At 38.1% G+C, this 232,035-nt stretch overlaps 3 protein-coding genes and 1 non-coding gene across 6 annotated transcripts; 2 read left to right on the forward strand and 2 right to left on the reverse strand.

Annotated features, from left to right (window-relative positions):
- Window positions 1-3,573: 3,573 nt before the first annotated feature.
- On the reverse strand, window positions 3,574-3,760 carry LOC131961030 (U2 spliceosomal RNA). Its single transcript, XR_009389820.1, has one exon. It is a non-coding gene; the product is annotated as a U2 spliceosomal RNA (small nuclear RNA).
- A 20,615-nt stretch (window positions 3,761-24,375) lies between these two features.
- tspan4a (tetraspanin 4a) lies at window positions 24,376-192,722 on the reverse strand. Of its 3 annotated transcripts, none has more exons than XM_059349950.1 (8): window positions 192,685-192,722; window positions 155,890-155,969; window positions 89,463-89,654; window positions 72,354-72,428; window positions 44,400-44,501; window positions 41,461-41,592; window positions 28,738-28,821; window positions 24,376-24,907 (listed from the first exon to the last, which is right to left on the reverse strand). In XM_059349950.1, exons 2-8 carry the CDS (start codon window positions 155,950-155,952, stop codon window positions 24,839-24,841), a joined length of 717 nt encoding a protein of 238 aa, XP_059205933.1. In that variant the 5' UTR covers window positions 155,953-155,969; window positions 192,685-192,722; the 3' UTR covers window positions 24,376-24,838. The 3 variants fall into 3 exon arrangements, with proteins under 3 accessions (XP_059205933.1, XP_059205924.1, XP_059205916.1); XM_059349941.1 differs by lacking the exon at window positions 192,685-192,722 and adding an exon at window positions 156,737-157,516; XM_059349933.1 differs by lacking the exon at window positions 192,685-192,722 and having other exon boundaries at window positions 155,890-157,517.
- Window positions 192,723-196,766: 4,044 nt separating this feature from the next.
- On the forward strand, window positions 196,767-210,125 carry taldo1 (transaldolase 1). Its single transcript, XM_059358698.1, has 8 exons — window positions 196,767-196,950; window positions 200,422-200,545; window positions 202,930-203,037; window positions 203,301-203,432; window positions 204,762-204,937; window positions 208,203-208,400; window positions 209,369-209,514; window positions 209,625-210,125. Exons 1-8 carry the CDS (start codon window positions 196,851-196,853, stop codon window positions 209,655-209,657), a joined length of 1,017 nt encoding a protein of 338 aa, XP_059214681.1. The 5' UTR covers window positions 196,767-196,850; the 3' UTR covers window positions 209,658-210,125.
- Window positions 210,126-227,455: 17,330 nt separating this feature from the next.
- LOC131981881 (uncharacterized) lies at window positions 227,456-230,819 on the forward strand. The gene is made up of 4 exons (XM_059346390.1): window positions 227,456-227,598; window positions 227,694-227,793; window positions 228,731-229,010; window positions 230,737-230,819. The coding sequence occupies exons 1-4, from the start codon at window positions 227,456-227,458 to the stop codon at window positions 230,817-230,819; spliced, it is 606 nt and encodes a 201-aa protein (XP_059202373.1).
- The last annotated feature ends 1,216 nt before the right edge of the window (window positions 230,820-232,035 follow it).

A 232,035-nucleotide genomic window follows, 5' to 3' on the forward strand; every position in this document is an offset into this window, starting at 1 on the left:
TAGCAGCTCCTCCGACATATTTTTGAAGAAAGAAGACTTTCTCTGTGGTTGGAATATTCTTTTTCTCAATAAGTGTCCAAAGGATGATTTCCAATGATTAAACTTGAGTGGATCTCCAGTAAAGATTGAAGGCTCTGGAATGGGTAGCCTGTTTGCGGTTATAGCTTCAGCTAAGATCTTTACCAGCTCTCCCATGTCATTTTGGGACACACTTCTTGGAGTCACATCTCTGAGTGGTGGTGGATGCTGATCATCAGTACTCCCCTGATCGATTGCGTGCACAACTGTAGGCAACTCAGCCTCACAGTTCTGTGGTACAAAGTCTGGGGCTGAATAGAATTCATTTGCATCATACACTTGAAGCTTTGCTTTGGCTGCATTTAGCCTTTTTAGCTCTTCCAAACGCTCTAGCTCTCTCTTCAGATATTCAACTGACCTGTTTCTTGCAGCGTTCTCTTCATGCTGTCTCTTTAACAGAGCAGCCTCTTGTTTCTCTCTTTCTATCTTGCGTTCAATTTCTTCCCTTTCTCTTTGAAGACGGCGAGATGATGCTGCTGCTTCTTGGTCTGCAACTATCGACTTGTTCTCAGCTTCAAGTCTCTGCAGTTCTGCTTGGTGACCTTCTTGCTCAGCCATAATCTTCAATACGGCTCGTGTATGTGCATACTCAGCGGCAGCTTCTTGTCTTTTAGATGAGGATACAGCAGAGTGAAGAGAATGAGACTTAGAACCCTTGAGTTCACAAGATGAAACACTGGAGGCTGAAGATGCAAAAACAGAGCTAGCATCAGGCCAAATAAGCTCCTCTTCCGTTCCTTGAATTTGAGACTGTGCATTCCTTATTACATTTCTGGTGACTGATGCACATCTGTCCAACTTGCATCTCATGTCATGAGCTGGTCTGTCAATCTCTCTGTATTCATCATAAACACCGTTCAGCTCAGATTCTTCCCTTTGAATACTTTCAATATGTTCTTGTAGAATACTACTGGGATCTTGTTTGATTACAGATTTTTTAGCCACCTTAGTCAGAACCTTCCAGCGTTCATAAATACTTTCAAAGCGAAGTAGTAATCCTTTCACCTTTTCTTTCTGAAATTCCTTTCCCTTTTCTGTTAATGTTCGAGCTCTTTCACTTCTACGAAGCTCTGCCGGTTGTACTGCTTGTTGTTCAATATCAGACTTCTCTGACGCTTGTTCCTTTTCGCTTGTTTGAGACATTGTAAATTATTTGCAGATTGCCTGTACACAATTAACATTAGCTGTGTAATTACCAGCAGATATTTCCACAATACAGCAATGAAAGTCAAACCACATTAGGTCAATGTCCTTTTAGATCAACCCCTCAATTAAAGCAAATACTGTAAAGGCTTGATATCACATAGCCAGTAACACTTGTACTTATGGTCACATTTAAATGAACATGCTTAGAAAATAAACACTTCAAAAGAGCTTCAAAACACTGAAAATATTAGCTTGCTTAAATTTTCACAAATATTTTTCCCTTTTTCCAGATATCACTTACTTTCTTCAATTGACAATATCAATAAATGCCCCTTTATACAATTTAAACCAGTTATTATTGTTAAGGTTACACACAGTCCCTTGTAGCTTCAAGCTTCTTGTCACCTTTCAGAACACAAACTTAAGTGTCTGGCCTACTGACATCTTCATGAAAACTGATGAACTCAAGTATCCTTAACGGCAAACATGGGCTTATCTGTATCCCATCTTGATGAGTTGTTGGGCACGAGCAGGTCCGGTCCGGTCCGGGCATGCGCAGCTTCGGGCCGGGCACGCGCAGCTTCGGGCCGTTCCCGCAGGTTCGAGTTCGACTTTCACTCCCTCCGGGACATTAACGACACCATGGTTCTGATTACTGATGGCTTTATTGCTTCGTCGTCATCACAATCCACCGTCGAACTATAGTATGACAGTATTAAACATAAATACAATTGCAACGCAAACTGAACTTTAGTTCCTACTTCTAACATTCACAACTCAATATTCATGAATAATAGATTAAATGAATATATAAACCAAACATATCAAATAATGATATAAATAATAGTTATGGCAGTTAAACTTTTATTCGTTTGTTTTACGGCATTCCACTGGCGGACATTTGGCAGCTTTTCCTTGTCCATTGGAGAGAGGTGTCATAATATGCTTCTTGTTGTATATATATATATATATATATATATATATATATATATATATATATATATATATATATATATATATGACAAAAAAAGTTGAAATCTTGAAAAAAGTCAAAATGACAAAAAAAGTTGAATTCATTAAAAAAAAGTCAAAATGACAAAAAAAGTTGAAATCAAGAAAAAAAGTCAAAATGACAAAAAAAAAGTTGGAATCATGAAGAAAAGTCAAAATGACAAAAAAGTTGAAATCATGAAAAAGTCAAAATGACAAAAAGTTGAAATCATGAAAACAGTCAAAATGACAAAAAGTTGAAATCATGAAAAAAATTCAAAATGACAAAAAAAAGTTGAAATAATGAAAGAAAGTCAAAGTGACAAAAAAGTTGAAATCATGAAAACAGTCAAAATGACAAAAAAAAGTTGAAATCATGATTAAAAAAAGTCAAAATGCGGTAAGTCATAATGTGTTTTTATTTTTAATTTTATTTTATGTCATTGTTGTTTTTTAAATGTATGTAATTTCCACTGTCAAGACACCACCGGGCGCGCTGCGTAACGTTACAGCAGCATCACGTCAGCGTCTCTACGCGAGCATTAGGTAGGACTTCTATTTCTCCGCGAGACACTGCCAAATCGCGTGAATCTCAACAGAGCAGATCGCACCAGACGGGCTGTGTCCCAAAGTCAAGGAAGGATGCTCAAACGGCTGGATTTGAAGGACACTACGTCATCGACATCCGCCGAAGGACTCTCCCAATGTCGAGGATGCTCCGGAGGACAGAGTCCTTCTTTTGCCCAAATTCCGAGGATGCATGTGTGTATCCTCCGTGCGCTCCGATTACCCATAAAGCATTGCGCACACCGGTCTACCGGGAGATTTAAAAATGGCGAGCGTAGAAACAGCGACGCCGGCGGCGCAATATGCATTTAAATATGTAGATATTTTCAGTTTACACTGAATGTTATCACATAACTTACAAAACGTGTGTTCAAAGTCAAGCAAAAACATATGAATAAGCATATGCCAGAATATTAAGCTTAAAGATAATAAACGTCATCTTGATACATTGCCGGTTAAGTTAATTAATGCCGTCTCAGTCGCTAAAGTTATTGTTTATTAATTTATATGTGTCCGATGATGATGTACTATGTGCAACTGTGCCATTCAGAAAGTTATACATTTCTTTATTGTGTTTACAGGGACCGAAAGTCAGCTATTATCAGTTATTGTTATTTATAAATAACTGTTATTGTACTGTACTGTAAAATAAAAAATAAAAAATCACAGAACATATTTCCATGATGAATTATGCGCCGCTGCATTCATGGCACTAAGTAGCGGCCGAATTCCGCCAGGATCAGTTAAATATTCTGGTTTAATCCACTTTATGGTTTTTACTTGATAAATCGTGGAGATTCAACCTTAAAGCATCTTCTTCCATTTTCACAAATATGTGTCAGAGTGCTGATGCCAGAGACACATTCATGTCGTGAACTGATTTTGAAATTGCGGCGCTGAATTTATTTATTTATTTTTTATTAAACTGATAAGAACAGATACAACACTTGATCTTAGCCAAAGGGCCGAGAGCGGCGCTGAAGTTAAGCAGGACGTCCAATTACGCAATGACGCACAGCTGCACACTCCGAAGGCTGTCCCATTTGTGCATTACACCAGTCAAAGGAAGGACTCTTGCCTTGCCTTCGGAGGACCCGACTCTGAAGGAAGGATCCTACCAAGGAAGGATCCTTGACATTGGGACAAGTCCGACTCAGAATCGGCGCAAAACACTTCCGCCCCTTTCGAAATAAAACACAATACGCAGTTCATGCAGCCTAGAACTACTTCACATCAACATTATGTTATGACCGGGGCACCAGATCAGCAATCAATCAATCAAAGGGTCTCAGAGGATCGGCGACACGGACGACAAGAGACCGATTGTTGAAGTGGAACATCATACAATCATTTATGACATAACATATTGTTTTTATAAGGATAGATGGTCAGATCAACATATCTTTCACGTCAGAGAAGCAAAGTAAGTTGGTTGTTGTTGTTGTTGTTTACTTTATACACACAGTTTATCCATAGACTGTATAAATAGAGTTTAGAGCTTATCACGGGATCTTGAGGTCTCCCGTATGGTCAGGATTATCGCGTGATCTCGTTATCTCGCGTGTATACGACCGGCTCACTAAGCTGACGTGATGCTGCTGTAACGCGCCCGGTGTGAATTGATGCCGGGCAGAAGACGCAGCAAAACCGCGGTAACCTCAATTTTGAAGTACTTGTATTTGAACGCAAAAAGTCAATAGAAATGATTATATATATCAGGCATGTCCAAACTATTCCACAAAGGGCCGTGTGGCTGCAGGTTTTCGTTTCAACCAAGCAAAAGCACACAGTTTGACCAATCAACTGTCTGAAGACTGAGATCAGTTGATTAACTGAGTCAAGTCTGGTGTGCTGCTGCTTGGTTGGAACGAAAACCTGCAGCCACACGGCCCTTTGTGGAATAGTTTGGACATGCCTGATATATATATATATATATATATATATATATATATATAAATGAGAGAGATGAAAAACATAGAGGCTTAAATAAGTAAAGTAAAAAAATTACAATTCCTGAGGTAGGGAAGACGTTAGCGCTATCCCATCTAGCTAGCTATCGCTAGTTTTCATGAAGCAAAAATGTAATGTTAAGACTTTAAAGAGTCGACTTTAAATAGGCAAATACAATGGTAATTACCTATCAATAGTACTTTCTATAAAAACGTAAATGTTAAGTTCTGTCAAATACTACCACATACTTCAGTCACAACATATCAAAACAGCTTGTCCCGCTAGCTTACCTGTGCTGTGCATCAACACATGGCTCATTTGAATATTCAAATGAGCCATGTGTTGATGCGCACCCGTCTCGAAGGACGGAGAGTGGGTCGGGTCAGCGTTGTGTTTACTGGAACTTTGACAGGGGCGCAAAGGCCACCTTGGCCGTAAATTGAATATTTTTTCACAGGGCATCAAGGCCAGAGTGTGAAATTCCCACCCTGGCCCCCACAACTTTCTACTGGAGGACAGGAAATAAACATAATCGATTATGGCACTTTGCCGCATCTATGCTGAATCGTGCATGCCCCGCATTGCGATGCATCGCCGAATCGATTATTGTTGACACCACTAGAGATAAATACAAATAATGTCTATAACTTGTTTTTTCTTCTTTCCTTTTTAAATTAGATGTTATTTCACTTTTTTCCCTTTATTACTTAATTTAAATATTACCTTTGTGCCTATTATAACATTTAGGCTCCTAATGACTCCAGAGTTACATGAAAAAATTGGCATATGTGGAATGTATGTTATATTTAACTGATTAATAAAAAATATAAATATGATGAAAAATGTCCATAAAGCCTTCCTATTTATGTGGCTGAATAGGGGAGGTTCATGTCAAGTTTATGTTTTAAAATTTCAACACCAGCCTGGTCTGCATCACCAGGTATCCCACCATGCTTTGTGCAGAGAATTCCTCGCTGCCCACAGACGTTGAATGACTGTGAATTCTGTTGCATTGCCCATTTTTGCATCATTTGGTGGACTTTTATAGGCAGATGAGTGGGGGGGCTCTGGGTGAGGGCAACATAGAGGGAAGCCGTTCACCTGCTTAAACTCAAATGTCACAGAGAAAATTCAAAAATTGGCAAAATTGCAAGAATAGATGTCCTCCCACTGCTTCTCCGCAGCTGCACCTTGTCAGGATGATTAAAACATAGAAAGTTTCCATGCAGACGACCTTTGTGTGAACTTAAATGATAATTAGTCAGATAATACACCATGTACAGTAGAGGAGAACTCCAAACAGCCAACAGACACATGCTTGTGGAGCGAGCTTCCACCTACACACTGTGTGTAACCCACAGTGTGATACAAGTTCAGACCTCCTCTTTTCTCTGCTTGCTCTTGAAAAAAGAAAAAGGAATCATTAAAGTGAGCAAGACGCCGTTCATAACAAGGAGGGGTCGATTCAAGCTGGATACACAAAAAAGCATAGATTTAAAAGAGGTGAAATAACTGCAAGGCGTCTGAACATCTCAGATGGGTGATATCTTCCTGTGTAACAAGCTTTAAGGGCGGATTTCACTTCAAAGGGGAAGAGGAAGGTCAACCATGTAGAACCACCTCTGGGAAAAGTCCACTACAACCACAGTCTCGTACTGATTAAACCGCGCTGGGAGGCTGGAGCAAATAATATCATGTCAGATTGTTTGACGTGAGCTTATCTGCCGAGTCGAAACAGGTGTCACAGAGTCAGCTCTGTTCCAGTCGCTTGGCTGTTTTTGTGCTGCTCAGCGTGATCCGGCTCACGGCTACATCTCTCACATGTTTTAATCCCAGCGAGCTGCAGCCACGGGGCCCTGTAGGCTCCCAAAGTGACTTTGACTCTTTGAAGTCGCGGGCCCCGAAAAGCTTTCAAACTTCAGGAGCCGTGTCGCTTTCTGATTAAATGTCTCTTAATTTGTTTTTGCCTTTCTGCCTTCTTCTCCTATCTGTGGTGACTAATGTGACTCCTGTCTCATCACTTTCTGGCAGTTTCATTGTGTTTGTTAATAAAGCTCTTTGCTGCATTGTTGTGATATTAAGATACAGCTCATTAACACGCCAGCATCTGGCTGAAGGCCTCATTGTCCTAAACAGACATGATGAGATTCACATTTACTAAATATTGTTGTTGTTTTTTTAACTTTCCAGTGGGTGTACAGATATAATTTAAGTTTGTAATATTACAGACGTTTTTCCTGGTAAATAAACACTCAGTGAAGGTAGTTTGACAACATTAAGACTTACCTTTATATACAGTCATGGAAATATTAGACCATTGTTTCCTTCAATTTCTAGTTAATTTTAATGCCGGGTACAACTAAAGGTACATTTGTTTGGACAAATTTAATGATAACAACAAAAATAGGTCATATCTCTCATACATCTCAAAAGAGTTTCATTTAAGAGCTGATATCTAGACAGTTTCCATGGTTTTCCTGATGCTAACCAAAATCATGATCAAGAAAACCACGGAAAATGGCTTGATATGTACCTTTTGCTGTACCAGGCATTAAATGAACAAGAAAGCAAGGAGAAAACAAGGGTGGTCTAATAATTTTTTTCCATGACTGTATCTTAATCTTATTCTTTTATTCAGCAATATGATGACTTGTTATCAATATATCCCATGAAAAACCAGACAGACTAAATGCTTTCTTTCCCACCCTGTCTATTGCATTGCATTGTCATCACAAAGTACATTATTTTATACTGAAGATATAAATCACAAAAAAATTGTTCTTTATATTGATGTACACTAGTGCTAAAAAGTTCAGGGTCACCTAGACAATGTCTGTCTAAAATACAGTAAAAACATTGACATGGGTAGAAATAATACTATATTATATTACTATATTATATACCATATACTAAACTAGCCTGAGGAAAAATCATTTTATTGCTTCTCAAATCAGCACAAAACAGTTTCCAGCTGTGCTAACATAATGCTCAGGTGTCTTAATGATCAATTAGCCGTTTAACAATATAAACGTGGATTAACACAATGTGCCACTGGAACACAGGAGCGATGGTTGCTGACAATATATTACAGATATTTCATAAGAAAATGAGCCGTTTCCAGCTTTAATAGTAAATTACCACATTAACAACATCTAGACTGTTATTTAATTTAATTTTTTTCTTTTCTTTAAAAAATAAGGACATTCCTAAGAACAACAAACTTTTGAGCAGTAGTGTAAATTTCCCAAAATCAAAAATAAGAAATGTGCCTTTAAAGGGCTTTACAGTTTGCACAGCATACACCAGAAGAAAAAAGGTTTTAATATTTACATTTTTTTTCTTAAAAATATTATTTATGTATGACACATCCCTTGTAGGAAATCTTGTCAATCTTTTCAACAAAACAAACATCACAATGCACAATTTGGTAATGATAAAAAAATAAAAAATAAAAATATTCTTTCTCATTTGATGAATATTGGAAACAAATGTAAATGAAAACAAATGTATTTATCATAAATCATGTATACTGTACTCAGATGTTTTAATTCAAAAGAGTTTGATCCCCTCATGTGTGTTTCATCACTATAGAAGCCCAGGATGTGCTTTTCACAGTACATTCAAATAAACTGCATGTTTGAAGAAGTGGCCTCAGTGTCACGTCTCCCACAGAGAACAAACAGGGATTGCAAAGTCTCAGGAGGATATTCTCACACTTTGTTTTCTTTATTTTGTTAATAAAAACTGAAGTTTTAAGCAAATATTACTCACACAGGAGTAAACAGTGGATGTGCTGGGGACTATTTCCAGTCTCAAAATAACTCAGCAAAATAAACTACAATGTGTTCATTGTAATGAAGCAACATGTCAGCCGCTGCAACACGGTGGTTCATTGATCTGTTTTTATTAGATTTTGCACCACAATGGAGCTCTCTGGCACAGAGGAATGAATTACATCAGGCTCTGGACACACAGAGAATAGTTATTAATGCATCAAATCATTGTTGGTTTTGGTATTTTGTGGGATTTATTGACAATAAGTGAAAAGCAGTCAGACTTATCCTCTAAATGCTAGACTAGTGGTTTCTAACCTTTTTGCCATGTCACTCTCACAGGTTGTTTATGTCTGTAACCTGCAAACAATTAAGCTTCTTTCTTACATTTTTCAAATAAATGCACAATATTGTCAGCTGCTGAGGATGATATTGTAGTGTGTAGTAGTGTGAGATCGTGGGATTTGACATTGTCCCAGTCAGCTTCCCTCTGTGACATTTATTTCAGTATTCATTGTTCAGGAGGTTTTTATCAGGAGCTGATAAAGAGGCCTCCTCCTCTCCTAAACAAACACACTAGGTGATTAAAATGAGAAAAAAATCTGTGTTTCTTTGATGATGATCTCTACTTCTTCTACTGTTTATTGATGGATACAGCAAAACATTACATCACCATCTTCTGATGAAAGTATGTTTATGCAGCTTTTTTATTCTCTCTAAACCAGTTGATGAAAGTTTCCCTAATTTTCTTTAATGTGACATTTCAAAATGTGCTTCTACTTTAATGGAAACACGGATAGTGTTGTTATTTGGACTCAGCCTGCATAATTGTGTCCGGTAGTTTAGAAAAGCAACCGTGCATGTTAGGGATGGGTGTTTGGAAGAAACCTGCCAACTTGAACATCGATAATGTTAACGATCAATTAATTGATTAATCGCTATGTTTTTATACATACTTGAGTATGTATGAGTATGTATAAAAACATGCAGACATGGGCAAAATAAAACATATAGATACAGTACTGTACAAAAGTCTTAGGCCTGTTTTAATAAAAGACAATTCTTTTTTTGAAAGTACGATAAGAGACCGTAAGAGATCGTAAAACTAACTCAAGTGAGATGATACTGTAAAGAAGACGTCAAGGAGTTCAATGTTTTACGTTTTAGCCCCCGAAGAGGCATGAGGTTAGTTTTCACAGTCATTTTGCATATTAAGGTATATTTTGTGTTTAAATAAGTTTTTGGATAAAATTAAATCTAGTAATTCATGCTAGCCAGGTTTGATACAGTAAGCTAGTGTTGCTCCAACTAATACTCTTGTATTTTTGTGTGCTTTATAATTGTTATTGCAACTTTCAGTTTGTAAACTGAAGCTTCATCCAACTTAATTCTCAGCTCATTGGCTTATTGACATATGCTGATACCCAGTCATAGATAGAATTAAAATAAAAAATACACAGATCGATTAAATTCCACATTATCGACCAAATTCTTAAAGACCATCAATCGATCATTGATTAATTATTCCCACCCCCAATGCATGTACCTAGCATAAAGTAGCACACAGTCGCTGACATGTCCAACACTGAGACAAAAGGAGGCCTTGTGCATCAGTATCAGATAACGAGACAAAGTCTGTATCTGACGAGTTGTGATGAAATTGCGATGCATGTTCTTAGTTCTTGTTATTAATGTCACGCCCCTCAGCTTTATCTGTAGTCCTCCTGTGGGGTCCTGACCCCCATGTTTAAAACCCACCCCATTAGACCAAATCCACTTTTAGCCCTCCAAAATATAACATCCATGTAATTTTCATTTGAAAACTTCCCGCGTCCTCCAACTGTTCCTTCTCCTGATTCCCCACTCAGAGGTGAAGCACTTACTGAAAGTGTGTTGTGACTGTTTCATTTCACTCGTCTTCCCAAAGAAAATCTGAGCTCTTTGTCTCTGATTCAAGCGAGTGAAACTCCACTCTGTCCCTGGATGAACTGCGTATTTCCCTCGAGGACAGAAGTGGACTATTTTATGGAGTCTAAACAGCATGGTTAATGCATTCGGCTCTGGCAGGGGGCCCCCAATTTCTGGCACATAATTTGTTACTGCCATTCCCGTCCTGCAGCAGCTGAGGGGGAGCCTTGCCCTGGTTGCTGTACCCTTTCTGCAAGGCTCTGATCCAGCCAGAGTAAATCTGGCCCTGGCTGTTTGTTTTTTCCTTTGTTTGTTCAGCTTTAAGGTCTTTTCCAGCCTTACCAGGGTGATACTACATTCCCTCTGGTTTCTGTTGGTGTTGTTTTGTTTGCATTCCTTCCTTCTGACTTTGAGAAATATTGGGATAATTTGTCATTCAGCAGATGAAAGAAATATATGCAGTAATTATACTCTAACACCCTGCAGAGCTATTGTGGGATTCGATTACTAGAAGATTGCAATGTTGCTTTTCTCAGAGAGTCTCAATTGCTTTTTCAATCACACGATTGTCCATAATAACACAGGAAGAATAAGATGTATATGAGTGCTGACAGTGATGTGAAGATTTCAGGGATGGCTCAAATGCATGAAACACATGATGGTCTGGCTAAAAAGGGACGCTGAGGGCTTTCTCCATAACAAGAGCAGCTCTCTTTAAAAGTAGACATAGAAAATGACCAGAGTGTCCATGAAATCACATTTCATTGTGCAGATAAAATTTGATGGAAAATTGTTCTGGAGATCACTAATGCACACTCTCTGGATTCATTTCCACCCAATTGTGTTAATAATGTAGCGCCTCTAATCACATTAGCTTAGACGTAAAATGGGATTGGTTTTGATGCTCCGGCACGCTGCATGAAATATTCAGATCGAGGTGCCCTACATTAGGCGGTGAATCTTAATTTTTTTTTTTTAGCACACTGGAGGCGAGTGTCTGATAACACAGCCTTTCTCTGATAGCCATGTTGAGATGCTAATCTGGTTGTCCAAACATATAATTATGCCACAGAGGGAGAACCTCGACATTTCTGGTGTTGTTTAATTACAACATGTAGATAAATGCGTGCTTGTTAACAACAGAATGACGAAGCACTGAGCTCAGGATGCAGCAGCTTTTGTGTTGGAGCAGAGTGCCCAGCTGTCTGTGGTGTCGGGTTTGTAATTATGATAATGATCAAACGATCCTCAAAATCAATTTTGCCCACGAGAATGTATAAAAACAAGAATGCAAGAGTCTGCAGCCATGCAATCTGCTCTGTGAGGCTAAATGCTAACATCACCATTCAACATGCTTATTTATATATTTAGTTGTTAATTTATGTGTTTAGCTGTCCAACGTGGCTCTCAGGGGAAGTGAAGACACAGCTTTTAAAAGATTAAATCAAGTTATTTATTTAAGAAATGTAACTGAAATGTGTGCATGACAAAATATCACAGAGCATGAGAGGTGTGCGTCAGTATTTGGGGTGTGAGTGAAAGGTGAGAAGTGTTTTAAAATGCATTCAAATAAACGAAGGAGAACTGAGGAGGAACTAACACTGCCACATGACTAGAGGGACGCCTGCAGGGTGATCAGAGAGAGAGAGAGAAACTTAGTAACAGAGCCAGGATTTTACAGGCTTTAAAATACCGGGCCCAGCTGTTAGCAGAAGACACTGATGACCAACCTGTAAAACAAACGCTGCTGTGAATCATGAGAACATGTAGAACATTTACAGTATTCCCCATCTTATGACACCTACACACTATATAACTCCTAAAGTCTTTCGATTGCTGTACTGCACACACATTACAGGACATTTAAATCGGAGGAATCTCCAACATGTCTATCTGGTCTGATCTGATCAGCTGGCAGACATTTCCACTCATAAAACCATGACAGTTGCATAAGGAAAGTGCAAATAATATGTTCCATTAGCTCCACGAAATGTGTCACTTAGCCCTCCTGTTATGTTCATCTCTCAGGAACAGCAATTATGAAAAAAAAAATCCCAATAAGCATAGTTTATATTTAATCATTAACTCCTTCACTAACCATTTCAATCAATATTTAGTGCAATGGTGTTCTTTACATCTCACACATCATGGTTAATTCACTCGTTTTTCATAAGAGAGCATTAAGGTCCATTCAGGGTGGACTGGAGTGATGGTGGACGGTTCAAACTAACCCTGGACTTTGACCCAGGTGAACAGTTTTCGTGTCCGGTGCGAATCCGAGTGAGTGTTGTTATTGGAAGTCAACCTGCATAACTATGTCAGATAGTTGAGAGTTGAGCTTTATCTTAAGACCTCATGTGGGGTCACAGCACTCATGTTTGGAACCCAATCCATTAAGCCAAAACTAATTTTAGACCCCCAAACATTCATATAACTGTAATTATATTAGTCCTGTGTCCTACAGTTGTCTGTTTGTGCAAATAATACACTGAAGATTTTTTGTCTCTTTTTTTCTTTCTTCCTCTCATTTTATATTAGTTCTTCAGTCTCTTATTAGATTGAGAGGGACTCAGCAGATCGGATGGAGTTCGGTAACTCTGAGGAGACAGACACGTTTCATTGTAAGAGCCCAGTGAGCGGGATGGTGTGTGGACCTAAATTAAGGATTTTAGGTAGGTGGGTGCTGTTCTAGTTGCTGTTTTGGAGGCAAGAGTCAGGGTTTTTTAATTTGAAGTGGGCAGCAGCTGAGAGCCAGTACAGAGATATGAGCAGTGGGGTGACACACCGCTGTGTTCTGGATCATCTGTGGAGGCTTGAAATTGCATGCAGTGAGACCTGCCGGAAGAGAGCTGCAGTAGTTGGTTGAAATAAAAAATCTGAATTTTTATCTTGTAACATGATTCATTTCCATCCATCCATCCATTTGCCTCCGCTTATCCGGGGCCGGGTCACGGGGGCAGCAGGATAAGCAGGGCATTCGAGGCGCCCCTCTCCCCAGCCACAACGTCCAGCTCCTCCTGGGGGAGCATAATCCCTCCACCGTGTTCTGGGTCTTCCCAGGGGCCTCCTACCAGTTGGACGTGCTCGGAACACCTCTAACAGGAGGCTTCCTTACCAGATGCCCAAACCACCTCAGCTGGCTTCTTTCAACGTGAAGGAGCAGCGGCTCTACTCCGAGCTGCCTCCGGATGTCTGAGCTCCTCACCCTATCTCTAAGGCTGAGCCCAGCCACCCTACAGAGGAAGCTCATTTTGGCCACTTGTATCCGCGATCTCATTCTTTCGGTCACTACCCAAAGCTCATGACCACAGGTGAGGGTTGCAACCTAGATGGACCGGTAAATTGAAAGCTTTGCCTTCCGGCTCAGCTCCTTCACCATGACGGTCCGATACAACGCCCGCATCACTGCCGACGCCACACCAAACCGCCTGTCCATCTCACGCTCCGTTCTACCCTCACTGCTGAACAAGACCCCGAGATACTTTGAACTCCCTCGCTTGAGGCAGTGACTCTCTCCCTACCCAGAGGGGGCAGCCAACCGTTTCCCGGTGATTCATCTGCTGCAAGGCCATAACCCCATAACGCCCAGCAAGATATTTTAAATGTTAAATCTGGTCATGAATTGTACATGTGAGCCTCATGTAGCCTCATCTCAAGGACTTCTTTAAATCATGAATATCAGACATGATGTTTTACTCCACGCTGACATGGTCCTGAAGGTCATTAACCTATCTGCTTGTGTCTCCAAAGTGAGTTTAAATCATTCAACAGTGGTGATGTTTTCATTGGCTGAGTCTTGTACATGAAATCTCTCCAAGCCGACTAACACGGTTGTGACAACAGCAACATTTTACACCACAAAGTAGTTTTAAAAAATGTTTTAAACGCCCACGACTAGAGAAAACATCTTTCTTTATTTATGACTTTTATTATTATGTCAGGATGTTCATTTTGTTTGGCAAGCCATTGGGTGGTTGGGAGACCTCCAATTCACAGGACTCGTTTTCCTCTGCTGCTAACAAAGATTTAGTCTCATATATCTTCATGCATAAATATTTAAGCTCGTAGTGTTTCAACAAAAAAAAGGCTGGCAACTACAGGTGATAAAAAAATTGGATGCTATAATTTGTGAAAAATAAAACCTACTGTAAGCCATCTGAGCAGGATAAACAGAACAATGGCCAATTGACTTGAAGGTTTTAATGATATTTTCTCTTTCTTGAAGAAAAAGGACACTTTCAGCATTCCAAGCCCCAAAACAGATCTTTAAATTATCTTTTTCTCATGGAGCAAGGTTGGTCCAAACAAAAACAACATTTTTTTGATAAGATTTTAATGTTTCAGGGCACAAAAGTGACATAGCTTCATGGTAGAATGGGTGAAAATATAAGGCTGTAAATTGTCATTTTAACAAATCCGTTGTTTAATTTGTTCTCATGGAAAATCAACTGAGAGAAGCTCCAATTCAAGAGTTTGCCAAAAGAGCAGTGTCTATTCACGTCCTGCCAGGCTGCAGTCATGCCCGGTTGAGCTCCGTATCAGGACAGTATTATCAATACTGGCATCACATTTTAGCATGAAAAAGATTTAATGGCTTTAGATTGTAAATCAAGGCTTATACAAAGAAAATGTCACATTGTGGAAAGGCAATTAAAGGAGTATTAAGATGGTCAGTAGTTTGTCATTTGTTTTCTACCCCTCATTTTGAAAAATGTATAAGCTTATTCAGGTAGAAGTTTTTTCCCCCCTGATGCTTACAAATCGTGCTGTAATTTGTTGTGTCAGTTGATTGGTGGAGATTTAAACAAACCGGCCTTGAGTTTGATGGATGGCCACATACGGTGGGAGGCGGCCAAGTGCGACCTTTCAGTTTTACTCAGTCGGTGCAAAGTCAAACACACTATTTGTTTACAGAAAAACTTTATGTCAAAGCACAGCGACTCACCTGGGAGATATTTAGGCCTCTGATTTCCAAGCTATTTTGAAAACTGTGAAGTTTACTTTATGAGTCAGTAGCCTGCAGCCTACATCTGTTATTCTAACAAGATACATTATATGATCAATACACATGTGGGCACTTTAATTAGTAAGGTCTGCCATGTACAACAGGTGCATACCATTAAGTATATGGGCCTCTATAGACCGTCTTCACAGCAGATATTTGTTTGCCATGGCAGGAGAAGCACAGGCAGAGTAAGAATTCATAGCACAGCTTCACCTACTTCAGAGCTGCACGGAGGAGGAAAACAGTCTGAACAGTTTGTTCTGTGGACTCGAGTGTTACTTGAGTTTTACCTTTTCAGAAAATGCACAGGTGAAACAAATTTTGATGGCAACGTTCCCTCAAGCGTTCCAGTGAAGCAGCAGGCACAAACCCAGCACCCTGGAACTGGTGGTTATAATCAGACCTGTGCTTTTTCTGTGACAAGTCAAAAAGTGTGTTATGAAAAAAGCCTATTGACATATTTGCCATAGAAAGGCTTGTAATTTGCTCTAATTCTACAACAGGCAATATTAAATGAAAATGAATATTTCACTTGTGTTCACTTTACATGAGAGCAGGGTGTATTGTACACACATCCAAAATGTTTCACAGGTGCTGGATCAAAAAAAGATTAAACTCAGAAAAAAGAACAGCACACAGAGTAAAAATCTCCCTGTGATTTTAATTGTACAATCAAACAAAGACTGATCAGGCAACTCCCTAAAGGAATCCCTGTTTACATCGAGGACTGAAAACTTTTTGGTGTATGCAGCATGGCGGCCCTGTTCATTCCTATGCTCTGTGGTGCATGAAGCCAAAAAAAAGTTTGATCTTTGTACATAAAAATACTGGGACCCTCTATTGATTTTCTGCAACTGTGGGCCCATACAGTAAGTGCACTAAAGGCTTCTTCCTATTTAGTGCTCCACTGACTGGAATGGAAATAATATATGTACGGCCCTTATAGATTTTCCAAATGTAATTAGACAAAATCAATCAAATTCTCATATCCTCATTTTGTATCTGCAGAGTTGCTTATGTCTTTGCTTACATCTTTTAGGAAAAATCTTTAAAAATTGTGTAGAAATACATTTCACCAATTCATTCTTCGTTCTTTTTTTTTTTTTGGCATAATGGTAACTAAGTGCACACTATGGCCAGGGATGTGATTTGTAAGGGTTAAAAAGACATTTCATCTCAACTCTAAGATGAAGAGGATTTTATAATATGTAGGCTATGTGAATAAATCATACTCATTGTTGATTGAAGATTGGTCTTCTTAAAAGAAGAAGCCCAAATACTTTTATTTACACTTGATATATTTTCGTGTTGAGAAAGAATTACATTTCTGTGAGTCAATTATAAGTAAATGCCAACTGAAAACAACCAATCAAACTTATGAGCTGGACGCAAGTAGGCGGGACTACATGCTGACGTAGTCACAGGTCACCTGTTACGTTACTGTGCCGTTAGGAGAAGTTAACTAACTTGTGCTGACAGCAGCTTTTTCAGCCAACTATAGCTGATGACTTGGGTACAACTAAAGCCAAATATTCATTATAACTATTTAAAAAGTGGTTTATATCAACATTGCGATCAAGTGTTGGAGGATTAATCATGTTCCGTGGTGATGGTGGTGATGGACCAGTAACGGTGTTGTGTCCTTACTGGTTTCCACACTAACTGGTTGCCATACTCGTGTGTGCAGCTGTGTTTTGCCTCAGTTAGAAGATTCGTCACATATTTAATAAACATATAACTGCAAATTTTCAGGTCGCATCTCCATCTACTGTGGATAATATTGTTGTATAAGTGAAGACTACATCACCTATAAATAAAAAGAAAGCATGAAAATATCATGTTTGCAAGATCGGTCAGAGCTGGATTCGAATTCACTACAACAAAACTAATGAACCATCACCTCTACATCATGAACTACTCAAGCTCACCTGTTCATGTTGCGTCAAGAATTATATTGCATAAGGAGCTTACTTCAGCGTCCAGGGCAACATTTTGTTTTGGACTGATCGAAAACAACCGGACCTTGAGCTGCACATCGAAAAATTCCTGAGTATATTTATCAAGTTTCTCTCTCTCTCTCTCATCGCCTCTCTCTCCACTGAGGCTACTGTCATATTTACCACCTCATTAGCCCGATATGAAACACATTGTGACAAATAAATATGTTTAAACAGTGACGATCTTACTTATACTATACTGTCAGTGCTACCTCTCGCCTCGGGAGTATCTTGTGAAAACACTTGAACATTTATATTTCAACAATGTCATAATAATCAGGATGGAGCAATTCAGTTGCTAATCACCAACATGTAGCACAGGAGAGTGAGTAGGCTTTAAAAGAATAGAGCAAGTTACACGACTTTTGCTCAATTGATAAAAGAAAACAGTTTAACGGTAGCGACTGCACAGTTAATCAAACACTCCTAGAATTAAAGCTGCGATGGACCCTCATAATCAAGGAAATGTTGGACTTTAAGCTTAAAACCATCTTCCTTCCAAATACACTCAAGGTGAGTTTGAGTAGCTCAATAGGTAGAGGTGATGGTGTAAGAGCAATTTAATTTTGCTGTAGTGAATTCGAATCCAGCTCTGACCGATCTTACAAAAATTATATTTTCATGCTTTCTGTGGCTGTGATCTAGTGTTCACTTATAAAACAATATTATCCACAGTAGATAGACCTGAAAATCGACAGTTATATGTTTATCAAATATGTGACAAATCTGCTAACTGAGGCAAAACACAGCTGCACACACGAGTACGGCAACCAGTTAGTGTGGAAACCAGTAAGGACACAACACCACCGACTGCGGCGGTTAGCTCAACAACCGCTCATGTTAGCTCAAGAGGTGACCCCAACGGCTGCATTCCTGATGAAACCACTGGCTCCTTCTCCTACATTAAGGGCTTGTGTTGGGGATAAATGGACCCTAAAATGGTTAGTTTTAAGAAGTACCTCACCCACCTGTTTGTGAGCAGAAATAAGTATTTCATCACGTGTGAAAACTCTCTGTGTTGAAAAACTTTTTCACGGACCACAGACGTTAAGTTCAACTCAGCTTCACTATCCTAGCGGTTGAAAAAACAGGATGAAATTGTGTTCATGAGACTCCAGCTCTTCTCACAGTAACTTGATACATTTACTTTACAGTGAGTGCTATAAGTTGTGTACGTTTCTCCTGCTTTGGTGCATTTTGCTCTTAAAGCCTGTGTTTTTTTCAGTTGGTGTCCTTGATGAGAGTCCAGTTAATATAGTGTTAATTTATTGGTGCTGTTGATGTTATTGTGGCTGGTTTTTGTTTTATGGCTGTACATTGCATTGGACTAAGATTAATCTTAGTTTTTAGATTAAGATTCAGTTTTAATTTTAATTTTAACAAACTGCTTATGCTCTGATATTCTTTTAATGGACAAGTAATCTAGAACAGCAGTGTTTTTGTATTTTTTCTGTCGGCTAGATGTATTTATTATACCTGTAGCATTCATGCATTTATTATGCCTTTTCATCGAAACGTTTCGCATGCCCATTTGATTTGTTATAGAGCGGACAGCTGTGTGTTACAATTCTCATACTATAACATCTCTCTGTACATATAATGTCAAATGCAGTGTGCCAAAAGTGCCTGGATGTCATATTGCATGTGGTCACATTTTGCAGAATGCAAGCCAGCATGCTTTTCTGGCTCTTCTGCTCCTCAATCCTCTGTGCAGCTTATACATGAGCCAGAGGGTCAGAGTTCAAGGCACCATGTTTTGATGAAGTAGTATGTCCCAATTATATGCCAACTGTATGCAACAGTACATACTTTGTAAAGTCAGCTCCAGTACGTACTACAAGTTAAAAGAAAAAGTGTGCTTGGGTTTGCACCATTATCATGCCTGTCTGCACACCGTTTAAAAAGTAGTTTGGTTGGCGCATATGCCAGATGCCTTTCTTCAAGAGACAAAAGTGCAGAAGTATGCCTCCCTCCATCACATGACTGACAAACAACAGTGCTGTCTTAAATTGCTGATATAAGCCGGTTTATCTGCGTGGATGCCAGGCTGTACATTAACAATTATTAACATGCAGCAGAGCAGCCAGCAGGTGATGGTGAAAATGCTGGTGTCATTTTTTCTGTGTGGCATATCGTTATCTCGTGGACAATTAATGACACAATAAACCTTGGTCTCTCTAACAGATCAAACGCTTTGTTCAGGGTGACGACTCCTCCACCCTCCATTTCAGAGATATACTCCTCCCTTGCTCGTCGTCATAATTTCTCACAGCATTGTGTCCCGACTGTGTGAAAAGGAATGCACCCACTGAAACGTCTAACAAGCACAGACACAAATTCAGAGAACTGGACCACAGACACCTAAAGTGGGTCGTACATTAAAGTGATAATACACTAAACTGTAAGTAGCTTTAACTGAAGAACAAGTCAGTGAGGACTTATTATTTCTGAATAGTTCCTGAATCTGTAAGAATTGAGAACTATAGTAGATAATGATGATATTATCTTACTATTACCTTCTCTTTTTGTCCCACCTAAAGTAAAGTGTCGGATCTGGAACATTGACTGCGTGCCAGCTGGTGAAAGTGGGCCATCATTGAGCCAGACCAAGCAAATCCCTGCAGCCAAAATCTCATTGAAAGCTTTCCAGCGGAGTGGAGGCTGTTATAACAGCAGATTAACGTCCAACGATTATATATATTGTAGGTGTTATGCTTGGGTGACCAAATACTTTTGTGTAATATAGAGACCCCTGATTAAATCAAGTCAGCTGTTTAGTTGAGCCGTTTATTTCAGTTTCTGCTTCTGTGTTAAAGTAATGAGAATTTTTATATGCCAGCCTTCCTGGCGACAAGAGATAGCTCTCTCTCTCTTTTTTTTTGTTGCAAATACTTTCAAGGGTTTTCATCAGTCCAAGCCATTGTAAAGTTCAAACATAAGAGGCACAATCAGGCATTGTTGACCCTCTCTTCTCCTACAAAGTCCCTAAAATGATTGCAGATATCCAAGTGGTGAATAAACCACTGACTTGACTGTGAGTTATACAGAATATATGGTTCTGCTCTGTTTCAATACAACTAAATCCTTTTGAGAGTTTTAGAAAATCTCTCACCGTCTGGAGGTAGGTTTAATGTGTTCAGTGACCGAGTCTGGTAGCCTTAAAGGTACTGTATTCTGTGGTGATAAGATATTCTAGGCTCTGCTTCTTTTTAAGAGCAGGACACACACACAATATAATATTTTTGGGGAAAACTATAAGAGAGTGACAATATAATGCTTTCAGTCCCCAAATGAGAGAAACAATGCACAGAGATAACCTGAAATGTGGTAATTTTCTCCAAGCTTCAAAAGGCCATCCATCCATACTGTTGTATCCACTCAGCATGGGCACACTGTTTGGCTTCAGGAACAAGACAAGAGGATGGGGAGGTGAGGGAGCAAGCACATAGGTATGTATTATTGATCAAGCACAAGATGGGAGAAAGCCCCTGAACATGGGAATGAATAATATATGAGCTGAGGGGAAAGAAAACAGAGATGTGCCGAAGCGATGAGGTGAATTCAAGAGCCAACAGAGGGACAAGAGGGGACGCCTGGGCTTCGAGAGGTTTGTCTGTGTTGTGAGGAACCACACTTACAGAATGATGGAGTCAACAAGCTATTGTTTGCTTGTGTTTGATTTGGTGCACACACCTGTGAGAGGTTCGCAGCCTTTTGCATGTTGACAAGCTGATTGCAAGTTAATAGATTTGTCACTCTTGATTCATCGCATTTCTTTCCACCCAGGGTGTTCTGGCCTGGCTGTGGATTCATAATGGATTATGTGATAATGGGCCCCATGGCGCAGACATAGAGGCCCCCCATCCAAACTATTAGGAGCAATACACCCAGACAGAAATGACAGAATGTCTCAAAATTGTCATTTTGTGTCTCTTTGGCTTCTTTTTTTCTCATTTAGACCCTCTTTGTGGTTGTTTTACATCTTCATGTAGGCGATTTGCATCTCATTTTGGTCATTTTGTGTCACTTGTCATCATTTTTATCTCTTTGGAGTTAATCACTTTTGGAGCGGCTATTTGTTCCTCTTTGCATGCCTTTGTAATTGTTTTGCGTCTCGTTGTCATCATTTGGAATCTCCTTGTGGTCGTTTTGGTGTCTCCTAATAGTTGTTCTGTGTCTTTGTAGTTTTTCTGTGTCTATTTGTGGTTGTTTTGGATCTCCTTGTGATCCTTTTGTATCTTTTTGTTGTAGTTTGTGTCTCTATGTGGGTATTTTAGTTCAAATTAATCATTTTATCTCTGTGGTGATTTGTGCATTTTTGTAGTAAATTTTGCACCACTTTGTTGTCTTGCATATCCATTAAGTAGCCATCCATCTCTTTTTTTGTATCATTATGCATTTCTATTGGAAGATTTAGCATCTCTTTGTGGTAATTTTGCATCTCGGTCTGTCTCAATCGTTTTGCAGGTGACACCCAGGGATCCAAGGGATCCTGCAAAGTGACAAAAAACGGCCTCTTCCCTGTAGGTCTATTCAGTAATCCACTCTGAATGGCCTCTGGCTCTGTGTTTTTATTTAAAGCTTTTTTGTCTTTATGATTAACAAGGCCAACACACACCCTCACTTTGCAACTTCATTATATGCTTTGTAAATAATTTAAAACATGTTTTAAAGGTCACATCAACCAGTGGTATTCAAGGCTCATTTTCACCCCAGAATAGCTTATTTTCTGTCAGCAGCTATACTAAAAATCACAGTTTCTGAACTGTAAGATGCTGACATATACTGTATTTATACAATAAATGCCTCTGTTCTTTGAAAGCTTGTACTTATTTGTTTTTGGTGCTTTATTTGAAGTGAACTGACTGACCTAACTGTGGGCCCATTTTGTGTAATGAGGTTTCAGTGGGAGTCTTTTCTTGCTGTCACTGAGATTGTGAATTGCCATTTTCATTTATCGTTTTAATGTATTGTTTCATAATACCAGCGCAGTGAAGCCTTTTGAGACTCTAACTGCATTCAAGGGCTGCACACATAAACTTGACTTATTCCTTAATAGAACTGTGAAGCGCTGAATGAAAACAAATGGTTTAAAGATCCATAGGTTATTTCCGACCTAACACGTAAAATCAAGTGTGAAAAGGTGCCGGAGTTTGGTTTTGGTGTAATGACCGCTGAGGAAATAGTCTTCATCTGTCTTGGCATGTTCAAACTACATGTCATCCTGCTGGATTCATTGTGGACATCGGTCAAGGGAGAGAAAACAAAAAGTTTGTGGATATTGCTGTTGCAGGTCAAAGGGTCCAGGTCCATCAGCCAGAATGTTGTAGGACAGAAAACCCCCAGAGTTAACTCTGAAGTTACCTCCCTAACTGCAAATCCCTTTTTGTTGTTTACATCACCTGACCTTCGAAGCCCACTTCCTATTCCCCTAATCAGCCAAGCAGTATTTATAGCGGCCCATCTCCACTCACCTTCCTGCTAGATTGTCTCGGTTTCATCCACCCTAATTTTCCAGTCTTTGTCTCTGTCTGACCCTTTGTCTGGTACATGGATTAATAGTTCTTAGCCTGCCCCCTGTCTGATTTTGTTTGCCTGCTTTGACTGATTACCTGGTTTTTGACCCTTGGCTATTTTTGGACTTCAGTCAACAGGAACTTTTATATCACTCTGTCTGTCTTTGTGTCATGTTTCTGGGTTCAAGCTTGTCGTGTTTTTGAGCCATTACACTGTGTCTCTTTTGGAACCACACACTTCACTTTTCACGACAGACACAGGATGTAAACACAGCTCTTGTGGGGAATAATTGGTGCCTTTCAGAACCAATACTATCATATAATATGTCAAGAAAAGATTACGTACAGTATGTCTGAAGACATAGTATATTAAATGCAGTATGCCATAAAAATATCAGGATGTTCGATTGCATCCGATTGTATTTTGCAGCATGCTATTCTGACCCACAACTGTCTGTGCAGAATTTATGAGCAAGAGGCTCAAAGTTAAAGGTGCAATGTTATGATGTCCTAATTGTAGGCACACTACAAGCAGTTTTGCTGCATATGTATTAAAAATAAAGATAACAAGTTTGTGTTTAGAATTGCAGATATGTTTTTATATTTTTCATGACTCAAAATGGCAAAAAAAATAATTCTTGTGCCAGAGGGGAAAAAATCCCAGCTCCACCTACTGGCTGATCTGTGTAATTCATTTGGCTGACTTCAGGGTGAGATTTGAAACGCTTCCACATATTTGATTGCTCTGGGACTTTTGGTCTCACAGGTCCAGATTGTTTGAAGGCAGACAAAAAGAAGCACAGAAGAAAAAAAACCCTAATAAATGCAAAAAGAGTTCAAGCACCTGCAGTGCATGGACCTCAAACTCCAACTGAAGAAAACCTCTTCAAGCTTTTTTCACCCGTGGGGCTAGTTAATCAACATGTGTCTCTAGTGCACTTATAGCTTGGATTATACTTGACGGCTCAAGGTAGGAGGAAAAGTCACAAAAGAGCCAGAGGGTGCTTCAAAGCCTGCAGATGAATCTTTGTCATTGGAGCTGTGATTGGTGCTGGGAGGGAAATCGCCTCAGGCCAGTCTGGAGGATCCTGCTACTTGTTCATTTTAAATTCCTCTGACAGAATCTTTTTTATTGTAGTTGGTGTAATTCTCAAGTCTTGTGTAAAAGCACCCAGTAAAAAAGCCACATGTTCAGTAGTTCATGAAGTTGCAAAGCAGTTTGTTTGATATATCTAATTAATACCCGATTAGTTAGGTGCTACAAAATATTTTAATGACTCCTGCAGAGGGAATATATTAACATTTTTATATTATGCCGGTTCCTGACAAAGTTCCTCCGTTCCCCCTGTTTGTCATTAAGAGTTTCGGGCATAAATACAGCAGGATTACACATAAAGCCCTCCTCTAGCGTTTCCTGTTGAGGAATGACAAGATGTCGCATGCTGTTTAGTCGAGCCAAAACATTTAATACACACCATCGCAGCAGACATGCACTTGCAGCACTTCACACAGTCCCCAACTGTAGCTCTTCATTTTTAAAACACATACAAACCATAAAATAATTTAGAACAAAAACACATATTAAAAAAAAGGGGTTACACTTTTTTATACATGTTCATAATACTGCTTCATAAAATGTATCACAGAAATTAGCTTTTTTGACACAGAGCAAACCATAGGAACCAACTCAGGTATTACACTGACACTGTGCTTGTTGATAGTTAGCAGAAAAACTGTGAACTGGTGACATCCGAGAGGGAATGTCACAGAGAGGACAAGGAAAGAAGAGTCTGTCGGGGTGGGAGGAGGAGGGGGGGGGGGAGGAAGAGGAGGAGGAGGGTGGCTCTATATCTGTCCCTCTCTGATGAGAAACAATCCAAGTGTGCTGAAGGGCAGGGAGGTCGAGCGCTAGGCGTAGAAAGTCTCTACTTTCACTGCCTGACAAAACATCGTCATGGAGAAGACCAGGCCCAGGATCTGCACGAGAAACAAATCAGCCATTAAAATCTGCCATTAACAGCTTCAGATGTGTAAAGTCACAGTGAAATGATAAGGAACTTTTGCTTCTGTTTGCCTCATTCTCTGTATTTCACATTAAACGGCAAAAACATTTTCTCATATTGTTGTATCCAAATCTCATTACATTTATTCCTTCACAGCAAAAGGAAGAGCATCCACAACCTTCAATATGTGTAATGTTTAATAAATGAATATTGCACCGACACCGAGTGTGAGGATGCTCATCTGTTTATAACTTGATTGAATTTTAGCCCTCTGACAAACATTTATGTAGTGAACACTGATTTTTATATTTCCAACAAACAAGAAAGCTTTTTAGTAATCTCCTCTGAACGAAAATGCATTTTTTTTTTTTTACAATTTAATGCCAGTCTAATGTGTCAAATCCCCTTTTACTGAGTTTTTTTTTAATCAAAATGACATTTTGTTACTCAACACTTGTGTACAACCCCAACTCCAAAAAAGTTGGGACGCTGTGGAAAACATAAAAACAGAATTTGCAAAGCCTTTTTGATCTGTATTTACTTGAAAACAACACAAATATATTTAATGTTCAAACTGGAAAAAAAAATTCCACAATTATTTCCACTGTTTCATTGTAAAATTCATACATTTTGTTTCTATCTATGTTTTACACAGTGTCCCAACTTTTTTTTGGAATCTACGTATATTACACATAAATCTTTGAATTTACATATTTTCACTGTTTTTGTTTTCCTAGGATGCCTTTTGACATCAAGTTGAAATCTGAGCTTTGCAAAACTAGAATGAGATGGGGGTCGGGCGTCATGTGCTAAGAAAGTTCAAAAGACCTTTAAGATCTTTAGTCACCTGCATCTTTCTCTGTTGTCATTAATTTCAAGTAGCAATATAGCCAAATAACAGCTGCTGTCAATAATGTGCCACTATGATTAAAATAATTTGATGTTGGGACTGTCTGTTGGCTGTGATGCAGCTTTGTTGCTTGCTGACAAAAAGGATGAAGAAAAATAGATTTAGCTGTTTCTAAGTTGTTTGTGTGTTTTACTTTGGATGGAGATCTCTCTAAAAAACAACACAGAAATGCTAATATGGATGCAAATGTTCACACTGAAAGCAATGTAGAAGTTTTCTGAGTGTATTAATTAAATGATGCTCTTGCATTAATATGACCATCACATTGAGGGAACATTGTTTCATTTTATTATAAAAAAAAAGATTCCATACACTGTTTCATATAGGAGAGTCATGTCTTAACTAGTCTACTGTATTATACTTCATTGGTGCTGATAATGAGCTCTGTAACAGGTTTTAGCACACTCCTGTGGACTCTTCAGTGTGACTCCCTGTGGAGTGGGAAAATGTGATGTAACACTTCCTTGAAGGCTCCTTCCCACAACTTTATTTTAGTGCTTGACAAGGATTCTTAAGAACATGATTGCTGATTTTATCACCATGTTGGAGGAGGTTTTGAAATGTTTGTTAGTATGGTAAATATTTTTTCTTCTGGTTTAATTTCCCTGCATTTATGGTAACTAATATTTGGACACTCTCTTCAGCTGCATTAAGGTATTCATTTGTTTATTTAAAGTTACTTTCCTATTCATATTTCCTGTGTTTAATGCTATGAAATCTAATATCTATATACTGGAAGTTGTTTTTATAGACACATTGCTTGAGATGTAAAATATGTGTAATAACAGTTACATTGGTAACGCTTTAGAATAAGGTCCTTAATAACCATTAATTAACAAGTAATAAGGCATTGTTCTCGCTTTAGATCTGGTAGTTGCAAAAAGCATAGTTAACTTATAGTTAACTTATAATAGATGTGCAATAAAGTATATTTTAATATCAATAAGCAAACAAAATAAGATTAATAAAAGCATGGCAAAGACATAATGGGTGGGTCATGGGTGTTTGTAATGCCATTATTAACACTTATATAAGCTTATAAACACACAATAATGTTAATAAGCATCTTGTAAGGACTTACAAGGGCCTTATTACTTGTTAATTAATGGTTATTACAAGGACCTTAATATAAAGCGTTACCATGTACACAATACATATGTTAGTTTCATAGATCAAGTTAGCTGGTGATGTGTTTTGGCAAGGTTATTATTATAGTATTTTGTTAACGATAACAAGCATGCTGAGGAAAAAAAAGACAAGTTAAGCTTTCTTTCAATAGGGTCCATTCCAGCATAGTTTTTCATACCCCCAAAACCAATAGAAGGTTCACTTTTTTATGTGTTCTTATGTGGACTTTGTGTTGGACTCTGTTGTAATGTGTGCTGGGCATTTATTGATGTTAGCAGACTCCATTTCTAGGCTAAAATTAGCTAGTTTTGCACACTATTGCTGCTGCAGGGGGGCTGAAGAGAGGCGAGTGCACATAAACATCACATCCTCTGGATTTTACTGAAAAAAATATACCCAGTGCTTTACTTTAAAATCACTCACAGAAAAATGGGGAAGATCGAAGGTTTTAGAGTACTTAATAGGGATGGGAATAATTAATCAATGATCGATTGATGGTCGTTAAGGATTTGGTCGATCATGTGGAATTGTATCGATCTGTGTATTTTTTTATTTTAATTTAACTTTATTTTTTATAATTTTTTTGACTGGGTATCAGTACTCACTGAACTGAAACACGGCCGAGCGTTCAGTTCTGCGGCCGTACGTCAATAAGCCAATGAGCTGAGAATATAGTTGAATAAAGCTACAACATACATACAACACTTAAACATAAAACAATGAACTCCTGACATTATCTTAATGGTTTAATCTCACTGAATTAGTTTTACGATCGACAGGAAGTCTCTTTTCGTCCTTTCAAAATAAAAGTGTCCGTTATCAAAACAGGCCTAAGACCTTTGCATAGTACTGTATATCTATATTTTATTTTGCCCATGTATGAATGTTTTTATACATACTGGAGTATGTATAAAAACATAGTGATTAATCGATTAATTGATCGTTAACGTTATAGATGTTCAAGTTGGCAGGTTTCTTCCAAACGCCCATCCCTAGTACATAACAATCTGTTCGTACATCGATTAATACATGAAAATTGCTTCACATAGTACCTCTAATGTGAAACAAAATCATGTAATTCTTTGCTAAACAGTTGCCACTTTTATGGTTTTAACATGATCTGACACAGTGAGGTCTGTTTCTGCATCAGTTTAAGTTTTTTAACATGAGCCATCATAAGCTAGTGGCCGTACCAGAGCAAGTATGGCTGCAGAAGCTAAAGCTATCACCCTTCAAAAGTTACATGATCATACTTCTAACTTAATTCTTTCTTGCCATAATTGTATAATTCTCAGTCAGCTGGCAGACATCAAAGAAATCTTGCGATAAGACTGGCAGTGATTACATCTTCTTTCTGGTTCTCATTTTGCTGCATGTGCAGAGGGATTCTCAAAAAGGGCACAACTGGTGACTAAAAAAGAGCCTGCAGCATCACAGGAGCCCGTGTGATTGATGTTTTTCAGGAACGGCATATTTCTCCTCCCAGCTTGTGTAAGCGCATCACGTACCGCTTGGCTGGAAAGGAGATAAAATAATTTTACGGAAAGTCAAACCCTCCTATGTGGTCTACAGTAGCAACACAAGAGGCTTATATTGGCTCCTGCTGTCCAGAAAAACCTTGCGTTCAGCTCTTGCTGCAAAGGATGCTGGAAGTATTTGGTTTATTTATCACAAAGTAAGAGCCACCGTCTGACGCTGTAGATATCAAGGGCCGAGTTAATGACTGCTGAAAAAAATAAGTCGCACAACTTAAAAGCTGTAATTACCTGAGTAAGTGCTGTGCATAGAGCAAAGATCCAAAGTGCCACCAGGTTCTCATTAAGCCAGTCCTTTACACGCTCGTAGCACGGCTGTGGAAACACAGACACACACAGAATGAGCAAAAATTAGCACACAAATGTACACTCACAATTTAGATGTCCAGAGTTTTAAACATGAGGGGGATGTGTCATTTAGAACAAGACGGTTCCTCCCACAACTCTGATAGAAAATGTTCTTTGGCTGAAAGATCCCCTGTGGTCTCGTCCTTATCTCCTCTCTCTGCCTCTGACCTAATATTCTTTGGGAAAACTTTCCAAAATTCAAGTGAGTCCCGTCAGCGCAGTTCTTGTCTCCCTTCAGCTGTACAAACAGGAGGAGTGTGAATACTGGAGCAGCACATACACTGCAGGTCTCACTTAGACAGGAGAATAGGCAGAATTTTTTATGTCTGGCATTGCTTCAATGCATTTTGAAGGCAACTTGACAAAAAACCCTCTCACTGCTTCCCCATTTCTTGTCACTAAGACGTTTCAAGCACCTAGAGTACATTTCAAAATCTCTCTTCAAACTCTGGGAACATGTCCTCAAGCCATACAGGCAGATTGAAAAGAAAGATAATTATTATTAATAGAGGAAATAGAGCTGTGCCCTTCTGGGTCAAAAATGCGCACAAGTTATGAAAAAGAGATGAATTCTCAAAGCAAAGAAAGTGACTTTCTAAGAACAGTTGAAAGGTGACATTAAAAGTAATGGCAGTGGTATTTGTACTTGGCTCCGTCACCTTGTAGACATTTTAAAGATTTGTGTGCGAGACTATATGTTTGATTATATTACAAAGACAGTCAGACATAATGTAGGAAAAGAAAAAGGTGCTATCACAACAGTCTACACTACTGCTCCAATTTAATTATTCATTTCTGCAGACATGCCTTCCAGATTGTGCTATTTTTTAAAATCTCCTTACATCAAGAAGCTGAGTCAGAGCCACGGGAACCAAACACAATCCACTCTACTTTTCACTGCTGCCCGAAACATCAGGGAAGCAAAAAAATATGTTTTCCTTAGCGCCAAGAAATAATTCTGGGCCAGATCAATATGGAAAGTCATGCAGTCGGCTAAAATGTAGTTCAGCTTCAGTGTTATTTATGAAATGGTTGCCAAACTGCAACCCTTCTGGACCAAAGAGCTGCACCTGGAAATAAATAAATTCATATTTGTATAGTTTGACATCCACTGTGGGCTCCAATAAAACCATAAAAAAAGAACAGATAAGTAAACCTGAACCCGCTTAGACAGTCCCAGCTCAGGGACTCAAGGTGCTGAAATTGTTTGTGCTGACTCCTTACGACTTGAAAACTCTGGCGAGAGTCCCGCTGGGATGCTGTGGGTGGTCTGTGCTGATTCAGCAGTGCTTGTTATGTGAGATGGTGTTTCCCATTATCCAGTCTTTGGATAAAGAAAGTTATCAGTCCATTAAATGACCATTATCACTTATTATCAGCCTCCTACATATAATTTAGAAGATGCCTGCTCCACCTATTAAGCATTTCTTTACCAGCACATTTAACAGCCCGTCACAGTTTCATTTAGGTTTAAGCGGCAAATGACTGGGGCTGAAAAGTAAAGTTGATGTGAAAGTATGAGAAACTGCAGTTCCTTGACTGGCCACTTGAGGCTGGCTCCAAAAGTGTGTCTATCTCCATAGAGCACCATGTTAAAGTGCCTAACTTTACAGCTGAAATAAACAAGTTTATACCCTGGTACTTAAAGCGTTTTTTATGTCTTCATTGCTAATTTCACGGTTTATGACACAGAGACATGGGGGGATTTTTATATAACTCTATAACCTGCTTAATTTCTAATAAGGCATAAAGTGATGCATAATTAAGGATGCGGCCTCTTTGAGTTACAGGTGGCCAACCGCTGCATTCAGCCCCCTCACATTACCCATCATTCAATTCTTTTCTATTCCCTTTTTTGGTTTTGCTTTTTTGGAAACCTGTGTATGGTGTATTTGCTGAAACTATGTATTTAGGTTTAGGAAACAAATAGTATGTGGCTAAATTTAGGAAAAAGATCATTGTTTGGATTAAATATGTTACAGGATGTGCACATGTTTGGACCCATACCTGTTTTGCTCCTGTAATAATAACAATAAGCATGGAAATTGTAGCCAACTAAATGTACTGGCCATTTCCCTTGAACATGCTAAAATGTGTAGCAGGTCCCTTCTAGCCCTTATCTATGAGGCTGATAATCACTATTAACGCCCATTTAAATGATAACAGGCTCCTTGTTTGGACCTACGCCTCTGGCCCTGCTTCATCTCTCTCTATCCTCCTCCTCACTGATAATAAGATGTTCAGCTCTGTGTAGGTGGCCTCACTGAAAGTTTAGGAAAGCTCAGTAGATGTATAATTGGGCTCCGATCACTTTGTTACAGTAACTGCTACAAAAGGTCAAGAATGAGCTTCCATGCATAAAAAACAAGATGCGTTATTTGTTGTTGCCTTATAATAACATCAGTAATGGCTGAAACGCATACCTGTGTTTTGGATTTGTACTAGAACATGTTTACATGCTTCGTTGTTAAAAAAACAAACATGATATTTTTCTGTCCATCTGAGTATTCACTCTCTGTTTGAAACACTCCATTTCAGCGGACCTTGAAGTTCAGAAATCTCGTTGGTTAGAGTGAGAGAAAGCTCAAGGTCATGGTTAAAGAGTAACTTCAAAGACGGGCTCACATTTTATAACATATCATGTGGGCATTTTTTTAAAAGTCACAGCCCTATTGAGTCAAAATTGGATTCATTAAAATTGTATTTATAATTTTTCATGCTGTTGTTTATATGCCTGCATATTTTAACATATTTAAATATATATTTTACACAATATGTGTGTGTTTTTATTTCTTTTTATATTCACCAAAATTCCCTCTTTATTTTTCCGAAACTTGACCACTTTTGTTGCTTAGCGCTAACCAGATTTCTATCAGTAAACCCTGAATAGCTTCTCCAGTGTGTTATGTTTCTGTTTTGAGCTGCAATGGAGGGACTTAGACATAATGTATAGTTGCATTAAATGAGGACGTTTTTTTCTTCACCCCCTTGACTGACAGTGGAAATGCACACTGTCTGCTTCAGTTGTTTTACTCCGTCTGCCCCTCGGGCGCCCCTGTCTCCAACCACTTCTCACTTCCTCCAGGCCAATGCATTTCCTGCTGAAAGCACTCTGGACTTGTCTGTCTCTATCCATCCACCATGTGTCTTTAGACTTTTCTACCTGTCCTTCTGTCCTTCTGGCCTTCTGTCCTTCTGTCATCTACATCCTAACCTGTTCTTCATTCCCCAATAAGTCCCTCTCAGTCTTTATACCAGCCTCTCTCCACCAGCTTCTTCCCACTTTGTCAATGACTCGTGCTCTGCTTTCCAACCATCTGAATCCTCAACCCTTAAATCCTGAACCTATAGCTGCCATGTACCTTCATTAAATCAATAAATCCCTGAACTATTCCTGTCTGCCCAATTATCTGTATTTCAGTGCTCCCTTGCCGTCTCTTAAAGCTGGGGTATCCAGGTTGGCCATTTTAATGGAATTGCTGCTATATAACGGCAACCAGTGAACTTCTTTAACAACAAATCGAAATTTTTGAGTGAGTACATTATATGTGCAGTCTGTTGGTTGACGCTGATCTTCATTTCTTCATTTAGTGTTTATGTCAACAGTAGGGGGATTTGGAGACTGTGTGTCTGGGTTTTAATGCATTTGTTTTTTTAATTTGTGAAGGCCGTGTGCTCAAGTTAAAGTTGGCTGTTAAGATTTTATGATATTTTAAGGCATTTGAATGAGTGCTGACATTTTTCAAGCTATTACAACCTTCATATTTCCACAGACTTATCTACTTGCAGATAAAAACCTTGACATATTCACAGTCTTTCAAACTGTGAGTGTGTGTGCATGTCAATAAGCCTATAGTATGAGTGTATCCTTTTGTGTTTGCATGCATTTTTGATCAAAGAGAGCATGAGGAGATTTCTTTTTATTTGGAGAAATGTTTTTTCCATAGTTCCTGAGTTCACGAACATCAGGCTTTATTCCAAATCTTTCTTTGGAAACTTTCTATAAAGTCTATGAGATTTCTATCTGGTACTCTATACATCTAGCTTGATACGGTTCAACAATATAAACCTGTTGGTGCCCATGGAGACCTCACTGACTTTTAAAAAAAAAGAAAATGTAATCCTGATCTAAGAAGCTTAAAGGTTAAAGATATGAACCACACTATATTATACACATGTGCCACATAAATATGAAAGAAAATGTAAAATACAATATATACAGATAAAAACTAGAATTACTTGCTCACGGTTAATGAGCAGGCCAGTTGCAGTTTACATCAATGTCTGTCTATATGATGTGATGAATTTGAGGGAATTTGATAAAAGGTATTAGAGGTATTTTCTGGTGAAACGTGGATGCGTTACATCCAACCTGGCAGCCTGAGAGATCTATACAATCACTACAGTTTCAAGGTGGGCACCCAAGATCAGTGTCACCGATTCAGTATCCGACCAATTGTGAAATACGCCACTCATATCCTTAGTTATGCCATTGAATAATCTCAAGAATACTTGACTATCAAATTACGATTCTCATCCATGAATCCAAAAATTGACTTTGTGCCAAAAGTTGAAGAAATTCCTTTAAAGTGCTCCTGAGGAGTCTGTCCTCCCCTAAAACCCATTTATTACATAATAATAATGATGGAAGCCAAGGTGGTAGTAAGGTTACCGTACAGAATATAAAGAATGATAAAGTCCAACCTTGGTTTGTGTCTCTAGTGGATCAGAAAGTCAGTGTTGTTGTATGAATTAACGTAAGTTAACTTCCATGTGTAGCTATGTCATGTTGTATATCATGTTTTATGTAACTAAGTTTCTACCACACATCCAGCAGTTGTTATTTTACTCCAAACTATCAGTTTAGTTGCCTAAACTTAACCAAACTGACCTTGTTACATTTATTTTGTGTTGGAACGTTACATTTCGTTATGAGGAAGTCTCCTACAACTGGTAGGGATACTAATTTAGGAAACTTCTGTATCCAATATTAGAGGTTAGGAACGAACAACATATGTGGTCCTACATCCCAAAAGCACGATGCCTCCAGGCACAAAAGGATTGGGATTGGAAGCACAAAAAGAGTAATTGCTGGAAGAGAACTGTTAAGCTTCAAGCTTCAATGTGAACTACTACTGCATCTTTATCTGCAGGGCAATTAATGAAAATGCAGAACCTGCTAGATTAATTTGTCTTTCACAGTAGAGGGGCTGGTGGTATTCAGAGGTCTACGTGAAGGCCAACTAGCTGTCACCTGAAGGAGGTAAACATGCATAATTCTGAAACATCTTTCAGTGTTTTGTGCAGAACCTGGCTTCAGGAAAAGTAATAGAAAAACATTTTAAAAGGTTACGTCTTTCGTTTCGAAAATTGAAAATGGCTGCAGTTTGGCCACAGCTTGGCCTTTCCACTGCTGAGTGGACAAATTGAATCGAGTTGGAAACAATTGGAGTAAAGGGTTTCTATTTAAAGATGAAGGGCCGTCTGCTCCCAGCTCTACTCCGGAGACCATGGTGGCGTCATGTTTAATCTGCCCTTTTTCAAGTGGAAGCTTTACTTTATCTGCTGACCTAAAAGGAGATTTAGCAAGTTTTGTGTCAAATGGCAACCCTGTCTCCTGTAGCCAAAGGTTTGACAGGGGGCCTCTGACTTCAAAAGATTAAAAAAAATTTAAAAAAATACAACACTGTCTTTCTGAGATTTATAATCATTATATTTAACTGCATGAAGAGAGAATCTCACCACAACTGATGTTGTCCCCCTCCAGACATGTTTTAGTATGTAAAAAAACTCTGCTATGATTAATGTTTTGTTAAACATGTTTTTCCCACATAAGAAAGAAAAAAACTGAAGAAGCTGCTGGGTGCACATTTACACTTTCTGACTTAGAGAGTAGTGTGCATCAAGATTCAGCCATATAACCAGAAACAAAATGAACATATCAGCACTATAACAAACCAAGCCAACGTTTCATCAAGGCACCCAAGTTAATTTTTTCTGACAAATCTTTATTGACAGTGATCCATAAGGATTGCCCCCACTGTTCAGCTCAATATGCGGTTGTACATATGCAGCAATAAACACTCCATAGCATCAGCAATATTTTAAAGTGCCCAGAAATGCTTTTTCCATCTGCTGATGGAGATCATGTAATATGGAGGAATGTCTTGGAACAGCTAGTAAACCTTGTGATGAGACTGTGTTGTAAACTGCTGTGCCAAAGTTGATGGTTATGAATTGTCTATGAATACCAAATTAAATCCATCCAACAAGGTATGAAATTTCTAAGAGATGTGTGACACACTTAAACTGCCGCTTTACAAACCGTGACTGTTTCTACAGGCGACATCTGGCACACTTGATATGATTTTTGAAATGGGCCAATTTGCCGTTTTGTTGGATTGACTCAATAATATCTGAAGCGACAGTGAAATCATTACTGTTCATCACACTCACTCATTATGATGTACAGAGACCACTGGAGCACCTCTGGGTGACAGACGTAGACTACTCCATGTGTTAAGTGGCCTCAATGTGTAAATGATGACACTGTGTTGACTTCAAAACTTATTTTTAATTCTCCTGCCATGACATCTCAATGCGACAATTTATTATTATCTTTCATGCGGGTCCTCCAAATAATGGTGCAATAATCAGCTTTTGCAGTTGGCAGAGCTAAACAACAGCTGTTGTGTTCTGCTGCTTTATGATTTTCATTTTGTCTTCTTTATAGGGAATTGAATATGTTACATGAGAATTTAGATTTAAACAGGCAAAACCGGTGTTTCTTTATAGCTACAAGACTTTTAAAGTAGCCCAAGGTGAAATATTGTTTGTTTTTTTACTTCCTGCTGTGTTTGTTTAGTATTTGGTTGGTCTCTGAAATGTTCTGTTTTTTTTGAGAGAGTGCAGAGCAGTATGTGCCGCTGAAGCAGCACCGATCCCGAGAGCATACACAAACACATTTGAAAAGTTAGACTTTGTGACAGTAAACAAGCTTCAATCATTTCCGTTCTTGTGGGTAGTTTTCAAACAGACGTGGCAAAGTCCATGCAAGAATAAAATACTTTAGTAAAGATGCACAAATCCATATTTTCTAAACGCATTACTAAGGAATGTGTAATGGTAAAAGTGTTTAATGTGGAACCCTCAGAGAATCATCCCATTCACCTCAGCGCTAATGCTCCTTCACACACAGTGAAGCTGGTGTCTTTCAGCTCATTGTTATGGTTATATTTCACAGCCTGCAACTTTACTGTTTTGTTTCACTCACTGCTCTCATTTGCCTTGTTCCACCTGCAACAGGCAACTGTGGTCACAGAAAAAGATTGAAGATTTAGCAGTTAAAGAACCTGATATTTTCAGGTTGGTGCCCAAAGATAAAGGAGACTCTTTAAATTCATGCTAATAAGCTCTAAATCTGCTGGATGTGTAAATAAGCAACTGTTCACAAACACATATATTAATGGTATGCAATAACAATATGTCACTTTTGTGTTTACAGCTCGTTTTGTTGTTCTCAAGTGGCAGCAAAAGAATAATGAATGCAGGTTTAAATAATTATTTTTTTGTTGTTATTGACTGGCACTACCTGGTGAAAGTCATACGTAATGAGTTTTAATTGTCCTATTTAAGACAAATTTTGGATCATGTGACTACATTTTTTGACTTGGACACCAATGACTTGTGACTTCAATTGGACTTTGGCCATTTTTATTCCAACCTAGCAAGAGCACACCTTATCAGGTGTAATCAACCGAGTGAAGACAGCTCAGGGGATTAGATGAGTGGAGCCAGGTGTGTCCTGCTTGGTTGGAATGAAAACCTGCAGCCACTTGGCCCTTTCCCCGATCAGTTTGACATGCTGTGAAAATGCAACGCTAGCACTACTTGATGATTAAGTTCAGTCACACTTGTGTTAACAAACTTCTTTTAACAAATGAATACATTTTTTTAAAAAAGCAATCATGTTATTTGTAAATTTGTTAACCATCAAATGAGCTGATAAATGGAAAAGGGTGTCTAGTGGGTCCAAATATAACTAGAAGGGCACTTAGACAGCACAGCACCTCGGCCAAGGCCATGCCCTATCTCATTACAGAAAAGCTAGTGAAAAATAATTTGTGTATCTGCCCAGGTCCTCTCCAATTTAATGGGTGGTTCCTTGTCCAATGCTATAACCTTCACCCAAGTTTAATAAAAACCAGGCCAGTAGTTTTCAGTAATCCTGCTGACAAACAGACAAACACCAAATCGAAAACACAACCTCCTTCACAGAGTTAATGAAGAGGACAGGCACTAAAATCAGACTCTCACGAACCCCACGGGAAATGGTGGACTAAATGTGAGAACAGATTTCCAACACAGACTTAGAACTTTTGGATAAATCTGATGAAAACCAGTCAAAGGCAGAGAGTCAGAGACACCTACCCTGTATTGCTGAATAAGAATAGTGCGGTCCACTGTGTCAAAAGATGATATAAAAGCTAGAGGAAGGTCAAAATTTGATGCATCAGCTGCCAAGAGGAGATCATTAGTCAAAGGGGCTGATTCTGTCCGATAGAGCAAGGTCTCTGAGAGCAGACTGGAATTTTCAAAGACGGTGTCCTGAAGCAGGAAACAAGGCTGTTCAGGAAAGAAAGAAGAGCTTTCCAGGACTTTGGAAAGGAAGAGAATTTAAAAAAAATGATCCAGTGGTTGTTCAGGTCTGAAATTTCTCTCTTTTTTATATTGTACTTGCAGAAAGAGACCAAATTACCAGTTTTCTAGCTTAATTTAATGACTGAAGGGCTGCTGGGACTAATTGTGTTAATGACAAGTTTATAGGAAGACTGCTGAGAGAACAGGTGGTTGCTTTCATGAGAGATACAATTTGCTTCGGTTTGGAAATGATACTGTAGTGAAATATTACAGTGCAGCAGAGTTTGCCTGGGTGATGAAGAGGTCACAAGTAGGTGGAGTAATTTAAGCCTGAATGAATGTGTGATTAATACCAGCTGTCCCTGCATATTAACTGGGCACACTTAATTACCTCTCCTGCAACTACTTCCAGTCTTGTTGGATCATGTTACATGCATAGCTTAATTTATTTGCATGCTTTGTTACTGTAGCAATATCACCACAAGAGTTGCTTATTCATTAAAACAAACTGCAAAAAATACCCTAGTTTGACTGATGCAATGCTCTGCACATCCTGTTTGCACCAGCATTAACAGTCATACTCACACTCACACACATGCAGCCCCTCTTGGCAGATTTTCCACATGAGACTAATGAATTTAAACTCAAGTGCCAGCCCTTTTCTTCGTCTGGTTTGGCAGAAGCAAAGAAGCGGCAATTATTTCTGTTTCAACCTGGTCAGGATACAAACTCTGTGTGGCCTATTAATGGTCCAAGAGATGTGGTGAGACTTAAAGAGATGCACAACAGATGTAAGACCTCCAAACCCCAGCTGTTTTTTTTTCTAGCTGAAATAAGCCTGGGCGATTATATGATCGCGATAAATTTCAGGTCGATTGCGGTGATCAGCTGTGAGCATATTTACTCAATCTAACATGTCGGAAATATGCGTGACAACAGCCAATCAGAGTCGACCTCTTCCTGCTCCACTACTGTTTGTAAGTTGCTGGAGAAGTTAACAGAATGACCGAACGTGGAGCTAAACGCAGAGCTGAGGGCAGCGAAATAGAGGTCAGCCGTGACTTGGAATAAAAAACCAGAGAGAAACAGGTGAAAGTTGGGAAAGAGCAAATAAATTAACAATCTATCCGCGGCTGTATAGAGAGAAAACTAACATTCACAGCACGGCAATTCACACATAGGTATGGTGCATTCAGTGTTGGAACGGCTATGGTGCGTTCAAGAGCATGGGACAACTTACAGAGAAACAAGTTATTACTGAATGGAACTTAGTTCAATAAACAAGTTAACAAAACATCACAAATCTCACAATTTGTTTAGTTTGGGTCTTGTATACCTAAAACACTCAGGACTGTATAGTAGTTCACTGTGTTATTTTATATTTTTCTACATTTGTTGTAACTGTTACTGAGAAAAAATGTTTTTATATTTTTCTATGTTCATCTTATTACATTTGCTTCATTATTTACTTTGTATATTAATAAAATATTGAACTAATCTCTAGTTTCTTTAGTTTTCAGCAGCTTTAAAACTGGCAGTTAATAACAATTAAAAAAATGTGATAATAATCAAGATCGAACGATATGAGAAAATATATTGTGGTCATTTTTCTGGCCATATCGCCCAGCCCTAAGCTGTAAAGTATTTCATGAACATAGAACATGTCTGTCGTGCTGTTGTATGGTGGCTTTCTTTGGCTAATATCACAATCTGAAAGTTAAACAACAACTCTCAGCACAGTCCAGCTGCGGAAAATTAAAAACATTGATTACACATCAGATAAACATTACTATTACCAGCAGTCAAGTCCTTCTGGACAGAAGTGATTAATACACTATCAGTAATTATGATTGTAAGTCTCACAGTATGTCCTGCTGTTTGCTTGCTGGGTCCAAAAAAAAAAGACAGAATAATAGCAGGTTTTTTGGCTTTGCTGTATTGGATTTGAGAGCCAAGTTGTTTTTCATTAGATAAACTCCTAGTTGAATTTTTAATTCTTCTGACAATACGGAAAGAGCAGTGGACATGTTAAGTCTTATTAATTATCTTCCTGGAATGATTTGGGATTAAATGAGGAATTACCTTTCAACATTACAAATTTGCATTTAAATTAAATGTGACCAACACTGTGACGGCCTTACTTCAAATATATCTTCTCTTCATTTTTCTCTTTGTTTTTCTTTTCTTTTTTAAATCCATACCTGAAATGATATTTTCTTTCATTTCCCCTGTTGATATTATTGAGTAAACTGACATCCCCTGACTAAGTGACATATTTTATAGATAGTTCATATTATATTTAATGAATAACACAGAACACAGAAAAACTAAAACAATACAATTGACTGCAGGAAGTTTGTGAAAAATTATAAATTTGGATGTATGTTGCATCAAATATTTACTTTTGTTTTACGTAGTACTTTGTACTATCACTCTGTATTATGTATTTTTCTTCTTCTTTTTCTTCTCTCTTTTTGCGACCAATTTCGTGTTTCTTCTCTCTGCCACTTGGCTATTGTTCTATAGCTGCATACTTTTCTAATATAGGGACAGGGAAGGCTGTGGTTTGTAGGAAAATAAAATAACAACATTTATTCTGGCGACTGAAGTGAACTTTAAAGAAGACTTTCATTTTGTGTTGATTTTTTTTGCGCCTGTGGATAAAAGCAAGTGTTTCCATGAGCACCAGACTGCCTTTAGAAAACCCTCTCGTTTACTGCAGCAGAGTCTGACAGTCAAAATGCTGCGGGCCTCAAGCAGCATGGTGCCGTGGTGGCTGCAAAGCCGGATCTGCATCTGTCCACAGCAGAGCTGGTCGCTGCCAGAGGCCCCGCTGGAGTCTTAGCTGAAGGAGCTTCTGGAGAATCTGCATAATTTTGTTTGATTTCATCAGAATCTGACCTGATGGCACCATGGCAGGCATGAAGAATAACTATAAAGTAACAGCCAGTATTCTCACTGAGGGTCGTGTTTGTTTATGAGGGTCATATAGATGCATTAGTATTAAATTCAGACAGGTTCGTAACCAGTTCAAATATCCTTCTAGTTGCTGTAAAAAAAACAATTTATCTCTTACAGACTTACTGCACCAAGTGTTGCTTGGTGTTGCTAGTCACAGTTGGTTAAGGTATGACTCAGCAATTGAAATGGGTTCAACAAATTCATAATCCTTTTGAAACCCGGGCATAAAAGGTGTGTTTTCTTTTTTTTTTTTTTTTCTTTTTTTTCTTTTTAATAAACCATTAGATGTTAGGAATCGGGCTTGTAACCGGAGGGTTGCTGGTTCGAATCCCAGGACGGAAGTCCCCGTGAGCAAAGCACCTAACCCCCCCACGCTGCTCCCTGGGCGAAGCTTGGTGTGTTCACTGGTGTGTTAAAAAGGATGGCTTAAATGCAGGGTTTGAATTTCCCCATTGTGGGTGAATATTAATCTTAATCTTAAAACAGGCATTATCGTCGGAGTTAGAAATTCCAGATTGTCCTTGAACAGATCAGCGATTGCAAAAGTTTCTGTAAACAAAGCCTAAAATCATGATTTCTTCAAAATCACTTTATTCTTGATCCTGTGTAAAACATTAAATTCTGCGCTCCACTGTGAAGCCATGATTGATTCTGCTGAGACGAATGACATGCTATCCACATGTGGAGACCCAATTTTTCTTTACTATATATATACAAAAGTGTTGTGTATATATAGATTCCAGTTTTAAAGAAAATATTTTGTTCGAGAAATTCAACTTGAAGCGTTTTATTTTTTTTATGATGATTGTGTTTTTTCAATAGAGGTGCAGGACTTAATATATCACAGTGAAATACAAGGCCACAGTAAGTAAAATATAAAAACACCAAAAAACACCCTGAAACTGCCTGAGGTTCAGAGGGTTGGATACAAAACTGTAAAAGATAAGAAAACTGATTATCAGTAGCACATTTTGGAGGTATACTTGTTTTCCTGCCAGAACTTACCGCTGTCCACCATGTTCCTGGGTTGTCCAGGCCACAGTTGTCGCTGTACTCCAGGCAGCAGGAGTCAGGCACACGGCTGGCATTGTAAACTTCGAACCAGTCCGTGTGGTTGGTTACTCCACAGCAGCGAAACTGCAGCAGAGAAAGACAATGAGTCAGGAGGGTGTGCACTTTTATTATGTTATCATATCACACTTGAATCCTAATGCATAACATCAAATAAACATCCTTCACTGATGGAAACTAAAATTATTTACCTGCCAAGAATAAGATTTACTGGGCAAAATAATTCATATGTGCTGGGCGTAGAAAACCCTTAATCTCCTTGATATTGAGCTGCAGCCTCCTTTTGTACAATCCACATCTCATTTGTCTCAAAGCCTGAAAATCATTTTCTAACTTGCCTGCTCCTTTTTATCTACATCTTCCCCCTTTGTGATTGGTATGGATTTTTGATAAGGGATCATGGCTTCCACTGCAATTCAATTCATCAGTGTACTTCGTGAAAAGATAAAGTGCCCCTGATGTTTTCTTCATTCGGTGGACTTTATTTCCACACAGGAATAATGCTGCCCCACGCCGCTCCGTGCACAGAATCACGGATTGTGTGTTAATCTAAAAACTCTCTCGCCCGCTTAAACAATGGATCAAGTTCGCCATTTATCATGAAGTACAGCTGAATTCAAATTACCAGAAAGCATTTGGAGCAAGGTTTTAAAGTTCGGGAACAAATCAAAGGCTAAAAACTGCACGGAGTCGTAATATTCAAATGCTATCACCTTGAAAAGTTTATAACCAGTGTGGCGTGTGACCCTTTCTGATTTATTGTGCCGGCATTTGGCGCCTTGTGGATGTTTTTATTACTTGTTCTCATGTATGTAGATTCTCCTCTGCTCCATAAGCAGCCATTAATAATATTCAGGGTGAACTTTGCTCCAGGGACATCTGCGGTATTATCTATTCAGTGACTCAGCATGTATGAAGGAGGCTTGGAAGGGAGAACAGTGACAGAATGAGAGCTGCCTTTTAATGGACTTCATCTCAGCCAGACTTTATGGAGCCCGATACACTACATACACACAGCAGCCGCTGATTTGACAAGGGTAGAAAAGTGCACATTCACGCTTGCACACATGCATTTTCAAACTCATTCAGGCAGATTCCCCTCATGCTATTATCCTGAACACAGAAAAAAAACAGCCCCTGCACATTAACACCCACACGCACACATTTGCATATATTATTTGCATAGCAATACATTTCTGTGTCATCTATGCCTTTGCAGTCCCCAAACACACACACTACATTTCTGTGTCATCTATGCCTTTGCAGTCCCCAAACACACACACACACACACACACACACACACACACACACACACACACACTTGCACAATATGCCTGGCAGACACCAGACACATGCAGGCGCATAAACTAGAGCCAAACATTCAGCGTTTACCGCACATTTGCTAATGGAACGAGACTACAAGCCATAACACTGGATCTGTGATGTGAAAAAGGTCCAAAGAACCCTGAAGTCTCCGATCTATCATCTGATGTCTCCCAAAGGCATTCACCACCAACAGCAGCAGCAGCATCCGTCCTCTGCAATCCTTAATTCCAAATCTCTGTTTCTCACATTGTGTTTTCTTTGCAGAGGAATTAAATAAATAATACAATGAAAAAACACATCAAAGTGAGAGCTGGAGACAAAGATTACCTCAGAGAGTCTATGATGTTTGCATGAATCTCTCTGAACGTATTTACCACAGCACTTAAACTAGAAAAGCTCTGAGTCTTTGTTACTGTTAGTTGAGACATTTTTACACATTTTTATTGGTGCCATTTTAGATTGCCAGTATGTTTTACTGGCCTGCTTATAAATGTCCTGATCCCATTCACTACATGAAGGATTGCAGCGTGTTTTATCGAAAATTTACAGAAAATGGGGAAATGTAAAATCAAATGGCCCTTTTATTTTTGACTACATCCTTTTAATTTAATGTCATCACAGTGGCAGTGCTGGTTTCAGACCAATTCAAATATGGAGCCAGGCTGGGTCCTTACACGATTTTAGGGATGTGAGCTGCCAGTTTGTTATGTTCTTAATAAATAAACACTTGGGTTACATGCCTTAATCACATAAACACACGTAAAAAGCTGCCATGAACATGCAGAGATGAAAACCAACCATGTGTTAAAGGTTTAGAGTGTATAAAGGTTTAGAATAATATGATGGGAGTATATGATAGATATTACCATGCTCAATCATAACTCATTAGTCATTTCTGGTTACTACCGTTTGTTACACAGATTTATGGCAACATTTAAGCTTTTTTATAGCTTCGGAATTGATAAAACTGTTAAAAATCCCTTCAAAATACCACATTTAGACACCAAGATCTCGAGGAACACCTTAGAAAAATCCTTGCTGTGATGTAGTAGTCTGCAGGAATGTTAAAATACAATAGGCGAAACAAACACATTTATACTTCATGCAAAGAAACTGCATGTTCTTTTTTTAAATCAAACTGCATGGGATTGATATAAAATGGGTATGTCTGTAAAGTGGAGGCTCACAGGTGTCAATAGAACCCATTTTTATTCAGATAAAAGGTCGAGGGACCTCCAAATAGAACTGCCACAAATGTACAAATGTATAAACTTTCCAACAGCAAAAGTAAGTATTGCCAGAATGACAAACGTCATGTATCTCAGCTTGTGAGAAGGTGTTTTGCACAACTTCAATTGCTAAATGGCACTGAAGGTAATTCTGAATAGTCTGCAGTGTTCACAGCAGAATGTTTTTTGAAGCATCATTAACTCAGAAAACTGTGACTCAGACTCTTAGAAACTTCTGGACTCTTTGTCTTAAATATCTTCCAACTTGTGTTCTGGATGATCACACCCTCAGCCCCCTCCAGTGATCACACATCTTACATCAGTTTGTACGATCATCCAGGCGTTAGTCAAACCCACGTTGCCTTCTGTGCCGAAGAGCTGCAGGCCCTTCTTCAGATCCCTCTGGGCGTAGTGATCAATCTGAGAAGACAGGACAGGAAAAATGGTTGTCTCAATCAAGATCATTTAACAAATGTCCTTCCTGCCTGTGTGAGTCTGAGTGAGGTGAAGCGTGATGTGTTTGTAGTGGCCCTTTTACCGTGCTCCAAGGCCACTTAGTCTGCAAGCTATCTCAGTTTGGATGTTTCAATTATCCTTTTGTGGAGACCCAACATACTTAAGGGAGGCAGGGAAAACTTGAACAAGGGTTTATTTGAGCATAAATTACAACTTCACAGCAGTTGAGCAGATCTCCTTCAAGTTTCATCTCACCCAGTCCACCAACTACTTCATGTCCCAATATTATATCTTACTTTATCACACCACATAACCATGTAAATGGCTATAACAAACTGTTACACTGCAAAAACTTTGTTGTGGTCCAAACCTAAGCAGCATTTACAATGTCCTTGAAACAGAGACTGTTCCCCATGTGTTGTTTGTACAGCAGCGTATTACGACCAATATTATCGTTTGTTAGTGGCACCCTCTAGTAGCCAAAGTAATTATATACAGTATGATGCCATGGCGGAAGGGGTGCGTGAAAGCAAAGGGAGAGGTGAGCAAAAGGAGTAAAAAGCCTGAAAAAGTCTGCTTAGGCTGCCAAGATGGGCGCTTGGATGAGTCAGACAAACATAAGACTTTGACCTAGGAAACTTAACTTCTATGCATCAGTGTCACCAATGTAACAATTTCACTTCTGGTAGTTACGTCAGCTCTGTAAGGCAATGCTGATATTTTTGGAAACACTCATTGGTCGTATTTAAGGTTTGGAACAAACCACTTACGGGGCTGTATGGTTTGGAGGACTTGTTGTCCAAACACCATGTTCCAAACCTTTTTTTGGCCATGCACACTGACTGCATGATGGCACTGTCACTTGTGGTAAATAGTAACATGTCTGTTTCTTAGCACGTGAAACAGAAACATAACATACAAAAACTGTGGCATAAACTTTAACTTTGTTTGGAATTTTCTTGTTATTTGAACTAAAGTACCAACAAATAACCCCATGGAGTCTATTTCTATTTCTATTATCTTAGAAAACTGCAGTGCATTCTGTTAAAAGTTATGTTTTATTTATATCAATTTGATGTCATTTTATCTTTTACTTTGACAGAACAGTGCAGACATGGTGAGACACTATTGCATGTGGTAGACCACTGGTTCACTTAGGAAACAGGCTCAGAATATAAATGAATGAAATAGATCTTTGTTTCCCACGAGGACAGGAAATTTGTCTGTGTCTCACCAATAAAGCCAATAAACACAGCAAAAACCAAACATAGCAGAATTAGGACACACATTACAGATACAGGACAGCAATATTTTTGATTAATAAAACTTTTTGAAATCTCCTGGCATGGAAATGTTTCAGGGCTGTTTGTTCATTATATTGATTGCACACGGTCCCTTATGTATCTTTTTGTTTTCGACATGTTTTGTATTGCATTGTCCTGAAGGCATTTTTTATTATTCAGACTGGAGGGGATGTTAGTCGGTATCATAAAAAACATACACATTGATACCTGCAAGCCTGCAGTCTCTCCTGCTATGAACCAGAGGAGCAGGAGGTACTCAGATCCTTTACTGTAGTAAAAAAAGCAACACACAGTGTAGAAAAATACTACAAGTCCTGTTTTATTAATCTAAAATGAGCATCAGAATATGCATAATTTACCAAAGTTTTTTTTTGGACTGGCAGTTTTCTGAGTATATAAACATCTATAATATATGATTTGAATACAAGTATTATTGTCATTATTATATTTAATATTAATAATTTTTATTTGTATAGTGCTTTAAGATTTTTTCTCAAAAACACTTTACAAAATAAAACAATATCCACATAAAAACAGCTCCAACTAGAAGAAAAAAAATCAATAACAGAAACAGAAATAACCAAAAATATATTTATGTTAATATGAATTAATGTGCCCATCACATTGATGTTGAAGCTGGTGAATTTGGTGTTCATTTAAATTACTTTATATATCTGCTGGTAGTAGTACAATTATTTGGGCACAACTAAGTGGACTGAGAGTACTGGTGCTCATACTTGTGTTGTCAATGATATTAAAGCTACTAAATGTGTTTAACAATGGACAAAAGTGCACTTTGCTGAAGTGAAAGGGACTCCATCGGACTCGTTTTGACCGACCCGACTCGCTGCAGGACGACAGGTTACTGAGCCGCTGTTCAATAAACAAACTACATGCAGATCCATGTGGGTTTAAATTAGAGGCTTTGGTTCAGCAGTGTCGAGCCTAAACAAACAAGATAAAACATTTAACATAATCAGCTTTTTTATCATAGAAAATAAACTGTAGGTGTGAACACAGTCAAAGAGATAAACATGCGTAAACACACCAAAGCTTTGCAGAAACCAAACTTTAAATGCATACATTCATGAAACATCAATCAAGTACAATCAGAGAGCATGGGCGCTATATACAAACAACAAACACATGCAGACGCTTTTCTGTCTTGTTTACACATTTCAATGGTCAGTCCCAGCAGACATTGATTGCATTGATCTCCACTGACCTTGCTCTGTCCTACTATGCAGCCTTTTGCCCTGTGCGGGGCTGCAGGCACTAAGTACCTTTTTAAATCTCTATCTTCCAGCTTTCAAACAAAGTATACGGCCTTCATGTTGTCAAACATCATATAAAGGTTGAATATGAGTTGCTGCATACATTTAGTGGTGAGTTTTCCCACAAAATTAATACCCTATAATCTGACATTTCAGAACCTGAAGAATTCAAAAGAAGTACAAAGATCAATGACTAATCAAGTTCTCTACTTCACTCATGTTAACACACGTTCCTCCTCCACAATTGGATCAACACACCACTTGCTGAGCTGTTCTTGGTCTTTGCTTCTCTTTTTTAATCTGGAAACATCACATTTTGCCCTCAAGCTGGGGTAGGAAGGTTCTTTTTTGCAATTATTGGTCAAAAACATCCATAATGATCTTCCAGGGTGTTGTAATTCAAAGTAGTCTGAGAATAACAAACTAGACTTCTGCAAATTTTGGCTGGTTTTCAGGCTTTAGAAATTCGAACCTGTGACAGGAGACTTTGACCTATCACAGGTCAGTTGAGAGTGACAGGAGACTTTGACCTATCACAGGTCAGTTGAGAGTGAGTGTTTCTATTGGCTGTTTACAAACATGAATAAGCGTGCACATTTCTTCAGATGGTGAAATCCTGATTCAATGGTAAAAAATCCTGCAGAAAATGATTCAATTCCTCAGTTGGCAACAACTGCCTACACTGCAACCTAAAAATAAGAAGTTTGACTCTCAGAAAGATTGTGTTTGACAATAAATACAAACGTCAGTAAGGGCAAAGAGTTTGAGAAAATGTTGCAAATAGTTTAACCTTTTGCTTACTGTAGCAAAAGGCTGATTCTGAGGATAACTTAAGGTCATGTTAATGTAGCTAACTGGAGCTTGAATCACAGTCTGTCATCTCAAAGGGCTTTACAGGCCAAGTTTACAAGAAAACTGGACAGTAATTCTCCTAGAACTGCCGCAATATAACAACATCATAATCACAGTCAGGATGACTGATATTAATGACTACCCATACGGGTTACTGTGTGAAGCATGTGAATATGTCTCGTCTGGAATGGCTCAGGACAGAAAAGGAGAAGGGAGGTATTGTTAATATTTTATCCTTTCCAGAAAACTGCCTCCCCCAGCCTAAACTACCCAGTAAATCACTAGTTTCTGAATAACAGGAAGAAATAGGTCACATAGTTGCAGAGACCTCAACAGAATACATTTTCATTCAGATATCTTGAGGTGCAAGGTCAAGGGACTGCTTTGAATATGTCTTTGCCAGTTTTTCATGGATTTCAGTGGATTTTTACTTTAATGTGATACCAGTATCAGCACAGATTTAAGAGACGACGTTCTTTTATTGTAATTTGTATCGGAGGAGATCACGTAAAGTAAACAATAATAGAGCCACAGCAGACATGTACGTGCTGATGTATTTGAGGCTGTGTTATTTAGTTAAGGTCATTAAAATGCCTGCAGGCATGATAAGTTGTGTGAAGCAGTTGTATTTAACTTGTGGCTAAGGGGTAAAATGTGTCATTATATCCTGAGGATAGGATATATGGAGGGAGATAAACCACATGTCCAGCTTATTCCATTCACTATAATGATTTTAATACTACAGTCATCACCAACCAGTACATTTACCTACAATTTAAGGTCCTTGTTCTTTATTTAAGTAGTTCCATTTTATACTTTGTACCTTTACTCTGCTGAAGTGAGAGGCAAACTTTATTTTGTGAAACTGATGTTTTCTTCAAGAATTCAAGGTTACACGGGTGAAAAGATGTGAGTATATCTTTGACCACAGTTTAAAAAAGAAAGAGGCAGACTGACAAAAGACAAAGTTGCTCTGAAAAAATTTAGGAAATTTAGGAAAAAGACAATTTCTCTCTGGTCTCGTCTGATAACTGTTTGTGTTTTTGTTCTTAAAAGTGTGATTCAACAACACAACATGTTTAATGCAACAAAACGTGTTGACAGATTAATATTTTCACTCAAAGCAACAACACTGTGAAATCTTGCTCAATAAAACTGCCAAGCATAGTTTTGTGTGGGTGTGGTGAGTGTATAACAAATCCCTGAATGCCAACATGAGACTTGTATCCTTGCAGGAATTTTATTCCAAAAAACAATCTTTTCCATAAAAGTAAATAAGGAACAGAAATGCATTGTGACAGTTTGAGATGGACAGTGAACAAATGTTCCCTGCAGTGTCAGCCTACTTTTCAATTTTATACACTGTCATTTAGAAAACAATCACATGCTATCATAAACTATTGAACCCTTGTCAAGATGTTTGTAGCTGTTGCCATGGGAGACAACATAAACAATCAAAGTAACTTATTTTTAGCCTACCAAAGTGATGAGATACCATCTTAACATCTTTTTTCCAGTAATTTTTCTTTGATCCGACACTGTAACTTGTGTTAAAAGCTTGTGTATCTGAGGAACTTAATGCATTTTGCATTTATTCATATTTATCAAACTAACATCCAGTGTTCTCTCTCTCGAGGCAAGTAAACTTTCTATGTGTCTGTTAAGCTACTAAAGGAGCAGAAGAAAGCAACTTACCCCTGTCCAGAATCCTAAATATAGTGACTAAAGACCTCAATATAATACCACCAGATACGGATTGTTCCTTGTATCTGTACACTTTAAGATCATTGCCATAAAAACATAACAACTTCAAAGCTGTACTATTGATTTTTTATGCCACCAGGGACCAGACAAACTTTTCAGCAAGCGAACTAACCCATATCCTTGACATGATATTGATTTCCTTCCACTTTTTTCTGACCAATATCTGACTCTCGTTAAGTGATTGTTGGCCCTCTGAACCCCAGAGTTTGAAAAGTATGTTTTCTTCTAAAAAAAATGCCTTGTTTTTACACCGTTATTGGAGAAAGAAACTGTGAATCAGAAATTATTGTTGGAATTTGAACTTTCCACAGTTGTTGAATGGATCATAGGCCACAAAGGTTTCTGTTAGAATTAGTAACTAAAACGGAGTTTTAAAATTGTTATATTTCTGTCAAAATCACTTCATTGTCCATGTCTCATTTAACCTTCCTCTTGTGTTACGGTGTTTTACTTTTTCACAAGCTTCTGTTTAAACAAAATAAAATTTAAAAATCAATTTCACTAAATTATAAAATACCCTGGTGAAAATTATAACGTTTGTGTTGTTTGGGTCGGTTAGGACCCTGTTATAATATATAATATATATATTATATATATAATATAATATAAATGTAAATATATATAAATGTCAAAATTGACCCTTACACCATAGATGTTACTATAGTTAATAATATTGAACTAAAATATAAATACAACAATTTATTTGAGAGATGCCTTATACCCCTCATTAATAGTCAGGTAACATAACAACCGTTTATTTTTTTTATATAATTCTCTTGAGGTTCATTTTACCCTTTTCAAAAATTCAAAACGAGGGGTATGCTGACAAAGAAAGGCCTAGGAGGCCAAACCGAGAATATTAAAACTAATATTTTCATGGATAAGGAAGCCGAACAAGGTAACCAAGAGGTAAGAAACAAATTGGGTAATAAGTAATTGTTTAGAGGGTATTTTATGGATCGTTTAAGACACGGGTCAAAACCGATCCTACTGTGAAGCCATAATTGATTCTGCTGAGACAAATATTCACTGAAATCCAGACATAAGAGCATGGTGTCTTTTAACAGAGCAGAGAGGAGAGGACAGGAGAGGTTGTAAACATGCAAATAGTTCGATATGTATAGCATGTGGAGACCCACTGAGTCCCAGTTCACCAGTTCGAAAGACATTCTCTGTGTCTGTGGACACATGCAGGCACATCCCCAAGTCTCAACCACTAGTTTAGCTCCAAGTCTGTCAGCTGTGTCTGCCTAGACTGTGTCAGTAGGATGGCTGATTTAACCCGCCAGTTTTCATCAGTGCAGTAGTACATGTCACATCGATCTCTGTTGTGAATTCTTCTGCATTCGGCCATGAGAGCCTCAAACGTAGCAGATAAAATAAGCTAAAAATAGATTTGAACATCGAGTTTAGCAGTCTGTTGTTCATACATGAGCTACAGCTTTACAGAGTGTGCACAGTTTTGTTTTTTCTCTGTATACAATGGAGAAAAACTGTAGATATATTGAGTGTTATTGAGTTGTGGAGCTTTAATGTTTTCCAAGCCATTTTCAGCCCAGTACATTTTTACACACATTGCACTCATAGGTGGGATCCCTCTCATCCATCACATTGCCCAGCCAAAAGAATGTTGCATAATGTCTATAAACATTTTAAAAAGTCATAATTTGGATGCCTCAAACCGACGGAGATGAAAGAGAATTCTAAATGGCGAGAAAAATGACACAGATTGTAATTTCTTGCAAGGATAAAGAACTGTTCATCTGATTTCTACACAGACTGGTGCTGAAAGCTACTGCATGACATCACAAGTCGACAATGCTGCCCCATTTGAGTGGACTGGATCAAGTCCTCTGAAGTCTCACTAAAGGAAAAAAGAGAAACACATTTTTATTCAAATCTAAGTAGGTCATTATAGTAAAAGAGTGACTCCTGTGAAAGTGCGGCGAGCAGACTGTGCCTAAGCCACGGCTGTACTTTTAGCTCAGTATTGATGTTGTCCTCGGGACTTCAGTCGCCCTTTAACTACACCAGTCGAGTCAAAGATGGGCCATCAATTATTTATACGGCGGGGATACAAGGACAGATAAGAGATGCATATGGAGAAGAGAGGAGAGGAGAGACAGAGAAATGTGGATTTACTGTGGAAAAGATGAGAGTTGGAAGCGAGGGTGGGTGCAGGAAACAAGTAAACAGGGGAGAGGACGAGCCAGGCACCATTGAAGGGCAGAATATGTAAAAGTAAACACACTGAAGGGGCAGATGAAGTGGTTATATGACTCCTGGACTGGAGATAACACTTAGCCAGAGGAGAAAGGGAGCTTTCCATCTGTGACAGCCCAGGAGAAAGGACATTATGTTTCAAAGAAACAAGAAAGATTTCAGAGGAGAGGAAATAATGAGAGGAAAAATGGCTCAATTTACTTGCTCCCTCCAAACAGTAGATATCCATTACCTGTGTCATAAATGTCTGAAGAAGACGGAATCAGCGATACAGTGAAGATGATAAAGGTAGAAAAAAAAAAGAAGAGGAAAGATCTGTGATCATATTCCCTTCGGATGTTCCGTAGACACATAATTTCACTTTCAGACGGCAAGCTGCATAAAACATACCCCACTTCATCTTCCACAATGACGTTACTGATTCTAAAAGGGAGGACTTTAACATTGTTGTTTCATAACTTAAATTGCTGCCTTACAGTTCGGAATTCATCTCTGTGGTGCCAACGGCTTTGAACCGAAGGATCATTTCAAATCAAAGTTGTATTACATGTTTGATTGAAGAAGGCATTGCAGTCATTTCAAATACGTGTAATTTGGTCTCTGTACTTTGTGAATGTACCTAAATGTCCCACTGGGCTTCTGACTCCTTCACCTACTGGGTGCCAACGCTTATTAGGAAGGGCTGGTTTCCTGCAAATACTTTCATTTTATCCTTCCTCCGAGGGAGCCCAGATAACATTCCCCAGACTCCGACCCAATTTGGACCAAAGTCGAGGTTTTCCAAGGGCGTTTTGACTGCAGACATACAGTACTCTAGTCTGGCTGGGACAGGCTTTATTTCTCCCGGCTTGAGCTTAAATCTTCCTATGTGTTGCATTGCATTTCGAAAAAGGAATTGTAAGGGAATGCCACCCATGTGAGGAATCCACACGTTATTCCTTTGCCTCAGGACAGATCGGTCAATAACTGAACTCTTCTCTGAAGCTAGAAATTCAAGAAGAAACCCTTAAATTTGTAAAGTGGGATGAGAAATCTGGCAGTGCTCCTCAATAATGAATGGGGCAACCCAGTCACAAATTCAAGGCTCCTGTCTCTGACTCACAGTTCTGTCCCGGGGCACAGCAATAACATACGTGAATAATTAAAATTGTGTGCCATTCCCCTTTAAGTGACTAATCTCAGTCCTTAGCTGGGGCAAATCCATTACAATGCCAGCTAAGGCAAATCAATTACAATTTCCATCCTCTGTTTCTAATCAGTTCCTAATTAACACTTGGCAAACCATGTGAGAAGACAATCAATGCCACTAACGGGGGGAAAGCAGTGAACTAGCAGAATGCTGGCAGTAACTGCTTTCATCAAGGTAGTAGTGAGCTGAAGGACTTCAGTCAAGACAATAACACAAGGTCAAAGCTCATTTTCAGACATTTTAACCGGAACTTCCATTGTGTTTCTGCTCATTTATTGAAACCTCCTGGGTAGACAGAACGTAAAAGCCTGCCACTGGCCACAACTCTCACGCTGCATTCTCCTCTTTATATTAGGCATTTCCTATCGTCCTCTGACCTAGAAAGAGTAATTCATGTGCTAATATCATCCTGGACATCCTGGAGTGAGACCAGGCTGATCCACCAACCCTGGTACGTTGGCTGTGCCCATACCTGGGCATAGGGCCTTTTCTGCTGCTGCTGGCTTTGTCTCATGGCCTCTGGCAAGCTATTCCAGAGTTTTATTATCTGGCTTTAAATTGCGTTTAACCTGTTGATATTATGCATTTTGTGGTTTGATGAAGGAGGATAGCAAGCAGAGAATTGATTCTTTAATGCACATTTATTCTGCCCACATGCTAACAGGAAATGAATGAATGTTCCAGAGACTGGACGTCTTTTATACTCATGGCGAGGCCAGTTTTTTCTGGAACATCTACATACATGGTAACTTGTCACACAGATGTAACATATATGTGGTCAGGTGTAGTCAAACTGGTCAGTTTATATGGCCAGCCTATCAGTATCTTAATGAAGTGTTCAGTAGAGACACAAGGTCGGTTCCTGAAATACTCGCATACCTCAGGATAAGATCACATAAACTAACCTTGGGAGCACAGAGTTTGAGAATGAAAACCCAACTAACATCTGTTTTCATCTGATTTGCTTGTTTTGGATTGTGTTCCTGTGCATGTTTGCTGTATGTCTTTTTGATTTTTTGTGTAAGCATACTATGGTTTGTCCAACAAGTCCCTCAAACCCTACGACCAAACCATACAAGAGTTTCCAAAATAAGCGCCCTTACCTGTAGCGGGAGATCAACATATCCTCATAGGTGAACATAATGGTTGCTGTTTTAATGTCGTTAACACAGTGGAACAGTCGCAGTTTTGTAAGGTAGTGGACAAAACTACACTATCTTACCTAACTCAACATGCTACTCAACTCCTGACACAAGCTGTCATCATCTCAAAACTTGACTACTGTAGTGCCCCCTGACAGGCCTGCCAGCCTGCATAGTGAAACCCCTTCAGATGAGGCGCACCTGGTCTACAACCAGCCTAAAAGGTCACATGTCACACCGCTGCTCATCGAGCTCCACTGGCTACCTGCAACACACATTGAATTCAAATCTCTAATGTTGTCTCCGGACCCACCTACTTGAACGCCCTGATTCAGGCATGCGCTATCTCATGACTGATGTGCTCTTCCAATGAACAGTGCCTGGCTCTGCAAACTCTTTTCCGTTGCTGTTCCCCATTGTTGGATCACACTACCAGTTCCTACTCCTGAAGACCCAGCTCTTCAGAGAGCATCATCATTCCTAGCACCACACCACAACTCTACTCCTTAAAGAATTGTCACTAGCACTTATGCTGCACTAACGCCTGTTATCGCACTATACCTTGATTGTTTCCCTTTTCTGTAAGTCGCTTTGGATAAAAGTGTCTGCTAAATGATTAAATGTAAATGTACTTCCCTAAGGTTAGAGTACAAAGGTGCTTGGTTGGGTGTTATAAAAGACAGAGATAGAGAAACATGATGCACAGAAGTTAAGTTATTTGAATTATATTGTTTATTTTTGTTTCCACACAGGACACAAACCAGTCTCCTGGATGAAAGCAAAAGATGGGTCAAACAATGCATGTCAATCATAATTATTACAGCCACTAGAAAGAGCTGCTTACTACAAACGTGAACATGAGTCGCTGTACAAACCACATATTTCATTGGAGGACAGTCTCATGAGTGAAGCACTTTGGTGCAAAATTGTTGTTTGTAGTCTGTAGAACTACAAACAAGCCAAAGTGTTTTCCCTTTAGGATAATGACAATGTGTGCAGGGCAGGCCGTTCTGAGATCTGGCTACGCAAGACTAATTGAATACTGAAATTTAACACAGAGACCTTGTGTTGCCACGGCCTGTTCTCTGTGTTGAAGTGCCCCAAAAAGTGGGAGTATGAAACCGTTTTGATGCATAACTGAAATACTCTTTAAAGCTTTCGCCTGCAGCTTTTGACAACAACAAATGCATTTTCTTTAACTTTGCATCTGATGCCTTCAGTCTGTCCTGACCTGAACTGTTGTACCCGACAGTGTTTTGATCCTTTTTCTGATGTTTCATCACCTTTTATCGGCTGCTTTCCCGTTTCTCTGGTTTAGTCAGCCAAACTCACATGGAAAGGATTATTATGTTAATATAGATTAGGCACAGTGTAGATTTTTGGCATCTACTCTTCGTAGCAACTCACAAAGAAGCATCAAGCAGGGAGTGGGGAAGTATGATAAAAGATAATAACTTTGCTCCTCAGGGAATATAGACTCAGAGCCTACAGGTGGATGTTGTTATGGCGCAGGGCTTTAAAAATGCTGTATGAAGAGCAGCAGCAGCTTAGCTTTCAGGTGGGTGGGGAGGCAGCAGGCATGGCAGAGAAAGAGTGAACAGTGCATTGTGTGCTGGATATACATGTTGCAGTGAGAGGCATATACCATCTGAGAGAAGTCACTGACTGGAGTTGACTGCCTGAACTCACTTTCCAGGCTTTTATTTATTTGTATTCTGAAGTAAACATTGTTAAAAATAAAAATAGGAAAAATCATGAAGAAGATAGCAACTGTAGATTCACAAACTATAGTTAGCTGTTGGCCTCTCTTCCGCTGACGATGTGGAGTTGTGACTGACACATAATGACAGCTGAATTATTAATTTATAGGATAAAAAAACAGAGGCAAACTGTAGCAAGATATTAAAAATACTCAGGTCACAATTCCCCAACTAGAAATATTAAATAAACCACTAAGTCTATAAAAGTATTATACTAAGTCGGATATTTTTTTAATGTTTTGTAATTTGACTGGTGAATGGAATAGAAATAGTGGTCGGCCTACACAAAGATCTGTTTGAAAGCGTCCCCCTGGAATATAAATGTGGTAGAGAAGTACAAATGCGTGAATTTTATTGAATTGAATCACATCTATTCACTTCATCTAGGTCCCAAAATGAAACAATACTGAGAATGTGACCTTGGTGTTTTCAGTGGTAGCTGCAACACTGAATCCTGAACAGAAGTTTGACATGTTGTGACCCCCAACGTATATTTTATCTTGTTTTAAGCCGAACTCCAAAAGTAATGTGCTAATGGGAAACTGTGAATATAACTCCTTTGTGGTTTTTAAATAATTGTCAGCTACTCATTCGCAGTGATGGATTTCTTTTTCAAACATAATTAAAAGTCTTGAAAGAGAATTGTTGTGTGACTTTTGCAATTGAATGGGAGGGAATAAGCTGCACAAATTTGCCAAAACTAATTTACATCTGGCAAAATGGAATTGAAAATACTGTTAATCACAGTGCACATAGCCAGATTGAAGTGTTTTCTTTTTTTACTCCAATGCAGCCCTAATGATGAACTTATTTTATCTAAAGCAGCCTGAAAATGAAAAAATTTTATTCTGGTGGTTTAAGCAAAATTATTAGTGCTCTGCTCTGTCTACTGTCCTAAAGAACCAGTGAAGCCTTGCAAGATCCTCCAACAATTCCAGCTAAAGCTAATGTTTGACAATGCTGTGAGAGGGTTTTTATACTTTGCAAGCCGCCCTCTTTTCAATTATAACCCCTAACCCCTCAACTGCTGCTGCTTTATAAGATCCATGCAGCAGAAAGATACAAAGAAGACAAAGTTGAAATGCTTGACTCCATTCAGCAAAGTCACCTCCCTTTTTTGTTCATAGAAAATAATTTCCAACATGCTGGAAGAACAAAGGGAAATAAAATACATCTGGCTGTCCAACTCCAGCCGGGCCAAAAGCTGTTCAGGTTCTCCGGCAAAAAGTGTTTGCTTCAACTGAAAGCTGAAATTGAAATTTGATTGGTGGGTGTAGGTGAATCTCAGAATATTGCCCGCAAACTGAGAAGCAAATATTTTGTACATACAGGGAGTGAAATACAAACTATAAACTGCACGGTTAAGAGTGCTGCTTTGAAATGCAGGTTTCTCACACATTTTTTAAAGGTGGTGACAGTTTATCACTCACAAGTACCCAGCTGGTAAAGACACGAAGAGACTCTCTCCTGGAAGAGTGACAGCATCAATCGTTAGATGTCATTCTGGTGCACTTGATCATTTACTTAAAGTGACAAAGACCTCTGACAGTTATAGACAAAAAAAGTCTGCATAAGGTCGAGGTCTGGGTGGATCAGTAGGTCAACAAAACATTGAAAAAGGGAGATCGCTGTTGGCAAACCAACAGTCAACTTATTTTTTTCTGTTTAAAGCAATTTATCAAATTAAGTCTGCTCAGTCTGCCATTGGTCGCTTCTCTCATGCTCAATTTTCCTCCTCTTCCGCTGTCTATTTTGGCATATGGCACTGTTGCTGCATCTGGAGCTTTGTGGCGCCCAAGATGATTGTGATTGGTTTAAAGAATTTCAAACAAACAGAAATGTGCTAACCATCACAGGACTGACTCAAGAGACCACTGTTTGTGACCCGTGTGATACAAAAAGTCAATGATAGCTTATTTTAAGTTACGTAATGTACTTAATTTACTAAACATACGTAATGTAGGTTAGCTTATTTAAATAACTTAAGTTACGTAAGAAAAACCATACTGTGTGTGATTGTTTCACTACATTAACAACATGCTTAAAACGATGACAGTTGTTTTCTAAAACATAAATAAAACAGAATGTGATCATTTGTGACATACTGAATATTCAACTGAATACGGTATACTTTATGTTCAAATTTTTGGGGAATTGTGGTTGTACAAGTATGTCTCGATCTCCTGTAGTTCAGGAACAAACGACCTATGTGGGGAACTTCTTGATTTAAACACAAACCTGCGATTTGAACATTAAATACTAACATATTGAATAATTTCTGTAATTTTCAGGCCGAATCTAAAGCGTTACTGATCTGGGTTCAGTTTCTTGTTGTATCTGGCTGACGTAATGTGTTTATGTTTATTCAAATGTATTTGGAGTGGTGACACATTTTGTGTCTTGTGTTGATTCATAATATCAGGATCTCTGCCAAATTGCAATTTAAAATATTTATAATTAGCGTCTTTGCCATTCCTCAACATTATCTGCAGCACTCAAACTGCACACTCTCCTGTCACATATACTCCAAGGCACAAACAAGTCTTGTCTGTTTGCAGATCATCTCAATTTGTCTTTCATATTAACATTGCCCTGATGTGGGTGTATTTTAGCAATGTGATTAGCCAGGGGTGTTTATCTAATTGCATTTCTCCAGTCTACATGAAATGAAAATTTCCCAGGCTTGAAATGTATTCAGACAGGGGTGCTTCGTGTTGATATCTTGACAGGCTAAAATGTTTTGACGGCTAATGCTGGAGCAGTAATGATGTGGAAAAAGTGGAGCTATCGGGCTTGAAATGGGATTTCAACAAGTCCCATGTGTTGTTCATCTGCAGTTTTAGATATATGATGCTTGTAGTTTACTTTACCGCATGAGTGGTCATACTTTACCTACATTTGAAGTAGTCTGTTCACAAGTGGATTGCCTTTCCTTATCATATTATTTCACAATTTTCCAGCTTAGCCTAACAGCGGTGGAACAGAGCCAAAAAGAGAATACAGTGATGTGAGAGTGAGAGCGACAGCAGAAACAGAGCCTGTTTCTCACGAGGAATGATGCATGTCAACAAAAATTACCACGAGACGTCTTCTCACTGGAAAAAGCTGGAGTTTAGTTTCAAACACATCTAACAGAATGAAACAAGGTGATTCACAGCAGAAAAAGAGGGCAGGCCTTTGTTAAAATATGCATTAAATATCACTTATGATAAAAAAACACTTAACCCACTATGTATAATTCACAAGTCATATAGAAACACTTCATGAATTAATTAACACACTATATTGTGGCTGTAAACTAAACTTGGGACATTTTAAAGTGTTTTAAAAAATTAAAAACTCCTATGAACCATTTGTAACTGTATATAAAAAGTAAATGAATAAATTATTTCACAGTTAAAGAGCCGTACACAACAAATCCTTATAGCCTATCATAAAACCAACTGTCTCCAATGTTATCAGTCCATTAAATGAATGTTATCAGTTATCAACATCATATATATGGCTACTATATGTGCTGAAGTTTGTTATCACACCAATAAATGGTCGGGTTGCAAGTTAAATTAAGAAGCTACATGGTTAGATTTAGGAAAAATAAAGAAACTATGTTAGATTTAGGAAAATAAAGAAGTTACATGGTTAGTTTTAGGAAAATGAAACTATATTGTTAGACTTAGGAAAAGAAAGAAACTGTGGTTAGATTTAGGAAAATAAAGAAACGATATGGTTAGATTTTAAAAAATTAATAAAGAAACTATATTGTAAGATTGAGGATAATAAATAAACTACATGATTAGATTTAGGAAAATGCAGGAACTATAGTGTTAGATTTAGGAAAATAAAAAAGCTTGGATTAAATACCTTATGTTACGTCACTACATATGGTTTGTTTCTTTTCAATAAACATTACCATAGCAGCCCTTTTAAGGTGCTAACAGCCTTCTGAACCTACCAGATAGCAGAGTTTGCTTGTTAGAAAAGTCACTTAAACCAGGGTCATCCTCTGGGGACCATGAATGTGAATACAAAATGTCATAGCAATCCATCCAATAGCTTTGAGATATTTCAGTCTGCACCAAAGAGGTGGATGGGACACAGAGAGCCATGGTGTTAGCATGGCAAGACATTTATTATATGTTTATACACCTGTTTAAATGGCTACAAATGATTTAAATGTGACGGGTATGAAGACATGGTGAGCTTTAAGGTTCATTCTGGACCACGGAAATAGTAGTTGTTAAAAACATTATTAATTCAAAGCCCTCTTACTGTATTTCTCCCTCAACTTTCAGCAACATACCCATTAGGAATGTATCATACTTTTAATATATTATTCATGAAAGCACAAATAATATGATGGAACAGAGATTTCTTCTACCCTAACTTATTTTTAATTTTTCGGGAAAAAATGCCATGATTGATTTTTCAAGTTGACTCATATCATTGTGAATGGCCACAACATTTACAATGCCCAACTGTTAGCAAATTAATTTACTACCTAGTCGTTTCATTTAGTACACAGTATTAAAAAAGATTCTGTACTAGCCCCCACTGAGTCAGTACTTAGCTAAGCACCGGGCACTCTTCAAGGTACCTCAGAGCACCACACGTGTGTGTAGCTATACCCTGGGAAGGTGAACTCTTTCATGCAGTGTTTCCTAACTTTTTAATAAGTAACTCGGAGCGAAGCTTTGTCAGTTTTTGTCACTAGTTCTCAACTATCACTCAGGGAAACTTTTTCATCCAGGAGGAGGATGAAGTGTTAGACGCAGGACTAATGAGACAAAAGCCTGGTGTGGCAGCTGGATCTCTTTCAAAACCCTGCAACCTGTACATGAAGCATAGAACCTGCAGTTTTTAGCTGCAGCCTGTGGGTTAAATCCCCCAATATGATCAACCGTAAAATATGAATAAATTCAAATGGCAGCATCCTTAGGAACTTCATTCTTTATTCACTTCAACTGAAGGATATATTTTCATACTTTACTGTAAATATTTTCAATTTCCAATGCAAAACAGAATATTTCAAGAGAGAGAGAGAGAGGGATGAAAAGTACCATTTGAGGATGTGGAAATATATTTGATAATTACTGATATGCCAGTATTAAATCAATTTGATGCTCTAAAGGTATAAAAAAATTAATTTACAATGAATATTCGGTTAGAAAATGCACCCAATTTCAACTGACTCCCCACTTCTGTTGGCGTTTGCTCAGTTGGACAGTAAATAAACAAGTTCTTTATTAGTAAATATAAAAATATTGTTATGAATAAGAAATGTTAAAGGCTTCCTATTTCTTTGCCATCTAGAATATGAAGACATATATACCAGTTAGATGTTAGATAGAGGAGGAGCTCTTTAACATTACAGAACATTAACAGTTAAATATGCACCTATCCTTTTTTTAAACTACATTAATAGTGTGTCTAGACCTTTCATTATACTGCTTACAAAGGATTCATAAAGGTGTTCAAATAAAGTGTTTTTTAATACCATTCATTTTCATAGTTTTACAAATGGCGCCATCAAAACGAAATACATGGGCTGTTGCAGATGCAGTAGTAACCATGACTCATTTTAACAGCTCCGGTACCCTTTGGGTTTGTGGATGAGGTCTTTTGGGGATCCAACCTGGCCATAGCTCTTCATGACTTCATTTTTACAGCAGCATTACCTCACCTTGACTCGTCCCAAAGCACACAAGCGGATAGGAAATCACCTCTGCAGCTGCCCCCTTGACAGGCACCTCGTTCAGCCGCCAACCACCGAGCTGCAGAGGAAATACCTCATGCTGCAATGACCTGATATCTAAAACCATGTAGAGGTGAGAACAAAAATGATCCTGGCAGGATGAGCCACACTGTCGGCACTCTGGCTTTTTTAAGGCTGGGTTTTTTTCCCCATGTTTTTATGAGAGTGACAGAAGAAACTGAGTAAAAGAGGAGCCATGCAGTCCAAAACCACATGAACTGTGAACACTGTTTCTGACATGAAACAGTGTTCCAGGGTGCATCTAAGGTCGAAAAAACATTTGAAATATTTTCCTCCCCAATAAAATAGTACTGCCATGGTGCTAGAATATAAACTTGTAAATATAAGTTGTATTTCTACTTAACAGAAGAACACTGACACTGAAATCCTGTCTATATTGTTATGTGAAATCATGATTTAAATCAGCAAATGTTTTATCAAATAATGTGTAAACAATGTTATCAATCTAACCAAGGATTTGTTGACAATTTTCAGTATTTCACAGTTTCTGTAACTCAACGCACCAGATGGTTTGTTACACAGAACCATCTGAGAAACCGGCATTGGAAAGTGTTTGGAAAAGGGCAGGCACTTTCAAACAAAAATGCTTGGCAGGTGATTGGATGAACCATCTGTCTATCACAGTCCCTCACTTTTTAAGAGTCAAAACATGTTTTTTGTCAAGAAAAGCCATCAGTGATGCTTTTTCTTTCTACTTTCAGTGTAGATATAATCTCCAGTTCTGAAATAATCCTGTGTACCTGTCAATGTCAGAGGTCAGAATTTACCAGCTGAAATTTCCAACTATAGACCTCCAAACGTTCCAGGTGCACAATGCCAAATGGCTGAATGTGACAAATGTTTCTTTTAGCAAGTGTACACAATTCAATTCAATCAATCAATCAATCAATCAACTCAGCAGTGAAGCCTCCTTGCATATGTAAACCAAACAACCGTGGATAACAACACATGAGGTAACGGACAGTAAATGTAAAAACAGCTCAGGCTCCACAGTCGGAGGCAAAACTATTGAGACTCAATTACAAGTAGGTTATAAGACTTTTAGTGGCCCAACCACTTGCTGCACCTAATGCAGCATGACTGATGCTATTGCAACATCTACACTAACCTCTTTAGGGAAAAATGAAAAGATGGTGATTGGTCCCAACCACAGACACAATTTTTAACCTCTAGTCCGTGGCCCGTGGGTTACTGGTTGAAATCCAAGGGAAGTACCCTTGAGCAAGCCATCTACCATAAAAAACAAAACACCTAAGACCACGTTTTGACTTTGTGGCATGCAAATCAAAGCAAATTTAACATTGATGGATACTGTACATCACTTTTTATACTCAAAGTACCCTCAATACATTATGATGTCATACAACCAAGACATGTTGACTTTTATGTAAAGATCACAGCATTTCACTCATATGAAATTGTTTTTATCTTCACTAAAATTCACCTTTCAACTTTAGCAGAAGTTGATGAGCGAGTCGAAGTTTAGTCAGCACAACCAAAAGGTGAATGACAAAAAGCAGAAAATAACTGCAGAGAACATCACAGACTAATGACACGGAGTAGTTTAAGAGTAGCTGGGGGCAGAATTTCTCCTTTAATTTGAACCCATCAATGTCAAAATGAAGCCTTTTTGCTACAGGGCCTTTGTTGCAATCAGTCTTTGAACTCAGAAAATCCCAGTTGACGCAGAAGTCTGCGGCGTGTCGCTGTTGGTTTTAAAAGAGTATTGGATTGGAATCTTAAATCAAACATCTGTTGGATTTATGACTTCTGAGCTGCTCACACAGCACTGTATGAACTGTCTGTGCCTGAGCACCCATAAGCAAATATCAATATTTGTTTTTATTCAACAGTGGATGTGTAAAACTGCAATTATACAGTACAAAGAGGGCACTGAGTCTCATGTAATAAGCCTTCTAAATCAGTGCACACAAACACACAACCTTTCAGTTATTGATCTGGGTTTGAATCACTTATATAACACACTTCTGGTTCTATCAATATACTTGCGTAACAGCTTTATATGCACCTCAGGGATAACTTATCAAGAAGCTGCAGCAAGAAAGGCCAATAATTTCTATCACTTGTATTGTGCCTTGAGTGTATTTTGTAGAGTATTTTCGATTGGCTGGTTTCATTCCACTCTTCATTACTTAACATTCCTGGAGGCTGTGCGATGAATAAATTAATCTAATAGTCCACTATGAGTATCATTACATGCACAAATACTACGACTTCTCGAGATGGCAACCACTGCTACCACAAAAACTAGCCTACTACACTTAGTGTTGGTTGAGTGTTCAAATCCTATACTTGAGTTAAAATAAGTTCAAAAACATTGCGAGAAAGAAAAAGAGTACCTTCGTTTCAGTATTATAATATTCAGTTTCACTGGTGCTTTTCCTGCCATGACAAGTCAATATATCTGCTGTGACAGAGTCCTATTGAGCCCGATTAGACCTCTGCTGTGGACTGGCTGACTTTGATTGACATGCTCTTCTGTCTCGGGGACAAAGAATACATGTTTTAAATACAAAAGAAATTTTGTACTTTGTACTTCAACTTCAGTTGAATGCATGACTTTTTGATATGAAACACTAATTCATGAGGCTTTGCGGAAGTAAACTTTAGTCTACCCTACAACTATCACTTTTATTGTTCTGACAGTTTGGCGACATCTCAAAACACGCCCAAACTCACCTGAGCAGAGCTTTAATTAGCTGTGAGTGAGAACACCTATGTTGCCCAAACATTTGCTAGACTGTTACTGCCACTGTTGTTCATGTAGCATTTCATAAACAAGTTAGACTGTCAACAGTCCTGTTGTTTTGCTCTAATTTTGTAGAACGCTTGAGTGACAAAATTGCAGTTTCCCTGAAGCTATGGCTGTGATGAAGAGAGAAAAGAGGAGATTAAATGAAGGAAAAACACAAAAATGTAACTTTTTTGTGGCTGTTCACTTCAACTGCATATGATAACTATAATATATAACATAGGCCTACTGTATATAAATATACTATCCAATTTATGGGTCACTTATGGCCCACACAACCCTTTGCTAGCTAGCTATCTTAATTTAGTTATCTTAAATTAGCACAAACAATGGCAAACATTTGCTTTGTGTTTTATATTAATGCGACCATAGTCTACAGTCAAACTTCTTGACATAAGTAGTGACTACTTCTGGACTTATTTAGCGAGCTCCTGTGTTTGGAGAACAGGTCACATGCTAGCTAACTAGCTTGTAACTAGCTAGGCTATATAAATAAAGATGTTGTGACACAGCTAATATAATCTTTTTTTTTTTTTTATCTCTCTGGTTCTCATCAAAGCTTCCTGTATGTTCTGTTCGTGGCAACGCTCCTCTCCACTGAGCATTGTTGGTCCAGAGGTCATTGCTTTCCTTCTACAAGGTGAGAAGGAGCAGCTTGCACTGATGTCTTGGCTCTGTGAGCTTGGCTATAAGACTGTTGGGCTGGTTTAAAGCTGTGTTCAAGATCTGCTTGTGAGCTTGACTTGGTGTTTTTTGGCTGCTAGATAACTTCCTGATTGACTTATAACAACCTGTTTTATATTGGTTTTAGTGATGTAAAAGCGACTTTTGAATTTTAACACATTGTGTAAGTTAGCTGACTGAACTACTACTGTACTGCCAGCAAAGATGCAACCAAACTATGTAGAAAGCAGAATATAATACAGAACTAGAACTTTTCATCTGTTGGTGACCTGAAAAAACACCAAATGTGTAGCGTTCAAAGCAGTCTAAATGCTGCTGCTGTTTTTAAAAAATATTTTACATTTATTTATAGCATAGCTTATTACAAATTATTAGAAAAATACACTGGCTTCAGGAAAAAACAAACATTTGGTTAATCTAGAGATGTTGTGCCGATTTTTTCCTCCCATAGACCAGTTCATAGGAGTCTATATAATTTCAGTCGAGAAAGGCTGGTTGACTACAACGGTATAGAGAACATTAAATGCAGATGAAAAATACAGAGGCAAGCGTACATGTTATACTAACGAGCATTAAGTTATCTACTTAAGTACACTTAAGAGGTGTGAGAGGCTCTTTAGATTTAATAATTACCTCTTAAATTAATTTGTTGTCAATACAGAGACCGTTGGACTGTTGTCATGAGATCAGAATTCCTATAACACTCCTACTCCCACTACTTTACTAATACTGCTACCAATAATTGAAAAATATGATAAAGTAATTGATAATTGTTCCATTCTTAAACAAAATATTGTGGTGGGTCTGCAGTTGTTATCCCTCTGTTTGTTTGTGTGGCGCAGTGATTTCTCCTTGAGGTGATAATAAAGCCACGCCGACAAGCCTGTAAACCCTAGTGGATGTGTCATAAAACACCCGTACATCAATTTTCAGTATCATGCCGCTGAGTCAGGCTCATTTTTATTCACTCTGACACTTTGAAACACAGTGGCTCCAATGAAGTTAACCCCATAGGACCTTTTCATCATCCTCAGGAACCAACAAAGTGAAACAAACGGTGACCGTTTCAGGTGTGTGAAAGATCTGTGAGCTGTTTGAAGTAGCTTCCAGCTGCGTCACAACGCTTTTTATCAGGTCTAAAGCAGGTGTAATAAACTGGACCACTGAGCGTGACCATCCCTGAAGCCGGGGATGGAGTTCATCAACATGCACCTGCTGCTGCACTCTGTTTAAGTTATGGTGTCTGGAAGGCTTTCTGCACACTGGAGGAATGGCATTGGCTCGTACTCCAACTGAAGGATCGCTTCCAGGGTGTTACCATGGTGACGGAAGAGGGAATAAGCAGCAGGTCCTGATAATCAAAGATAAACTAGAGCTCTAAAATCCATGGGATACTCTAGATGATATAATTCAAAGAAACACTGACAAGGATCCCTAAAAAATATTTGTGTGCATGAAAATAAGTATTTCATGTTTTTTTCCTCTTAGTATTCCATATATATAGTAGATTCCATCAAATTTTCTCCTCCAAGGTCAAAACTGACCTGGTTTTGTTTGATTGGGTGATAAATTATACTTTATTTATGCTTTATAAACAATTATATGTTGCACCTTGTTAACTTACTTAATTCCAACTCATTACCTCAAGTCTGACTCGTCTTCCTGGAAGTTATCCATGGTATTTGTGGCAGTTAAATAAAAAACACCCAATTGTCTCATATGAAAACACTTGAAGCCGGTCAAACAGTACAGATAAGTTAAAAATGACAAGTAAAATTAAGTAAAATCGTAAAAAAAACAAAATTGTATTAAAAATACACACTGAAATAACTTTATGAAGTAAAAAAAATTATAAAAATATGAGATTGTGAATAATAATTATCTGTACTGTAGAGTGTGCTCAAAAACTGAAGTGTGGGCTAATGTAGCTAGTAAATGTGCAGAAGTTTTGGCAGTGGTGTGCATTAAAGAGCTGTATGGTCTGGGGGGTCTGCCATTGTCTGTAACGTGCATCCATATGCACTGACCAGTCCAGTTTATTGTTCATCTGCACCACTACGTACTTGATGAGCCCACACTGTAAAACCCAATGTTGCTTGTTTGTTATTATAACAATTTTTTCCTTTTCAATACAACAAGATTTGTGCAAAAAGTCATTTTAACTTAAAATATTGAGTCAAATAGCAAGATTAATTTGAGTTAACTCTGTTATCTTTGTTGTCTTGACATAAAATTATTTTGCAGCATGGACACTCAAATATTTAAGTTGAAACAACAACTTGGGTTTTACAGTGCACCACCTCCACATCGACCCCTCTGTCAGTGGGCAAGACCACAAAATAAATAATATCAGGACCATCAATCAATCATCAATAATAATACTTTAACTTTTAATTATTAAAAGCACCTAATGTACGTCAATACAGGAGGGAGCAACGTACCATGATTCATGAGGTGAATGCATCATTAATAGACCACATAGAATAAATTTTCATTACCATAAAATATGTGTCAAACATTTAATATTTCTTTTCACTTCTCAGTTTATTTCAACATCATATTCATGGGGAGTAGCTCCAAATGATGAACAGCCGCCTTTAAACGTTGTGTGTGTTTATTCCCCAAACTAACGAGATGAATGATGCACACCGCAGCAGCAGAGCAGCAAAGAATGAATCCAATAAGAGGTGGTTTTGTGGATAAAAGATGAGCTCACATCACAGCAGAGACAATTCCAGTATTATTTAATGAGGTGCCGTTTGGAGGAGGATGTTTTTCATGTTGATCCCTCCTAGCATGGATAAGTAGATGTAGTATTGGTAGTATCTACCTATTGCTAAGGCCTCATTCACATGAGATCAGGTGGTGCAACAGTGCGTAAACGTCATTTAAATAACCTATTTGTGTGACGTCATGTTCTCTGTAAACCACAAGTTGACTTTGTGATTCACAATTAAGAGCGTTTTTATGATATTGACATTTCTAACAAAACTTGAAGGTGGCTTCATTCATTTAACAGCAGCTCGACAAAAGAAAACAGAGGGACTGTGCCTTGTGTTGCAGCTTGTTGCAGGAAACTGCTGTCAAATCAGATGAAAATTCATGCAGTCAGCTGTTACATAAACTCCTGGGCAGTTGGTGGTAAGTGCTTGTGATTTGTTTTTACCCTCATAGTTTTTTAAAGTTTCTTGTCCCAAAGTTGTTTTCGCCCCTGTTTTATGCCAGCAGGGATGTTTTAGTGCTCTCCACCAACTCGCTGGTTACATGATTGGCAGCCGCAGTGTGTCGTCTAGCTGTGTTTTTCCAAAAGTCTGTTTCAACTTTTTGGGATACCCTGCGGTGTGGACCGCCACAGTCCAAACACATTACCCCCATTCAAATGCATGGAGTGACTTGTGTTTTCAACGTATTACCAAATCTCCTCTGAATGCAGCCCTAATCAGTTTGTTTTTATGACCCGAGATTTTAGGACCTGAGACCTGACCGGGGACCCATACAGATTCAATCAGTGATTTATACAGTCAGTTGAGTCAGGGTAGGTCACCCTGTTCTATTACTGCAGGTCATTGGTCTGTTTAACATTGAGTTTAATACCTGAGTGCATCCAATCAAATCCAGCTGTAATCAGACTGCTCTGATCGTGTGTGTGTGTGTGTGTGTGTGTGTGTGTGTGTGTGTGTTTTCTTGTACTTCCTACATAGTGAAGACTGGAACACGTTTTTAACCAACAGAGTGAGGACATTTTTGTGAAGTGAGGACATTTTGGCCGGTCTTCACTTCTTTAAAGGCTTGTTTTAGAGTTCAGACTTTGTTTTAGGGTTAAGGTTACAATTAGGTTCATGTTAGGGTTAGGGCTGGGCATTTACTTGTGATGGTGAAGGTTAGGTTAAGGGCTAGGGTAAGAGGCTATGGAATTCACTATTCCAATGAGGGCCCTCACAAAGATAGAAGTAAAATGATAAAATGACAATTCTAATTAAAATTAGAAGCCGTAGAAACAAGCAATTGTTATTATAGTTAAAAGGTGCAAGCAGTTATCTTTTTTTTGCTCAATGCAACAAAACTGCAAAGCTGATTCTAAACTAGTCTGGTTTTTCATCTCTCACTGAGTGCAGATGGACTTTTAAGCAGACAGCTGTTTCAATCAGCAAGAGAAGAATAACAGAACCTGAATATATTTTACCAAATTTCTTTGCAAGAACGATGGATTATATGCGTCACGGCCAGGCACAGTGGTGAAGGCTACTAACGTTACATTAAGGAAGGCACAATGTTTGTTTCATGAACTTGTAAATTAGTGTTAATTTGTTAATTGCAATTAAGCCGTCAGTGTCTCCTGGCTGGCTTCAGGTCCAACAATTTTCAGTTCTGCCCAGGTCTGGGTCCAAGCTTTCAAATAATAGTCTGGTTTGGTTTCAGGTAATACATTTCTCTCTTCACAGATCCATTCGGTCCTGTGAAAACCTCTACATGGCATGCAGAGACAGTCCACCTCAGAATAATGACTAGATATGTCTTAATATATTAATATGAGATATGTCATTCTTATTTATTCTAACAGGAAGAGTAATGGTGTAATTTACAAAATGAGTTTTAGACACGAGACTGAGAGAGTTTTTCGAGTTACTGTTGCTGGGTTTAAACACAGTGAATCATTTTATACAATGCAGTTGATAAACTGTAACCTCAGAATATTTCCTACTTCTTGTGTCTACAACACCATTTGTAGTAAAGAGCCATGCATACTGCCTTAATTGAGACATAAAACCAGAGAAATCTTTCAAGTTAATGTGCAAAAGTCCAAATAAGTCCTTTTGTTTGCAACAAAACAAAGTGACCCATGTTGTTAAATATACTTTAAGGTAATATACTGTGCGGGTTTTGTAAAATTCTCCAGCAGTGATCACATTTAACGATTCACAAATAAAAAGCAGTCCCCTGCTGTTTTTAAACATATCAATGGCAGTACTGGTAATGGCCACCCATTCTTCACCGATATCCCTCGGTGCACCCGCTCTGCAGAACATCTACACCATCACTAACTTTTTACTGCGTCCTGCCGCTAATCGCCTCCTGGGTAGACCCAACTGAATTATTCAGCGGCTGAATAATGGGGTGCACTGAACATCAGGGAACACAGATACTAGGAGAGAGGTGAGGCGTGACAAAAAGACAACATTCATTAAAAGCTAAACAGAGCAGTGCTGATTGGCTGTGAGCCCAGAAGAATGTGCCAGTCCACAAATAGTCATTGCGTTACACCACCAAAGACAAACTGAGATGGAAATGAAACACATTAGGCAATTACATAATCATGCCAGAATTAGAATAACAAAGAGAGAAGAATATGCAGGGCCAAGGTCCATGGTCGTAAATATAATTCACAGAAAGTGGAGGCAATATCGAAGTAGGTTGTTATTTACCAATATGTATAACAGCATTAGAGTCAGGCTTGGCCTTGGCCGAAGACTTCAGGGAGAACTTTCTCTGTCCCAAAACATGAATAATGTAATGCAATGGTTGGAAATTGCCAATGATTTATGACAGGGTTCTACCTTTCCAATCCACTATCGTATAAGGTGCCTCTAGAGGGCATACAATATAATACATACTCAATTAAATAACAGAATGTCGGTTTTATTATTTCATCCAACTGCTGGATTTTTGTGTCTTGCATTGGGATGAAAAATGTTGATTTAGACAGCAAAATTGTTACATTCTTATTCAATAGGAACATGTTGAAATAATTGAAAAATTCATCAATTAGTAGATTGAAAATAATTCTAATAATTTTAGATGATTTTAGATGCTCAGACATTCTCAGTCTCCAGCTTTTGTGGTCTTTCATATATTGTTTTCTAAATATCTTTATGCATAAGCAATTGATGTCCCCTTATGCTCTGTGACATTGTAATTAGCATTTTATTGTCCAAACATCCACCCATCCATCCATCCGTCCAACCAACCAACCAACCAACCAACCAACCAACCAATCAACCAACAGCTTAATACTGTTTAAATCAAGTGTTAGTTGTAGCCCTTAATGCTATACTGAATGCTATACTGAGATGATATTTCAGATGCTAATTGATGAAATGATACAAAAGCTGCTGCTGTTATTCTTTGATTCCATTATTGCAATACATTCAGAATATCTTGTTTGTGAAGAATCAAGTTGTATTTCTAATTGATTATGTGAACAGTGAGAGTGGTCCTCAGACTGTGGCAGCAGCAGTTCTGCATTACAAGATAACATATTCATAATCTTCAGTAGCCTTGACGCAGCTCTTTCACAAGGCACTTGGTTCATATTTTAAAACTTTGAGTCATCCGTAGCATAAACCCGACCTCTTGTAATTCCCTCCAGTGCCCCACTAATCTCACTAATCTTGGAGTCCAACTGATACCCATTGTCGAGAAGATGTTTGCTATTCTGTGCATGATAGATGTTTGTGGATTGAATAGAAGCCACGTTGTCACTGCTCACACACAGGTCTTAGGGCATAACAATTATATGTTGTGCTTATTGTTAATGTGTCACAACAAATCCAAAATCCATCCTGCAATCCTTTAATTAAGGTTAAGATGGGTGGAATTTAGCATGCCTTTTCAATGCATTATTAAAACCTTAGCTGCAAATGTGAAGGGATTATGAATTCATATTAGGAGAGAGATAGCTCATCCGCTTCTTGTCTCTTGCCTGACTTGTTTATTTACATGGAAAATCATCCAAAATGGATGAGCTGAGATGATTTGAGATTTATTAACAAGGAAAGGAAATTATGGACAGTGTTTTTTCTTACCCTAAAGATGTGTGTGCGTGAACCGTTTCAGAAAAGACTGTTAGACAGTTTTATTAAACCAACGTTCATGCAGAATGTCAGCTGACATGCTCTTTTCTGAACCAACAACAACAACAACTCTGCTGCTGAGAGGCGTCATTTTACATGTTGGCTTCTATCTGAAGCATCAGTAATCCCCATGACTCATGGAGGGCTGTGTCACAGCCACTTATTACCTTGTTCAGGTGGAGAAAATCACAGGATGTAACATGTAGCGAGAGAATTAAGTGTCTTACCTCGTCTTGGTAGATGAAGAATAGCATGATGGACAGAATCTCCAGGAAGAAGATGAGCAGGAGGAGGATGAAGAACTGCGGGGACACAAAGACCAGAGTTATTTAACACGCTATCAGTGAGGAGGAAGTGACAACAAGGGAGATAATAAGCATCTGACTGTGAAGAAAGAATGAAGTATAAATTGAAAAAAGGGGTAAAACCTCACACACCAGACTGTGTGAAGGGAAGGCAAGGGAAAAGTAATAAAAGGAAGAATGAAATGGCCATAGAGTGTCAGGGAGAAGGAGTTTGGCGAAGTAAGGACGATCGAAGAGCTGTAGATCGTTCAGCCTCAATATTTCAAACTGACAGGTCAAGAGAGCAGATAGAGAGGAGGAGGTGGGACAATCATAGCAAGTAGGACAGACTGGGAGAAGTGATAAATAGTTTTCCTCCATCCACTTTTGAATTTGTTAAAGGAGCCACATTTTATTCCCCACCAGTCCCCATCCGCCCCTCCTCTCTGGGATGAGCTGCTTGATGGGTGATACATCTTCTTCCCGTGGGCCCGTGTGAGTGCTTAAAACAGTTACGAGCTCAATCATCAACCACTCTGCTGGGGACATGTCTCCCACACATGGGAGTGACTGCCTGAACCAGGGAGGGGTGAAATCATTTCAGAAACAACGGTAGAATGTTCCAGAGGGTCATAAAAAGAGATCTTGATTAAATGACACTAGATTATCAGTTGCCTGTAGACTAATCCATCTGCAAACATCGACACGGTGCTGCAGCAGCATGGCTCTAGGGATGGTAGGTCAGTCAGACAGACCACTAAAATATCAGCAACTTCTTTGGAGAGAGAAAATAATGGAGAGTGCAACAGGAAAAGTTAGTATCAATGGATTATTTCACAGATAATCATGCTCTAAGTTTCAGAAGTAGAGTTTTCTTGCAGATGTAAAGAGGAAGTATAAAGCTACGGTGGCCGACAAGGGTCAAACGGACGGCAACGGCCCAATACGTCTCAGTTTGAGAAAACAGCTTCAAGTACAGAAACGATGCAAAATCACAAACTCAAACACAAGTCTAAACGAGGTACAAAACGAGGAACGTGGTGCAAATTAAAAAACGTGCTGCAAAAAACAAAGACAAACTCCAAACCTGCCCTCAGCGTAACAGCTCAATAGAGAGACACACGGGATGGAGAGAGACAGAACAGCTGACTGAATCCCAACAGTGTATGAAGATACAGCGGGAACGGTAATGTGACTTTTACTTGATTTTATATATATGTATATATGTGTTTATATATGTTTGCATGTAGATTAGCCTGCTTGACATAAAACAGCCGTTTTAATAATACATTAAAAAGCCCTCTTATCACAGTCTCCCATACCATACAACGCTGCACATTACGTGTTACAGTATGCTTGTTAATGACAGCAGTTAACTTGTAAGCAGTCATAGATTGCAGGTTTGGAGCATGCAGCGTTTTTCGTTTGCAGATCGTTTCTCGGTTTGCTGATCGTTTCTCCATTTTCAGCGCGTTTGATGATGATGATGCATTTGTCTTTGTTTTTTGCAGCACGTTTTTTAATTTGCACCACGTTCCTCGTTTTGTACCTCGTTTAGACTTGTGTTTGAGTACAAATACCACCGTATAAAGCGGATATCAGCTTACATTTTGGCAATGGAACCAATAAATTAATGCTAAATGTTTAAAATAAATTAAAGTTGTGCTGGCAGCTTTATGCATAAAATAACCCTGGAAATAAACTGTTAAACTGGTTCTGGTGTCTCATGGGACATGAACTCAGGTCTGCCAGGTGACAGACTTCTGCTTGACCCATTAAACCATGACAGCATACACCCATCTTTGCCATACTGCGTTACGTCACGTTCCGACCAAAAAAGCCCTGAAGCTAAACTTCTCCCATCTCCAATCAAAAACGGCACACATAAAGATCTACAAACACCACAGGGTTACAGGAATGATTTACATGTAGGTATAGACATTAATAGCATAAACAGGTTTTTATGGTAAAAAATACAATAAATGGACCAATTATTGAAAGTGCAAAGCGGAGTCAACATCTGGCGTCCAATTCATAACCACATTGAAGTTTTTAGAATTTAATCTGGGATATTTTTGGCAAGGGACACAACGTCACCATCTCACCAATGTTTGCTCGGATATCTCTCTAATACTGTAGAATTTTTTTGTCAGGCAGATTCAGGAGTTATAAGGGGTCTTTTTTCAGTTATTTCTAAGCTGATCTATGGATGCACAATTTGAGATAATGATATCCCTGGAAATCTAAAAATGTCTCTATCATGTTTTCAGATTTGACTGAGTAGCATTTAGCTCAGAGCACCGCTGTGCTTAAGTACAGGCTCACAGAGCTGCTAGCATGGCTGTTTTTTTTTTTTGAGAGTGAGGAAGCATGAAACATGCATGAAGCCTTCTCAGAGAAAACAGATTTTAAAAGTAGAGATGTTGTTTTTCAAAGACATCATGGCTACACGTCCTCTGTGTATTCCAACTTGACAGTGGATGTGAGGGTTGCTAGTTCACAAGACCGGCATCGAACAGTGCTGTCAGATGCCCCACGAGGTCTCTTTTGGCAGCACCTGCATGAATGAATCACAAACCGTGGCAACACTGGAAGGTGAGAGACCAGCTAGGTATCGGCATATAGCCCACAGTGTGTTTGTCTCACCTTTGTCTCTCTTTTCAAGAGGTGCTCTCAAAGAACCGTCTGAATCAATTTCTATTGTTCTGTAGGGCTTCATTGTCTCACTGTTACGCTCTGTGTTGTGAAATTCTTGGTAACTCTAATTTGGGGGGATTTGAGGGGGGTTATTTTAACTGAAGAAATAGTGCCACTTTGAGAAAAATCCACCTCTTTGGGGCTGATAAGATCCTTCTTTAACAGGCAGGTAGGTATTGTCAAAACACAATTCAGTCAAGTGAAGTAGCACTTGAGTTTTCCCTGACTGTGAATATCTGACATTTTGAAGGTTCTACCCCAGACAGTCATCATATTTGACTTATTATCATTATGCACCACAGTTCTGCAACCAAAGAAAAGAAAAAAAGAAAAAGATTTTAAAAATACTGAAAGTAAGACCAACAGAGAGGCAGATGCAGATAATGAAAAAAAGGCAAGTTTGAATCTTTGTGATATTTCTTGACCTGCTGTTGATCCTTGAAAGAAAAATGTTTCCTCTTCAGTGTTAAGAGTAAAGTGTCAAATGTGCAACTCCTCTGCTTGAAATTTAGATTAAATTTCTGGTCAAGAATTCTAGGGCAGATTCATGAGGTCACAGGCACTTAAACCTTCCTCTTGGGCTGAGTTTTTCGTTCTTAGACTTGCATTAATGTGTTCTTGCCCACCAGAAAGCAGATCAAGTCCAAAACAAGCACACGAGCAAACAGTTGCTCACAGATTAATCATTACCACATACAGCAGAGTAGTTCAGCAATGAAGTTTAACTGTCTTTGCATTTTCACCTCCACTTTGCACACTAGCTGATTTCTGTACGGAGGATTTTTTTTACCCAATCAGTCTTTACTAAAGCATCGTCACAGACGATGCTGTCCGTACTGGTTGTTCGGAAAAGATCATTTTTGTCATGTTGATGGAAAAACAATCCGAATTGAGGAGCAATCATGGCTGTGTTTATCTAGTCCAGGGGTGTCAAACGGATCCATAAAAGGGCCATTTGGCAGCAGGTTTTTGTACCAACCAAGCAAGAGCACACCTGATACAACATATCAACTGAGTGGAGACAGTTTAGGGGACTGAATCTGTTTAGTCAGGTGTGCTTCTTTTCCACTGGAACAAAAACCTGCAGCCACACCTGGCCACCATGGATCAGTTTGACACCCCTGATCTAATCCAACAATTTAGGTCATTTTAGGGAAGTTTTGGCGCCAAAACTTTTCTTGCTGTGGAAACATACGTACTACCCTTTGTGTAATATATCTATACATATATATACGTATTATATCTTGTGTAAACGTATGCACAATGGGACACATAATATCTTACAACTTCTGATTGTCCTATTTAACATTGTGAAATGTTTGCTGTTGCAACGCGTAACGGTCAAGGCAAGAAAAAAAGATTGTGGTTTGGGTGAACACACAATGTTTACTTATGAAAATTTAACTAATGAGTGTGACTTTAAACAACAAGGTTAACTTTGAGTTTCAAAGAAGGCCCAAACAACAATCTCCTGGGTGAAAGTATTGAGTTTAACCCATCCATCCACTCCGAACTCCTCTCTTTATGGACTTTATTTTTTACACCACCAGAGGTTGCAGCGGCAATTCAGAGCTCTAGAACTAGAACATTAGCCTTTATTAGCCATGTTTCCAGCCAGTTGACAGATGAAATAATCACTCTCTTTTTTCACTTTGGCTGTTATCCTCCGCTCTTCTTTTATAAAGGTGTCCAATATCTGTTAAAATATTCTTTAGCTGCAAGATATTAACCTTGTCAGTTTGTTGTTTTGTGCTGAGAAGGGTAGCACACAGCGATCCGAAAACAGATGCCTGCTGCCACTGGAGACATCACTCATTTGATGAAAAAACAACAACTTGATATTTAATACACTGCTCTGCATCTTATGGATATTTAATTTGTCAGTCTGTGTGTTCAGGTGAATGTTCAAACTTTAAGGACTCCCAAACTCATAAACTCATAAACCACCAGTCATTTTTTTTATGAAAGCAAAAACAAAGACATGAACTACCCAAGCTATAAAATGCTTTTTTTTTTTGCTTTCTCACCTTTTTACCATGTCACTGCTTGTCTCTCAAAGGCTGTGTGCTCTACTGCGTTTTTAGGTGTTTGTTGAAATCACACCAGAGAGCAAAGGGACATCGTTAACAATGAGAAACTGATACCCACCAGCACTTGGAAAACAAACAGACCCATCCCCTGTGGCTCTCTCAATATTTCCCCATTAATCTGCTCTTAATAAGAAATGCAGCTCCTTTCTTTGGACCACAGGCAATAGGCAGACTCAATGGGATCATTTGATGGCAAAACACTGCATTTTGCTTTTATAATATATGATATGAATTAGTTGGAGGAAGTTCAAACTGCTACATTGAATGGGTTGTAGAGAATAATTTGTAAATGATGAAAACCCATTTGTGAACTGTGTACAGGGGCTGATCATAATAATAAAAAGCAATAACAGTGTGCCAATTAAGTCAAGTGTAGAGGAATCACTCTGTTTACTTGATGAAACATAACTCCTTTAAAAGCATAGATCTAATTCCCCATTTATGTTAATCATCTTTTTTTTTTATGTTAAAGGTCTAAAAGTGTAAGAGCTTTATTCAATTCAATGTAAATTTAAATAAATGGCATAATTATCTGTAGATTACTTCAAAAGGCTTTTGACTGAAAATAATAATGACAGTCTAATTTATATGACAGAGACGCAGCAGGGAGTGCAAATATATTTACATCTGGTGGTAGTTTGTTCTTAAAGTATTGTTTGTGTAAATAAACATGAATATAGTACATCTCAGCTAAAATAGAAAGGAGTTGGGGTTGTTTTGTGCTGGTGTATGCTTGGTGTCTCACTGTGATGAATTATTATAAACAAAGACTCGGATCCCATTACAGAAGGACCAAAACAGGCTCGATATGTTTTTCCTGAATTGTCATCATTCAAACTGAAATACGTTATTCTGTTTTCAGCAGTGGCTTCCAGCAGCATAACTTTAGAGAAGATTTATAGTAGAGCAGAGTAAAGGGAAGCAAAATGGGGCTATAAACAGGTTTTCTATGGAGCAAAACGCTTTATAGCTTTCTAAACTGTTTCCAAACAACATTCTTATGTTCAGAGATTCTGCTGTTTTCTTAACGTATCACACACTCGACTGTCAGTGTTAGGAAAAAAACTCAGCGCCTTCACTCAAAGAGAACAAATGATGCTCATTTTCTGGTTCATATTTGTATTTCGGGTGTTTGCTACATCATGTTTGTATGCCTTAATGTTCAGAAACACAATTTTTCTCATACTGCCGTTGGTGGCTGCACCTCTGTTTATCCTCTGTCCACAATGCTCTGTTGTAGCGCCTGTAACTTTAAGCTTCCCTCCTGAAAAAGTCGAGTCTACATTATAATAGAAGTACAGCCTTTTAATTCTTAAGAATATTTACACAAGAATGTGAACATTTTTTAAAAAATGTCCTCGATAAATAAAACAACCGAGCAGAATTTACAGTAAAACATGTCTCAGTATTTTTATTTTTGTTCACTGGCCTTAGGCGCTGCCTCCAGGTCAGCAAAACCTGCTGTTACTCAAACATGTTGTCTAAAGTGTTGGCGACATTGTTTAGTAAAAAAACCTGCATGTAAACACAACGGGCAAGGTCAGACAATATGATCGTGGTCATGTCCATTTTTCATAAGATAAGTCGATATTGTAACACCCGCTTCAGAGACATGAAGTGTGCACAGTTTCATACCATTGACAGGCTTGTAATGAGCCTTCTATCTTCTTTCTTGCTGTCCCTACCACTGTAATTGCGGCTGGAGCAGCTGGAGGAATGACTATCATGGAGTGTGAAGGCAATTACTACTGTGAAAAATCACTAATAAAAGCTTCTAAAACCAAAAACTTCCCAATCGAGCATGTTCCATCAGGAATGTCATCCCAAATTGGGGAGAAATTACCAACATTGGCAATCAGGATTACAGATATCCCCGATGTTTGCATGTAGCCACATGTAGCCGTGTATGTAATGTAAACACTACAATAAACCTGCCTGGAGCAGATGATCATATATAGAAACCCACCACATATTGACGAGCCAAGAGAAGAAAGAACTTTTCAATACAGCGTTTAAGATAGCCGGAAACCATTTAAGTACAGGACTTGTGTGAATGTACTATCCACCACTGTATACATATAGTAGGGCATCCCTATATATAAACCATAACACAATACTCTCTGAATCTTGTAAGAAGGCTGCTTTCATCCCTGAAATCCTCACCCTGATCATGTAGTCACAGACTGAGCAACAGCAGCAAAAATTCATATTTGGCCTCCAGACCTTTCATTTCTCATCACCAGATAACACTAAGAATGTGAAACCAGGAAATCAGTGCAGCCTTTTTCCTTTGCTACTGCTCTCACTGTGCTGGCCTATGGGAAACAGATAGCACTGACACGTGTAATGGTTTATATTATCATGTCAGTCTATCACAAGAGAGATAAAACTCAGTAAAGTGGTCCTTTAAGACAGCTCAATTCCTGTCGTGGTGGGCCGGTGTCCTGCAGGTTTTTGTTCCATTACAGTTTTTGTACCGTGAGAGTTAATGAGCCACAGCTGTTCTGTATCTAACCGACGCCTTGAGGGAGGAACAGAAACCTGCAGGACACCAGCTCACAAGGACAGAAAAGGGGCTCCTCGGGGTTAAGCCTCTCTTGAAGTATTTCTGTTTGCAGCTTGTTTTACTGCAGCGGAGTTGTTCATAGTGCAGAAAAACAGTGTTGCAATTAGTCACCAGAGAGTTGGGATTTATGTTGTGATATTTACTCTACATTTAAAGAGACTTTTATGTATCTGAAGAACAGTAGCTTTTATTGCCCGCTGAAGACTGAATGCACATTGCACACATTATGAAAATTTACACACTCCAGACTCCCTCCTTGTATGTGCTCGTGTTATTTATGTTATGACTTGTTCGGCCAGCAGTGCTGAGATCCCTGTTTAGCAGAGATTGATGTCTTAGCAGGGCCTCGGGATGAGAACTATAATCAAAGTCCAGGCACAGGGATTGATTCCTCCGAGTTCATCCATGCTGTGATTTCCACGCAGTGTGAAAGCTACAGAGGCTCTTTGTGTGTTGACTGGGGAAGCAGTCATGTCAGGCACACAGTCCATCAGCGCCTCCAAAATCAATACCTTTTGGGATCTTTCCTGCCTTGAGTATATTTGGAGGGAAGCCTTTGAGGCGATAGCCGTGTTCTTTTCATGTGGTGGGTCTAATCTTTTTTACAGGCTCTATATCTCAGAGCCATGTAAGAGCCGCTCAGTGTAAACAATCTGCTTCCATTTCCACCACAGTGATCTCACCTCTCCGACTAATTTGTGGGCAGATTAGGTCACAGACCCGCCACACCTCGTCTGTACCCTTTGACTCATACTACTATTGAGTGTCTGAACGCACTGGTGTGAAACATGACTTTAATCATCCATAACCCTGGTGAAATTGAATTTCTGGAGGTATTCAGGGTGGCTCTTATTCTGAACTCAAAGGGAACGATTGTTGGATTTTGTTCCAAATTCTGGCTAAATGTCATGACTGGTGCAATTTACTCAAATGATGAAAAGTCTGTTTTCTTTAAAACAACTGGAAGATTTCATTTCTCTGACATTTCTCTGTTTTTGTGGCCTTTACACAGGGGGGGAACTTTTTTTTGCTAAATCAATTCAACTGTCAATATTCTGCTGGCTTAGAACTGTGTTTTTGTCATGAGTACTGACATTGATCATGAATATTATGCAGTAAAATAGTGGTTTTACTTATGTTGTAAACAGGTTGATTTTTCCGAGCAACAACCTATCACATTGTGTTGTTTACTTCTGAGGATTATAAAACATCACAGAGGCACCCAACTTCGAACTAAGGCGGTAAAGATAACTTCTAACCTTGACAAAGACGGCACGCACAAGCAGACCTTAGACATATACCGTTCATGTTCAATGTTTACCAGAGGGTCGGGGTCAAATGTATTCATAAAGCACATTCAATACAACCACAGTTGACAAAAGAAATTAACAAGTCTCAAATTCACTCATAGCATACAACAGCTTACTAGACGCTGCTGTCGGTCAACAGTAGTTGGTTCTTTGCACAAATAGATTTGAAACAAAGTGTTGCAACTTTTGCAAATTTGCATTGCTGCCGGTGTGAATAGGTGTGGTACGTTCATCCCACCCTGCTCTACCTCCTGATTAATAGGAGCAGATGGCAGAAGGGGGAGCGACAAATTGCAACAGGGAAGTGTGGAGTCCTTCTAGAACTAGTGTTTGTGCAACGGCTAAGCAACGAGTTGAGGTCAGATTGCGTTCCAGGTAGAGTCTTCTTGCTTCTCTAAGAGTTTCACCTGTCCGGTCGTGATCGGGCTGTTTAATTGCTGATCGTAGGCCTGTAGTGCCAGTTGGCTCGAGCTGTCAAACTAGAGCTAAAGGCTAACATATCTAATTCGGGCGGGAAGGGCAGGTCTGGTAGACTATTTTTTTGTTAGGAATTTAAAACTACTACTAAGCTATATTCTTGTGTTGGATTACATTTTGGGGGAATTAACATTATTTGTCTTTTGAAGACTTTAGCTGAAAAGGAAGTTTTTTGGATTTGTTATTGCTTATTTATGGACAACCCAAAGTGTATTTTTTTTTGTTTGAGGAACTGAACTTTAAAGAAGGAACTGAACTCTGTGACTTCTGAGGCCTTCGCTGGTTGCCTGGCAACGTCACTGTGATGACAGACCTCCAGTAAGTTTCTGTTGCCATGGAGAGGAAGTCAAAGTTTTTCCACAAGTTCATCCAAAGTTTACAGAGAATCTGATATCTCATTTAAATGGCTGAATATTTGTTCCATATTAGTTTTGGCCTCGTTAGCAGCAGAGTGCACCTTGGGAATCAAATCTGACTTTTCTCCTTAAATTATGTTGGCAGGCTTGTCCTTTTGACATTTTAATCAGAGAAACATATATTTTGTAATGCAGCTGCTCATCTGCTGTGCTGATGATTAAAGCAGGAATGTTTCATGTCGGTCTAAGCCTTGAAACAGTCAGCTGATTTTGTCTGTGCAGATAATAAACTGGACTTTATCTTCCTTGAAGCTGGTTGAGAAAATAAGTCTTTTTGCGCCTTTTAAAGGCTCTTTTCTTCAGTTTCCACATTCATTTTCCATCCAACATTGCATTTTAGTTGTCCAAATGTCATTGCACTGTCCAACATCAAGACTGGAGCCTACACATAAACAGGCCAGCCATGTTTGTATGAAGTTGACTTTTATATAAAAGCTTAAAATGTCTTTGAAGTCTTACAGATCACAGAATTTCCAAAAGCATATTTTTTGAAAACTGTAAACCACCAACTCTGATGTTTACTTGCTACAGATTACAAGAGGCACACAAAGCAATAATACTTTTGCCAGAACAGAGAGCAACATAATTCCTCAAATATCTCACAGCGACATTGCAATCTGTGCCCCATATCAGCGATCAACATGCTAATTAGCCCTGAAATTTGAAGGGAGAAGAGTCTTTTCCAATCACCATGAAGAGCGGGCGGCTCTGTCACTCATTAAAGCAGACGTATAATTCGCCTGGTCTCATTACATTGACACAGCACAGGAATTGGTCTGGTCACAGTGGAGAAAATGTCATGGATCATGCTAATGATCGACAGCAAGACTCATTCCCACAGAGCTCGTAATTGCTCACTCCTACCGTGCCATTTTTCTAATGATAAATTCTATTTTCACCCAGGAAGAATTCTTTTTTTTGATTAATGCTGCACACCATCAGTGCTTGATTACATGAGCGTGGTTGTGTATCTAAATACTTCTAAGGATCTGGGGTTCACACTTCATCAGGAATGTCTTGTTAGAAATTGAAGTTCATCTTGAAATGCGAACAGATCAGAGCAGGAAAATGTTTGATATTTCATGTCAAACGCTTCCTGTGTCAAATTCATGTCAGTCAAGTGCGGCTGAACTTGCAACCTGTCAAAATTCATCAGGTTTTACACATTCTGTCATTAACTGCTGTCCACATTAGTTTTTTTAAATTTTTATTATTAGCAGTAATACACTACGATATTGACCAAAAAAAGTGTTGGGCACCATTTTAATCCTTAATTGTGGCTAATATTTGTGCTTTGAAACTTTTGGTGGTGATGTTGCATTTGTAGCTTTTTGACCAATTTGAAAGCCAAACAATGTGAGCTTCCACATTTCTACTGCTGATTTAGCTTTTAAAATAACCAGCACACAAAACTCAAAGGAAAAGTGAAATGGAAAAGAGTGAATGACTTCAACTGAAATTATGCAGAAAAATAAAAGGAAATTGTTGCCTTGATGGCCTGTACAGCATCTGCACTTCGTACACGCTACAATTCCACTTAAAGCACTTGTGATAATTAGTCGGCCTTCTTTAGTACTACAGCCACTAAAAATGCTCATAGCTAATATAAGTTTAGAGCTGGCTGTTGTGACCAAGATCTTCTATCTAGATATAGCTCATTTTATATCTCAATATGTCAGTAAAAAGATAATCAATGTTAAATAACTGCATCATTTTTGCACTCTTCATAGTCTAGCTTTACTACTATATGAAAGGATCAGAACATCCTCCAAATAACAATGTTTTGGCAAATAACGTAATTATTGCCAAAACATAGTTCCACCGCTGTTGATTTGACATTATGATAGAAATTATATAGAAAAATATATACACGATAGTAGGGCTGGGAGATATATCGATATAAAAATTATATCATATTTGCGTATTTTATTTCATAGGGTATTTTTATTGAAGATATTTTTTTTATTTAAATGTGCGCTTTATGGAGCTTTGATTTTTTTTGTAAAAAGGTACTCCTGTTGTTATACAATATTTATGTTCAGTTAAATAAACGGTTTCAATAAAACTACTTGTGACATGTCATATTTGGCTTTGACTTTGACTGAAAATTTGCTCTCACTTTGCGATGAAAATTTAGGGATATATATCATATATCGATATTCAGCCTAAATATATTGTGATATGAGTTTTGGTCCATATCAACCAGCCCTATATGATTTATATATATATATATATATATATACATATATATATTACAGTAAATATCATCATATCCATAAGGCTCATAAGATTCTTTCATGAAAGAAGATAAACATTGTTTTTACTCCATATTGGTTAAAAAATGATATTAATCACGATGTGTTGACTTTCCTGTGATTAAAACAGTGCTGTCAGTAACCGCTGTTAAAACCCTCAAACAAACAAGAAAAAGCTGTTCTACTAAGCTACTCAAAACATCTCCAGACATTGACTGAATAAAATATAACCAAGTCAGTAGTCAGTGACCCTGAAAACAAGGCTGCACCCCCCTGTGGACTTTAACCTGCACTGTTTTCTCGCTGAAGCCCAGGGGAGCCAGGAGGTCCCCCCACAAATAATCTGCATTTTAATAGAAAGATTCAATCTTTTTTCTTTTGCTACATAACAACTACCATATTTGTATTCTGTCGTCATGGCCATGTTTTGCCCATTTGACTCTGGATTGTAACGTGTGGGAAATATCAGAAGGTTTGTCGCCACATTTTAGCAGTGTGTCGTTGGAGTAACATTACTGGAAAAGGAAGTATTAAGAAGAGATAAGATAAGATAAGCCTGTATTGATTCCTCAGAGGAGTGATTCGGTCATTGCAGCAGCACAAGGACAGAAATAAATACAGATGAGATAAGAGCAAGTTAAAAAAAATCACAGTAAGGAATGTAAGCAAATAGAATAGAGGTAAAATTAGAAACTATACAAGAGTGATTAATATCAGTAGAGTCAGCAGTCAACAGTACTTACAAAATATGATTAAAGGTGAAATTTGAACGTTATCAACAGAATATGTGTTTGTTATGCCAAAGACGTCTGCATATTGTGTTGCAGATCTACTGGAATTAGCATGCTAACCAGCTAGCCCAGGTTTTTCCTGCCTTTTAATACCACTTATACCTCAAGAGTTAGTGAGTCACTGTAGCGTCCAGTCTGACCTCATGGTCATGATGGTTGCAACTGTTTCATATAGTACGGGGGAAAAAATTGGAGAGTACAAGGTGAAATGTAATAGTAAAACATAGTTTAATACAGCAATGTAACAGAATATCAAATATAATATTGTATAGTAGTATAGCATAAGTAATAAAGGTGGGGAGAAAAATCGATACAACATAGTATCGGAATATAATATCGATTCATGGCCGCATGTATCAACACTTAGCATATTTTCACAGTTTTTTCTTTTTTTTGGAGGCCATAGGCTCACTTTTAGGAATATACTCGAAAAATATATATATAACTAGAATATCTGTGCATCAGGATATCATGTCGGGAAGTTGTCGAGATAATGCTGCAAATTTAGGCATTTTTTATGTTTCAATCAAAAAAAATTCAGAGAAGTGAAGCTTAAAGTTGAGGAAGTTTTGATAAAATGCTGCAGTTATTGTCGTCCATACATGTTTGATATCAGTTCAGTTCAGATTCAGTTCAGTTCAGAGAATTTTCTCTTATTTGACAAAAAAATTCTTGATTGAATTTAATTTTGTTGCAGTTAAAAATGCAGTTAAACAATTAAATCGCAATATATTTTATTGCAATACTCACCACACCGCAAAATGCTTAAAATCGCAATAATATCTTATCGGGATAAAATCGTATCGTGGGCCCGATACACTGATTTGCTGCCACTCTAATTACTTCTTCACTGGGGGCATCAGATCAGCAATCAATCAATCAAAGGGAATCAGAGAGTCGGCGACATGGACAACGATTTTTGAAGTGGAACATCATACAATAATTTATGATCTAACACATTCTTTTCATAAGGATCAATGGCCAGATCAACAGATCTTCCACGTCAGAGAAGCAAAGTAAGCTGTTTGTTGTTGTTTGCTTTCTACACACAGTTTATAACAGGATCTCATGTGTATACGGCTGGCTCGATTCGCCCAGTGGGAATGGACACCGGGCAGAGGATGGAGCAAAACCGTGTCAGAGCCATACCACGGCCGGTGAAAATCCCCAGTAATAAATAATAAATATAGTATATTATGTCACAGAATATATAAGTCAGTCATTCTGCCCAGGCTTTTGTACATCAGCTTGGCTGGAGTTGACAGAAATGAAGACGATCTGGAGGTTTTTCTATAGAAAAACTGTTTTACTAAAGCACTATTGTGGCAACAAGTGCAGTGGGAAATGGTGAGAAATCTTCGACGCCCATTTATTGTCTGTCTGCAGATCGCCACTGTAGTTGTGTGAACAAGTTATTCTGTTTTAAAGGTCATATTGCTTAAATGTACTGTTCATTGTCTGCCTGCAGTGAGCTGTGTAGGCAGACATTATTGACGTGTTATGTGAGCTGTCTGCACACACACCAAAGCCAACACGAACAGGACATTAAATAACGGTGGGATTTCAACAGTTTATCACTTGTTGCAGTCAACTTACCTCTTGAGCTGTTTTTTGATTATCTGTAACTTGTGCTGTTCTTTACATTTATATCAATATCGTAACAAGCTGAAGAAGAATGTTTAGTCATGACCGTCAGCCTCAACAGCAAACTGCTGCAGCTAATTAAAGTTAACTCTAAGGGTTTGTACGTTAACCACAAAGGGAAGTTTTGGCTGAGAAAACATGCTTCTGTCTGTGCCTTTTGAAGCTCGGTCAAAGGTGCTCTCTCTCATCATTTTGATGTTCGAAAGGACAGAGTATCTTTTTTCCATGATGGGTCTTCCTCTAGATAAATGACTTGGCGGCACATCACCTCATTTGGCAGAGATGTCTTTGGCTGTTCAGTAGCTGCAGACTGTGAACTGCCAGCTGGTGGTAGTGGTCAAAAGTCTGAATGTCCCAGTAAAACTTATAAACATATCAGATCATTGTTTAAAGTCTCCCCCCAGACTAGTTTCAAAACATTTAAATTAATTTAGCTGTGATTCAAATTTAGCTAAACAGTGTAACACAACATGAAAAGTAAACATCTACTCTCTCTCCCTCATTGAGAAAATCTGGCTCTGGCTTGCCCTAGGTTGTCCGGTGACAGAACAATTTGAGCAATCTGCAGACTGCAGCGGTAGTTACTGCATGAGGTCTATTTTCTCTGTTTCAGGAAACATCTGCAAGTTTCAGTAATACATGTTTGATCCTCCAGACTCAGAAGAAGCGTCTATTGTTCACCAAAACTGGCTAATAGTAGACGAATCAGAATAATAAGGGTAGTTAGCATCTTTATGTTGTTATTTTTTTTAGCTTGTAACTGGCAGCGGCTGAAACAGTGTTAGTGGATGTGAAACACACAATAATATCTGCTACGATGTGAGTGAGTTTTTGCTTTCAGTACTGAAAAGTCTGCTCTACGCTGGAGGTTTCAGGTTTTTTGAAATGGTTTTTGCATGTTAGACCAAGCACCTCTCTAGTGGCAAACTTTGCACGGATAATAGTCAGTGTAGTCAAGGTCAGAGATTTTCAGGGACATAAACTAAAACTCGTTTTTGAGTGGAGGGGAACTTCAAATATTCTGAACCTTCAGGATTTTTGGCTGTGAAGCAAATTGTCCTGTCAATCTGTGATGCTAATGTTAGCAGTAGCTGCTAAAATACAGAGTTGTCATCAGTTAGATATAAAAACATTTACATATTCATCTTCAACATAGTATCGAAGTGCAATGTCACCAACTCTTTTCCAATGAAAGTAGCTAGCTCCAAAAGTCACAAAAAGTCATCAGAATATGTTTTGCACTCATTTGCATATCGATGACATCATAATAAATAATTTGCATAAGCCATTGTGTGACTGTCAGCCTGTAAGGCATACGAGGAGTGGGAGAGATCCCAAGTTGCTGGCAGAAGAGCCATAGACTATGATTACTGTGATTATTAATACACCGAAATTAATTGATCAACAAATTTGTCACTTTTAAAAATAAAGTTGCTAAAAGGCTCTGTAAACTTGTACAATCTAGCCAGAAAGTTCTGAAGTTGGCAACACTGATACACTGTAGAAACTGCTCCACCATGCTGTTTATTCTCGAGGAGCTTCTTCCTTACAGTGAAGTTTCTGTCAGTACTGTACAATCTTTCTTTTGTCTATAGAGCTTAGGGATGGGCGTTTGGAAGAAACCTGCCAACTTGATCATCTATAACGTTAACAATCAATTAATCGATTAATCGCTGCATGCATACAATGCACAAAATAAAAGATATATATACAGTACAATGCAAAAGCCTATCTTGATAATGGACGCTTTTATTTTGAAAGGACGAAAATAGACTTGATCCTGTCAATTGTAAAACTAACTCAAGTGAGATTAAACTGTTAAGATATTGTCAAGGAGTTCAATGTTTTATGTTTTAGCCCCCGAAGAGGCATGAGGTTAGTTTTCACAGTAATCTTGCTTATTTAAATGTGTTTTGTGTTTAAATAAGTTTCGGATAAAATTAAACCTTCAGGTTGAATGCACTTATTGTAAGTCGCTTTGGACAAAAGCGTCTGCTAAATGACATGTAATGTAATGTAATGTAAAAAACTATGTATGAACCACGACAACCTGCTGCTCAAAATGAATTGCCCCTTGTGGGATTAATAAAGTTGTTTGAATTTGAATTTGAATGAAAACTTAGTAATTCATGCTAGCAAGGTTTGATACAGGAAGTTAGTTTTGCTCAAATTAATACTCTTTTATTTCTGTGTGTTTTATAATTGTTATTGCATTTTTCTGTTTGCAAACTGTAGCTTTATTCAACTTAATTCTCAGCTCATTGGCTTACTGACGTGCGGCCGCAGAACTGAACGCTCGGCCGTGTTTTAGTTCAGTGAGTACTTATACACCGTCAGAGATAAAATAAAAATAAAAATATACACAGACCGATTAAAAATTCCATGTGATTGGCCAAATTCTTAACGACCATTAATCGATCAGCGATTCATTATTTCCATCCCTAGTAGAGCTTTGGTGATTATTGAGACGGATATTAATTTATAGGTTCTGCTTCCGTTTATGCAAAACAAACACAAGATATTGTGTGCTAGATATTTTCCACAGTGAAGCTCACCCAGACAGCAGCTGTTCCCAGCAGTAAACACAGGTTGAATTACCAGTGTGACATATCAATCAGTGATGGAAAGAAACAGAAATTCATGCCGTACAACACGTCAAAGGTTATTACTTAATGAAAAGTTAGTGATGTGTGATCTGTCATGCAAACAACAAAAATAAATAAAATTTGAGAATGTGGCATTATCACATCAACACAGCCGTGTGTTTAAAGTCAGTGTCAAGAAAACATCCTGGAAAATGATTTACCGTCAGCAGCAGAGGACGGCTCTCTTTGACAGCTCCCACACAGCCCAAACAGCCGATCACCATGATGATGGTCCCGACTGCGATGAGCAGGTTGGCTGCTGACAGGGAGGGAAGGGATGATGATAGGGTGGCGAAGTTTCCCTGGGTCACTGAGAGCCAGACTCCCACCCCCAGTATGCCACATCCTCCCAACTGCAGAGGGAACACAAAGAGGCGTGAAGCTGTCAGCGGGCCATGAACACAATCAAACTCATCCGAAACAGAAACACAGTCAAACATGGTGGTGCATAAAAATATCTGCAGGATTTCTGTGGCTTTCGGTTTGTTTTCTAAACTCCATGACGGTGAGGGCGTGCAAACATTGAAGAGGGAAAAACAAAAAACAAACTCAGAACAGCAGCAACATGGAATCAGATCAACAAGAGCAGCAGAGAAAACAAAACAAAACAGAAAGTTTAAATGAACGTTTCCCGAGTTTCTATTTCGGAAGACTTCCATTTCAGATGACAGATATTATCTGTGTTTACTGAGTTAAAGATTAATAGAGACAGGCTATACAAAGAATTACATCTTCAAGATTTTGTCTCTCTCCTCCACAGCCACCACCAAGTTTTGGTTTAGTTGGTTTTCTTTTGTTTGTTAGTTCCTTTCATCTTATACACCTGCATTTCATCACCTCACATGCATGCACACACCTCACCACTGATCTGCTGATTCACATAATTGAGTTTCTTTGTGTTGTTTTAATTTAACAAATACACATTTGTTACTTATTTTCTGAAAACATGTGTGGTCTCCCTTATTTGTCATGAGCTATGAGCTGGTTCAACTTTTGCACAGTTATATTTTGAATTAAATATGTCTCAATAGACTTGCATGCATAATAACACTATGCAAAAAATAAATTAATAAATGAAGATAATGCATCACCCAGAAAAGCACGGAAACGCGACAGGGTCCATGTTAGGTCAGGCGGGGTGCCGACATAAGACAAGACTCACTGAGGACAGTCAGGACAGGAGCAGGGACCCGTCCCTTCCCTCAGGGAGAGCGGGCACAGTTAGCAGTCCGAGGCCCAGGGGAAGGCACAGGTCTGGGCATGAGGTGCTGCTGATGCACCTGACCAAAGCCGTGACCCCCTCACTGGGGCCTGAGCCTTTTCTAGCAGACTGAGCAGCAAACCACCATGACCAGCCAGGTTGAATCGCGTGCAGACTACACGGATTGTAAAATCATCTATGGTTTTTCATAAACCACCAGGCTACCAAACAGCATTTCCCCCCAGGCGATCAGACCCTTAAACTCCAAGCCACAAATATAAAGTGAACTTTATTGAGAATTCACTTTATAGATTTTCTTTTTTTTATAGAAATCCTGATTTATTTATAACTTACAATGGTGCACTTTGCAGACTGAATGCACTTTATGGATATTTTTAAACATGAATTTATTACATATGTTTAATGATCTATCTATCTATTGACCATTTTGTCTATTTATATTTATTGACATATGCACTGTTTTGTTCTGGTATGTTTTTAGTTAAAATTGTATTAATTTAAGTGCATCAAGAATGACGATTAAAAGAAACCTGAAACTGTGGCAGCTGCCTGGCTGGCTTATAACAGCATGGCGTGCTGCTGCTGAATTAAAAATTGCATCATTTTACTTTGCTTTTTTTGAAGCGGTGAAACGTGCAGCTTAGAAGAAATAATTTTGACTGAACATCATGCCCATAACCGGCAATTACAGGATAACGGAAAACCAGAACATTTCTACATTTCTTGGGAAATAAGCTTATTTGCTTAGTGAGAGTTAGTGAGAAGATTGATACCAACAAGATCTGCAACCTAAACGACAGAATAGGGCATTTCTTAATACCACCAATAACGAACCATATGAGTGTTTGCCAAAACGACACAAATGAGCATTTAATGTGCTGTTGTAAAAAAAAGCTCCAGTTTAGTTAAATCTAGGCTGCAAAAGATTAAGGACTAAAACGGGTTTATAAAAGACGTAAATAAATGTAAGTAAATAAATGTGTCTAAATCCCAGAAGTGAAGTAGTTATGAGGAGGTGACATAGTTGCGTAAAAACCTCATGTACAAAACCTGAGGCATGGAAGTTCAGTGATGTTTAAATGACATTGTTTACTTTTGTTTTCACATTGGACAAGAACCTCGATGTCCTGGATGAAATTAAGCTTAGCTAGGTGTTAGCTTAGCTTAGCACATACACTGCAACAATAGCAAAATATCAGCACTTCTGAAGCTCACTAATGAACTTTTCAACAGGCTGTAACTTCCTGAAATCTATACTGGTTGCCTGGCAACTGGTCCCGCTGCCAGTCACTGGAATTTGATTTTTGACATTAATGAGATATAACATGTTTATTAGTAAGCTTTAGAAGTGTAACTTGCAGACAGGCTGTCAGGCTGCTATAGCTGTTTCCTGTTATGTTAACTGTACATGATTATATGAAGCTCACTGTTGATTCTTATGCATTTATGTGGCTACTCTGGTTTATTACTCCTGACTGCAACTGGACTAAATATATGATGAATAACCGCAAATGGGGGAAAAAGCGGCATCTGTGCTGCTGTAATATTCTAACAGGGAGTCGCTTCTTTCTCACTCACTTTTTAATGAGGAACTTCTCTTTTATCTTTCTGATGTATCAGGGAAAATCTCTGCTCTCATGTGCTGACATGTTAGTATGTTAACCAAATCATCTTGCATATATTACATAGGTTTTTATAGGTTACTCAAACAGATCTCTTTGAGGATTGCTTTCTTTACAGTTCATACAACAAGAACAGTAATTTAATCAGACCTTAGCTCCACATATCTGCGCTCACACAGTCCAGCAGTTTGTTTGCTGTGCTTTAAGATTCAGCTACAACACACCAAACAAACACGTCTGAAGGCAATTAAAAATATGAAATAAAATAAAAACTCTTTTATAAAATGACCACATTTAGTGGTACAACTGCGACTGCACCTACTTTCTCTGCATTGTTTTAAACTTCTTTTGACTGTAGAGAGAGTGACAAACATGAGTAGGAAAAATGGAAATGTGAAGACAGAGTCCCAACTGGAAGCAAGCTGGGATCACAGTGGCCTCATCTATCTTTGACTGCTCACCAGTAAACCATGTCTCCTAGAAATAACATTTATATTCTACAACTACAATATAACAAAATATTACTTAACAACTGGTAGGTCCAGGCAACAAAATAACTTTGTGTTTTGTGATTTAACTCACTGTAGACATTTTCTTTATTGAACTAAGATTATGATCTTTCCCTAACCATAACCAAACGCCTAAATATAACCAATAATAATAATGTGGTATTCAATATTGGATATGTACTGTATTGTAAGATACATTTTTAATGAACGTGCCTGCATCAGCAACTTTCCTCTTTATTTTAATTGTTTTCAACCTGGACCCTATTTTCTTTTGATTTGTGTCTAAGTGACTAATGACGACAACAATTTGTAAAACTGGACCAGTTTCGAAAATTGTTGCCAACAGCTGTTTTAACAAGCTGCAGTTTAATGCTTAGGTGCAATTGCGAAGTATCAATGTACGTCCATTAAGAGAGCTTGTTTTTGTCTCTGACAGGCTCAGGTTGTTGTTATAAGTCAAAAGGAGCGGCTGTGGCTCAGTTGGTAGAGCGACTGTCTATTGGTCGGAAGACGGTGGTTCGATCCCTGACCATGGCAGCCTACATGTCGAAGCATCCTTGGGCAAGATACTGAACCCCAAATGGCTCCCGATGCTGCGTTCCTCGGTGTGTGAATGAATTCCCAATGGTGGCAGGTGGCACCAGTGTGCCCTGGTAGCCCCTAACACCATGTATGAATGTGTGTGTGAACGGGTGAATGAGCACAGTCTGTAGTGTAAAGTTCAGAAAAAGCGCTATATAAGTGCAATCCATTTATAAGTGTCTCACAACATTAAAGTAAGGTTTCTTTACCTTCTGCTTAACTGAGTCTGTTTGTTATTGTGTCTCTTCACAAGGAGAAGACTCGTTCTGATAGCTTGCAAGGTGACTTTTTTTGAGAAGACAACAGTGGAGATGTGGGTGAGAGAGAAGAGTGCCAGGAAGAGTTTGTTGTGTTGGAGTACAGAGAGCGTTATGTAAAAGACTTTTTAATGTCATGGCTGGATATTTAGCTGATTTTGACAATCTGTATGAGGCCAAACATTTGAAAACAAAACTTTTCCTTGAGCGAGACTTGAACAGTCACAATAACAATAACACAATCATAAGACTAGATTGGGCAAAATGTAAAGACAACCATTTTATTTATCTGTAAGGTTTATTCCATAATGATGTCAGACACTTCTTGACCAGAAACAAGCCATTTAAGCGGAGTAATATTGATGCAGTGCAATTGCGCTGAAAGATTAAATTGCAGCCTGTAACATGCCTTTTGGCTGCAGAGCTTTCACTCAAAACTGGAGCAGTTTTGAAAATTGTTGCAACCATTAGTCACAGAACATGAGAAAATATTAGCCAGGTTTAAAATACAGAAGTTTCCTTTTTATATGAAGTTGGTCAGCATTACATTTTCTTTAAAACTTATTAGTTTTGGAATTTGAAATTTTTCTCAGAGACCATGTTGACTCACCACAACTCTGAGTTTGTGTCATTTTAATAATAAAAACTGTTTTGGTTCACACGGTCAGTAATCCTTTGAACATTTCAAAGGATGTAGGAATTTCCTATTAAACACACTGAATCGTGATATTAGACTAATTATCACCTCTACTAAAGAGGTCAACTGTTTAATATATGAGAGCCGCCTCAGTCGGTGTTTGAAGAATTCAGCTGCTTTGGGAAGAAATGTGCTCTCTTTGGAGTCCGGAGCCAGTGTGGATGCTGTATTTTCTTCTTTAATTATTTCCTTTAAGAACTGCAGTGTGTTTGCCTTCAGAGGAACAGGACGAAAGTGAGCGAGAAAAACAGTAACAAATTTATGAAAGGATTTTCAGATGCATCTATAGAAAAAAAAACACCGTACACACGCTCACACACTCTCAACCGCCACTCGCCAGAACTCCCAAAGGCAATAAGATTTACATGGCTAAATACACAATTATTGTTTTCCCTTCCAACTTTTCTTTCTATTTCCAGCCTTAACGCAAGATCTTATTTAATGAGCTCTTGAGTTAGAAGTAGGCCAATACAAAAATAAAAAGCATTCATATGGGGCTCCATTCACTGTGGCAGGTTTCTGTTTCATATCTAACACAGCTGGGAGATTTCAGCAGCTTGCAAATGAAGGGTCTTCGGGTCACTGTCGCTCACAATGGACCCTTATTACACTGCAGAGTGTGTTCTGTAATGAAGATTGGCTGCAGTGAAAAGGGTGAAGGATGAAAAGGGAGCGCGGGGACTGTGGTGAACATTTTGAGGTCACATTCTTAAGCTCATTGGAGGGGAGGATGTAACAACATGGGTGCAGTTCATATCGCTGGCTGCTTCCATCGGTCACAGTGAGTGCTCTTTGTCAAATTAAAAGCAATTGTAAATGTGTCTCCATAACCCTTTATTTAGATGTGACAGGACAATGATGGAAAGAGTATGTATGTTAAAATATGTGGTAGTACTCGAGATCGGTCTTGGTCTTCAGACCACTTTTTGAAGGTCTCTGTTTCGTCTCGGAATCGCCTGCATTTTTGCTCGGCCTTGTCTCCATCTCGGACAAAACAGACTCAGGATTTTATTTCAATACCGGTCAAGACCACAACTGTGCATTTTTGGATTTACTTGTTAATATCATTACTGTGATTTTGCATAAATCGTATTGCTTCGAGTACAACCAACACAACTACAAAAATAGAAAAGCAGTCAAGAATCAAGAAAACAGTGCAACTTTTTAATTTTGCAAACAGAGATGGCTGGGACTGGTCTTGGTCTTGTCTCGGTCTCGGGCCCTCAAAGTCTTGGTCTTGTCTCGGTCTCGGGCCCTCAAAGTCTTGGTCTTGTCTCGGTCTCGGGCCCTCAAAGTCTTGATCTTGTCTCGGTCTCGACCCCTCAAAGTCTTCGTCTTGTCTTGGTCTCGATACACTGTGGACTTGGTATTGATTTGGTCTCAGTTTAGCCTTGACTACAACACTGATGTGTGGGCATGTATATGTTTAAGAACTATTATTATTACAAATAGTGTTCACTTACCGGTTTGTCTTTCTGCTTATTTCATGTCTTTCCTTTTTGTTTTTCATTCTTTGTACTATTTTCTCTGAATTATGTTTGCTCTGTTTGTTTTGTTCTCTAATTATGTAGCTTAGTGTCTTTGTTGTTGTTGCTTTTGCTGTTTTTATGGTTTTCATTTCTCTTTGTCCCAAAGTGAGGGGAGGTCCGTACTATAAGCCTGTGGCTTCTTGATCTCTCCTGTCACAATGTCCCTTATTCTACACTAACTGGGTTTTTATTGCTGTTTTAAGTGTGTGCAAATGAAGAAATAATAATGTGCCTCTGGTGCACAAGAGGCAGTGGGGGCACCACTGAGAACAGAGTTTACATTAGTTTACATTAACTCGTTTGAAGGAAGTATTTTGTTGTTGAAGGCTTACTGTATTTAATGACCATTGTTAGCTCGGTGGTGTTGTATTTGTTGATAAAGGAACAGCCTTTTGTTTTTTATAATTCAATTAGCAATTCAATATTAAATTCGATTAGCAGGTCACTGTACAATCTCATCCTTTCTCTATATGTGGGAAGTTTGTATTCCACATGTACTGCTGTGATGTGTTTTTCTAGGCTGCAGTGTTCATAATTTAGTACTTTCTGCAGTATTAATGTTGAATGTGCTGTATGGCAGTTGCCACCAGGTGATGCCTCAGAGTGAATCTAGCAAGTTTTAAGGCAGTAGAAGAAGAGCAATTTTTTTGGTTGTTTATTGCAGTTGCAGTGTAGGAAAAAGGTGTAGTTCTGAAGCTGAATATATAGAGCAAACTCTTTCTTTAGGCTACTTAGCAACACGTGAGTCAGGATTATTTAATATGCATGCAGCCACTCGGCCTGTTATAAGACAAATCCCCAATTTTTTTTTGTTTATCAACCATGAGACCTGAACTACAAACTGCCAACTTTATGCATTACAGTAGCCTCATTATCAGGACTGAACCAGGGTGCATTTAAATTACGATGTTGGGCTCAGTGTGGATGGAGGTGGTGGTGGACGGGTCAACCTTTACCTTGGCTAACCTTATGAAAGTGCTTTTTTTGGCTAAACCAATCACTTTAGAGCATTACCAACATGTTTAAAAAAGTGATTGTAATGTTAAATACAACACCGTGCCCAACAGGCCATCAATGAGTTGTTGTCACGGGTTGAAAACAGCCTTCATCACAAGTCACATTTTAAACAACATATGAATCACACTGCAAAAGTTTTCTTAGGAAATCGTATGAACCACATCGTGCGAATACATTGGCCTATTTGGCCTTGTGCTTTTACATTAATATCACTAATTCAACTCAGACCTGTGCCTTGTTGGAAGTTTTGCAGGTATATTACTAATGTAGGCGCGACCGATTAAGACTGCTGTTGTCCTGACTGTATGACACTCACATGAAATTGACATATTTACCTAACAAAGACAACGATGGCAAGGGGGTACATTTTTTTTTTAATTAAACTGAGCAAATTATTATTATTAGAGGGTCTGTGAACTGTCAGAAAATGGTAAAAATAAATAAATAATACCCACCATTATTTCCCAGAGCCAATGATTTCTCAGACATCTTTAAATTGCATACTTTTCTGACCAACAGTTAAACACAAAATTAAAAGATATTCTATTTACAGTATTCCAATACAGAGAAAAGCAAGAAATAATGACCTTTGAACAGCTGGAACCAGTAGATTTTGCCATTTTCACGTGATAAATTGCTTTATTTCCTGTCGATAAACAAATCAATTATTTGACGAATGGTTTCTACACTAGACTACTGAGCAGTATTGAACGATATAATGTTGGAATGACCAACTGAGACATTTAATCATCTCAGTTTCTGAACTGTGGTCTTGTTTGTATGGTTCGTTTTAAAGTTTCTCAAAGATCCCTCCATGCTAGCAGCTTTTTGCTATCACTGTGATCACAACTGGTCTTGATTAGCACCCCAAAAAACATCAGTTTAAATCTTTAGTCGCACAGATTTGCAGTGTTTAAATTGATGCAGCCATCTGGCCTGCCTTCTCCTCTCTCAGCAGGTTTGTGAAGCAGTGCCTGAGATCCTGGCTGCTGATTAAAGCACAGAGAGAGAACATAGAGGGTTTTTTTCAATAAATACCTATCAGCTAACTGCTTTTATTGTATCAGAAACATCACAAAAACTGGCGCAGTGAAGCAGAAATATCTACACTGATATCATTTTGATACGGTGATGAAAGGTAGTCTCTCTGAATGATTTAAAATATACATGTGCTGTAGATGTACTTGACTCCTGGGCTCATAATGTATAATACAGGTGGATATTTTAATGACTAGATTCACAGTCGGGGCTATCAGTGCTCTGATCTTATGAGCAATTATGAGCCCCATATAGAGCATGGGTTAGGAATTCAAATTAATATAATTATATTCGTGTGATTACGGTCTTAATGTGAATTCTTATTCATACATGAATAAAATGTGCAGCTCTCTGGGCCAAGGATGAGGAGGGGAAAAAAGGAGGTTTCATAGGTACCACAGCAAGATATGCTAGTTTGAATCCCCATGCCTCATGTATTATTTCTTTTGTGATACTTTGATGTGGGAATAGTGTATTCAGTTTTTCCCAAAAGGCTCAATTCTGGTCCTTAAATCTGCTCTCATGGTTAAAGCCTGCTGATGAGTTTTAAAGGTAGTTGGTTTTTATTATATTATACTTTCAGATCTGTGAAAGTGGTGGAAAAACATGGAGGGAGGATGTATTTCTGCACGGCTGATTGAAGTAAAACTTCTAAATCAAATCAGCACTGATTGAAATAATTTGTTATAATTAGAGATCAAGTTTTTTGAAGCATCGCATGATAAATATACCTTGGATCCACTCCAACATTATAATGGGTTCTTCCTATAGACTGTATAAATAGGTTCTTCCATGACCCATACTTCACCCTATCCTCCAACAAAATCAGGCCAATAGTTTTTCCAACCAGAAACATAACCTCTTTTGCAGAGGTACTAAAGTAATCCCTTCAACTCATTTATTTTAAAGCCAGTATTTACAATACCAGCAATTTAAACTGTAACAGAATACAGTTACTTATATTTTGTATCCTAAATACCTAACTCCCCAGCCCTTGGTTAAAATTCTGGCCCTGGTTTAAAAGAAACAAAACATTGACTGACGGTAACTAGAAACTCGAGGCAAAGAGCATGTGTGACATAATCCAACATTGCTGTGATCCATCCAACCTCCCTGACATCCTCCCTCTGCACACTTTGGCTCCAAAGCAATATCACAGCACTTGCTGCTTTAATCCCAATGGACAACAGTCACAATTTATACAGCCACGAGAGGGATTTGTCACATGTGCATGTTGTTGTTGTAGAGTTAGAAGCACCTTGTTTGTCTAAGCTGCTTTCGTGCAAATAGAAGCTTTTATATGGGAGGGATGGTGTGAGCCTCAGGGGCTCAACCATTCAGTTACATGCAGGATAAACACAAAAACACTAACAAACAATTTAAATTTGGCTAAAATCTGTGTAGAGCTGGGTCGGGTGATGGTTTTCAGTGTGCTCAGTGCTACAGTAGGAGCAACTCTTTCACTTCACACAGTCATTTGATTTGATATAAAAAAATGCCACTGAATGGAACTTTACACTGATTTGCCTGATGAGGCACAAAATTAAACTTCAATATTTTAGCCTTTGAAAGGCCATAAAAGCTACAAGTTTAATTTTAATAACACTCAGAGAGTTAATAACTTCTGTCACACTGTATTGGCCCAAGGCGTGCCTGTATCATTTCTGAGGGTCGACATGTTTCATTTGGTTAATGTTTAAATCTGACATTTTATTTATATCTACAGCCAGCCCACACGCTCCTCTGGTGTCAGTACTGAACAACTCTGGAGAACAAGACAGGGCTGCCAACATAAAAGTCTCTGCCATGTGGCTGCAGATCGTGGCTGAAGCAAAATCTTTTTTTGTATTGCATAAAAATCCCCACCATCAGTACATAACAGTGTATAAAGAAAAGTCGTGTATAATTCCTGCTAAAAACAACAGATTCTCATTCATAAAGCAACAACAAAGGCCATTTGGAATACACCAACCAAGGCTGAATGTTTCAAATCAACTCAGGTATTTAATGATCTGCCATCGTTGTATGCATGTCAGGTTAATTTTAAGTTTAGGAAACTGCTTGGTGTTGATTTAGGAAATATTAAAGTCATCAGTGAGGACTGTGAAGTCATGTCCTTAGCCATAGTTGCATTATATAATTAAACAAACTTAACCCATGATGGATATTTTTTGGCTGATTATATTTTTCTTTTTAGCTTTATCATTTTTGAAGACTAAGGAAACATGAGGGATCCAACAGATTGTTATTTCTGAAGGGATGTACCACAAAGTAAAATCAGCATAACCTGGCTCACTGAAGCTAAAACCCCAAACAGAGATATTGGATATCACAATGCAGCTTTCTTTGTTTCTTTGTTTCTGAATATCCAGAAACGTTTCTGTTTAAGTAACTACGTCTGAACTACTTGGTTAGTGTTCTGTTTTGACTAGTTTTTGTGTCTCCCTGTGGCCACATTGGGGATTGCAGCATGTTGGTTGCGGGAGGAGTCATGTGACCTCCGTGACTGTGAGTGAGTCAGTCTAGTTCAGAGCGAGCAAGAGTTATTTTATCTTGAGCTGATCCAGCAGCATCTACATACATCGTGTGCCCTTGATTGCATTGTTGGTATGTATTGTTTGTTTTATTGTCTATGATTGCACATGGTTATTTTCCTGGATAAATTATATTTTTTGTGAAGTTTATGTTACGAGATTGCATTGCTCCTAGATCATTTTAAGTTGATATATTAAAATACAAACAGATATATACATAGGTAATTGGTGGGTTAAAATATTTAAATTGTTGTTAAAAAGGAATAAATATGTAAAAAAAACCTATAAGCAGTAAAAAGCTATGTTATTCAATTCATGTGAGGGTTTGAACTGGCACATTTAAGTTGTTTATCGGTACATGTTTAAAGCTGCATAGTGCTGATTATACTTTGTTTGTATGTTTTAGTTTCACCTTTCCTCATGTCATTAAACCTGTGGACAACGAAACAGTCAACGGTCTTCAGAGTCGTGATATTTTGGAAGGAGTTTATCTGACTGCTTAGCTGAATACAGCATGTATGGCGAGGGCAGTACAGTTAGGTTTTGTAAAAGATGGTTTGGGTTAAAATAACGGTTTGCTATGTAACTTCTAACGTCTTAACGTCAGTTAAATACCAAAGTTAAGTAACACCTGACACACAAACCAACAGTCTCCTGGGTGAAAGTCCTGTGTTTATGTGACCCATCCATCCAAACCCCATCCTCCTCCACCATACGGACTTTGTCGCTCTTTAGTCTGCACCACTTAACTTACACCTTTGAGGCAGCCCTGCATGTCCTGACTCAGGTGTCATGATTACGTGGGTTCTATACGAGTGAGGGAGATTTGGCACATTTTTAAAAAAAATTTCATTATTTTACTCAGACAGTGTTTCAGTTTCAGTTACATTTGTAGCATTTTCAGATAGACAACCTACATGTGTCTGCCATCATAAACCACTAACCCTTTTCAACAGAAGAAAACAAGTTGTTAGGAATTTAACCCAAATCTGATGCTGCCGATGTTAAAACTGAAGCGTGTTAAGTCTTAATTGTAACAGCATGAGCTACTATTGTATTTTTTTTTAATGGTGAATCAACAATATTTAATTCGAGTACCTGTTTTATGTAAATTTCATCATCCATGTCATCAGATAATGTATAAAACATGATGATATTATTGAAACTTCCTGGATGGACCAGTTGGCACATTTGTGTCATTCCTTGGTGGCAAATTAAACACTCATATCACCTTCATACTGAGCAACTTTGATTAATGGAAGTAGTAAAAATACCATACTACCCAAATTTTACCAAACCCAAATACATCGGACTGAGCACAGAGCATTAGCCAACATGGTGCAAAATAAATTGTGCTGTGCTGCAAATCAAGGCAGTTAAAAACGTGTGCATACATGTGTTACAAATGAGTTGTTAGTCGCACACACAAGCTGTCTTCTTACCACACTCAGCATGCATGACATGTGAAAACTATGGTAACTGAGGAAGAACAGATACATGCAGATAACTGTGTGGATTTAAGCTCCATAACATGAGCAAAACTTACATATATTTTGTTTTTAAAATCGGGGAAAGGACTATTTACGACAATTGCCAATGTGTCCTCTCCACCAGCCTTCACACATACAGTGCTATGATCAATAAAGGTGGTGGAAAGCTGAAAATGTCTAGGTACCTTTTATTGACTTAAATGATGTTTAAAAGGTGCGGAATGCAGTAAAATTGCCACAAAAGGGAGGTAAGGTTAATCTTTGTGGTTTCAGTCTGGTGTTCTGATTTTGTAACTTTTGAATAAAAACAGATTGAAAGGATTTTTTGAAGATATTTTTGAAGGCAAGCTCACTACAGCTGGGCTCAGCTGGCTGAAATCTTTGAAAGGCATTTGCTCAGCAAGGCAAATGTCAGCCTTGATTGTCGTGGTCACCCCCATAGAGGATTCTAAAATGTTGCTCTGTGAGAGACCATTTAAAGCCCTTAAATGCAGCAGCAAAAAAGAAGAAACTGATAGTACCTTCCCTGCACATTTACATATAACAGCTTTAGCACTTTAAGTTATTTGTTGCACCTTTAACATCTTAAGTATTGTACAAAAACTCCATCGGATCTTATTAAAGTTTCATGCCGAGATGTATTGCCTTTATAATATTGTTCTTTTTTTTACATTTTGCTCTATATGCTGCTGGGTTTTTAATGCTTTTATGTGTCTCTGTGGTGCTGTATTACATGTGACATAGAGCAATGACTGGTAGCAAACTTCCAGCTTTATTAGTGCTGAAAACTTTCAGTCCTCTACCTTAAAACAGAAAAAAATAAGAGTTAATAAACCCAAATCGTGCATGTTTTGCTAAATGTGTATTTTTGTTAGTGAGCCATTGTATAAACAGGAACCTGAGGCTGTTTGCCTTCAGATTGGAAATTTAAAGATGCATCCTGCCCCCTGGACTTCCCTGCAGCACCTTCTTTACCTCCTGGTTTTCTTTTGAGCTAAAGGACAATGGGACGGTTCCAATGCAGTTAGAAGCACATTATGTCAATGTCACCAGCAGAACAAACTGCTAATTAGTATCACTGATTAAATTATGAAAATCTAACATCTTTAAACCAATGTGGCTGAACATATGTTACCGAAACAAAATTGGTAATTGAAAACATTGCATATTTTGTCAGGGCGCATAACTTCCTTCCTAAATCAGTGGGAGCTTATTAACACCAATCAAGTTTCACACCAGCAGCTCATTTGCAAAGACAAATTAATTCATTTTAACTAATGCAAACGTAACCCCCCATCCATTTTTCATTTGAATTAATTTAGAGCAATGCCCATTTTCCCCGCATCTGTTCATTTTTAGAGGGTATTTTCTTTTACAAGCAGAGAGAATAACAGAAACACACTTCTCTGTTGGCAGCAGGAATGCTTCAGCATGTGAGAAACACGGTCTCACATGACTGAGCCCAAAATCAAAGAGCCAATAATGGAGCGGTGAAATGCATTCATGTCTCATTGATCTGGATTGTCGCAGGAGGTACACTATTATGTTCCCGCCATTGATGGGTGAGGTATAAAAGACTGTTTTAAATCGACTGATTATGAGGTGAGTTTGCGTATTATGCAGTTTCACTCTGAACATTTCTGACAGACATCAAATGGAATTTGAAGTTGCTTTATAAACCAAGGACACTCACACAAAATTCTGCATTTAAGAACTCTTTGCAGTCTGTTGCGAGGCTTTATTGAGATTTACATAAACCTGTTACAATTCATCCTTAATCTTGTCACTCTACAAACATTTTGAAATGCAAAAGCCTTGAAGTACAACCAACAATAAATCTTCTGTGACTGTTTGCTCCATGAGGAGGAGACAGAATGGGTGATCGAAGCCATCAACTCCAACTCTTATCAAATGAAGCACAATGTGGCACAAAGTTACTAAACTACAAATAGATTTGTAAATGTGTTATAAAAACATTTATTCATTTTATCACATAAAGAGATTTGTCAAGCAATTTTATAGCTCTTATTTGATTTTCTCTGACTTAAAATGGCTTTACCAGACTTGTCATGGCAGCAAAGATCAGAGCCCACAGAAAATACACTCCAACAGCTGCTGCAGGAGGTTCAGTGTCACTGTGACTAAGTCTTCCTCCATCCCTCGAGTCTCTAACCAGGTTCCATCTACCTCTACTTCTGTTCTATTCAACTTTACATTAAAGTTGTGATGTTTCCACTGACTAATTTTGAACATTCTAACGTTTTGAAAACTTTAATCTTGAAGAAAGTAGTATAAAAGTAGGAAAACACTATATAGAGCAGAAAGTATACAAGGTTGAACACTAGCTGAAAAAAATATTGTGTCTATTAAGTGTCTGCTCCGGTCCCCTGGTTTAGTGTGGTGTAGTCTTTGGTGAAGCACCAGCTGGGACTGATGGTCTAAGAAGGGTCGAGGTTTGGCAATGCTTATACCATCAGTATCTTAGCATGCAGAACACGTTAGGACAAGACACATCACCAGCAAACGGTGCACGTCAAAACAGCTGGCCATATCATTGTCCATGTACAACTCCCACATTAGGGCCGGTTAGAAGCTCACTGGCTTGATGTCGCTGTCCTGTTTCCAGTCTCGCTCCTGGATATAAAAGCATTTTTTCCTCTCACTCCCAGCTTGTAGACTACATCAAGAAATAGCACTTCTTCTCTGTTCCAGTAGCACCTCTCATCACCTTCCGCTGCCACTATCTCTCATATGCTCGTGTTAATGAATGAATGAGGGGAGAGACTCTTTGTTAAAGTCGAGAAATATCCAGAGTTAAATGACCAACAGTCCCACCATTAGACAGCGGTCCCACATACGTGGGTGCAGGTGATATGAGTTGATATTGCAGGATAATGGCACTGTCAAATCTGCAAATGTGTGAGCTCGCAGCCTTATAAAGACAATGGCAAACAAAAAGATATTGTCTAGCGAGCCATAGCTCTGGAGATGTGCTCTTCTGGTGAGAAATCTAGTTTAAGTTGTTGTGTCCACACATGATTTTAAGCCAATGCAGATCTGGAAGGACTCAGATCAAGTAATTATCTGTGTGGTCTTCTGTCGACACACTGCAGCGGATTGCTTCTTATTGGCACTAGGAGTTAGCCTGGCTAACACCAGACCAAATCTCATTGGAGATTAGGTCTGGACACCTGCTGTTTATTTCTCCGTAGAGGAGGTGTGGTTTACGATCCTCGAGAGCCGTTTATTGGACGCTTAGAATGTCTATTAAAGCGTCTGTAGGTAGCTCTTAGCCAATCAGATCAGTTATACCAGATGACGTAGTAGAGCAACAGAGATGGATGTTTGTTGTGTGTGTGTGTCTGTGAGAGAGTGTTGTTTGCTGCTTTGCTTCTCCAGTTCTCGATTTCTGCAAGATTATTTATTTTCACGCTTTATTCCCCCTCATGTCATTCTGCCACACACATCCACTGATTTTATGGGCAATAAACAAGCTGCTGCGGGCCTCTCGGCAGCTCCGCTGTCCGTGGTAGCGGGGCTATTAGCCGCTAGTGACGCTAATAGCTATTAGCCGCTAGTGGCGCTAATAGCCGCTAGCGACGCTAATAGCCCCGCTACCATAACGCCGGTGATCTCAGCGGAGCCGCCGAGAGACCTTTCGCCTTTCAACTTTCGCTCTAAACTATTTAAAACACCATCTACAGCTATAGAGAGTTTCACGTCTGCAGCAGCCATGTTGGATCCGGAAAGCTTCCAAGTGCCGAGTAGTACGCGTCATCGTCTCACCGTCCCTCCCCGCTCTGTGATTGGATCCCTAAAACAGGGCTAAGATCTCTCTCTAGTTTCCAGACCGTCTGGAGGTTCGAAATTAGGCAGTCTGGGTATACCCAGGCTAACTAGGAGTGGCACTTCATGCACATCATGTACTTTCAACTTTAGACCGATTAATTTATTCACAACACGCTAGGCTGCTAGGTCATAAAATGTTCCCAAATTGACATTTTTGTAGGATTTCACTGCACACATTCCTGTAATCTTACACTGCAACATCCGCTGTATTAGCCATGTGTTTACTATGTTTTTATTTGCATACAGAGCGGGGAAGAGAGATTCAATCAGAAGTGGTCACTCAACTCTCCAACACGTGGAGACGCATTCTAATGCCAGGTGTGAACAGACGTACCGAAAGCTGTCCACTTTTGATGGGATCACCAGGACGCGTGTTGAAGCAGGTCTGAACAAGCTTATTAATGTGTTTCTCCTGTCAGAGCTTCAGCACACTCTACATCTCTCAAGCGGAGAAACTGAGAGTCTGACAGAAGCTCCTCATGGCTGGTTAGTTCTGACTACCAGTTCTACGTCACTGCCCACGCTACACTAACAGTGGTCAGTCAGTGTCGCACACTTCATCTCTGCATGTTTTAAAATACACTCGTTGAGCGGGGCAGGATCTAGTAGAATTTCTGGGTGTAGTAACACTTTTTTTTTGTTAGTTTGAAAGAAAGTTGACTTTCCTGTTTTTGTTGCTTTCACTGACCTCCTGTCATTTAACGCCTCACCTTGCTGCACTGATGAAGAACTGTACTCTCGGGGGCAGTCAGCACACTGTAAAATCACTGCTGGGTGTTGTTATGGGTGCAGCAGAGCACACTTTAATAACACTTGTGCAGCAGTGCACTGACTTCCAGCTTGTTGTTCTTCCTCTAACCTTGTTATAATCTCTCAGAAAACTGCTCCAAAACTTCACCTGCTCTGCCTGTTTATCTGCATCTGGGTCCTAATTTCTGTTGGCAGTAACACTGAACTATGACATCATGTGTAGGAGTCATAACTATTTTAATCATGCACACATGTTTAGATTCTGCTTGAAATCCACATCATACTCATATTTTAAGGGTAATTTTAAGGCTCTGTCACTGTGGGTTTACCTGATGTGGGTGTGTGCTGAATCTCTGAATATTCCTCTGACGATATGCAAGTTTGACTAATTTATTTCTGCCCCTGAATGCCTCATGCAACAAACACATCTCTTCATTTCTTATTTGCAGAGTTGGTGGGATAAAATGTAATAAAATCCAGGAGGATACAGTCTTATACAATCAGACAGCCTCGGCAGTAATATCAGACTGATATGATAAAGTCTGTTACATGGGTTTATAACAGAATATATTATGTCATATAATAGAGTTCAGTTAAGTCTATAAATGAATTATTAAATGACAAATAAGCATCATGGCTTACAAGCATGTGGAGAAAACTTGAAAACAATAAAACCGTCAGATAAAAGACTTTAGAATCTGTGAGAGTAACAGCGAAGTTTCGTTGTGTTTTTCAGAGGGACACTATGAAATGATGTTTTCTGGTCCCCGCTACATTTATGATGTGCATTTTTTAGACTTTAGGGAGGTAGTTCCCTGCAGTGCATGTAATGGAATTTCAGCAAAGATAACAATGAAGCTGACGGGGCCAAAAGTCCTACAAAGTGCAGCACAAGAACACAAGCCTGTTCATTTTCTATTAGCAAAATAAAAGGCATTAACTATCGCTGTGCTTTAATAATTAATTAAACAAGTATCTAGGGTGAATATTTGCCCACGGCTCTTTCATAACTGTCAAACAACTGTGTTATCTTTATTTTCCTGAAGTCTTGATCTTTCAAAGAGTAAACAAACCTCACTGCCTCTCTTCAGAGGACTTTTTTTTTTTGTTTTTTTGTTACTTCTGTCTTGATTGTGCAGTTGTTTGACTGTTCTTTGAACCTTAAAGGACTCAAAAAACAATTTTTCAATCAGCATCTTTCTAGATGATTAGATCCTACCATTGGAGCCTACTTGGGTGAAATTAAACTTCTGATGACGTCAAATAGGGACTCAACCTTTTTCCATGAAATTCTTTCAGTCCCTGAGGTACCTGATGCTTAAGTAAATACCAAATTAGTTGCAGTGTACGTATCAACAAGTACTGATGGATAAGCCTCTACGTCATCTGACACTTGAACAATAACCAAACCTTACAAAAGCATGTTGATCCATTTCCTTTATACAAAGGGCGAAGGCAGAAAACTGCTGGTCCATCATGCTGTGACGCATCAAGGTTAGCCACCATGACAACCTAGCATTATAATAGCAGTCAGTCTTTGAATGTTCAACTCATCACAGCAGGCGAGAGACTCAGATTTTGCTCATTGAGAAAAAAGGAAATCACTTTCTTTGTGACATTATTAACCGAATTCTAGCAAGTATGAATAGGTGAGTGTGAATGAACTGCTTTCTTTCACTAACTGTACAAAAATAGAAGTTACTTGAAACACCTCATGTGCTCTTTGGGGAGACTGTGCCAAGTGGAGCTAACCATCCATAGTAATTCACATACACTTATCTCAATGGGAGAAGTATTCAGATCCTTTACCTAACTCCATTGTGATTGAAAGTCCTGCATTCAAATTTTAAAAGTACAGGAACATAATCAGCTAAATATATCAATGTGAAAGTACTTCCAGAAGTACTCAAATGTGCCCTGTAACAATACTGCATGATTAGTTCTGATGTCTGATTGTAGTGTTTTTTACTTCTACATTTGCTTCACTTTTCACCCATTCATCCATCCCCACCTCCTGCCTTTACAGACTTTATCGCTCTTTATATTATGTCTCTTGACTCCCTCCTTTGCTCATGTAAGCTGCATTATTTATTCTCTCTATATATAATCATCTGAAAAAAATATAAGACCATCTTTGTTTTATTTAGTTTTTAGTCATAGTTTAGTCATAAGAGTTTAATTTAAGAGCTGATACCTAGACATTTTCCATCTTTTTCTTGATAATGATTTTGGTTATTATCAAGAAAAGAGATAATATCTCTTAAATTAAACCCTATTTTTGTTGTTATCATTATAATTGTCCATACAAATGAACCTTAAGTTGTACCAGGCATTAAAATTAACAAGAAATTAAACAAAACATTTTTTCCATGACTACATATATGTTTTAACAAAGTTTTGTGAAGGTAGGTAATTACTTCAGTGAAAACAAAAAAGGGGAAAAAAAAAAATATATATATATATAAAATATATATTTTTTCTCCTATATATATATATATATATATATATATATATATATATATATATATATATATATATTATTGTTCACTGAAGTAATTACCTTCACAAAACTTTGTTAAAAACAGGGGACAAAAATTTTTTACAAGACAATAAAATGCAACATAGATTAAATTATAGTGCATCACTTTTTGTTATGTAAGTACTAATTAGAAAAGCATGTATTTTATATAGTAAAATCTCCATCTTAAAAGCAATTGGAGAGAACAGTTGTGAGATAAATGTAACCTTTGACATTAAGTGAAATAGAAGTTTAAAAAAAAGTTTGGAAAATCTTCAATAAAGTACAACTACTTCCAAATTGTACCCAAATACAGAACTTGCGTAAATGATACCTTTCCATCACTGGATTTTTTTTTGTGCAGATATTCCTCTCTGGATCTGGCTGCCTTCCATCACACACACACAAATATGTATACATACACACACTAGTATTATTGTGTTTGTAAATGCTAAAACCTGCCTCTGGCATCTAAGCATCCCCCTGACGGAGACTTCAACATCTCTAGCCTGGCAAGATCACCCCAGTGAAAGCTGTCCCTGCTTGATATTAGCCACTCCACACCTGGAGAAAAGGGCAGACCTGGCACTCGCACGCTGACCTACTTTTCACCATAAAAGCCCGACAGCCTTTTGCTCAGCCTGGAAATCAGTTGTTCTCCACTCGGAGAAGGAAGGAGTTGGAGGTTGTGCTCTGGTCAGCAGAATAAAGGAGTTAGAGGATGTTGGATAAGAAGAGCAGGACGTGTCAGTGTGTAGAATTGATGACTTGTGCAGCACAATGATCTTGTGATCTTGAATCGTAGCAATCAGATTTAAAGTCACTCTAATCCGTTACGCCTCCTCCCCAGCTCCCACTTTCCTCTTTCCATTAAGCAGATTTTACACTTCCATTTCAGGCACTTAGATGTTTCTCCCATATAAACCTAGAAAGAGTGCCACAAAGGTAAAAAACTTCAATTACACCTGAATTTACAACCTCTATTACTGGGCCTCTGATTTCTGAGCCTCCTGAAAGGTAAAAAATAAATAAATAAAAAAATCCAGCTGGGCTTGTTCGACTTCAATTTCTCCCAGTATGTAAATCAAAAGGTATTTAACCTAGCGGGTCAAACTGTGCTGCTGCTGATTTATACCCAAGGTAAAATGTGTGTGTGTGTGCATGTGTGTATTAGAGGATTACATTGTGTTTGTAATCCAAATGAAACTGCAACTCTCAAACTACATTAAAATACCCATTTCTACACACACAGGAAGAATGCTGCAGACGAATCCATACCAACACATTAGTCACGAATAGAATCTGCATCTGACCGTGAAGTCACGCCGCCATTTTCTGCTTTCTAACTACATAGATTTTTAACCTCAGCTGCTCTGTGGGGCATCTTCACTAAATTATCTGTCTGTGCTCGACACAGAGCTGCAAAAAGACATCCGATACTTAATATCTTCCGATCTATTAGAGGGCGCAGGGTGATAAAAGAAATATACTTCCCCTCAGGTCTTTTGATGGTCCGTGATAAAATCACACTGTAGCAGCTCTCACACAAGCGGAAGCGAGAAATATTGCTGTTTCCTTCGCAGTGTTGTAAAGCCTCCCGCTGTCATCTTCCCACTCTGTAAGTCAGGGACACATTACAAAACTCATTTAGGCTGGAGGCATTGTCTAAATCCTGAAATTGTTGGGAAGATGGAGAACAGGCTCTCTCTAAAGCTGCGGGGGTTTTGGCTGGAGGGAGGCGTCTCCCTCGACAGGTACGACACTCGACAAGCTCATGATCTCCATTCGCTGCCCTGAATTAGGTGTTCATCCTTCTTATTGCATCATTTTCTGTGCTCTGTGGGAAGCAGGACACTCTCTAAGAAAGCCAAAGAACTAGCTCCTGCTCCTGTAATGGAAATGCTCTCCTTGCTGCCTATTAAGTTGACTGAGATTCTCCAAATTAAATGATCAAATACGTCACTTGTAACTGCCCTCCAAAACGATAAACATTGTCTGAATTGATGGCACTTTTAACTCAGAGACATCATCTGCATGTGTCTTATGCAACTGTTACAAATCATTTTTGAACAAATCTGTTTTATGAAGTCACAACACTGTGGTTAATGTTAAGGCACAAGATACTTAGGATAAGATAATTAGGTTTAGGAAAGGTTAAAGATATCTTTCTAGTTAAGGTTGGGTGACCTGCATTGACATGTTTTATGATAATAACCACTTAGTTAAGGTCAGAAAATTATGTCATGTCTAGAAGAAACCAACGTTGACTGTCAGTAGCATGAAACAAACAGTGTTAAAGTCAATTTCTTCACACTGGAAGAAGTTGAAGTACAGCAAAGCCACTCTAGGGGAGAAAAAAATAGTGTAAAAAAGAGAAAAAAAGTGATACAAGATTAGACCCAAATATGATACGAAAAAGTCACATGCCAGTAAAGTAACAGTAATCAATATGTATGACTAACATAGCATATCATAATCCAGCTTTCTGGAATACCCCTGAGAAGGAGCGGAGCTGGTCAAAGTAAGCAACGTTACAATTATACATAAACTACTGCAGTAGTTAACTACAGAATGGCAAATAATAAATGATTTAACTAAAGCTGAACTACCAGAAAACTACTGGACAATATATTTCAACTACTTGTACATTTAGACTGCCAACTACCTTCATAACGCTGCTGAAGTGTAGACCAGTGGAAAATGTCCTTGTCAAAAGAAAAGCAGGCACACAGTGTAGGGTTTTCTGACTAGAAAAATAGACGCAAAGTAAAATGCTGCTTCAGGCTTTTCGACTCTGACCATAACACAATGCTCTGCAAAAACAGTGAATATTTATTGTGGTTAAAGATACTGAACAGTGTGGAAAATACTGTCAATCAGCAGCTTCAGTACAAAACAATCTGTATCAGACTTCTATCCTAAACTATATTGGTGGATTCCTGATGCTCAGGTACTGCCAAAACTTTGGGTCTGTAAATGTGTTTTGAGGGCAGGGGATAACTTAACCTGCCTCCTCAGTAGCTTACACTTTAGTTGATGTGACAGCATTACTAAACATAAGTGGAAATGTGTGTTAAAGTATATTCATTTCTGGATCTTGACAAGTCATTAAATCACAAGGAAATATATACTATATTGTTGATCGGTTTCTAAACGATTTGTGCCTTTGTAGTTCTGTAGCTGTGTTTTCAGAACGTACTTGTTCTTCTTGCCCACTTGAGAACAAACTGGGCTATCTGTTGCCCAAGAACTAGAATGACACCTCTGCATTAGAGAGCTTTTGCCACTTTAATGACATTTTTTATGCATTTGCTGAACCGACCGATGCTGTTGTTTCTTTCCTTTAGACAGTTTCATATTTCCTGCTCGCACTGGTGCTGAAGATAAGATTCAATAGACAGTTCATGGTTTATTGTGGTCTGGTCTCTGTGGAAGACCACCAGAGCCAACACATGCTGGTGTAAAAAGCCTCAAGCCTCCAGTGAATCTAAATACAAACTGCCAAGTCTCAACCAATACCTGCCCACTACTGCATGCTCGTCCGCCCCCGCCGCCCCCCCTCCCATTCATTCAAATTGTAAACACTCATTATCAAGCAATGCAAGTACAAGTGCAGCACAATCATGTACATGTCTACATGCTGCTGTTTTTTTTTTCATGGCCATCAGCAGTGCGAAGGAAGGGTGCATCCTGCATTTACATATTAACATTTAAAGTGCAGCTGCATGAGACACAGTGGCGCATTTATAAAGAGGAGGATGAAGAGGAGGAGGAGGAGGAGGAGGAGGAGGAGGAGGAGGAGGAGGAGGAGGAGGAGGAGGAGGAGGACGTGGGGGCCTGCTGCTTACAAGAGCTTATTGCCTTCATGTTCTCCTTCCATTACACTGATGCCAATGTCGGCACACTCGATAAGCCTTTGGAATGATGTTTTAAGAGAAGGCTGGTCACTAGAAGTCTGTAGCACATTGCAGAGCCGAAAACACTGCCCTCTTCAACCCTCTATAAATAAACTGGCAGAGAATAGAAGACCTGGGGAAGTAGAAGGAGCGAAGAAGAGGGAGAGAGGGGGAGAGACACTGCAAAGGGTAATCAATAAATCTCTAATCTCTTGAGTATTCTCTCCTCCCCCATCCCTCTGTGCAACTAGCACACACACATACATAAACACTGATATGCTCACACACAGACCTCCAGCTGCCTGCAGGTCTGGTCTCATTACATCGGCTGGGATTGGGAGGAGACTGATTTGTTGCAGCGGCGCCCGGTTTGTCAGCGTGGTGACAGCAGTCATCAAGTCCCTGGGCAAAGTCAGAGTGGAGGGACCAGCTCACACACAGCTAATATGCTTCTGCTTATTTCCCTAACGCCAGGTGCTAAATCTGGCCCATAAATCATGTGTTGTACATGTACACCTCCTAAACAGCACCCATTGAGTTAAAACCATGCAGGAGGTCGTCACTATTTGTTATTTAATGTTATGCATGTTTATTTGAGTAAAATAGTCCAAGCTGTAAATAAGGGAAAGACGTCCTGCCTTTTGACCTACAAAGATTGCTTTCTCATGCACTGACTCAAATCTGTGGAAATCATCAAGGCTCCCTTTTTTTTCTTTTTATTTCCTCAATTTCCGAGCAGCCATTTTTGAATTCATTATACAGAAATCATATTGAAGTAAATTACCCTCAGTCCCTGATCCCCTCAAGTGTTGTCTGATCTTAATGTGCCCTCATTTGAGAACAGGTTCTGTGTGCTCGAATCACTTTACCATCTGCACACGAGTACATAAAGCTCCCGCAGGACAGGTGTGGATCTTGGAGCAATAATAACAGAGGTACACTTCCGCACAAACATAAAGAGTGTGACTCTCTAATAAGAAGAAGACACTTTTTTTGCCTTTATGACAACTTTAACCTTCTGAGGCAGTTATCATCAGCACTCACTGCCTATTTTCAGCTATCATGTAAGTGTAATGTCACTTGATAAATGACATACAGGTGCTTTTAACAAGTGACTTTATAAGCAGAGAAACCAATTAAAAGTCTGACTGTGTGGAGCAGGATGTGTTTACAGACACAATAAATCATTTATCCTTTTAATTAAGTGACATAAAAAATAATTTGAGGTGGTACCTTTCGCGATCCCGACTGTATATTGCATTATGCGCGTACTTATAATGGGTTAAAATAATCTTATAGCACTGTATAATCATAGTTTTGAGCACTCAAATATTCAACATGCTTGATAACTATAAGCACAAAACATTATTTTATATTTTTGCAAGGATTATAGGGTTATACTAACTCTTACAGTTGTAATACATTATACAACCATTTTATATTCCATTATAATGTCTTTTATAAGTTACTGTTAGTAGTAATTTGGTGCTTTAAGTATATATAAAATATTCACACTATGTAATTAGTACAGAAATTGTAAAATTAGTTTGCATTATTACAGTGACGATGTATATTGCAATTATGTAATTATGATGTGGTATAATCCTTGCAAAAAAAACCAAATACATAAAATATTTTGATTTAACCTTATAGATAATTTTAAAATGCTATATAATGTGTTGTGATTGTTGTCATAAAGCATTATAAATATGTATAAGTGCTTATAATATGATATATGATATATATATATATATATGATAAAGTGCTATAAGCACATCATAATGCATACGTATGTTTATAATGCATTGTATAGAGTGTTGCCAAATGGAGAAAAAGTAGATTCATAATGAATGTCTGATGTAAGCCAGACTTAAAGTCCATACTACATAATTTCATGATATGTTAACTGATATCCTATGAATTATAGTATGTAATAAAACATTTCTACAAGAAGTGAAGATGAAAATCCAGCTCAACTCAGATACAGACAAGCAATAATAAAGATCTCTGTGTGCAGACCTTCACACTGTTTGACAAGAACAAATCCAACACCTCATGATGGGAGCAAGCAGAGCACACTGGCTCTATTTTCAAGTGCACATGGGAAAAACATTTGAAAATTTTTATACTTCCCAAGATCCAAATACACTAAAAAACCCAAGAAATACACATTAAAACAGAAGCAAAGCATAAATCGATGCCAAAGCAATCAGGCAATCAAGACCTCAATAAGATAGAAACGTTATAGAAATAAAAGGGACAGTTATATTGCACCATCATCAGGAAAACCATTATAAAGTGCACTACCTAAACCACTCAAAAACATCAATACACTCAATCCATAGCATTATATTACATATTACATCATATTATTTAAAACCTGGGGGTGTGAAGCACCTCATATCTGTGTCCAATAGACAAGCACAGGTAGTAAACAATGGCCAATTTAATGAACAGCTAAATTACTAAAATTGCTCTAGACAGTGTGAGGTCATGCTCTTCAGCAGAGCCTTTAATAAAAATGCGTATTGTGCATCCAAGCCTGGTGAGCTTTATTTTAAATTATACTGAGATCCCATGGTACCACATATGTCATGCTGAAATCTATAAATTAAAGTAATACACATGATATTTCCCTTCAAGCATTTTGTTTGCGTGGGATAAATGTTTTATCCGACTCTGGGCCGACTTGGACTTCTGCTGTGAGACTTCTATTTCTACTGGACCTTTCCCCTTATAGATGGATGCAGAAAACAGAAACTGGACGTCTGTCATAAAGTATTTAGAGCAGATATTTTATGAAGAGGCAGTTATAAAACATTGTGTCCAGCATGTCCGTCTGCTTTCACATGCGTCACCTACTATGTTTGTCACAAATGCAACAAAACTCTCTGCAGGAACAATATGACATAAAAAAACAAGACATTCATTAATGTCTAGATTTTAACTGAGAGAGCCACAAAAGGCACTAAGTGTCCACAAAGCCGTGCTTGAATTTAATTTTTAACAATTAAATTGTAGGGAGTTAATGTCTCTGGAATGTGAGGACATCAGGAGGGAGCCGTGACCGCACTTTAAGATGCACCTGGTGCTATAAAATGCCCTCATATACCTCGGCCTTTATACGACTGTGCAGAGCAATCAGCGGACGTAATGACTCCTATGAGACGGACGGTCTCTCCAGCTCAGATCCACCCCCGTGTTTAACAGTGGCGGCAGACGCTGACAGACAGACATAAAGCTGTTTTCTACAACAATAAACCTGTGTGGCTGTAAGAAGAACCAATTCAATAGTGTCCACTCTGCTCTGGTCTGGTTTTGTCTGTTAGCCTTGGATTCAATTGGCTTCTAAATAGCAGCAGTGTGACATTGTGACCTGTTGAGCTTATAACATGCGTTTTCTTGTAGAAAGCAACAAGTTGTCATACCCACGCAACAGAATCAGTTGCGTGTAAGCGTAATCAAAACCATATAATACCATAAAATCTCCAACATAAAAATTGTTTAAATCGCCCTCTCTGACCTCCACTCACAGCAAATCTGACCACAGTTTACAACAGCAATCACGCTATTTGAATTGAATAGCTAATCAGTGAATTCGCAAACAGAAGCAAAGTAAATCCATGCAGAGCGCTTGTGTAGATCTCGGCTTTGGTGAACTTTGACAAACCAGTTCTAGAGGCCTGATTTTCAGTCAGTTTTAAGAAGTCGCAGATACAATCTCTCATATGACTCGTGTTAATTTAAGACGAGTGACAGAAATGTTGACATCCAGAGTTTTAATCCCTCCCACATGACAAAAATAATGTGTAAAATATGTAAATTCATCCCTCATTTGTATTTGTCAAATGAAAGTGACTCCAGTGGAATGCAAACCTGTCAGGTCATTCCACTTGTTCATCAAGTATCATAGCTGGTGCCAATCTTCTCCACCTTTACTCAGATGTTACATCTGAAAACCTCCAATGGCCAGGTTTCCACAGTCAGCATAAGCAGAGTCCACAAATTGGAGCTGACTTCCCTCTCCTGAAGAGCAACCTGAAGTCATGTCATCGCTGTCAAATGTCAATCACAAAAAGTAGCAGTTTCATCTGAATACATTTCAAAATCAACACGAACAGAATCCATTCAGCTCATTAACAGGCCGCTATAAATATATATAACACAGTGGAAGAAGTTAAGTTCCAGTATTTATCTAGTATGGCTACAGGAGATAGCATAAAGACATGCAGCGTAGATTTAATTGGTGACTCTAAATTGCCCGTAGGAGTGTATGAGAGCGTGAATGTTTGTCTGTCTCTATGTGTCAGCCTTGTGATATTCTCATCAATATCAGCTATGATCGGGTCCAGCCCCCCGAGACCCGAGTTTGGATAAGAAACTGTACAAGAGGATTTGGATGTGTAGTTCAAGCACATCTGCATAAGTGCTGGTAATAAAGTAAAAATAAGAAAATAAGAAAACACAAGGAAAGTAGTGAGAGAGCTGCTGCAGCTGTCACAAGACACAAATTCATTTTCCCGCGTCACGTACCTTATGACCAGACTGAAAGATTTTTCTGCAACAACAAAACCTCATCACGCTGTTTGTGATTTGCCACTGAAGGTAGTCATTACTCTCAGTCACTTGAAATGGACAACTGGTGCTGTCATTTCTTGTAATGAGGACTGTCTAACTTTGAGGACATCAAACAGATCAGTGTCATTTTCCTTAGTGAAGCTGATGGTACCATCCATCCTGTCAAATACCTCTGAGCACATGAGATGAACTGACATGAAATGATTTCACATTTTTTGTTAATTAGTCCCTTTAGAAGTGTTTTAAAACTCAAATATTAAAGAGCTGATTGTTTCACATCTTTTAAAGTTGACGCCTCCTGCTAGTTAACATTCGGTTGGAGCTAATTTGCCTGTGTAGCTGCCTGCATCACTGTGATTTAGTGACTTCAAAGTGAAAATTCCTTTGTCATGAATAAATTTGTCTTCATAACTCCCTCCCTCACACACACACACACACACACACAAACCAACACACATGAAATCATGTCTAATGGGAAGCAGGAGTGCAGTATTTCACAAACCATATGCCTTCTCTGTTTTCCCAATAATGGCCCCGCATTCCCAGTCAGCCTCCTAATATGCCTTCTGGTGCATTCAGGTGATACTAATGACAGATTGAAAGGCAATACCTGCACTGTGTGTGCACCACTGACCAAATAATTCCCCCTGAACGGAAATAATAAACTGAAGCTCCTGGCCTCACACGCAGCCTCCCCGTGCTGCACACTCTTTTTGTTCTCTGCTGATAAAGGCGTCACAGATGAAAAACACCTCAGTAGCATGCTGTAGGGAGAAACAAATCTCTGACAGCGAAAGTATGAGATCAAACAACATGAAGAGGGGGGAGGGGGTAAAGACGGAGGAAAGGAGAGGGAGGCTAATAGAAAGCTCAGTCAGTGACCAATGAGACGTGTACGAGGGAATGGCAGAGGCATAACAAATCAGAACTGGAGGAGAGAGAAATGGAGACCAATGAGAACTGCCCCGCAGAGCAAGAGTGGCATAACAAATTATTAATGGAAAGAGAGGGATGGGGAGGACGGACAGCAGCGAGGGAGGGAAAAGACCAGCGAGTAGAAACAGCCCCATGAGAACGGCATGACAAACTGTAGTGGCAGGCAGCGTTACCAACAACGAGGCATGAGACGTAAGATGGAGAGGGACAGAGAGAGGGGGGAGGCAGTGCAGCGAGACAGGAATAATCAAAGTGGGTCAAAAAAAGCAAAGAGCGGGGACAAATAAACCAGTGGGCTCGTTCAATCAGAGAGCTGTTAAGCAGCGGGAAGGTCCCTTGTGAGGCTGCGTTTCCATGCTTTTACAATCACACGCGCCACATCCAAGTGTTGAGACTCACAACCAGCATCAGAGGAACTGTGTGATTCTGCAGGTCATGATCCAGAAAGTTAGAGAGTGGAGGAGGTGGTGGACTGACGTATAGTGTGTCTGATTTCATGCATTAGACTGGAGATATACTTGCTGTTTCCATTATGACCTAAGTCCACCTCTAAAACACCTTCTAAAACCTTACCTTACCACCTCCCAACCACATCCCAAAATCCTAAAAAGGTTTTTCTGAAAAACTTCACAGAATGTCAAAGTTTCCTAAACCATTTATTTCTCAGCCTCTGAAGCAGATAGAAACATAAAATATAAAAACATCTGAGAGCTGAAAAGCTTAAATATTTTTTTAAACATCGATAAACAAGAACAAAGAAAAGAAAAATGTATTAGCTATGTGGAACACAAAGACAAAGTTGACAGCTATATTTTCAATAAAACAAACTCAGTAGTAGTGTAATAACTATATCACAGTTTGTTCAGTGTATGCAGTTAGTGTACGTCATCATCCTCCTGTAACTACAGATGTCGACTAGCACATTATAGTCTGGGTCATCGTTGGATTTATTGTCAGTAATACTAAAGTCGGCCTCTGTTTTGCTCACCTCTTCCATCAACGTCTGTCCAGCCTGTTCTCCCATCAAAAACATTTATTTAGGTTGTGTGTACTGGCAGCGAAAAACGAGCTATGTGTCCGTATTTCACTAGCCGCTGTAATGCGTCCACTGTCATCTTGCTGACGTAGTAGTGATTGAGAGCAAAGCGAAGTTTAAATGGACAGATTCCTTCATTTGGTTGAAGGCTGGAGTGGTGGATGGGTCAAACAAACGGTGGACTTTCATCCAGGAGAGGAGGGTTCACATCCCATGTGACAACAAAAGTAAACCATTTTTAAGTTACGTTATTCACATTTATGATCATAACTTACGTTTTTTACGTAACTTGTGGCAGTCACGTGACCCTTGTAACTACTTCACTTCCCGCATTTACATACATTTATTTACTGTTTGAACTGTCTTTTATAGCGCCTTACCAGACGTTTTTTTTGCCCTAAACCTAAGGTCTGTGGTTTTACAACATAAATCCACAGAAACTGCATCCTTGTCTACAATTTCGGACCGCACGTGTGTGCTATTTTTAGAACACGCCATTGTACCGCGAGCCACGATAGTATATATGTGCCGTGAAATGCAAGTTGCGTACATTTCATCAAATCCGTTCATTGATTTTCATCCGTTTTGATTTTCATCGTTTTAAAGGCAAGATCATCCAAAACACATTGAGATCACATCCAGTCTTAAAGGTAGTTTTATTCAGTTTTGTTGGATTCACCAAAGTTATTCATAACAGAATATGGATAATTATAAAATGAACCAAACGCTCTGTTACAACAATCCCAGGTCACAGACAGACTTCCTGTGCAACGAGGTGTAGCGATGCTGTTGGTGAGTCCAATTTTATCATAACTAGTGCCTTTATTGCCAAGTTCCCAGTTGAGAGATGACAGAAAACTACATGCAACAAAGTCCTCGACTTGACATGGACCGGGGAGGTTGCGATATATATTAAGAAAGGTGATTTCTAGCACAGCTTTACATACTTTAAAATGAAAGGAGAAGGGGAAAGGTCTAAAGAGGTCAAAGCTCCAGTGATCCCTGTAGTCTATAGAACACTTGTAGTGTACAGAAACATTTTATTTAAAGACCTACGTGTTTCAGCTCTTTAGGGTCATCACGAAACACTTTACAAACGATTTAAATAGGGAAGAATGAAACCAAACAGAATTGAAAAGGTAAAGTCATTTACTTCCACACACATATCAGCTAACGGTTGCAGTTAACGTTCGTCATCTCTGGATCATCCTTTAAGTCATTTTCCACTGGTTTCAGTTTCACAAATGTGACAATTTGCTTATCTCTTTTCAGGTTTGTATGACTGTGAACTGCTGTTTTTAATTATTTCCTGACATTTTTTAGTTGAAAAAAAAAAATCATTTAATCAGAAAATGAATGACTCTTTAATGACTATGGTGTTTAGTTTCAGTCCTCATTCTGACTCACCAGCTATCTATCAAAAAGCCCTCTCTTCTCCATCCAGAATGCGCTTACATGAGTGTTTTTTTCTCTTTTATGTCACACAGCCTCGCTGCCTCAACCACCGCATGAGTGTGTTTGTGTGTGTGTGTGTGTGTGTGTGTGTGTGTGTTCACGCTTCAGCTGAGCGAGGCCATCTCTAAACCCTTTAACACTCCTTCACTCTGTCTCTTTCTGTCTCTCTCGTTCTCCCAGATGACTTCTCTGACATTTTAATTCCTGTTTCTTAATTGTGCTGCTCTTTCCCTTCTTTCACATCTGTACCTCTCCTCCTCCTCCCCCCACTCCCATCATTAACACCTTATTCCCTTAAGCCTCCCCCTTGTTCTGTTACAGCACCTCCTCCCTCTTCCATTCTTCCCATCATTAGCTCTCTCTCTTCCACAGCACATCACTCTCCGTCTATCCGCCCCTTCTATCCCATTTTCTTTGCTTCCCTTTGCATCCTTCCCTTGTCATCCTTTAACCTATCTACCCTCCCACTATCTACCTCCCCTTTCATCTCATCCTCACATCCCTACCTTCCCTCATCTGCCTCCAACAGTCAAATCACCACCATGTCCATCACTCTCCTCAATATGGCAAATCCAACCCGGGGTGAGAGGGGCTTAGAATTGAGCAGGCTCAACCAGCCCAATGCTGCCCCGGAGAGCGGACATAGAAGGCTGTGTTAAGAAGAGGATTAATCAAATAAAAGAAGGTTTTGAGCCTTTTTTTTCTCCCATACACACCCACACTGCAGCTGCATAGCGGGGAGCCTTCTGCCATTGTATATCCAGTTGGATACGCAGGTAATAAGATGGAAGGGTTTGCTCTGAATATTTCAAAAGGCCTGTGCATCAAATAGAACAGGGCGGACCAGAAAACACGAGGGTAAAAGAGAAAAAAATAGTGTTGTACTTTGCAGAATCAAACGGCTTTGAATGCACCAGGGAAGTAAAACTGGTGCAGGAGGAGAGAGAAGTGATCAAACGCAGCCCAGTTCCTGATCAGGCAAGAGGGATCACTGACACAATATACAGTTTTTATAGTTTTATGTTATAAATCCAATGAGTCGCTGCAGTCCTGAAGCAGACCATTGTTTTATTGGAGGGGGGACAGGGGGTCTTTAGAGGGAGATAGCAGGTCAATAGTAGATACCATAGTGATCATCTGAAAGCTTGGAGCATGAAGATTAATTTGAGATACATACGATGTATTAATTAAAACTGTGGATATGTGTAGGGCTCAGCACATTATGATATGAGTATACAATGCTCAATTATGGCTCAATTAGGTTGATATAAAGCTGTGAATCTGAAGGTTAATTTGAGATGCAGCCCAGCACTGTGTGGAACCTGTTATAGTCATTCAACTCAAATAAAAATGACTTAATTAATCATGAATTAAACCTTGTTGGAGTAGTTTTTGGGTTGATATTTTCTTCAACATATATGCTGCTGAATTAGGCTGAATGCTTGAAATCCAAAAAAAGATAAAAAAAAAAAATAGGCAAAAACCCTCCAGAATATTGCATAAATACACTGAGATCTTTGGAACAACATAGAAGAATCCATGCTGTGATCTGGTTTCAAAAACTTCAGACATTTTGGAGATTTCTGTTTTTTCAGCGATTGGATGACAAGCACTTCTTTTGTATAAACTCCTCAGAAACCCCCTTATTGTCAATATAAAGCTATATATCATCTGAATGCTCTAGTACTCTAGTTTGTGGTTGTAAACTTTCATGAGGCTGTGATTATCCTAGAGGTCACAGCAGCATTTAATACAGTGAGGTCAATTGCAAAAAAAGGCTGTCACTGCAATGAAATGGCTTCTATGGGGATTCACATCATCACACATTGAACCCACAAGAGTCTCAACTTTCCAGTGATATAATTTATGCAATTCCAAGACTGATTGGGGACCCCAGTATGAAGAAATATTTAAATACAATAGGCAAAAGTAACACATTTCAAATGCATGAGATCTGCCTTTCTCCCTCAGACTGCATGGGATCATTATTAGGTAGGCATGTCTGTAAAGAGGAGACTTTGTTTCAGATTTCCTGAGGTCATTGGTCAAGAGACCCCTTTGGAAAGAAACTGCCATTTCAGTCGTGTTAGGGGTTGAAGCATTGATCCCAGGCATTTAAATTTTAATTGTTAATGTAATTGCGTCTCGGCTGAGGAGTCCAGTACAATTATAAAAGTCTAATTTGACTCAGGAGCAGAAGTTTTTTCCTTGAAAACCCTGTGGGGCTGGAGTAATCCGAGCCAATAACAGCTGATAGCAGACAACATGAAAAGAAAAAAGTAATAATTTTCAGCTCTGATTAATTAAAACCTCGACTTAAGTGCGATAACACATATTTAGCTGAACTATCCTCAGTGTCATCAGTGCAGCTTCATGAATGTCAAGGGGCCAATCACTCTCTAAAGAAATAGTGGGCCTTGTTGCCTAATTAAATAGCCCCCTCCTGACTGCCCAATCACTCTGTCTACTTCAGTAATTAGCCAGATTAAACCTCTTTAGTCTCAAGTGAGTTTCACAGCTGCAATGCACCCCTAAATTCTCTGCATGTTGTGTTTGATCTCTCAAGTCTCAGCCAGATTCTCTTCTTTGTTGATATCAAAAAAAGGTGCACAAAAGTGAGATTTTCACTCCTTTGTAGGACAAATGATACCTCTGCAGGGGGGTTGCAGTGGTGCTGATCAATACTTAGATATTACTTTTTCATGCTTCCAACACTTCACTTTTTAAACCTCCTGTATTTTCACTTTTGTAAAGAGAGCAGAGAGAAATGGGCACCACAGGTAGAATAAAATCTCAGTGACAATAGAGATGTCAGAATGAAACCGGAGAGTCCTGAAAGAGATGAAAGAATACGGTTTTATTAAGAAGCTTCCTGCACAGCTTTCACTTCCACTTCTTTCAAACAGCAGCCACAAATGGAAAACACTCCAACTTTATTCAGAATTTCTAATGTCTTGTTTTCCATGTTTGTTTTATTTACTTGCCAAATTTAGTCATCGCCAATTTCCCTTTTATACCACAGTCGCTGTTATTTCTGTCCCCCCCCAAGGAAGAGTGTAAAGTGTACCGTGTTCCTCCTCTGATACACATGGAGGTACCAGCCACTTTGTTTCACCACAAAATGTGTGATTATGCAGAAACACTCTCAGTAGGTCTGCTTATGTGACAAACAACGCAGACATGCTCACCTACTGTATTTATATATCAAATGCATAAACAGGCGCAGAGAAACTGGTGCACTGATCGGTCTTTCCTTACATTTTAATGTTATTTTTGTTCCTGACCTAACTAAGATTCTTTTAAATTAAATATAAAAATATGTTTTTTTTTATTGACCAATCCTAAAGGATACATATAAGTGTTTTTTTGACCTGACAGCCGTATCAGCGTCACATCATTTGTCAGTACTTTTCAAAAATTGTTTCACATCTCTGTTGAGATGAAACCATTTATTTTCAGATCTGACACTGCTGTGGTCAATCGTTAGATGAGAAGATTGATACCACTGTCATGTGTGCGTAAAATATTAAAGGCGACACACTATGAAAAACTCACCTTTCCAGTGCTTGTGTACATACATCTGGAGTGCCTGCTAAATCAACAAACTGTGAAATAAGATGACCCAGTCAGTTTTTTGGTTGCCTGGATCAGAAAACAACACATCCAGATCTGGTCCTCCTTCCTGTGCTGCTTGCAGGCTCATTAGAATAAAATACCTTTGGAAAGGTACACTGTGTTTTTCTACAATCAGAGCGGACCAGGCTTTTTATAGACAAGTATATTTCGATGGACAATATGAGAAAAATAATGTTTTGTTTTTTTACATTGAGCATGTAAACGTGTTCAAGTAGAAAGCTCCTAAATAACAATAGGGATCTAAAATGATCATTTTATGTCCCCGGTTACCCATTCAGAACCCAGTTATGTTCAAAAACCACCAATACATATTGCAATAGTGAAATTCACCTCTAAGTGCACTCATAAATCACAAGCAATCCCAAAAGAATTGATTTAAAGGATCATCTTAAGAGACGTCTTCTCAACAAAAACCCAAGGTTATCCATTCCATGAACTCATATCAATGAACGAAGTGCTGCTCTAAAACATATTGGAAGTATATTTTGCATTAAAAACATTTAAAATGTAAAAACGAAATGTGTCAGTGACCAGGCTTAATTCCGCCAGCATCAGCTCAGCCGAGTGTTAGCCGGCTTTAGCACTATCAGGACGGGACGGCTGAATCAGTCAGGCAGACTAGACAAACATTCATTTGTTCATTATCCTTAACCGTTGGGCAAGAGGTGGGATACTCGCTGGACAGGTCACCAGACTATCACAGGGCTGACACATAGAGACAGACTATCACGCTCTCATTCACACCTACGGACAATTTAGAGTCACCAAACTCCACACAGAAGAGCCGCAAGCCGCAGTCGAACCGGCAACCCCCTTGGGAGGCAAGAGTGCTAACCACTACACCACCGTGACAAATAAGCCCTTTGCTCCTATACTTTCTGCTACTAGGGGATGGACATTACCAGGGGATGGACAGGGGGGGTGGCAGGTTAACAAGAGGGATGCCATTTGGTACGCTAACAAGGGGGATGGCATCGCCCCTCATGCTGCTTACTGGATACACAACCCCATATCCAAAAATGTTGGAAACACAACATTTACAAAGACAAAATGCAATGATTCATAAATCCAATTTCAACCTACATTCAATTAAATACAGTTCAAAGACATGATATTTAACGATAAACTTCTGAATTGTATGCATTCTGTTTCTAAAATATACTGTATATAAATAGTGGACGCCGACACGGTGATGTCACTCATTGGTTTGTGAACTGCCCATTTGAAGCATTAAGTTTGGCGTTGTGGCTGTTGCCATATATTTGGATTGAGATAGATAGGACCGGACTTCTTTTGCAACCGATGGTGTCAACCCCTGTTGGACATTTAAAAGATGCAGGTTTAAAGCAGGAGGTTGCCACTTTGTTGTAATTTCCGTTTCACACAGTGTCCTAACTTTTTTTAGTGACTTTTAGAGATGCTGGTAGGCAGATTTTGTCTCCAGGCTGTTTCCAGTCCCTATCCCAAGCTACACTAACCTGGTTGTAGCTTTATATTTAGCAGACCCATATGAAATGGAACTGATCTTCTCATCTAACTTGACTTGACAAGACAACCAATAACATGAATTCCCAAATTAATAATCAATTCTTCAACATCATCAATTTTCTACCTGATCTACAGAAAACAATGTGTTATTAATCTTTGGCTTGAACAAATTAACCAGACATTAGTTCCGTGCACAATCATGACAGGAGATATTTACTCACATCAGTGTCAGCGGCACTGACTCGACTCAAATTAGAAATCTTGTTATGAGGATAGCGTCACATAATTACCGGCCAGTGAATGATGCTGAGGAATCACATGCAGCAGCATTATCAGAGTATCTGTGTGACGGGTGTGAACCACATGCCTTAATTGGGTTCCCAGGCATATGGGGAGAAAAAAAAACAGATCTATAATTAAACTGGTGATCTCTGGCTGCTGTAGTTATCAGTTACCCACATGGGAGTCTAATCAGTGTGACAGATGGTATACAAGCTTTAGTTCAATGTATCAGTTGGAGAGTATTAATGATTTTAATTCTTTAGTTTCAGTGGATTGCCTACAAGTACTAAACTGAAGTACTATATTCATTATACTGCACGTTTTACTCCAATACTTGTATTTAAATACTATAGTTATCTGCTTCTTCTTTTTTTTTAAACTTTATTCTGCCAGTATAAATCATATGAGCATTTCCTGTTATATAATCATGTTGACACAGATTTAGTTAGTTATATACAGTGAACAAAGTGCATTTCAAACTCATAAAGTAAGTAGATGATAAGATATGAGGATATCCATATATATATATATATATATATATATATATATATATATATATACACACACACACACACACACACACACACACACACATACATTCCTTTACCCACATTTATAACATACAACAAAGCTCTACACAATAAGAATATAAAGGAAAGGATACTTAAACAAAACGTGTCCTTTATACATATATATGAACATACATACGTACATCTGCTTCCAAACACGTGTATATGTCAATATTTTTATACTGTATACACACTTACGTAAATAGACACACTTATACGAAAAGAAGAGACAGAAAAAAATACAATTAAATTAATCATAAAACTAAAATATTAATAATTCTTTGTTTTAGATTATAGTGAACAGATTTTCTCTCCGGCAGAGACAGAAAAGTTAGTGCATGTCTTTATATCCAGCAGGGTTGAATACCGTTAACACTCTTCTGTCTGCTGACAGAGAGGTCACATTACTCTTAAAATCTTTACATTGGTTACTGAATTTATGTAAATTCTTTATTTTTTTCTAGTCACTAAATGGCTTTTCCCCGTCTTGTCCGTGTGACACTTTGAAGGCCTACTGGGTCTCTTAGATCCTCTAACTCCGACCTCTTGATTGTTTCTGAGGTCAGAACTAAAAGAGCTGTAATTACGCCCCCAAACTCTGGAACAGTCTGTCTGAAGGTCTTCAGAGCTCCAAATCTGTTGACAAGTGAAATGTTAAGACATATTTTTACTGTTTCTTTCTCCTGGAGTGTTTTCACCTGATGGTTGTTATCCTGCTGTTCCAATTTCATTTTATTGTCCTTGCTTTTATAGTTTTATCATAAATGTTATGATTATCTGTTTTTATGCAAAGCACTTTGTGTTACATTTTATGCATGAATTGTTCCATATATATATAAAGTTTATTATCATTATTATTGAAGGCCTCTCATAATATTCCCAGGTGTTTTCAGTTATGTTGCTGATTAGACCCACAGTACCTAGTTTGGAGTCGCTGTACTTGTAATTATAAGAGGGATGAGGCTGTAAAATGCCACGTAATGGAACTAAATGGAAAGCTCCTGAAGTCCCAAAAAATATTTTTAATAAGAACTTCTATGTGCAAATTATTTTCTTGTGCACATAACATAAAAAATAAAATTACAATCTTTCGGGACCTTAAAAGCTCCACAATTTAACACTCCACACCATTTTGCAGAGTAAATATTTTTATATTTGATACTTTAAGTACAATTTGATGGTTACATTTTACTGAAATAGAATTTTGAAAGCCAGTCTTTTAACTTTTAGAGATTATTTTCACACTGTGGTGTTGTTTCTGTGTAGTATCAGAGTTCTTCTTCCACCACAGGTTTTATTCATATTCATATTTCTATCTAGATAAAACTAGATTGATACATAAACTATTTCTTCTTTCATTTCAAGATGAAACTTTAGTTGATAAATTAATCTGCTGATTTATAGAAAAATAATCTGCAACTATTTCAAGTTGATTGCTCAGCAAAACCTTGCTGAACCTGGCTAAAACAAATACAATTTTGATAATAATTTAATTCCTCATTGCTCAGAGTGTAAAAAGTGTGTGATGACCCTTCCCTTTGCCACAAATTGTGCTTGTACATTTAATAAAGGAGATCAAATACAGACCTTTCCATTTAAAAAATTGCCTTTAGTTTCAAATGAAATCCTAATATATAGTAATTCATACCCACAGGTGTACACTATGTTATCATATATTGATGATAATTTTGTTGGAGGCTAGTGACACTCCAGAGAGGTTTAACTTGTCCTCATATGAACAAATTATAATGAAACTCCATTAACACAAATCCATACAAACTCATTTGGGATTCGAGAGGTGTAGTGGTCTGTGAAAGGTAAATGATAGAGCACATGAAAATCCATCTTATTTAATCATGTTTTTCAGCCGCAACTTCTGAGACAGAAATATTGTGACATTTTCAGTCACAGACCTCACGAGCGTGTCATCAGATCAGCAGCATATTTGTAAGCAATGCTCATAAAATTAAGTCAATAATCAAGCTGTAAAACAATGTAAGATGTGTTCTTTGAGCTGTTTAATGGACCTGGATAGCCAGTCACAAATGGTAATTATTCTGGGATCTCTCTCTTTGATTTCCAAGGGGCGTTATTGACGCACGCAGATCAATTGCCCCTTGACAAAAATTGGGTGAACCTAAACCAATTACAGCAACAAAACATTTGATTTACAGCACACAATGTGACACCACAGCCCATCTGCACGCTGTAGTGTGTCTACATTTCATATGTCTGAGAATAACACAATCTCATGGAGTCATTCGGGTAGTTTTTAATGCAAACCCATCCAACACGTTTGTATGATATTCTACACATTAATGGTTTCTCTTTTAAAAATGTCATGGCCGCTGTTTTATATGTGGTGCTAATGTTGGTTATGGTTTTATTCTTGGTTGAGTTTAGACAACAAAATCATCTGTTTAAGGTTTGGAAAACAGAACTGGGTTACGCTTTAGATGCAGTACCATCAGTGATGTAGAACATGAGTACAAACGTTTCCAATGGAACACTGGTTTCCGGGGTCAAAGCCTTGGGTTTGTGCAGTCTAACTTCCCTTCCACTGCCTTTAATGCATCCATGGTCCATTTGTTCCATAAACTGACCAAATTTTGTCGCAAAGCTACAAAATTCTGTTATTTTCATAGAAATAACTACAACCTGTACATGACTGTTAGCTGTAAAAGAGTTTAAAGAAGGAGTTACAGCTTGCAGATGGTTGTGTATTGAGGGTATTGCACACACACACACACACACACACACACACACACACACACACACACACACACACACAATCTTTTCTTCCACATTTCCACTGTAAATGGTCTATAGGTTAGTCATTGTGTATTTTGTTTGCTTTGTTTTGCTTTATTTAAAATAAATACATTTTTGGACTATACATGCTGTTCCCTTTAATGTTGCACATTAAGAGTGATATGCCGACCTCTTCTATGAAAAGAACTCCAAATTCCTTCAACCACAACTAAATATTAATATGGTAATTTGATTATTATAAGTTCATTAGTAATAAGTTTCCAAATTGATAGTTTAGTAACTTTGAGACTGTGATCTTGCTATCTTTCCCCTTTCTGAGAAAAGGGGTGATGCCCCTGAGGAACTTTAATTTATTTAAAGTGTTAATATTAATTTAATCAATTTCTGATAGCAAAATTGATCTAAATAAGCTAAAATTCTTACATATTTTGACAACCCGTGAGAGTCAATTTGTATCTGTAACCAGATACCCCTACACACGTGTCTAATATACTGTTTTATTTTCCTCAACCTTTACAAGTGGGCGTATTAATTTTTCTCTGTAAAATTGTGAAGCTTCTAAATATGATTAAATGTACAATTACGGATGAGGGTCTATTCAAGACGACTTGGTCTGCCTTCTTATTACATATATCTATCCATCCCTTTGTTTGTTAGAATAGTTAGAAAGTGCAGATATGCTTTGGACTGGAGTAATCTCCCCCTCAGGTGGTTTATTGGGATTCCATTTTTCTTTCTTTTTCTCCCTTATTCAAAGACAGGAGAAAGAATATGGCGGTAGATAAGAACAGGTGGTAGAGAGATACAGAGAGGAGGACCAGGAGATTAAGTCGAAAGATAAAGTGACAGTCAAGGGCTTTGCAAGTTTGTGGGGTTTTTTTCTTGTGTTTACATTTGTTACTGAGGCCGTGGCTGTTTTTGTTGTTGTTGTTTTAAAATTATTATTAATATTTTTTTATTGTTAATCATTTATTGTATTGTTATCCTTATGTTCGTTATTGCTGGGCATGAAAGGACACTTTGTTGTTCAGTTTTCTTCTAAGTAAAAACTAATTTAAAAAATGTATATTTAACAAAGAAAATACAACAATTACTGCAAAGGCAAAGTGGAGACTTTTTTTATGACGTGAATATGATTCCTCAGCCGACGATAGACATGGCCGGAAGTATTATGTTGTCTGGTTGTCCGTTCGTCCATCCCGTTCTTGTAAATGTGACATCTGAGGAACGCTTGCTGGAAATTTCTTTAAATCTTGCACAGATGTCCAATTGGACTCAAAGATCACGGTCACTGGAACCTCACAAAATATGTTTTGGGCCATAACTCAGGAATTAATTTGCTCAGGAATGATTCACAGAGTTGGCTCCAGGTGGCATCAACAAATATTTTTTTAATTCCAAAGCAAAGGTCTGAAAACTACAGTATATGACTAAGTGGGGAGAATGCTTGGAGTACATTGCAAATGTGGATGGATCTTGATATGATTTACTTACCATGTAATAAAATACTTGCATACGCAGACCATTTGCACATTCTGTATGTGTATAAGAATCTCAGTTAATTGTAATTTAAATAAGATTATGGTGCTGCATACTAATGTAGGCATATATATTTGACTCTTGTTTAATTTATTTTTTACCAAGGTTATATAGTAATAGTTTTTAAAAAATCTATAAAATATAAATTACAAAAAGAATGAATTCGCTAATCATGACACATTTTACATAAAATGTGGATGAAATGGATGAAATGATGAAGTGATTAAATTTTATATTCAAAAGTTAAAAAGTGAACTTTACTGTGACATTATGCAAAAACACTTTTCTGGTCATTTTTAATGTGGATGTTAACAGCAACTTGGCTGGTTGGCAGAGGCACACACCTGCAAGGTGGTAATTCTTTTTTTTCTGTTATCATTTATTTGCTTATTAAATTAAAAGAAGAAAATAAAGAACCCCACAGAGTATTTGAAGTTGCGCATGACTTCATAGAACATGAGCTCACTGATTCGTCTGCAGGACCCCAAACAGAACATTATGGCTAAATGTCTTTGGGCTGTTGGTTCAACAACAACATGATGATAATTACTTTCAAAATGATAATGAAAACATTTCATTTCAACATGCTTCAACACTTTGGTTTTCCTCCCTCATGGCACTAAGTATCTGCAGGAAATGTACAGAAAGTATCAAACCATAGGGGTAGATATTATAGAAAATAAGGCGACTGGTGGATTCTCATATTTTAGCACTGGCAGCCTTTTAGATAAACATGGCCTGTATCCCTTTGGAAAAATACATATTTAATGAGGACTCTATGTTTATCTTGTCAACAGTTAACAAAGCTGTCTTGAAGGCTGCTGCGCCCCGCAGTATCACTTCACATCCCATGGTGAGCCCACGCCACGCCTGCCCTAAAGACTCAGACTTGTCTCAATAAAAACGCAACAGAAGGGTTTAATAAGAATGGATGTCCTTCATTTTTGGTTAAAAGATGGAGGGAATGCCCTTTGATCAGTACAAGACTCCGCTGAGGATTTCATTGTGGCAGCTACAAAGGAGGACGGGGCAGGGGTGCCTCTTGGAAATATTCTGCTTTGTCGAGAGATTGATTGGACGAGTGTCCCCCTCCTGAGAGAAGCAATTTCTCTATCTCGCCTGAGCATATTATTGTGTCTAAGGCTGAGTCGCTCTGCCTTTTTGCCAGTCCAGACAAGAAGGTGTGGGAACGATGAGGCGAACGATAACTCAGATACCTCGGGAAGGCACTTGAATAGCAAGTCATCAGTATGTGTCAGGTGCAGCAAGGTCGAGCTGATTCCTTTGGCTTGTTTCCATCATGGTGTGGAGAGACAGATGGCACAAACATAATAAATGTGACAACAATATTGAGAAGCTTTCAATACAATCAAGCCTGTTCAGATTTGATAAAATTATTAGGGAACGGAGGATAGAAAAGGAAGGGTTTTTATTTATTTTTTTGCTAAAGGGAGAAACTAATATTCAAGCTTTTTCTTGTGAGATACATTCAAAAAAGTGCCTAAAAACCTGTCACTGTTTCAGAGGCTTGTTTTTTTCCATCACAGTTGACTTTAGTACCAGTAAGCTACTTATTAACACAGAACAGGGATATTTAATGCTTGAATGGATAAGACTTTATAGTATAAACAGAAATGAAATTCTCAGTGCAACTGGAAATTGGATATAAGTTATATTCTGCCGGGTCGGAAATAAAACTGAAGTTTTGGAGAAAAAAAATTTAACAACACTAATATTCTGCAGAAGCAATAGGTAATTATATTGCATCCTATTTCCCAGTTACAATATCCCACCAAAACTACAAGTAAAGCAACAAAACAGGGCTATGTCTTCTGAAACTCAGATGGATGACATTTTTAACATTTAAATGAGTCCCTGTATCATACGATGAAATTTCAGTGTAGAACATAGCATTAAATGTTTTCTCTACAACCAGTTTTTCTGTTGCAGTTTGTCTGTGTTTCCAATTTGGTTTTGAAACGGAATAACCAAAGAGAAAACCATACACGGATTAAGGTGGCCCTTACGTCTTTTAGGCATCTGGGTAATCAAAATAAAATCAACTCAAATAAAATAGTCAATTAGATTTTTTTTAAAGAAAATTGATCGTGTAGATTAAGCAATGAATCGTTAAAATAGTCAATAGATCAATCAATCCAAAAATAGTTACAGTAAGTAAGTACATTACCCACAATGCAACTCAACTACCAACATTTCAGGTGTGTAATGCTTCTAGTTTTGAGCTGCTACCCTCAAGCAGAGGTGAGGAGTGAGCTACTTCTTTCAAACTCCACATCTCCAGGTTATTTCATTATTTTCAGACTTGTGGTCTTCTGCCATAACCGAGGGCATATATCAGAGCATGCACAGCTGCTTCTGGAGCCACAACAAGCTTCATGCAACTGTTCTCACATATGCATTAGTACTCGCCAACACAAACACATGAACAGACTTTTATGTGCAGGATTGGTGAAATGAGTTGGACCCCTTTAATGGTGAAACGGGTTAACTCAGTGCTATACTCTGAGATGTTAAGGGGAGGGTTCAAAGGAAATATTAATAGTGCTGGGGATATTTTTGCTCAGTCCCTCATGGTCAAGCTCTCGTTGAAAGATAAATACAGCAGTCATTAGGGAATCCACTGAAATATCACGCTCAATAAATTATCCAGATTTTTAATTCTATTTATTTTTAGCTCGTTTTCCAAAAAAGAAGCACGTTTGGGTCATTAAAAGCATCATCAAGGTGCTTTATGGTGCAGCCTGCCTGGGCTGTTACCAGGACATTTTTTTTCCTTACCCCCCTCACCACCTGCTGTTTCCCCACCTGTTCCTGCAACCTCCACATCTCCCCTGCTCCCTCCCTCATCCCTCACTCTTCCTCACCCCCCTCCTCCTCCATCAGCTCTTCTGGCTCTGCACCACTCCACCTGCATTCAGCACAGGTCCCAAGGTGCACTGACATCCTCCGGTTTGTACATCCATGCTGTTCGGACTCTCTGATGCACCACACTGCGGTTGTTTTTTCCACACTGCTACAACCAAACCGTGGTTACACGAACAAGGGCAGTAGACAATCCCACCCACCCCCCAAGACACAGCCCCTCCAACCCTCCCTCCCCTCCGTCCACTCTCTCCATCTGTCTTTCTCTCCTTCTCTAACTCTCTGTGGTAGTCAGTGTTCTTTCACTTCTCTCAATCTCTCACTGCCCAGTTCGTTTCCCCCCAACCACCATCTGCTCCTCTCATTGTCCAGACTCATTTCTGCTTCTGTTTGGCTTCACTCTAATACCGATACTTTCCCTCGTCTTTCCCACCCCCTCCGCACCCAAATCATCTCCCTTTCTCTCTCTCTTTCTGTGTCTCTCGCTCTCCCTTTGCCCAGCCGCATCCTTATTCTAAGCAGCGCTGCAGCAAAACTCGCCCGCCCTTCTCCGTTTCCCTTGTCGATAAGAAGATGGAATTTTTATCAGTGTTAATAAAAGCCTCTATTTTTACAGCCTGCTAAAAGAGCACAGGCCTCATCTTTGCATCCTCCTGCTGCTGTTAATGTGGGAGAGTGTGAATAATGTTTGTGCACGTGTGTGTGTTGTTCAGAGGAGTCAGGAGAAAGAATGCAAATCGATGTGTGTTTGTGTGTGTGAATGGAGATCTGAAAGGGCAAGCAAAGGCAAGCAAGTGTGGAATGGAGTTGTTTTCTGTGGGTTATATCTAAAAAAAATGTGAGTCTCATCAAGTGGAATTTTTGAAATAGTTTGACAGCTTAGTGACGTAAAGCTGAGATGAAAACCAAACAACATGAGCACTTGAAGTCAAGCACTTAGCTGCACGGACAGTGCAAAAGGAATACAATATATTAGAATATTCACTGTATGGTTCTAGAGGTAAAACAGAATTCATCCTAAAATAAAAGAAACAATATGACATTGAAATTAGTGTCAGCTTCTTTATTTGAAAAGAATCACAAATGTTCAGCAGCCGTGAAAAGCCTCTTTGAACACCTCAAGGTCTAAAATGTCTCCTTTTGAAAGAGTTTATTTTGAAAGGCTATTATCCATCCAAATTGATACACTTTATACTAATATCCAGCCTTGCCCGGTTGGTACACCGCACAGCTGATTTTGAGCTGGATGAAAGAATAATAAATGCATAGAAATGGAAATGTATCACCTTTTCTCTACAATATGACTTTGAATATGAAGGTGTGTGACTGTGGCAAGCAGGTGTTGGGCGTAATTACAAAGTTGTTGGCATAATCTAATTAAACTGATGCATGCTCTTGACGGAGGCGAAAGTTGCTTCATTAAGCCGCTCTGACTGGAGAAACTTATGGTTGTACATGTGTGATTAGCTGAGACATACCACATTATAGATTGCCACGTACTCCCATTAAGTGAGAGTGGAGTGAGAAGGAGTGTGTTTCTGATTTGATGAAGGTTTTCAGATGTGGGGGTGTGTGCTGTGTCACTGCCAAACTTAGTCTGTATGAGGAAAGAGTTACTCAGTTTACTGACAACACTGACTCATTGCTAGAAATCACACCACATCTATGTATATATCACACTTTGTTGTCCGACTCTATTTTCTACTGTAAAGGGGATTTTTTTAATGTCAGAAAATAGCATTTGTTTGGTGTCTTTAAGTAGAACTATTGATTTTTCCTGTACTGGCGACATGTATTTAAATGGGGATTTGTTTTTTTACTCATACAGGTCAGCTTACTTGACATTGGGAGTACAACTCATGCATAATGTCTTTTGTGGATCTTGGAGGTGTTTTGTCAAGTCTGAGAAAATAACCCTGGCAATGTCATCCGGGGCTATTTTGGGCCTGGAGACCAGAAATATGTGACAGAAAGCCTGTGGAGGTGGGGAGCTGGCAGGATGTCTTTTCTCAGTTAGAGACGGTTCAAAGAAATGATGTTATTGGTTGGCAAAAGAAGTCAGGATATGTCAGCCTCTGCTGCTACAACACTGTATTTGATAAATCTTTGTACAACTAATTTGTTTTGCCAAGGAGGATATGAATATTGTTTTGTGGCAATGTTTTTTTCCAATGAGGAAGGCACTACTGTATATTTTTGCACCAGACAAAAGTCGTAAGAAATTGCAGAACTTTGGTACCAGAGATTCAAGTTTGCGTCCTCAATACTTTCTTTGGTTTGGTCTGTGCAAGCAGCTTATTATGATCTTTATTTACACTTGCAGGCTGCAGTAATAATGAAGGAAGCATAAAAGGAAGTCAGGTGACATAGTACACGGTTGGCCATAAAGTTTGAGTAATTTTGTTTTCAGACACAATCCTCTGTTAATTGTGGTTTCATTGTGATGTGTTTAGAAGAGATTGATTAATAAAGTTTTAAGAAGATATGCACTTTATCTGTCAAAAATAAATCACATTGTCACAATCGTTTCATGGAAAGAGGTATAAAATATTTTCTTCGAACTTCATGGCCATGACCGTGTATAAAGACCGACAAAGTCCACAAAGCAGGAAGTTGGGGTGATGTGATGGATCAAGGCAGTTCGGATGTTCTCATGAGTGGTCTGAGGGATTCCTTCAAAAAGTAATGTGAAGGAATTCACAGATATCCCACATAATGTTGTCTCCTGGTAAAGCGACGACAATGTTCAAAGCCACGCAGGTACCCTATCAGGAGGATGGGTGGGGAGGTGGATGGCACAAATGAAGCCAGGACTTTCAACCCGATGGACAAGACCGATGTTCTTGTCCAGGTAATTGTTAGCGATCATGACGTGTTATAAACAGAGAAGTGAATATTTTGCAGAAAAGTTCATTAAATGTTTCCTAATAATTAAATCAAGTGGCAATGTGTTTATTTGCGTTGCAAGTTAGTAATAAACAACTTCAGTCCCAGGAGAAAGCGATTTGTCTCTTGTGAGTTCCTCAGCAGTGTCAGACTGAATGTTGTGCTTTTGATGTTGTATTATTTGTACTTTTCTGAGCAGGTTTTTGCTTATAAACTGTTTACTGTGGGACGTCAGACATGTGTAGCCTATTGTCCATTTATTGTTTTTACTATAATTGTTTTGTTGTGTAAGTCACATATTGTGCCAATGCTACAAACCAATTTCCCTCTAGGATAATAAAGTCAATCAGTGAAGTAATTTAGGGAAGCTGTGAGAACTTCTTTTAAAACACCAAATAAAAAATATGCCAAAGACATTTACAACTTCTCTATTTAATGGAATGGTGCAGCCGTAGAAAAATGTCATCCTGCCATTCAATATTTCACTTCATGTACGTTTGATACGACTTCAGTACAGTGCTGGATCAGGCGGATACAGGATATATATGCAGCCCTGCCAGCAGTGTGGGTTTTGAAGCGCCTTAGTGGGAAATTGAAAGGAAAAATCATTTTATTCTTTTTAAGCCTTCCTGTGCCCTTTTATTCTTTTATACCTCTTGAACCTATCTCTGCCAATTCTTATGCATTTTAAATGTTTTTGTGTGAAGCACATTGTGTTTCTTTCATGCGTGAAATATACTATCTAAAAGTTTGACTTGGCTTCCCCAATGTTACGCCAAATAAGGCCTACAACCAGAAATATTTCATGACAGCATTGAGAGCACAGCACAGTCAGACCACAGAGGTAATAGAGACCACGGAGAGGAAGGAGAATATCAATAGAAAGCGAGACAGAGATACAGTGACTACCAAGTGCGTGGGAACATCACAGCCACATATCAGAAAGAATTGTCATTACTTATACACCGCTGCTTGTTCTTGAGCATGAATGACTTGTTACTGGAGATTTGTAAACTCCTCTTTCCTGAAAATGTCTCATTGACAATACAGCACATCCTTAGAAATCATCACACATGAGTGAAACTGTAAAAAGGGAGCTATTTTTCATTCTTCAAACAAAAGAGGGTCCCAAGGTGTCTTTGCCTTTTCCCACCATGCCCTCAGAGCTATCGATAATTAACATCGACTTTGTTTTTACTTGCATCACAGAACAAGACGTTTTGTTCCTGCTCGGTCCCTTTAGCATCTCCTCAGCAGCCGCAGCAGGATGCGCTCGCCTCTGATCAGTGTCACTTGGCTGTTTATGCATTCCACCTGGGACTCCACTGCACCCTAAACTAAAGCTCCTTTCAAGGCGCCACGTTGTCAATTAGGTGTATCGAGCAGCTTTTTCCCTCGCTACGTCAGCTGAGTCAGTGGGGTGTAAGAGCTTGCTGCCTCCATCTGGTCTCCATCTGTAATGAGACAGGCCTACAGAGGTCTCATAACAGCCCACTGCTGTATACTAACACTGAAAACCTCTCCATATGCACGTCAGATATATCCTTGTCTTACACATCTTCAGTCTCAATTTCCAGCCCGGCCTTTCCTTGAAACCCACTCTACCTTTCATTACCGCCTCGAGCCGCTGCACATGGTCAGCTGACTGAAACAAAGTGGTGGGATTATGCTGATGGGAAGCCACTCGACTAAATCTCACTTAAATGGATTATTATTCATATCAATGTATGGTTTGACACCCTCTTTACCATGTGATGTCTTAATCCTTTCATAGTGACCTAAAAAGGAGCCACCTTTACAGTCAAAGACGGAGCTATCACAACAGTGCAGCTCCATGCTGTTTTTACACTGAACTGCACATTGCTTTGACACAACCAGCCCTCAGGTGCCCTTTATGAATATTTAAAAAATTCCACGACTATCTGTCAACTGTGATTACTAAATACTTTTAATTTTAATACACTGGCAGGGATCCTGTGAGGCACAGCAAGCAAGTAGTTTCTAAAAATAATGGCAAGTGCATTGCTACTCCTCTTTATTCCTTTTCTCTAAATGCAGCATTACGATATATATATTTTCACCTGTTTTAAGAGATATGCTTTTGCTGTCATGAGAGGCCATCTGTGTATACAGAGTGGCCTCACTAAAGTCATGCCAGACTGAAGCAGTGCAGGGAATAATTCACTGACAGAGTACTGACAAAAGTACTTCCATTCAGTCCTCGGGCCAATCTGGAAAAGTGTTGGAGAGAAGAGAGAGCTCTTCTTCTCGAGTGAAAGTGTAGCTGACAATGAGACCTCTTTCAGATGGGCAATTCAGAGAATAAACATGTTTACTGTTATGGAGCACATTACCTGTAGAGTGGCGGTATTATGGTGCTACAGAAAAACGGTAAACATTCACATTAAGCTGTTTACATTCAGAGGAATAGATCAAGGTCTGGGAAATGTGCTTATTTTCTTAAAGTTAGATTACATAAATTAGACCGTCTGGACAGAATATATGAATCTGCACACAGCAAAGCTTAAAGAATGTAAACAGGGGAACGCCTAATTCGCTCCAAGATGATAAAATCCAAGTGCCGCCTCTAAAAAACACAGACTGAATAGCTCCTCTTCAAAGCCAAACATGTTACCTGATTTCTTGTTCATTTATTCATTTTCTGCCCTAACCAATTATTAGTTAGTGACATAGCCATCCACATGACCTGAAAGCTGCAGTAGTGGTTGCTATCTGCCGTGAACTTAAGCACATACCTATAATTCCCCCTCCCATCTAGACCTATACAATATTTACATTATCGAGCTGAGCAAAAGCAAAGTTATCAAGGTCATGTCCATATATCATAGATCATATTGACCTGACCTTGATAACTTTTGCAACTATAACTCAGCTCAATACCATATATCATATGATATATACTGTATATATATTAAACCCTAACCCAGTACAAAACGTAGGTGCAGCACCTTAGTGGGGTTCTTTTCTTCATAGCACCTGAGTCGAATCATAAGAAAAGAACTATGCTGAGACATGTTTGCTGTCATTTCTGGTTGGCTGCTTCTGCCTTCTCTTCAGCTGTCTGCTTCTGAGTTTCTCACACACAATCAAAAGTTTTCTGCTCTTTGAAAAAGATGCATTTGCATTATTATTCTATTATGCTATAATCATTAGCATTGAATGGTTTTAAATGATAATAATGTCATTTATCGCAATTATTTCTGGTTATACCATGCAACCAAATGTGGTTATGATGACAGGCCTTCTCCCAACTGAAGGCTGTCTTCAGTGGGGGTCAGCCAGCAGCCAGCAAAGTCCCAGCCAACTTCTACCCACTTGGGGGCCCCCTCCTCCACCTGCTTCCTGGCAGGGCCAGACAATATTCCACTGTAAACATATGCTGTTTTAAGAATTTTGTACATGAATTGAAGTATTAGTCAAAAAGAATGTACATTTTATATAGTATTTACCTTCCTGGGCTCTGTATGATGAGAAAAAGCTTTCTATCGAATGACTTTAAGGTGAGCGGAGTGCCGAAAAGATGAAAGTATGTCAGTGCAGACAGACTTTGACAAAGGCCCAATGAAAGACAGCAAAAAAGGTTATAAACGCATGCTGCATTAATGTGTATGTTGCTTTTTACTGCTTGCAATGTTTAAGGTTGTTCTATTTGTACATCTTTTATATACTGTTAGGTAGTTTAGTTTAGAGAACCATGTATCTATAAAAACTTTACAGAGCTCAGAAAAACAACCCTGTTTTCAGCTTTGTGGCGCTACATTTTCCAGCTGATCCAAGAGGGTTTTGTAGAGGTATACTGTGCAGGATTTTTCTAAAACACAATTTATTTATTCATACAAAAGTAATCTCTCTCTCAGTTTTTACTTATGAACCACTAGAAGTGTGTGGTGGTGCCTGAATCTGCAGAGATCCTGCCCCTGCCTCTATTTTCTCTTTTGATATTGCTGTTTTCATGACAGTTTTGGGCATCACCCTTTGGGATGCTATGAAAATATTGAACAAATCACACAAGACACACATTTAGTGAAGTGAAACACCAAGTGGACAAAGCTTGTTTGAAAACGAGAGTGACTATGGAGTTTGCTTTCATTTTCATTGAGCTGGGGAGGAGTTTGACTGTTTTGTTTACAAACAGTAAGTGCTCATTCCTGCATAATGCGCCTTTAAATTGTGGCAAAAAAAAAAGTAGGAAAATTTTCAGTTTATAACAAACATTCAACATGGAGAAACATGGTTTTCAAGGGCATTTTTTTTAAAGTAAGTAAAAGTGAAGTAAAAAGGTGCAATATTTACCTCTGAGATAAGATGTAGTGGAATAAAAGTACAAAGCTGCATGAAAAGGAAATATTCATGTAAAGTAAAAATACTTAAATTACTAAGTACAAATTTGTACTCTTATGAGTAAATGTATATACACGGTCGCCCATAAAGTTGTAATAATTTTGTTTTCAGACACAATCCTCTGTTAATGTTTCATTTTTGTTGTGATATGTTTGGAAGAGACTGATTAATAAACAATTTTTAAAAGTGAATTTCAATAATTGGTTCAAACGATAATGCATTTTAAAAAGAAGCTTTTAAAATTTAAAGTGGACCGAGGTTTGCTGACATCCTGCAAAGGGCACGAGTCATGTTCTCAGTAGCGTCACTACTTCCTGCAACCTTGTTCAGCTCCTGAAAAATGAGTGTGCAAATATTTAAAGTGATGTCGGAGAAAAACAACACGAAGCACTGCTGCCAAAGCAGACCTGAGATCAGCTTTGTGTCAGGTTTATTTGCTGAATGGAATCCAGCTACTGACATACTTTCTGCCGTCAGGGGGCTTCCCCGGATGCCTTGACATTAATTTTTCAAACAACATCATAGAATGAAAACCTGTGTGGTCCCATAAAGCCTGGCTTCATTGAAGTATTAATACTAAAACAATTTTATCTGACATTTCTATAACCTTATTTCCGCACTATTTTTCCATTTATATGTTTTATAGACATTAGGAGGAAGGCACATTTTGTCTTTATTCATTTAAATCAGTTTAAAAATGTATTTTCTGCTATTATAACATACAGGTCAAATGACAAACATCTTATTTAACACAGTGTTAAAAATGGCTGGTTCAGTCTAAAAATAATTCGCCTTAAAAGTTAAAGAAATCTTTTCAAATAAATAAAACTGTTCACGGATCTCTTATAATTATCTCCGGTGAGAACAAATGAAGTCATGACTTCATACTGACACATTTGTGTGGCTGCTGCTTTTCATATCCATGGAAACATGAAGAAAATTGGATTTTAAAAAGCTAAGAAAAGCTTCAAGTAGGTCAGTGTTATGGCGATGCAAAAATCTGGTGTCTATAAAAGCTGAAAGCTGGAATCAAAGGGGTTTGAGTATTAAACTGGCAGCGCTGATAAAGCCAGAGCAGCCTAACTGAGCCACCACCTAAGCCTCTTCCACAGCCAATACAAACCCTGGAGAGCTTTATTAAAGGACACTTTCAAAAAAATCTGCCATATAAACTGAATCAACGTTTAATTGTGAATGTTCTTAGCACTTAATACCAGAGGTGAGGGAGTAGTCACTTTACTGGAGTCAGAATTTGAGGGCTTGAGACTTGCTTGGCTAAAATTGATTTAAGACTTGACTTTGACTTTTTATTCATGACTTGGGACTTGACTTGAGACAGATGACTCAAAAGGACCTTTTTTTGAAACGAAACATTTCCATTTCTACAACTTGTTTTTGAAACATTATGGGTGATTTCTTGTGTAAACTTGGTAACATCCACGTCTTAATTCACCCATCACTACAAAACCCACAAAGTAGACACATAATGTGTCTTTTTTACTAATTTATGAGCTTATTTACCAGCCGAACGTTAGTTGGAAAGCTACAGTCATGGAAAAAATTATTAGACCATTGTTTTCTTCAATGTTTTTGTTCATTTTAATGCCTGGTATAACTAAAGGCACGTTTTCCATGGTTTTCTTGATAATAACCAAAATCATTATCAAGAAAACCATGGAAAATGGTTAGATATCAGCTCGTAAATGTAACTCTTGACTTTACTTTTTCAGTCGTTATGAGACTGAATGGGCGTATAACAGCCGTTATCATCCCATAAGTATTGTTGAGTAGAGGTCTACTCGACCTTCTACTAGGTCGAACAAGTTGTTATCAGCCAATTCGTCATTATTAACATGTATTGTTATTGTCTTGTCTGGTGAATGGGATGAAAAACCTATTGTACCTACTAGAAAGTGGAATAGGTCCTTCATGCTTACAGAATGATAACTGCTGATAAAAGCCCATTCAGTAGTGTGATAGGTGGGGTGAGAATACAGGGATTAAGAGAGAGGACATCAGATGTTTTGCCAGTGACTTGAACAATGGCTGCTGTTATTAATATTGTCAGTATTTGTCAATATTTGTCAGGGTCATTCTGCACTTTGGGCCCACTTGGCCACCTTGTTTATCTTTGAGATCTTCAATCTTATTACTGTCCTTACACTGGTTCCCTTTCATGTATAACAAGTTTATTTATACATATATAAACTAATCGGCCTATACATCAATATCCAAATTTATTGCTCCCACCTAATCAGTATCTGCGTCTGTCCCACAAATTCAGTACCAGTATCAGTCGGGCTCTACTAGTGACTGCTCTGCTAACAACAAATCTCAGCTCCTCCTGCACTGACATGACAGATCTGCCAGATGTGATAAATGTGCTGATGGTGTTTGTACACAAAATGTCATAATCTCTAAACAGAATAATGATATATAGAAGATGAAGACATCGCCAGTCTCTGTGCTCATTTCCAGAAGTTTCCCTACATTGTGGGTGTGACATTGTCTCCTCTGAGCTTTGTGCACAAACATGCCAAACTCAGCAAACTGCAGGCCCATTATGTGGACCACTCATGCTGTGCACGTCCCCCCGGTCCTGCTGCGAATCGATGGACTGTGTGAAGGCAGGGGGGCCAGGCAGGGCGGGGCTGACAGATCTCAAATCAGCAGAAAGACAATTTCTATTGATCGGGCTAAATCGGTGGAGACAGATGTAACCCATTCACAACTCTGCCAATCTATCGGATCCTCCGTTGGGCTCTGACCTACATTATGATGACAAGTAAACACAACTTCAGAGGACACGTCTTCCGTCTCTTCCCTTCTGCCAGCTTTCTTCCTATCTCTTTCTGTCACGGCCTCACCCGCTGCTGCATTAGTCCCACACCCTCGCCGTGTGGAAATGGCACGTTTGTGCTAACAAGATTAATTAAAAAGTGGCTGTAAATGAGAGTCTTATTTTGGTATTTTGTAGCTGTGGGACACTTGTGGTTTCCGCTGAAGACGATTAGTGTTCTGCAGCGTCGCATATTTTTGAGTTGCCCACTGTTGCAATTTTATGGTGGAGTTATTGCTGCTACATTTAGGGGGATAATCAGCGTTTGTGCTGGAGCGCAAAATCCCTCTCTCCATTTTATTGTATTAATTTTTTTGAAACCTGGGCTTTTCTCACCCACAAAGATGTTTTTGTGCAAGGTCAAGAGTGCTGAGCTTATTTCACACTCGTACAATAATGAGAATTAACAGAAGAGTAACTGACTGTAGCCTCGAGTGAGTGAAGAGTCATTGGATTCCACTTGGAGTCTATTAGCGGCCAAAGTGTGACATATAGTAAGAGAGCATACACACACACACACACACACACACACACACAAAGGCGCACACACACTTTTGTGCAAAAACAAACGCAGACCTTGTGATTTCATTTCATGCAGTGCTTCGAAAAAGACTAGTTTCCATGACAATCTGCAAGTTGTTGCACCTTTTAATGACATGAAAGCATGAAATTGGAATTAAGAATGAGAAAGATGTTTTGCTCCAAGAGACAGAAACAGAGACTTCATGTAAAATATTTAACTCTATTAAAATCTCTGCATGTATCAAGGGCTGTTTTTATGGTTCAAAATGTGCGAAAATTGAATAAAAATGGAAAATTCAAGATGAGAACAGATTGTGAAAACCCAATTTGCAGCAAAAACACGATGCAGATTATCTGCTCCTTTTTCTAACTTACTCAGAGCACCTCCAAGGCATGATTAGCAATTGATTTGTGCTTTCTTCCCGTTTTCTCTTCCCTTTCTATCACCAGAAGCATTGTCTGAGCTGTCAGAGCTGCAACAGCACCTTATTTAATGTAAACAGAGCTGATAGGTGTCTGCAGCCGGGAACATAACTCGGATGCTCGAGGACATAAAATCAGAGTGAAACTCAGTTTTAAACCAATCTGCTCCCTTAAACAAAAAACCTCTGGGTATTTTAGAAGAAAAATTGCTCAAAAAAGAAGCAAGGAAAAAACCAAGGAACAATGAGCCTTAGTTCAAAAGTGTTTCCAACAATAGTATCATAAATTAAAGACACTGCAAGTGGTGAAAATGATGGTTATAATCATAAACAGGAAGAAACTACAAGCTATTTTTGTTTTTTCTGTTGCAGTGTGAAGCATCTTTGGGCATTCAGAAAAATAAATAAATCCCTTTATATTACTATATATTTTATTAGATTGTATTTATTTGTCTTCATTTTATTTTTGTACCAATTTATCTTTACCTACTAGTAATTTCTTCTGTTTTTTATTTATTTATTATTGTTATTATTATTATTATTATTATTATTTTGTATTATTATTTATTTATTTTCTCTCCCTCTTTATTCTTAGGGGTTGTCTTTTTTCTTTTTCTGGCTCTTCGTTGTAATGTACCGGTTGAAAAAAAGAAAAAGAGCTTTATATCTTGTATTCTTATGAAATGATGATCTCCAGTTAAAAAATAAAAAAATAACTAAATTAAAACAAAATTATCATACTCTTATTATTATTATTATTATTATTATTATTACTTCTACTACTATTATTATTATTATTATCATTACAAGAGAAAGACAAAAATGTTTTAATAGTTTGATTTAAAGCTCAAGTTTAGGAAAGTTGTTTCAATAAAAATAAATGTATTGTCATTGTGCAGGAAAACCAGCAGATATTGTCATCTGTAGCTCGTTCCCATCACCCCGGCTCCATCAGTTGCAGCAGACTGACAGCTCTGACCTCAATCATCACGAGCGTTCTCACTTACCCGTCTCAGTTTGACTCCTTGACCTCTTGCTGTTGCCTTGAGAGCGAATTAGTCGGTGACACAGTCATGAGCCGACAGTTTGTCATCGAACATCCTGACACTTCCGGCTGCTGTGTCATGAGCCTGTTTACTGACAGGAAGCACAACTTCATCCAGTCTTTATACTTTATGTCCTTCAGTTTCTAACCATTTAGTGAAACCACGTCATTCACTTTTCTCTTCCTGTATGGACTTTACACTGTGTGTGATACTATAATGGTGCAGTCATCCATTCTGGAGTTATTCAGCAGCAGTCATTCTCATAGCTATGAGCCAGTAGGGGCCTCTATCCATCTATCCATCATACATCAATCTGTCCATCTGTCTATCTATCAACCAATCCATCTATCCATCCAGCTTTCCATCCATCTATCTATCTGCATATATCCATCCATCTCTCCATCATCATCTAACATCGATTCATCCATCGAGCTATCTATCTATCTATCTATCTATCTATCTATCTATCTATCTATCTATCTATCTATCTATCTATCTATCTATCTATCTATCTATCTATCTATATATATATATATACATCTCTCCATCCAGCTATCCCTCCATCTATCTAACATTTGTCCATCTCTCCATCCGTCCCATCTATTGTACTGTCATATATCCCTCCAACTATATATCTATCTATCCATCTAAACATCTCTCCGTCTCTCCATCCAGCATCCATATATATATATATATATATATATATATATATATATATATATATATATATATATATATTTCCATCTCTCTATATGTATCTCAATCTATCATCTATATATCTATCCATCACTTGATCCAACCATCCAGCCAGCCAGCCAGCATCTTTTTTAGAAGAGTAAAGTAATTCAGAAGTTTCTAGAGATTTGAAAAACAAATCATATTTTGTTGTGCAGTGAGACAGCTTCTTCCACCCAGCAGGGGTTTTAAAACTGGTCTGTTATTTGATTCTTCATATACAACAGTGAGCAAAGGATTAATTGATGGAATCATTCAGTCAGTGAAAAATAAAAGAAGTAGCCAACAAGAAACACAAACCATGGATGAGAAATTTTGCAGAAAAAAATCCACAAAAGACATTCTGATTCAGCAAACATGAAATGAATACAAAAGCAATAAAATAGGCTCTAACTGACTGAACAACAACTAAAAACTTTTTTTTATTTTTTTATTATTAATTAGTTCTGGCATAAAAAAAAAACCTTTCACTGTGAAAGACCCATTTGTTTGTACAGAGTCCAGTTTATTTACACAACCTTCAATGAATGAGTTTAATTACTTTGTACCTTCTGCTTTGACAGTATTCAGCCCTGGGGGATTAGGAGATAGCAGATAACTGACACATTCCTGTAGAGAGGTGTTTGCTGCTGACAGTGTAACACAAACAAGTGTGAAACCTGGCTTTACCTTCTGCTTAGAAAAAGCCATTTGTTAAAAATCAGTTTTACGATGTGTTTTGATTGTGTCACACCTGCACTTGTAATCAGATCTCCAAAGATGTTAAGTTTGAACGAGGATCGACCAAAAACACTGACATCAGAAGGAAACAAAGATCTCACAGACAGCCTGTTGCCTGGATGTTAGAGAGTAACAGGAGGGTCGCCAGTTCAAATCCCAGGTGGGCTCCTAACATGGTGTTTGTTCACTGGTGTGTTAAAGGATAATAAGGACTAATAAGGAAATATCTTAATCTTTTATTAAAAGTGTAATCTGTATAACTTATTGTTGGTTTGCTTAGTGTTGGTTTGTACTCACATCATGCAAAGTTGGCTCTTCCTCCCCGGCAAGAACGAAGCCATTAATCAGAGAAATAAAACACTATTTTCCAATTGTTTCATGGAGGTTAAATTCAAAAGCACAAACATACAAACAAACACACATCCCCGCACAACCCAGCCACAAGTTACTTTGTTTACATAAGTTACGTGATCACGTTTTTTTAACGTAACTTACATTTTTTACGTAACTTGCGGCAGTCACGTGACCTTTGTAACTACTTCACTTCTGGCATTTACATACATTTATTTACTGTTTAAACTGTCTTTTATAATGCCTTACCAGGAAGTTTTTTGCCCTAAACCAAAGGTCAGTGGTTCTACAACATAAATCCACAGAAACTGCAGCCTTTTTTTACAACCACGGACCGTACATATGTGCTATATTTAGAAAGCGCCGTTGTACCACGAGCCGCGATACGTACATGTGTGCCGTGAAACGCGAGCTGTGATACGTGCCTACGTGCCGTAATATGTGGTACTAACATGACCTCTTCTGCTGTTTATGTTGAAGAACTTGTTGGTATATGGAATTCGGTATATATTGCTTGCTGCTTGCACATGGCTTTCAGCTAGAAGCTAACGGTGCTCATGCCACTGGGAACAGTCCTGAAAAAAACAACAGTGGGGACAGAGCTAACAGTAAAACCTGAGGGGGAACCAGCTGGTTTCACTGCAACAACACTGGGTCAGGAAAGTGTTAAGATTAAGATTAAGATTACTTTATTAGTCCCACTATGGGGAAATTCAACCTCTGCAGGTAACCCATCCTTTTTTACAAACAAGTGATCACACCATGCAAGGAGCGGTGGGCAGCACATTTCTGCACTATCAGCAATAACCGCTGTATGAGAGCAGTGCAGAGTAGCGGCATTCACATGTAATTACATGTAAGGGCAGACCAACTACCATCACAATTTGTTGTTGTTTGTTGAACAGAGAACAGAGAAGCTCAGATTAAAACACACATGCAGGGAGCGGGACTTCATTTTTTGGTCAGGATGCCATTTCTCCACTCCATCTTTACATTGTTAATAGTTTTAAACTGCTATATTAATGTTCTGAATGTTGTATATAGCTAATTTAAAAATACAGTAAATAAAGAGTAAAAGAGAAGGAGGCAGAGGGCAGGGTCTCTGCAGAAACAGACACCATAATACACTTCTAGTGGGTCATAAATGATGATTTAGAGGTTTTATGTTTTAGTCGAGGATGAGGAAAATCCTGCATATTATACCTTTAAGAAATCACATCAGAAGAAGATCAGAGTTTCACGCTTTCTGGTCTTATTTTAGCAGCCACACCAACAATAAGCACCTGTTCTGCCACAGTTTGGTTCTCCTCCACCTCCTGCTGCTCTCAGAGCAGAATAGCTTGAGTGATTGGCAGTTTGCTGCCCACCCTGAGGAGGAGGCGTGATACCAAACAGAGCCAGTTGGTCTGAATTTAATCCTAAACTTTCAAAATACTCACTAGACCTGAAAACAGTCCACTGAGGCAGTTCATACTCCACGAGGCCTCTGACTTATCTTTTTCATTTCATCCAATTTGGGGTAACTCCATCAGATTTAATGACATTGTTCGTGATCTGATTTAAACAAACATAGTTGTGATGCGACAAAGAGGCTGGAGACCAATGGAAGCTGTGAATCCATCTTTTTGTTGCTGTATGATGGTGAAAAGGTGACGGTTTGTAACATGCTGAGAATACTAATGAGCACCCAGCAGAGAAGTAGATCACCTCCAGGAGTGGACTGAGGAATTTCTATTGACGTTTTGATATTTTTTTAGTTGGCTGTGACCCTGGGCTGTCACTGCAATCCATTTTAAGTGATGTGAATTCAGGATGACCACAGCTGAGATACAAACTTTTCATTGACACATTTTAAGCTGACAACTGTTCAATATTTTACATTTATAACAAGCTGTACATGTATATTTGTAGAAGCAGTAATGAACATAAAAGATCATAGAAGAAGAATAAGGCATTAAATTACCTCAAGAAGATTTGGGGATTTGTAGTTTTCATATTTAGCTGTTTGAATGCATAATGGTAAGTTGCCAAGTTTTTTGTTTGGTTGGTTGGTTTCTTTTGGAGGTTTTTGGTTTCTTAATGTGATACTGCACAAAAAAATGCATCCAAATCAATGTCGTTGCAAATTATTGACATATTTAAGTGTGTGGGAAAAAAAGCATTAAGTATAGAAAAAAATATATATATATTTTTTTAACAATAAAAAGTTTAAAATTAGTGTATATTTATCAGTGATTGATAAGTTGGACTGAAAGTTTGTTTGTTTTTTAAATCAATAAATATAAAACCTGTGTCCTCTCAGGTAACAAGTGGCAGTTATACTGAACCTTTTGACATTTCATATAAAAGATAAGTCACGTGTTGATATTGATTTAAATCAACAAGGATATTAACACTTAAAGATTTTCTGTGTGTGTGCAGTTTGTCACTTTCTAATCTAGTTGTCATTCCTGCGACATGACAAATGTCTGTACATTCAGTGCATTTGTCAAATGGACTGACTCTTGATTATTTCTATCGTTGATGCTCTTTGTGGCTTTTAGGTTTTTAGTCTGGTTAAAGTGGAAACTGAGATTGTCTTATTTTTGCTGTCTTTGGTGTAAAGCACTTGTTACTGTGGTGTATTTATTATTATCATCTGTCAGTCTTGCACTGTGCTGACTTCATCTTTGGACTTTTCTGACTCACTTTCTCTCGATGGCAGTTGTTTTTTTTCTTCATTTCAGCCATTGCTGTCACTGCAGACACTATAACTGTCCATTTCTTCAGGGTGTTTTTTTTTTCTGTCGCTGCCTCCAGAAAGACACTTAACTTCTTTCATGACAGATAACTTTTTTAGACTTGTGTCAAAAACTGGACCGTCACAGTGTCACATGCACCACAGCCCTGGATGGCTATGTGAAGGATGTTGGCATTCACTCATAAATCTCATGAATCTCTGCATGAAAAAAAACAATTTTGAGTGACATTTCAGGAAACTTGACATTGTATTGATGTAATTCAGCTTTCAGACACTTGGGGCAGCAATAAGCCCAATAGTGCTGACTAGGACACAGGTACTTATGTGCTATTTAGATTGCTAAAACAGCATGGTAGATTTTTATAGTTTGTCCAAAATTATAGTATGAAACCAAAAGTACTCACTCAAATTGCATACTATTTGTGTTTAAATATTACAGTATGTACAGGACAGTGGTAAAGGCATCATTTTTATATTTTAGGTTAAATTTTTTCAGTTGTTGTTGTTTTTTTATATGTGTGGCACTGCTTTATATTCTCATTGCTCCATCTGTATGTGTGTGGTTGTGAGGCTTTATTTTGATACTGTGCTTGTTGACAGTTAAAATAATTGAAAAAAGACCCAACCAAGGCAGCTCTTTAACGAGGTCCTACGAGATACGGGACAAGGTTCCCATTTTCTAACAGGCGAAGTACTTCTACATACAGGAAGAAAAATAAAAAGCTCAGGTTCAGTGTGCTCGCTGTCAGAGCCAGGAGCTGAGGTCGGTGGCTGGCAAGAGGCTCTCAGGAAGTAATTACAATTCAGTGTGTCCAACAGGACACACTTCTACTGTTTATTTACACAAAAGTATGTTGAACGATGCACATATTAAGTATGTTGTGCATAGCATGTGAATTTAGATGCATAAAGAAGGAACAAGTTATGCAACATCTTGGATTCTATGGATGCTTCCAGGGCTGCACCCAAGTAGTTGTTATTGGTTAATATGTCTGTTATGTTTTCAATCAGTAGATGAATCATTTAAACCATCAAATGTTAGAAAATAGGTCTTTTAAAGTTGACATTTTAAAGCAAATTTGCGTTAATACAGGTTATGTTATGATAACTTTTTGCTCAAAGTCAATGGCAAGCAATGAATAAAGAAAAATGTAATTTGAATGTTAAGTTCAGATACGAAGCTGCCAGATGTCAACAAGGCCAAAGTTATTTGCGATTATGGTCGATTTGAATGGATTTTCTACCAGAGTACATCATTGTGATAAACCATTTACAAAGCACAGCTAACACACACAGTCCCACTAGCCCTGCTAGCTTCCAGCAGGCCAATTCACATTGTGGAGGACGGGGGTCTAAATTTGGATCGCATCCAGCTACACTTATGAAATACCTTGGAGAGCCACAACCATATTGAAGATATAAACTTGAAAAAAGAAAAGAAAGCACAAGTAGAGGAGGAGTTCGGGCAGAAGACAATGGTTGCACTCACCAGAGACTTCACTCAGCAATCACAGCTACCTCAATGGGTAATAGTTAACTCCAGTTCTATGAATACGTGCAGAGTTTTCTAACCACTGTGATAAATCCACATACATTTGCATAAAATAAACATATTTTTCCACTCCAATGTTGATTTTGAAACGTAAAGAATTAAATTAATTTGCAATTAACTATGGACCATCATGGAATTAATCGCAATTAAATATTTTAATCAACCTGACAGACCTATTTCAGCGGTCCAAAACCTAAAGATATTCAATTTACAATATTATAAAGTGAAAGCAGGAAAATTCTTACATTTGAGGGTCTGGAATCAGCCATTTTTTGGGGGGTTCTTTTGGTTGGAGTATAATTTTTAAAAACAAAGAAATTATTGACAAAGGTTTGTGATTAATTTACATTTTGACTAATTTATTAAGATTTATTCATCCCGAGGGAAATTGTTTTGCTGCAGTTGCATTGCAGAGTGAGAAAGAGTGCAAAAAACAAAATGTAAATTATTAGTAAGTAATTGATTAATCTTAAACTGATAAGATTAATCAACTAACAACTAAACAAATGACTAAATACCATATGTTGTAAGACCTAGAGTCCTGATCCAGACTAGTGTTGTATATTGATCTCCATCTCTTATAATATCTGTTTTCTTTGCTGTATGTCCTCTTTGTGTCCTTGCTTGTTGTTTTCTCCTGCTCATGGATATCACCGCAGGGGAAATGAGCTAAATAAATGACAACTGTATAGCTCAGCAACTTTATTATTGAGTCAATATATCACAAAGAAGAATGATCGCTGTCCATTAGAAAATGAGCAGAGAATAACTCTACTAGACATTCCTTGTTATCCTGTGGCATGCTGTTAAAATGGAAAATTATTATTTTCTTGCACCGGGTGTACAATTAAGTGTTGATGGTGGGAAACTGCTTTGATAAATGTCACTGTTTGAATAAACGAGGTTGCACTGACCCCTCTGTACTTTCAGTTTGTGGGAAATAAGCAATGATGAAACATTAAAAAATGGTTTCTCTACCAGACCAATTAGTCATAAACAAAGCCACTGTCTGAGTCTCAGGCTGACTATTACTGTACACAGAAATATATAAATATTCAAGGTGTATATTTATTGTACCTTTCTCCAGTTAAGGTCAACATTAAACCGTGTTTAAGTGAGACTTCCCTCCCCAAAAAACAACCACATAAGTCATTTGTACAGCAGCTTATTACGACCCATATTTACGCTAATTGTCAGGTGGTGCCCTCTAGTGGCTGTTGTAAATATGACAGAACTTAAAGTGGATGTCCATTTTAAGTGGGTGGGAGGGGTGATGGATGGGTCGAAGACACAAAAGACCCCTGTGACTGGTGTTTGTGTCCCCAGTGAAAGCAAACGGCAGCGCTGCTATTTTAAGTTGCGTACTTAATTTAACTTCTGTGTGTTGCTGTGTTTACATCATCTACATAACTTAACTAACCTTTTAGTTTTGTTTCCGAAACGTTACCCTTTGACGATGTAAACCATGTTAAGTTTAGGTATGAAGACTAAGGGTGTCACAATTTCTATTCCAACCTAAAAACTGATTGAAATTACCCTTCAATGTAAAATGTTCAATGTTGCAAAATGTACGATCTCCACTTCATGTCACCACAATCCACATCTACGTACAGAATAACAGACAGACAACAGCACTTTAGGAAGACACAGTGTAGCTTACTGGGAGTCTGCAGCTGCACCGTGGGGCCTGATGAAGTTAGAGATCAGTGAAACAACAACTGGAGTCACCAGTGTGGAACATTTTGTAACAAACAACGGACTTCGTGGTGCATTCAGTTGCACCTCATAAACTCTCAGAATCTCAAGCTGTTGTTGTTAAGTACCCTTCTACCTTCTAGTGCCCTTTTTTGTTGTTCAACAGTTTACAGTGTTATTACATCATAAATAAATTATTTAATTAAAACACAAAGCTTTTTCAAAAATGTGAAAATGGAAATGTCAGTCATTAGTGGATTAAACCAATGATCTGTCAAAATGTCCAAATCAAGAGTTGAGGATCTGTAAATGGCATAGAAAGTCTGAATTAAAAATGGAATCAAATCGTGGATTTGGAGAATCGGCACACCCCTAATGACGATGTATTGCTCTCCTGCTACCGGGGGGTGTGCTTATTTGGCAAGTTTTAGTTTTAGAATCTGAAGACCAAACTCTCAAACTCAGACCTAAAGAAAAACCCCCAAAAACTCCAATAATAACACCTGTTTCTCACGCTGCATAATGCAGACGCTGCAATTTACACGACTCCACATGATATAATCAGTATATTTATTTCTATATCTCTTTATGGCAGTGTTATGCAAGATGAGATTTCCCCTCTTTAGAAAATGTAAGACCTTATTAACAGTCTAGCTCTGGGTGGTGAAAATCTCACTCATAAAAATAATCTATATCAATGAGAGTTGTTGATGAGAGCACTCCTCTTTTTCGCACAGGATAAAAACTCTCATTTGCAGCGTCACTCTGAAAGAAAGTTAAATTCAAACATTTTTATTTCTGGCTGTCTGGCTCATCTATGAAGTCTCCCTTTTAGAAGTATAAATTTTGCATTGAGACCTGCAGAAACTGGGTCTGGATGAACCACTCCATAAATGTAACAGCTTGTAAATTGCTGTTGAAATTGTGGCGACATTGAGGTGTGACGTTAGCCACCAGCTGCTACTTTGACTCAGGTGTGTTATTTTCAAAAGCCGGCTTTATATTGGAAGAGCCCCTCTGTTCTTACCTGGAGGATCATAACACTATTGGCTCAGAAGAAGAAGAAGCTCAGGGTGGTCAATTATGTATCCCAAGCCGCAACACACACACATATACACACACAGTGAGTGTGCTAATAACAAATGCTGCGACCCCTCTTTGACAGTGCTTTATAGCTGAGGGAAGATGTAGAGGTGAAGAGGTCACTCATTCCCAGAGGGAGATTGCATCTTGGTAGCTAGATTGCATTTCAGCGTTCAAGGCCTCATCTCATTCCTTTACCAATAAGAACAGAACAGAACAGAAGTATGACAAATCAAAGTAATCCCAGCAAGGTAACCACAGGGGCCAGTGTCCCTTCAAAACTCTGTGACAAGTTGCAACGGATTGCACAAAAGGGAGTCTTTGGCACCAAAATAACAAAAAACAGATGAACCCAGATCTTAAAATGTGAATCTCAGCTGTGCAACATGACAGGCTTCACAATGCAAATGAAAGTGATCTGTCGTGAGGCTATCGGAGTGCGATTGACAGAGGCAGACAGACACAGAGGCTCAAACGTCCCCGTGGCAAACAGATACCATCAGCCAGAGAGCAGATTGACAGCAGATGCTTTGATGGGCTGTAGAGCGCTGTGGTGCGGCGAGGAGGGTGAAGCAGAGGTAAGTGAGGAATTACAGCACAACGGTAACACAGTTATTAACTAGTTTACAGATAATGCGAGCTCCAAATATGCCAAAGCTTAACAGAGCAAACAATGCAGTGTACACCCACGCCGAAAGTACTGTATAGGGAACCGAAAAAGCTCGGCTCACCCACACAGTGGGCTTTGTACACATGATCTAAATGCATGATCTGTCTCTTTCTCACACACACCCCTTCCCCCCCTCCCCACACACACACTCCTCTCTCATCACTCTGCTTCCTGAGACACATAGCAGAGCTCCCTCTAAACAAGATAACAAAGTCAAGAAAGCAGAGCCCCACTTTCTGCTCAACAAACACACAGAAAAATGTAAGTGAAAAAGGACTCACCCAGAAAAGGAGGTTGAAGAAGACCATTCCATATCGCAGGGCCATCATGCAACCCTCTGCCATCCTGCAGCGCCGCAGTTCTAGGAGGAATATGAAGGAGAGGTCCAGGTAAAACACCACATACTTCTTCCCCTGGGCGTAGCGCCCCTTGGACGTCTGCGGCCCTTTTGTCGTGTGGAAGCCGAACGCAAACGGCGGCCGCTTGTACTCAAACTCCCCGCTGAAGCGGTGAAACCCAGAGGTAAACGGCGGCGTGTCAGGTTTGCTGTCCAGAGATGGACTGCGCCGGTACGGAGTCTCGTCTGTGCTCGAGCGTCTCATTATGGAAGCTGAATGAGCCTTTGAGAGTCTTTAAGAGTCACTCTGTACACTCTGTGTACTTCAGGTCTGAGCAAAGTCCACAACGAGGGACCAGAAGTTATTCCACTTTGCACCGAGCGATGGATTTTGGTAATGTTTCGACCTATCCCCAGTTTGCCTCGATCTAATTTTATGATCACACTTGATCTGACTTAATCTGTGGGAGATAATGTGCTGCCATTCACTTGACTTCAGTTCCTCTCTTTAATCCTATAGTGCCACTATATTCAGCAGGAGACTTTGCATAATCCTGCTGCAACACCTGTGTAATTCTTTGTATTTAGGATATAATCCCAACACACACACACACACCTGCACATGCCCGTCCCCCTCTCTGTAACAGCTCAAACACAGGTGTCATGCTCTGAGAGATAAGCTGGTTTGCAGTTTCATCTTGTGGCGGTTCAATCAGGTAAACGACTGGAGGGGCTTCGACTCGACCTCTCCAGCTGCTGTGGGCTGTCCAAATGATCCAGAAATGTCCTACCTGGTCTCATGAGAAATTCCTGAGCAGGTGCTCTCGGCTGGGAGGTAATGGCACCCCTGATTTCAGCCAATCAACTTCTGCTGCTCAGTAAGTCACACATCCACTGAGAATGAAATGCTACACTCGGGTCTAAGTCGTGGCTGAGTGTTCGGCATTGGTGTCGATGTGCTTTTGCTGACATGCAACAAAAAAAAAAGGTGATGAGAGGATAGGATGGTGTTATGAATATGTGAAGGAGGTTGAAAAGAAGCATGAAAGGATGAATAGCGCATGTGAGCGGACCCTTCTTGAATTAGTATCTCCTCCTCGCTTCTTTTGCATCTGCCCTAACTTGTCCTTTTTGTTGCTGAAAAGTGCCTAGGGGTTACTCTGCCTCTCTTTCACAACCCGTTCTTCACACATCCAGCAAATCGCCCTCTTCAACTCCCTCTTATTCTCTCCCAGCACCTCACACTGAGCCCCTCTCTGCGCTCCCCCCTCTGTGCTGACGGCGGTTAATTAATTTCCAGACTCTCATCAGAGAGGCAAAGTGTGCGGTGTCCCCTCTTCTTCTCTCCCCTTTCCTCCGCTACAGCATTTCTCTCCTCCTCTCTAGGTGGGCAAAGAGATCAAGGTGTCCACCGGGGTCATGGCAAAGCAGCGAGAGAAGAATAAGCGAGAAGGAGAGACAGGCAGGGAGAGTAGAAAGACAGTTTCCTCAGAGAAGCAAAAGAAAGACTGCAGTGTTTGAGCGGTAGTCCAGTCTCGCTGCCTGAAGCTCCCTCCCTCTTTCTCTTCACAAGCTCCTGCTCTCTTTCTCTCTCTGTCCCCCCTCCCCTTCTTTCCTCCGTTCTCTCACAGGCTCCGATGCTCTCCCCTCCACACGCACAATCTCAAACACCCCATCCCTCCTCGGTAACTGTCCCCAAAACCTGGCAGCGCGAAAGACAGGAGCAGTCATTCATATTCTGGCCACACCCTACGAAGGAACACAACCAATCAGTGTCTCGCAGCACCATCCTCCCTCGTGCACACGCCAATCATGCACTACTCACACATTCACACACACACACACACACACACACACACACACACACATAATACACACACGGACGCACACAAAACCTGGTGTGTTGTTAAAATACCAGTGCTCAGAAGCCTGCTGCACTTGCGCTAGTGCTTCCTCCTCCTCTCCTCTCCTCCTCCTGCCGGGAACTCATTCCACATGCAGAGGTTGTTCTTGTGCACAACCCAGGCAGCTCTCTGCACGCTTGGCTTCAGTCATGTTCCTCTCTCCCTCTGGACCTTGACTTGGGTCACACAGCATCCATGTTGCCACACATTTTCACACTGCAAACAACTCCACTAAAATGCGTTGCCGGGAAAGCACACACTGCTGCGTTTACACAAAATAACTGCATGCTCTCCACAACCTGGTGGCCATCTGGGTCAGTGGCTTTACGAGTCCTCAGGGACGCTTCAGAGCTGCAAAGGTACTGACATCGTTCATGGCTCCATCAAGTATTTAATGGATTTCTGTTTTGTCTCCTGCATGTATTTTTGTCAGATCGCGGAGGCGGCCGTCTAAGTGAGTGACTTCCTGACAGACTGACATTTTTTGAAAAGAGCATGCACGACTGTTGGCTAATGGTGTGTTTTCACAGAAAAGGTTACCGGACATGAGTCCATATATATATATATATATATATATATATATAAATGAAAGGAAGTTTTTGTGCTTCAAGAGCATCCACAGAAAATATAAAAATGGTATTGGGTTCACACTGGTCAACAAGTAGAAGGACTTACCACTGTATTATGCTGGCAAAAAGCATTTTTCTAGGTTTCCATCATAATGTAACATCCCAATCAACTAAAATAGAGCAAAAGAAAATGCAAATTAATAGGTATTATTGACCTGGCATCACCAGACCTATTTGAAGGGGCGTTATCAAAATCCACTTCATTATGCTGTTAACAAATAGACCTATATTCAATCAGAGCAACGTGTAAATATGTGACAGTGCTGAGTGACATGTGTAAATTGGGACCGGTGCTTTGTCCATTTTCACATGCTTCATGTGCATCATGATTTATTCTCTCAATCTATTTTTATTGTACTTAATTGGCACATTTTGCTTTAATCAAGACAACATTTCTACATCAGCCAATCATAATAGGTTTTCATTTCATTCATTTCTTTAATTTATTTTATTTATGTAATTTTCCTTATTATAGACAGGGTAAAAAAAAACGACTGTGAGCTCACAGAAAAAAACACCTTTTTCAACTTTTTTTGCTTTTCCTTCCAGTTCTTTTATATGCAAATTGAACATGCACATAAAACAGGTGGACACACATATAGTTCCACATTACAGCTGATTTACAATCCAGCACACTGTCAAGGTTTTTACAAAGAACATGTAAAACCCTGTTTTCCTCATAAATATAAACAAAGATATTTCTGAGCTGCTTATTTGTACATAAGATAAGGTAAGGTATTCCTTTATTGATCCCCCATGGGGGAAATTCTGGTGTTGCAGCATCAAAAGTACAGAGAAAACAGATTAAGATAATAAAAATAGAATAAAATAATAAAATAAAAAAGAATAAAGCTAACATAGATTGAAATACATGATCCCTATTGTTGCATCAACATAACCATAACATAAATGTCATGTGTACATTATACAGTATGTACTCCATTTCACATATGTGTCAATTATGACAGTGATTTACACAATCCCTTGACATATACAGACTGGGATAAAACATGAAGCAGGGAGCTCATTATGTGTCTGTAAGTGCTTTGTCATTAACATACTGTGACTCCACGAAGCAAAACACCTTCCTGATTCATGTAATCGCCTAACACACACACACACACACGCACACACACACACACACACAACACATCTCTACCCTGGAATCAAGCACACACACACACACACACACACACACAGACACACAAACAAAGTAAATGTGCAGCGGCACCCCGCGGGTGGCGGCAGCTTTGATGTCCTCAGCGTGTACAAATACACAGAAGGAGAAAGAGAGGGTTTTGGCTGCAGCGAGGAAACATGATACACAACATGATGAAATAATCTGTGTTAAGACTGAAGGTTTATATATAGAGAGTTACATATTTAAGTACTTAATGAAGCGCTGTGATGTGGAAAAAAGGATGCAAATGGACTGGCATGCTCAGTCAGATACACAAAGTGCGCTATGCTGCACTCTGGTCTCCATGCAGCCATAAAGGGGTAGCAGTCTGGCTTGCTTTCCCTTGTTTAAAGCTGCAATATGAGTCTCCTATGAATATCTCCACTAAATGACAAAACAGGCTACAAGGATAACTGCAGTGCGCACAGAGCAGCAATATGAGCATATGAAATGAGAATGGCTTTCCACAAGACTGGCAAATTATTTAGAGCTGTTTGCCTGGTAGAATTTTAGCTTATGCAACTGCAATCATTTCAGTTCACGCTTTTAACACGGTGCTATTTTGGGGAAGTTAAAAATTTCAGACTTTATATGCCCGTTTCAAGGCAACCTGTTTTCTCCTTGGACGTTATCAGGAGGTTATAAATTGAGGTTACAGCGTCACGATTCAACGAAGCGCCCATAATGTGCATTTATCATGGAAACATTTGCATGAATGCAGAAGGCAAAAGCAGCTTTGGTTGCAAATATGTCTTCAAGCTTCTTATTCCCACATCACATCCTAATAATTATATTACTTGTGATCTCAATTCAAGGCTTTAGTTTTCTGAAGGTCACACGTTTCTTTTAGTGATAATATTTATTTGTAGCATTTTTTCAAGATAACTGTTTGATATCTTAAGGAAATAAAATGTAATTTGTAATATTGTTTTATTTTGTATTAGCAAAGACTGTATCAGCCTTAAAAATCCAACGTTAATCGTCGTTTTGCTGCAATTTGTTGCAAGACAGAAGTCGAAAGTCTTCTGTATTCCTGACTTCCAATCTAATCGCTTTACAGTGCTTCTGTCAGGAAAGCATGGACGCCCACAGCAGACTGAGTGGCAAGTCTTTGAGCTCTACAAGCATCTACAGAGGATTAACATCAATAAGCACAGCGCCATTAGCGAGCAGAAACGTATAAACGTTTCATCGGCTTTGTTCATTCAAATAATGTACAGCAGCTCAAAATTGTGGTACCGAGCATAATAGTGTGAACCACATCCAGGATCTGCAGTTAATTTTGTTCAAAGAGATTGGAGGAGTAGGGTAGTACCGCATGCAAAAAGTTCTATGAAGGATAGAAATGGAAATGCATTTTTTATGTAGTGGTTTTGTTGCAGCTTCTAACAGGTTCAATGACATTTGACTGTTCTCACGTTGTTCAACAGTTGAACGATCCCTGATTTATACATAACGTTAAATTTGTTACACAAAATACTAAAACTTTTAGCTCTCATAGATGACACATATTCACTAACACATGTATTATTACAAGTTCACTTAAATTAGGAGTTAACTTTTAGTTTCAAACAGCGATATACTGGGTCATAGTCTTGTGTTTGTTTGATCCACCCACCCTGAAAGGATTTGATCTATCTACTACAGCGCCACTTTTCCTGCCTCACGCCGTTATAATGACTACAGCCACTGGTCGCCACCTGGCAGGTTGCTGCCTGACATCAGTTAAGAAACGCGTCCTGAGTCACAATGACAAGGTTTTCCTTGCAAATTGCATTGCATTATTTTTAATGGGTAAACCTACAAGGGTGGATGAAAACAGCTTGACATATAACACTATGTTTTGATGAAATGTTGCTTTGACGTCAGGTGTGTTTATGTCTGGGAACTCCGACTCGATAGATCTTGCCCGAGTGATTACCTTTCCACGGTGATTTCCTGTGTCAGTTTTTTTTTCTTTCCCTGGTTCCAAGAACAATGGATTGCAGCATTAGTCTATCACAACATGTCACATCTACATGTTACTGTTCTGACAGCACACATCACTTAAATGGACCCAGAAATGAAAGCAGTTTTTTACTTTGTTAAAGAGGTGTTAAAGCTTGAATCTCTCCCTGAAAACATCCTTTCCCTTTGCATTAAAGAGCTTCATCGTCTCAAAAAACATGGATACTTCTCACTAGAGATGGGAATAATTAATCAATGATCAATAAATGGTCATTAAGAATTTGGTTGATCACGTGGAATTTTTAATCGATCTGTGTATTTTTTAATTGTATGTGAATAAGCCAATGAGCTGAGAATTAAGTTGGATAAAGCTACAGTTTGCAAACTGAAAGTTGCAATAACAATTATAAAACACAAATACAAGAGGATTAACTGGAGCAAAACTAGCTTACTGTATCAAATCTTGCTAGCATGAATTACTACGTTTAATTTCATCCAAAACTTATTTAACATCCAAACACATTTAAATATGAAAGATTACTGTGAAAACTAAGCTCATGCCTCTTCGGGGGCTAAAACATAAAACACTGAACTCCTTTAACCATTATCTCTACGGTATAATCTCATGTGAGTTAGTTTTACGATTGACAGGAAGTCTCTTTTCTTCCTTTCAAAATTAAAGCGTCCATTATACAAACAGGCTTTTGCATAGTGCTGTATATAAATCTTTTATTTTGCCCATGTATGAATGTTTTTCTACATACTGGAGAATGTTTAAAACATAGCGATGAATCTATTGATTGATTGTTAACATTATAGATGCTCAAGTTGGCATGTTTCTTCCAAACGTCCATCCCTACTTCTCATAAACCACCTTAAAAGTTTTTTTTACTGCGACTCTGCACATCAGTCCATGCCCTTTTCTGGCCATGAATAGCATGCAGACCAGAATATCCCACAGTGGCCATTGTTTAATAATTTGCTAGGCTCAGGTGCTGTCAAGATGTCACAGCTGCGTGTGAAGCACACGAGCCGCCTGAAAGCACATTTTCACAACAGCATGACACCACAGATCCTCGAGGAATCAGGGCCATGAAGATAAATACCAACAGCTCTGATTGGAAATAAACACATTTTACCCAACAAAGCCGACTCGCAAGGGATTCGAGATTCGCCTCACTGACAAAATAAAGATTTATGAACGATAAAACAAAAGTAGATTAATCAGAAAACAGACAAGGTGTTTGGGAGAAACAGAACCCAGCGTGGCAGAATTAATAAACAAGGAAGATCAAATCATAAATAAATTATGTAAACGCATTCTAGTGGAAATGGTAATATAATAGAATATATAAAATAGAATTGTTTTGGAATAACAGCATATTATTTTTATATTAAGTTATGATTAAGTTATATTATATTAAGTGTCTCAGTGTATTATAAAACCTCTAAATGCTTAAATGCAGTTATGATCCACAGTGACAGCAGTACAGAAAAGTGAGTTTATCTGTGAATATGTCATTTTCAGGACCAAAGGTGTGACCTCGACTGTGTTTACCCAACAAAAACATGGCCTCAAATTCTTGCCAGCAGAAATCTGAACTGCTGGTAAATATAGTGCTGTGTACTGTTGGTATAGCAGTGAAGTGGCTGCACAAACAGCATTCATTTAGCATGTAGCTGTGAAACATAATTATAGATTTCATTTTAAAAGTTTAATGGGGTAGTCTCTTTGAGGTCAAGATGTAATTTTCATCAGACATGAGATCAAGAAAAAAGAAGTCATCAAAAGTTTTTTAAAAATCAACGAAGAGTAAAATCTGTTACAATCTTAACCCCATTCGATCTGAATTCTTCTTCCACCTCTGAGGATGAGGGCGACCAGGTGTCCCACTTCATGTGGAACTGCACAATATTTTTATCCCTTGTCCCACATCTCACATATTACACTATACAACTACTATCAACATGATTCATGCCAAACTATGGATGCATTCCTATTGAAACCCAAAGATGATTACCAGACAGATAAGATAACAGCAGTTAAAATATCTACACATATTAGAATCTGCAAACTGTGCAGCACTCCCAATATATAGGTCAGCAAACTTTAAGTAAGTAAGTAAGTTAGCAATTGTAACTCACAGATTGTTAAAAATAAATTATTATAATAATTTGGTGATACAAAAGCAGTACAAATGTTTATTAACCCTCCTGTTATGTTGCAGGTCATATGGACCCATTTCAAAGTTTAAAAATCTAAAAATAAACTAGTTAAAGTATTTTTCCATAAAAATAAAAAAATGTAAAATACAATTTTTAAAAAATCATTGTCATGTAAAACCATTGTATTATATATGTAGGTCTTTCCAATGTACATTCAAAAAACTTTTTAACGTGCATTTTTAAAATGAAAAACAAGTGAATTATCCGCATTGAACCATGACCTGTCAGACTAAATATTGATTGCAATGGTTAGTGATGGAGTTATTATTGAAAAATAAACAATGGTTATAGGGATTTTTTAGTTTCTGACACTTTTGGATAATTAAACATGCCCCGGGTCAAATTGACCCATGAATATTATTGCTGTTCCTGAGAAACGAACACAACAGAAGGGTTAAGTTGGATAATGTTAAAATAATTGATTATTTTCTAGATTGGTAAATGGTTTTATGCTTTATTTCTGCTTCTCTGTCTCTGTTCTCTGTGAGTGACGCAGGTCACTATCAAAGGTCAAACCTTGACTGTAATAAATATCTCTATGCATTTATATTAAGTCAGACAATATGATTTGATACAATGATTATGTTTGTGTGTTAATTTTGGTTTAGAAACTTTGACTACATATATTTTATTTTATTGTCTGGTTCATATTTTTTAGACTTTTACAATCTATGTGACACAGTGAGAAACCTTTGACTCTGTAGACATAATATCTTTGTGAGACAATAACAAAACAGAATGTTTTTTGTTGATTGTCCAGGGCAGCAAGATTGTATGCCCAGCTGGCATTGACGTGCCGTTGTATTAATTAAAACTGGCGAATCAGCGATCAAGAGGGCGGGACTTCCTGGAGGAAATCAACCAGCATGTTTTGTAAACAATTGTAAGGTTATTTTAATGGGTTCCAGGGAGGGAGTCGTGGTTCAGACTTCACGAACTGAAACACGTCTGTTTGTATTCAGGGACATGAGTTAATCTTGAACCCGGAGATCTCTGTAAAGTGCACATTTTTTGACGTATTGTAATAAAACTTTTGTTAAACTGAGAAACTTGGACGTCTCCAGCTCTTCATTTCCCCATCAATGAATGCGCAGAAAAATGGTGAGGTTTTTTCTGTTGGTGACAGATTTTTCTGTCGGTGACAGATTATCAAGGTTTCCTCATGCAATTTTTCTAACAATAAACATTTATTTTGGGTACTGTGTGTCCTAGGGCCAATATGGCCAATATACCAAAAGTCATATTCCGATATATTTAGGCTGAATATCGATATACAATATATATCCCGATATTTTTTTCGCAAAGTCAAAGCCAAATGTGACATGTCACTAAAAGATATTTTTTGTCCATTTTTAAGGCTTTATTGACAGTGGATAGATGGTGAAGGAGGGAAGAGAGAGGGAGGACACGCGGACAAGGCCTCTGTAGTCTGGGCTCTACCAGGTGTGCCACCGGGACGCCCCCATAAAGTGCACATTTAAATAAAAAAATAAAAAGTATCTTAAATAAAAATACCCTATGATATATAATAAGCCAATCTTTTCCTGAAATATATATATTTATATGAGAAAAGAATAACAAACATTACAAAATAACTAAATATGACAAATCCTAGTAAGGGCAGCATTTATATATAAAGAAAGAAAAAATACTTGACCTATATCGATATGTGTGATATGGTCTAATTCCTTATCGCATTTGAAAATATATCGATATATTTTTCATATCGATATATCGCCCAGCCCTACTGTGTCCCACGTTGGCTTGTTGGCATCTGGTCGCCCCACTGAGGATCATAAATGTCTGAAACAAATTTCATGGCAACTCATCCAGTAGTTGAGGAGACATTTGGATTTGGACCAATGAACTGATGAACCGACTGACATTTCCCTCCCTGGAGTCACATCACTCTTTAGGTCAGACTTCACTGATATCGATCGCAGGATAACGACGTGTGGAGAGTTATGATGCTTTCAAAAACATCCTGACATTGACAGCAAACTGCTAAAATTGTAAATTAAACATGAATTTAAAAAAATTAACTCATTAACAATCATGAATGATTAATTAGAATTCAAAAAGCCCGAGAGTGAAAAATGAATGAGTCACACCTTGGTCACCAACATACCAAAGTGCTGACTTAATACCTTTGTACAATTTGATTTAACAGTAATTAAAGCTGTTAACTAAAAGATTTAATTAATATATCAATTCAAGAAGGGGATTTTGCATGAGGGGGACACAAAGCAATTAAGTAACCATGAAAAGCATGGGAGCCAACCTATTGTTCATCAGGCATGTGTTTGTTGATGAGCCAATTGATGTCGGTAGTTGTGTAACACGACACGGTGAAATGTAATTACGCCGTGCGCCATGCTGAGAGCCAAACAGATAAACTGCATATGCAAAGAGTTTGGGTGTGGGCGGCGGAGAAGAATGGCTGTACGCCTACCTGCAGTCATTGTGTAAAGAAGAAAACAGAAATGAAGACGAGTGTTTTGTAAACCTGGGTATTCAGGCAAAGTAATATCCCTGCTGCTGGCTTGAAGCTTGTTGGTTTTGTGACTTGAAGTAGAAATGACTGCTAACACATTGTGTTACATCATGCATGTTTAAATCCTTGTGACACTGTTCTGAAGTGAGAACATTCAGTCTTGACTTTAGAAACAGTTTGTTTGACCAAACAATATTAATTTAAGATACACTTACCATCTTTTTATAGAGGTTAAAGCTGTTCTTATCAAAATTTTGATGTACAAATTTTGTATTTACACACAAAATCTGTAGGCAACAGAACAAGATTTTGATACCAGAAGTGTTGTGGTTTGGTAGATCTGAGCAGACACTGTTTGCATTTAGGTAAACAGTACATGTGGGGAGCAAATGAGGTGGAACACACTGACTGAAAAACAAACCCATTGATAGTTTTTACATGGTTTATTTTACCTTGTTAACTTGGTAAACTGGCTACTTGTGGAACAATCTGGTTGTAGATACCGTCTCCCAATTTAATTCCTTCTCAATCGGACTGTAAACACTGAGAAGTGCACAGAATAACAACGGAAAATCACCAGCCCATGCCTCCAGAGGCATCCTCATCTACATCATCCTGAGACTGTTGTTTTTTCCGAGATTGATTTTCATGGAAGAAGAGGGGTGAATACATTGATATAACTAAAATAATACACGTACACATACTCTTTGATGGATTATATGTTTGCCGAATTACAGGAGATGCTTGGACAGACTCAGAGGAGATGGTGACTCTAATTTTATCAGTACATTTGATGTGTACTTAGAGAATATTTTTCTTGTTTTTCTTTAATGGAGTTCTGCTGATACAGACACCAGCTCAGAGCAACAGCCAGTGAGTACTTCATGACCCGATATAAAGTTCTTCTCAACTTGATTTATTTACTCATCCTTCTGGTGAGCGCCAGCTACATCCAGGGACCTGCAGTTTATTTTCCGACCACCCTTTTCTGCAAGATTTATGTAAATCCCAATGCACTCTACATTGCCCTTTCTTTTATCTGAAAAACAGACAAACAGATAAACAGGCACCAACACAATAACCTCCTCGGCCTTAATAATTAGCACACACATCTGTAGTTTCTTTAATTGCTTAGTGTCAGAAAGTTTTGAGGAATGAAGTAAAATAAAATGCTTCTTTTTTTTTTAATCATGATAAAATGATGCTGAAACGAATTACTTGCTTAACAGAAACTGCAATCGTCAGTTAATTGCTAGTTGAGTGTTAAGTAGCAATTGGTGGTGGGATCAACCCGACACCCCAGACGAGTCCTTATCAGAAGTATGGGCAAATAGGGGCCTACTCTACCTCCTTATAGGTACAGCAGGTCTTTATCTATATTAAAGTGTATTGTTGGCTGCACCCTCTAGTGGTTGTAGTAATTATGAATGAAGGTGGAAGTGATGTTATAGAGTGGGAAAACAAAGAGGGAAATAAGGGAACATAGTAGAAAGCACAAAATGTTGCTTTTAAGGCAGGTTGGACTGGAGATTAATGGATCAACCAAACCCAGGACTTTTACCCTGGAGACCAGCGTTCATGTCCATGTGTGAAACAGATAAGCAAAATTATTTGAAGTATCCAAAATAACTATGTCACTTCCGGAATTAACATTGTCCTCAGAACGACCTAACTTTGCAATTATTTTACTTTTTTTTTTTTTCAAGGCCTAACCAGTAATGATGTAACAAAACAGCCATCGTATGGGCTGAAACTACTAGAAGGAGGAGTAGGCCCCTACTCTTATAGGCTGATGCTGATAAACGCCCATTCAATAATTTGATAGCGTCTCGTTTGGGTGGACACCCAGTCTGGGCAGAGAAGATGAACATGCATCTTTGACTATGTGTGTTGGTTCTGGGTCATACAGACTGAAGGTAAATTACCTATCATCAGGGAAGGTGAACTGAGGAAATTGAACTTAAATTATTTATACAGTTTTTACAGCAGAGGCTGCTTCCACAGAGAGGAAACTAATTGGGCTTCAAGTTGTTATCAGCAGAGAGGTGTCTCCTCGTGTTGTCAGATGAAACAATGCACACATCTAGCTTTAATAAAGTACCTTACATGAGCATAATTCCCATGTATATTTAAATAAGGCATGTCAACCTGTGATTCCACTACAAACACTTACTCAAAATATGTTTGTGGTGAAATATTAAGAACAAAGAGTCTTAAAATATTCATGAGTTTTGCATGCAGAACTGTCCCTTGCTTTTCAGGGGCCAGGCAGCATTTTTTTGGCAGCCATGCAGTATAAAAAGGAACACAAATACTGCAAACAGGGCTTTGACTTCACTTAATCACTATTAAAAATTTAGCTCAATAAGTAACTCAAAATTAGCACTAAGCAGCAGCATTTATGAGCCATAAAAGGGGTCTGGTAATCATCACGTTGATTTACAAAGAGCTCTAAAGAGGGCAAATGATCTGTGACCAACCTGCTGTTGCATCAGACAAAATGAAACTGTGAGGTTTTAATATGTCGAGGACAGCGATCTGTACGGCATCTGCATCGCCAAAGAGATGCAGATGTAATTAAAAAGGACATGACAGACGCAGATCTCATATTAAACACCTTAGCTGTATGCACACTGAGGATTTAATTACTTAAAATTTAAAAGCCTGTTTTCTGCTTGTTTACTCTGCTCTGCTCCCCCCTGAGCAGAAAAAAATAACTTTGTGCTTTGATTTTTTATTTATGTTTTTCTCTTCTGTGTACCTGATGGCTGCACTGTTTGAACATGTTGTCATTTGATTGTTATCAAATACTTTTAAAGTTAAAATGTTTTTAAATTTGTTGAAATGTGCTTATTTTCCAAGGATTATTTACAGGGATCGAAACAACTGGGATGTCTGTACGGTGAATATGAAGCTACAATCAGAAGCATGTTAGCTTGGATAAATAACATAAACAGAGAGGAGTCACAGGTTGATATGTGAGGGGAAGCAGAATTGAGGCAGGGGAGTCAGGATCCAGACTAAACTAATCCAATCCAACTAACTTTTGAAGTCCAACATTTTACTAGAAAAAGTATAATAAAAACATTCAAAGTCCCAGTTTTCTACTTGTGAACTCTGTGCAGTTATCTGACATCACACAACGATAGCAGCCCCCATGAAAGCACACATATTTAATTAATATTCATTCATTCATTATCCTTGACCGCTTACTAGGGGGGTACACACTGGACAGGACGCCAGACTATCACAGGGCAGACACACTGAGAGAGACAATCATGCTCTTATTTACTTTAGAGTCACCAATTAAACCTAAGTGCATGTTTTTGGACTGTGGGCGGAAGCCAAAGTACCAGGTGAGAACCCACGCTGACATAGGGAGAACATGCAAACTCCACACAAGAGCTGCAGGCGGGAGTCGAACCAGTGACCCTCTTGCTATGAGGCAAGAGTGCTAACCACTACACCAGTTTGTGGCCCTTCCTACTCGAAAAAGTACGATGAAAATCATTCAAAGGCTGAGTTTTCTACTTGTGAACTCTGTGCTCTGTGTTATCTGACATCACACAATAATAGCAGCACCCATGAAAACACACATTGCCTGTATTTAATAGATAAAATAAATAATATTATAGAGCAAAGGGGCTTTGTTAGCACATGCATGTATTTTTCTCCACTTTTTTTGAGGACACTGTACACAATCTTCCTGAGTTTCATCTCTGCATTTAGTAAATCATGCATTATTTGCACAAGGTGATAATAATGTGGCCAGAAGTTGCAGCTTTGCCAAGTTAATGCTGTGATAATGGCTTCCATTATTTACACCTTGTGTGTCTCTCATTAGTTAACTTCATGTGATATAATTACCCATGGCCGATGATCACACAGAAGCAAACAACCTGTATCTCCAACTTAGTCATGTCAAGCTTTCTCTCACTTTACAAATGGACAAGGAAATGACATCCAGATGCAGCATTAGTCAGCCTGTGACAAACGAGGCCAACATGTCTGAGGAAATTTTTCAAACCTGGCACGGGATGTTAATTTACAGCTATAAATATCTACATGTATTCATCTTCATCAAGACCCCTGACAATTCATCAAACCTTCCTTCAATATGGGGTGTCAGCAGCGTCATGACCGATTCTGATCTCTTCTCCCCACCTCTGAACAGCCAGTATTAAAAAACCTCGGCACCTGCAAACATGATCTATGCATATGTGTCACATCTGCCATTTGCATTCTTCTGCTAATCCCTCCGAGCTGGAAGGTTATTACCCTGCTTGCCAGTCAAACGCTGCCCAAGAAAAGACAAATATGCATTCTGTGTGGACATGTATGTATGGACATGAAGGGAAGAGAACCCCCCCACCCCCCCGGAGGACAGAAGCAGCAGACAGGATGCTGTGAATTAATCTTATTTACTGACACAAACACGCTCACATATGTAAAAACACACATGCATGAACATCCACCCCCGCTGTTTTAACATGCTGACAGGTTGTCGACAGTCTCATGCATACAGTACATGACTCCCACTCCAAGATTATACTGCTGAATAAAAAAAACATCATTCACACTGTACTGTCTTTTACAAAATCCTCTTTCACTTAAATTATGCAACAAATTCTTACATGTAAAACTGAGAGAGCTGTGATGTTTTAAAGGAACAGTGTGAGGGATTTTACGGGGATCTATTGGCAGAAATGAAATATGATACAGATAACTATTTTTAGCTGTGTGAAATCACCTAAAAATAAGTCTTTGTCTTTTTGTTAGCTTAGAATGAGCTCTTCATATCTAAAAAACCACATCTTCTGCACGTCTGTCCGTTCTTGGAGTGGGATCCCTCCTCTGCTGCTCTATCTGAGCTTTCTTCTTTTTTCCGCTCGATAAATAATTTGTTTATTAAGGTTTTCCTTGTCTGCTGCGAGGACAGACAGTGTTGTTTTCTGTACAGACTGTAAAGCCCCTCGAGGAAAATTTATGATTTGTGATTCTAGTATGTATGTATGAATAAAATTGAAATTGAAGTAAAACATTAGGAATGGGTCCTCTTGTGTGCTCCTATAGAAGCCCAAAATGGACAAATCAAAACAACAACCATAGCCTATTTGTTGTTTTGTTCCTACCCCTTAAATACGAGCCACTGGAGCGTCTCCTAAATTACAACACCTACTGTCCTTAAACCTGAATGTAAGACCTCCTGGTAACTTTCAAGGCTTTAGGTTAGGTTTCTTTAGGTTTAGGCAACAAAACTTCCTTAAAGTTAGGACAAAAGTTTATTTTTATTTATTTTTTAAATAATAATAATGGCCGGAAGTGAGCTAGTTTCATAGCTTACACACCTGCAAAAAGTTACGTCATGCTTACCCATGCATCACCTATGTGACATAAAACATAAAACCGTCGAGGAATTTAAGTCACGTCACTACAAATAACAAAATTTTTTGTTCTCCTGGGTCAAAGTCCTGTTTGTTATCCCCGTACTTGGACCCTGTCTTTCTATTGCTTTTAGACTCCGCAACATCACTTTTGCCATGGCTTCATAATTAACACAAACACCAGAGGGTGCCGCTTACAAAAAACGTAAATGTGGTCTGATTTAAGCTGCTTTAGAAGTAACACATGGGGGTATTCTCAAGCACAGTCTCAAGCTAACACTGGCTTGAGAGATTGTACACATTACCTGAATGCAGTTTTGGGAGGGTTACTTTAAAAAAGATATTCCTCTAGAGACTAATTAATACATGTCCTATATAAATCTGTCTATGGGAAATGCATGGCTCATATTTATTTGAAGAAAATAAAACAAAAACTAACTAGAAGGGCACTTCCACCAACGCCACACCCTATCTTGCATTGTTAACAAAATTGAAAGATAATATGTGAGTATTTTTTCTTTAATCCTGCCAACAAACAAACAAACCAAAAAATAACCTCTTTGGCAGAGGAAACAAAGTAATCCCTTCAAGGAATAATGTTTTTAAGACAGTAACTGTATTCAGAAGGCCACCCATTTAAAAAAATAAAAAAAATAAAAATATTCAGTTGATGCCACTAAATCCTAAACTCCTGTTCTTTAAAGATCAAATCACAAGTGTTTGCTCAGATGCTGTATCAGATTGTGGGGAAAAAAACAAATTAGATTGTCCTCTCTCTCTTTCTTTCTCTCTCTCTCTCTCTCTCTCTCTCTCTCTCTCTCTCTCTCTCTCTCTCTCTCTCTCTCTCTCTCTCTCTCTGAAATCTGATTTGTGCAGCCAGGCTGAATCTGATTTGGGACAATGCTTTCAAAAAGTGAAACGCATGAAATGTCTGAGATGTAACAAGGAACTGCCAATTGAATCTTTAATTGTCCACGCTAATTAAACAGATTATATTCACTACAAGTAAATAACTCTTAGGTCCTTGAATGTCCAATCACAGTCTATTCATAAGGTATTTCATAATCAGTGTCTTTGATTTGCAGACACTCTCTCATCTTTTTACGTCTAAGAATGTTTGGACAGTTTAACAAATGGTTTTCAAGCCACATGAACACATTCATTAAGCTGAATGTGTGCATAATGCACTCAATCTAATACTTTGCATTTGCTCCACTCTGCTGCTGCTGTACTGCTGTATAATTTCCTTGAATTCAGTGTGTATATAGTAGTAAACAGGCATTGCATTTAAAAAAACCCACTGCTTCATTTCTTCAGTCGAGCCCACATCCACACAGCAACACACACAGAGACATCTGTCCTCCCTCATTCGCAGCATTAAGAGGGTATCACATCAAAACACATGCACAAAAACAACACAACTGAAATCCCAGTGTGAGTAATCTCATCAGAGGAGCGTTCAGACAGGTGGCTGTGTGTAGGCAAACCTGCTTGATCCAGGAGACAGAGAGCACCAGGGAGTTAACCGGTGATGAAGTCCCTGGAGCAGACATGAAACAACTTGGATCAAGCCACATCAATTGATGCAGAAGTGTGTCTTTGTGCTGATGTGTGTGTGTGTGTGTGTGTGTGTGTGTGAGCTCCATCTTTCCTCAAGGACCTTGGTCCAGCTTGTTCTCCTGAGGCTGTCAATAGTATTTAAAGCAGATACAGCACAGCTTACTGCAGTCTCAAGGGCATCGCACGTGGCCTTATCTAACCTGACAGGCTGTTGAGGAGCAGAGCTGCTAATGTCTGTTAATGTTAAAATCATATCATGTTTCATGCATACATTTCTGTGTGCAAGTACTGAAGGACTCTCAAACAGCACTCAGGTCTGCGCAGGTTACCTTCTGCAACTTGTGTTATAAAAGTGTTGAGGCTGAAATGGATTTAGAACAACCAGCAGAGCTGCAGTAAAGCGCGTTTTATTGAATCCCTTTTGTGGTAATGTTTTATAGGGGTGCTGGAATAAAAGTCCAGAGCTAAAACCTGTTCAGATAAACTCTGTCGATGTGCTCACAGTAACTGTAACATGTTTTTAAGGCTGTCCATGATTTCTTTTCCTTGATTATTTGTGTTTCTATGGTGACATTACACAATATAAGCTTCCAAAGGCAATTCAGAGTGCTTTACATAAGCAAGAACGTACATTCAAAAAAGATGATTCATGAAGAAAAAAGAACAAATACTGTAGATCTTAAAGATTTGGTTTCATAAACATTCTCTCCAATGATGTTTTTATGACATTCTTAATTCTTATTCATCTAATCCTTCTTTTTCGTCATATCACACCAGATGTTTATGGCACACCATAAACTTTTACTTTAAAAATTTCAAGAGTAAAACTTTAACATGTTTGCACCACTAGTTTTTTTTTTGTTTGGTCTTGTTTGTATGTTTATTTTATGCTTTTTATATACTTTCTTATTTTTATTCTATTTCATTTGTATTATTCTGTCTTTATTCTTTTTCATTTTTATTATTCTATTTGTATTTCCCTAACCTGTCTTTACTCTGTGCTGCTCCAACACCTGAATTTCCCCCATGGGAGATCAATAAAGACTTATCTTATCTTATCTTATCTTATCTTATCTTATCTTATCTTATCTTATCTTATCTTATCTTATCTTATCTTATCTTAAAAATGACAGAATTTATGTGTGGAAATTGAAGCTTTTTTAAAGTAAATGTTACAGATTAAAATATAAACTAGGTCCAGCCAGTAAAATTTGCAAGGCAAAGAAGTATAATAATCCAGGAAAAGCAACGGCAATCAAAATAGACAAAGGCTTTGTCCACACGTACACAGGTTGTTTTTTGTTTTTTTTAATCTTTCAATCTTTTTCTGTGTGTTATATTATTTGGCCCCCTAAAACTGTTGTCTGGCAGTATCTCCACGCTGACTCTTTGTTGCCAAGGTTTTGAATTAGAGAGTGTTATTACTTGCTTGCTCTATTACATACAACATATTATCTATAATGGGGACACTGATGGGAAGCTTATTAAATATATGTCTTTTTTTCTCACTGGTGGAGGAGCAGCTGATCTGCCCTGATCCAACACGGGTCAGCTGGTTAACGTCGGTCAGTGTTGCATACTAAATAATTTGCTCACGGTTTGATCATGGAATGCGTGCAAATGTTTTCCGAACGCAATTACATGTTTCACTGAACAGAATCATTTTCTTTCAAGGAGGTTGCTACCAATACTAAGCAGCTGATTGGCTGTGTGTCTCCTGTGCAGGAATTCTTTGAACTGCAGAATATGATTATGAAAAAAGAGCTTATCATACAGGCTTTTATATCAACTACGTATTGTAAAACAGTCACACATGTTGTTTTGATGTGATAACTAGTATTCAGTAGCTAGTGTAATGGCTTTTGCCATCTGGCGCGTCTTGAATAACTGGACGTGGTGGGTATTTTAAGGCTTTCTTTCAGGAGCTTATTATCACCACGTGTTTGCTGAGCATTTGTTATGTGGTGAGACAGTGTTTCATTGTGAATGTGGTAGGCGGCATTATCAGTGCATGATATGATCAAATGAGTTAAAACACAACAAATAAATTGTGAGTGATAAATTGTGTGAAGCAAGAGCTGCTTTGTAAAGTAAAAGAAAAGAACATTTTTTTGAAACAGCTGAATAACAAATCATAACAAAAGCACAAGATGTTGAGGCTTTTCTTGACTATTTAAATTTGGGTTCTCCTTTAATTTGGCATCGAACTGTAGATATTTTTGGTAATCTTTGCTCTTTATTCCTATTAATGTAATCCGACTATTTTATCTCATCTTTACCAAATTTGCATGGTACACCATAAACCTTTACTTGAAAATAACCAGAGTTAAAATGACAGATTTTTGTGAATTTAGCCTTCTAATATCTTCTGTTAAATTTACTTGGAACTTCTATGTGGAAACTGCTATTAGGCAGGTTTTTCCAACTGAATCTCACTTCACATTTTCTTAGTGCCTTGAGCAGCTGCAGGTGCAAAATATAACACATTAACATTTTCTTCAGGAAATGCAATTATTCTACTTCTCATGTCATCTCTTGGTGCTATGGCACTTTCTTTTCTATGGCACTCAGCCTCAAGTCGATAAGAGGTTTTTTCACGATGATGACGTGCAACGACAGATTTTTTTCTTTTTCTTTCTTTTGTTCCTAAAGAAGTAAAATTATCTAATAATTTACAGGAAAGTAAATTAGTGGATAAAGGAAAAAGGAAGTCTGACAAAATCACCATAACATTTTGTAGCAAAAATATACATTCACTGGCCACTTTGTTAAGTGTGTACATAATAAAGTGGCTGTTGTGTTCTTCTGCTGTTGTAGCCCATCTGCTACAAGATTGGACGTGTTGTGCGTTCAGAGATGGTCTACTGCAGACCTGCACTGTTGAATTTTTATCATCTTTAACCAGTCTAACCATTCTCCTCTGACATCATCAACAGAACTGCCGCTCACTGGATATTTTCTCTTTTTTGGACCGTTCTCTGTAAACCCTAGAGAAGGTTGTGCGAGGAAATCCCAGCATGCCACATTTACATGTCACTTAAATCACCTTTCTTCCCCATTCTGACACTCACTTTGAACTTCAGCAGCTCGTCTACACCGTGTCTACAGGCCTAAATGCATAAATGCAGTTGCTGCTCTGTTATTGGCTGATTAGATATTTACATTAACAAGCAGTTGAACAGGTGTACCTAATAAAGTGGCCGCAAGAGTATATTCTCTTCTTTCCTCTCCTGTTAATCATGTCACAGTCCCCTAAAGGTGCACTTTGGGGTCCAAACCTCCCGGTTGGAAAACACTTGTCTCTGGCACAAAGAAATAAGAAATGTCTCTGGCTGCAAAGGCAATACTTGTATTTGGATCAGTTCATTGTTGCATTGGTGTTTTCACTGGATTTGTTTACAAGAAACATTTAAAATTCTACCAACCTTTTCCTTTAGGGACAAAATAGGAAACTGATAGTCTGGCTGGTTTATTCCCTCCAGCAAAAACTGAACACAAAGAAACAACATTTTAAAGATTTTAAAGAAAGTCTTGCATTTTCTGCCAATTTGGATGATTTTCTGTCCTCCCTGAGCATGTACTGTACACAGAGAAGTCAACCAGCTCTGTCCTTTCAACACACACTCACTAAACAGCTCATTCAGCTCCCGGTGGCCGACTTCAACACTGCGAGCTAGCACTCCAGTAAATCCAGTAATACCATTATCAACAGGGAGCAAAGAGGCTCTGCTGCGTCAATACTAATCTCAGGAGTCAAAGTGAGTCATTACACTAAAGAAACACCAGACTCTGTTAATAAACCTTCCTTTTATGATAAAATATGTAAAAGGGAATGAGAAAAAGTGTTTTCAATTAATACACAACAGGATGTGCTGCTGGTTTACCTTTTGTTTTGAATATCAGGCCTGATATGCAGCATTCATATCAGTTCTTTTGAAGCACTGATGAATAAAAACTGGAGACTACAATCATCTGTAAGAGTGAGTAATATGCAAACAATTCAAGGTTAATGTAGGAATAATGCAGGCTGGGCTGATAAAGCAAACACTCCTCTGAGTGAATAATTCATGAAGGAATTATCAGGTTATTAATGCATATTTCTGCTGTTTTAAACATTACATGTTTACTTTTAAGCTCTCTGTTTGGCTTTTGATGAATAAATCACCCCAAATTGGATGAAAAAACAAAAATCTCTACCTAAAAAATACATAAAGAGTAAACTTCATGAATAAGTCCAGGGATAGAGAGCTGGCAGGGGAGGAAGAGGAGAAATACGTGTCGAGGCTTTTCCACCACACTGAGTTCCTGAGAGCTACCGAGCTCCTGTCAACAACACTCTTCAAACTTTTCCGTAACGTATCCTCCGCCGGAGAAAGCACACACAAGTATCGGGTAAACCTATTCCTCCTGACTTCCGACAGCTTTGTCTCCATGGCAACTAATCTGCAGGCTGTGGCGAAAAAAGAAGTACCTTGTGAACTTCTCAATGAGAACAAGTCGCTGTGGACGATGGAGTGGCAGACTGTGAATGTTAATTATATCACAGACCCAGATAGGAGCACAACAAATAGGTGCAAAATTAGTCACTTTGTCCTCCATCACTCCCCTCCTCTGTGTGTCTGTGAGTGCCTCTTGTCCTAAACTACTTCAAAAAGACCATTTCATTTCCTTTGTCTCACTCAAGCACCACAAAGCACAAACATCGATGATGTGCATGGACAGATTATTAGACAGCGGGCCTCTGGGCACAAACAGTGTGATCAGCACAGTCTCCTGGGTGAAAGTCTTTCTCCTTCGACCTTCTCCATTCATGGAAACATCCATGAATATAGATTAGAAACGTCTTTGTGATGCACCAAGAACAAACATATTGCAGGAGAAAATCCCTTTCCCTCAGAACTAGGGCTGGGCAATAAGTCAATATTATTTAATAATAACAAACCCTAGGGCTGGGAGATATGACAATATATATCACCTCAACAATAAATAAAAAAAAAAGCTTGTTGTTTATATTTTTCTACAATGTTTGTATCACAATTAGGGATGGGCTGCCAATACTCCAGTATGTGTAAAAACATGCATGCATGTGCAAAATAAAAGATATATATACAGTACTGTGAAAAAGCCTGTGAAATTAAACTGTAAAGATAACGTCAAGGAGTTCAATGTTCAATGTTTTATGTTTTAGCCCTGGAAGAGGCATGAAGTTAGTTTTCACAGTAATCTTGCATATTTAAATGTGTTTTGTGTTTAAATACATTTTGGATTAAATTAAACCTAGTTATTCATGCTAGCAAGCAGGACTGGAATTCCATCATTTTAGGGGCAAGGCCACTTAGCCTTTTGTGTTGTCAATTTTTTGAGGGCACAAAGGCCAAAAGCCAGGGCACCAAGGCCATAAAATAAAACAATGACTTTAAGTCCACGTCCATAATGAATTTAATATAAGGACTAGTAATGACACCTCTGAGGAAGATTGTCTCAGTCGAAACTGTCAAGCAGGTAAAGAAACATCTCCTTGTGAAGTAAAATGCATCAATCTTGTGCATTTTCACCGCAGTACTCTTCTCATATTCTTTTATACAATCTTTGTTATTCTATACTGTGTCATTTTTAATTGCTGTCAAAATGCTTTCCAATAGGACATGGAGTAGCCAGCCAGTGTGCAAAATAGCTGGCTAGGGGGGTCCGGGGGCATAAAAACAACTTTAACTGTTAGCTTATGTTAACTCGCGGCTATCGAATGGCATATGCAGCAGTGCATTTGGACCTCTGACCGGGCCGGAAAGGCTGATAGTATTTAGTTCGGCATGCGCGCACACGCAGTCGGTGAGACACGGAGAGACCATGTGGGGAGGAGACTGATACAGACAGGTAGGTATATTCAGTGCATGTGTAAGTGTGTGAATGCGCGCATGTCTCGGAGGAGGACGGAGCGGTGTGGGTCGGGTTTTGACTCACAGACGGGTGACAGACACTCCGCTGAGGCAAGGCAACACAACGCCAAATAACTTTATATTATGAATAGTGTAGATATACTTTCAGTAGCTTGAAATGTGACGTTAGCGCAGCACATGAGACTGTGGCGGGACAGTTTGATGTGCGTTTGATGAAGTCTCCTTTCTTGACAGATTCGTGTCAAACTGTCATTATAGCCGTCCGAGCGGTTCGTGCCAGGCTCGAATCAAACCCACCGCTGATGATGAATGTCATCAAAAGACACTTTTTTTCTCAAAAGACGCAGGTGTCAAAGCTGTATTGAAAGGAAAGAGGCAGACTAGAAAACCGCAAAACCGACTGGGGCAGTGCGGGCGGGGCATTAAGGCCACCGTGGCCTCAGGGCTTTTTTTTTCCTGCCCTGCTAGCACAGTAAACTAGTTTTGCTCCAATTAACACTCTTGTATTTCTGTGTGTTTTATAATTGTTATTGCAACTTTCAGTTTGCAAACTGTAGCTTTATCCAACTTAATTGTCAGCTCATTGGCTTATTGACGTACGGCCGCAGAACTGAACGCTCGGCATGTTTTAGTTCAGTGAGTACTGATACGCAGTCAGAGATAAAAATCAAAAAATACATAGATCGATTAAAAATTCCATGTGATAGCACTCAAGTGGACATTCAACTCCGACATTATATTGTGTGTACTTTGTTTTGACATGTCACAGTTTTTATTGTTTTTATTTATTTACTTTTTATTATTATCATTATTATTATTATTTGTGAATGTATGTTATTTGTTACTTTGAAAATTGACAATAAAAATATTTTGGAAAAAATAAATAAATTCCACGTGATCGACCAAATTCTTAACAATCAATAATCGATCATCAATGAATTATACCCATCCCTTATCACAATGTCAAAGAGCAGCAGCTGAATTACGTTATGGCAAAGTTTATGTCAATTAGATTATGATTTACATTCTGATCATTGCAAGTGGGGGGAAAAAAGCAAAACATGCTCTATCGTTATCCTTATTGAGGTATAAAATTAGCTATATCGGGGTAGAGGTTTTGGCCATATCGCCCAGCCCTACTAAGAACATAATCGACAATGAAGTTTTGTTGTGGGAACGGGATTTTTATGAGGCCAGGCTGCTCTATCTGTGGTTGTTTGGTGTCTCTCTGTGATTGTTGTGTGTCTCTTTGTGGTCAGAGACAATTTGATTTCATTATATACAACACCACCACTGCTCCTACTATTAGACACAGACATCATTATAGTGTTATTATTATTGTAGCTGTTTATCTCTCTGTCTCTCCCTCCCCCCTCACATTCCATCTATTGCCACTGTAATATGTTGGTATATCCATGGAGCGTCTGTCTGTCCTGGAAGAGGGATCCCTCCTCTAACTGCTGTACGCTGTACAGACTGTAAAGGCAAATTTGTGAAACTGAATTTAATTGAATTCAGTTTGCTTTTCTTTGTCCTTTTTTTGCATCTGTTTTTAGTCGTTTAAAGTGAGTTTGTGTCTTCTGATTTTTGTTGATGTATTAAGTGTCCTTTTGGTCATTTTGCATCTTTTTTTGTTTGTTTTGTAGTACTCACTTTGTCTCTGTGGTCATTCTCTGTCTCTTTATAGTAATTTTGCATCTCCCTTTATTCAATGTTTTTTGGTCATTTTGCATCCCTTTTGTTTTTGTTTTTTGCATCTTTCTGTGGTCACTTTGCATCTCAGTTATTTTGTAGTCATTCTAAGTGTCTGTGGTTGTTTTGTGTCCCACCAATCTCTTAGTGGTAATTTTGCTTTTTGGTTTATTGGTTTTGTGTCTCTTAGTAGTCTTTTGATTGACAGTAATAATCTTAACAGTCACATCAAACAGATGCTCAGACGCCCAGAGTGCCTCTGAACACTTGGGCCTGGGTCCAGAAGGTCCATTCAGTAACCCACTGATGTCTGTATGATGATAGACAGCATGCGCGCGCGTGTGTGTGTGTGTGTGTGTGTGTGTGTGTATTTGTGTGTGTGTGTGTGTGTGTGTGTGTGTGTGTGTGTATTAGTGTGTGTGTGTGTGTGTGTGTGTGGGTTTGGCCAGGACAGAGAAGTCCTCAAAAGGGCGCAGTAATCAAGGCAACAAAGGCCTCTCTACGAGGGTTAATTACAGCGCTGGAGGAATTATTGCTAACAGAGGCTAATGACGGGTGACATTAACCACTGTGAGTTGATTGGGGATATAATTAGATGAATCATTTCAAAATGGCATGATAACAAGATTCGTCAGTGTCTTAATGTGACAGTGCCTTTAAAAAGGAAAATATGTCAAATTCAGAAAATGAGTATATTGCTCAAAGCAGTTCTGATTTAAAAAAATAAAAAGCTAAAAAGATGGCACAGTCAACACTCTCAGGGGGTTTTCACAATCAGGACTCTCTTTCTTTCTAATCAGGACAAAATAAAGCAGTTCTGAAGGTAGATCAGTTCAGTTTTTTTCTTCACTGACAACTTGTGAAAGATACAACCCCCTTAACGTTTTCTGAGAGTTTTGTTTGTTATGTACACATGCTAACCCATAAATGTTTAAGTATGTTCTTTTTAGTTCTTAGCTGTTTACAAATTAATTAAAAATGAAATGCAGAAATGTTTTCAGACAAAGATTGTTGACAAAGAATCAGATCATATTTTGGTGCATCCAATTAAATGTCCTTAAATGTCCTTTTAGATTCTCCGCAACCTGAAATAACTTATTGACTTGCGTTGACTTTAAACGGCAGAACGTGTTGAACGTGACATGGCCGATTCAGGGAGAAGAACATTAGAAGCAGAAGTTTTAAAGAGCACAGCAGGTGGCATCATTAGGAAACAGAAACTTCTCAGGGCAAGTCTTCCAAACAAATGACCAAGAAACAAAAGGGCCTGCAGAGGTCAGGCAACAGATCAGGATCAGAGCAGAAGCACAGAGTTCCTTTGATGCATTGGAAACATTTTGACAAAGGGACAGCAAACATTTTATTTCTCAATGTGGGCTGTAAAGGAGCCATGAAGTCAGAAAAGTGGGAAAAGTGCAGCAGTCTGGAGACTTCAAAATAGCAGATGAAAGAGTCTGAAAGCATGCGGTGGAAATTGTTATAATTAACATCGTAATAAACAACAATCTGAACTTTTTAGCTGTTACACAACAGCTGCATAACACTGTGACTGTGGGACATCACATGTAATGTCATCCCTGCGTCTGTCTTTGTGATAAACAATGCATTCATTATTCTTCTCTCAGCTGGCTTTGTCAAACTGAAAGCTCAAAATAAAGAGGAAAAATCTGGTAGAAAATAGTTGCTAGATACTATAGACTCTTATTCTTCTAATTATTCTGAGGAAATCCTTTAGACTTCAACCGAATTCTTAATCACAAATGCCCTTACTTTGTTCCACAGGGAATTAGGGACTTATTTGCATTGAAGTAAGAATTAACATTATTATTAAGTCTTGCACTCCAAATTTTACTTAATAAAGTACATAAGTGCAATCAGTATTACAGTATTCCAGAGTATTTTGAAATCCGACGGTATGATTTTCAATACTGTCAAAAATACCGATGCTGCTCTTTCAGTCTGTATAATTAACTGATCGACATGCGTTGAAATGCAGTGCGCACCACTCACCACCAGAGGTCAGTCTCTAAATATAGTTATAGTATAGAACAAAGCTGCTTTCCGACAGCTCAGCTTTTACCAAACTGTTAGCGGGAACGTCCGATAGTTTTTTCAAATAGATACACAAACCGAAGAGAGACAAGCTTTTGCTGTGCTTCAACAGAATTCGAAGGACGAACACAGAGAGAGGGTCATATAAGTTAGACAACAAGATCTTAGAATAGATAATTTGTCAATACCACCCGTATCGTTACATATGAGCATTGGTAAAAAAGAATCATATGAGTGGTTGAATTGAGGCTATAAAACCACTGATCTAGGTTTAAGGGGAAAACATTTCCTGCTAAGGCGTTAGAAAAGACAGTTTAAAAATAAATATGCACTTAAATAATAAAACTTTAATTAAACTCGTAAGGCACTGAGGTTTCCCTCATTTACAGTGACGACGAGTACATTTACAAACAGTACAGAAATACAAATTCAAAATACAGATAACAGACAAGATAAAAAAAATAAGTAAAAATGCTGTTTAAATAACCAAAGTTAAAAACAGTTGCAGACAGTTGCAGGAAAGTCTGGCTACGTAATTGAAAAAATGTTCTGGACGTATTGATCCTCAGTGTGAGTTGAAGATCATTCCAGGTCGCAGGGGCATTAAAACAAAAGACTGATTTCCCTAGTTCAGTCAGCACATGGGGAACTGTGAGAGTAAACCAATTAATTGATCATGTCATATAGTGTCCATGGTTCCAGACAAGAAGAAGTACAAGACCAACAGAAGTGACATAGTTCTGTAAAAAGACGATGCATGAAGTTCAGTCAGATCACAGCACATCGTTAACTTCTGTGTTTAGATGGGGCATGAACCCTGTTCTCCTGGGTGAAAGTCTGTGGTCTGTTCGGCCCATCCACCACCCTTCCCACTCGCCCCTAGTGCAACTTACGAGCTTTATACTCCAGTGAAAAGTCCAGAGTTTGTCCGGAGTTCTGTGTTATACTCATGTGTCTCACCGACATTCATAAGTATTATGGCTAGTAGAGGGCGGGAGGACAGTTCATGTAAATATGGGTCATATTTTTCTGTATGTACTAACGACCTATGGGGTCATTTTTTGAGGGGAGAGCAGTCTCTAATTAGAGGTCATTACTAGAGCCACTCTGGGTCATCACAAGCAATACATTTTAATATGAGTTGTTGCACAGACAAACTTATAAACAGAAAAGCCAAACTGAGACTTAAAAGTGTCCCCAAGTGACTTCACTGAGTAAGTATTTGCTGCAGTCTGTGATTGACTGGAGTGCCTATTTACTTTTCAACAAGCAAGATTTTTAATACAATTTTTCTGTCAATTTTGGCAGATATCTCTTGGTCACAACAACATAAAATTATTCCAGTCAGTTGCCTCTTCATATTGAGGTAATTACATCAGATAAAGAGTCATTTTGAAGCAAATCTGAAGTCTATCCCTGAAATGGTCGGGAACATTTCCTGCATGGGGTTCATGCATAGATGGGCTTTTTGTGAGCTTTTCAGCCCTTGGTTGCATATTGTATGACCAATAGTTTACCCCTCTGGTGGGCATGGTTTTTGGAGTATGGCACGTTTAGCTCTGTCTCTATAAGAAGGCAGCTGTCTGGAGCAGGTAGAGATGTTACAGTGTGCCAAAAAATAACAGGAATTTCCAACTGTTAAGCTCATAAGCAGTGTGATGTTGTGTTTGTGACGGTGTGAAAAGGAGCAAGACATAAATGTTCCAGAATGTATTGTATGTGTGAAAATTAAAATGAATAACAGTCCATGAAAGGTTGTTTACCAGGAACGATGTGTGAACGAGGCCATATCAGCTACAATTGATCGTGGAGGACAGCTTTCCATATTCTATCCACAAGTGCACCAGAACTAGCCTTAATACAAAATATAACTTCAGTACTACAATGTGTAAGTGCTTGAGTTACTAAAACAAAAAAACAGGCTTGGATGAATCCCATTCAAAGACTCTGCAGTGACTTGAAGATAGCTGTTCACAGAGACTCCCCATTGAGCCGGAGAAACACCGCACACTTTCTGAACAGTTGAGACAAAAATCCAGAAGTGACAAGTAAACAAAGACACTTCTAAGAGCCGAAGCTATAATTTCAGCCACAAATTGTCTCTGTTTAAATGGGATAACAATCGTGGGAAAAACAAAAAGATTAAAGCTGTGTTTCATTTTTCATTATAAGTATTCTGTGCTGATTGTCAACAACAAGCCGCATTTTACTTTGAATTCAGAGTGGCACACTTCAGGACAAAAAGTTTCTGAAGGCGTTGTACTTCAGATGTAGCAGACAGATGCTCTTCATTTTAAAGTCATGAAAATTGATTTTCACTCTGAGGCAATAGCATGATCCGCCTCCGGGGAGCCAGCCTTGATAAAGTTAGACTAAATCTATTAAGATCAGCAAAGAGCCAGAAATGAATGTAAATGAGAGTTAGGCTCTTACTTTGTGATTCTCACAGAGAACTTTGTGAAAATACGGAACGTTTAAAGGAACACAGCAAAGCTTTGTGGGAAATTAAATGAAAGGAAAGTGACTTCAACCATACAAATAGAAATGTACAGGAAATATTTTGACTTTGTGGGATGCCTGCCTGTCTGCCTAAAGAATCCCCCATGCAATGCAAAATTACATGTCATGTAAAAATTAGTCTGCAGTTGCACCACAAAGCTATATACAGAATGTAAATACTTGCAGCTATTTTTATCACCTACAAAGAAAACTGAGGAGTCTAAACAAAAAATTATAGAGAACATAAAGCCGGGTCTGTCAGTCTGGAGGAGTAAATTATGGTGGACAGGATGAGATACGGCGGGTGAGGAGGGGAGAAAGCATCAAGAAATGTAGTCAGGGGGAGAGAAAAAAAGCCTGCCTTGTGTTTTTTCTTCTGTGTTAAACTGGGCGTGAGACTGGGAGTCAGCAGCAGTAAAGGAGTGTGGTTATGGCTTGTGGCTTTCGCTCGGCACTAACATCGCAGCAGGGCTCCCGGCGAGGAGGAACAGAGGGGACAAAATAGACCCTTCAGAATGTAAGAGGCCATGCTGCTGCCTCGCATCCTGAGAGGCCAGGCGGAAAAATAAAACTACCACCGTGTGTGTGACATCAAGTGTGCGCAGTTAAGTGCGAATTATCGTCGCTGTGACTTTGGCTGTCAAACACACTCGGTCTTTATTTGTCCTTGTGATTTTTAACGGCGGCATTAAACAAATCTGTGGCCTACATTACTGTGTGGAAAAATTACACTTCACATATTCAATCAACATGCATAGATTTAAAAATATATACAAGTGGATAATAATATGTTTATTATATTGATAATGAATAAGGATTGCATATATCTAAATTGAAATAGCATTATATTATTAAAGGAAATCTCTGGTCTTTCAACCAGGAGACAGGTTTTCTAACCCTAACCCTGTTCTTTTCCCTGAACATTAGGATAGTGGTTTTAGTGCCTAAATGCCACCACTTTAGAGCATTAAAAACAAGTTTAAAACAGCGATTGTACAGCCAGAACTGCACCCTTGTGTGGCATAGGGCTGTGCATCTTCACTGGTCTCATGATTAAATTTTATTCGATTCGATTCAATTCAATTCCCCGATGCATCACGATGCATTACATCCTCGATATTTTTACATTACAACACATGGTTACTTTTTCATCAATAAATACTACTGGTCTGATAAATGTGGGTTTTGTAAACCAAAACAAATAGTATAGGCCTAGCCTACTACCAACATTATCTGTCTGATTATGGATTATCAATTATGGACTGTCACTGCATCGATGCAGAATCATCCACATCTGGATTGCGATGCATTTTACATTACATTATTTTCAATACCCATAGTGTGGCATAATTCAAGTAAAATGCATTTTGAATAACCAAAATATAATTTCTCCGTACTTGCTGAGATAGAATATGGATGTGTGCTTTGGTTGTCCTGATAAAAACTGATCTAATGTTGTTGTTTTTAATTAGTGTATCCAAATACTGACACCTCGTTTATAACAGCAATCTCATCTTATTCTGTTCCTGTTGGCCCAGTAATTAATTAATATTGGCCTATCAGTATCCCACCTCTGCTGTGGTATGGTGTTCATATAATTGGTGGTCTGCAACCCCCATATATAACTTTTTTTGTCTGTTGTCATGCTGTACAAAATATAAACCTGGACATCCATCTTGGACCATTATGTCACCTTAGTCCTCATTTCTGATAACCTAGTGAGACCCAAGCTTCTTTTTCATATGCATTTTTAATTTCTCGTTTGATCTTAAGATTTGTAGAACTTCATAAGTATAAAAGTATTGTATTTTTTGCAATTTTGTTTTTGCAAAAGCCATGTTCTGCCAGTGAAAAAAACTGTTCTATACTTTTTTTGCACTCTATAGTGACTTTATTGTGTAATACAATAAAATAAATCCACTCTACCCATAAACAGCTTCACTTTTCATAAAATCCCAATGTCCTCAATGAGCATTTTAGCAGTGTCCTCAATAGGTATTATTGCTAAAATCTGTCAAATCTGCATACCATGTCCATCTACTAAACAAACAAACAAAAATGAATAAACAGTTTCAATCATAAAATCTGATAAGGTTTTGTACATTTTCCCATTTTTATCTCAGTTCTGGCCATATAAATTTCTGAAAACCAGTTTTTCTCCATCTTGTTTTTGCACTGGTAAGTTTGTTGTGTTTTTTCTACCACTGGATGGCACAAAAAAGTGTCTACTCATGAGTTTAACAGGTCTAAGTTAAGCAGAATAAACCAAAAGGTGCATCAAACCCAAAATGTAATGCTGAGCAATGCAGGAGATGTATATTTTTCATCCCTATACTCATACAGTTCTCTGCACCAGGGCAGAATCAGAAACTAAAGAAATACCTTGCATATGTAACGTCACTGAACATTCATCTTTCTCTTTCTTCTTCTGGCAGGACTGAAGAAAGTGAGAACATGAGGCTGAAAACTACAGGCATAAAATATACTGAGAGAACAAAGGCAGAGACGATCGGCTGGAATCTGGCAAAAAATAAAAAAATGTACAGGGAAGGAACAATAACAACTGAGGGGAAATTGGGTGAGCGAATTTAGAGCAGAATAGTTCACATACACACACAAGTACACACACATACACACCTGCGGGCGGCGGCACAATGCAGCCTTGTTCCAGCCACCTTCAGTGGAGCCAGTGTTCAGGGCAATTATCCAGAAAGTTGCCACACCTATACAGGCCCCAAGTCAGCCACAGAGCTCTACTTGGACAAACAACACCAGCTGTGACGATTAAAGAAAACACTCGACACCTCCTCTCTGAAACATCTTTCTCCCACTGCCTCCATCAAAATAGCTCTGTGCCAAACACACTAAACACAGAACACTGTATGAAAACTGTGTCTGCAGCAGCTTTTGGTGTTGGCCGGTGATTGCAGGCGAGGTGTAAACAGCGGGCAGCTGCCAGAGTCATCAGTTGAGCCACGCTGGGGCTGATGACATGTGGGAGGACATGGGGAAAGGAAGCTGCCTCCTCCTCTTTACTGTCTCCGTCGGCACATCCTGGAATGTGTCAAGGCACTCTGACTGTCACTGTGAGCTGGAGAGTGCCGGAGATTTCATGAGCATCAGTCATTAGATTATATATAGAACCTGAGTTTTGAGTTTATTTATGAAGGATTTATGCCCTTCAGTAGTTTCATACTGTTTGAGTCATCAAAGTGTGAGTTCAGAAGTTATTCACTCATGTCAGTTACTTCTTTCCACAGTTTATCTGTCTGTCTACATTAGCTGAGCATATTTCACAAGCTGCAGGCGACAGTTACCTAATTAATGCTACTTAATGTACGAAAATAGATTTTCCATTTCAAATGATGTGACCGTCACTGCCCACATACTTCCAGTTGCCATGGATGTTAAACAACATATCCACTAGAGGGCAGCGCTTGGGATCAAAAGTTTCTGACAATGGAGGAGGTTATAATATTGTACCTCTTAAGGTAAAAGCCTTGTAGATTGTGGTGGTCTGTAACCGTGTTTCCATTCAAGTTTAAGTGAATTTTGCAAAGGAAATTCGAATTAGAGACATTTAGATCAACTGGTTTAAAGCGAATAAACAAAGCTGCATAAACACACTTTGATCTGAAGAAGGCAGTGTATAAATCGGTAAACAGCAGAAGAAGAAGATTGTACAAGAGAGAAAAAAACAATAACTAAAAAGAGATTGCTAATCGGAGAACTTTAGCCACCCGCAAGAGAAAATGGAGAGAAGTCTTCGATTCAATTAGGCAACTAATAATTGTTCTTTCATGTCAGAGCGGTAACAGCTGATCAGTCATGTGAGTTAAATGTTCGCTACGCCAAAAATGATTCAGAAAAAATCGTTTCCATCTCCCGTTTAGCACATTAACTACTTTTCTAAAAGACCGAATCCACCTCAAGTGAGCCTAAAAACTTTTAATGCGCATTTTCAAAAGTTTTATCAAATTCTGGTGTTTCCATCAAGCTTTTCTAATGTGAATCTTCAAAATGTGCATAGAAATTTGTTGATGGAAGCACGAATTGTGAGGCCATTAGATACACCACATGTGGACTGAGAATTTTCTTTCACCTATATCTCCTCAAAAACGTTTTCATTATGTCTTGTGGTCTTTTTTTGCTATTCCACCCAATATGACTGTAGTCAGACTATTAAATGGGGGTTTCTCAGCACTTATCAGCCCATATCTGTGGGAGAAGGGACCTGCTCCACCTGCTGGTAGGCCAGTAGCTCGTTATCAGCCCATTGAATAGTAATTATGAATGAGGTTGCAAAGGCAGAAGGGACTTTACCGAGTGAGAAAGCGAAGTGAAAGCAAGGAAACAAATATAAAGCATGAAAAGTTTTTCTTGTGGGTCAAACAAACCCAGGACTTTGACCTGGAAGACCAGGGTTCATGTCCCAGGTGATCTGAAGTAACCTAACTTTACTTGCAGACATACAGATGGCATGACCTCATAGTCTGGACAGAAGGCTGCCACATATCCGTATTCATTGAGCTTAAATTAGCTTTTACTGCCATGACTGATTAATCTATTAACTGCTATTATCAATTAGTCTCTGTGTTTGAAAATGTCAAAAATAATGAGAAATGGCCATTACAAGTAGGAATGGTTCAGTCCATTACCCTGGATCCTTACCTCAAATTGCCTTACATTAAATCAATATTAAATACAGACGAGGGGGGCAATTTAATTAAATCAAATTAAAGGAAAAACCTGAGAAACACCAGGGCTCATGGAATGGTTTGCTGAGTATGAAAATGTATTTAATAAAAAGCTACAGCCTTTACAGTCACTAGATCTCAAACCAAATAAAAGGTTTTTGCTTTCCAAGACCAAATAATAGAACAACCCTGTCACCTAAAAATGACATCGCAATAAAACTGAACTGCATTCCTAAATATGTTAAGAGGAAAACCAATATCAGTTCACAGTTTAAAACACATGGTTAACATTGTGATCTGAAACAAAACTACAGTTTAAACTTGTTGCAGTTTGGTTTGGGTGTGTTGGCATGTGGTGTTTAAATAATAAGAAACATGAATTTCGGACCAGGAATATTCATATCAACGCTTCCTCAAGTCCGAACATTAACACTACAAAATGGGAATAACTTAGCGGACGTCTGTGCTGTCTGAGAGCCCTTCTGCTTAAATAATTAAACTGGTTTATTCTGGTTAAATAAATACATTTCTATTTCAACTAAACTAAAATAGAATGTATTTACACAGTCACCCATGAAGTTGGAATAAAATATTTTTTACCTCTTTCCATGAAATGATTGTGACAATGTGAATTATTCTTGACAGATAAAGTGTATATCTTCTCAAAAACTTTATCAATCAATCTCTTCCAAACATATCAGAATAAAAACGAAACCACAATTAACAGAGGATTGTGTCTGAAAGCAAAATTAACTTTATGGGGGACCGTGTTTAATATATTATTTTAATAAACACTTAATTACCAGTTAATTAAGCACAATAAGCTGAAACTAATGCAGATAAAGAAAAAATACCACAGCACACTGGAATTACTTTAGTGTTGAAATTTTTGACAAATATCAACTATCAAAAAAACCAAGACACCTTTGAATGCTTGTGAACTTTTGTAGAGGGAACCTGATGAAGCTTCATTCCAGAGTGTGCTGGTATTAATTGGTTATCTTCACGAAAGTTGTTCCTGCGACCTACCACCACCTGATCACTACTAACTGTGCACGGGGAGTTTTTTTCTAAAACTATTTCAGTTTAATACAACAACACACCAATAAATTCCTTCATGAAGTTTATTATGTTCACTCTTTGAGAGAGGTGTTGATTGAACTTTATGGACATTTCAAAGGGTGTAGTTTCTGCTGAGGTTGAATTGTATTGTGTTATATGATGTGCTTTTCTATATATACATCCCATTTATATCACTGAAGGCACACTAAATAATAGAAACAGCTCTCTGTATGACACAATACAGTTCAACCTCCATTGGTGGTTGGATTTATTGCAGGTTTGTTGTATTAGCTGACATTATTTTTTAGATAGGCTTACCTAATAAAGTGGCAATCAAAGTGGGAGTGCATATTGTAATTTTATTTATTTATGCTTGAGCCGCTGTAAAAAGCAGATGGAGCTAGGAAATTGCATAAGTTCCATATGAAGTGAGAGCTGACAAATGAATAAGAAGCATTCTGGTCTATTGTGGTTGCTGTCAGAGCACATAAAATGGCATCTCTCACTCTATAACAAAACATTTCTCCATGTAGGACTGTTGAGAATCTGCCCAAACTGTTGAGTTTATAAAAAAAATCCCTCTCTTTGATTCTGAGAGACTGATGCCAGAACCTGTCGTTTAGCTTTAATGTTTTTGGACAGCTGAGAAATATTTCTGCTTTCAAATCCCACTGATGCAACAATAAGAAAAATTCACCACAAAAACAACAACACAGGCGCAGAAATACAAGACACATCTCATGTTTAAACTGTTGTCAGGGTGGAGTCCCCTTTTTAAAAGAGCCGTATTGCCTTATTAAAGTTGAAATAAATTTTTAATGTCCTACATGTAATATGGAGCAGCTTCATCTAGGAGGATTTAAGACCTGTGCTAACCTAACATAAGGGCACATTGTATGGCAGTGAATTCCTCTGCACTTTGCCAGCCAGCCATGGCTTTGAGAAGTCAGCGAGGCCTTAAGTTCCTGTAACCCCTCTCGGAAAAAAAAACTCATGGGAGGGAATAGCTTGAGGAATGGTTGGTATTCTGAAATGTTGTTCTTCTCCACAAGTTTATTTCTGTCTTTCATCGAGGTCCAGGGAAACATTCCTCAGCCAATCAGAGAGCTTTATTCTCCCACATCACCACATTTTCTACTATCATAACACACTGATTGTATAGATACAACAACTTACAACTAACAGAAGGAAACAAACAGTCCAGTGTTGTTTTTTATAAGCAAATGATACCAAGTAAGCTCAAGTATGATTAATGTAATCCCACCCTTAAGTAAACAACATTCATTAACCAATTCACGCAAGATAAATGAAACCAGGATGCAGTTTATCCCTACTAATTAGACACACTGAGGCAGCAAAAGCTCCCTATTTATCAAAGTAAAATCTCTAAAACAAGGTCACTGACATATGTGTTAAAGCTGGAATACAGAATGAAGGAGAAAATATTTAAAAAAGGAGAGATTTCTAGCTGATGCATCTAATTTGAATAGTAAGAGAAATGTTAAAAATGACTTACCACTCACTTATCTCACTCTCTACGCTCTCTCCCGGCTGTCCTTCTTCTTCCCTCAGTGTATGACAAAACTTCTCAAGTTGTTCCTCTCCACAGACTCCCTCTCACTCTCTCTCTCTCTCTCTCTCTCTCTCTCTCTCTCTCTCTCTCTCTCTTTCTCTCTCTCTCTCAACATTGATGCACATGTGACTGTTACTGAGCTGCCAGAACAGCAGAAGGTCGACATCTAGTGGCGAGTAAAGCTATCACTCTTAATAATCGTCTTTTTGTGGAGCCGTTGGCCTTCTGACAATTTCCAAAGTAATTTATAGGCTAATTTGCTCCGGTTCAGTAGACGATTTAAAAAGCAGCATCTGATGAATACAGATCGTAGCTTATAATAAATACAAATGTCCATCCACGGACAGTTTGGGAATTCTGTTTCATTAATGTAATATTTTCATCACATTCTCATGACAGCTGATTTTCACATCTCACCATATTAAAGAGGTTTTTTTAATCTAGAATGTGAATTATACTAAACAAATTGGGAGCTGTGATGTGGCCTGTTGCTTGTGATGCATTTTTAGCATCACAGTGTTTGAATATATTCCTGAGTTTGGACTGGAAGGCCGCCATCTCCTCTTGGCACTGCTCTGTGAACACTATTTATTGGACATTTGTCAATGTTTTCACTTATTTGTTTGTGTGTGCGGTCAAATGTTTGTTTTCTTTACTTTATTCTCACAGTTCTTTAGATTTAAGGACACAATTTTAAAAAAAGGTCACACTACCATGTTTTAGAGCAAACAGCAAGAACACAACTAACATCTACAGCCATGATAGCAGCATACAAACATGATGATGATTGTGTTTTTAGGGCTAAAAACAAAGTAGGACTACATCTGAGGCTGATGGAAAAGTCATTAAGTCTGCTTAATCAGTACTTTTAAACCATAGAGTCATACAGTCATGAAAAAAAAATATTAGACCACCCTTGTTTTTCTTCACTTTATTGTTCATTTTAATGCCTGGTACAACTAAAGGTAAAAGGTACAGTTTATTTTAAGAGCTGATATCTAGTCATTTTCCATGGTTTTCTTGATCATAACCAAAATCATTCTCAAGAAAACCATGGAAAATGGTTAGATATCGGCTCTTAAATAAAACTCTTACTTATGAGCTGTTTTTGTTATCTTTATATTTCCCCAAACAAATGTACCTTTAGTTGTACCAGGTATAAAAATGAACAAGAAAATGAAGAAGCAAGGAACCTAATAAAGTGGCCAGTGTGGTCATCATCTGCTTCAAGGTTGGACGTGTTGTGCGTTCAGAGATGGTCTTTGGTTGTAATGAGTGGTTATTTGACTGTTGCTTTTGCCTTTTTATAATCTTCGACCAGTCTGACCATTCTCAACAAGGCATTAACACATGCATTTGGCATTTTGGCCCAGAGAGCTGCCACTCACTGGATATTTTCTCTTTTTTGGACTGTTCTCTGTAAACCCTAGAGATGGCTGTTAGATCAGCAGATTTTGAAATACTCAGACCAACAAACAGCCACGTTCAAAGTCGTTTAAATCACCTTTCTTCCTCTTCCCATCTGATGCTCGCTTTGAACTTGAGCATCTCGTCTTTACCATGTCCAATGCCTTAATGCATTGAGTTGTTGCCATGTGATTGGCTGATTAGATATTTGCATTAATGGATGAAAGGTCTAGGGAATCACAAAAGTTATTAAAATGCATCGTGGTGGTAAATGTTTGCACCAGTTTCCATGACAATCCAATAGTTGTTGAGACATTTCACAGAGAACCACTTAGAACCGCATGTTAAACATTCACATACTGAAATGCACATACTCAGATTAACCCTGCTGACCTAACACTGAAATTCACAGACATATTAATTTAAAATGAATCAACACAACAGTCATTGATAAACAATGCATGTGAAAGGGAGGCTAAATGTCAAATTGCATCGCAGGATTGTTTGGCAGAGATAAAGTAAAGGTTTTGGGGAAAAGATTCAGATAAAATTCAGGTTATTATTCATAAAAAGTATTATATTCATTATTATTCCTATTTAATGGTTTCAGGGCACATTAAATAATTGTGTGTCGACTGTAATTGTATTTACGACATTTTGCTTGCTTTCACTTTAATATTTATTGTTTATTTGGATCCCCATTCGTTGTTAGAAATGCAACAGCTACTTTTTCTGTGGTCTAATTAATATATATATATATATATATATATATATATACACACACATTTTATATATATATATATACACACACACACACACACACACACACACACACACATACATACATACACATAGGGTATATGCACTATGTGTATGTATGTATGTGTGTGGGAAGCCTTAAATATAATAACACATCATAACTTATTATTTGATTTATATTCTTAATGTAAATCTGTATTCATAAGATGTATAATATTTCCCTCTGAAATGTAGTGAAAAATAAGTTAAAAGTCAATGAAAATACTCAAGTAAAGTATTATTATAGGAGGAATACAATGAATCTGTGTTGCAGATATTTCATAGGAATTGGCTGTTTTATTAAATAAACAGTATTCTACACTAAAAGACAGGAGAAATCAGTGTGATTTCCAAAGTATTGTTTTGTATTGTTTATTTCATACTGTAAGAGTAGCAAACAGTTCCACAGACAATAAAACCCAGAATAAATCCAGTCTTCAACCTCCATGACCTGAACATAACAAACCTGACATCCTGGGAAAATAAACAACAACTACAAACACATAGAAACAGAGAAGAGATCACATATTAATTTATTCAAACTGCACTGATGTAGTCCTTTGTTTATTTTTGCCCTCAGGGTGGAAATTGTTTGTTGTAGCAGGAAGGTTTTCACACAGAACATTATGAAGTGTTTTGAATTCATTCAGGTAATGAGCAACGCCTTCTTTACTAATGACACCTGTGAGATATTGTTAAATTGTAATATGTCAGTGAAGCAGACCTCCAACGTTGTTAATGGAGAAAGTGTATCATTATGCATCTAAAGCCTGAGGGTTGAAGTATCGTTTTTTAATACAGGCGCATACACTGAAAGGCGAGCGAGGCAATCAAAGCAAATTTAATGATTTTTTAAATTAAATTGTTCTCATATTATTGCAAGTAAGAGTCATGTTAAAGTATTTGATACTGGAGGGCAAAAACGAGGAACAGGTACATCAGAACAGTTATTAAATAATCAAGCAATTAAAATCACATAATGCAAAGGCACACGATTAATATGCTGAGCAGACTGCACTCTGTGTGTAATTAAATATATGACATATGACACTTTTCATTTCTGTGAAATTACTCCACAACAAGTAAAAGTTCTGCATTCAAAACTTTACTTGAGTATAAGTACACATTTTGACTACTTAATATACTGTTGTGTGGTTTAATTCATGAAAATGCATAATCATTTTAAATGTATCATGTTTTTCCTTGTTAAATCTTGACCTGAAAAGTAACTAAAGCTGTCAAATAAATGTAGTGGAGTAGAAGTATAAAGTTACATAAAATGGAGATACTCAAGTAAAGTACAAGTGTGAGATTCTACTGAAGTACGGAACTTTTCAGTTTAAGATTTAACAACAAAAATGTGGTTAATTAAAAATTATGCACATAACAGTAGGTTACATAAGAGACTTAAATTAGCCCAGTAAAATGCAACTTACATAAATGCAGCCAAAATTATAATTCAATAATATATTTGGAATACATATGACAATCTGAGTGTAAAATGAGTACTTTTACTTTTGATACTTTAAGCATATTTTGATGCTGATACTTTTATACTTTTGCTTAAATAAGGTTTGAATGCAGGACTTACTTATACTTCTTCCACCTCTGCACTTCAGTAAAACATCTTCTTCTACAACTGGAGATAATATAGTTATGAGTGACAAAGATACATTTGTCAAAAGAGATCAATTATATCTTTATGAGTCATATTTCTGACTGTTTCTGTTCATTGTTTTTACTTACAGTAACTTCTCCTTTTTCTACTCGAGCTTCCTTGATCTCTCCGGAGCGCGCTCCCGCTACCTGCTTCCCTGTTTTGCGTTGCGCGCTCCCGCCTCTCTGACATTCCGCCTGCCCTCACGTGCTGTCTGTGTATAAAAGGGTCCCGGTGTCCGCTCATCATGTCCTCAGAGTCACCAGACAAACGGCGAAAGATGGAGTCAGCGCTCAACCAGCTGAAGAAATACACCGTGGTGGTGGCAGACACCGGAGACTTTAACGGTAAGAAACCGCTGGCTCCAACTGCTAACGTTAGCTCGGTTAGCATGCTAACTAACTGACCCGCTTTAATGTGAATGACCGTTGAGTCAAGTGTTAGCCACAAACGTTAGCATCAGTCCCGTTCCATCCAGAAACTACGGGCTATTGTTAGTTAGCTGACTGTCAAGCGAACCAACTCCTAACATGATCTACGTTAGTTTTTGGTAGCTGCTAAAGTTTACAATCTGATAATCCGATTACTTGTTATTACCGTTACCTAACTTTAGCTACTTTACGTTAGCTGTGCTTCGCGTGCTTAGTAATATGACATAAACACGTATTCAGTTAAGGATTTGTTTACATTTAGCATCCTCATAACGTCATAAATGATATGTTATTAAACTAGCTGCAACTGACACATATTGATGTGTGCGTGGTGAGAATATAGATGATATAGTGGCCAAACTACTTTATACGCTGCTGTGCGAGCTGAGCTAATACTCAAACAGGTGTAAAAAGTGATCTTTGCTTCCTCGTCTGTCACTTTCTTGCCACAGTGTAAAAGAGGTCGTGTTTCTCAATGGGTCAGAATGAGGAAATGTGTGCAGTAATACAATTACACTGTGATGCAAACCAGATAGTTCCCCATCCGGAGCTTGCAGAGTCAGGATGACATGACAGAACTGGGTTGTGAGGGTCGGGCGTGACTCTGCTGGACTGGTGATGTTGCTGTCAATGCACAGCAGGAGTGATGACTATTTTTAATGTGTTACTGTAGACGAGCACCAAACGGTTTCATGGGGGCGCAGTGAATGGAAGTGGGGGGGAAAGTACCTTAGTTATCACAAAAAGATGGCGTATAATAACCCAGCTATGTTTGATTTGGTTCAGAGAAACCACATTTTACGGTTTCCACACTTTGACATAGTCAAAAATGCCTCAGACAGGCCACAGGCCTTTTTTTACACATTTCATCTAGTCTGAAGTTATGTCAATATTTGGCTTTCTTGGCTCAATTGTTGAGTGTCTGTTGTATTAAATGACATAATTATAATCCATTGGGACTGTTCCATTTTGGACCGTTCAGACAAAATGTTAAACCATTTTTTAGTACCTTGCATACTAGTTGGTGCAACCAAAACTTCTTAACAGGTGACTGACAAGCTTGTAATAAAGTGCAAATACGAGCAGTAGAATTATGGGAGTCTAATGCACATAAAACAATTTGAAGAAGTCACCTTGGACTTTAGGAAATAAAATGTTTTCCAAATTTATTGTGGCACCATTTCACTTAATAAAAACACTCTAATAAAAAAGATGAATAATCAATTAAAAAATAATTTTGAGTTGCAGCTTGTCTAATCCAACTTAACACCACAAACTGAACAGTGTGATTACAACAGTCTAGAAAGTGTCAAAGTACTTTTTCTACAAAACAATGTCCTTCACACAATGCCCATCAAACAATGTAATCGCAACATCTTAGTTGTGCCTTAGTGAATACCTCTATCAGCACTTTCATTTCAAAAGAACAGGTCTGTGATGGTGATAAGAAGACTGGTTACTCAAGATTTATGCATCAATTGGCTTTTCTTTTACAAAAGCTCTTGTTTTAAAATAAATGGGGAATGTTGTAAGGTTTCTCTGCGTGCCATGTTAATGTCAAGTAGCCTCACTTCTGTTTTACATAGGAAATGCAAGAACTTGGTAAGCATGGTGTAACACCATGTTCTTGCTCCTTATGTAAGTGGAGAAAAAAAGGTGCTCAGGAGTCTCTTTATGGTCAATGGAGGGGGCCGAGGGGGCACTTGTGAAATTTTGCACAAGGCTACTACTTAGTAACTAATTAAATTAGCCTGCACGGTTATTAATGGTATAGAGAAGGTTTCCTTTGACAGGAAGAATTATTCACTACTATTCTGTTCACTGAGTCGCATATTAATATCAGATTAGGCTGTAATCTGTCTGTGATGGAATTATGGAATTTTTTTTAAATTTATGATTATTGGGAATGTGAAGTTTAAGTTCATTTAGTGATTGTATTTTTTAGCATTGCCATACAACACAGTACCTACAGAATGATTTGTAGAGATGTGAAAAAAAATCAGCTTTTTTTTCATGCTGCATTATAGGTTTACTTCAATTTGTAAAACTTGCCATCTAGGACAGAAAGTGTTTTATTATTTACAACCTTTAAGTTGTGTTTAAGCTTTCTGCCAGGATGTCAGGCTATATATTTGATCAGTTGATGGCATGTATTGACATGTCACCAGTCACTGGATGACTGTTACAATAATGAAAAATCTGCAAAACAGTTTCCATGCACTGAGGTGGTAGACCTTGTTTTTCCTGTTTTGAAAATATTTCTGTAATACTTCTTGAACTGTATAGTCTTCTTGAACTGTTGATCACGAGTATTGAGTCCAAACCCACTGACCTGCAGAAGGATCCAATTTTTTTTTCTTTTTTGAAGGGGGGTTGAGAGATAACAGGCTCCAGAACAGAGGCACGCTTTGTTCTTGGGCTGAAGAGCTGGCAGCAACGACTGGACTCCGCAGCAACAATCAAATGCTAACATGAAACCTCTATGGAAAGGCTGCTCATGCATGTCAAATTAAAATCTGCAGTTTAGTCCTTTTAAACAACAACAGGATTTTTTTTAAAGTAGAGTTCTGTATGTTATAGAATAAATCCTTGTGACTTTTTACTGCAGATTTACTGCAGGGTTTTTTCTATCAATTTAAAGATTCTTAAGTTGCTGCATCAGAAGTTATTGACTTCCTTTTTACCACGTCTGGAAGTGTAAGAATTTCTAGCAGCATATAATCAATTTTGGGTAAGATACAAAAACTTTTAAAATCATTAATCACTGCCCCAATTAAGCTTTTGTCCTCCTGAAGGTTGTGCAAAACACTTAATCCATCTGCTTCGTCGGTCTCTGAATAGGTTGTTTTTTTTAGTGCAGCATTATTTCTGTACAGAAGGTGGAGACATTTCCTTTCTGACAGCAGAGGTGTAATCTAGAGTAAACATCTTGTCCATATAAAAACGAGGATATACTTACAGCCAGTGATGTATTCATGAAAGCTAATTATAAAAACACACCTATACCATTTAAGGGAAACAGTTGAGTTGAAATACATTTTAAATGCCACCTTTTGCCCTTGACCCTTTTTGGAATTGTACATTATTAGAATATTGTTAAAAATAAATAAGATGGATTGACTAGTGTTTTAATGTTGATATAAAACATAAGTGAGACATATTTCTGTATCATGATGGACTGAATTTAATGTTGTTCTTGACAGATCGCTAACCTCATTGTCTACAACTGCAGAAAATAAGGAAGTCATTTACTGAATGACAAAAAGAAATGCATTTTAAAGAATTAGGACGTCTACTTTGATTCTTTCCTGGGCTTGTGAATGTCTCATTTTGAGTGCATGTACAGTATGTGAACTTTTAACTATCCTTTTTCTTTCCATCCTACAGCCATTGACGAGTACAAGCCTCAGGATGCCACCACGAACCCATCTCTTATTCTGGCTGCTGCCAAGATGCCGGCCTACCAGCACTTGTTGGATCAGGCCATTAAATTCGGCATCGCCAAAGGAGGGTAAGATGTCGCACACAAATGAGACCTAAACCAAACAAACTAAAATTAAATTATTCTTTTGTTGTATAGCTGTTGCATTACAGAACAAGTCAAATTTGTATATTAACAGCCTTGAAGTCCTTTTCTAACGAAAGGGAACATTTTATGTGGTTTTGCAGATGTTGCATAGTACACAGTTCTTTGTGCAAGGTGTTGGCAAAGTTCCCTAATTTCTGGAGCAGGCGCTCTTTCTCGCTCTGTGTGATAATTGTGCCAAGCAGCCATTTATTCTGGTAATGGCATAATCAAATTACATTAGGTTTCTCACAGCCAAGCAAGTGGCAACATGCTCTGGAAGCTGTCACAATAAAGAGAGAAAATAATTAAGCTGACTGTTGGTGAGCAAGTTACAGTCACAGACAATGTGGTGAGCTCAACAAATGACTCAAAAATACCCCTCACAAAGCATCTGCTATGGAAACTAGAAACCCTCTTAACATATAGCATGCAAAAAACATATAGCATGCAAAAAACATAAAGCATGCAAAAAACACAATTTTGCCAACAGAAATGAACTGCACGAGACTGTTCTTTGATGTATTTGTCCACCCCCTCCTCTGTTGTGGTTAAATGGGTAAAATGCTGCCACTCATCACTGTCACAAAGCCAAAGTTAAAAAAAATAATTTCAGCTCTCGCCATCCACAAAAATGTAGGTGTACCGAAATTTTTTTTGTTGACTAGCGACCATAAATATGCAGTATATGTCCAGTATATGTCCTCCATTATTTTCCTCCATTATTTTCTAGTTCATGACATGCATACATAGGTCACATACTTGGTCACTGCCGCACCTTTACCCCTGCAGGAGTGGCCCTGGGAGAATAGTTTAGGGTCATTATAAAAGATTTTGCAGTACATCTGGAAATTGTTGACGCGGTCAGTCCGTCTTTCCATTAAAGTCGAAGCGAAATTGTTGCATTAAAGAAAATACAAGTTAGAGACGTTTCCATCAACTGGTTTAGAGCGAACAAACAAAGCTGCATAAATGTATCAAAAAAAAGAGGTTGCTAATTGTACAACTTTGGACACTCACAAGAGAAAATGTGAGGAGATTGAAGCGTTTTTCCAAATAAGTTCTTGTTTAGTGCATAAACTATTTATAAAATAAATAAAACTCCCTCAAGTGAGGGTAAGTTTTATCAAATTCTGGTGTTTCCATCATACTTTTCTCATGCCGAATTTCAAAATGGGTATATATATTAATTTAATGAAACGCGATTAGTCCGTTGCCCTACACTTTCAGCACTCATACATTACTATATATTTACTTTACATTATCATTCTTCACTAAGGGGACTGCAATTCTCAATGCATTCCTCCTCCTTACAACATCATGCTTTTTAAATGCCATCAGGTTGATTTTGGTCTCCTTAGATCAGAGTATAGAGTCCTAAAACTCCTTGGGAAGAGGCTAAACAGGCTTTCTTGTGCTTTGGCTTCAGCAGTGACAACTGTGAATTCCACTTCTCTATGCGGTGCGTCTTACTGTCTGAGAGGAAACAGTCACTCAAATTGGCTTTCAACAGCTTTTGCCAGCTCTGAGCTCTTACTTGCTCATCATTAGATAAAAGTGTAAAGAGACAACTGGGGATCCTTCTTTAATCACTTTTTTTAATACTTTGATCCTCTTCTGTGCAATAAAATAATTTTTCAAAAGTCTCCCCGACAAGTATTTACCCTGTAGTGCCATTGTTGTCTGCCTTGAGTCTGGGAGTAATTCATTGTCTTAAATACCCCTTTAATTACCAACCAATTACACAGAAGGTTCAACAGAATCATCTGGGGATTAGCTGCTCTTTACAGCCACCAAAAAATACATTTTATGAAGTGTTATTTTGTAACTTTCAGGAGGGTGTACTCATCTTTGCAACATGGCCTTTAACCATTTTTGACAAAAATCATATTTCCCTGTTCAGTATCACCATATATCATTGGTAGCTGAATGGGAGAATTACAGAAACATTACATCATATAGGAACTCCCTGTATGTCTTAATTGAAAAAAGGGAATCCCTGAATTTGAAGGTTTAAGAGATGATGTACTCATTTATGCTGTTTACTTTAATTCTTGGACTGATGGGGTAAGGTTAATAATTAAAAACTGTATTTGGTGTTTGGAGATTGTCTCCACACTTGATTTTGACGAAATGTATATAATTTATCCATTTAAATTGGATGTGTGACTACCGGTTAAGTACCAAAGTCAAACAACTTAAACCAGATTGATTCAAATAAATAATTTGAATGTGCATAAGTTGAAGGATTGTGGCTTTAAGATTTTTTTAGTTTTTTATTAAATGGACATTAAGTCAACTAGCTTTATAATGTTTCTTTCTCTGTTTAGATCTGAAGACGAGCAGGTGGCCAACACCATGGATAAGCTGTTTGTGAGTTTTGGGCTAGAGATCCTGAAGAAGGTCCCAGGCCGAGTCTCTACTGAGGTTGATGCCAGGTAGGTGCACACAACAAGATACATGGTGCTGTTTGTGAAAGGAAATTTAAGATCAGGAGAAGTTGGGTTCAGTCTCTGGCTGAAGGATGCGTGGACAGGAGGAGGCCGGGATCAAACACACTGAGCAACCTGCTCTACCTGCTGAACCAACACCACCGCAATGAATGATTAAAACTAGTCTTAAATAAGTTGAAACAAACATGTCTCAGGATCAAGTGCTGATAAATGTTTAAATGTCTGTGTTGTTTCTCCTCATCCGACAGACTCTCTTTCGATAAAGATGAAATGGTTGCCAAGGCCCTGAGGCTCATCGCTCTGTATGAGGAGGCCGGCATCAGCAAGGAGCGAGTGCTTATCAAGCTGTCATCCACATGGGAGGGAATCCAGGCTGGCAGGTGAGACTGAAATGTTCGCTATGCTCGTCTACAATTATTATGTCTCTCTCAGTTTGTCGATTTTAGCTATTTATGATGTGGGTTGGGCTTCGAGATCTTTAAAGACACACACACACACACACACACACACACACCCACACACCCACACACACACTTTAAAAACATCCGTTCTTGATTCATGCAAGTATGCATAAACACTGTTATTGACAAACTAAAGCCATTTTCATGTGAAAAGACTACAACTTTATTTCAGGGCTTCTTTTGAACTGCAGTGTTGACAAATTGAAGAAAACGAAAAATTCTATATTTTGGCCTTAGAGTATACTAAACTTAAAAAGTTCCCCTCTGGTTCCTCTGATTAAAATAGTGTCTATGGAGTACAGGAGAGGAAACATTTGCCATTTCAATCCAGTCATTATTATAAATTTACCCTGTTAATTTTCACTTCGACAAATTTTACGTTTTTAACATTAAAAAACAAATCATTGTTCCTTTTCTGTTGTAGACAATAGTAGTTTCACTGTACTTTGCTGTAATTTTGGTGAGGTCTGGGCGGAAGTGCAGTGAAAGACAAATGATGGTGCAGTAAAAACAATAATTCATGTAATTTTCAGTTTCAGGCACCAGTGCATATATACAGGAATAAGTCAATCTAGTCCTGCAGTGTGACACAGGTATGGACTAAAGGCAGTATTTTAATTAGTTTTGTTTGAAAATTTGGGGTGTTGGCCCCTTAACAGTTGTCCTGCACAAGGCTTACTAAAAAAAAAAGAAATCACATTTTCCTTTTAAAAAGTTACTCAGTAGCTTTTAGAAATGAAGTAATCATTGTGACAGTCAAAATATTCCATACAGGTGGTTGCAAGGAGACAGCTTTATGACCAGACATTTCTGACACAGGTGGATGTGGTGCAGACATTAGACACATGTTAGAGAATGTGACAGATGATGGAGAGCCGTCGAGTCATCGTTTCCAAGAATTCAGGCACATAACTGAAACAAAACGCATAACGTGACCAAGCACATGGATTTCTGAGTGAAGCCCCTGTCTTCTAAATGTCATTGTAAAACCTGCAAATCTGCCTTACAGTTACAGTCTGTATTTCTGTTAACTGGACTGCCTCATAAATAATAACACTAACATTTCTCTTACAGAAAATACACTGGTGTCTCATATTCTATTCTGTGCCTTGTTTTTCCATTTTTAAGGAGGTTCTGGTTGAAATGGGAAGCAGAGGGAAAAGAATACATGTTTACATCTGGACATATTACTGCTTGTGATGCATTTTTTAAAATGAAATGCTTTTTGTTGGTGTTTTTTTCGATCAGGGAGCTCGAGGAGAAGCACGGTGTCCACTGCAACATGACCCTGCTGTTCTCTTTTGCTCAGGCTGTGGCTTGTGCAGAAGCAAATGTCACGCTCATATCCCCCTTCGTTGGACGCATCTTCGACTGGTACAAGGAGAACACAGACCGCAAAAGCTACGAGCCGCATGAAGACCCAGGTAACAGACATCATCCTCAGTGCAAGGCTCATACAAAGTCTTGAAAATATAATAAAACTTTTTCCTACTTGCAAGGGTAGAAAACACTTGCTGAGTTCATAAACTTGTGGCATTGCGCCACTTTAGAATTAATATTTGGTATTTAAGGCATTGAAAACACATTATTTCTGTAATGTTATATGCATTCATGTGATAAGTATAGGTCCTCGCTTTTAGACAACGACAAGTCAATTTTACTGTTGATGTGTACCTGTAAAATGAGTTTGAACACTCCCAGCACTCATTTTTTATGAGTGGCTCCAAAATTTGCCCAAAAAACGTGACACATTCCTGCCCCTGATCACAATATTCTGCTGACGGTGGATAGTTGGTGGCTATAACACGAGAACAAGTGCAGCAAAGAACTCAAAGATTGAAGAAGAATGCAGACGAGCAAATATAGCTGTAATAACTGCAGGTTTGATTAGGGAAGAAAATGTTTTGATCATGTTTGTGAGGCCTCAATACAGAAATAACCTAAACCCGCAGAACATCTTTTAGTTTCCAGATAAGTTACATAACCGACGTACTGTCTCGCTAAATGGGAAGGTATGTAAAGTGAAGGATGCAGGTTTTAAACTGTGCATTGTTTTCAATATAATCACAGCAGAGCGCTGCAGCTAAGGGGAAACTTGTAGCTGAGTAGTGCAGCATTGCAGGTGCAGCCCAACTGTAGCAGATGTTTGTTTAGGTTGAATTTACTTTTATGGACAAAACAAAAGTTTTTCTTCAATGCACAATAATGCACAACTTATTTTGAACTAACATTTGCAGTAATAATTACCACTGTATTTATGTTAAGCAGGTCGGTCAAGTGTTTGGCAAGTTGTTCTATTTTTCTTATTTCTCAGTTGTAATGTTCCATTCACTTGGATGGATCTTGATACAAGAAGGCAGTCATAGTAACAATTATTGGTACCACACCCTAAAAACATTTGAATAAGAAGAATCCAATACATAATAATTAAAATCATAAACAAATGCAAAACAATCAAACATGTTTAAATCTATTACAAAACAATCTAAGTGTAGGGCATATATTTGGGGTTAAAATTAAATAGCAAATAGTAAAGAGTCATCTTGAACATATAAACAAGAACACTTTAAGTTTAAACTAATGCTTTTGACAGCAGATCATTTCGTCATTCTGTTGAAAACCACACAAAGGCGACGCATTATTAGGTGTGTCTCTACTGTTAATGTAACTGCTGTGCTCGAGGGGCTTTTGTCTCGTGGAAAAGATGACTCATAAAGTTGTTTTCATGTGTACCCTTGTAACCACCTTTAGATACCAGAGGAGGATCGGTGGGAATTTTTTGATAGAGATGTGGGACTTTATAGTGTCAGCCACCCTTCCACCCTTCCAAAACTCTTGGAGTTTTTCTAAGCTGAGAAGCTGTGGAGAGATCTGATGAGGTGTGTACAAAAGGGAAGAAGTCTGTGCAGCCGTTTTCCAATTCTACAGTGTCATTTAGCGGACGCTTTTTTCCAAAGCGACGTGCAAATGAGAGTTAATACAACACAAGCAATGATGAAGTCAAGAAACATAGCAAGAGTAAGTGCCGTGGGTTAAGTTCGAGTCCATTAGAACACAAGTGCTTTTAGGTCGCAAGAGCAGTCAGTGCGATACTTGTTGTAGTCGTCGGTGTAGATCAAGAGTTTGGAAGTTTGTTCCACCACCGGGGCACTACAGAGGAGAAGAGTCTGGTTTGAGACGCAGAGGCCTTCAGCGGCAGAGGAGCCAGACGTCTTTCACTGGAAGAGCATAGTGGACAGGAGGGTTTGTGGACCTGAACAAAGGAGTTCAGATAAGAAGGGGCTGTCCCTGTTGCTATTTTGTAGACAAGAGGCAAGGCTTTGAATTTGATGCCGGCTGTGGCACTTGCATGATCAATTAACCAGAGGCGAAGGATTTCATAAATGACAAATAGTGCAGATCATGATGGTATTGTGCCACGAATGCTGTTATCTCACCATAGGGCATGCTGATATGTTTTTCTCTGGCGGAATAATTGATCATAAAAATGACCTTGACAACATATCACTACACTAACCACCACTGTAAAATGGAGAAGCATTGTCTCGTTCCCTTTTTATTATTTTCCCTCTGCCAAGGAGGTTGTTTTTGGCTTGGTTTTGTTTCCATCTGTCATCAGGATGACAGAAAAACTGCTGACCCCACTTTATGAAACTGGGTGTAACAGTGAAGCATAGAGAGAAAAAGCAGTGCAAGGAAGATATGTGTGCATGACACGAACTGACGGAGACAACAATAAGTTGAATATCAGCGCCACGTCAAAGATGTTACCTGTAAAAAAGTGACTGAGAACAGCAGCGCTTTCTATGAGCACGAAGTAGTGGCTGCACGAAAATGTCAGGGCACTCTGAAAGACATGCCAACTATTGTTGGAAACTAATTTTGTTTTTAAAATGAAACATTTTTTAAAAGATGCAGACTCTCGGGAGAAACGCTATAAGAAAAAAGCTATATGGACACAAGCAGCTCTAACATAAAATTTGTTCGCTCACTCTCTTCAGTGCTCCTTTCCTCACACAGCAATTGACCTAACTGGAGAAGGCTCAGGAATTAAGCTTTGCACCTGAACAAACGTAGAATTGTGTAGAAAACCCATTAAAGTATATCTAACTGTATAGTGAAAAGGACAGGTATTGCTTAACATTTAATGCAGGCATTGTAAAGCTACTTAAAAGGTTTCAATGTCCCATTTATTGCTTTTACATGGAGAATATGTAAAACATTCTTTGCAGGTTTTATTCAACCTAAAAAAAATAAAGGGAGGCTCATTTATTTTGATGGGTTTGAAATTGATGACTTTTTTTTAATATGATCTCCGTAATAAACAGAATGAGCTTAAAGCCCCTGAAAACTCTCTTACAATTATCGAAAAATCCTTTTATTTAAGGGGGTATAAAACATGCACTCAGAATTTAACCTTGAATAACATAACATTGTTTGTAGCGACACTCTGTTTTTACTTTGAAAAATTTAGGCAAATAGTTTCAAAAACATCAAATCTGGTCACAAACTTATTTAACAAAATCAAAAGGAGGAACCATTGATTTTTAAAATAGTATGTTTGCAAAAAACGTATTTCTGTTTGGACTTTGATTAGTGAAACTGCGAGTTAAGCCTGGCCCTGCAGATGCTGGCATGTTTAACATTTATTGCATTTGGGTTTTACATTTTTCACTTCTCATTTCCTAGGTGTGTTGAGTGTGACCAAGATTTACAACTACTACAAGAAGTTTGGCTACAGCACCGTGGTGATGGGCGCCTCCTTCAGGAACACGGGGCAGGTGAAGGCGCTGGCGGGCTGTGACCTGCTCACCATCTCCCCTGGGCTGCTGGCTGAGCTCAGCGAGGACCACAGCACCATCAAGGAGCTGCTCAAAGTGGAGAACGGTACTGAGCTGTAATCCAAAAGCTGTCTTCATGCAAAACACTGCTATCATCATTATCTCTGTCAGTTTTATTTTCGTGCACATGCAGTGAACTAAAAAGGGAAGAAACTTGACTACATTATTAACAGATGATTGCAGTCTGGTTTAGTGTTTTGTCATCAAGTTATACAATGATGAATGCATATTTTGATGACATTGGGGAACAATAACAATAGCGGCTTTTGTGTACTCGCTGTCATTTCTGCATCAGGAGGGATTATAGCGTTGATTCTGAAGGGCGGTTTTCAGATGTTCCCCGTCATCACCAAACATAAAAACTCACAGAATCTATCAGATGACACATCAGCAGCTACATGTTAAAACCATGTAGACATGCAGACTTAACCAGTTAAACTTATGGTGTTGAAGTTACACATTTTTTTAAATAAAAAATCTCTTACCTTTTTGGGCGATTTCTACCCAATTGGCAAATGAAGATGTTCACAGTGAAACCTCACGATGGACGATTTATTAAATACTGCACAAATGAAAAGTATTTTTAATATTAGCCCTGTTTTCAAAAATGCTATTTGCAGCACAAAGACTAGTTAAACAATGTTTTTTATTTTATTTGTTTAGAAACTTACATAGTTCAAACCATTTTTTCTTCACTTTTTTTTTCTTTTCAGAAAATCATACAATTAATTTTGAAAGAAGGGTCTTTTTATGTAAACAATGGTGGAGAGTAGGACCGAAATAACAAAGAAGATAGCAGAACATAAGAAACTTGGTCTAAAAATTACAATCATGATTTCATTATTTTCCCAAATGATTCTGTGTGGACGGACTTTTCTAAAGAAAATTTCAAGGTGAAAATCTGTAAACTGATCTGCTCTTCTTGAAGATTTTTCTTTTTTTTCAGCAATATATAAAACACTAAGAGCTGTATGCACTTATTTCCACCTTGACCCTGCCGGTTTGTTTTTGCAGCCAAGGCCTGTGATCTGGAGAAGATCCACCTGGACGAGAAGGATTTCCGCTGGCAGCACAACGAGGACCGCATGGCCGTGGAGAAACTGTCTGACGGCATCCGCAAGTTCGCTGCTGATGCCATCAAGCTGGAGACCATGATCAAAGTAAGCTGTTTAATGGTGCAGCTGTGTATGTCGACTGTGTCAGTTCAGGGATGATTTCATTCATGCAAGCTTTTTTTTTTTTTTACTGACTCTTTGTTTTTCTTTCACAGGAGAAAATGCTCAATGTGAAAAATGGGCAATAATTATCAGGTTTGAAGTCTCCAGCCGCTTTGACATGACGTATAAGGAGTCAGCAGGCTGCCTTCTGTTTCAAACTGCCTGAGAGAAGGTCCAAAGCACCAGAAGGCCTTCCTTCTCCTCATCTGACCAAACTCCAGGGACCTTTTCCTCTCCTAGGCTCCCCAGATTAACTCTGTTTGTTTTCTGACCAAACATTAATTGTGATAGATGCTAATGTGAGTGTGGAGCTGCTGTAAAATAGTCTTAATATTTGGTAGAAATTTGACCAGAAAAGGGAAAAACTTGTCTTAAAGAAAGAAGTGGTCTTGCTGAGTTAATATCATGTGACTTATAAAGGATCATGAGCACTTTCTGGCAAGAAAGGACCACAAATGTTTTTCTATAAAAGCTATTTGGACAAGAGGCAGAACTGTCATTCCTCAGAATATAATCTTTTGCTCTTTCAATAAATAAAAACTTCAGTCATTAAAGTTGTGTTCTGGTTGATTGTTTTATACTTTCTCTGTTAACAGATGGTAACACAAAGTAAACACAAACGCAAAGCAACACAAAAGAAACCCTGCGAGGCATTTTGATTGTGGAGCTACGTCACTCAAGGTATTATTCTTATCAGTTTCACAAAGCCATAATCCTAACGTGCTACTTTAGTCATGCTTCTTTCACGTCTCTGGTCGAGCCAGTTGAACTCCATTCTCATTCTGCCCAAATTTAGCTAAGCTCCACCTTAACTCTGTCAGCCGTACATAGCAGGAACACATTTACTGAAAACTCCTAATACGTGTTGTTGGACGCGAGAACAAACTTCAATATTAGGTGGGACTTGGAAAGGAAGTGTGCCAGGTGGCTTAAAGGTAATTAAGGATTTATTGATTCGTTCCCATTTGTGTTTCTGTGTTTTGATTGCAACAGAGATGTGGATTTTTGAGTCAAACAGATTTTTTTTAGATTCAGTCACAAAGCTGAGGGATGGATCTGAAATGTGATATTTACATTTAGTCATTTAGCAGACGCTTTTATCCAAAGTGACTTACAGGAAGAGTAAAAGCAAACAATCAAGGTATAGTGCAATAAGAGCTATTAGTGCTAGTGACAATTCTATGAGGAGTAGACTTATCATGTGGTCTAGGAGAGAAGATGCTCTCTGAAGAGCTGGGTCTTGATATTGTGATATGAAGCTTCCAGTATTTGCAAAGATTTTACACAATTATGATTCGTGTAATAGACTGATATTTATATTTAAGATGCCTAGTTGGTCAGACTTGCTTGTAATAATGCTTAAAACGTATGGTAAAATAAGTTTGTTCTTGATAAAGCAAGTTTTGTATGAAGGAATTCTTGTCTAAAAAGTAACTTTAAAAGTTAAACGGCCTTATTTTAAAGCAGAAAATAAAAATTAGAACTTTGTAATAAACGCTGCGGATATAAATTTCCTCCTTGTCTTGTTGAAAGCTCTGCATACCCGACAGTCAGCCATGTTTCTGAAATGTGTCTGTTCCAGTTCTGAACCTGTTTAGAACATTTCTTGTTTATGGTTGTAAGAGAACCAAAGTATAAGACACAAGCTGCTCAGCTCTTTAATAACAAAAATGTTAAAATCTTAAAATTTTGCCCTTTTTTACTATTATTGTAACAACTGACGTCACCACCACATTTGAAATGTGTCAACAATAATTAAACTCGTGTTTAAGTTGCTTTGAAGCATCACAAACAAAAGTATCATTAAATGTTTTATTGTATAACATGTCCAGAAAATAGAAAGTCATGGAAAAAATAATTAAATTAGACCACCCTTGTTTTCTTTAGTTTCTTGTTCATTTTAATGCCTGGAACACCCAGGCACTTGTTTGGACAAATATAATGATAACAACAAAAATGGCTCATAAGAGTTTAATTTAAGAGCTCATATCTAGACATTTTCCATGTTTTGTTTTTTTTATAATAACCAAAATCATTATCAAGAAAACCATGGAAAATGTCAGGAAATCAGCTCTTAAATTAAACTCTTATGAGCTATTTTTGTTATCATTATATTCGTCCAAACAAATGTACTTTTAGTTGTACCAGGCATTACAACTAATAAGAACTTGAAAAAACAAGGTGGTCTAATATTTTTTTCATGACTGTAAAGACGATCTTATTAGATAAGATCACGGCCAGTTTAACCAGGTAGAGAGCCCCGAGCAAACCTCTACAACCTGACCATTTTCTCTGTCATCAGCCTTATCTAACATAAACACAGAAATGTCAGAACCCCAGAGCAGACCCAGGGGGTTATTGATGCATCTATTAAAAAATCCAATGTTACTGATTAGTGAAAATATTTGTAGATATCATCTTTAAGATACGTTTAATTAAAAGGAATACATTCTTTTCATTTAAATGTCTGGAAGAGCTCCATAATACAATTGCTGTATCATGTTTTAATTGTTTTGTAAAATTGGCATATGATGATGTCTGCTATCGACCGCAGCCCCCTTAATTGAATCTAGACAAAATTATGTCATGGCAGACCTTGTAATATCACCAGATATCATATCATTGTTAAAGAATCAATATGATATTATATTGTGATGAAACTTTCATCCCGCCTGCTCCGGTTGACTCACAGAATTCCAAAAATTATCAGCCTCTAATTTACACCCCAATACAGACCTTTTAATTGGCTTATTTTAATAGAAATGCAAAATACACACCTCTTTTTCTGGCTGAGTTTAATTTTGGTTATCTTATTTACATTGTAATATTCTTGCTTATCTTCACTGTCTTTGATGTTTCAGAGTCGCGCATCATTTGACCTTAAACCTTATTATTTGTTAATATTTATTGATAAATTAGAAACAATAATAAATTGTGTATTTTGGTTATACATAAGTAAGAAAGAAAGCATAACAACATGTATAAATATGCAACTGACAAAATATATTACGCTTGAGTGTATCAATCCACACAAAAGGGAATCGGCTATAAAAACCATAAGATAAGCCAGAATAACTGCAATGTTTGAATTAGTTGGTAAAAGACGAGGATAAGCAATAACTTGGTCACTATTTGTACAATGATAAAGGTAAACAATAAGAAGCAAATCAATTAAATGGGTTTATTATAATTTAATTAATGTGATACAGGTTTTGCTCCTCAGGACTGATCCAGCCTCAAAGAAATTTAATATAAAAGTCCTCATCACTTCCTGGGTTAAACCTACGTCTTAAATCAACAAACAACTTCTGACAATAGAAGAAGAAACAACAAAAGAAACAGAGTTGCCCAACCTTTAATGGGTATTTTCTGTCACGAATAACCTGTCAGTTATTAATCAGGAGATTAAGAAAGTCTATTACCTAGAAAACAGTCAAACAACTTTCCAACAACAACTAATCCTTTTATGGACGCTGAGATTTAAGCAGCTTTTGCACAGAAAAACACAACAACAACATACGTACAAACGCATAAATGCACCAACTGTCTCCTGAACCTGCTGCTGTGCAATGCAACTGCCTGCAGACGGATCAGACATTAGCATTTGGTTATAATGTACATTTTAAATGTTTCTTTTAATGCATGTTAATGAAACAAAAACTGCAACATTCAGCAGGTAGTTTCTGTTGATTTAAGAGTTTAAGAAACTAAACCTACATAATTTGCATCACTGACAAAGTTTAAAGCACAAAACTAACAGTAAATCACTATTTTTTCTGCTTAATCCTACACTGACTATATACACACTGTTTATAGATAGCCAAGCAGCAATCGTGAGGGTGATGGGGTCAAATCTGGTTTCAGCAAAAAAAACCTTCAATCATCAATCACTTTCGACTTAACACTGAAAAGGCTTGTAAGACAGTTCATTATCTGATTAAAACCCACAAAACTTTCCTAGATGATCAATTGCATTCAGACAATCGTGTTGTGTTTAAATATGCAAATGAAGCATTATCTATTAAAGCTTTTGGTGACTTTAGGAGAAATATACTGGCACAAATAGACAAAATGTAGTAAAATAAACTAAATGTGTAGTTTGGATATTTTCTTCCCACTAGTCTGAAAGAAAACATATTATGGAAGTAAAGTAGACCATCTTTTTTCCTGTAGAGTTAAGAGAAAAGAGGAGAAAAACATTGATATTTACCACACAAAACCTGTAATAATTTATACTGTAATAAAACCTCAGCTTTTCATCTATATTTAAAGAGGCTCCCTCCTCTGATAATAATATATATATATAATCTTAAGGGGAGACACTACAGGTGAATAAGATAATTTTTTTAACTTATAAATATCGCCATGAAACTTCCCCATTTACATTAGGATAACCCTTTTTTTTTTGCATTACAAGTTTTTTTAAATTTGATGTTTATATATGCAAACGAAATGTGATCTCATTAGATATGCACTAATTTGTATATATTTCCAGGACATAAATCTGAACAATGGATAAAGCATATATCACAGTTATTTTATTTTGTTGATATATAAATTGTTAATAATGAGGGTTATCTCCTTTTATCATTTAATAAATCATAATATACTGTCAAATAATTTCATCTTGGTTTAAGGAACAAAATGTTGGATAAATCAGGGTGTGAATGACATATAGACAAACTGCCCTGTGGAAAAACTTCAGAATAAAGTAAGGAATAAAACTGGTAAGTTTGGTGTCTATAAATGTAGCTCAAGTTGAGATTTATGAGGAAAAATTTTTTTTGAGAACTCGGCATTTAAAAATTTCATACATTCTTAAAGGAAATTACTATTTGAAGACAAAATACTGAAACTAATTCAGCAATATAGAACATGTAAAACACATAATATTGTGCAGGAGAGGAGGAGCTTTCTAACTATGTCCATGATGACAAGCTTTAGACTACGCTCACGGTGCGACACGCTGCAATAGAATGATAACTTTTAGTGTATTTAGGAGAAATGTACAGGCGTAAAAGGATCAAATATGAGTAAAATATACAACTAAATGGGGGTTTTTTGGATGTTTTCTTTCCACTATTCTGAAAGAAGGCATGTAATGGGAGACAAATAGCCCAAAACCTCAAAGGTTTTTGCCTGGAGTGTCTCGTCTTAATGGTGCTTTAGAGAATGAATCACTTTGTTCTGCAAGAAATTTCAACAATGCAGCTGACCTTTGATTGATCTGTTTCTGATTAAATGTTTGGATACCCAAGGTGTTCATGCACCATCATCATGCACCATGCCACAAATCGGCCTTTAAATATTTCATACATTATATATTATATATTATATTTCATTCATCTTAATGGAACTTACTATTTAAAGACAAAATATTTAATCTATTTCACAGCAACAACAATATAGAACATGTAAAACACATGATATTGTGCAGGAGAGGAGGAGCTTTCTAACGATGCTTTGATGACGAGGTTTAGACTATGCTCACAGTAGGAACCGCTGCAATAGAACGATAACTTTGAGTGAATCTAGGAGAAATCTACAGGCCCAAAATGATCAAATATAGTAACAAAAATCCACCTAAATGTTTGTTTTTGATGTTTTCTTTCCACTATTCTGAAGGAAGGCATGTAATGGGAGAAAAATAGCCTTGCCTGGAGTGTCTCGTCTTAATGGTGCTTTAAAGAATGAATCACTTTGTTCTGCAAGATATTTCAACAATGCAACTGATTTGATTTGTGTCTCTGATAAAACATTTGGATGCCCGAGGTGTTTATGCACCATCTTTCATTTCAACCTTTCAAACTTTACATATTCATCAGACATCACATGCCAGAAATTGCACGTACCACTCTATGATTTTCAAAGGTCTATACATTCACGTCAGTCAGCACTGTTATTATCTCTCTGACATGTTTTTTCAAGACAATAACTGAGTGAGTGATTCCATAACGTCACACCACAGTTCATATCACAGACAACACACATAGGCCTCCTTTCAGAAAGTGTCGAGGTTCATTATGCTGGGTATGTGGAGTTTAATTTTCACTCGAAGTAACAACTTTGACAACTTATAATGAGCCGTGACTGCTTCACCTTTGTGCCTCTGTGTTTCCTGAAAGCAGACTTCCTGTTTGACTGAGGAGCTGAGATGCTGGAGAGACTTAAACTGGCCGTCCTGCTGCAGGGCCTCGCTCTGCTCCTGTTATTACCCAACTGTGGAGCCTCCTCTCTGGGGCTGACGGTCCACGTTGTTCCCCTGGACAGCAATAGAGGGAATACGGTGGGAAACCTCTTCCCCAAATACGTTTTTTAACAGTGATGAAAGAAGTATTCAGATCCCTTAACTTTAGTTAAAGTACTAATACTACATTACTCCACTACAAGTCAAAGTCCTGCATTTACAACTGACTTAAGTAAAAGTACAAAAGTATCAGCATCAAAATGTACTTAAAGTATCAAAACAGAACACTAAGGTGACAGTGAACTACTACAGAGGTGTTTTTCTGCTGTTGTTTAAAATTATAATTTCATAACCTCCACATTATGTTATTTTCTATTTTCTATTGTGATATTGTTTCTCCACAAACCTTATACAGGTGCATCTCAATAAATTAGAATATCATAGAAAAGTTTAATTAATTCAATTCAAAAAGTTAAAAAAACAAACACATTATATAGATCCATTACACACATAATTAAACATTTCATGTCTTTAATTTCTTCTAATTATAATGATTATGGCTTACATTTAATCCAGACCTAAAAATCAGGGTCTCAAAAAACTTTAATATTAAAAAAGACAAATTTTAAAAAGTATGTTTAATATGGAAATGTTGGCCTCTGAAAAGTATGTCCATCTATATGACTCAATACTTGGTTGGGGCTATTTGACTTGTACTACTGGAAATGGACTTTCCCATCATATTCTAATTTATTGAGATGCACCTGTATCCAGGGATGCACCAAATGACTCTTCTTTGGCTATAAGTTATGATTTCCTAACCTCAATATTTTATGTTTTGCGTTTAAAAACTGTAGTTTTTTTAAATTGTGTTTTGAGACCATCCAAACTCTGACTGCATATGCAATGTTTTATTTGTGAATTCTACCAGCTTCTATTGTGATTTTATGTTTCTACAATCTTTATATTCTTTGAAATTACAGGTATTTTTTCTGTCCTAAGTTGCTCATTATTATTCTCTTATTCTATTCTAAAAGTACACTGTGACAATATAGAAAAGCTTCAATGTGAAAACAGTCACAGAGACAGATAGTGGATTGACAGATAAGACGTCTCTGAGCGCTTCTAGTTTGTTTGTGAGGCAGGACAGTTTTGCAACATTTTATGACTGAACCCATCCTGCAGGTTCAGCTCAGTCGTAAATTCAGTCTCTGCACATTAAAGACAGTTTGTCTCTTGCTTGTTGCAGGTGCGGGCTCATTTTAGTGCCATCGTTCCCGCTCCCTGTCCATCTCTGTCCGGTCTGTGTGCTGATGGCGAGGACTGTCTGGTCCACGCCACCTCATTACCTTTCAAAGGCACCAAACCCGGCTCGGGCTGGTGCGTCCGCCAGTGGCAGAAAACTGTCCCCAGTAATTACAGCGCCACAATAAGTTTAGGGTATGTCACCTGCAATACTTAATCTGGACTTTGCACCTAAAATATCATTATTTCACATCCACATTTTTCCTCCTAGTGATCTACTAACCTTAACCCTGCAAAGGGGACTTCTGTTTGTTTGTCTGTTCTATTTTTTACCCTTAATTGTTGCTTCCTGTGCTTCTTGCTATTTTGGAATGTTTTGGGGTCAAACTTGCACATAAATGCAGGTTGTTTAGAAGGAGAAAATCTTTGTTCTGTCATGCTTTGCGTCTTTCATTTTGCCAAAATATAACCTGTCTCTATATTGTTATTTACTTCTTTACTGGCTTTGTTATAATTATATTTTACTCTATATATTATTTTAAGATTGTCAAGGTGCCAAAATGTCAATACTAGTATAAAATATCAATACTTGATGCCACACCAAGCAACATGAAATAGATCATTTATTTTCTTTTTTTTCCCTTTTTTATTGCCAAAGTGCAAACAGTGCTCTACAGAAAAGGTCACAAAACAGATACAAACAATTATTTTCTTCCCTGTTGTTTCATGTGCGCAGTCTGTGTTTGAAAATCTTACTAATTGTATATCTGTTATTGGATTGTTTGTTTGTTTTGGGTTTTCTTTTAAAGCGTCAGTACATTTGACTGAATGTATAATTTACAGAGTTAAATTTAAACATCTGGTTTAATTTTTAATTTTTAATTATTAACACATTTGAAAGCCATTATATTTATTTCATTGTTATTATTATTATTATTATTATTATTATTATTATATACATTTTGTGGTTCAATTTAGGATTAGGATCCCCATTAGACTCAACACACACACACAGTCAGACAGCTCACCACCTCGTTCATAAAACAATTCATTGTGGAAATAAAATAAAAATAAAGAAAATATTAGGTCAAACATAAATCAGTTAATCAAGTGAATACATAATAATTATATTAATATATATGTGTATATATGTATAGGTATATATATATATATATATATATATATATATATATATATATATATATATATTTTGTTACGTACTGTAATTAGTGTCTCATGACTCATCCGTGTGTTTGTCATTCCTCTGGTAATCCTGCCTTTATGTCCTACAGGTCCCTGTTTCTCTTTGTTCTAAACTTGTTAAATGGGGCATTTAACATTTATGTTTAAAACTCTTTTTCTTCTATTTTTTAGAAACACAGAATTTTATGTATCAATGAAAGCAGAACCAGTGGTTCGGGCAAACAGCGGCAGACTCAACCAACCTGCTTATGTTGCTCTCCCTCCTCCACTAAGGTACTACACACACACACCACACACACACACACACACACACACTTACACACATACACACACACACACACACACACATACACACATACACACATACACACACACACACACACACACACACACACACACACACACACACACACACACACACACACACACCTGCAGGCAGTTTCCTAAACTGTCTTTGCTGTTGAGCTTTTTCTTTGTCAGTGTAACATGACACGAACAAGCGACAAATGAAACAGAGACAAGTGTAACAAAATATACACATAGTATGAAACAGGCATTATAATCTGAATATAGTGTTTTTGTTGTTTTTGCTGGAGGGAGTGTTGTAACTGTTTGTGGGTTTGAAGAGTTTAGTGTAAGTGTGTGTGTGTGTGTGTATATATATATATATATATATATATATATATATATATATATATATATATATGTATAATGAATTACTGATCAGAGGATGTTATGTGCGAGGAGGAGAGAGATATAAATAGAATTTAAAAATAGGCGAATAAATTATATTAATATTGATGTCCATAACTTAGTTCAATAACTAACTAAATAAATAAGTATGTGAGGGTAATAAAGAGTAATATTAAGGATGATATCCATGAGTAAATTCTACTATTAACTATGTAAATAAATAAAATATATTATTATTATTATTATTATTATTATTATTATTATTATTATTATAGCATAATTATATGTGTTGATAGGCGACCGGTTGCGACTCCAGGAAGTAACCAACTATCACCTGACCAATTACTGTAATACAGTCCACCTTGTTTTTCCAGTTGTAGAGATTTGATATCTACTTTCGTTTCTCTCCTCTCTGTGTGTCTCACCTTGGGATCAGGGCGCGTGTAAACTGCCCTCACCACTTCCATCTGTCGGTGAAAGACCTGGATGGTGACCGGGTAACGTGTCGCTTCGCCCGGCCCGACCAGGGAGAGTGTGTCAACTGCACACAGCACTCATTCATAGAGCTGCATGAGGTGAGTCCAGCTCCAGCATGTCCTTAAACTGCACACACAAATATTTTTTTTAAATAATTAAAAACAATAACTGCAGTGGTGGAAGAAGTACATTATCTTTAACTGAAGTAGAAATAGCAATATCAGTTGAATTAAATAAAGAAAAGGAAAATCACATTGAAAACTGTATCTCCTGTATCTACCCTTTACTCACCACATACAGTAATTTTGAACTGCTTTATATACTGTAAGGCACTTTGGTCTCATAAAAATAATCATATTTTACAAAGGCTGATCACATTTTTATGCAGTTACAAGTTACTATAAATGTTTGTAGTGACAAGTAAAATATTTTGGTGTGACATGTAGTAAAAGCATTTTATCAAGGTAAAAATATTTTTAAAAATTTAAATATAAAGTGACAAAAAGTGAGAGAGAAAAATAAAGTTTTTATTTTTTAAAAAAAGGGGGGACATTGAAATATTAATTTGAAGTACCTAAAGTTTTTTTTCATCTATTTATTTGTGTTTTTCATCTGATCATATTTTTTTTGTTTGTAAATAACAGGTAACTTATCTATCAGATAAATGTTGTGTAGTAACAAATAAAATATATTTTCCTCTGACAAGTAGTGAATGAGAAGCATTTTATGCATTTTATGATACATAACATAAAAAATATAGGAAAAAATGAAGAAAAAAATGTTTAAATGGGGGGGGGGGGGTAAAGAAAAAAATAGAAAATATGTAACACTGAAATAGAGAAACAAAAAGGAAAGAGACTAAAGGCAAAGAAAAATATATGAAGAAAAAGAGATTAAAAAACAAGGTGTAACATTGAAATGTAAAGTGAAACTTTACTTTACACAAACAACAACACTGTAACAAGTGAAATATCTGCTCTGACATGTAGTGAAGTAGAAGTTTAAAGCAGTTCATGATGCATGAAATTAAAAATAAAGAAAAAAAATAAGAGAGGAATAAAACAGAAGAAAAACTAAAAGAAAAGAGAAAATATTAACAGTAAAATATGGAGAAAAGGAGAAGAAAATAACATAAAAAAGATAAATAAAACAGCGCATAAATAGAAGGAAAAAATAAAGAAAAATGAGAAAAGACAAACATTAAGTAGGGAGAAAAAAGACACAACATAAGAGAGAAAAAAGATAAATAAAACTGAAGAAAAATAGAGAGAAAAAATGTGGGGGAGGAGAAAAGATGTAACATTGAAATAAAGAGAAAAAAATTAATAAATGAATGCAACATTTAAATATTCAAGCAATGTACAAAAAATGTTAGTTTTTCATCTTTTATTGGAACTTAACTTTTTTTTGTTTGTGCTTCCAACTCAGGAAAAAACGAACTCTAGTAACTCTAAACAGCTCACAGACGTTGTTGTGCATTGAAAGTATTTCTGCTCATGTTGTTTCATTCTGTGTGTTTAAACTCACCAGGAGAAATGTATGTTGACGTTCACTGGAAACGCAGCAGCAGGACAGTATTTGCTCTTCCTGATGGCAGAGGACCTGATCCCTGTGCCCAAAATGCATCACGTGACTGAGAACAATCCCCTCAGCTCCGTCCCTGTGCACCTCTCTCTCACAGGTGAGTCTGTCAGTCAGGTAACAGCAGCGATACCTGTTAATGTTTTATATGTGTGAAGGAGCAATGTAGCAAGTCCACACACACCAAAACTGACAATACCTGCACAATAATGTACACAAAGTACAATATCAGAACTTTCCAATACTTCAATCAGGCGTGTTATCATCCCATTGTGCAATATAAACACTTTTCTCTGTATAATGGTGCAATTTCAGCTGTTGAGTCTGTCCGTATTGTACATATTGTTCCTTATTTTCTTAATTATCCTTGTTTAAATTGTTATTATTTTATATGTCTTGTTAATATTGCTTGTCGGCTATTGATTGCTATTTTATTGATGTTTATTTCTATTTTTGTTAAACACTTTAGCCGCTGTAACAGTAAAAAATGTCCCTGTTGTGGGACTAATAAAAGAATATCTCATCTCTTATATCTAGAATAAATATATAGATGTACAGAATAAATTACTAGAGAATCTTGAAGCACCAGTGTGTTAGATTTTGTGGCATCATTATGAATATTATATTCTATTTCCTCTTGATCCTTTAAAACATATAAAAGCATGGTTAAAGAATATTTGGGTTTTAATTGTCATATTTTACCCCTCCCATTTATACTTTCTGTCTTGTTATAATTTGAAATTATAGAAACGTCTCTTGTTGTCCTTCATTCCAGTCGAGGAGTCGTCTACCAGCTGCAGTGATGAACCTGTGGCCACAGGTGAGACCCCCAGTGAGGACTCCACGATCTTTGTGCTGCCGTACCAGGAGGTGAAATTTGACGTCTTCTATACATCACAGCTTGAGAGGTAAAGACCACACAAAGAACACATCTGTAGTGCATCATGCTTTCGTAATGCTTCACGATATAATAATCTCTTTATAAATGCTGTTAACTTCTGATACTGCATAAACTATTATATGTTATCATATATCATAATAGTCAGACACCTTAGCTTAATAAAGGGGACACGTTGGATAAAAGCAACACATTTTTTCCACATGCTCTCCATCACCACAAGTTTCACTTTTGATGGGAGCCACTTCATCAAGATTGCGGATCGGAAATGGCAGCCATATAAAATCTATGAGAACCAATACATCTTCCAAGCCACTTAGAAGGTCAATCTTGGTGTCAAAACATACATTTTCTGGGTCAAGGAATCCACTAGATGATTATTTGATCAAATAGATGTGTTCATTTTGGCCATGTATTTATGTAATTTCTAACTCAGTTCCTAAGCAGTTGGACATATATTAATATAGGTCATATACAGGGCATGTATTCTGAAAAATGGATAACTTTATTAGCTTCACTTTTATTATTTATTACATTTACAACTACAAAGATCCGTGCAATTCCAGTGTGGCCTCCTGCATGAGCACCTTGCACCACAGCAACTTGCACCTTTACAACCACACTCACCCAGTTCACTGCAGGCTTTGAAGTAATTGGTAGAATGCTCCACACAGGAAGCCAGACCTGCCCGACTAGAGTATATTATATAAGTCCCATCAGTCAACTCCTCATTCATAACTAGTAAAGAACATCTATACGACACTTGTATTTATAAATGATTGTGACATCCATAATGTTTTTATGACATCAGAAAGCATTATGTGTGTTTATGAGTGCAGTCCTGGAGCATTATGAACACTATGAATGCCCTCATTATGCTCTATGGATATGGTCTTGATTGAAAGTGTTCATTGTCTTTTTTTAATTTTCACACACACACGCACACACACACACACACACACACACACACACACACCCTATATATACACACACACACACATGGTCGCCCATAAAGTTGGAATAATTTAGTTTTCAGAAACTCTGTTAATCGTGGTTTCATTGATGTGATATGTTTGGAAGAGATTGATTAATAAAGATTTTAGAAGATATACACTATCTGTCAAGAATATATCCCATTGTCAAAATCATTTCGTGGAAAGAGGTAAAAAAATATATATATATTTTATTCCAACTTTATGGGCAACCATGTATTTGTATATGAGAGCTTCACTCTGCAGAATGTATCATTTATTCAGTATGCTTGTACAAACAATATAGAAACGATATGTTGTTGTTTTTATCTGATTTTAAACAGATATTTTGCATTTTATGTTTTTAAAATAAATGAAAAAACATTATTTAACATTTATATTATTTAACATTTAACATTTATTTTTAAAAAGCTGGATCAGAACTGCTACAGTTCATATTCCTCTCTCAGTCTGTGATTTGAGCAAAAAAACAAACAAAGAAAAACTATCCAGTCATGGAGGCTTTGCAGCCATATGTCACCAGTTTTTTTATGCTTTTGTCTTTTATTTTTTATGATGTGAACGGGGCATAATACAGAGACTTCCCATTTTTGCACCTAATTGCATGGAACATTAATCAAATTACCATTGAGAACTACCTAATCTTGAAGACCCTGCACACCCACACAGGTGTTTTCAGTCATTCCTGCTGATTAAATGTCAAGTGTAGTGTGCACATTCTCACAGAGTCCTGAAGAGAATTCTGAGTCTCAAACCAATTAATTTGATCATTTAGTCACTTCAAAACCTGTTGGTCATGATGCACCATACCAGTGATTCAGAAGTCTCAGTTTACAACGCGCTACAGAATAAAATGTTGAGTGTCTGATGTTTATGAAGTAGTGAATGAGCAAACAGAGGTCTAATCTAACAAAACATTTAAAATGATCTGTGTTGCTTTGCAGGGGGTGTTCAGGGTCTTTCATCAAATACAGTGATGAAAGTTGAAGCTAAATGTTTCTCTCTATATTCTCAGTGTTTCAGAGGTCGCAGTGGTCGGTCCACCTGAACTCTTCAGGGTTGGTTTTAAGTCAATTGGCCCCCTGGTGACCATGAAGATGGCCTGGGTCCGCTCCGAAAACAATCTGACTCGCCTTCTGCCCATCTGCTTCGCTGTAAATACCCAGAGGTACGATGTTCTGTGACGTGAATGGCAATAATGCTGCCAGACAGGCTGTGGTGCCCCAAGAGCAGAAGAAAAAGTTCATAAAAGTTCAGAAAATGTATATAAAATTTGCACAAAAAGACACTTGTAAAATATCCTACAGAAAACACATATTTTCCATTATTTATTATACAGTTTATACTGTACTATGATGCACACTTACATTTTATTATCACTCCTGGAATATAATTTTGCTTATGTAACAATAAAAACATAACTCTACGCTACTCAGACTTACAAGTACAATGCAGTTACTGTTACATGTTATCCTTCATGTTTCAAAAATGTCAAAGAAATTTTTGGCTATTATCTACAGGCTCATAAAAACACATTACAAAAAAATCAAAACTGAGGTAAACGAGGTGACATTTTAATTGAGATTTTCAGAGTAATATTAGATAATTTTAATAATAGTAATAGTAATATTAAAAATTTTACTATTACTATAAACTATTATCACTCACGTCACATCTGCACATGGTGATTTAAAGTAAGATTACATTACTTAAAACCCACATATCCAAGAATACCAAAACACTTAGTTACAGTATAACTAGTAACGTTCACAGTAAGTTGTTATCTAATCTTGTGCACAAAACATGCACGCAAAAATATGTGACTACTTTCAGGTTAAGCTCTGGATTTGATTCTGGCAGGCGGACATTTTTCACACCACTCCCTTTCATTCTAACACGTCTCCCTCCTGTATATTTACCGTCAACCATCCACAACACATCACTATAGAATGAGTACATTACAGTATATTATTCACATTGACACCAGCTTACACTGCCAGTGAAATGTCTGCATCTTGAACCGAGCGTTTTTAGCACATGACGTGGTCTGATTTGAACTTCCTGTCTTTCCAGTTTGCAGTCAGAGCCCAGATGCGTGTGGCTGTACCAAAGTAAGACCTTCAGCTTCCTAAAACATCACAAGAATGCCAGCTATGCTTCACTGTTGCTCACAATACACTGCTCCTAACCCCACAGTAGGGAGGGGATTCTATTAAAAGATGCCTCTCTTTATCTTTCCAGGAGAGATGAGGACACTACCTGCTGGAACAGGTTGAGAAAATATTTCACTCTGTTGTATTCAAGTGTGTGATTTAAATTTTGAGCAGTACTGTTGAATGATTCCACTATGAGTTAAAGTCCTGCATTCAAAACTTACTTAAGTAAAAGTGCAAAAGTATCAGCATCAAAATGTACTTAAAGTATCAAACGTAAAATTAAATATTATGCAGAATGGACTCACTCAGATTGTATTATTGTATTATTATTATTGATGCATTTACGTAAGCAGCTTTTTAATTTGTGTAAAGATAGGGTTCATTCTAACTACTTAATATACTGTAACATGGTTTAATTTATACAAATGCAGAATCATTTAAATTGGGGTTTTTTTATGTTAAATCTCGACCTGAAAAGTAACTAAAGCTGGGAGCTAAATGTAGTGGAATAAAAAGTACAATACTGGCCCAAAATGTAGTTTAGGAGAAGTATAAAATTACATAAAATGGGAATACTAAAGTACATGTACCTCACAATTGGACTTAAGTACAGTACTTATGTAAATGTACTTAGTTACTTTCTACTTTCTTAGCAGTGGTGAAAGAAGTATTCAGATCCTTTACTTAAGTAAAAATACTAATACCACACTGTGAAATTACTACACGTAATTAAGTAAAAGTCCTGCATTATCAGCATCAAAATATAATTTAAGTATCTAAGAGTAAAAGTTCTTATTATGCAGAATGGCCCCAAATATATTATTGGATTATTATTATTATTGATCCATTTATGGAAGCAAGTATATGTACTTAGTTACTTTCCACCACTGATTTTGAGTATCCTCATTATGCCTGTGAGTGAGTTCTTTTTTATTAAGCTTCTGTCGGCCTGCAGAGCTAATGTGTGAGAAGACGGAGATGACTCTGGTGCTGCCCGTATCCTCCCTCAGTAACATCAACCTGGCTGAGCTGCAGCTCAACAGCCCCACCTGCCCCGTCACCTACAACAGCACACACCTGACTGCAGTTATCTCCCTGACTGGCTGCGGCACCAAGACTGTGGTAACTTGCTCCACTTTTCCGTCTTTCTTTATGTTTATTTCTTAGATTTTATATATTTTAACACCTCCTGATATATATATATATATATATATATATATATATATATATATATATATATATATATACATATATATATATATATATATATATATATATATATATATATATATACACTGTGCTGCATGAATAATAGGGGTGGGGCAATATGATATTATCAAAATTTGATATGTTATTATTTTGATTTTTAACATTTTGTGATATCCTGAATCACATATATATTTGTATATATATTATGATATTTTGCAATTTAATAACTTTTTTATAGTGAATATTATGTCACCAAAGAAAAAATGTAGGCTCAAAATCTCTTTTATCTAAAAAAGACAAAGTTTTCAGTCCATTTTATTTTATTTGCAGTTCAATGACACTGTCCTAAAAACAGTATTTGTAGGTATTTTGAAGAAGTCAACTTGCACAAAAAACTTGTAGCTCTTTCAGCAACTGGGTAATTAAAAAGTAAATCACTGTTAAATCAAAAATTAACAAAAAACAGACAACAGACTGACCAACACTGTCATGAAATCCAAACTCAACTGTTTTATTTCAGTGTACATACTGTAGTCAAACGTGTGGTTTGCTGTAGATGTGTTTTGAACAATGCAAAAAACTTATTTTAGATATTAATTTAGAAGTAAATCAAAAAATACATCTTAACTCACCATCTAGAGGACTGAAAAAAGCTGTTTTATTGTTAGTCTAGTACCAAAAAATCTTGTTAAATTAAAAAAAAAAAACTTCTCCCATATACTTTTTCCAGCACTCTGGTTCCGAACTGGTTTACACCAACACCTTGAAAAGTGTGCGTGCCTACACTCGGGTCAGCCGCAAACCCTCCCTCATCCTCCCTTTGGCCTGCCGGATCCCTGGAGCCACGGCCACGGGGCCTCACTACAAGATCGGCATGCCAGAAGAGGAGGAGGTCTTCGGCGCGATTGAGGTTTGGATAGAAATACACTTACCAGGAGAGGGGCCCCTGTCAAAATTCACACGCATCCCCAAGTTTCGCCGGCTCCAGCTCTTACAACGAATACGCCGAGAAGCAGGATCACCATCAGAGAGGAACAGCACCTCCACTATCCCCACTAGTAACAGCACCTCCACTATCCCCACTAGTAACAGCACCTCCACTATCCCCACTAGTAACAGCACCTCCACTATCCCCACTAGTAACAGCACCTCCACTATCCCCACTAGTAGCAACATCTCAGCAAACTCTACCAATACAAGCACCTCCACCAATAACACCAGCTCCACCAGCACTTCTACCAGCATGCCCATCGGGTCCCGGATCGACAAGCTGGACCTCCATGTGTTGTCCAACTGCAGCATTGATCGCGCTGAGATGTTGGTGAGCAACTGTATGGAGTCTGAGACGGATGACTTTGTAGACACCAACCCCATTCTGGATCAAGGGTCAGTGACAGACGACTTGTAGAGGATCAGATACTGTATGACGTAGTCTGAAAAGAATTTGAAGGTCAGTATTTCTCTCACTGTTTCCCTTCCAGGTGTACGACTACCACCAGCACATTAGAGGTTGTTACAACACAAACCAATTCCAAGGTTTACCGTCTTGATTTAAGCAACCTGGAAACTAAAGGATCAACGGTCTGTACATGATGCAACACACACAAACATTTTTGCAGATTTTCTATTCTGAGTTTAATCTTTCAAGGCGAGACTAAGCAGAAAACATGGCTGCCATCAACTGGACTGAAAAAAATCAATTTTATTATTAAAAAGATTTATTGTAGTTGTGGTATTTATTACATACTTTTGTTTGGGCTTTGTTTTCCAGGACACTGAGTTTTAAATACTATTCCTGTGATATTTGGTGGCTTTCAAATTAATATGAGTTGTAGCCCTTTTAGCTGTGAGGCACTGTGGTTAACTGGTAGAGCTCATACCACTAAGGCTCAGTCCTTGTCACAGCGGACCCGGGTTTGAATCCAGCCTGAGGTCCCTTCACTGCTGGTCTCCCTCTTCCATTCTGTCACTAACAAATAAAGCATGAAAATGCCAAAAATTATCTTAAAGGGGACAAAAGAACTGCAGTTTCTAGAGGGTAGATGACATGTCTGGTTGCATCTAATGATTTTTGTCATCAATTTATTTGGGAAACGCTTTCTTGACTAATCGATCTGAGTAGCTCTAATAAGATGTGGAAGTACACACACTCATATTAAAAATCATAAAATCTACATGCACTGATAAAGACAGAATGTCAACACAGTTAACTTATATTATCGTCTTCGTCAGTCATCCAAACTGATCAAATGACATTGGCACAAAACCCACTACAGGAGCTATAACCACCAATACAAGTAACAGGATGTCTGTCTTCTTAACAGTTGATGTAAATTCGCCAGAAATTAGTAAAAGCCATTGACTCAGTTTGGGAAAAGGGGACGACCACATTTAATTGCACTTACAAAACCAATATGTGCACCATTGACAAAAGAATTGTTTTGTGTTTAGAAGTGCTCAGTCGTGAATTCCAGCACAAACCTGCACCTGTTTATGTATTTTATTTTATTTTTTGCAGATGTATATCAAGTGCACAGTCAACCTGTGCATCGCCACCTTGCCCTCTCAGAAGTGCCCCAATCTGTGTTCCCGCTCATTAAATCAGAAAATGTTGGTTGGCAGCGTGTTCACAAGATCCTATACCATTCAGTCAGGACCCATCAGCCTCGTGGTCACCACACCCGCACCAAAAACAACAGCCCCTGCCACGAAGGCGCCCACTAAAGCACCAACTACTGCAACTACTACTACTGCAGCTACTACCATTACAACCACAGCTGCCCAGACCACCTCACGTGGTAAGACTTCATGCTCTGAACAAGCCTCCATGTTTTTGATTTGTGGTAAATTATGAAATAAAATATCAACTCACTCACCTGTGGATTACAGTTAATTAAAGGTGAACACAAGTTTGTTGAGTTTATTAACGATTTCCCTTATCTCTAAAGTTTCCTGTGAATGTTTATTTTGGGGAAAAGTAGTTATCATTTCATATTGGGCTGCTTGATATGAATCACCAACTGCACAGCTTTACGCAACAAACTAAACATCTGCTTTAAGCCCCACAGTTCTAAGCCTCATTAGGTGGAATTTAGCGGCCTCTAGTGGTAAGGTTGCAGATTGCAACAGATTGAATCTCTTTCCTCTCACCCCTCCCTTTACAAGCATGTCAGAGAACCTATAGTGGCCTTCGGGCTTTGGCGGTGCACCATGACAAGCCCTGTGGAAGAGGACCAGCTCCATGAATATTTTAAAGAGCTCAATATCGCCAATTTCCAGTAGCCACTCACAGCAACAACAAAAAAAATCCGAGGCCCAAAAAGCATTTTGCCCATAGACCACTATTATGAAAGAGACGTCTGTAAAACTGTTAGGACACCTCAAACTGCAAAAAAGTTAAATTATGACCCATTCTATTATAATATTTTGATGAATTGAGATTTTATATTTGTAAAACTTTCCTCAAGCCAAGAAAAAAACATGTATTATTATTATTTTTTCAATCCAAGTATACAGTGTCATTAGAACATACACCAGGTATGACCGAGAATAAAAAAGCGTCACATGTTAAAAGTAATTTAATGATTGTTCATGTTAGTGAAAGAACAGGCCTGTGATATAAAAATCTGTGACATTTGTTAATGTAAAGCCCAAGGGTCGAGCAGGAGAAACACTACTGTGTATATTCAGTGGGCCACGTACCATGGCAGTAAACTCAGAAGCTGGAAAGTTTTTTGGTGCCAGGTGAGCTATTCTCATTGGACAAAAAGGATTCATCTTTGGGTCCGGCATCTAGTTCTTATAATACATCCATGACCAGTGGTGGAAAAATCATAAAGATCCTTTACTCAAGTATAAGTAGTTATACCACACTGTGAAATTACTCCACTACAAGTAAAGTCCTGCATCCTGCAAGTAAAAGTACAAAAGTATCAGCATCAAAATGTACTTAAAGTTTCAAAAGTGGAAGTACTCATTTAACAGAATGCCCCCGAATATATTATTGGATTATTATTAGTGATGGATTTGCTGAAACAGCATTTTAATCTTGTAAAGACAGGGCTCATTTTAACTTTTTAACATACTGTTATGATGTTAAATTTAAAAACAAAAAAAGTCTGTTTTGACTTTTCAGTCATGTTTTCATGTTAAATCTCAACCTGAAAAGTAACTAAAGCTGTCAGCTAAATGTAGCAGAGTAAAACGTGTCATAATATGGAATTACTCAAATTAAGTACATGAACCTCATAACTGTACTAAAGTAAAGTACTTAGTTACATTCCACCACTGCACATGACACCACTCCCTCTGTAGATACGAAAATCTCATTATAAGACAAGTTTCAGGTGATTCTACACTAATGAAAATATTATGAATATTATACTCCATGTCTCCACTCCTGCCAATAGGGCCCCTAAAATAATAAATACATGTGTCACTTATTATTATTAATACACACACACACACACACACACACACAAATGTGTAAAGTAAATGTGTAACCTCTCATCTCTTCTCTTGCAGCTCCAGCTCAGACCTCAGCCGTGGCAGTGGGAGTCATTTTGACAACTATCAGCATATTTCTTCAGAACACCTTCCTTAACTGAACATGCTGCTGGATGATGATGATGATGATGATCTGTCAGAATATGGAGCACTATGCATTTGCCTGTTGTCGACATTTATAGTATTTATATCCCACACATGTTTCCACTGTATATTTTAAGCTTTTTTCAGAGAAGTAAATGATCCTTATACATGCATCACATCTTCAAGGACATCACACACATGCGGGTGGCAAAATAAATGATTCCTGCCACTGTATATAGTAAATAAATGTAAAAATTCCTTTTTAAAAAAACTCAGTAAGAGCTCTAGACTTTGTTATTCTGCATTACTTTTACTAGCTCGATGGTGGATTAAGTTATAGTAAATTGTTGCAGGTGCAAGCAGAATTTTGTCAGCATATATTACAAGAAAATTAAAAAAGTCTAAATAATAAAATAAGGATAACAAATAGCCTTATGCACCTGATTTTCTTCTTGTGAGCTCATATTGGCTGCTGCTGCTCACTGGTTTCAAAATATTTTCTTTGTACAAATATTGTGGATTAAATGTAGCTGTAAATGCGAAATATTTAAGATAACTTGACTTACAACAATTATCATTTTGGGTTAGACCAAAAAAATACAGTTTGAAGCAGTAAAATTGTGCTTATGGTTGTGTGATGTGCACCCCTCTTGACCTGAAATGTAAAACAGGAAAAAAAAAAAATCTATTAAATATATTATTAAACACTTAAAGAAACTGAGTTTTTCTTTTGTTGATCTGCTTTGTCACAAAGCTACACAGGCTCTATGATCAGTTGGATACTTGTTTTAAGAATTATTTATTATTATAAAGAATTGTGTTTATTATTTATTTTTATTATGCACAAAAAAAGGAAGACTTATAGAGCCAAATAATTACATGTAAAAAACAGAATTTGAGAAAAGTACATAATAAATTGGAGCTATTAAAAACAAGAAAATTGTAGTGCTACTGGAGGAATTCATATGTAAACAACTTTCTATGAATTATATTACTTTATTTCCCATTAATAACATTAATTAATTAATATATAGTGAGAGAGAGAGAATATATTGATAATGACATGATCAATAACGTCTTACAACCATATATGTATATAGTTTATACAAGTGCTGAAATGATAACAGGTTTATATTATTTATAATTTTGTTGGTTTTGCATGTTGGACAATGTATTAAACAGTGGTGCAATGTAACTGAGTACATTTGCTCAAGTACTGTACTTAAAACTTTT

Source organism: Centropristis striata, chromosome 2 (assembly GCF_030273125.1).
Source record: "Centropristis striata isolate RG_2023a ecotype Rhode Island chromosome 2, C.striata_1.0, whole genome shotgun sequence".
In the NCBI taxonomy this organism is placed as follows: Eukaryota; Metazoa; Chordata; class Actinopteri; order Perciformes; family Serranidae; genus Centropristis; species Centropristis striata.

Coding starts and splice junctions, on each gene's coding strand:
- tspan4a (XM_059349933.1), bottom strand. CDS start 156,210: ATGAGACGCTCGAGCACAGACGAGACTCCGTACCGGCGCAGTCCATCT. Junction 28,822..41,460: donor CAGGAACATGGTGGACAGCG/GTAAGTTCTGGC, acceptor GTGTTTCCACAG/CCGTGCTACGAGCGTGTAAA. Junction 24,908..28,737: donor TATGCACAGCACTTACTCAG/GTAATTACAGCT, acceptor TTTCTCGTGCAG/ATCCTGGGCCTGGTCTTCTC.
- taldo1 (XM_059358698.1), top strand. CDS start 196,851: ATGTCCTCAGAGTCACCAGACAAACGGCGAAAGATGGAGTCAGCGCTC. Junction 196,951..200,421: donor AGACACCGGAGACTTTAACG/GTAAGAAACCGC, acceptor TCCATCCTACAG/CCATTGACGAGTACAAGCCT. Junction 203,433..204,761: donor GAGGGAATCCAGGCTGGCAG/GTGAGACTGAAA, acceptor TTTTTCGATCAG/GGAGCTCGAGGAGAAGCACG.
- LOC131981881 (XM_059346390.1), top strand. CDS start 227,456: ATGCCCATCGGGTCCCGGATCGACAAGCTGGACCTCCATGTGTTGTCC. Junction 227,794..228,730: donor TGGAAACTAAAGGATCAACG/GTCTGTACATGA, acceptor TATTTTTTGCAG/ATGTATATCAAGTGCACAGT. Junction 229,011..230,736: donor TGCCCAGACCACCTCACGTG/GTAAGACTTCAT, acceptor CTTCTCTTGCAG/CTCCAGCTCAGACCTCAGCC.